The sequence below is a fragment of the Girardinichthys multiradiatus genome, chromosome 1 (genome assembly GCF_021462225.1).
Source record: "Girardinichthys multiradiatus isolate DD_20200921_A chromosome 1, DD_fGirMul_XY1, whole genome shotgun sequence".
In the NCBI taxonomy this organism is placed as follows: domain Eukaryota; kingdom Metazoa; phylum Chordata; class Actinopteri; order Cyprinodontiformes; family Goodeidae; genus Girardinichthys; species Girardinichthys multiradiatus.
Genome location: NC_061794.1, coordinates 30,841,619 through 31,085,411, shown reverse-complemented (window position 1 = coordinate 31,085,411; position 243,793 = coordinate 30,841,619). Strand labels below are relative to the sequence as shown.

General features: G+C 39.3%; 3 protein-coding genes across 7 annotated transcripts in view; 1 reads left to right on the top strand and 2 right to left on the bottom strand.

Annotated features, from left to right (window-relative positions):
- Positions 1-877: 877 nt before the first annotated feature.
- LOC124872272 (metabotropic glutamate receptor 7-like) lies at positions 878-144,596 on the bottom strand. Of its 3 annotated transcripts, none has more exons than XM_047372067.1 (10): positions 143,281-144,590; positions 72,427-72,643; positions 58,739-58,874; positions 57,971-58,125; positions 55,144-55,281; positions 46,749-46,949; positions 37,356-37,495; positions 29,575-30,510; positions 12,673-12,925; positions 878-2,009 (listed from the first exon to the last, which is right to left on the bottom strand). In XM_047372067.1, exons 1-10 carry the CDS (start codon positions 143,767-143,769, stop codon positions 1,960-1,962), a joined length of 2,715 nt encoding a protein of 904 aa, XP_047228023.1. In that variant the 5' UTR covers positions 143,770-144,590; the 3' UTR covers positions 878-1,959. The 3 variants fall into 3 exon arrangements, with proteins under 3 accessions (XP_047228023.1, XP_047228014.1, XP_047228033.1); XM_047372058.1 differs by lacking the exon at positions 878-2,009 and adding an exon at positions 9,830-10,005 and having other exon boundaries at positions 143,281-144,596; XM_047372077.1 differs by lacking the exon at positions 878-2,009 and adding an exon at positions 9,830-10,005 and having other exon boundaries at positions 144,361-144,591.
- Positions 144,597-223,664: 79,068 nt separating this feature from the next.
- Positions 223,665-228,815, top strand: LOC124874036 (amphoterin-induced protein 3-like). Its single transcript, XM_047375186.1, has 2 exons — positions 223,665-224,041; positions 225,645-228,815. The coding sequence occupies exon 2, from the start codon at positions 225,694-225,696 to the stop codon at positions 226,969-226,971; it is 1,278 nt and encodes a 425-aa protein (XP_047231142.1). The 5' UTR covers positions 223,665-224,041; positions 225,645-225,693; the 3' UTR covers positions 226,972-228,815.
- Positions 228,816-239,397: 10,582 nt separating this feature from the next.
- Positions 239,398-243,793, bottom strand: part of tasorb (transcription activation suppressor b) — a 24,919-nt gene continuing 20,523 nt past the window's right edge. For 2 of the 3 annotated variants that reach the window (XM_047369173.1, XM_047369190.1), the window contains exons 21-23: positions 243,189-243,367; positions 241,268-241,402; positions 239,398-241,149 (exon numbers count right to left, since the gene is read on the bottom strand). In XM_047369173.1, the coding sequence (XP_047225129.1) occupies positions 239,924-241,149; positions 241,268-241,402; positions 243,189-243,367 (1,540 nt within the window). In that variant the 3' untranslated portion in view covers positions 239,398-239,923. The remainder of the gene's footprint in view (positions 241,150-241,267; positions 241,403-243,188; positions 243,368-243,793) is intronic. The other variant, XM_047369182.1, reaches the window with a different exon arrangement.

Here is a 243,793-nt window from a genome sequence, read left to right as displayed (position 1 = left end):
AAGCCCCAGAACAGGTTAGAGATAAAGTTGTGGTGAGGTTTAACTAGAATTGGTTAAAATATACTATATCCCAGTAATTTGGACATCTCAAAGAGGCCAGTTCTATCAGTCTGTTGAAAAATGGAAGGCATATGGCACAAACTGAAAACCCATCTAGACATGGTTATACCCCCAAACTGACAGGTAAGCAGAGGCTTTATTGGAGAAGTAACCAAGAGGCCTATTGTAACTTTGAAGGAGCTGTAGGTTGGAGAATATATGTCGATACTAATATTGGTGATGTTGACAGAAAGCCTTAAGGAAACGTGTTTGCAGTTTGTCATAGAAGAAACAGAAAACACATAGAATATGATGCTCTGGTTCTATGAGATGTAAATTGAACTTTCTTGCCTACAGTAATTGCACCAAAGATGATCGCTAAACTTTTTTTTTTTTTTTTAAAACATTGTGAACACCAAGAATTTCTTTCCTTCTATTTCACAAATTTGTATTGGCTGGTCTATCACATAATGTTCCAAAAGAATACTTTGAAGTTTGTGGCGGTAACATGACAAAATGTAAAAAAGATTTTTAAAGGGTTTGCAAGTCACTGTGGGTGATTGGTGGTGAAACTTACCTGAAGCAACTTTGATAAAGACAAATAAGGCTCTAAGAAGAAAATATGGTTAAAAGATTCTGCTGGTGAACCTTTTCTCATCAGGTTTTGTCTCTGCTCTGTGAGCTCACTAATATGTCCCACTGTGAGCTGAAACTCAAAAAGTAGCACATAGCATATCCATCAGCTTTCAGAAATGAACAATACAGCTTTTGCTTGTACTTATAGTTACACAGAGTTGTGCACATTCAGAGGGACTCTTCAATGCACTTGCAAAAAAAAAAGATTATGATCTGCTGTTTAATTTAATTGTATAAACAATAACAAAATAATTTATTACATGTTAATCATTTGACAGACATCACAACACACTTGCTTGATTGCTCCGACGTGAATGTTTCCCACACTTTAATTAGGTAAATTAAACCCAGTACAAAACTATATAAAACAATGAAACAAACATGCTTCCAGTTACACTTTAAAGCCATATTCCATGATCTAATGAAATTCACATCTGGTAAAGATTAAAAAAACTGCAGAGGGATGCAAAAGCTCATCATCATTTTCTTAATTTATTTCTCTTTTCTTTTTTTTTGTTTTTGTTTAGTTTACATCAAATAGAACAGACATACATTGGCACATGCAAAGTGGACACTTTGTGGTGCTTTTAGTTACCATCCAAATCCAACTGAACAAAGACTGGATATCTATTTCTGTGTTCTTCAAACATGAAAATACTCTCAAATATTTACAAAAAATATATACTCACAATGCCCATCACTCGGAAAAAATCATCTGGGACTGAGTTGAGTTGAAGTTGTGGAAACAAAATGCTGTGTGTGGCAGAGCTCGCTATTCAAGGTAATTAAATCAACTCCAAGAGAAAAAGAGGCACAGAAGAAAATCACTTAAACAATACAAAACATAAATCAGATAATGGACACCCCAAGAGAATATGGCTTTAATGACGTTTCAAAAGAAAATTTCTTGAAGCAGATCGACGGTACGTATTTTTGTGTTTATCCTCATTCACAGTGACCCCCTTTTCCAACAGGCAGCTTGTTCCACGTCAAACAAAAAGAAGAGGGCCACGTCACAAGTTTACAACCTGTGGTTTGGTTCTGACGGGCTGATCCAGTCACACAGGCCCAGAGCTCTGTTCGTATCTGTTAGGACTCATGCATCATGTCTGAATGAAGGTTGGATGCTATCCACTGTCCTGGAGTGCATAGGTACTGCAGGTGGTGCTGGGATGCCTGCACTCTTTGTCTTTCTTTCTTTCTTTGTTTCTTTCTCAGATCCTACAGCTTCCTTTGCTTTTTTATCATCACAAACAAAGGAGAAAGTGTTTGTTTCTAAGCAGATCAGATCCTGAGGTTGTTGTAACTCACATATGTTTTCTTTGTTGCTTGACCTGTGAAAGGAAGAACATAAAAAACAGATTTACCTTGAGCTGTTCCCACACAAAAGAAAAAGCAGAAAAGACCGCAATGGCAATAGTAAATATACATCATTCACTTTGGCACACTCTTTCTGCTGTGCTGTGAATTCTTATCACCAGCTGTGTGCAATCAGAGGCAATATTTTCTGAACTAGCATATCATTTCAGCTTGCACATCCTGCATGGAAAGCTTCAGCTTTTATTTCAGCTTTTATTTTCAGATGTTAACTAGTGATAGAAATCACAAACACCGCTAAAGTGGGCTCCAAACAAATGCTAGGGCATGCAATGTGATCCCAGTCTCGATTACCATGGAAACGTATGAGAACATGGCTGAGCGCCCAGATGCCGTTTGTGCTTGTGTGTCCTACTGCACAGCTTTCATAATGAGAACCAATTTGAGTTTCAACCCTTGAAAGTGGAAGCATGTGTTGTTTTATCGTTTTAGGTCATTCAGACTCATAGTGACCTTTTTAAAAATATGTCCTCTGTAAAAGTTAAGTCTAAGGTTATGATTTGTTTCTACTATGGGTTAATATTTAGGTCCCCTTTGATGCTGTACAACAGCATTTTGCAAACTGCAGGTTGTTACACCAAACCAGTTCCACAGATAAACTGGTTGCTGCTTGCTCAGCAGCAGTTCTTTGTGGTTCTGGTGCAGCAAGCACTGACTTTAGCATTGAAAACCTGTGCTATCTTTTCTCAAACTCTGAGCTTGGCTGGAGTAAAGAACTCCTTTTATAAGAAGCCTGAGGCAGGCTTATGGAGAACAATAATTATTCAAAATTTTGTGAGCACCATATTTAAAACTGCTGGTTTGTTTTTTTTATCTTAATTAAAAGGCCTTATCTCACCACTATACACTTTTATTCAACATTTTAAACAATTTTGGTCTAGAAAGTGAATTTTGAACCTAATTAGACAGATTGTGCCCTGGTTTAAAAAGAACAAAAGTATGTCAAGATAAGGAAATAGTCAAACATAGGCAGCATAGTGAGGGAAAGAAACCCTAGTAAACATGTGTTGTGATTATGAATATGAATATATTGTTTAGTATTTAATATTAATATTTTAATATTTTATCAAATAATATTTCGGTCTGTTAAGGGTTGTCCTGTGAATACCAGCCCAATAAGGTGTTGGTATTAGGACAAAGTCAAAAGGGTTGAGCCAAGCTCATTATTGAACAGCAAAACTCTGCACATATATGGAATGAATTCACACAATTTCTTAAAATACAAGAATTTATTAACAAAAATAAGTCAACTCAAAGTCAAACATATTTCAATCAACAAACTCTTTACTATGCTAAAACAATCCAACTAAACTACCAAGCAGAATTAAAGAATAAGAAAGACTAATGGGCTATGTACAATATAAACAAGTTGATTAAAGATGATTGAAAACCATGACCAAAAGAGTGATGCAACATTACCAGGCAATGTTTATGTTTGAGAACCAAGCATTATCTTGAAGAATCTGGAAACGAAGTAAAGTTGACAACCATTCACAATGCAAAATCAGATAAAATATTATTTTTTTAAAGATATTTTTTCGGCACTAGTGGCCTTTATTTATTTATTTATTTTTTACAGTATGTAGACAGGAAAGAGGGGTAGAGAGAGGGGAGACATTCGGCAAATATCATCGGATCCGGGACTCGAACCTGGGACGGCTGCAACAAGGACTGTAACCTCTGTATATGGTCGCGTGCTTAACCCATACACCATCAGCGCCGCGCCTAAAATATTATTTTAATAAAATAATGTTTTAAGAATGATCTGCTGAATGACACCAACCTTCAACGGTGTTTAATTAGCTGCCTTTATTTATTAAAATAATATTTAAAGAAATATTATAAAGGAAATAGTAAAATGTTTAAAGAAATATTTTGAAAAATAACCAAATTTTCTGGAGAAATGGGGCTTAATGGTGTTTACTTAGTTATCAAGTTTAGTAAAATAATGTTTAGGGAAATATTATTTCACTGGAATGAAAACCAACAACCTTTTTGGGTAGATGATCTTTAGTAGGCAAGCACGTGTTCTTAGCTGTTAGCAGTTGAAGAAGAAAAGAAGCTGATAGCTTATCATCCGAATCAAACACATACCTTTAAAATACCATTAATAAAAGGGTTAAAATGCATAAGCGTGGACTCGCGTTATGATCGATCTTCTGTGTTTAAAATCACCCTTCAAGTAAAGTTTTTCTTAACTTTAAAAATACACAAACACAGAACACAAAAGTGAGCACATGCTGAGCAGATAGCTTGCTAGCACTACGATAGCTGAGTTTCACACAAACAATACCAAACTTCATAAAAATTTTAAATGTGTACATTATTTCATCCAAAATTACTTTTATCTCTCTCTACCCAAACCTAACCTCGTATGTGAACCATGCTGAGGAAAAGTTGTCTGGATGACGACATAGTTTGAAGAAAGCTCTTTGAACAAAAGATTAGCTTCAGCTAACCTCCGTAGCTGTTCGGTGGGCGACTCGCTCTGTCCGCTGACCAAACTGCACAGTTACTGCTGTAACCACGGTGATGCGTCCTGTTCCTGCTGGGAAGTCTCTGGAAACAGTTTGCTTCTGTAGATCTCAGAGAGAAAGTCAAGCAACGCTTGTACCTTAAATAACGCCTTTCATAAATGAGTACCGGATACACAAACAGCAATTAATTCGTTCTTAACTAAGTGGATATGACCGCGTGATCTTATGACACTCTTGGATCCAGTTTGAATAGTTATGTCTGTTTGCCTGCATAGAGACATTAGCGTGCTGTGTCCCTTCTGTCCCGGTCATCACCAGTGTGGAAGAGACAGAAGCTTTGCGAAAGCGCGGTTTTATTCAAAACAGTGACGTCACGGGGAGTCCACCATTACCCTTTTCCTGGCGGTGCAGGAAGTAGGTTAATGCGATTTATTTTGAAAGTTCCAGAAAAGGGGGGTGCTTTGGTATATGTAAATGGTAAATAGCGTGCACTTGTATAACGCTTTATCAAGTCTGAGGACTCCAAATTAGCTTTACACTACAAAAAATGCATCTATTCACACACTGACAATGGTAGGCTACATCGTAGCCACAGCTGCCCTAGGTAGACTGACAGAAGTGAGGTTGCCATACAATCAGCGCCACCGGGCTCACTGACCACCATCATCAGGAAAGGCGGATGAAGTGTCTTCTCCAAGAACACAATGACTGAAAGGGGGTTTGAACTGGCAACTGACTGATTACAGGATGAACCCCTACCTGAGCCACCGTCGCCACAACAATGGGGACATTGAGCTGATTGAACATCCTGGTTGACCCAGACTGGTATGATGTGTCATTTGTTGTAATTTTAGCTATTATGTGAGATGAGATTAGCAGTTTATAGGTGTATAGCAGAGAAATCAATTTTCTTTGGATTCTTTGTGTTTTGGTGCTTCATTATTATTTTATTGATAATATTGTACCAACGCATTATGTAACAAACAACATAGGTTCTTCAGCAGCAACTGTGGCATTAAAAGCATGCTCCTAAACTCTGTCCTTTATGATTACAAATCTAACAGGAATAGGCTAAGAATGATTAGTTTCCTTCATCATTTGTTAAAATATGACTAATTAAAGCCATTGTAAACAAATTTACTGGATAACATAGCTATTAGTCAGGGTAGTTAAGGGCACAGAACAACTACACAGCTTTTTTCTTGCTAATGCGACTCCGTGTTAAGTAACCCCCTTCCTATCTAATGTTCATCATGAGGATAACATGGTGGAATTTTATAACCTGCAGATATTGTGTGCTCACAGCGTGTTTGTCTGCGTAACATGGATTTGTGGAGCTTCTCTTAGCTAAAAGCAGAATCGGCACTGGAAGCAAAGGGTGCTGTTTCAGCACCAGGAGTTGTGACAGATACTCATTGGTCTGTATATATTCACAGTATTTTTATAGCCCCCACAAAACTCAGCAGGACTGTTTTTGCCAAATTTCCAAAAATTGAAACAAGCAAGCAAACCAAAAACATAAATTAAACTATTCTAGCAAAGCAGGGGTTTTTCTCCCACAAGTAATTTTTCCATATATGGTAAGGATGACTGTTTTCCCCATCCTGCTCAAAATGCGATAAAAAAATGTATTTGACATGTCTATCTTTGTCCAAACTCATCAAAATTTTTGAAATGTTTTTACTTTATTTGTTCCAGTTCATTTATATTTGTTTTGTCATGAAAAAAATAGCTTAGGGAAGATCTTCAAGACAAAAAAAAGCAGTTGACACACTGAGCTTCAACAGGAATAAAAAGTCAGATTGCCACTGGAATAACACAACTTTCTTATCTTCCCACCCTTGAGTTTAAGGATGTAGCGCAAACACAGCACGAATTTAACCTTTCACCTTTAAGAGCCCTCTTTTTCTTGATCACTTTGAATGGCTTTGCCAGAATGGCTTTGCCAGACTGCTAATGCAGTTTGGTTAAAACAAACTCTCCTTCCTGTAGTTTGTCAGCTAGTTTTTTAAAGCATATGTTTTTTCGCTTGTAGTTATTGCATCTTGTTTATACAGTATGAAAAGCTCCTTCTATGAGAGACAATTATTTTACTGAGACTTAACTGTCTGACATTGTTTAGTTTAGAAGTCCAGTAAGCTTTAAAACAATACACAATGAACCCTAGATTTTAATATATTAAAAACCGATGGTAATCAAGCACTTGCTTAGCACTGCACAATCAAGACTGTCTCCAGCATCAAAGTAGACAAGCCACGTTTCTGTTATAGTAACCTGTGTTTGTATGACTTTCAACCATTTGAATTATTTGTGTTTGGATGCTTATCATCTTAGACTGTAGTTCTTAAATACATACTGGAATTAACTAAAATTGGCATTGGAATGTCAAAACTTGAATCTGAAAATGACAGAGAAATTCTCATTGGTGTATCTCTACAATTAAAATATAATTTTAATTCAAAAATACTTTCTTAATCCCAAAGTGAAATTATAATATAATTATATAATACGGGTTTACCAAAAGTCTAGTGAAAACTTTAATATTTTGCAATGCTAAAGCAGATAGAGCTGTCTTTTACAAGTTATTCTGTTTTTGCATTTAAAAGTATTCCAAATAGAAAGTAGAGTAATTTTGTGCATTTTTGTCTAAAGCAGCTTTCTCTGAGGACATACATAGAGAACCAACAAGCAAATTTAGGTTTTTTTAAACATTATTTGAAATCTGTTGCACAAATAAATCAATTGGCAACAATCACATTTACATGTAGTATCATTCTTTTACATTTATTCAGAGAAGATAAGATACTTCAGGAGTGGTAAACTTGCCTGTCTTCAAGCTGATTTATTATCGAAGAAAAACTTCTAGAAGGTTGACAACAAAAGGTTTTTAACTGTCAGATGAGGAGAAGTTGTACTCAAAGTGATCAAACATAGAGCTTGAGCTTAGTCTTTTTTACAGCACATGTACATGTAGAAGTCTTCAGCTGCTTGACAGAATAAAAGCAAAAGCCTGTAACCAGTTGCTATAGAACATACTGACATCTAACTGCTGGAAATAGACATGAAAAATGAGGGTTGCTTTTAGATTTCATAAAAGGCAATGTCACCTCAAAAATATTTAAAATAAATAAATTATAAATCAGAGAATTATTCTTTAGTTGCTGCATCGTAAAGATGTTTGAGTATGTGCGTTGGGAACGGGATGTGGAGGCAGGTTCCCAGACTGAAGGTTGAGAAAGAAACTGGTGTAGAAGTTATAATTCAGGTGAGGAAACTGGATGTGACTGCAGTCGGCAGGCCAACAGTACAAAGACACAGTGCCCTACAGATATATGAAGAATCTTTAAAAGTTTTCAGGTTTGTGATGGAACATCAAACTTCAATACATTCATTGTGGAAGATCAACACAAATTAGCCTATAATTCTGAAGTAGTTGGAAAAGGACAACTGGTTTTAAAAACATTCTACAGATAGAAATCGGAAAGGTGTGGCGTGCAGTTGCATTCAACCCAGTACTTTGTTGGTGTATGTCTCTAACAGCTTTTTACATCTGGAGACTAAAAGTTTTAAACTCCATCAGACTAGATGGTGAGTGGTGGTGAGCATCCAAGATTTTGCCACAGAATATAATTTGGTTATAGGTCTGGACTTTGACTGGGCCATTCTAACACATAAATATGCTTTGATCTAAGCCATTCCATAGCTCAGGCTGTATGTTTTTGGTTGTTGTCCTGCTGGAAGGTGAACCTTCATCCTAGTGTCAACTGTTTTACAGCCTTAAACAGGTTTGCTTCCAGGACTGGCCTGTATTTCGCTCCAGCCATCTTTACATCAACTCTGACCAACCTTCTTGTCCCTGCTAAAGAAAAGTACTCCACAGCATGATGCAGTCACCACCATGTTTCATTGTGTGGATAATGTTTTTAGGGGGTTGTATGGTTTTAGTTTTAGTTCTCTACACAGCTTTTTGTGCATGTAGGCCAACAGGTTCAGTTTTGGTCTCATGTGAATGTAGCACTTTCTTTTACGCTTGCTGTGTCCCCTTCATAGGTTGTGTCAAACTGCAAATGGGACATACTATGGTTTTCTTTTAACCATGGTTTTCTTCTTGCCATTGTTCATAAAGCCAGATTTGTGAAGTTAAAATTTGAATTGTTGTTGTGTCAACAGATTTGCCCAACTGAGCTGGGGCTGTGTGTAGTTCCTCCATTGCTTCTCTGATTAATGCCCTTCTTGCCTGGCATGTTACTTCAGACAAGCCCATGTCTTGCCAGGTTTGTTTTTTGGTCTAACCCTACTTAAAACTTATCCACAACCTTCTGCCTGACCTGCCTGCTGAGTTCCTTGGTGTTCATGTGGTTTTTTGTTCATGTTCTCAAACAAATCTCAGCGGCCTTCACAGAACAGCTAGATTTATATTGAGATTAAGTTCTCTATTGTGCTCAATTGTTTTCCAGTGTATCATAATAATTGGGGCTTACATTCAAATGCACAACCCACTTCCAGATTTTCCTTTGTAAACATAAAATGGCATGTATCACTTTTTTCCGCAAAACAATTATGCTTTACTCTGTTGGTTCATCATATAAAATCTCAGTAAAATACATTTACATTTTTGTTAGTCATGTGACACAAGGTGGAAAAGCTACATACTTTTCTGTATGCTTGTGCTGGTTCAATAAAAAGTCTGTGGTGGGGACGATCAGTATGTAAACGTCTTTCACACACGTTACTCTTAATTTTTATTCTACTGTGTAAATGTCGCTATGGCAACCAGCTCCCATGGGCTGTACAATTAAAGTCGCACCATTTCTTTACAGCTGGATTTTGTGGTCTCTGCCCGCAAGTATGATGAATAAAACATTACTAAGTGCACAACAGGCTCTTGCTGGTTACCATTAAGACTCTTCAGCAAGATCGTTGGTCTGTGTTTACAGCTCCCGGACTGATTAATTTTTCTTTACTATCCTTTTAATTTTTCACATTGAGACTTTATTATGTTCTCTCTCCATACACCTTCTATTATGTATGGTTTGGCTTTTGTTACACAGTTTTATTACAGAATTCTTTATTGTTGAGAAAATAAATTCAATCTAAAAAGAATTAAGGCGTTCATACACACACACACACACACACACACACACACACACACGTGCCCATTGGGAAAAATTATCCTTGACACTGAATCAATTCAACAGAATTACATAGCAAATGCTCCTGTCTGAGAGCTGTAATCATAAAGATATTACACCTTATCAATACTAATGTAAATCTTCAGAATTGCTATTGCTCTAAAACCTGTAAATCACTCGGAGTCATCTCGTGCAGGGTTGATGGGGCCTGAAAGGGAGGCGGTTGGTGCTCTGACGGTTACAGAAATTGACGGACAGTCTCCCGGGATTGTCGAGGCACAGTTCAGGTTTCAGGGCGGTCATGCACATAAATTCGCCATTAATAAATGTCACTTCCACTGTTGCTAAAAAAGAAGGGCGAAAAGGAGGAGAGAACACTTGGGCTAGAGGGACGAGGTGAGGAAATATTCATGCAGCAGAGACAGAAAGTGAGAGACACACAAAACAGATGACATTGTGCACTTTTGGGACTTCCCTCCAGAGGTTACTTGTCCTGTTTGGGGACTTTGTATGTGCTACTGCTAGGGATGTTATGATTTTATCTTTGATTCAGAGTTTGTTTCTAGTAAATGAGCCACATGTGCGAAAGGCAGGGATATGTTTGTCCTCCCCTGATACACTCGCCCGTCTCCCTAAATTACATGTGTACACCTCACACATTCTGCTTCATGCACAGCCATGCACGCTTGCAGTTGCACACACACACAACCGAGCATGTTGTGCTCTTAACAGATGAGTGTGACAACTGTTTGGAGAAGTTCCCTGGAAAATCTGTTACCTTAGAGGCATAATTCAAAGAGGGGGTAAGGGAATGGTGCACCTGTGGATGCCATGATTGTTCGACGTGATTAAAGGCACCGAGGGAAAGGGTGGCCTTGAAAGTCATGATGTGAGTTTCGCATGGGCTGTCAATCTTCTGTGTCTCCGTCTCTGACGGTTAAAGATGAGCAAACAGCTTCCTCTGCAAAATGCATCTGAAATTCAGCTTTTTTAGTTTTCTTTGAAACTCTTTCTAGTTTTTCTGTTTCTCATCCAAAACATATGCTGTATCATCCAAATGTGGAAAAATGTAGGCTGCCTTGCTCACCTGCTAATACCCAGCATTATCTTTGTTAATAGGATCATGCTTAATGTTTCAGATGAAGGCTGGCATGAGTAACACACAGCAACAGAGACAGATTATCTGCCTCAGTTTTCAGCGACAGACTCCTATTTTTTTTTTAATCCTCCTCAGAGCAAGGCCCTCATCGTCTCCCACGCTCACTGCCATGAACTTGGGCAAAAGGTCTTGCCATTTATCAGGATACAAGATAACTTGGCCCTCTGCAGAGGATACGCCATGTAACTGAAATTAAATCAGGGGAATGGGTTTTCTAGAAAAGAAAATAAATGATGGGAAAGATCTGAGAGAATTTAAGGGACAAAACACTAAGGCACATCTGCAACTCAGATCTGAACTTTGTGGTTTGAATCATTTCCTGATATCTCAGCCTTCATTACCTCAGTCTTGACAAAAAAGAAGCTGCAACTGAAATAAGGGGAGGTGATGCCAAACTACATAGATTATATGACCTGGTTTGTAAAAATGTAATGTAAACGGATTTATATAAAAAAAGCACAATATCTATTTTAGGTAGTACTTACTGAGACTTAGTAAGTACTTAGTAAGACTTTATTACCATTAAAAAGGATCCATTGTTGGCATTATAATTTATTTATTTGAAATTAAAAGCTAGGCTTATGTGGGCATTTATTAATTCTTCTGACTACAATTAAGACTTCACCTGGTAAATGCAGACACTATATGGTTCACTTCTCTTGTTGATCTGCGATTTGTTTGTACTGTTTTAAAGGGGGGGCTGCCAAAAATGTATGAGCCACACATCCTGACTGCTGACTTAAACAGCTGATCCATAGTGAGGGACGTCTGCATATCTTAAGTTATTTGTTGAAATTTCAGTTTTATGCAGAGAAATCAACGAGGGGCCATCACGGTGGTGGTATTTAAATCATACACCTAACCTCTGTCCTTTATGACTACTAATCTAATATGAATAGGTTGAGAATGATTTTTGGTACTAGTCAGTTTTTTTAACAGTGAATAAGGGTATTTTAGCCAAATTTACAGGATAACACAACTTTTAGCCATGTACAACTTATTGTTAATTAATAGGGTCAGTTCACCCCCTTACCAATTCATAGTTCTATTTATTGCCTATAAGCATTATCATATTATCCCCTAATACTTAAATTAGTTCTTCAGGAAACAGGAGAGATTGTTTACACTAGCAGATATGCTCTCAGCATGTATGTTCACATTCCAAGAATTGGCTCGGAGTGTCCATCACAACATTCTTGAATGATCTCTAACTGAGTAGCTGACAGTCCTCAAGTATTACCCTAGGATTTACGCCAGTAGCACCACAAAAGCAATAAAATCTGTCAGATATGTGGTGGAACTCTCCAACCAGTTTTGCTAACATTGGTTTGGAACTATATTAAAGCAGAAAATGAATCCAGTTTAGTTGCTGCTTACAAACATAGGAGTTCAGGTGTTTTTCAAGTGGTAATTAAAGAGTTATGTAGCTAAATATAGTTCACCTAACTAACTGAAAATAAACTTTCTTTTGTTTTAATGTAATACTGCAGGAACTAAATGTATATTGTTATAATATCTCAAGATAAAATGCTTAGGGTACCTCATGCAAAATAGCACTGTAAGAACTTTATTTTTGCATGGCATGGATTTTACTCTGAATATGTTGCCTTGATGCACATAGGTGTTCATTCATTAATGTCTGTTATTGCTTTAGTGGTAATGGCATTTCCCTAATAATATCGGACTATTAATCACCAGTTATAATCTTTTTATTAAGCTGAAGTATAAAACAAATTAGAAAAAAAGAAATATTTTTGTAAAGGTAAGATAAATATAACCTAAAGATACCACAGTGGTGCAAACCTGTGTCTCTTTAAGGCTTTATAAGGTGACCTTTATGGTGTGTACTCACTCATTGGGTCAGCAGCAGGGTTCTCACACAGCTCAGTCTTAGCCTCGCCGTTGGGCCGCTCACTGGGTTTCTGGGACAGACGGGATGACATTGTGGCAGCGGTGACTACAGCCTTGAAGCTACGCTTCCTCTTCTGCACGTTCAGCTCAGGGTGGAAGATAATAATGTACACCTTGGGCATGTAGAGCATGCCCAGTGCGACTGAGGCACTGAGGTTCATGGAGACAGTCAGGGTGGTTGTCTGAATGTACAGCTGGAAGGAACAACAGACAAGAGCAACATACATAAAAAAATATCTGGTACTCTTTAGTGAAGTGTGTAACATTTGATTAGGTGTTTTTTGAGGTAGATAGATGTGTCACATTTAAACCTTTGTTAAAAAGAAGATCAAAACAAAACCTCAATGATTACTGCAAATCTGCACTGCTGAGTACCTTGATGAGACACATTTTAAAAAACAGTATTCAATCCTTCACAAAATGTGAGCATGGAAAAGGTACAGTGTTGCAAGAATCTGTACAGGAGCCCAGCAGTGGGTCGTGATTATGTTTCTTTCTGAACTATACAAGTTAGTCTCAACAAATGAGAATATATTCAAAAACTAATCTATTTCAGTCACTCAATTCAAATAATGTAACATATATATTATGTAAGGCTACACAGTGGCAGAGTTGGTAGCACTGTTGCCCTGCAGCAAGAAGGTTCTAGGTTTGGATCGTCACCTGGGGTCCTTCTGCATGGAGTTTGCACGGAGTTCTCTCCCTGTAATTTCCTGGGCTTTCTACGGGTTAATACAATATACTCCCACATTCCAAAAACATGACGTTTAGGTTAATTGGTCTCTCTAAATAGCATTTAGTTATTGAGTGTGTGTTTAGTTGTCTGTCCTGTGTGTCTTTGTGTTGCTCTGTGACGGCCTGGCGACCTGTTTAGGGTGTGCTCCGCCTCTTGCTCAATGACAGCTTGAGATATTCACCAGCTCCCCTGCGACCCTCCACGGACTAGCAAGTATAGACAATGAAAGGATTTACTATGTAGATTCCCTACACCTCTTTTGTCTACACCTTGTGTACCAAACTCTTCAACGGGGTTTAACCCTGCAAGATTTTATTTATCACTGTACACTTGTGCACCTTTATCCTTTTTCCCTTTTCTTTTATTTTACTCTCTTTCTTTCCATGCTTGGATACAACACTGTGTGAGTAGCCAGCTTCTTTAGCAATGACCATATGCTGGTTAACCTCCCTGTGAAAGGTTTCAATGACAGTCTGTGAGACAACTGTCAAATAAAGCAGTCTTCCCCATGATTGTAAAGGCCATAACATTTAAAATCCTTATTTTTATTGGTCATACATAATTTTATAATTTTCTGATAAACTGAATTTAAGGTTTTTTATTAGCTGAAAGCCATACTTATAAAACTAAATAGAGATCAACACTTAACATGTATTACTTTGAGTGTAATGAATCTATATAATGAGTTTAATCTTTAAATTAAATTACTTAAATAAATTACCTTTTGTATGATATTCTTAGTTATTGACCTGTACCTGTAAATAAGGAAATATTTTGATGACATAAAAAATGTAATACGTGTTATAAACTTCCGTTTTTTATACCCTGTCATGGTTATTATTTGTCTGTGGCATGGGAGCAGTGAGGCATTCAGTAGTGATGCAGAAGCCTTTATTAAAGCCTGACCTGCAGCTACTCACTCACGACTGAGAAGACTTTAAAAGACAATAGCAGGAGCATTGCCATGACTGTCAAAAATACCCTTACATGACCTCTGTTCTATCAGTCTGTTTCCTTTTCACTTGAGTGATGGACCACACTATCCATTCCTGACATGATGCACGTTCCTTTCCTTTTTCTATGTTGTATTTCACTCCTATCACTCCTTTCACACCTATGCCGCTTCTGCTGCTGGTTGCAATTTAATGAACATTCTTATGCAGAACAATAAAATGATTTTGATTCTGATTTATTCTTTTTTGGGAACTATTCCTCTTGTGGTGGATACAGTTGATTTTTTTTTGGATGACTGTCCACTCCAGTGTCGGATGCTGTGCAGCTTGGAGGATTTTTCTTAATACTTTCTATTTTTGGACATTTGTTATGACGCATTGCCACGGCAACGGGGTTGTTTCTTACAACCGGGAGCAGCTGATTAATATCTCAAAAGCTCAAATAATACTTCAGCTACAACCCCAAATCCCTGATGAGTTGAAAAGGAGACGCCGTGCATGCAGAGCAGGAGCTAAGAGAAGAGAGGAAGTTCAAACCATCTCTTCCGTCGATTTTGATGGGCAATGTGAGATCGTTGGGAAACAAGTTGGATGAACTCCAAGCCCTACAAAGGACCCAGCCAGAGTAAAGGGCATGCAGTATTATGTGTTTTACTGAGACATGGCTGCAGGATCATATCCCCGTCTCCAGCGTCTCTCTGCCGGGCTTTTTAACCATACGAGCAGACAGAGATTTAAAGAGGAGCGGCAAATGTAAAGGAGGTGGACTGGCAGTACTTGTGAACAACAGATGGTGTCATCCAGGACATGTAACTGTGAAGTGTCATCTCTGCAGTCCAGATATTGTACTGTTGTCAGTAAGTTTTCGTCCACATTATTTACCCAGAGAGTTCACCAGTGTTATTTTGGCAACAGTTTACGTTCCACCTTCTGCTGTTGCTGACACTGCATGTGATGCCATCAGCTCAGTTGTTGCTAAGCTACAGACACAAAACCCCAATGCTTTTGTGGCAATTTCTGGTGATTTTAACCATGCTTCACTCTCTGCTACACTTCCAACGTTTCAACAATTTGTCAGCTGCAGGAATGCTTTCTTTCTGAGATCTCAAACATTTTCTTGGCTTATTGTGTCCTTTTGTGTTTTTTTATTTGTTTAATACTTCTTATCTTTGTCATTCCTCTTTATTACACAATTTAATTTATGAGATAATTTCATACCAGAAATATCAGAAAAGTTATTTAGCTGCTCTACCAGAGAAAACAAAACATTGGATTTGTTTTATGCAAATGTCAAGGACTCATACATCTCTACAGCAAGACCTCCTCTAGGCAAATCAGATCACAATCTTGTTTTTCTCTGCTCGAAATATAAGCCCCTTGTTCAGAGACAACCTGTAATAAAGAGGACTGTGAGAAAATGGTTACAGGAAGCTGAAGAAGCTCTGCAAGGTTGCTTTGAGGCTACATACTGGGACGCACTGTGCCAGCCACATGGAGAGGACATCAATGCCATGACTGAGTGTGTAACCGACTATATAAACTTCTGTGTGGATAACATCATCCCCACCAGAACCGTGAGATGCTTCCCCAATAACAAACCTTGGATCACCAATGACCTGAAGGACCTGCTTAACAAGAAAAAAAGAGCCTTCAGAGAGGGAGACAGATAATTATTGAGGATTATACAGAAGCAACTTAAAGTCAAGATAAGAGACAGCAAGGAGGTGTACAAGAAGAAGCTGGAGAGCAAGCTCCAGCAAAACAATATCAGAGATGTGTGGACAGGGATGAAGAAGATCACAGGCTTCAAGCAGAAGGATGATCAGACCGATGGAGGTCTGGACAGAGCCAATGAACTGAACACATTGTTCAATAGGTTCAGTTCAGAAACAAGCTTCACATCCTCCTATCCTGCTCACAGCCAAACAGACATTCCACCTTCCTTTGACCCACAGGACCCACAGCTGTCCAGTAACACCTCACATTTTTTATCTTCCACCTCAGCCCTAGACCCTTCTGCTTCTACATGAAGAAGGTTCCGTTGTTGTGGAAGACGTCCTGTCTTGTTCCGGTACCAAATAAAACTCACCCATCAATCCTCAATGACTATGGACCTGTTGCCCTGACATCTCACATCATGAAGGTCCTAGAGAGACTCCTGTTGGCCCACCTGAGTAAGCAAACAGTAAACCATCAGGACCCCCTTCAGTTTGCTTATCGCTGTGGAGTTGGAGTTGAAGATGCCATCATACACCTGCTTCAACAAACCCACTGTCATCTGGACAAAGCCAGTAGCACTGTGAGGATCATGTTCTTTGATTTCTCCAGTGCATTTAATACAATCCAACCTGATTTGCTTTGTCAGAAACTCCAGAAGACTCAGGTGGAGGCCTCAACAATCTCCTGGATCAAAGACTACCTGACAAACAGACCACAGTTTGTGAGACTGAAGGGTTGTATGTCTAACCAGGTAGTCAGCAGCACAGGAGCACCACAGGGGACTGTACTCTCACCATTCCTTTTCACTCTGTACACCTCAGACTTCCAGTACAAGACAGACTTCTGTCATCTGCAGAAATACTCGGATGATTCTGCAGTCGTGGGGTGGATCAGAGATGGACAAGAAGCTGAGTACAGGAAGGTGGTGGACCGCTTTGTGGCATGGTGTGGAAACAATCATCTCATTTTGAACGTGACTAAAACAAAAGAGATGATTGTAGATTTTAAGAGAAACAGGAATAAGTCAAAAACTATTTCTATCATGGGAGAAGAAGTGGAGGTGGTGGAGGAGTACAAATACCTCGGTGTTCACCTGGACAACAGACTAGAGTGGAGATGCAACTGTGAAGCCATCTACAAGAAGGGACAGAGCAGACTGTACTTCTTGAGGAAGCTTAGGTCCTTTGGTGTTTGCAGCAAGATGCTGCATATCTTCTATAAGTCTGTTGTGGAGAGTGTGATCTCTTCTGCCATCATCTGCTGGGGAAGCAGCAACAGAGCCAGGGGCTTAAAAAAGCTCAACAAGCTGATAAAAAAAGGCTGGTTCTGTTCTGGGGACTCCTCTGGAACCCCTGGAGATCATTGTGGAAAGATGGATTCTTCATAAAATGAAGAACATTATGGAGAACCCTGAGCATCCTCTTCATGAGACTGTCCTACAACAACAGAGTGTCTTCAGTCAGAGGCTTCTTCAGATCTGCTGTAAGACGGAGCGCTACAGGAGATCCTTCCTGCTCACAGCCATCAGCATCTACAACGGCTCTTTGAGGAAACCTTCATAATATGAGCTACAACAACATTTAATTTCCTTTGGGATTAATAAAGTATTTTTGAATTGAATTGAATTGAATTGAATTTGAATTGAATTGAATTGAATTGAAAATGCTTAATCTGACCCAAGAAAGCTGAATCTGCAGCATATAGCAACATTTGTTTATTTTGCTATTTTCAACACAGTGGATGCGGCGGCCCAAAAAGGACCCCAATGTTAATCAAAAGCTGATTTTTTTATAAGGTTTCCAGTTATGTGACATGAGAAGCTCCCAACACAACCTTCTTTTACAGGGCTTGCATGATACCTTTTACAATGGTAAATTGTAGTTGTGGGATTATATAACAAAGATCAGGCCCATATCTTGTATATTAAACTTTAATTTCATTAAAATACGTTGTTTCTGCAGAGAGTCCGTTGAGTCATTGTATCGGCAGACATGCGAGAGCCCCTTCGTTATACTTAAGTGTCCTGGAGGAGGATGCATAGTATCAAGAAGAGGGCATTATTGTTTCAAGAGCTTCCTCACTAATCTACTGCACTTGAAAGCAGCAGATATCACTTATATGCTGCCTCTCCGTCAGTCACGGCATCGAAGATGGGGCGAGCGTAAAACTGTAAACACATTATCCACCACCGCAGAGAGACAACATGCTCATTGAATCAGCAAGAGAGGGGGGGAAATGTCACCATTTGCATACAATCTTTCTTGGTAAATATCATTAATGGTAATTTTCGATAACACCAGTCTCATTTACATGTGAGGCACGCTTTTGTCTTTTAATCTAAAAAAAAAATACAATCATCGCATGCCTGATATCAAAATGCCGGTCCAATGAATTCCTCCCGTCTCCTTTCACAGCCTCCCTGCTTGGCTGTGTAGCAACATCAGAGGCAGTGATCTGCCTGGTACACCTTGCATTTATAACTGTATAAATATCACAGTGCACTTATAAACTGTATAAATATCACAGTGCACTTTGTTCTGTCGCTCTCATGCTGGAGGGATGTTATGTCTTAGCATTAAATTGGTTTTACTACTGGTCAAATTCTAGGATATCCACATACTATCAAACATACAAAAATCTTCTTGTGTTCTGGTTTTATGGTTGGAAGCTGCTAACCTGTTTTAGAGCAAGCAGCTAAACATGACTATAATAAGCTTTTATTGAGATTATGATACCTTAGAACCTGGGCTACTGCTTACCCCAGATCTGAGTTTGTGATCAAAATAAATCCAAAGAATGTGAACAGTAAGTGGTGGCTTACTCTCATCACACAAGCTCACACGTTTAAACACCAGCAAAATCAAAAAAATTAAAAGAAACGTGAGAATGTAGGCTTTCAACCTTGTTAATACTGCTACACATGCACAAACACACACAAGTAAACACACAAGATCAAGTCCTTTTTTCTCACCGTCACTAATCACAGAGACAGGATTTTTTTAGTGCTCCTCTGTGAGCTTGACCCAAATTCATAGCCCCCTCTCAGCTACCACTCGAATATTTAGCTTGTCACAGAACATTCATAATTTATTCCTTTTGCTTTAACATAAATAATTACATGAAGTCATTTTGATGACTGCTCAACAACACTCTATTTATAGACCCCGTCATGATTTATTAAAGTCCTCATCGGGAATCAAACGCCTTTTTTAAATTTTACATCTCATTGACAAACCAAATGCCAACATTGAGCCACAACAAACTGTGCGGCTTCCATCTCGACAAAAAGCTGATGAGGGTGTTTCTCATAATTAGACCCAACCGGGACAGAAACACTGCAAAGGCAATTTAGTTGAGTACGGTTTAGTAACATAAATGCACACAGTGATAACGACTTGATTCAGTAAGTGACAATTAGGATGCTCTCTGGCCCGACAGTGCATGCTTAAATAATGAATCTAGGGGATTTGCAGTCTCCTCTTAGCTACCTGGATGTCTCTCGTTGTTTTGGGTGGCCTACTTTTCTAAAACCAGCTCTTGTCATGAATAACTCTTGGTGGCTTTATGTTGCAAAGCCCCGTCACATATCAGAGACAATACTTTCTGTGTGACTGGCATCCTGGTTCAGGTACGTGTTTCCAGTAGAGTTATCTGACATGGACAAAAGTTGCCATGGGCAGCATTATAAAAGGAACATAAAAAAGATAAAAAGTGCATTTTTATCAGTCAGTTACTCGCTGAATGAAATTTGTGTTGCATTTTTTGCTTGTGCTGTCTGAGGAGATTTGGGACATCCTGTGTGGAGAAGGCAAACGCTTTTTGCTGCTGACATTTGTGGAAGCAGGTTACCTGGCTGGACTACATGGTCGGGCATTTTTCCTTGCCAAACATCTGAGAGGATTTCCCAGATTTTGATGGTGTCAATCAAATTGATCCAATGTGGGTTGGAGCGTAACTTAACCTGTGATGTCCTCTCTGCCTGTAGCAAGAGTGCCTCAGTGCTACGTTAAGATATACGCAGCTTGGAAATTTGAAAAAATTACATCTTCTCAAACTGGAAGGTGTTTCTGTGAATGTTTGTATCCTGGAAGCAGCCAATGAGCGGAGAGAATGTAGCTCTGAAAGAGAGACAAAGTATGGCCCAACAAACCTGATTGAGGATATATGAGAGTCAGTGAAGGAGTTGTTTGCCCATAAAAGATTTGTTATAAGATGGTGCATGTCACCATCTTATAACAATTTTAATCTTCGGTCTCAGACCAAACGAACAAATTTGGATTATATTAAATGAGGAATCCAAGGGATTTAGCTACTGAAGGTAAGATAAAAATGCTTCTAATCTTCAAACAGAACCTCACTTCAAAAATCCTTAATTATTCTGGTAAAATTTATTCATAGAAAAAAGGGTAAACATTTATCTTTATTCTAGTCAAATTAGGAAAACCAATTACTTTTAACTGTTTTACAGCAGAAGAGAAGAAAATCAAACAAATTCTGCTTTGGTCTCACATTTTGCAGTAAAGCTGCATTATTATTGAAATTATTGAAACATTATTTTAAATCTTACTCATATTTTGGAAATGCAGTGAGTCACCAGAAGATAATACTACTGATGCATCACCTAGGAATGTCCTGATATCCAATATTTGTTGTTGGTCTCCTGCCTGTGACTTTATTTCAGTGTGTTCCTAGTGAGCCCAGAGGACAGGTTTTGCATAGCCAACTTTTTTTAATTGTGGCATATTTTGGGTGCACTGTTTCCAATATTGAAACAGTGTGCACATTATTCTGTTGATTTAACAAATCTGGGTTTGTCCTAAAACAGTATTTTTAACCATTTACAATGATGTTTATTATGAAAGGGAGACTGTATTGGATGCTGAAGCGTCCTTTCTGTGGCATGTCACCTGCCTCTGAATACTTCTTCTCAGACAGCTGTTGGGATGAGCTGTGGAGTGAGCTGATGAAACACTACTTATTAGATTTGACAAGGTTCAAGGGAAGGGTTAAGTTTATGAAGCAGAAGCACAATATTTTCTACACGACAGGTCTGCATGAAGCGGAACAAGAAGCGGTAGAAAATGACTGACTGAGGTCTCCATGATTAACTTGAACCACACTGCAAATTGTGTCAAATTATCAAAACGTCAAAAACCGGTATTAAAAATGGTAGCATTAGCCTAGCATTTCAGCAAACTGCTCTGGATGGAAACATCCTCAGCAGGACCATGACAATTTTATTGAAGACTGTAGCTGTATGTGCTGAGTTAGATGTGTGCTTAGGATGCACAGTAATGCATGTTTTAAACAATGTTTTGTCAAAATATTACAGTATCTTTCCTAATCCTTCTTTAAGTAACCTGTGATTGAGCAGCAAATTTATGTCTGTTGCTGTCAAGAAAATGGATAGAAAAGAGTGCAGCGTCATGAATGCCACTGGTGAATGAATTTCTTGGCATTCTCAATTGTAATGTTGAAAATCTAATGCTGGTGAAATGCAGGGTAATATTTTACTGTACTTTAAAGCTACTCAGATTTTAAGCGTATAGGGCACTGATTGGGTATTTGTTTTAGCAAATGTTTATGATTAAATGATTCAGCCACAAAATATCTTGATCAGGAAATTCCCAGCATCAACCAATCAGCCATTGATCAAATTCAGTAATCGGCAACTCTTTTCTGTCCATTAAATGCCTGACAAATAAAACATTCCACTTCTTCTGCATTGTAATGCATCTAAAGGAAGACAGCGTAGTCTTTTAAGCGCTTTGTTTTAAGTTTAGTAAAAATCAGATAAAGGTTAGGGACATATGCTAATTGTTTAAATATTAGTACTCTTGTCATCTCTTCAATTTCTGTTGGATCTACCACAATTAATGAATTTAATTAATTTACATGATTTCTGTCCTTTAATGTTGCCCTTTAACATGTAATTGTTGTCTTGAAACTGATTAAACAAAGTAATTTGTGTATTTTACATTACAGTAATTGAAAAGAAAATTTAAATCACATAAAACTGAAGATGGCAGGAAGCAGGTAATCAGTATAAGCCAATAAAAGCTTAGTCGATGTATCTCTACATGAAATTCAAGGAAGTTTAAGAAGAGAATTCTGATTAAAATACAATGTTTTGAAGGAAACTTTTTTCAAACTGACTTTGTACTCCTGCTGGAGACAAGAGTGCTTTCTGTTACTGCAGAACAAATGTCCTCTAAAAGCTGAAATTCTATTGAAATGAGATTGCAAAGCTCAGGATTACATCCGAACCAACAACCCTGATAATCAATCAGTTTGATCAAGTACTATCAGTTTCTCGCAGCATGGGAAGGCAGCACAGCCTCTCTGATAACAGCGAAATTCTTTTTTATGTTAAAATTTACCTCATAGCATTTATTTATACAGCCGTTTGGATCTTAAAATTCAGTTACTGTATGAGGAACTTTTAATGATGCAGCATGTGAATTACCATGTGTTTTGCAAGACAGCAATATTGCATGGCTGTATATAGGTTGCAGATATTAATGCATCTGATTCAACTGTTTCCATTCATCTTTGTTCAAGTTCAAATCTATTCTTACAATACGTTTTAAAACAACTGTAACACTCAACAAAGTGCTGTACTGAGGTACAAAAATCACTGTACCCACCGTTTTTTTCACGAAGCATTTATTTTTTTGTATTCTTAAAGCCTATCAAGGAAAGTGTTGTTTATCTCTTTATTCCTGTGTTCAGCATTTCAATGAACAAAACTGCAAAAAAAAACTGTAGTGGTAATCACAATTTCAGTTAGCAGTTCTAAGTGCTGTAAAACTCCATGTCACACTCTTTTGTCTTAAAGAAATGAATAAGTGCCCAGGTTAAAATCAAGACTACATTTCTCTCTCTCTATTACATTTAACCAGTTTTGGCTTTTTTCCTTGCAGTTAGCCCAAGGTTTCATGCCTCAATCAAGTGATAGGCAGGGGAGTTTGACACAGGAAGACTGCACAGCTCTGAAAAAAGTGACAAGTTCAGCTCCTCTTAAGTGCAATTGTTTGCAGAGAGAATGTAGGAGATGCACTTCTTGACTCACTGCATGAAAGCTTGAGTAAAAAATATATTTTTCAGAATAGTTAGTTCTTGCTAACAATCTTTGACACAGTGGCATTAAATCCTTAAATGCACATGTTTACCCTGATTTTCAAAGCTTTGTTTTTAAGTCTGTCAGAAAAGGAAATAGTTTTTCCAGACAAAAAATAATTAAGTGGCTCTCAGCTGAGAGTACAGAATAAGTGAATGAGAATACTCAAGAGCAAACAGGCCGAAGGCAAGCTATCAGAGGTGTGACAGTTTATGTATTCTAGAGGAGGGGGATAAACACTCGTTTTTGGATGATTCTGAATCAAAAAACAAACGGCATAGCTGGTTTTCTCATAATGTTAATTTAGAACGTAATAATGAGAAAAGCCAAAGGTGGACGTGCATAAAATTAGCCCACAGTTGAGCAACCAGCTGATCATTGAGAACCATGTCACCTCAATATTTAATCTGCAGTCACATTGTAGCCTTCTGAATTGTAATTGAATCTTAAAGTTCCTAAAATTTTTCACACGTAGTTTATTGGTATTGAAGATTTTCGGTATGTGCCTTTTGGTTCGACAAGCATCCTAACTATATACAATGTTATTTTTAACATTGTGTATAACAAAGCAGAATGTTTGAACTTTTAAATGGTAGCATATGAGGCAACACCAAAACCAATCTGCATGGTAGACCTATATTCTAGGCAAAAATGTGAAAAAACAAGGACATAAAACATCCTGAGGAAAAATTATGAATGTATTTGTACAAATGCGTTAAATGTGTTTAAACCTGTGTTTTGTGGGTGCTTTTAATTTTGAACCTAGATGCAAAGGCAGATCTGCTTCTAAGATTTCTTCTCTGACCATATACAGGTCCTTCTCAAAATATTAGCATATTCTGATGAAGTTCATTATTTTTCATAATGTCATGATGAAAATTTAACATTCATATATTTTAGATTTGTTGCACACTAACTGAAATATTTCAGGTCTGTTATTGTCTTAATACGGATGATTGTGGCATACAGCTCATGAAAACCCAAAAGTCCTCTCTCACAAAATTAGCATATTTCATCCAACCAATAAAAGAAAAGTGTTTTTAATACAAAAAACGTCAACCTTCAAATAATCATGTACAGTTATGCACTCAATACTTGGTCGGGAATCCTTTGGCAGAAATGACTGCTTCAATGCGGCGTGGCATGGAGGCAATCAGCCTGTGGCACTGCTGAGGTCTTATGGAGGCCCAGGATGCTTCGATAGCGGCCTTTAGCTCATCCAGAGTGTTGGGTCTTGAGTCTCTCAATGTTCTCTTCACAATATCCCACAGATTCTCTATGGGGTTCAGGTCAGGAGAGTTGGCAGGCCAATTGAGCACAGTGATACCATGGTCAGTAAACCATTTACCAGTGGTTTTGGCACTGTGACCAGGTGCCAAGTCGTGCTGAAAAATGAAATCTTCATCTCCATAAAGCTTTTCAGCAGATGGAAGCATGAAGTGCTCCAAAATCTCCTGATAGCTAGCTACATTGACCCTGCCCTTGATAAAACACAGTGGACCAACACCAGCAGCTGACACGGCACCCCAGACCATCACTGACTGTGGGTACTTGACACTGGACTTCTGGCATTTTGGCATTTCCTTCTCCCCAGTCTTCCTCCAGACTCTGGCACCTTGATTTCCGAATGACATGCAGAATTTGCTTTCATCCGAAAAAAGTACTTTGGACCACTGAGCAACAGTCCAGTGCTGCTTCTCTGTAGCCCAGGTCAGGCGCTTCTGCCGCTGTTTCTGGTACAAAAGTGGCTTGACCTGGGGAATGCGGCACCTGTAGCCCATTTCCTGCACACGCCTGTGCACGGTGGCTCTGGATGTTTCTACTCCAGACTCAGTCCACTGCTTCCGCAGGTCCCCCAAGGTCTGGAATCGGCCCTTCTCCACAATCTTCCTCAGGGTCCGGTCACCTCTTCTCGTTGTGCAGCGTTTTCTGCCACACTTTTTCCTTCCCACAGACTTCCCACTGAGGTGCCTTGATACAGCACTCTGGGAACAGCCTATTCGTTCAGAAATGTCTTTCTGTGTCTTACCCTCTTGCTTGAGGGTGTCAATAGTGGCCTTCTGGACAGCAGTCAGGTCGGCAGTCTTACCAATGATTGGGGTTTTGAGTGATGAACCAGGCTGGGAGTTTTAAAGGCCTCAGGAATCTTTTGCAGGTGTTTAGAGTTAACTCGTTGATTCAGATGATTAGGTTCATAGCTCGTTTAGAGACCCTTTTAATGATATGCTAATTTTGTGAGATAGGAATTTTGGGTTTTCATGAGCTGTATGCCAAAATCATTCGTATGAAGACAATAAAAGACCTGAAATATTTCAGTTAGTGTGCAATTAATCTAAAATATATGAATGTTAAATTTTCATCATGACATTATGGAAAATAATTAACTTTATCACAATATGCTAATATTTTGAGAAGGACCTGTAGCATTTCTCTGCACGGAGACAGTTTGTCCACATTTAAATGATGCACTCTGCATGTATTTAACAGAAAGCCTATTTAATTGACGTTATGTATTTTAGAGTCAGAACAAATACCATTGATTTTTCAAAGACAACAGCTGTTTGTATTACACAGATTGCATGGGGAAATATCTGCTGAAGGCTGTTTTAGCACAGGAGAAGAAATAAAGAAAAGAGTTTCAGTTTTTATCTTTGAATGAATTTTTAAAGAAATACATGATTCCGCTGACTTACATTCTGAAGTGTTTGTTGCTAAAAAACAAATAATTGCAAACATATATCAAAATAGGTGCACATTTCTTTCATCTGCTAGAATCGACAGTTGTGTTTGTTCACGCATGTATTTAATGCAATCTGTTTTATAAACCCTGTGCAGAAAAAAAGCCAATGGTATATGCAAAACAGTGCAAAAACTCCTCTTCAGGGTGTGTGGATCTTTGGCTAGAAGACATTATTTGGACGTACAAGAGCAGCTAAAATTTTGGGGCCATTGGTGGCAGCTGGCATTATGTGTTTTTCGGTTCTATAAATCATTTGACATTAGGCAGCCTGGTGTCAGAGAGATTACTAATGTCTGAATGGGTGTTGATTCACATCTGCACATAAAAACACAATGCTGGCAAGATATGTAAAAGCAAGGCCACAGTTAAAAGCACAACAATAATTTGTGCAGATTTACACAATAACAAATACACACAACATCAATCAAATCCATCCTCTAATTACACTATTTCTTATTCACACAATTAAAGAGGAGGGAAAATTTAGGAACTTATGAAGCAGAGAATAGATTCTAAACAGTGGAAGGTTGAAGAATGCATGTTGAAAACTTGATTGAAATGACAAGATATATGATCCCATAACACCTCAGTGTGTTTGGCTGTTAAGATGTGCTAAGGCACTTCTCGCTATCAGTGGCCGAGAATGGCATCCGCATAAGACACTGCACTCAGATACTGTGGTGTGAACCAGATCTGTGTGTGAAGAAAGAGTTAACTGCATAAAGGGGAAAGATAAATACATTACTGCTTCACTAGTTGCCGTGAGTAACATAATGAACTCCTAATCGCTGCTGAGGGTGTAATTCATCTATGAAATCAGCTGCAAATTGAGATGAGGAAAATCAGTTTCTGATCTATCTCATGCAGGAGCTTAGCAGGAAGGATATTGAGCGGTGTGTCTCTCAAAAGGTTAGGAGTAACACTTTCCTGTCTGCACTGATATTCTGTCAGTGGAAAACTTCCCTTTGGCTCCATCGTGTAACCATGGGTCCGCCAAGCGGCACGCGAGTCAAAGCAGATAAATGCATCTGTATTCTGCTCAGCCACGGCACTGATAAGCAGTGACTAATGCAGAAGGTCAGAATGTCATATTTTCAATCAACTCTAGCAGCACGCTATGTCAAATGCGTCGTTGAGTGCAGTTGTCAAAAGATGGAATGTGTTCACCTCCTCAACTCCACGCCATTTCTGCACATTTTCCTTCTCCTCCAGGTCCTCATCATTCTCCTCCTCCACCTCCATTTGACTGTCTGCCTCCCCAGATGAAAGGAATAATAGTATATGCTGAGCCCTGGGCCTAAGCACTAGGCTAATGGCACCTCAGGCACTTCAAGATTTTGAAGTTTCCACTCTTCCTCCACCTTTACATACTTCCTTCTCGCAGTCGAGAAGCAAGTGTGGGCTGTTGCACAGGTCAGAGCAGTTTACATGCATACCCATGTAGACTGTACAGTGTCTCATAAAAGTATTCATACCACTTCAACCTTTTCATACTTTGTCACATAACTGTGTAAAAACAACACAAAGTAATGCTTGTAATAATAGAAGGAAAATTAAGCAGGATTTTCATTTTTTTATAAAAACAAATCTGATAAGTATGGAGTGCAGGTATATTCAGGCACTATGAGGTTATTCTTTGTAAGACCATGCTTTGAGGCGAGTACCGCATTTTTGGGTTAAGTCAATTTGAACATCTAGAGACTGAACGTTTTGCCCAGTCTTCTTTTCAAAATTGTTCAAGCTCAGTCGGATTAGATGGAGAGCGTCTGTGAAGATCAATTTACAAATCTGACAATTAGATTTAGGCCTAGGTCCTTCTAACACAGGAATTTGTTTTGATCTAAACCCTTCCACTATTGCTCTGGCTGTAAGTTTAGGGTCATTGTCCTGTACAGTGAACCTCCTCCCCAGTCTCCAGTTTTTTTGCAGTTTTCTTCCACTGCTGTGGTGATGTGTCTGTTGATGTTCTTTAGGTTCCATGCATTTTCCATCAACTTTGACCGTTTTCCCTGTGCTGCTGAGGAAAAGCATACCTACAGCATGATGGTGCCACCAAGTATAAAAACATTCAACATCAATATTTGTTTGGTTCATTTAACTTTTCTTTAAATTCTTGCATAAAAATTGCCTCTTCCTCTTAGTCTGCAGCAGTCCTTGTGTGTGTGGTTGTACCTTTAATTCAATCAGTTCATCCCATCTCAGTCTTAAAATAGTTGGTATTCTAAGTGTTCATATTTAATAATAAGAGCCTAACTTTAATTGTTTTTGTCTTGCTGGAGGTGGCAATACATACTTTAAAGGGGACATATCATGCAAATTCCACTTTTTAAGCCTTTAAATACATTTTGTTGTGTACTTGGAGTCTGTTGGAATGCAGAAAAGTTGAATTTAGTCTCTCCAGGTGCTGCATAGATATCTTTATATTCTGTTTGGGTCATATTTTTCAGTCCGTACAGTTTTCTCTGTCATCTGTTACCTTTTTCCAACTGTTACGTCACAGTATTTGCCAAGGAAAAGCTAAACAAGGTCATGGACTTCCAGCTAATCAATTTCATGTATCAGCCATTTTCATTTCTCACTGTGATTTTTTTTTTGTCCAAGCTCAAGTATGCAGACACTCCAAGAGGATATGTTTGGTTCAGTTGTTGGGTGTATTAACCCATACAACCTATTACACTGTCCCCCACCATCAGAACCTGTTCAAAGTGCCTAGTTAAATTTAATTTTTTATGGAAATGTTCCCACATCAGTGGGAAATTCCCATTTTTACACTTCAAGGATGAGTTCTCCAGCAACCTCCGCCAGTACCGGCCCGGGGTTTTTCTTTATGAAGTTTGCATGTTCTTCCTGTATATGCGTTGGTTCTCTCCGGGTAATGCAGCTTCCTCTCACATTCCAAAGACATGACTGTTAAATGGTGTTTCTAATTTGCCCCTAAATACGAGTATGTGTGTGTGCATAGTTGTTTGTAGTGTGCGTCTGTGTTGCCCTGTGATGGCGACCTCTCCAGGGTGTGCCCCGCCTCTCTCTTAATTACCACTGGAGACAGGCACCTCTTTGCGATTCTGCAACAATAAGCAGGTATAGACATTGGATTGATTGAATAGTGCTTCATAAGATGTTTAAACTTTGGAATATTTTTTTATAACTTAAACCTCTCTGCAAATTGGTCTTCAGGATGCTGTTTGTTTACTAATGTTCTCTGTCATATCTCTGAGGCCTTTATTCAACAACTGTATTAACACTGAAACTAACAATTAATCATTTCCTTCCACTTCACAGTTATGGACTAGTTTCTGTTGGTCTATCACATAAAAATCCTAGGAAAATTACATTAAAGTCTTTGGCTGTTATGTGACAAAATGTGAAAAGGTTGAAAGGGTATTTTCATTTTTGCAAGGCACTGTGAATGTGTCTTTTTATCTTGTTCTTGTGAATGCTCATATGTTAGGACACAACAAAATGAATGCTGCTAGAAATCAGACAAAAATTTGTGAAAGAAAGGAGGAAGCGATACAAAGAGACAGGTGGTGACAGAGTGAGAAAGCACAACAGAAAGAACTAAATGGACTCACCTTCTCTGCTGACTGGGCTGTGCCAAAGAAAATTGGGATGAAGGCCAGCCATACTATGCAAGTAGTGTACATAGTGAAGCCAATAGGTTTGGCTTCGTTGAAGTCTTCTGGTACATCTCTCGTCTTAATAGCGTAGATGGTGCAGGTCACCATCAACAGGATGCTGTAGCCTAAAGAGCAAATTATTTGTAGGTCTGTGATGTCACACTTCAGGACTCCTCGGGCCAGCATGGGGTTTATCGTTTTTTGCTCATCGTAGTCAACAATTGTGTTCGGCGGGTCGACAGCAAACCACACAAGCACCCCTAGAAGCTGCACAGAGATGAGGCTGGAGGTGATGGCGATCTGTGAGGTAGGGCTGATGAAGCGCGGGGCCGTGACCGTCTGCTTGCCCTGCTCAAAGATCCGATATATCCTGTTGGTCTTGGTGAGGAGGGCTGCATAGCTGATGCACATGCCAAGGCCTAGGAAGATCCTCCTGAAGGCACACACAGCTACATCAGGCTTAGCGATCATGAGGAAGGTGATGATGTAACAGAGGAAGATGCCAGTTAGCAGCACGTAGCTCAGTTCTCTGCCAGATGCCCGCACTATAGGGGTGTCATTGTAGCGCACGAATGTCGCCATCACAAAGATGGTGGCAATAATACCAATCATTGCCAGAAAAACAGGGATTATTGCCCAAGGAGAGTGCCACTCCAGCTTTATGATGGGGATGTGCTGGCACGCCGTTCTGTTGGAATTGGGCCTCATATTGTATGCACATAATCTGCAGGAAGTCTCGTCATACTGGTATTGGTAGCCGTCACAGAGCTCACAGATCCAGCAACATGGCATGCCCTTCACTTTCTTCTTTCTCTCCCCAGTTTTACAAGGCAGACTGCACACCGAGATGGGCACCTCCTGCTCCCCATCTGGCCACTGAAGCTCCTCCAGCTGGGAGAGATGTGACACAGGATGAGGAGTTAGTAATTGTGAGATATGCAAGCGACTGCAAAGGGAATCTAAAACTTGTAGGATACATGGCAGCGGTATGCTGCTAAACACAACACATTAACCTCCCACAGCTGACAGAAAGGATTAATACAGTACAAGATCATTCCTGCCAATTTATTCAGGGGATTGTCTTTTTAATACTTGAAAGTAATTGAAATCACCATAGCAACAGAGAATACCTTTGTTCAGCGAAGTAAAAATAAATGTGAAACGCAAAAGACATTAGGTTTTAATAGACCTGGTGAGGTATGAAATACGTGATGAGGAGGAAGGAGAATGGGATTTGGTTTTGTAAAATGCAGTTGTTCAACTATGCTGACCCATTTATATTTATAATCTTGTCATGAAAAGAAAAAGTGCAGTATACACTAGCACCTACACTGCAAGAAAGTCATAAACACAAAGGCCTTGAGGTGTTTATGATTTAAGCTCACACTATAGTTTGAACATACAAGTCAAACTAAAAAAATCCACTGAGGAGTGGATTTACATATTTTGTTAGAACATTAAAAAATTCATACCACTCTGAGCAGATGTTTTGATTTATTTTGAAAGTGCTCTGAACTTTGGCTTTAGAAGCACTAGAAAATGAAAGCTTCTCTAACTCAGTTTCTCAGCAAATCAGAACATCAACAGAAGAAAAATAAATCAAACCTCAGTTGTAAAAGATATGATACTAAAATAAATCGCTTGATCTCCGACATACTGAAAGGCTGTTTACATCTGACATTAACTTGCATTTTGTTTCACCCAAATTGATGTCCTGATGATTGGAAATACTATGATTTTCAATACTGTGGTACAAATACCACCGGTGGTACCTATGCTGCCTTTAGTGGTACACAGAAGAAATTCTGGTAGCAGTTATTAGTTCGATAAATAAGAGCAAATGAACTGTGTTTTAGAGCTGAAAAGCAGCAACAGCTAAAGCAATGAGTTGTTCAAGAACCCTGATCTTGATCTTTGAAATTTCTCAGAGAGAAGTGCTGCTGACTACATATGCTCACTCACTATCCTAACCATTATTAGGAACACTAGCCACTAACAACGTTTTTCTATGCCTTTTGTATATTCAAACACTGTAACAGCAGGTTTACAAAAGGAAGTTTGAGAAAGCTTTAATGAGATTAAATTATTCATCCATCCATTCATTTTCCCTTTCAATGGGAGCGAGGAACGGTCAGTGATAAACCTCACATTTTCCCTCTAGAAATTTCAAATTCAGACAGTTTTTTAGCCATATTTTTACAATTCCATTTTGCATTTATAACATAACAAAACACGCAGCAAAAGTCCTACTTTGATTGCACCTCGGTTTCAAGAGTACTGGGACTATTGTATATTCTGAGGTGGTACTCATGCTGCTTTTGTCAAGCAAAATAAATATATCCATGACTTTTTCTTTTAAAACTTTAATTTCAGTGAGCTGAACAGAAAACCTATTGCATCCAGCTTGTCTTTCTAACCTTTAGCAAAACAAAAAAGTTAAAATGTTTTCATTCATCTCCTGGGTTAACTGGTAATTCCTTCCACTGAACTTGGAGAGTTGAATAGATCAAATCTTTTGTCCCCAAAGACATGTTTCACCAAGTACAATCAAAACTCAGTGAGGAATCCTTAAGAGTTTGAAGACAAGTATGGTCCAACATGTAGACTTCCAAACAGACTGTACAATTTTGTCCAGGTTTTCAATCAAATCATCAAAAAAGATATCTATATATCTATATATATATAGATATATAGATATATATATCTATATATATATAGGGCATATATGAATTTATATAGATATATATAGATATATATCCTATATATACATGTTAACACTGTAAGGGTACACACAAAGCATTTTTGTGAGAAAGACGAAATACATAAAATAATAATAAAATTCCAAATTCTATCAATATACACCAGAAAGTATATAAATAAATAATTGTCAAACAATAAAAATAAAAAAAAACAATTTTCAAACTATTTAGGGAATACATAATAAAAAACATTAATTTAGGGAAAAGCTTGACTGACTGTAAGAGTTTCAAATCTGTCTTAAAATAATTGACTCAGCTTCTCTGCACTTAGAGTGTCAGGATTTAAGAAGACTCCAAAATCCTTGCTGCCCATCATCATTTTATAAATGAATTAAAAAGCAGCAGGGTGGTGTTTAAAAACAGTGTTGCATTGATTAAAGCGCACCGCCCTTGCTTTTGGTGGTAAATACAGTATGTTTAAGCAACATTTAAGCTGCCTATAGATTTGTAGTTTAAAAGTAAAAGCTTATCATAAGTTTAAATGCCTGATACATTTGAACACATTTTGTTGAGTTGCACAGGTGACAGGGACACTTCATGCAATCTACTGGGTTTCCTTAAACAGCAAACTTAAAAATAAAATGATGTAATTAACTGAACATGACGGCATTATGTTATAACTAGGACTGAGTTTGAATCTGTCTACCTAATTTCATTTAAATTCTCTCTCTCTCTCTCTCTCTCTCTCTCTATATATATATATATATATATATATATATATATATATATGTATATATATATATGGATAAAAACTGGATTGCTTTGTTTTATAAGATGCCTTTAGACGTTTGTCTACATAAATAGACTGAACTGAATTTAAATTAAATGGCTGTAGTGTTGAATAAAGTTTAATTAGACCTGAGAATCCCCAACTAATTTTAAACCAGGCTTTCACTACATTCACCCAAAGTAATGAATAATTGTTAATATTATATTATTATTAATGTAAAATAACCCGAGAACACAAGTGTTTTACACTGACTGAAGCAGTTGGTCCACATTCTGAGGGTCAGAGGACTTTTTCTCCCATGTTTCAGTTGCTCATTGGGTTTTAACTTGAACGTCAGCATAGAAAACACCAGTAGTTTGTTTAGTCCAGAGTTATAAATTTAACTTGTGGTGGTTAATAAGAATATACATTTATTAATTTGTATTTTACTTGCAGATTTAAAAATGTCTCCTCCATATGTGGCCAATGATTACGATTAGCGACCTGCACTTATGGAGCACATCCACACACAATCACATCTGCAGAGTTTCTGTGATGTGTGTCTGTGTGATGAACGTGTTATTTCTGAGCTGTCCGGATAGATTATCAACTGTCATTTATCAGGGGCTATGAAGGTGCCATTTGTTATTTGGACGATGATGAATGGTGGTTTGTAGGAAAACCTCCTGAACGCACGCAATGTGGAGACAGTAATGAGACCAGCAGCTCTGTTGCCATGGAGGCGACAAACAAGGTTTTTTTGACACCTTGAACTGGTAGTTTTCTTTTGGGTTTTGCTTTAGTTATTAATTCTGCAGAAAATTGGAGCTTCTGTGAGCAAAAACAGGATTACCCTCACCTCTGAACTCTGAACAAAATGGTTGGTCCTATTCCAGAGACCCCTTTCAGTTATATCAGTATATAGGTGTTAAGAACATACTAAAACATTGCACAAGGAAATGTTTTTTATTGCAACACAATTTGAAATAAATATATGTACAGACTTTTTTTTTGCTAAAACTAAAATGTTACAGTTCACCGAACAAATTTTAATATCATACAATGATAACAATGATGACATGACTAAATACAAAAAAGGCAACTTTTAAATGATTTTTTCAATTCACTATTGAGAGAAAGAAAATCCATCCAAACCAACCTGGCCATATGTGAAATGTTATTTTCCCATGTTGTTAAACCATGAATTACCGGGGATTAATTTCTCAAATGTGCGGCCATCAGTTTGACTTTACGCTCAAGCGCACTTGTGCAGCAGGACAATGTTCAGGCAGTGATCTAAAACCATATGCCTTCGCCGAAGAAAACAAACAAAACAGGTTTCGAAGTGGCCTAGTCAAAGTCTGGATGTAAATCCAATTGAGATGCTTAAAAAAGTAATCAAAAACCCTCCCATATCTGCCCTACTTCAGCTGTGTCTTGTCTTTCTTTTTGGAGCCTCTTTTTGCATATCTTCCAGCTGACCAAATCCAGAGTTATGGATTTGGTCAGCTGGTCTCTCAATGCAATTGATAAAATGTTCTCGACGAGAAGACAGGGTGAAGGGGAACCCTCTTCTCCAGACGGGACATTTTTCTCCAGATACGCGATGGACTCCTGGCAGAAGTGGAGGATTGTGTGTCTGTCGATATTGTCAGTCGAGGATGTCAAAGATGTGTACACAATTGAATGTTTGATAATAGGATTTCTGCTCTTTGGAGTTGGTGGTTACCTGGTTTTGTTGTCCGATGAGCTAACCCCTCCATCCTACTTCCCTATTTCTAAGGGGATTGCTCAATCCAGCTCTCCATCCAATGGGTCCGGACTTCCCTAGACCTGGAAGGTCTTGCTAAGCAGGTTTACTGGAAAATCTGTTCAAGCTGGTGTCGGGAAATGACACGCCTAACCTCTAACAGCCTGCATCCAAAAGTCTCGCCCTTCTTCAACTGGTGGTCTGGACGACCGAGTAGCCCACAGCAGTCACCCACTCCTCGACAGTCTATTCTGTTAATGGCTGCTCATTCCCTATTTTACAACTTGCAATTGGTATATGGGTTAGGCTGATTTTAGTGGCTCGGCACGAGCCCCAAGGACATTGTTTTAACAAGTCTGGCTTAAGGCAACCTATAAAAACCTCTTAAAATCATTTGGAACCAGGCAACAAGACCTTTTACCACAAACGAAAACCCAAAAATAAGGTGACTCAAATAATTGACTGTTCACAATAAATTTAGAATTTTATATGCTTTCTTTAATTAGTAATGCTTTTGCAGGGGTCAGTAAGCTTAAAAATCAGCAAAACCTAATAATTTGAATAATAAAAATAAACCAATCAACCTAACCTATCTTTCCCCAATGCTGAAACTGGTAAGGCTGAAGAGGCTTTGGAGACGGAGGCTCACCATGGATCCGAATGGAATGATTTCTTTAGTAGGCAAGAGTGATTTTCTTCTTGGGTGAAAGGCAAATCTTTAGTTTTCTTCCTCTACGTGGACAGGCGCTGATGGTTGGGGTTTCGATGGTCAAGTTGGAAAAAAAAAAAATTGTAAAACATTTTTGAATTTTAAAAGAACAGAAACTTTGTTGGCATATGTTTCAAATGTCGGTAGCTTCCAGAGGCTGAATAGTAGAAGGAAACCTTTGAGGTGTAATTGAGGTTGGTTCAGGACTTCCAGAAGCCTGAAACTTAGAGCAATCAGTTGTTCACTGACCAAGTTCACTTCAGTTGTCTTAGTAAAAATTCAACAGATGAAATTGAGATTCTCAATTTTGAGTTGCAGCTCTTCTCAGGGCACACGGGCTGATCCTCTCTATAATGCAGAATTGTCAGCGGGTCTGCGTCTCAGGTCTTCTGATTCATCTGAGGCTTCTTGTTCGCTTGGTCTTCCGCTATATAAATAAACTTGACTTGACTTGACCTGACATTCATTTAGAAAAAAAATCCCTCCATCTGCAAAGAAGAGTCGGTCACAATGCTCTTTGCCAGTTGTTGATAACACTTGATGACATTTGTGGTGCCAAGGGTGGTGCAGCAAATTATTACGTTTTGGGGGCGGTTTCTTTTCTCATACAGCCATGTTGGTTTGGATTGCTTTTTTCCTTGATTCGAAAACTGTCTTTTGTTTTTATCTTTCTCTTTATCTGATATTAAAATGCTTAATGATCGGAAACATTTAAGTGCTACAAAAAATTCAAAAAGAGAAAAAAGTTGTTCTTTCTTTCTTGTCGGCTATCAGGATAGAATGTAATATTTAAACATTATATAATCAAGTCTTTCCAATTTAAAAATCAGCTTGTCCCCAGCTCTAAATCTAAACGAGTAGAATTACATTTTTATTGGTTAGATAGATTTATTCTGCATACAATATTATTTCATGGGATTAAAAGGCTTTTTGATTCAGGTGAGGAATCTTCTGCATGCACCTAAAGTAATATTACATTTGCAGTCGTTTTTTGGGGGTTAAAATGGTTTCCTGAGCTTCCAAACACTTTTAGCCATGTAGTTTAATTTAATCTGACAGAATGCTATCAGAGAACCCTGAAGGTTATGCCTGAAGGAAAGTTAATGAGCTTCAGAAGGAACATAAAAGGTGTGTGCAGTATTTAAGATTTCAACTTCCAACATCAACATCTTCAGTAACTCTCCTGTCACAAAACTGAACGTATAGTGTATGGACTGACACCTGAGTTTAAAATAAGAGCTGTATTTTTCCTCTACTTTTTGCTGTCAGTTTTTTGACAGATGCAGTGTAAGCATAATGAAAACCTTCTCTCACTGCTACTTCCCTGCGTTTTAGAGTCAATCCTTCCTATCGAGGTTTTTCTGATAAACTCTTGGCCAAGGATTCCTTCTCCTGGTCAAAACGCATCAGAACATTTATATAACATGCTGAATGTAACTAGTTGAAATCCTTTTATCCCTTTTTGCACATTCACTTTGAAATAGTCAAGTTTCTTTTCCCTTTTCCCTTTTAAAACCTGCAGATAACATAAAACATTAAATTACGAGTAGAAACATTTCTTTAAAGTCTGGCTTATGTAGGACTTGGCCTTTGGCACATTTCAAGTCAACACATAAACTAAAAGATTTTTGTTAATGTTTCTGGATTCATACGTCAAGGGAAAAAAAATAACACTTGAAATTATATCCTGAAACATCTGCTTAGTAAATTTCACATTTATTTGCTCAAATGGATTGAAAAATATTAATCTCTCTTGTTGGATTGCACATTTTCTGCAACTAACACATGAATTAGAAATGGTGTATATACCCTGAGCTGGAGAGTGTCGGCCCACTGTCCCACCAACTTGTACTCTGGGCCAGAGGAGTTGGTCAACTGGAACTGGAACAGGTCATAGCGTCCTGGAGCGTCACCATTCTTGTTAAACACAACAGATGTGCCAGCGCTACCTGTACAGAACAAAAGGGAGAATGCAACAAAAATAAACCAAATGAAAAAGAAAATTAGATGCAGAAGTGAAAGCAAGCAATACTTCTTCCTACAAGACATAAACAAGATACTTTGACCTTTTGTTTCAGACTGCATGGTGACCTCAGAGGAGTCTGTTCTTTACAGCCTCAGGACCTACTTCTGCAACATTCATAAAAACATATGGGAGGGGTGGCAGGCTAGTTTACGCTCTATTAATCAATAAAACAAGTGATTGTCTTCCCTTCTTCCTGCTGCACAATGACGGCTGAAAAATAAGTATTCACATTTATACAGTGTTTAAATAATGTGTACTTTAAGCTCTACACACACAGCCCCTTCAACATGTTTGGCACCCCATTTTAAGATTCTTAAAAAAAGACTTAAAATAAAAAAAATGTATACTTTGGTGGCATAAAAAACATTTGAATCATGAATTTTTAAAATCTAAATAACCTGTGATAAAATTGTTGGCATTCCCAACAATTTGCATAAAATAGATGTCACTGACTGAACCCTTTATGATTTCTACTTTATGTTTTTATTTTGATCGGAGTGTTGAAGAATTTTAATTAGCAATTGACAGCTTCCTTTTTCCCTGCTGTTATAATAAGATGTGAACTAGAGGCTTATTTGTCTTAGACCCTCTTCAAAATGAGAAACACAGGAGAACATGCTGTTCAAGTAAAGCAATTGTGTTGCTCTAATAAGATCATTGAGCAGGACTCTATGTACGATTGGCTGCTATTATTATAAAGAAGAGTAATGATTTTTGAAACTTTGTAATGCACAAAGCCGATCCAGTGGTAAATGTCTTTTGTTTTGGTAATGAGGTCTAGTGGTTGGATTTTGGTTAGGTGTTTTCAAAAGAGAAAGCAAACCACAAAAACTGGATGGATCAATTAAACATGTATCAATAATAATTTGTGTGTTGTGAGTGTTGCGTTTACAACAAATATATTTCTGTATTTATAAAGGTAAAAGCTTAGCTTTTAAATTTATGTTTAGTAGGTTTACAATTTAACTTAGATATTAAACATTTGACTGTGTTTTAGCATGTATTTCAACATGTACCACATTTTGTTGGGTATGGATCTGCTCACCCTAGTGCTGTTTAAAATAAAAACAAAGCTCCACGGTTTGAAAGCATTGCATTTCAGTCTGCATTTTAGTCTATGGTCAACAACGGGGGATGTTGGGAGGGTAAACAGGTCAGCCAAAGCATCATATGGTCCCCATCTGCTCTCGGTGTGCACTGCCTTTTCCTTCAGCTGAGTCCAGAATATTTCTCTAATTAGTTCAGTGAGGACTCTGGACACCTGAAGGGTTATACATGTTAAAAAAGGGCTTTTCATTCCATTCTTCGGCTAAACCAAACTACCCAGTTAAGTCTGCCCTTGTATATGTCTTTGCATGTGCATTATTCCATCACACAGACTTCATAAGAGTGCATGAGGTTACATGCCATGTTAGTCATGTCATTCAGTATGACATCTTCCTCACAGCAGCTGATACAGAATGGCGTTAATGGAAAAATGGCTGTACTTTCTTTTATACATGAGTTCTGCATCATTGATTAGGTCATTCTATCCACTACATAAGGCTGCGTGAAAATGAAAAATACTGCTGCTATTCACCTTGGCAGTATATACACTAGTCTGCAGATACCAATACCATTATTTAAGAGGGAGGGGGTAGTCTAATGACTCTTGGCATGGGAATTAGGCACTTTTAATAGCTCTAGCTATAAAAAAATGTGTAGAGAATGGACCACAAGCATATGTTCAAAACACTTTGGGAACACACTGTCTTACTTCTAGTGCAGGTTATTTGGCTTTTGGACAGAAAGGTTAATGAACCTTGCCCTTTATTTTCAGGCTGTTTTGTTGCTCAAGGACATTTTACCACTGAACATTCAGGACAAATTTCAGGCCTGAAGCCTCTTGTAAACCACAAGAGGCAGAGACGCCGAGAGGTAAAGACAATTTCAGACGGCTAAATAAGATGCCAAACAAAATGTCGCAACAAATTAACACCACTCATAATTTGGGTATCACACCTTCACCTAAATTTGAATGTGTGACATATTTTAAGTGATTATATTCATGTTGACAGAGAGCCACCATTCACCTAATATCTTCTGCTATGTAAGCAACAGCGGATTCATTGTAATCCACATCAGCATTACAGTTACCGCACTATTTGAGCCATTCACTTAAGGTGGAACATTAATTTGCAAGATCAATGTGTCGACACAGAAAATGAATCTGGTCTGAACTTCTGATACCTGAAAGCTGTTAATATGAAGGGCAAGCTAAAGCTCTGTGGGTGGCAGTCACCATCCTGTCACTTCAGCTTCCAGCACACACACAGAAAACTTGTTGACACGGTGTATAAAGATGTTGACAAAGTATTGACTTGTGAGACGAAAAGCGGTGCCAGGGTTGCCATTCTTAGTCCTTGCCTCAGCACAATTCTACATTGAGCACAGAACTGCTCTGTCACTCAGCTGAGTGCAACGGATGATTGGACGCCAGGCGCTCCTAAGGTTTAGAGCAAATAATTAAGTAGTGTTTCTGTGGGTGCACATAAGAAACCCACCAGAAATGAATTTATTTATTCTTTTTAGCTGATATTTTCAGGGGAACAAAATGGTCTTTGTAGATTTCTTAGTGAAAGCGCCTTCTAAGATGAAAGATTTATGCATTTGAATGTGGCTGTGAACTAAGACATGACAAAAGTGCACTGCTGCTGAGCTGTGCTAAGCAGCGTGGGTGGACCAGGGATCCACTGCTGTGTTTTTCTCGCATCATTATTCTTTCCTCTTTTTTTTTTTGTTTCTCTGCCTCTCACTCCTCAGCTCTGTGACTCCAGCACAGTGGGGAGATTAGCTAAGGAGGTTTACACTCCTTCACTCTCAAACATACATTAGAAGCGGCACATACACAAGATAATGCACATGGTTCCTATCTAAATGCGATAAGGGGCACTGAGAGATGCCTGATGGAGCACCAGCTGAGTAAAAAGGTTTGAGGATAGAGCATTGAGACAGGAAGAGAGCTGCATGAAGCTTATTTATGGCTGAGGTGAAACGAGTTTGTCGCTGCGACCCTTATGTAAATGTTTTTAGGAAAAACCTGAGGAGGCAGCCAAGTTCAGATGGTTACCGGACAGTTGACTCTGAAATGAACGCATGAATCTGCACTTAGTTAAGATATCCAACAAATATTGGCCTTGCACAAGCAAGTGCATACATTCAGTTTGTTTGGTTCCACCTTAAAATAAGTCTTCTCGCCTGCTGGAACTCTGCACTGCTGCCATAGCGACCATGTTAGAGAAAGGCAAGCAGCTCTTTGGGCTTTAGTTCAAGTTTTTGTATGTGTGTGTGTGTGTTTGTATGAATTACTTCACACATTTACTTCATTACTTTACTTTTCATTATATGATTAATAAATTATTAATTTAGGTTAAGATGTTTCTTAAAAAAATATGTAGCAATTTATAAGACATGCAAAATCACACACCAAAAGGTATTGTTTGGAGGTGTTATATCATCAGAGTAATATATTTAAAGTTTTCCCATGCTTACTATGCTTCATTGTGAATATTCATGTGCTCATATACACCCGCCTGCCACCGTAACTACGTAACCTGCCGGGCCAGATGGTCTGCTACACAGAACCATCTGGGAAGTCATCATTGTTGAGCGGGTAGCCATTTTGGAAAAAAAAAAAAAAAATAGCATGTGATTGCGATTGTAGCATCTATCACAGGTTGCACCAGTTAAACTGAGCCGGTTAGTCAAGTCGGACTCTTGTGGAAGCTGCTGGGCAAAGATTTACAATGCAGAGAAAAACATTGTTGTTCTTTTCTCTGCTTTCAGGGAAGAATTACTCTGCATTTCTATAAACTGGTGGGATAAACCAGCTGCCAGGAAATGTTTGTAAATTTGCATTAAAGTAACATGGGATTAATAATCTACAATTTATAATCATCTTAATGGAGAACAATAAATAAGTGCAACAGACTCGAATTAAGTGTAGCTATATTAAATTTAACACTGACAAATTAACAAACATATGTTTGTAACGCCTTACAATGAGGCAATAAATATTATAAAATGAGGAACAAATCCGGGACTAATCACTAGTGACGTTTTGTTAAGTAGGAGTAAGTTAATGGCTGGTTTCTAATGACAATCCCATCCTGATCACACTTTGTTAATTAGCCAGGCTGACTATTGGATGGTTGTTTGTTAAATAAGAAAGCACTCAATTAGAGACTAATTGCAAGATAAACATTAACTAGTTAATAATTACTAACCAAAGTGAAGAACTGAAATGCTCTGTATTTTTTTATAGTTAATGAAGAGATCCAAACATCTCTTAGGATTTTCATTTGTATTTTCAGTGCTCTCTTTAGATTTAATTCAGTTCAATTCATTTCAATAAAAATGTTTTTGTTCCCAAGGGGCAAACCGACAGGAACAAGGAGAACATGAAAACCAGAAAGAAGAAGACCTCCATCACCAGAATTCAAACCAATACCTTTCTCATTGTGAGGGACATTAAATGAATATTGAACCCTTACTTGGCTTGAAATAGGCTGTTAAATATTATCTGTGCATTTTCAGCTTTAACTCAAATGGAAAACTCAGATATGTTTTCCAATCAGTGAACACGCCATATATTAAGTGCCACAAAGTTTATGTGACTACAACCCCATTAGATTTGGAAGTTCTATTTGAAGCAAGAAGACTTATTATTGAATACTTGCAGTTTCATTGAGGTGTTTAGAGATTAAGTTGGAGGAAGCACAGAGATGTAAGAAGAGACCTGAAAAGAAACGTTACTTCTTACAAAATGCTGAGACAAATATGTGGTACATTCTGACTGTGAGAGCAGGAGAGACCAAGACTTTCACCAGATAACATGAAGGCTGAATGGAGAAATTCAATGCAGCACTGTTTCATCGTTTTAAGTTAAGATATTTGTTGTGAAACATGCTGGATTGGAGATGTTCGCAGCCTTTTGAAATCTTTGTGTTAAGCCAAAAATCTATGTTCTCAAGGAGATACACAAAGAGACTGTGCTAACCATGCCAATTGCTAATCTAAGATGCTAAACTCTCAACCTTGTAATAATTTTGTAATCATAATACATTTATAGCAAATCCCCTATCACACATACTTTATGACCAAATGTAAATAATTCCTGTAAGGAAGACTAGGAATAAAAAAAATATATTTTGAATACTGTCCTTATATTTTCTTAAAGCTGCTAAAGAGAAATCCAATTAATTGGAATGTATGTACCTGACTTGAAATCTGTATTATTCGATTGAATTGACTTTTTAAAATGCCTTGAGACGACATGTGTTGTGAATAGGCGCTATATAATTAAAACTGAATTGAATTGAGTTGAATTAAAAATCAAATTGAAAAATCTGATCAGTTGTATGGCCTAATGTGTGGATGGCGTAATTTACCCTTTTGGCTGTTTTTTGTTTGTGCATTTGGTTCTTTCCATGCTGTCAAATTGTGTTCTTTTCAGCTCACAAAAGGAATTAGAAACGGTTGTTACCGTTGCTCATCGATAAAATAGACGACCCACCTTGGTGAAGTCAAAAGAGACAGCACCGAGACTTTTTGCACCCACCACACTGTGCGCTTACCAAAAAAAATTGATTATATTGCAATCCCTTTTCTTTTGGTAAGGTTAAGATTCAGTGGTTGCATTCCTGATTTTTTATTTCTTTCTTTCACACTTTATGATAGTCAGGTAAATATTTATAAGACAAATGAACAAACACATCTTAATATTTGTTAGGAAGACTGAAGATGTCCACCTAAAAATATGGTTTCAAGTCAATAAGCAGATTGCTATGTTATATTACAGTTTGAAGACAGTGTGTGCAATCATTCCATTGTTATGAAAACAGTTTGACTCATCTCTAAGATTGCTCCCGCAGTTTTAGTTCAGACTGAAAGAGACAACTGTGGGATGTATATTGGTATTAAATAAAACCTCCTCAGACAGTTTATCTCTGACTAAAAAATTACATCAAACAGAAATTTAGTCTGATTATCATGCCTCTCAAATTCCTCAAGTTACGCTATGTGAATTATTAATGTCAATAAAGAAAAACTGGGGGATCAGGATCAATCTGCGTGTCTCGTTCTCTGATGCCAACAGGCCTGTTTTAAGAAATAGATGCAACTATGACAAAAACATATTTAAAAGAGGATTTATACATTTGTAACCAAAATATGGTTATAATTACTTCTCAAACCAGGCAAGCAGTCAAATTTTTTAAGTCCCCTTCTTTAGTCATAGGATGTGTTTAGACGTTTATTTATTATTATTATTAAGACCTTTCACATATAACCATTCAAATCCTACATTTTAAACTGCAGATCGTTAATTTTAATAAAAACAACACAATGAGCTGGGCCCACCTCTGTAAGTGGAGATGTTCTGAAAGATAACAGTGATGTATAATTTATTAGACAGCTGAATCGTCTTTAGAAAACTCTCTGAAAACCCGAAGTACTTCAAAGGAACCTTTAAAGATCAATGTCAGACATACATAGCAAAAAATTTGTAGTGACAAAGGTTCCCCTTGTTTTAAACGTATCTCCCTGCTGGTTCTTCTTCTCTATTCTCTTCTGCATTTAAAAGCAGCTGTCATTGTGAGATATGCTGTTCGTACAGGGCTAAATGTAGTAGTTCAGCTAGACAAGCAGCCAGCATACATTTTGCTCACGGTGTCTAAAAATGTTACTTTGACGTTTAAATTAACCTGAATGTAAACTTTAATTGTGTCTGGTCCTCATGAGACTGTGTATGATGTTATGTTTTTGAGGTTTTCTACTATTAGTGTTGATATTGATCACTTGGGTTTCTTGGTTTCCTTTATGCCAACATTTCTTTATGTTTTGTTTTGCATTGAGTCCTCCAAGCTTCACCTGTCCACAATTCATAACAGAAGGCTGTGACCAACCAGTACTCTCCCGGATTTGTATCAAAGACTCACCTCAGCCATCTCAAACAGTTTGGACGTTAAAAGCTGTGAGTGCTTCTTTTGCACTTTTCCAGAGAAAACTATCAAAGCCCTTCTGCAGATAGCCATACACCTATAGGCAGTTTGTGCATTTAATAAGTTATCAAACTCAGTCTGACCCAGGTGTCCGAGCCGAATACTTCATCATGTTCGGCTCAACTTCCTGCCCTGGACCTCACCAACACCACAATGTTAGGTCACCAGGTCTGTCTCTCTCTGCTCATGTTCATATTGTTAAGGGGATCTCAACAACTTGAATTCTCTGACTGTCTAAACTCTGGCTGTGGTTTGGGTTGCATCAGGACATCACCATAAACTTTCTCATATGCCAGGGCAATCTCAAGGCAGACCCTCTCACTGGCTGAGAGACAAAGCTCTTGAACTGTTTGGCTTATCTATAGAACCCCAAGGCTGCTCCCTGAACTGCTTATTTTCTCTTCACCATTGGTTTCAGTCGGGCTCTTTATTCAGGGACCCTCAATTCATTTGGTTTTGGATGGACTTAATAGTCTGTTTTGGGACATCTGGGAGCCGTCCCTTAGAGGGAGGTGGTGGCACGGTTCTTTGGTTTTCTAGGACTTTTTGTTCTGCCGATTATAAATAATGCTCTCTTTGGTTATTTATTTGTTTTTGTAACAGATTAGGTTTTTTTTTACTTTGTAGCATCCGTATGTTTTTCTGTTTTGCTTTCGGTTTTCTAAGTCGCAGCTGTGCTGAATTTTTTATCAGTATACTTGTTCTTTATGTTCACCATTACTCTGCCTTTGCTGGTTTTAATGGCATATTAAACAGAAAACATTACAGGCGTGGAATTTATTTTCCTGTTTTTTATCATTTCACATTACTCTGGTCCTTATGTACTTTATTTAGTTTTTGGTTTTTCCTAAAATAATAATGTAGCAGTGATGAGTGAAGTGCACAGGGATATGATGGTAGCTAAAGCAGTAAATAACATACAATGCCTTGCAAAGGTATTCATAACCCTTGAACATTTTTACATTTTGTCACATTGCAACCACAAACTTTGTTGTATATTTTACTTGGATTTCATGCGAACAACCAACAAAGTTGCCAAGTAAAAGGAAAACAATACATGGTTTTCAACTTTTCTTTTGATAAGAATCTGAAAAGTGTGGAATGCATTTGCATTTAGTTTCCCTGACTCAAAACTTTGTACAACCACATTTAGCTGAAATCGCAGCTGCAAGTCACTTGGGGTATGTCTCTACCAGGTTTCCATATCCACAGACAGAATATTTTACCCATTATTCTTTGCAAAATCTTCTTTGAAGTCAGACTGGATGGCAAGCATTTGTGAACATCAATTTTCAGGTCTTCCGAGAGTTTCTAAATTGGATTTAGGTCTAGATTTTGACTACATATTTTAACATATGAATATGCTTGGATCTAAACCATTCCATTCAACTCTGCCTGTATGTTTAAGAGTCATCATTCTGCCGGACGTTGAACATCTCTGAACCCAGTCTCAAGTCGTTTGCAGCTTTTAAAATGTTTTCTTCTGTCTAGCTTCCTTGTCCCTGCCAAGAAAAGCATCCCCACAGCATAATAGTGCCACCACAATATTTCTCCTTGAAAATGGTGTGCAAAAGGTGATGTGCACACATAGTATATGTAGCCCAAAAAGTTCCATTTTGGTTTTATCTGATCAAACAACGTCTTCCATATGTTTGTTGTGTCCCCTACAGTGTTTTTTATGTCAAACTTTCAGCAGTGTCTTTTTTCTTGCCACTCTTCCACGAAGGCCAGATTTGTAGAGTCTATCACTCATAGTTGTCCAATCAACTGATTTTAAACCCTGAGCTGTGGATCTTTGCAGCTCCTCTATGGTTACCATGGGCCACTTGACTGCCACACTGACTAATGCTCTTTGTTCCTGGACTGTCAGCTTAGGTAAACGGACATGTCTTCGTAGCTTTGCAGTTGTGCCATATATGTTTTTTTATTTTCAGATGAAGGATGGAACAGCGCTCTTTGAGATGTTCAAAACTCTGAGCTATTGTTTTATACCTAACCTTTTTAATATTAGCTTGGTTACTATGGTGAGAATACAGTCTAAATGTAATGAAAACTCCAGTCACTTAAGTAATAAGTAATTTTTTGTTCTTCCACACAGTCTGCGGACATCTGATGAGTAAACAATTTGTCACTTACCGTTAAAGCTGGCGTTGCGTATGTACTTGAGCAGAGTCTTCCCATCTGTGGACTCCATTTGTGGACAAACGCCAGGATGATTGGGACATAAGTCCCTGTGCATGTTGTGCAGAGCGTGGGCCATGGCGTACACAGCGTCAATCACAAACTGCACTTTCCCTTCCTGCTCGTACTTGGAGTCAATCCCAATCCGCTCCTTGCCTGTGGGAATAAACGACGGCTTTTAGCGGAATACATCAAGAAGCTGTTAAACTTTACATTCTATCAGCTCTGACAGTTTCTGTTTTTATCCAGCTCCTCATTAACTATTTGCTGCTGTTTGTTCTGTTTAGATTCTGAGGGAATTACAGCTAAAGGGGACAATGTGTTAGAGGAAATAAGAAGACATGTTTAATTCCCCAGTGGGATATATCAGCTCTAAAGCAGAGCTGTGAGGCAAAAAAAGTGTTTGTGAAAACATTCAGCAGAGTCAGAATGAATTACTGGGGTGTGCTTCAAAGTAATAGGCAGGCAACAATGAAGCTCATTTGTCCCATCTGAAAGGAGATGAAGATCACCATGAACTTTAGTTACAGACTCTGCTACACTGGTTTCCTGCTCCTTTATATCCTCCTGCCTGTGCACTGCCCTTTTACTATGGGCTGCTGTAAAGGTTTTGCCTCATTCTGCTGGTACACTTTTTGAATGCCTAATGCTCAACCTCGTCTCTTGTTTTTGCTGCAAGCTGAACTTTATTCTAGGAGATAAAAGCTGCTTTTCAAAGGCCGCCTAAAATTATAGTAACAAAAATATCCCCATTACTTTTATGGTGCTCATTATTATCATCATTGTAATTATGATTTTCAATCTCCCACTTACCAAAAGAATGCATCATCAAGAAAAAAAGATTATTTTCTCAGTGGTAACTGTTGACAGGAGCTCAGTAATCATGTTAATAAGAAAAACAGAAGAATGTGGGAGACTTTTTCGATAGAAAATGTGCTCGAAAGCAATCTGCTCTGACATTTCAGTCCATTTCTCAGATCTTAACATATATCTCAGCCCACACATAACCTTTTAGATTTTTCTAAGCTTCACATAAGGAAGGAGTTCAGTGAACAGTCCTAGAATAAAAAAAATATTTCCTTGATTCAGTTCAAAAACAGAATAACCCGGATTACAGAGATTCGTTTACACTCAGACCTTATTCAAAATTCAGTTTCTTGCTAAATGAAAATATTACATAAGAACAATAAACATTGATTTTTAAAACAGACGTTATGTCATGATGAAGACTTCTAACTTTACAGGAGTCTACCAGATAGTCATCCACACCTTACAGAAGGAGGAAGGATGAGCCACAAAAGGGTCATTGCTAAAAAAACCTGTCTGTTCACAAGCATTTTAATGGAAAGCTGAATGGAAGGAAAAAGTATGGCTGAAGAAGATGCAGAAGCAACAAGGATAACTGTAACATTGAGAGGCTTGTAAAGCAAAGCTCCTTCAAGACATTGTTTGGAGATTCACAAGGCATGGACTGAAGGGAAAGTCAGTGCTTTAAGAGCAACCACACAGACATATCAAATATGTAGGCTACAACCCTTGCTTTCTTTGTGTTAGGCCACTCCTGAACCAGAGGCAACATCAGAAGCATCCTACCTGGGCTACGAAGGACTGGAATCTTGTGCAGTGCACCAAAGTCCTCTTTTCAGATGAAAATAAATTTAGCGTTTTATTTAGAAATCAAGGTTCCACAGTCTTCAGTAGGAGTAGAGAGGTACAGAATTCAAGCTGATTGAGGTCCAGTGTGAAGTTTCCACAGTCAGTGAGGATCTGGGGCACAATGTCATCTGCTGCTGTTGATCCACTGTACTTTTTCGAATCTAAAGTCAACGTCTACCAGAATATTTTAAAACAATTCATGCTTCCCTCTGCTGACAAACGTTATGAAAATGCTGTTTTCTGCGAGGTGTTTTAAAGATGAAAATGAAACACCAGGCGCAACAATGCAGATGAGATGAAGGCCGCTGTTAAAGCAAACTTGGGCTCAACAGAGCCACAGGCTGGGCCCCTCGATGCCATGCTGCTCTAATGCATTCAACCAGATATTGAGGGCATATACTGTACAGTTCATACAGTGCCTTTCGAAAGTACTCGGCCCCCTTGAACTGGTCAACCTCTTGCCACATTTCAAACATAAAGATATAAAATAAAAACATTTTGTGAAGAATCAACAACAAGTGGGACACAATTGTGAAGTGGATTTCTTGGATGTGTCAAACTTTTCTAACAAATGAAAAACTGAAAAGTGGGGCGTGCAATATTATACGGCCCCTTCACTTTCAGTGCAGCAAACTCACTCCAGAGGTTCAGTGAGGATCTCTGAATGATCCAATGTTGTCCCAAATGACTGATCAGAATCAGAATCAGAATCAGAAAAGCTTTATTGCCAAGTATGTTTTTGGACATACAAGGAATTTGTTTTGGCGTAGTTGGTGCAATACAGTACAAATTAAACAGTATAAACATATCTACAATATAATATAAATATATGTGCACAGTTTTAAGTGAGTGAGAGTAAATATAGAGCAGTATAAGATGCAAGAGCAATACAACAGTGCAGGTGATCATTGTGCAAGTATGGCAGTGCAAGTAAAGCAGGAGTCCAAGCTGAGCGTTAATGTAACGCATAGAGTTACAAGTTACGGGTGTCCTGTCAGCAAAAACAGGAGGTGTGGGGGAAAGGGAGAGTGTCAGGGTGGTTTCCGGGCTTTGTTAACAAGGCTGGTGGCAGATGGGAAAAAACTGTTCTTGTGGCGTGAGGTTTTGGTCCGGATGGACCGCAGCCTCCTGCCAGAGGGGAGAGTCTCAAAGAGTCTGTGACCGGGGTGGGAGGGATCAGCCAGAATCTTCCCTGCCCACTTCAGGGTCCTGGAGGTGTACAGTTCCTGGAGCGACAGTAGACTGCAGCCAATCACCTTCTCAGCAGACCGAATGACACGCTGCAGCCTGCCCTTATCCTTGGCTGTAGCAGCGGCGTACCAGATGGTGATGGAGGAGGTGAGGATGGACTCAATGATGGCTGTGTAGAAGTGCACCACCATAGTCTTTGGCAGGTTGAATTTCTTCAGCTGCCACAGGAAGAACATCCTCTGCTGGGCTTTCTTGATGAGGGAGCTGATGTTTGGCTCCCACTTGAGATCCTGGGAGATGATGGTTCCCAGGAAGCGGAAAGATTCCACAGTGTCAATTGTGGAGTCACAGAGGGTGATGGGGGCAGGTGGGGCTGGGTTCTGCCTGAAGTTCACAACCATCTCCACTGTCTTTAGAGCGTTGAGCTCAAGGTTGTTCTGGCTGCACCAGTCCAACAGATGGTCCACCTCCCATCTGTACGCGGACTCGTCACCATCAGAGATGAGTCCGATCAGGGTGGTGTCGTCCGCAAACTTCAGAAGCTTGACAGACTGGTGACTGGAGGTGCAGCTGTTGGTGTACAGGGAGAAGAGCAGAGGAGAGAGAACACAGCCTTGGGGGGAACCGGTGCTGATGGTCAGGGAGTCAGAGACATGCTTCCCCAGCCTCACGCGCTGCTTCCTGTCAGACAGGAAGTCAGTGATCCACCTGCAGGTGGAGTCGGGCACACTCAGCTGGGAGAGCTTCTCCTGTAGCAGAACTGGGACGATGGTGTTGAAGGCAGAGCTGAAATCCACAAACAGGATCCTGGCATAGGTTCCTGTGGAGTCCAGGTGCCAGAGGATGAAGTGAAGGGCTAGGTTGACTGCATCATCTACAGACCTGTTGGCTCTGTAGGCAAACTGCAGGGGGTCCAGGATGGGGGTCGGTGATGTCTTTTAGGTGTGAGAGCACAAGGCGCTCAAAGGACTTCATCACCACAGAGGTCAGGGCGACGGGTCTGAAGTCATTAAGCCCTGTGGTCCTTGGCTTCTTGGGAACAGGACGATGGTGGAGGACTTGAAGCAGGCTGGCACATGACATGTCTCCAGTGAGGTGTTAAAAATGTCTGTGAAGACTGGAGACAGCTGATCAGCGCAATGCTTCAGGCTGGCTGGTGAGACAGAATCCGGACCAGCAGCTTTTCGGGGGTTCTGTCTCCTGAAGAGTTTGTTGACGTCCCTCTCCTGGATGGAAAGAGCCGTCCTTGGCGTGGGTAGGGGGCTGGTGGGGGGGAACTTCAGGGTGGGGGTTGGAGGTGTCAAGGCCCCTTTTGAGGTTGGTGAGGTGGGGGTGGTGGATTGTGGCTGCAGCTGTTGGGGGGCGTCGTGGGGGATGGTTGCAGGACTGTCCCTTTGTCTTTCAAAGCGGCAGTAGAACTCGTTCAGGTCGTTGGTGAGGCGTCGGTCGTTGATGGAGTGGGGGGCTTTCGGCTTGTAGTTGGTGATTTGCTTGAGCCCTTTCCAGACAGACGCAGAGTCGTTGGCTGAGATCTGGTTTTGGAGCTTCTCAGAGTACAGTCGTTTGGCCTCTTTCCCTGCCTTGCCAAACTTGTACTTTGCCTCTCTGTATATCTCTTTGTCCCCACTCCTGAAGGCCTCTTCCTTATCCAGTCTTAACCTTCTGAGTTTAGCTGTGAACCAGGGTTTGTCGTTGTTGTAACTCACCCTGGTGCATGATGGTACACAGCTGTCCTCACAGAAGCTGATGTAGGAAGTCACAGCCTCTGTGTACTCGTCCAGACTGTTGGTAGTAGTCTGTACAGCCTAAACACGCCTGGAGATTCTCCACAGCCTCACTGCTCCACTTCCTTGTCGTCCTCACAACAGGTTTGCAGAGCTTTAGTTTCTGCCTGTATGCAGGAATCAGGTGGACCATGATGTGGTCGGATTGGCCCAGTGCAGCACGTGGGACGGCGTGATAAGCGTCTCTGATGGTGGTGTAACAGTGATCCAGAATGTTGTCCTCTCTGGTCGGACATTTTATAAACTGTCTATATTTGGGGAGTTCGTGGGTGAGATTACCTTTGTTAAAGTCACCAACGACGATTACTACGGAGTCCGGGTTGGTCCGCTCCACACTCAGTATCTGGTCGGCGAGCATGCGCTTTGCGACCTGCACTTTAGCTTGCGGCGGGATGTAAACACCAACCAGGATAAACGAAGCAAACTCACGGGGGGAATAGAAAGGCTTACAGTTTATGATGAAGGCTTCCAGGTCTGGAGAACAGTGCTGCTGAATCACTGTCACGTCGTTGCACCAACCACTTTTGAGGTAGAAACAGATTCCTCCACCTTTCGCTTTGCCGGAGAGTTCCGTGTCTCTGTCCGCTCTGTAGAGCTGGAATCCTGCCAGCTGCAGCGCAGAGTCCGGTATTAATCCACACAGCCACGTCTCCGTTAAGCACAAAACTGCCGATGAATAAAAGTCCCTGTTTTTCCCCAACAGCAGTTGTAGTTCCTCAATTTTGTTGGGAAGTGAGCGCACGTTAGAGAGAAATATTCCAGGTAACGGTGTTCGTAGTCCACTCTGGCGAAGACGTACCAGCACCCCGGCCCGTTTCCCTCTCTTCCGGCGTTTCACCGCGTGAACAAAGGTGAGCGCACCTTTGACCAGAATGTCCAAAAAGTCCAGAGCAGTAGGCAGAAAAGTGGAAATAACTCCTATGGTGTAGTAGCCCTGATGTTCATGAGTTCTTCTCTGGTGAGAGAGCTCCGGGTACCATCACAGAAGACCGTTTTAAAGCAAAAAACAAAACAAAACAATGCGCACCAACACGCCGAGGCGACCATCTGCGGCGCCATCTTGGATTTTATTGTGCTGATGATGATGAATAGAATCCACCTGTGTGTAATCAAGTCTCCGTATAAATGCACCTGCTCTGTGATAGTCTCAGGGTTCTGTTCAAAGCGCAGAGAGCATCATGAAGACCAAGGAACACACCAGGCAGGTCCGAGATACTGTTGTGGAGAAGTTTAAAGCCGGATTTGAATAGAAAAAGATTTCCCAAGCTTTAAACATCCCAAGGAGCACTTTACAAGCAATCATATTTAAATGGAAGAAGTATCAGACCACTGCAAATCTACCAAGACTTGGCCGTCCCTCTAAACTTTCATCTCGAAAAAGGAAAAGACTGATCAGAGATGCAGCCAAGAGGCCCATGATCACTCTGGATGAACTGCAGAGATCTACATCTGAGGTGGGAGAGTCTGTCAATAGGACAACAATCAGTCGTACACTGCACAAATCTGGCCTTTATGGAAGAGTGGCAAGAAGAAAGCCATTTCTCAAAGATATCCATAAAAAGTCTCGTTTAAAGTTTGCCACAAACCACCTGGGAGACACACCAAACATGTGGAAGAAGGTGCTCTGGTCAGATGAAACTAAAATCCAATTGTTTGGCCACAATGCAAAAACGATATGTTTGGCGTAAAAGCAACACAACTCATCACCCTGAACACACCATCCCCACTGTCAAACATGGTGGTGGTAGCATCATGATTTGGGCCTGCTTTTCGTCAGCAGGGACAGGGAAGATGGTCAAAATTGATGGGAAGATGGATGGGGCCAAATACAGGACCATTCTGGAAGAAAACCTGTTGGAGTCTGCAAGAGACCTGAGACTGGGACGGAGATTTATCTTCCAACAAGACAATGATCCAAAACATAAAGCCAAATCTACAATGAATGGTTCACAAATAAACGTATCCAGGTGTTGAAATGGCCAAGTCAAAGTCCAGACCTGAATCCAATCAAGAATCTGTGGAAAGAGCTGAAGACTGCTGTTCGTGAACGCTCTCCATCCAACCTCACTGAGCTCGAGCTGTTTTGCAAGAAGAATGGGCAAGAATTTCAGTCTCTGGATGTGCAAAACTGATAGAGACATACCCCAAGCGACTTGCAGCTGTAATTGCAGCAAAGGGTGGCGCTACAAAGTATTAACTCAAGGGGGCCGAATAATATTGCACGCCCCACTTTTCAGTTTTTGATTTGTTAAACAAGTTTGACACATCCAATAAATGTCATTCCACTTCACGATTGTGTCCCACTTGTTGTTGATTCTTCACAAAAAATTAGAACTTTATATCTTTATGTTTGAAGCCTGAAATGTGGCAAGAGGTTGAAAAGTTCAAGGGGGCCAAGTACTTTCGCAAGGCACTGTATATATATACCTTTTAGTAGGCTGACATTTCTGTATTCCAATCCTTTCTTATTGGTCTTATGTACTATTGAAACTTTCTGAAAAACTTTGGCTTTTCATTGGTGGCTGACTGAGGCTCATTGGGATGAGTAATTGTCATACAATCCAAAAGTAGTGGGTTTAATTCTAGCTTCCAGCTGCCACATCTACGTGCCCCTGGGCAAGGTACTTAACTCTAAATTACCTACAGATCTGTGTATCAGTGTATGATTGTGTGAGTGTGAATGGGTGAGTGTGGCTATGATCTAAAGTTTTTTGAATGGTCAGTATGACTAGGCGCTATTTTAATTCAATACATTAGCTGCAAGCCGTAATCTTCAACATGAACATAAATAAACAAATAAAATATATCATTCTGTGTGTAATGAACCTACTGTATATAATATCTGAGTTAGACTGTTTGAATTGAAATAAAGTAAATTAAATTAACTTTTTGATGATGTTCTAATTTCTTAAGAAGTTCAGGTTTCAGCTTGGCTCGGGGTTATAAAAAAATGAAATATTGCTGCATTTGTGCATCCCTATTCAGCGCAATCGAAGATAAAAATGAAAGTGTTTCACTGTCATTTTGCAAGAAGGCCTCTCGGAGCTCAGCAAGTGGAAGAACATCTTTTGTCTATCACACATGATGAAGGACACCAAACGAGAGATTTTAAAGGAAACAAAATCCCTCAGCAAACTGTTATTTGTGTCAAGGCGCTATTGCTGTCATCAGGTATGGAAGTAAGATTAATACACCATCCCACATTCCCGGCCGTCATCCGCATGGATAATTCATGCAGTGAAATGCCTGTCACCCTGTTGGCAGGCGCAGTTTAGGTAACATGAGAATGCATCACCACTGGAAACAACACTATCATTAATAAAATACAAAGACACTGCAGAAGCAGAATGGGCTCGTGAAGGGATTTTATTCAGCTTTGGAAAGATTTTCCTGTAATTTTCACCTTAACTAAAATATACTCTGTTTTTTTTGTGTGGCGAGATGTCAAGGTTAAGGGGGAACAGAGAGATATAAACCCAGGAGCAGATGGTCTGCTAGAGCAGTATGACGAATACATGTAGAGCATTAATTATTCTAATAATACAATTTATCTGTCCAGCACCCGCCGGGTACCAACACCTGGTGTTAGACAAGACATTAAAAATCAGACCACAACAGCTTTTCAGTGCCTGCGGCTTCTAATGCGGAATTTGCACATAATCTTCAGGCCCAACACAGACCCATTTCCCTAATTGCTCCATGCCATGAAACACATGTACCTGTGCACTTGCGGCTGCTGTCCTCTCTCTTTGAAGCGCTAAGCAGTCGGCAGTCAAAGTTTTCCTCCCAAAACTCTGCAAACCACACGTTCCTGCGATTGTTCTCCAGGGTGAGACCTGTAAAGTATTCATCAAATCCTGGGATAGAGGAAAGAGGAGAAAGGCTCAGTTCCGGACCAATTATCAGCCCAATTCTGACCTGCAGGAAATTAAGTAAATGTTGTGGTAGTAGCAGCGGAGTGCAGCCCGCCGCTAGGTGATAGAAAAACACTTGCAAGCAAATTTCGACCACAGTGGATCCTTTTTCTCTGAAGCTCCATAGAACTTAATCACAACTTTCATCTAGGAAATTAATTAAAAAACAGGATGCATTATGAATAAAGCAGACTTTCTAAGTGGTGCTGCAGCCTGTTGCCTGAAGCTGGCAGGAGCTGTAGGTACTGAACAGGTTTTCCTACTTTCTAAAATTCTATTAGACAGTTTTTTGTGAAATTAGATCTTACATGGCTCAGCAAACTATTCTGGGACAAAACCTCACGGCTAAATGTGTTATAATGTGTTTTTGTTCATCTTTTATGGCACAACTAACAATTTTCAGAGTAAAAAGTAATCTGAATTTCACTTTTATCCAGTCAAAGCAGCTGGGTAAAGGTGATAATGGCACATTGGAGATAAATGATTTCACTGATGTTAATTCCAACAGGCCATCCAAGGTGGATAACGAACATCCCCTATGCCTACACTGTGCACATTTTCTCATTTTACATTTAGACATCTCCTTATGAACAAATGCTTCATAAAAATTAGGCTTCCCTTTATAATTATCAGCGTCTGTATGGACAGTGACACAGATAGAAGCCTAAAATAGATGGAACAGGCTGGGAATGTCCCATTTAGGCTTTGAATTCTCCATAATCCCTAATATGCAGACCTATAATATCCTCATTTGCTTCCTTTTGCTTGTGGGTAGAAATTTAATCTACAATTCTGAAGAAAAAACTATTGGTAATATGATGAACAAAATGTAAAACATAAAAACCTGATTGAAAACTTCTGCAGACTTTCATCATGCACCTGTTTGGACATACTACTGCAAACACCAATATCGCTTTTAAGAAAGTAAAATCAGTTCTTCACACTGAGCCATTTAAATTATCTATTTTTACCGTTTAATATAAGAAAGGACAGCTTATTTCATCCCAAGTGGTTTTTAGTCTTATCATTAAAACCCATCAAGGACACAATGTTTTTCAGAGGACTGTTGAAAGTCATTGGCATATATATGTATTTATATATACGGTATATATATATATATATATATATTTTTTTTTTTTTTTTTTTTTTTCAAATTGCCTACTTATCATATGCAGCAGAAGGTGTGGAGGTCAGTAACAAAACACTGAGATTTGTTCATCTGCAAAGTTTTTCAGTCCACATTGTCAAAAACTGTTGGTTTTAAAGCTGCACAGATCAATGTTTTATAACTGAGAAAAAATTGGCAGTTTACTGTGGCACAGCAGCGATGCAGCCAAATAAAGCAGACACACTTTTTCTGAGTTATATTCTTATCAGTTTCTTTCCTCTGAGTCATCTTTACAACAATCTTTAAAGTAGTATTAGGGCTTTTAACATTACTGCTTACAGGTAGAAATTATATTAAGATAATTTTATCAAATGGTCAGAAGCAGAGCTCTATATAGTTTCCTTTCAAACAAGCAAAAGCTAATTAAGTCTCTGTAATGTTTAATGTTTTGACTGCACATAGATTGGTAGAAAGAGCGAAAGCAAAAACATTGCTTGGAGTGTATTTATCAAATCAAAGCTTTTTATGCCAGGTATTGATATATAGTAGCTTCAAACACTTGGATAGATCGAGTGAATGCAGTTACTGGTTTTACAGCACTAAAGGAACTGGATAAAAAAAAACAATGAAGCATCAAAGGAAATGTTACCAAACTTCCTTTTTTAAACTGAAATTAGAAATGTTGTTACAGTCTAATAAAAACTAACATGAGAAACAGAAAACTAAAAAGGACTAGTAAAATACAGCATCTGTTGCTTCTCTTTAACTAAACCCACAAGGATTTCAGCCAAGAGTCTGAGATGGTCATGGATGAAGATTGATTTTGTTTGTGTTGAATCATATCTGTGTTGATCTGACAATATCTTTTCCTTGTTATAAACAATTGTTCAGTGATTTTCATTCTTTTCAGACAGAATCCACTAGATTATTTAAATCCTCTAGTTTTTTAAGGGATGGCAAGATAAATAGGGGCCCTTCTTAGCATACTGGCCAGCAGCTAAAGGAAGTTGGTTTATGTGTCACAATTATATTCCAGAAAAACAGAAAACCTAATTCAAATTTCCTTGTAAAACTCTACCAACTTAAAAATGTAAATTGAGTGCCTCCCCCATGACAGAGCACAGAGTTCAGTGTAAACATTATGATGGTGCTCACTCTGATTTCCTTAAACATTTAAATGTCACAAGTGTTTGGGGTGTTACATTTACAGGTGTGCCTAGAGTTAACAAAAATTTTGTTCTGACACCATCATCTGGGCTTATTGTTTAAAACTAAAATAATCTTAGTGTATGTGAAGTTCTCAAGTTTAAGAAAGTAATAAAAAAGTCTCTTTCTCATCTTCTCGCAGTTAGCACATATAATCAATTTGGGTAATCCAGCTACCCTAGAACAGCAACATTTTAGTCAGATTTAATGTGAGAAAAAAATGGTTATATTTCTGTTGATACGGTGTAGTGGAATAATTTGAAAGCCACAGATTCAAAGAAATTACAATGAAGCATATGGTGTTCATGATGCAGATACCTTCAATGGAGGAGCGTTTGGGCAGTATTGTGACTGCTCCTACTGCTACGTCCTCCAGCTGATGGATCGGGCTGCTCTTGGACCCCCAGCTGTCAGATCCAATCCACAGGAAATGGCCCACCTCGTTGGCCCTCTTGGTGGCATTGAGAACTCCTCTGCAAGGACAACCATTTGGTTATTAGTGGAGAAACAGAGGGAGAGCGAGAAAGGTGTGCAACCCTGTATTTATCAAACTGAGGCACAGCTAGCCTTAAGCAGCTCTTTGGACATTAAAGGCCTCTCCAGAGGTTTTTCTCATTAGAGCATAAGCCATGTTCTTATTGTGCAGTATGTATTCTGGGGAAGGAAGAGATGGTAATATTTAAATAACACAATATATGTCTGCCGGCAGACATACACTTATTTTCTTATCATTTGCACTTCACATCTAGATTCTTTATTCTGAATTTACATGTGTTAAAGGTTTGATTATGTGCTTCACTATATAAACATTACTCAAGGGCTATTGTAAATAAAATAATATTTCCTCTGCTTTGTTCCAACCTGAATTCCCTGCTTCTCCTCTGAGCCATGTTTGTCTTGTTGCAGGTATGTTTGTGCAGCCAGACACAGTCTGTGTTCATGTTAACACTATGCTTCTAGCTTTTATTTTTTTTTGTTTTTTTTTCAGAACCTGCTGCTTGGAGATTAAAACTCTCCAACGTGGCGAGTCAGCGGCATGCCGAAATCAACACATATGACTCCAGATCGTGCCGCTGTGCTCCTCACCTTATGTCTTCTTCGCTGGCGAAGATGATGATTGCCCGTGCATTGCGTGTTTCCAGCAGCTGTTGGATGATTTTGTCATAATCCTCTGTCTTGGGGTTGTGGGGAATTTTCAAAGACTGGGCGATGCAGATTCCACCTTTATAATGGGAAAGAAGGAACAATAAGTAGGCCTCTGGGATTCCCTTCATGCACAGTCTTTCGAAACCTCAGGTCACAATAGCTGCAGTTTTTTAATGGAAATTTCTCCAATATGAAATGAAAAACAAGTCTAAACACAATAGGAGGACTTTGATAAAGCTGCTATGCCTTCTATGGAGTCTAACGATATCCTCAGAGTGTATACATTTACATTTTGGCAATGATCTGCAAATGACAGCAGCCTGCAGTCACTTACTGTATGGTGAACCTTCCTGCTAAGCGTCAGCATCATTTCACAGACAGAGACAGTAACAAACACATCTGCTATCACAAATCCAATAATCCACACCCACCGGGACGCAAAGCTACAGATTTAATATTATGGATTTGAGAAGAAAACACCAGCTCGGCATTGAATTTTCATCTTGTGTCATTATCAAACATCTCTTACTGAAACCTGAACCGATCAGATAGTGCAGCTGGCAATAGCAAACAAAGAGGATATTAATACAGACAATAAATCTCTCTCAGACAGGTCACCGCTGATGAGTTTGTACAGGATGGAGAGAGCTGATTGCCACACGCTGCTCTCAACACGGTACATATTTCCCCGTTTTGCTTTAAGCAGATTATTCGATGTTATGATACTCAACAGCTCATTATTGGGTGGAGGAGCGAAATCCTCTCTTTCACAAAAATAACCTGAAACAGGCTTCTGCTCCCGCGTGATGTGGTAATTATAGGTACGGAGGACGTGCTAACCTTTGGAGCGCTGGAGATAAACAGATAATATGATAACCTGTGCAGGAGGGCATTCTAACTACTGAAGGCCTACAGTGAAGCAGCAGCTCATGTCCCGAGTCAACAGCAAAGCTTTACCCAAACCAATTAAATTTCTCCCACTCAAGCATTTTAATAGTCTACCCAATAACCTCTCAGTTTGAGTTTCTCTGAATAGACAGAGATATGGAAGGGATCTCCTAATTGCCACTCTCCTCAGGCTCATTACTTTGATAAAAACAGCCTTTAGCTGGCAGATCATACATCTACAGTCACGATTTTTCAGTGGCGTTTCTTAAGGCAGAAGAAAGCAAAATGATAACTGTTGAACCTCTTTAAAGATTTGTGTTGTTTCCAGCATCAGCAAGCAAAGCTGGGTTTTTTTTTCTTTTGATGTAAGAAAAGACACAGCAAGTGTCAAAAGGCTTCTCAGATGGCTGCTGTTATCCAGCCAGAATGGACTAAACATAAAAATGGATATCCTGCCAGTGGCTATGTGGTTGCTTAAGGGTTTGTGGTAAGTTCTTATGAGGAAAATGTGCTCTGTGTCATTTGTGCAAAGAAGACCAGGCTGCGGGCCTCCAAGGATGAAAACTAAAGCTCTTTTTCAGCTCAGGGAGTTCAGATAATTCAAGCCAGAGTGCACGCTGCATGAGACTGCACTTCCAGGTTTCTGTCTTCGAAGCCATGTGATGAATAAGGCTTTAGCAACACCCTTCACTTCTAGGCTTCTTTATTTCTATATGTAAGATTCATGCGCAATAACTACAAAAGCACCAAAAATAAAATATGTTTACACAGTGGCTTGCAAATGTATTCAAACCAGTTATATTTTGTAATATTTTATCTCAATACGGCACAAACTACAATGTGTTTTATTGGAATTTTATGTGACAGACAAACATCAAAGAGCATAATTGTAGAGTTGAAGGTTTTTTTATTTTTTTATTAAAACTGAAAAATGTGTATCACTTTTGTAATTGGACCCTATAAGTCAATGCTTTTGCTGCAGTTACAGGTACAAATCAGCTTTATATAAACCTAAAGCTTTGTTCATGTGTCTTTGCAAAACAGTTCAACCTCAGAAATTATAGAGCATCTTTAAGCATAATGACACACTAAAGTCTTGCCACAGATTATACATTTGATTTCAACACTGGATTTTGACTGGGTCATTGTAACACATAAACATGCTTTAATATAAACCATTCTATCTTGGCTCTGAATGTTTCAGGTCAGCTCCAGTTGTTTTCTGGTGAAGTTTTTTGCAGCCTCTATTGGGTTTTATGCCCTGTACATAGCTTCAGTGATCTTACCTTCAGCTCTGACCAGCTTCCCTGTATTGCTGAAGTTGAACATTAGCACAACATGACGCTGACACCACCATGTTTAATTGGTATGGTGTGGGATGGTGCTCTGAGTTTTCTGTCACACATGGCATTTTGCATATGAATCAAAAAGATAAAGTTTTATCTTACCAATCCAGAGCAACTTCATCTATATGTTTTTTTGTCTCCAACATGGCTCGTTGTACACTCTGAACTGGACTTCTGCTGATTTTGTTTTAGCAAAGGCTGTTTTTCTTGGTACTCTTTCATAAAAACTTGATTTTTAGGCGCAGCGCTGGTGGTGCAGGGGGTTAGGCACGCCCATGTATGGTGGCTTTATTCCTCGACACGGCCTGGTGCGAGTCCCGGGTGCGAGTCCCGGCCCTGGCGACATTTGCCGCATGTCTTCTCCTCTCTCTCCGCCACCATTTCCTGTCGAACTTGGCAGATTCACCAACCTGAGCTGTGAATCTCGGCAGCCCCTCCAGAGTAAACTTAGTTGGTTCTCCGATGCTCTCCTTAAAAGTTATTTTAGTAGGTTTGAAGTTGTACTATTTTTACTGTTTTATCCATTTTCAGATGATACATTGACAGTGTTCTATGAGATGTTCTAGGCTTGAACAACTCAAAGAACACTGAAGCTTTAAAATTCCGGATAGTGTTGTAAAACCTTACCCTCACTTTAGACTTCTCCACAACTTTATTCCTGACCTTGCTGTGGTCCTTGATCTTCTTGATTTAGTTTCATTAGTAATATTCTCTAATAGACTTCTGATGTTTTCCCAGAACAGCAGTTGGTTGGTGCACTGGATTTCATTTAGTGTTATTATAATAAAGGGAATAAATGCAAAAGCAAGGCACACTTTTGGGATTTTTATTAGCAAAGAATTTTGTTAAAAATAAGTATTTTCTTTTAACTTCATAATTATGTGCTGCTGTCATGGTCTATTATACAATCCCAGTAAATATTTTTGAAGTTTGTGGTATTAAAGTGACATAATATGAGAAAGTTCAACAGGGTATGAATGCTTTTGCTAGGTGTTGGGACCCCAGCCATGGGTTACAACATTACAGGCCAGTTAGAACTATTCTGGAACTTTCAAAAGAAATGGCATTAACCTACTTCCAGCAAAGCCAGGAATAGGAACAAGAAGGGAGTGACAGCGAATTTCCCGTGTCTTCACTGTCTGAATAAATACCCCGTTTCCCAACAAGCGGACCTATTCCACGCAAGTCCCCAGCAAAACTGGAAGGAGAGACACACAGCGTGCGCTACTGTCTTCTTGCTGGCAAGCAGACATAACTCTTCAAACTGGATCCAAGAGTGGCATATGATCACGCGATCATATGCACTATGTTAAGTAGGAATGAATTGCTGTTTCTGTATCTGGTATTCGTTCATGAACAGGGTAACTAAGGTGCAGGCATGGCTTGACTTTTCTTTTTGAGGTCTACAGAAGCAAATTGTGTTCCAGAGAGTTCCCAGCGAAGACCCTGTTTCTACACCTAGTAGAGCGGTTTTCCCGGCCTGAAGGAAGGACCATGGACAACACAACACGTCACTCTGCGTGCAATTCTGCCTGGCCCGGCAGAATGAGCCACCCCACCCCACAGCTATGGAGGTTAGCTGCAAGTTAACCCTTTGTTTACCCACACGTGGATGTTTCCTCAATTTCGTCGCCCTGGACAATGTCTCCTTAGGAAGGTTCACATAAGAGATAGTGTTTGGACAGAGAAGATTAGTTTAGAATCCAATAATCTGAACAATGTTCGTTTTACGACCTTTGGTTTTGTTTGTGTTGAGAATTCAGCTATCTTAGTGCTAGCTGATCGGCTGCTCAGCACATGTGCTCAGTTTAAGTGTTCTGTGTTTGTGTTTTTTTTTTAAGTTAAGACAAACTTTATTTAAAGGGTGATTTTAAACACAGATGTTCAGCCATAACCCTCCATCCACGCCTATGCATTTAACCCTTTTATTAGTGGTAGTTTAAAGGTATGTGTTTGATTCTGATGAGAAGCTATAAGCTTCTTTTGTTAGCCCCAACCGATAAGGGCTAAGAACACGTGCTACCACTTTATGAGTCAGCTGAAGATCATTTGCCCAGAAAGGCTGTTAGTTTCCAATCTAGAAAATAAAATGTCCTTAAATATTATTTTACAAAACTTGATAACTAATTAAACACTATTAAGACCCATTTATCCAAAAAGGATTGGTTCTTATTCAAAATAATATTTCCTTAAATGTTATTTGAATATTTCCTTAATGTTTCTATAAATATTATTTTAATAAATAAAGGGAGCTAATTAAACACCATTGAGAATTGGTCATCCAGAAGGTTGGTTTTATTCAGCAAATCATTAAAATGTTTTATTAAAATAATATTTGATCTGATCTTGCATTGTGAATGGTTGTTTAAAGGTATACCAATTATTGCCCAAGTTGGTTACAAGACTAATGTAACTTCATTTCCAGATTATTCAAGATAATCCTTGGTTCTCAAACATAAACATTGCATGGTGTTGGGACCCGCAGCCATGGATTTCAACATTAAACTCCGGTACGGACCTTTCTGGAACTTTCAAAATAAAGTGCATTAACCTTCTTCCGGCACAGCCAGGAAACGGAATAACTGCGGACTTCCTGTGACACCACTACCCAAATAAAAGCACAGCTGTTGCTACATCCGCTCTCTTCCACACGACCTTCGAGAGGTGCCGGTCAGGGGAGGCCAAGCGCGCTGATGTTTTTTGCTGGCAAACAGACATAAACTCTTCAAACTGGATCCAAGAATGTCATACGATCATCGATCATATGCACAAGATAAGTATGAGTGGAGCACTGTTTGTGTACCCGGTGATTTAATTCATGAACGGGGAAATTAAGGTGTAAGAGTTGCTTACCTTTTCTCTCCGAAGCCCCCGCAGAAGCAAAGCTGTGTCGCAGAGAAACCCCCGGTAGAGAAGCTGTTTCTACAAGCCGAGTCTGAAGGAAGGACAACGGCCCGCACCGCCATGTTTACGGTTTGCACAGCTGGTTGACGGAAAGAACGAGCCGCCCAGCTACAGCTCCGGAGATAACCCTTTTGTTCACAGAGCGAACGCACCTTCAACCCCCAAGGTTAGCCGCTTGTTGACTGTGGACGTTTCTTCAAGCTTCGCCCCTTGGACAACGTTTCCTCACCATGGTTCATGAGGTTAGGTGTTTTGGGCAGAGACAGATTTAGGATGAAATGATCTAAACGTTTTTCATTTTATGAAGTTTTTGTAAAACTCGGCTACCTTAGTGCTAGCAGGCTATCTGTAGCACAGTGCCGATTTGTGTTCTTTGTATGTTTTAAGGTTAAGATAAACTTTATTTAAAGGGTGATTTTAAACAAAACATTGCTCATAACGCGCCGTCCGCGCTTATGCATTTTAACCCTTTTATTAACCCTGGTATTTTAAAGGTATGTGTTGATTCTGGTGCTAAGCTATCCACTTCTTTGCTAACCAGTAAGAACACGTGCTTGCTACTAAAGGGTATTCAACAGAAAGGTTGTTGGTTTTCAAGCTAGTGAATAATGGTTCCTAAACATCATTTACTAAATTTGATGACTAAGTAAACACCATTAAGCCCAATTTCTCCAGAAAGATCTGGCTCTTTTCAAAATGTTTGCTTAATAATATTTCTTCGAATATTATTTCAATAAATAAATAAAAGCAGGTAATTAGACACCGTTGAGCATTAGTCATCCAGAAGGTTGGTTTTATTCAGCAGATCATCATTTAAAACATTATTTTATTAAAATTATATTTTATCTAATCTTGCATTGTGAATGGTTGTCTAAACGTTTGCTGATTATTGCCCAAGTTGGTTCCAAAACTAACTTAACTTCATTTCCAGATTCTTCAAGATAATACTTGGTTCTCAAACATAAACATTGCATGCTAATGTTGCATCACTTTTTTGGTCATGATTTCCAATCATCTTTTTAATCAACTTGTTTATATTGTACATAGCCCATTAGTCTTCCTTATTCTTTAATTCTGCTTGGTAGTTTAGTTGGATTGTTTTAGCATAGTAAAGGGTTTGTTGATTGAAATATATTTGACTTTGAGTTGACTTATTTTTATTAATAAATTCTTGTATTTTAAGAAATTGTGTGAATTCATTCCATATATGTGCAGAGGTTATGCTGTTCAATAATGTCAGAGCTCGTCTCACACCTTTCTATTTTGTCCTAATACCATCGCCTTACTGGGCTGGTATTCACAGGACAACCCTTAACAGACTGAAATATTATTTGATAAAATATTAAAATATTGATATTAAATAATATATTCATAATAACAACATAGGTGCTGTTAATATTTACTATTTAGGATTGTAGTGTTATGAAATTACATCCAGACCAAACCCAGCTAAAGTTTGTAAAGGGTTGCAAGATCTTGAGCAAAGACTGATTAGAGGTCACAACAGTTAATAAAACAGAGACCACATGGCCCACTGATGAAGATAAAAGCATTTGGAGCAGAGCCCATCTGTACTAAGAAATGTGCTGTGGGCTTAAAACTGCCCCAGTGCCTGTGTGCTGGTGGTTGTGCAACAGTGGCTAAATTATTGAATACCTGCGGAATACCTCATCTGTCAGTCAGTCAGATGGTCGGACAGAGAGAGGAGGGGATGTTGGCATGATAAAAATGCTAGTGTTGTGTCAGTAGTTTCAGAGTGCTGCGCAGTGGGTTGGCCCACCTTCTGCTGTCGCTGGAATGGAAATGGACTTGAAAGAGTCCTCATCTCAGACAATAGATTTAAAGGAGAGCTGCATGTCTGTTCTGGTTGTTGATGTCCAGTGTGAGGCAGAGAAATGTCAGGCTCTGGGAGATTAAAGTGGGTCAGAAAAGCCAAGTATAAAAGCACCCATGGTCCCAAAAGTCTTTCATTATGTAAAGATATTTTAAAGGCCTGTATTTAAAATAATATTTCTTTTTCAAAGGTTTGCTTTTTTTATACATTAACATTACATGCATAATGGAGAATTTGCATTACCATTTTCTGTCTCACAGTATCTGAAAAGAAAACTTAAAACCTAAAAAAATAAAAACTTGGCATGTTGTTTTTGGGACAGTGATCCGTTAAGAGTTATGGAGGGTATTTGTATGTCACACTCAGAGCTTATAGAAGAAATCCTACCTAAATATTTTTGCTTCTTCCCAGCTTTAACTATAGATCATGCTGCAGTTCGCTTTGCTTTTTCTGGCAGGCTTGTCCAAAACCTTTTTTCTTTTTGCTTTCTTGTTTGTTGCTTTCCTTTTATTACAGGTGTTCAAGTGTAACTGTGTATGTACAAATGATTTATGATTTGATTTATTTGTGGGTGTGCTTTATGTATGGTGTACTTATGGTGTATTTACATGTATATATTATTTATTTTCTTTCTTTCTTGTTATTTTTCCTCGTGCCGTGTTTTAAAGGCTCCACCAAAGATACATATTTCATGATACAATGAAAGTAAATGAGGAATGGAGTTTAGATCAAAAAATTGCACATGTTGGAATGGCCCAGTCAAAGTCCAGGGCCTAAATCCAAAAACTCTGTGGCTAGACTTGAAAATCAATCTTCTTTCTTCATGCAATCTGACAGAGATTAATCTGTTTTCCGAAGAAGAATCTGCAGAAACTTCAGTCTCTAATGTTCAACGTTAGTACAAACACACCACAAAAGTTTTGTAGTTGCAACTACAGTGAAAAATGTTTCAGCAAATTATTGAAATAGTGGGACTGAATACAAATGCATGCTCCAATTTTCAGGAGTTTTTTTTTAAAACAAAAAGAAAATCATGTATCCTTTTAGTTCCACTTTGCAATTATGCACTACTGTGTGTGTCTATCACCTAGAATCCTAATAACGTGCATTAATGTTTATAGATGCAATGTGACAACATGCTAAAAGGTTCAAAAGCCATGATAAAATTCTTTTGCAAAACACTGTTTGCCCTTAAATGGAAGCTGAAAAGTTAGAATTTGAGTTTGAGTCAATTTTTCTGTTTGCTGAATGTTGTTTTTTTTTTCATAACCCAGGCCATATTTTCCTTTGTGCCAATCTGAGCTTGTGTGCAAAATAAAGGTTCTGAAGTATAAAACATGTATTTTGCAACCTAATTACAAAAAGAAAGGACTAAACAAAAAAAAAAAACATTTATTCGTATCATTAATGGCATTTTATTGTGAAAATTCATTTCAAATATAACATGGAAAATAGAAAGAGATATGCCACAATTGATCTTTTTTATTAACTTTGTATTTAAAAACGCTCCTCAGTTCTTTATCACGGTTGTGAGGGCATGTCATGGAAGCTGAAGCTTGGAGACCCCAGACTGGACTCAACAATTTAAAATGCAACACATGGGCATTGCGATAGATAAAACTGCCATCAAGGGAAACAAAATCAATGTGTAAATATGTTTTTGTTTTACTTTATTCAACAGCAGACAAAGACTGTTAATATTTTCAGGTTGACATAGTCAAGTAAAGCATCAAGCAATAAAATAATTAAATACTGCTGCTGAAAAATGGTGACATAAAGCTTTGGATGGTCCATCTCTCCTCCTTCTTCAATGTAGGAGACTAGTAATAGCTGGGAGTCCATATACTCTGTTTAGTTTTGGTGGCACTTTTTTCACTTGCGTGGCATAAGGTATAATTCTGCACTCTGGTTCCACAAATTAATGTTGTGCATGTGCTTTAATAACGCTGTATTTGTTCAGTACAAGTGCATGCCAAACTAAAAGGGGTGTACACAATATGTTAAGTGGGAAAGCAAGTAGCAATTGTAACACAGAAATGCCTTACCTGCGTTATGCTTAGCTGTGTGTACATTGTGTAATAGTGTGTTTATGTTGTGACTGTATATTTCTGTAGGAATATTTCCACACAAAGGGCTTCAGAAGTTTTCTAAAGTTCAAATATGGAGGTGGTTACAAGGGAGAGAGTTATGCTCACCAAGCATGAAAACAGCCCCCCTGAGTCCAGTGATGTGAAGAGAAATCACAGAGCATTCATGGGCCCAGGGTACAGTATGAAATGTGGGTGGATAGGGACCAAGACCCAGTAAGCGGCATGGGCCAGCCCACTAGCTCCCTATTATAGTCTGCTGAAGCTTCACTGGTGCTTGTGAAGTCCAATAACCCCAAGGTGGTTCTGAGGACTGAAAAAAACTCCTTTCCCAAATGTCCACTGAGAGCCAAATAAACTGCTGAGAATATATTTTCCAGATAGTGGTATTTCTCCCTTTAACTATGAATGTAGATTATCAATTAGTGTTAGTGCTATTGTTTAATTTTAATATAATTTCCAGGTATAGTCACTCTGAGCATAGATTTTTTTTCCCTGCACCAGGTTGGCTTGTGACTGTAAAATGGTCCTACAACGGACTAACAAAAAAACACAGTATGATCCTGTGACCTTTGCTCGATATTGGATTAATGTGTCAAAGAGAGTTTCAATGATCATCATTGCTAATTTTATTGGGCTCCTGGAAGTTCTCGGCTTATCTGATTGCCACAGGTCACGCACCGCATTAACTTCTTCAATTATTTATCCTCAGTGCCCTCGGATCTAAAAATGCACTGCAGGATGAGAGACCCTGCACTGCCATTTCGCTTGGCAATATACAAATTCCTTTAAAGTAGAACCATTTGAATGTTTCAGCCATCTAGCTTGCCCGCCTACTCACCAGTACCCTCCAAACCAGAACCTCCAGGGTGTCCATAATGCTGCAATTATATTTATCACCTCGACAGTCAAACAGCAGACTTAATCCCTCTGGTCTGCCTGCCTGAACACTTGGGAGCACATTAAATTGGGCTGACATGCAGCCTATTTTCATGTTCTACATCTCGGTGCTTTTCATATTCTGCTTGCCTTTTCCACTGATGGCCTGGGACGTGTCAATGTCAGAAGGGCCTTGGAGAAGGATCACAGTCTATTTTCCAGATACGTCACACCTCTCTCCTCCTCCCCTTTCAGCTGCTGTGTATGAGCCTAATATGTTTACAGGCAGATCCCAGCCTCGCATCACTGCAAAGGCGAGATCTGAAAAAGCTTTGTGTTGGCAGGGTTCTGCAATCAATTCTACAGTAATACTTTGTGGGAGGTTTTCCTCAAATGCAGGCAATTTTTTTTACCTGGTGGGAAAAACTGAACTCTATTGCTCTGGCCCGAATCCAGACAGACACAGAAAAGTACAAAGATTTATCTCTGCCAGATTCACCTGGAGCTAGATGGAAGGTGCACAACACGAGGAGAGACAGTAGAGCAAAAATAAAATAAAAAAGGAGAAAAAAAAATGGAAAAGATCAATACAGACTGACCATCACTCTAGTCTCAGCTTGGGGTAATGGGAACCCATATTGCATTAGTACGCGAGATGGTTCTCCTTGAAGTGGTGAAACGAGAATCCTACTAATGCATCTGACATTTGGACGCAAGTGAACGGGGCAGCCGCACAGAAATGTTTCAAGGCCTTATGGATCAGCTTGAAGGGATGCTGCAATGTCGAGCAAACAAAGCAGCTCTTCTTTTTGCATTTGTTTACAACAGAATTTTCATAACTGCACTGTCTTTCCATATAAACTAAGATATTTTTTCTTATTCACTTCAGTCCATTTCAGTTACTTGTAATGCACATCCCCACCCACTGAATGAATCCTATGTCTGTCTATGCAATTATATAATTAATGTGTTTATTAAAGATAAATCCTTGGGTACAGGAAATGTTCCTTTAGAGGATATAATTCTCATTTGTGTATGAATACAAAATAATGTGGCGACTAGAGCTCGGCGGGAGCAGAATGAGTACGAAACAACAATAGCTATAATTCCATACCTCTTGTGTTGCTGTTTGGGACTCATAATTATATCACTCTGTTTATGGCTCTTTGCATAAGAAAGAATGAAACATTAGCAGCAATGTGTCTGAGAAGCCCAGTGGTGGAAGCTGTGTTTATTTCAAAACTGAGACTTCCAAAACCAGCCTTCAATTAGGACTTTTCCTAATTCTCTGCTACACAGGCTACTTCATCTCTTTCTTTCTCATCCGTGCTCTCTTTCTCCCTCAGTTGATGCAAATTACACAGCCGCAAACAACATCTTAAAGTTTTAGTGAGTGTACACACTGGACATGAATGCACACAGTAATAATATTACTGCGGGCTGAACTTCTGATCAGTGCCTGCCGGGTATCATTAGCTTTCCATGTTTTTGAGGGTTGTGCACATTAGTCTATTAAAAGAAGAGACAGAGCTCACTCCTAACAAATGTGCAGGAATTAGACTAGGTTCCTCAGAGGTGCAGGTGAAAGAAAGCATCACCAGACATGTTTGGTTAATCACCCAATGCTTTTTAATGAGGCACCTTTGGCCTCATGTTGCACACAAACTGCATCAGCCAGCGTGGAGAGTCTCTGCAGACTGCATTCTGAAGCACTATGAACCACATGATTTGATAAAGCTAGCTGATCCACCGAACTGTACATAAACAGAGTTTATTCTGCCGATAGCAGTAGTCACTGACTGACACAGCTACATGCCGTCGGCAGCGCTGGCCTGGAAAGTACAGGTGAGGTTAGCAGGTTCACAGTTGTCAGATCGCTTTCTGGCAAAAAACACATCTGAATGTTTGAATACAAATCACTTATCATCTTTAAAACCTCTTCAAACATAACAATGTGTTTCTTCAGCCTCAAATAGGATCATTTCCACTTAGGAAATCCATATAATTGTTCTACAGCAGATTCAGACAAGTAAAACAAATTTTAAAAGGTTTCTCCACTAAATACGTGGTTTGTTTAACGCTTCCTTCTAAGAAAGAGTTGTTTTCTTTTGTTTTTTGTTGAACCAGATAAGAGTTAGCTTAAGCTGACTGGCCACCAGCATTATTCTCTTGTCATGTACATGTAATCAGCAAGTGACAATGTAAAGCACCTTTCACACTTATTGGCCCTTCTGGTAAAAATATGTAAAGAGGCTAAATACATTTTTTGCACAGGCAAATTCTTACATTGAAAATGTAGTAGCATAATTCAAAATATTGTTTTAGAATCAAACATCACCAAAGCAACAACTAGCACCACTTAACAGTAGATTCAACATCCGAGCCATCAGAAAATTTCTCAATTCCTAATCAGAAATGCTGTGATTTTCTCCTGAACTGCATATCTATGTGCATAACAACTTGTCAATATTGCAGTGTGGTTCCTTCGTGAACCAGATGGAGACAGATAGTGAAGATGGCACTTGTGACATAACACAGCGGAAAACAGTTGAAGTCAAAAGCATTTTTCCAATACAGCAGCATTTACACATCTTTCTAACATTCACAATGTTTGCACATACAGAGAGAGGGATGTTCCAAAACTTCCTTTTGTATAATCTGCCTCTGTGATCCAGAGTCGTGGGTCCTCACCCCACAGGTTTTCTCTACAGTTAAAGTTCAGGACTGAGATGGCCATGAAAGACAACTGATTTTGTGTCTGGTGATCTATTTCTGGATTGATGAGGCCATTTGTTTGGGGTCAATGTTCTGCCGAAACCCAATTTTCAGTTTTCTGGTATTATCCACCAGATCTTTTCTTTAAAACTCCTCGAATCAGGCCCACAGTGTTAAAGATCCTCCACTATGCTTAACAGCTGCATGAGGTGCTTTATACACATAGTCCTCTCTTCTATCACAACACACACGTCTTAAGTGTTTTGTTAAAGAAAAGCTAAATTTACATCTTATCTGATCAAAGGACACAATTTCAGTTAGAGTCCAGTAGAGTTTAGAAAACTCCAAATATTATATTTTTTTTGGACATAAAAGGTGTCTTTCTAAAAAAATACCTGAGTTACATTTATTTTAAAGGGGTTGTTAGGGCTCTTATCACTTTCCCCGACTAACTAAAAGTTGGATTTTTTTTATGCTTCAGAATGAGATGATGTTACTGCATTGAAAGATGAATATATTTGAAGGGTTTCTAGACATTCTTACCAGTGGCACCAATAAATGTGGCAGTATACATTGTCAATTGAAGCATGAAGGAAGAATTTAAAGCAAAACACTCCCCAATCAGCCAACATAAACTTTTCTGCCTTCTCTCTTGCCTTTCTAATCCACTCATCATTTTTCTCATCATTTTGGGAAACAAATGCTAAAAAAAAAAATGTAAAATGAGTACAGGCACTTCTCATTACAGAGATTTTCTGTGCCAGCTGTTTCTCCATCTACATTTCCAGGAAAACTCCACAACTCACTCATGAGCTAAACAGTTCAATAATTCATGGACCCAAAAACAGATTTTTTGACAAACACGAACCTCAGACTGAGTTAGTAAAGTGTAATTTCATTTCTTAATTAAAAAAATATATTTCGGAATAAGAATTTCATTTACTGCAGTGTCTATTGCAAGTCTCCATGACTTACCTGCTTCCTTGGAGAGTTGGGTGAAAGCTTCCACTCCCTTCTCCCCATAGCTGCCTTCTGAGGCGACAGTAGAGACATAGGTCCAGTTTAAGGCTTGGATGATGTCAACCATGGCCTGGGCCTGGAACGAGTCTGGAGGAACCACCCGCGAAAAGAAGTCATAGCGCCTGTCATCGCTCAGCTCCGGGGCTGTTGACGCATAGCTGATCTGAGGGATCTTGAGGGGAAGATAAGCAGGTAGAGAAGGGGAGCAGGTGGAGAAGGGAAGATAAAGTTTATAGATGTATTTTGTTGCTCTGATGCAGCATCGCAGCAGTTGCTATGGTGCCTGCTCTGACAAATCGCATTCTTTGAAGGTTGTGTTTAAAATTGCATCCTGTTTGTTGTGCAGTGTACTGCACTCTCACTATTTCCCATTTTATTAAAGTGTTCTCAGATTAGTATTTTTAGTGTGATATTTATACACTGAATAACCTCAGCTTAGCCCACAGAGAAATCCCCACAGTGGAACGAAAACGTATTTTCTATTTCCAGTCCCACAATGCACACTGCCTCATTTTACAGACATAGCCGGGGTCAGCTATATACTTAAAGGCTAAAGGATAAGAACGATAAGAATAAGATAAGGATAAGAACGCTGATTCACTTTGAATGCCAAATACAAAGCTGCTTTTAGGGACATAAACTGGAAAAATTAGTAACAAACTCTTGCTTGTTTGTATGCAAAGGTAAGAAAATTTTTAAGATGTATATTCACTAAACTAGACTATTATTGAAAAGTTTTTTTTTTTTCTGTAACTTAATTCACTAAGTGAATCACATAATATAGATCAATTACACACAGGCCAATGTTTTCAAGCCTTTATTTCTGTTAATTATGTTGATTTTATGTTTGGAGCTAATGATATGACAACATGACATTTAAGGTTAGAATATTACATCAGACAAATAAAAGACCAGAAGGTAAAAGGTAAAGATATTACAAGATTTTATCCAAATTCTAAATGAAAACTTAAAGACTAAGGTAGCTCAGGTGGTTTGCCGGTATAAACCCCCACTCTGTCCGTCTCAGTCATTGTGTCCTTGGGCAAGACACTTAACCTGCCTTGCTTGATGATGGGGATCAGAGGGCTCGGTGGCTCCGATTGTATGGCAACCTCACTTCTGTCAGTCTTCCCTGGGGCAGCTGTGTCTACAATGTAGCTTACCACTGTCTATGTGTGAATGTGAGTATGAATGGGTGGATGACGGATTGTAGTGTAAAGTGCTTTGGAGTCCTTGGACTTGATAAAGTGCTATACAAGTGCGGGCCATGTACCATTTTACTACAGTCTGCACATTTTTAAACCTGTGCATCACTACTGATCTAAATGAACATGAAAGGTCAGCTCCAAGTTGCTCACACCTATAGAAATTATCTAAAGAGATTTGGGATTTCTGTATTATGGAGAGATTAAGCCAAACTGGAGCGTTTCAGGCATTTAAAGGACGAGTGAAGTATATGCTGAAAAGGACATCTGTGCCAACAGTAAAGCATGGCTCAGTGTTGCTCTACAGCTGCTTTGCTTTATCTGGCACTGAAAACCTGCAGCATGTGGACGGCATAATGGATTCAGTCAACTATCAGAAAATGCTGGGAAAGATGTTATGCAACCTGTGAGGACGCTGAAACTTGGAGATCAGAGAATCTTCGAACAGGACAATGATCTCCATCATATCTAAAAGTTCCCCAGAACCGGGCTTCAGAAAAAGTCCTGGAAGATACTGGCATGGCCATCATAGTTGCCTGGCTTGAACTGAATTGAAAATCTCTGGTGGGATTTAAAAATGCCAGTTATAGTAAGTACACCCAATACTATTCATGAACTGGAACCCTTTGCCCATGAGAAGTGGGTTAGGATTTATCAGAAACACTGCCAGAGGCTGGTGCCTGGGTATGAATCCCATTTGTAGTAGGCCATGAAAGCAAAATGGTGCTTTACTAAGTACTAAAGATGTTTGTTCTGAATCTGTTGACTGCAGTAGTCACTGAAATGGGCTTTTTGTGTTGAACATGGAAAAATCACTTGTAATATTAGTTGTGTTGCTCTACTTAAATAGGTCTTCTATAATTTCTTTATTGCAAACAGCAGCCAGTCTTTAAATCTCACTAATAAACCCAATTTGCAGTGGGGGTTGAATAATTTCACTGCACATCACTTTTTATAAACTAGCAGCACAAAACAACTAAGTTCTCCATCATAGTTACTACCTGATGAGACCTTAATCGGCCTTAAGAGTGGAAAATTCAGTTTTACACCTCTGCTACTTACCTCACTAATAGACATTTGGAGGCACATAAAATATTAAGTAATACGTTTATACTAAAACAAATAACATAAAATATATTCCCAATTGTTTGTCTAAGAATTTTTTTTTATTAAGAATTCATATGTGTCGAAGAAGAATAAAACGGGTCATTTTTCCTGCTGTACAGCTTCAAATATCATTTGCATTATATTTGTACTGCACAGATATTTTCATGTGTTACAGAGTACATGTGAACTATTTGTTCCTCAAATTGAGCAGGATAATCAGATTACTTTTGCCAACCAAACTTTTACAGTTTAGTTTAGTGGGCATCCACATTAACAAGTTAGTCTCAAATGGATCTCTTCTTTTAGTAAAGCTGTGAAAAAATAGTGCATGGTCGTCAATTTTCCTAATGTCCTGTCCTCTTAATAGTCTGCAGGTGCTCTTCCAAGACCTCAGCCCCTTATTGGATTGACAGCCGTAAAATTTGGTGCTATTATGGAGAGCATGACTTGCCTCCGCCTTTAGCTGGTCACACCATCAATTGTAAAATTGTAACTGCTCAGCTTCATTAATCAAAAACTTTCACACTGATGATTAAAACTCCTAAAAGTAGCATGGCTGTGAATGACTGCTGAAATGACCAACTTGCACATTTCCTGTAGAGACAAACATCCACCTGGGGAAGTATTTACAGAGGAAAAAACATGTCAAGGGCCATTAAAGTTCACGCATATCCCTACGTTATTAAATGATGAAGGACAACAGAAAACAAAATGTCATGCTGACACAAAAGAGGAAGATCACAATCACAACAATTAACGGCTCATCCATCAAAACAACTAGAGATGAAAGTGTGCCTCACCTGCAGTTACAAAAAATGCATTTATTCTTGTCAGTTTGGGGCGCCTGACCAAAGGTCAGTTTGTGACAAGATGGTAGTGAGAATCTAGATTTAGCTTTTATTCTACCTGATCCAAACCTGTTTTTAATCACCACTGCAATAACATTTCGGGCTTCAGGTAATGTCTTGATATCAGTGGAGACAGAGGTTAATCTACTGTACGGTGAGCCCAAAGGACCATATTTACTAGCACTTTGTAACGCTTGATAGAATTTTATTAGCAGAGCTAAACATGCTACCAGGGATTTAATAATCTCATGAGACACTAAATAAATGTCACCACCAGGTGGTGGCCATCCAGAAGAGGTAAACATTTTGTTTATCTGAGGGGATGTAATGTCATTCAGTTTTTCATTATATTTTGGATGAAATAAAACTAAATGTCATTTTTCATTATGCAATATTTTCATTATAAGGCAGATAATTTTTTAGTTAATCAAACTCATTGTTTTAATCAAGGAGCATGTGGATGTTAACAAAAATACTGTGCTGTAAGTGTCTATCAGACCATTCCCTAATCTAACAAACAATTATTGCTAAGACTGTTTCTTAACCAAATACTAAAAATAGTGTCTTCACTTACCCAAAAACAACACAAATGGACTATACTGTTGAAACTATAGCTCCCACATTTCACAGATCTGTCAACACTGTTGCCCGACTAAAATAAAAGTATACAATGAAAAAAAAAAAACAGGTTCCTTAGTATAACCATCAGTTATGTGGCCTCAAACAACAGCTTAGAAAAGGAGAAAGAAGATGGCTTATCCCCAAATTTAGAAGGCTGTTACCATGCTTGGAAAGATTGCTATATTACTTTGAAAATGCTCTGCATCAGACAAGATCCACTTGCTTTTCTCCTCTAATAGATAAAAATATTAACGGCCCCTGGCTTCCATTTAGAGTTGTAGCTAGATTGAGCATCATATTCCTTCTGTGTTTGGTTGGGATGTTTTAAAATTTGATCAGTTTGAGATGTTTTTCCTTCCTTCCCCATAGCTACTACAAATCATATGAAGATAACTTGAGAATAGAAGGGCACATTAGAAAAGAAACAATGTTCTAACTTCAGTCCCATCAAATTGTTTTCCATCTACTGACAAGGCTGAGTAAAAAATAAGTTGGTTGGTATGATACTACCTCAACTTTTGATCACATATTTAGAAACATTTGTTCTGGATTATATAAACTTCCCATTGTACCTATTATTTAGTCTAGTTACAGGTTAAATCTCCAAACTTCTCTTCATGTCCAAAATCCCTAAAAAGGGGGTTCTAAAACATCTATTAACTCACTTGCAGAACGATGATTTATTTGAAGAATTTCAGTCAAGCCTCAGAACACCACAGTACTGAAACTGATTTGATTAATGACATTGTAAATCCTTCCCAAAAAGGCCTCGTTCGGTTAGATCTCAGAGTCAGCTTTTGACACAGTTGACTACAAAATCTTATTATATAGATGTGAAAATATCTGGATGAAGTTACTGCTTTTGGTCCCAAACAGCTCAGAGAATTTTCCAAACATGCAGTCACTTCTGATGAAATTCTTCTTGATACATTGAATCTCAGTAAAAAATTCTTAGAGCTTTCTTGGGCCAGGGTCTATTCTTCAAATCCAATATTAAACAAGTCAGCAAAACAGCTTTTCTCCGCACCTTTGTAAAATAAGGAACATACTCTCTAAAGGGGACCTGCAATGGACTGGCGACCTGTCCAGGGTGTACCCGGCCTCTCGCCCATAGACTGCTGAAGATAGGCACCAGCTCCCCCCGCGACCCACTACGGAATAAGCAGTAGAAACTGACTGACTGACACTCTAAAGGGGATGTGGAAAAACTAATCCATGCTTTTATCACTTGCAGACTTGAACACAGTACCACAATATTAGACTGACGTTCTAACAGTTGCTGTTTTAACAGCAACCGCAAAGAGGGACCATTTTCCTCCTGTTCCTCTTTCCTTGCTCTCTGTACATTTTTGGATTCGTAACAAGATACTACTTAGAACCAACGAAGCCCAAAATGGACTAGCTCCATCCTACTTAGTTCAGTATCCTTCAGCAACCCATCAAGAATCCTGAGCCCAACAGATTGAGAGGTTTTAGGTGTTTCCTGGATTTTCAGGACTAGAATTGAAAGCATAGTTTGAATTTTTTTTAGCCTACTCATATAGAAGTAAGTCACCATCTCAAAGCAAGAGGCTAATACCATCCTTGCTTTTGAAAGCAAGGTAACAATATTTCTTTTGAAAAGACCTACATTTATTCAACTTTTATTATTTCCATGAAATTAGAAACCACATTTTTGACTTGTTTTATTGTCTACTCTTGCGTTTCCTTTTAATCTTGCTATGTTTTTTTTTATAATCTGTATTTTAATCATGCTTAGTTTTAAACTTTATTTATAAATGTTTTTTTTTGGTACTCATCTATTTAAGGGAAGAAACTTGTGCCATCAGAAACAAAATTTGATTTGCTCAGACTGAATCTGTATTTGTGTAATTTGAAATTAAATGCACTGGTTTGAAGATGAATTTCATTAAACTGAAACTGAATATAATTGTTTAAAGCTTTGCTTTGTATTGAAAATTCAGTTTGATTACCTTCATTTCAGGTCTGAAATTCAATTTCAGCTCCAAAATTCAGTTTTTTGTGTCACACATCGGGGTCCTTGAAGCCACAGATTAATCAAACACAGATTTAATGATTCACGGATGTCATTCACTATTGCTGTGTCCAAATTAAGGTCTGAATTCTTTTGAAGGATGCATTTGTAGGCCGATAACATCCTGGATGAGGCAACGAATGCTGTCCAATCTCCAAGGTTCCAACAAATGCGTCCTTTTCCCCGGATTTGAAGGATGGGTCCGGTGTATCCTCCGTGGCCCACCCTATCCCATGATTCATTGCGGGTCGAAGTAGATTGTTCAACCAGAAATGGCAAAGGCCGGAGGAGAGAGAAAAGTTGTGAATAAAATTATAATGCGCTTTCTGTGAAACAACTAAACTTTAACAATGTTTTTAGACACGAATGTAGTTGTGTAAACCTAAAATATCTGATCAGTTTATCAAGACATTGCTTAATTGCACAAGTGTGCCGATGTGTTCGTCCGCTGCCCCAGCAGCCGCTCGCCTCGCCAGCTCTCAGCTGACCGGGTGGTTGAGGTGCGCTAAACCCCAAGAGAACAGCTGACTCCCGGCACATTGTTTTCAAACTCCCGCTGGGTTTCCCCAATGGGTGGAAGATAGACAGATATAATTCAGTCAGATGAAATCTAATATTAATGTTTGGTTTATTTATAATAATAATAATTATTATTATAATGCTGTGCAAATAAACTGATTTAAACTTTGTTCCTAAAGTTAATATATTAGTGTTTAAGTTGTTGAAAGCTTTACAAATAAATTAAACAAATGGTATTTGTCATCAACGTATTTTATCTAGTGTTAGATTTTTATATCTATGAACACAAAAAATATTTTCAACATTTTAAATGGCTGAATAATGAACAAGATCATAAAACAATAACATTTTTAAACAAAACAGCATTATAAGCCATCGGCAATATGTAAAGGGGTAAATAAAAACCGTGTAGTTATTTACAGTAGAGACAGCTTTATTAACCTTCAGGCTCCATTTGTTCGGCTTCACAGCTCTGCGCTTCATGCAAACACGGTTGCTAGGCAACAGATGTTACGCTGAGGTAAGGGCAAGAGAAACGCAGACCCGGCGGCAAACTAGGCTAATGTGGCATGTTTAGCTAACAGCTACAGGTAGCATAAGTGTTGCTGTTTGACCATCATTTGTTTACATGACGCTTTTTATAGATGCTCATTTGACTTGGTGATGGACATCCGCCAAACTCATAAATGCTGCACTGCTCCAGCTCAACATGCCGTAAAGGAAGTTTAACCTGATGTGAAACGTAAATCGATTAATCTGTGTTTGATTAATCTGTCTATCCTCAAGGACCCGGATGTGTGACACAAAAAAACTGAATGTTGGAACTGAAATTGAATTTCAGACTTGAAAGTGAAAGTAATCAAACTGAATTTTTAATACAACGAAATACATTTTAAAAGCAAATGAATTCAGTTTCAAACCATAAAATTCAGTTTCCTTTTCAAACCAATGCATTTAATTTCAAATTACACAAATACAAATTCAGTCAGAGCAATTCAAATTCAGTTTCTGATGGCACAGGTTTCTTCCCATATCTATTCTTTGTGTACCTTGAATTATAACTTTGGGTTTCAATTGTGTTTGAGAAGTGATATCAAAAGAGAGTTGAGTTTCACAAATGGCCTGTAGGGTACTGTTTAGTATGGGGGAATTATTATTTTATCTCAACATTTGTGGCATTTATTGATGTATGGAGATAAAACTGAGAATAAAAATATAAAAAAATATCACTATATTTTTGGCTGTAAATCTATCTCTGCTTATAGTTAGAACCTTCCAGACAAAATACTCCTCATCCATTATGGAATAGGCAAATTAACTTCACCAGTTAGATTAAGCTCAGCTGTAAGTGCTACATTTCATTGCACTTTCCTCCGTAGATTTCTTGGGCTATGTTTCCACCACATTTGTACATCTAAAATAAAGCTCAATCTCATTTGATGTAGAGCTCTTGAACACCAAGTGTTGCCAAAGATTGTCAATTAAGGTCTGGACATGGACATTTTAAAACATATGCAAACAATATGCATCGACCTAGACCATTCCGTTGTACCTCTGACTGTATGTTGAGGGTAGAAGGTTAACACTCGCTCCAGTCTCGAGTTATTTTTCAGCCCCCAACTGTTTGTTTTTTCAAGGATTGTCCTGTAATTGGCTCTATTCTTCTTCCAATCACCCTTGACCCTGCTAACAAAATCCCCACAGCATGATACTGCCACCCCCTCGTTGTGGGGCTGATGTGTTCAGAATAACGTGCAGAATTTGTTTTCTGTCAAACATGCATGTTCAGAAAGGTCAAATTTGGTCTTATCTGACTCGAGATCCTTCTTCCATATGTTTGCTGCATTACCTACATAGCTTGTGGCCAACCTTTAAAAGGGACTTCTTACGTCTTTTTCTTGCCACTTTTTCATAAAGGCAAGATTTGTTCAATAATGTTCTCTCAAAAAAATCCCAAGCTTTCACAGAAGAGCTTTAATTTAATTGAGATTAAACTACAAACAGGTGCACCTTATCGAATAGTCTTCTTAAGTTAAATGATTGCACTGGATATACTTAAGGAGTATCAAAGTAAAGGGCATTGAACACAAATACATACACTTCACTTATTTTTATTTGTAACATTTCAAATACATGCATCATTTCTCCTTCACTTCACAATAGCGCAATACTTTATGTTGCTTTACCACATAAAACTCAAATAAAATACACTGAGGTTAGTGGTCATAAAGTGGCAAAATGTGAAAAAGTTTAAGAGGTATTATTATTTTTCAAAGGCACCGTTGTTGCCCCTACAGCAGTTTTACCTGATGGTATAACAGGGTTAAAAATGGCCACCATTGGAGAGGAGGACATACTAGCAAAGACATAGATCATTTTCTCTTGAACCTGGCACAGCACCCCATCTCAGAGTCTAATCTGAGCACTGTTTGAAAGCCATCCATTTCTGTTAGAGAGATCAAAAGCAGCTGGAAACTGGAGAAACACTGGAATGAGGACAGTGACATGCTGATGGGATTGCTTCAACTCACAGAGTGGGAGTTATAGCTTTGACCCACAACCAAAAAGGGGTCAATTGCACAAAGCATACAAACTGAGGAGCGGATGATGAGGTCAAGATCACTCGATGTGTTTCATGTCACAGAAGATTAAAAAAAATCTGACAAAATATATGAAAAAATCAGCAAACACCAATTAGTGATGCAAACAAGCAAATATACATGTGGAAATGCAAAGCAAGTCAAATCCCATCAGCCCTGCTTTGATTGAATAGAGACAGAGGATGGCAGAGACCTGAAAAAGCAACAGCAAAAGTAATTTGAATTTAAAAAGACTGTTTTATTCAGAAATGTGGAGCACCTATTTGGAACTTGTGCTCAGGGTCAACCTATCCGCACTGCTGTTGTAATACAGTGGAGTCAAAAGGTGTTATAGTTTTGTGGTATCACGTCCCATCTCAGCCACAGCTGCGACACAAAGCTGCAGTAACATTTGTCAGGAGCTTTTTGCTGCAGGGAAACAATTAAGAAAGCAATGTCCTTTTACTTTGTCCTAGGCCTGTGCCCTGTTAATGTGATTCCTTCATGCCTTATTCCCCAGGAATCCACACTTTTTTGGCAGTGCAAACATGAATTTTATTTTTTCTGTCCTGTTCTTTTTTTAATTATCAGTTAGACCTACAGGTATAACAGCGTTAATAAAGAAAATGGTGAAGATTAAACCTGCTAAATTAATCATACATGGAGACGCTGACTAACAGATGATTAGATTGTAACTTATCCACATCGCTCTCTCTCTCTCTCTGGCAGTTAAGTGAATTATATAACGATCTGATCCTGATTATCACATGTAGCAAAGTTTAGCATTTTAACATTTCTTTACACATCTGCACAACAATTGTTAAAACCATCAGCAAAATAAGCCTGTTAACAGCAAATTTAAATGTTTTAGGAGGCTGATAATAAAGGAACCATAAACCGTGGAGAATAGTTTGTATCAACGTTTCAGAATAATTTTTTGCAAATGATAAGCTTGAAATTAAGCGTTTCCATATTTTCTTTGGTTGCTACTGGCTGCAAAAGCTGCAAGTTGCAAAAAAACAACAGGACACTAGGTTTGGCTATTAATATTTTAAAAAGCAATTGTTTGAATGCCATCCTTTTAAAAGTGCCTCAAAGATGAGAGAGGCTTTATGCAGATAAACGTTTTGGCGGTCCTAATGACCTTAATTTAACAGTTTCTAGACAGATCAGGGTGTCACAGAGAGGAAGTAAAGACATGCCATAAATAGCCTGGGTTGAGACTCAAACCCCAAACTGTAGATGAAGAACTGACAGCTGGTGTACCTGCTCCACCCACTAAACCACATGATAACTTCACATTCAGAAATTGTGGAATATAATTTCTGTAAAGTTCCATTTCTGCTACGTAGCAGTACGATTTTCTCACCAGCGACAGCTTCTGTTTAGAGGAGTGACTGCTTGGAGAATTATTCCCAGGTATTAAACAGTTACTCAGTTATGATCCATTTGCCAATGCATAATTATGTTCTAGATTAATCTGGTTATTTTTTTGTCAGATAAAATTATTTTGAAGTATCTTTATTGACAAAAACTTTTTTAAATTATGTAAACAGAATGTAATGAAACGAGAATAAGTTACTACATTAAGCAGAAAAAGTAAAAAACCTCCCAAAAAAGTTTAAATCTCTTAATAAAAAAACAAAAGTGCAGCAGAAGCAGAAGGTCACACTAGAAAAAGAAGCAGAAGTAATAGGATGTTGGTGAGAGCCTGTGGCTCATGGGGATAAAATGTAAAAATCCTAGCTGTTTCAGTGTGTTTAAGGTAGAAATGCTGAAGCCTGATTATGAGAAGAACAATGCCAGTTCTGCTAAACCGCTGCCAGAAAAAAGTTAGTTTGGCAGTTTTCTACAAGAAAAAAACAAACGTGCGTGGTGGTATGATGGGTGACTTATTAAAAGAAACGCAGAGCTAGCTGGCCATTATTCTGTTATTCTGTGTCTTTTGATAAGATTTTCAGCTCGAAAGTTTGGAGGCTGCTGCAACCCCTGCTCTGTCCTGATAAAGTATATGATAAACTTTTAAACCCTTATCTATCCTTTGCTCAGATGACTTCCATGGTTGATGTCAATTAAAAAGTAATGTGTTTTTTTTTTCATTATGCATTTGTATGTATGGAAAGATGGCTAAACATGTATTAAAACGTTCTAACATTTCCTGAATTACATGCAGTTGAGCCAGCTTGATTAGCCAGGCACAGCTGGTTAGAAAAGGTGAAAAATGATCTTCTTCCAGTCAAAAAAAAAATGCACCATACTACCAGGTACTGACAACAACACTCTTTGGTGTGGATGCTGTCATTGAGTCAAGAAGACTGAAACTTAGCTATTTACAGTATTAGTGAGGTGTTTAAGATGAAACCAGAAGAAACAAAAAGATGCAAAAAGCTATTTAAAAGAAACCTATATTTTGTTAAACAAACCAAGACAAGTTTGGTGATCATTCAGTCTGGGAGAGAGCAAGAAGCAGATAACAGGAAGGCTAAGCTTAGTGCAAATATATTCTTTTTTTATCAGTTATCTTATAGAACATGCTGGATATGGAGATGTTGGCAGCCTTTTAAATGTCCCAGTTTTAGGTAAAGATCTATATTCTGCGCTTTCAGTGTCTCGTTGCTGAAAAGCGCTATATAAATAAACTTACCTTACCTTACCATACCTTATATTCACCCTGTGTGAATACACACAGAGCTTTAGTCCTGTTTGTCACATTGGGGCAACGGTGGCAGAAGTGGTAGGGGTTCGTCCTGTAAACAGTTGGCTGCTGGTATGAATCCCTTCCCTCTCTGTCTCATTCATTGTGTCCTTGGGCAACACACTTCACCTGCCTTGCCTGCTAATGGTGGTCAGAGGGCTCGGTGGCGCCTGTGTATAGCAACCTCACTTCTGTCAGTCTGCCCCAGGGTAGCTGTGGCTACAATGTAGCTTACCACTGGTAGTGTGTGAATGCGTGTATGAATGGGTGAATGACTGATTGTAGTGTAAAGCGCTTTGGGGTCTCTGGAGACTTGATAAAGCGCTATACAAGTGCAGGCTATTTACCATTAACTGAGTTAATCATTGTTATAAGATGTTTTAAACTTTTTAAAACAGATTCTGCTTTAAAATTTTAGTTAATATTTTTTACAGCATTTGCTGTCTCATTCACACTGTGTGGTGTCACCTCTGCTCCTAGTAAAAAAATGTCATGACTGTTCACGGTAGGAAGTAGACGTTACTATCTGTGAGTCTGCAGCTGGTGTTTGGGCTCCAGTTGCTTGATTGGTTATTGTGCTACTGGTTGCAACCTTCCCTCCCCCTCACTTTTTGTTTGTTATTGCAGGTTGTAGGTTCCAGTTTGCAAATTTCCAATGAAACTTTTTTTTTCATTCGACAACAGTAAGCCAGGACTTATTGTTGACACTGTGTTTCCTTTACCTGAATACATGTAAAATTTTTTTAATCAACCAAATATTCTATAAAATAATATTTTTAAGTATATATATAATACAAAAATCTAATTTATTGAACTGAACTGAATTGAATTGAATTAAATAAGCACATACTCAAGTACCACCTGCAGTTTACGCATTTAATTATTTATTTATTTTTTTTTAAATGCAAGCTCAATGCCTTTTAACCTCGAAGCAGCATGTTCTCTGACACTGTTTTCTGCCGTCATGAACGAGACCTTTCTGTTACAAGTCAGTTAACTGGTATCTATTCTGAACACAAAAAATACATGTATCAAATATTTTCTTTCTCATTATTTTGTTATTTGGAGTTTGCAGTTTTTCCCATGTTTCAATAGAAACTGGGAGACAAATTACTCAAATTTTCCAATTGCTACTCTAAACGTCGCCTTTTGAGTTGTAACTGTCTTAAAATGAAACCTTTAATGTTTGTCTTAATGCTTGTTCAGAGGAAAGTGTTTATTTTGGCATAAGAATACAACATCACAACTCCATGTAGGCAGACAGTACTATCATATACATTTGTCTTTTTAAAACTGTTTGATGGTATTTAAAAATGTATACAGGCTAGCCCTTTGCTAGACCTCTGAAGCAAAAAAGTAGAAAGATGATGTGAATCCCTGAATGTAGCCTGCATTGATGGTAGCAAAAGCAACCATGCACAAATCACGAGTTAGGCCAAGAGACGATAATTAACGTTTCCCCATTTCAGCATTACTTTTACCCAAAGCTGATGTCTGGCAGCTGCCATCTGTAGTGTGGATCAAAGTTAGGATTGCTGAGGGTAATCGCCTTGCTTGCTCTTAAATGTATCTGAGCTGACAGGATCGATGGAGGAAAAACACAGGGGTCTGTTATAAGGGACACTGCTTTATTGATTTACCAGCACAAAGTGCTGTGGCCACTCTGAATGAAAATCTGCTGCCGAACTCGAAGAAGGCCAAAAAATAAAAGGAAAAGACATGCGAGGAAAAGAGCAAGTAGTAATCTGCTTGCTGACATTAAATAAGGATTTCAACTTGGGTGTTTAAGAGGAGAGATGACTAAGCGAGGTTGTGTAAAGGTTAAGATGCGTTCGCAGTTAGTTGGAATGCCAGGTGAAGTTAATTAGAGAGTCATGGCCTTTCAGATGGATTCTCATATTTTGCAGCCCACAAGAGCCATGGGCAGCCCTAAATAAAGGCTAGAGACAGTAATGCTTGTGCTTTAACTGTGCTGCTCTGCTAATGTGAAGGTGATGATCTGGATGAGCTCAGAGCAAGTCTTGCACATGCAGCAGGATCTGCTCCCTCTCATATTTCTCACGTAAAAATAAACATCACTACAGGAACAATGTGCAGCATATGGCATGTCACAGCTCTCAGTCAGAGTAATGGCAACGATCTATCCTTCTACCCATTAGAAAAGAGAGAAAAGTTGTGGCTGTATGTTCAGTTTTGTGAAATAGCATTTGCCCCCTTACATTTTTGTTTTGTTTTTGCTTTTTTCTCACACCTAAGTGTTTCAGAATAATTTGTACATAACCTAAGTAGGTAAAGGAGCTGCTTTAAAATAAAGATTTTAAATATTAAGGGAAAAAGGTGATTCAAACCAACTTGGTTCTATTTAAAAAAAAGTAATTGCCCCCTAAAGTTAATAACTGGTTGTTATGTTAAGTATGTAACAGGTTGCCGTCAACTGCCACAGTTGATGGAAACAACTGCCATTACACGTTTACATTAACGTCATGAACTGTTGGCTGGGTGTTCTTCTCCTATCCTTCATGGTTTTCGGCTAGAGCAAAATTCGTGGTTCCATCCATTAAGGCAAGTCATCCAGTTCCTGAAGCAAATAGCTGCCCCAGACCATCAGACTAATGCCAACAAATTTGACTGCTAGTAAGTTTTTCTTTTGCTAAAATGCAACAATCCAGTTCCACTTGTGTCTCATCAGTCCACAGAATATTTCCCAAAGGTTTTGGGGATTATCAAGATGTTTTTGGCAAATGTGAGACGGGTCTTTGTGTCCCTTTTGGTCAGCTGAGTTTTTTACCAAGAAAATCTGCTTTAGATGATGTTGTGGGTTCTTTGGTAACCTCCTGGATGAGTCCATGATGTGTTCTACAAGTAATTTTGGTAGGCCTACCAATCCTGGGAATGTTTACCATTGTTCTCGGTTTTCTCCATTTGTGAATAATGACACTTGTTGTTTGAAGCAGACCCAAAATGATAGAAATGACAGAATAATTCATGTTAATGATTTTGTAACTCATCTGTTCTTGATTTTGTTTTTAACTGGGGCATGATGTGTTATTTTGAAGTCGTTTAGCCTACTTCATATTGTCAGAGAGGTTCTGTTTAAGTGATTTCTTGATTTTTCAGGTCTGGCAGTGATCAGGACTGGGTGTGGCTAGTGAAATTGAACCACTAAAATTACAGTCAATTCATGATCAACAAGGGGGGCAATTACTCTTTCCCACAGTTTATTTTGGATAGATTTTTCTGCCACTTGAGTTACATTTTAAATTAAAATTAGTTTAATAATGTGGAACCTGACAAAAAAGAAAACAAGCACAAATCTGTAAGAGGGCCATGTACATTACATCTTTTAAATTCAATGTTTTATAAAAAACAAAAGACTAAACCTAGTGAACACCGTTATTGTCAAAGTTTACGCACTGGAAACCGGATGATGTCTGGGTTTTCAGTCCAAAAATCCAAAGGGGGACCCTCGGAAAAATGACTTCAAATGAGCTGTGACTGGCAGGGTGGAAATGTTTCCCATGAAAGATTTCAACTAGAGCAAGGGCAGCCAGGCAGTTTCTTCTTGCAGCAATCCTTGCACCTCTATTTGCTGCATGATTAGCTTCTAAGTATATCTTGACATCAGTCAGCTCCACTTGGCCGTTCGCAACAATTTGCAGCCGTGATGGGCGGAAATGACAGCGGGTTCTGACAGATTCAACTATAACCCCGTGCTGTCTGTGGCTGAAACCCAGCACAAAGACACATAGCACTACCACAATGGCACACAAACTGCAGGCATGACCCTATGAACTGACCATGGAGTTATTTTGAAAGCAATTCTGGACACTCGACCCATAAAGGAACAAACATTTGCCTCGAAAAAAATGCCCCTTTTCAGGAGATATATTTATAACTCTGTTGGCTGGACTTGTAAAACACCAACAGTCGATATTCTATAAAAAAAAATAAAAAAAAGAGAAATACTGTACTAAAAACTGGCCTATAAAGATTTGAGCAGCTATCAAATTTTACAACGTTTCTGCTAAATCAAGGCTGTGTTGCACAGTTTGCACCAGACAGACATAGCTTTGTATCCAAACAGCAGTACCATTTGTTAGCAGGGCAGAGGTAATGACTGTATCCCTACATGCCACCTTGGGCTGAGCTTTGGTAATCTCTCTTTACCAGAGCGTGGCACTGCCAGCACAGTCGAGGAGGCAGAGTGGGGGGCAAGTGACAGCTTCCCCTCCCATTCGCTCTGTCACTTTCTCCCCCTCTCTTCCTGCCCATCTGCATCTCTCATTCTCATTCACATTTTCCTTTTGTGAAGGCTGTGTTTCATCAGTGTGCCGTCACACAACCTGTGACTTTGGGCATCACTCATCTGTGACTTTGGGCATCACTCATCTGTGACTTTGGGCATCACTCATCTGGGTGAGACCCACCCAACTGTAGGTCTCTCGGACAGAAAGAGCTGATGCTCATCTTCCTGTGTTTCTCTGCTTTCTTGTCATCTGTCAACGTTTGACACGCCCACACAGATGATCACCAGACAATTACTGCCCAGAGAATTCCTGAGGCTGCCAATATTTCCACATCCCCCACACCTAGACAATCTGTCCTTAGTCGAATGGGCTACTGTAAGCTGTGTATCCACAGCATTTTTCTCAATATTTTCTCCCCATTTTTAATTAGTACTGCACAATATATTGAATTGCAATTTTCATTGCACTATCCTTGAGAGCAATCTTGCAATCACTGCTTACACACCATATTTGTTTGGGTATTATAGTGCAATACATTTGTGCTTACATGCAAACAATACAGGTGTATATAAAAAAAGAATATCATTGAAAAAATAATTGTTTTAGTAATACAAGTAAAAAATTGAAGTCACCCTGCAGATTACCAAGTACTTGGTTTAAAACATTTGAAAGCAAATAATCATTGCTTTGGGCATCTCTTGATCTGCTGGTTTGGGTTTAAGTGTAAGGTGGGCTCTGTTCAGCTCAGGTGTGGAAGGTAAAATATATATTTCCCTGTAAATCAACCAGGAGATTAGACAAGAATGAGTTTGTCTTTGGATGCACAACTGTATCTGTTTCTCTCCCCTTCTATACACTTTAGACATTTCAGTTAGTTTTACTGATAATGGCCTACGGCTTATGAAATACAGAATCTTTCTGTTGAGGCCTTTACAATCATGGGCATGACTGCTTACTTGACAGTTAACAGCCATCTGCACCCTCCATCTGGTGGATAAACCACAAAAGGTCATTGCTAAAGAAGCTAACTGCTCACAGAGTGCTTAATGCAATCATATTAATGGAGAGTTATGTGGAAGGTAAAAGTGTGGTACCAGAAGGTGCACAAGGTGCACAAGCAAAGCAACAGGGATAACCACAACAATGTAGGGAAGAGTAGAGAAGGACATCATTCAAGTTCCTTCATGTGCAGTGTAAGGTTTTCAAAGTGAGTGATGATCTGAGGAGCCATGTCATCTGCTGGTGTTGGTCCACTGTGTTTTATCAAGTTCAAAGTCAGTGCAGCCATCTACAGTACCAGGACATCGTAGAGCACTTCATGCTCCCTGTTGATCATTTTTAATTATCCAGCAGCACCTGCCCACACTGCCAAAGGAATCAATATGTGCTTTACTGACCATAGTATCTCTGTGCTTGATTGGCCTGTAAACTCACCTGATCTCAACCCATTGTAGATTCTATAAAGTAATGTCAAGAGGAAGATGAGAGACAACATAGCCAACAATTCAGATGAGCTGATGGATGTTATCAAAGCAACCTGGGCTTCCTTAACCTCTTAGCACAGCCAAAAGATCACCCCCATGCCACATTGCACTGATGCAGTTATTCATGCAAAAGGTTCCCCTACCAGGTACTGTCTGGATATACTGCACAGTGTATTAAAATACTTTTCGGGAGGACAACATTTTCGATCACTTTTTTGCATTAAATTACTTAAATAAGTTCACTTTTGATGAAATTCTAGTTTATTGAGATACCCCTGTATATTTGGTGAAAAGTTTTACAGAGTGTAGGAGATATTGTGAGGATGGAAAGGAAACAGACAAGTGAACACAATATGGGTTAATCACAGCTGATATTGTCCTGCAATACCCAACAATATCACTATTGCATTGTCTTTTGCCCTGCATGTAGGCGTAACACACTGTAACACTGCAAAAATTATTGACAGAGAATATGTTGCATAATTTCAATTTAGCCTTTAGAGTTTTTAATAAATTTTCCTGCCCTTAATGACGCAAACAAAAGTGTAGTTGTGACAATAATTAGGGCATTTCTTCTTGGATAAATGATACTTGGAAATGTAAACATTTTGGAAACACAACACAGCAGGAAGGAGAAGTTGACTCACTGAAACATAAAAAACGGTTTGATTGTGGCAAATCAGATGTTAACCCACCATAATACATTATCTGACAGGTTTACACAGAAACTGTGGGAATATCTATGGACAACACCACATTTGCTTTTTTTAAAGCCAACTACCTCAAAGAATTTCCACATGTTATTTTTGCTGGCAGCAACCAGTTTCTACAATAACAGCAGGCAAATGAATATTAAACTGTGAAGAAAATGAGTCATGCCATAAAATGGAGAAGAAAGCCAAGATAGATGTATTCTAATTGTGCCTTTAGATCAAAATAACATGCAAGTATTTTGAGATCAGGTTGGTAACATCATCATAACATATTTTTGAAAAATGTGGTGGGAGTCATAATGTAGACAGAAAGATGAAATTTGGCTCAGCTCATTCTTCACCATGACAGACCTGTGCAGCCCCCGTATTACTAAGGACAAACTCCCAATCTATCTCCCGCTTCATCCTACTATCACTCATGAACAAGACAACAAGATTGCTAAATTCCTCTCCTTGACAAAGACTGAAGGGGGTGGTCCACCTTGACTAGGCCTTCAGACTCAGAGTAGCTGACTCAGAACCTGGCAACTTGACTGTGAACTTCTCCTAGGTGTAGTGAAGGTCTTCCCTTAATGATGCCGACTGAATCATATCACCTAAAACGAGCAGACATAAGACCTCAAGATTCACACCCCAGACACCTTCTTCTCCTTGGCTCCTTTGCACTTTTTCCACCAACGCAGTTAGAAGCCTGTTCCGGTTCCCGAACATGATTTCGAAACAGTAACATGTGTTTCCAGCAACAAACAGAAGTTCCAGAGCATGAACACCGCAGAACATCACCAGACCTTCACAAAGTCGCACATGGCTAGGTGGAAACTGCATAGAATAGAAGCAACAAGTACGGAGGCAAAGATGAAGAACGTACCTTATAAACATTGTTTTTTTGTTTGCAAAAACACACTAAACATACGTTGTTTAACTTGTTTCCATGTGACTCACGGATGCTGAACAAATGCAAATGAAAACATTGTACATACTACTGTTCTTGCACAGAGTGATTCAGGTAGCTGCTGAGAACAACTCTAAGCAGGGAGATGACAGAAATTCCTATCTTAGTGAGGAGGTGTGGTTGACCCTGTTGCTAGGTCTGACCCCGTTTTCTAAGAGCTGTAATTGGTTGTTGCAAAAAACAAACAAAAAAAATTTTTAAAGCGCTCCTTGTAATCAATGGAGAGAAAATAACCAATGATAGAATTTTGACTGGATTCAGAAATGTTTAATGATGATAAAACTTTAAAAGCAAAATTATCTTAATTGTCACATTTGGTAAAACGACCAAAATAAAGGTGGTGAAAACCAAACTAGACAGAGGAGCAGAGCCTGCTGGGATCATGGTGTGAAAACTAAGGCATTCCCACCAGATCAATGCTTCATTCCTTCTGCTTTCACGCAACAGCGTGGAATATGAGCAGCGCTGGTACCTGCTGCGTTCAGAAGCTAGAGAGGAGATTGCAGCAAACCAGAGAACTTCTCCACAGACAGGGTGGCGTTGTTGATGACCGTTTAGGCTTAGGCTACTTACATCATCATGTACAATACAGCTAATACTTATTCACCTCATTTACATGTTCCTTCTATGTATAGTGTTCAGATTATTGTACTTTATCTTGAGTCAATTTATGTATATATATGTTTTTGAATTTTTCCAATTACTGCCTAATTTTTATTTTTGAAAGCATTTTACAGTCAGTAAATATTTATAGAATTCTGCACTATATTGTTTGTAATTTAGTTCACTTTTTTTTATGGTTATTTATTGTTGTTTCTATCATTTATTTATCCTTCCTAATATAACCTTACTAGAGGTGCATCTTTACCCTGTCCTGCCGCTGAAACTATTTAACTTGCCCCTAAGTGGTTTATCTTATCTCTATATTAATAATAGTATGATTGTTACAGGTTTACGTGTTAATTAATTTGACCGTTAAGGGGGTGGATCCCTGCACGATTGCGTCAGTAATGTCTAATTAATTCACTATTGTTTATTGTACGGAGAATATTTCTCCTTTTCCTAGGTCTTTCTGCCATCTTCTCTGGTTAAGACACTCTTAAGGTCCTCTTAAGGTCCTCCTCACTACTCTAACATTTGTTCACCTTAGGAGTATCTTAAGGCCTAAGGTGCTTCTTACCAAGGGAAAATTCTAAGATTTTTTTAGAATGGCATCACTAGGAGCTACTTTTAGTCTTAGGATTCTTTCTGAATACAGGCCCTGATCAACTTTTCCAAGGTGCGCCAGCTGTACCTGCTGCCACACATCACACAGAGGCCTGATAGTTACTAGTTACGTTAAAGAAATGAGTTCCAGCTGCATCCACTCTATGGTATGACCCTCCACTGAAATGGGTCATATCACTGTGTATGATTGTAATAAGATGGGTTAGTTTTTGTAGTCCACTTTATTTGTCTTCTGTCTTATTTAGTTAGTTGTCCTGACATCCTACTGCTTGTTTCCACAGTTTACAATTCAGTATTATTCAGACTAAGCTTTGCTTTGTCAGTGAAGATTTTGGCTTCGTTTCTGAGTTTGTATTTTCCCTGTAACAGTGGTCCAATCAGCTACTAATTAGATTTATACCATGTCTCATTCGTTAGGTTAGTCAACGCTTTAGTTCCCTGTTTTACTGCCTGAGTTAAAGCCTGTTATGTTATCTCTGTATTAGTTTGCCACTTGTGTTGAATCTTTTATGGACCCTGACTTATAATTTTTAATCTTTCTTTGACATTTTTTGTGAAAAAAATTCAGAACATTTTTTATTTTTTTATTTACTTTGGGTGTCTTTCAGGCTCTGAGATCCCTGAGATACCCCGTTAGGACAAAGGCTACACTGCTCCTTGTGAATCCTGATCTGCCAATCGGTCAGTAAAAGCAGCCATTGGAAGGTTAATATGAAGACAATGAGCAAGACTCACACTAACCTTTACTGTAGCACCCTGATATATGTACATTTGATCTTCACTTACTGTGTAACTCTGTCTAACTTCTGTCATCTTCTGAAGATGTAGTGTTTCACTATGCTTTTTGGCTAGTTGGTTATTGTGTTCCTGGCTGTCTGAAGTAAAGCACAGAGGGTTTTTAGGTATAACAGCCATAACCAACAGAGATTAGGGTAAGCGGAGCATCAGATGTTTTTCTATGAGTTAACCTCTACTTTGAAAACAATAGATTCCTCTTTTTAGACAAACATATCTAATGTTGCATGAAAATTTTTTTTTATGATTTAAACAGTGGTTTATTTAGACAAATGATACACTTTGCTTTATAACCAAACTAAAAACCATAATTTATTTTGTAGCCCACAACCATGTTTAACTATAATTCTAACTTAGCCATGATTAATAAATTATTTAAGTAATTTATAAAGTCAATATTGGTTTAGGACTTTATGTGACACATCAACACAAAGTATAGTAGCATAACTGTAAAGTTGAAGGAAAACTTCCATGGTTTTCAAACTTTATACAAATAAATAAATAAGGCATGCATTTGCATTTAGAGCCTTTTGATGTTATACCCCTAAATGAAATCAACTGCAACCAGGTACCTTCAGAAGTTACCTGTTTGGTAAATAGATTCTACCTGGGTGCAGTCTAAACTCATTGTAAACATAGGTTTTCCATGAAGGCTTCAGAGGTTTGTTAGAAAACATTATTGAAGAAACAGCATCATGAAGAACAAGGAACACAGCATACAGGTCAAGAATAAATTCAGTGAGAGGTTTACTCAGCAAGGACAGCAAAGTTAGTGAAATTCTTAGGAAGATGTATGGAACCAAGTAAAGGGCAATTGTGGAAGAAAACCTGAGAGTAATTACAAGTTGATACTGGGGAACAAGTTCACATTCCAACAGGAAAAATACCCTAAAACCTTTAGCCAGAGCTGCAATATAATATTTCTGATCAAAGCATATTCATGTGTTAAAATCTGACTGAACCTTGGAGATTTTACAAAGAATGGCCAAACATATAAATATGTAGATGAGCAAAGCTGAAGAGACGCACCACAAAACGCTTGCAGCTGTAACAAAGGGGGGGGGGGGGGGGTTGTTTTCTTTGTTTTTCAGTCTTCCTTCAAATGAAATTATGAGTTTTGTGTTTTCTCGATCACATACAATTCCAATAAAACACATCAAAATTTGTAGTTGTAACATCACAAAACGGAAAAATTCAAGAATACTTTTGCAAGGCTAATAATTATTTAAACAATGTAAAGTCATTTATCTTTGCATTTTCCCTCAGTAAAGAACAACCAATAAAATCCATTAATATGTTTATTTTGTTTGTTTTTTGGGGACATTACCACTTTCCTTTTTATCTCTCTTCAGCCAAGCTCAGTTTTTCCTTCTCCCATCAACAAGGCTACCTTCATTACACCCTCCACCTTTTTTCTGACATTTTGTTTGCTTAGCCGCTCTGGATGTTTATTGTTGCAGCATCTTTTTGGTGTAAACACCACAAAGACTAAGCCACACATGAGTTGCCTACACTACTGAGCTAGCTTCAGTGTTACGTGTCACAAAAGTTAGGCTTTTATAATCTTTCATCTAACCTTCTACTGTCTCCCTCTCTCCACCCACTCCTCATTTTTCCCAGCCGAATCCCCCACCCTCCGTCTCTGCCGCTCACTCGATGCCAGTCCCCTGGGCGGCTCCAGTGCTCCACGTCAGTCCTGGAAGCTCTTGCATGGCTGCCCTGTCAGAGTGTATTTTAAGACAACCTGCATGCTTCTCTATGGGTACAGAGGCTAGGTATGACTCACAAATCAGATATTTGACCAGGACACACAGTGGAGTAAAGCTGAGCGTAGGAGGAAAGTGTGGATAGCTCACAAAAGGGAACCTGACCGACCTCCATCTTTCCATCTGGTAAACAGACTGCTATTTCAGCCCTATTGGTATTTCAAATTATTTATACACCAAATAGCTCTCAAAGCTTCATCAGAGAAGATCGTGCACTGAGGACAGGCTCGGCATTTATGTAGTGTCGTGTAAAAAGGTGTTTCAGTGACAAACACACATCATAAATGGAGCCCACTGACTTAAGGATCATGCTTTTAAAGCTGAAATAACAGTCAAGCTTTTATGTTGTCAATCATAAGAGCTATTGTGTACAGCCACAGTACTTCTTTAAATGATTTCATAAAGCTTCTTTTGAATTAGCTCTCACACAAAGCATATCTTGTTCGTTGAACGTTGTGGTTCAGCAGAGCAGCAGATAATCGTGACGAGGCTCTGCACGCTCTTCAGGTGTGACAGATACTCAGCTCTGCGAGGATACAACACAACATAGCCTGCAGGTTTATGACTAAGTGTTATCAAATGCATTCCTTGAAATTCGCACGATCTCACATTACAACCTGCTGTATTGATTTTTCCTGCCCGCAAAGTGCACTGGACTGCTCAACTCTGTGGTCTTTATAGCCTGCATAATAACATTATTTTGGCTCCGGAGGAAAAACATATGAAATAATAAAACTGCAGTGAAATCTATATCTTTTTGTGTGCTTGGAAAGAGATGAAAAACATATTCTTTCATTAAAGACAAAGCAGGTACACGTTTGAAAATATGTGCAACATCTTTACATAACCACTCTGCATCTCTCCTCTGTCCAGCCCTAATATGCTGGTGACATATTATTTATCAAAGTGCAAGCAAGGCTTGTGTTTTTTTTCTTTACCTACACCTGGATTGCACTGGGTTTGACACATTCATTGTCAACTATGCACCTGCAAAACCCTGACCTGCATCCCAATGACTCCGACTGTACTATCTTTGCTCTCCCTGTGCTACTCTCTCTTCAGACTCGACAGAATCTCATCCACAGGCCCATTTCTCTCCTAATAGTGCAGACAATGCAGGCGAGCCTCCTCAATTCTATCTTTTATGTCTGCTCCTCACAAGGAATTATTTAGCAGTGTCCATGTAATTATGGACTCATCTCACCAGTGGAAAAATTTCACAGATATCCCATTCCTTCTGTTAGTGTGTCTCATGCTGTGCACTTGAGACGTACAGTATGTACTGGTTAGGAATGAGAGCAGAGCATTAGGAGCATTAGGCAACTCTCTGCTTGCTCGGCATGGCGTGTAGTGCAGCCTTGAATCTCTATGAGATACTATTCTATGTTACCGACAGCACCTGAATTCATAGCATGCTTCCAACCGGCCATCAGACTCTGATCTGTGATTCAGAAAAACTGAAAAGGTGTAGATGAATCACATTTTCGGCAAAATTCCCCACACATAATTTTTTTAGGGTAGTAAAACTGATGAAATCCCTACGGTTAATTTTTTTCCTTCACCATTTATATTGTGCATTGTGGTTGCTGCAGTTCTTTTCAGTTGGAAATGTGCCATGATAAATGAACACAGTTATAATGAATTGCACAATTTATGCAGAGCTAGTATTTTGTGCCGACAAAGATACAAGAAGAATGAGCTTCTAAAGCTGCCAACTTGCAGGAGAGCATGCAGTGCTGGTGAAAGGTTTACACTAATGAATGACATAATTTAGATGTTAATGATCTACTTGAAGACCTCATTTTTTGAGGTGGACTACTAAAATAAATCAACCTTAATGACTGCAGAAGCTTGAACTGATTATGGATCTCTCTAACTGACACATTGTACATACAAACACAAATATATACATACAACAGCACTAATATTTGGACAAACATCCCAAGTCGCAGAGATGCCTCACACTTTGTTGCCATCAACAAGCTTTTGCCACAACTCTATCTGGATTTTTGCCCATCCTTCTTATCAGAAAATCTGGAGTTGATTTAAATTAGATAAGCTCATCAGAAAGGCCAACTCTGTCCTAGGTGCCCGTGGTGGGAGACAGAAGGCCTTGAGCAAAAATGACTGTTGGACAATGTCTCCCAACCTATGCGTGAAGCTGTTGCAGAGCTCTAGAGCTCCTTTAGTGAATGTTACTGTAGATCCTTCTTCCCAGCAGCAGTTAGACTTTATAACCTTTCCTGTTCCCAACTAGCTCAAAAACTGTTTACATCCCTGCCATTATTTGCACAGATTTTCCATTTTTGTAGTGTGTTGTTTTTCTCATCCACATTTACAAATGCACCTTTTGTAAATTTTCAAATCACTCTACTCAGTTACAGACTTTATTTAATCTGAGTATCGTATTTTTAATAACTGTACATTATTTATTCTTCTTATGTTCTAAATTTCCCTCTGTGATGTTTAGTCTACTCTTAATTTTAGATTTTTATAATTTTTACATTTGTGAGTACCTGAATGTTTTAATTTGGCTTTTACTTTGCTGCTGACGAACCTGAATTTCGCCACTGTGGGATAATAAAGGATATTTATATTCAATTCTAAATTTGTTGGTTTCCTGACGGCTTGGTCCAACTATTTTGTAAAAATGTGAGATCAATAACATTTCAGAAGCTTAATTTTAGAATACCTTCCTGTCAAATACAGGTTTGGATGTGTGTTTTGGATCATTGTCCTGGCGAATCACCCAACCGTGTCCATTGCATTTTGTGCAATGAACAAGTACCACAGGCAGTGAAGCAAGCCCTAAAAATGATGTTACCTCTGCCATGCATGTGTTCTTGAGGTTAGAAAGCCTCAACCATGTATATTTTGAAACATTTCCCTTGAAATTGTTGCAAAATAGCTCAATCGTTTTCTTATCAGACCATAAAACTTCTCCAAAAGGCATTTGACATTTCAATGTGCTGCAATTTTGTGTAATGCCTGGAGGTGATCATTTTAAAATAGGAGTTTCTTTCTTGGCTGGCAACCTGTCAGTCCATGGTGACATGACATGAAAACCACTTCTCTGTAGACAGTGATACTGCTATTCCAGCAGTTTCCAGGTCACGGGAGGGTGGCTTAATCCTTGGTGGTTCCTGGTTCCCAAGAACATTCCAACAAATGTCAATTTCTGACGACAATTTACAGTAGATGGGTGACATCTGGACACAATTGGGAGTTTAATCTAGAGAAGAAACTCTTGTTTTTTATATTGGATAAAGAGCCTCACATAAAGCCCTGTACATGACCTAAAAATTTGTGGACTATGCTTTAAACCCTGGTCATTAGCAGTAAACACACCAACTTAAATAAATCTTACAAAATCCTGCCAAGAACAGAGATAAAATATCCACTTAAAAGCTTGTTGATGTCTACAACATGCATTCAGTTGAGGTACTACTTGCTAAGAGACGTTTAAGCAAATATAAGTAGTAGTGTATGTATATATTGAGACTTCTATGTCTAGAAACCATTCCTGGAAAAATAATGGCTCAAATAAATCAATCAAATAAATAAATACATTATTTTAGTCCTTGACCATGATGGTTGTGTGTAAATTTCTGGCCAGAACTGTATTAATCATGGCCATCAGTAAACCAAGTAATAATCTAAAATTATTAAAAAGGACAAAAAGTAAGGCTTGGAAAAAATAGACTGAGACTGAATCACAAAACCGATGAAAAATTCACAATATTGGAGAAGAAAGACAATGTAATAAAACAGTAAGTTCAGACTAAAGCATTTTAATACCAACTGAGGAACTTTATTACCCTTTGTTTAGCGACACATGCACAATGACCTTCCACCCTGCCTTTATGAACAAATATCACCTGCTTTATAGCCACTGTCAGAGCCTACTTCACCTGAAACTCATCTATCGGTCACATGAGGAATTCTTGACAGTGAAAGTACACACCCTGCAAAGAACAATTCAGGTCACAGAAGTAATGTTTCTGTCCTCTAGCAGTCCATGGTTCCCAGTGGCAAAAGCCCAGTCACCTTCCCTTTTCTGTCGTAAGGGGGACAGCCAGAACCGCCTCAGGATGTCAGGTTGCATCTGACTTACAAAGAACTAAATATTCTGATGGGAGTCAGGCCATGGCCCCATGCTTTCAATTTTGACTGGGATGACAGAAACCCAATATTGCTTCATCTTACGAGCCAGTGAGTTGATGGTATGAGTTTGCAATGTAAAATACTGATGCATTCTAATACATTTGAAGGTCAAAGTGAGAAGGGTAAAAAGGTCTCTTGAAACCTTTATTTATTTTGTCTCAGTTGCCACGTTGTACTGTGGATTGCAGTCAGTCTAACAATCTAAAGTAAATCACTTTGTAAAAAACTGAAATAGGGTGCTTTGTAAAAATATTCATACCCCTTGAACTAACTAGATTTTTTATTTTCATTACCGCCCAAAACTTCAGTGCATGGTATTTTCAGTGTGTTGATTTCAATAAAGTCACAAATAAATACCAATAAAACTACAATGAAATGCACTGAAGTTTGTGGTTGTAACATATGGAACGCCAAAGTGTTCAGTCAGTCAGTCAGTCAGTCATTTTCTACCGCTTATTCCATAGTGGGTCGCGGGGAATCTGGTGCCTATCTCCAGCAATCTATGGGCGAGAGGCGGGGTACACCCTGGACAGGTCGCCAGTCCATCGCAGGGCGCCAAAGTGTTCAAAATTAAATAAATAAATGAAAGATTATGAAATAAGTATCTACATCAATAAATAATAGATAAACATATAATATGACAATGAAATTGTGAAATAATTAAATGCATATTAAATTCTCAGCTCATTATTAAGATATATATGTAATTTTCCATTGAAAAACAGCATTATAATATAAAAGAATTTTCATATAAAATTTTTATCTAATAATTGAAATGATTGCTGAGGCTATTTTTATGTAAATCCAGCAGTTTTTTTATTTTTTATTTCAAAATGTCATTTTTTAAAAGTCAGCCTTTATTTCAAAAAGCCAACTTTTATTTTATACGGGTGATTTTTCCCCATGGCCTATTTATTTCATAATGCCACTTTACAACTGAATGACTGTGGGCCCAATCAGCATCAACGGGCTGGATCTGCATTCTCATTGGCTGAGCCTTACATAGAGATTAGTTTTCCTGGGCAGCTACTGCACCAGCTCAAGGTTTAGGAAGGATGGTGGAGTTTCTTTAACTTCGTTCAGCTCTGGTTACCTTAGCAGATCAAATAATTTATCATATGATGCCATTTTAAATTGTTTGGATGGCATGTTTCAAATGATCAGGATGATAATTGCTCTCCAGAATAGCATCGACGACGCCATTGTGGATACCCTAAGAGCCATTGAGCAATGTGTCTGCATGAAAAATGCAGAGCACAGCACTCAAGACCTTAGTGCCTGGCATAAGCATTGGGGTTATTACTGTTATGTTTTCTGTGTCACCCAGCACAGTTGTCAAAAGTGGTCAAATGAGCCAATAGTCACGCCAGCCGACATTAGCTATCTGTTAAAGATTAGCTTCGAGCATACAAGGTGTAGACCAGATGCCTATACAAGCAACGGTTGAGAAATTAAGGGGAAAGCAGAACATTCTTATTAATGACATATTTACACCTTTCATATTCATGTTTATTTAAAAAAAATTATATTTAATAAATTTGCTGTAGATTTTTGGAGAACTAACGGGTCATAGTACCTACTAATGCTTATCTGTTATATGCTTTTGTGTCACTTTGAGCTATTTTTTTTTTCAGAATCATGAGAGTTGATGACACACTCTTCAGATTATGTTAAAGGGTCATCTATACTATAACCAGAATAAATATTTCATAATTTTATTGTAGAGTGCTCAATCACTCTTGGGGTATTCACAACGGCATCGTTGATGCTAACATTCTGGAGAGCAATTATCCATCCATCCATCCATCCATCCATCCATCCATTGTCTTCCCCTTATCTGGGTTCGGGTCACGGGGGCAGCAGCCTAAGCAGAGAGACCCAGACTTCCCTCCCCCCAGCCACTTGGGCCAGCTCGTCTGGGGAAATCCCAAGGCATTCCCAGGCCAGCCGAGAAACATAGTCCCTCCAGGGTGTGCCCGGAACACCTCACCAGGGAGGCGTCCTTACCAGATGCCCGAGCCACCTCAACTGGCTTCTCTCAATATGGAGAAGCAGCGGCTCTACTCTGAGTCCCTCCCGGATGACCGAGCTTCTCACCCTATCTCTAAGGGAGAGCCAAGAGCAATTATCATCCCGATCATTTGAAAGATGTCATCCAAACAATTTAAAATGGCTTCATATGATAAATTATTCCCCTCAATTAATCAGCTAAGGTAACCAGAGCTGGACGACGTTGGACATGAAACTCCACCATCCTTCCTAAATAAACCTTGAGCTGGTGCAGTAGCTGCTCAGAGAGCAAATACCCAGGAAACGAATCTCTATGTAAGGCTCAGCCAATGAGAATGCACCCTTTGATGCTGATTGGCCCCACAGTCATTCAGTTGTAAAGTGGCATTATGAAATAAATAGGCCATGGGGAAAAATCATCTTTATAAAATAAAAGCTGGCTTTTTGAAAAAAAGGCTGACTTTAAAAAAAATGACATTTTGAAATAAAAAAAACTGTTGAAATTACATAAAAATAGCCTCAGCTATCATTTCAATTATTAGGTAAAAATTTTTATATGAAAATTCTTTTATATTATAATTGCTTTTTAATGGAAAATGAAAAATATTTCAGAATAATAAGCTGAGAATTTAATATGCATTCAATTATTTCACAATTTCATTGTCACATTATATGTACATCTATTATTTATTGATGTAGATACTTATTTCATAATGTTTCATTTATTTATTTAATTTTGAACACTTTGGCATTCCATAGTAACATGGCACTATAAGTGCAAAATGTACAAAATGTATAAAACCTTGAATGATAAATGAATTATTATGGATTCCAGATGTCCGTTCTTCGGTGTAAGTTGGATAACATACTGAACTGAATTAAGCTAATATTTTCTGTTTTCTAATTATTCTATCATAGCTTCACATATTTGGTCAGTAAGCATGAAGGCATTCAGAGCTGATGAAAGTGAACCTTTAATCAGCTGTATTCTAGTGAGCAACCTTTTGGCTGACACCAGGTCTTGGATAAAGGACCTTCAAACATGCCGAAAAATGTTGTGTAAATTGTGTAACGCAAACCTTCATATTTCAGCCTCTGTTTTCTATAAGCTACAGGGATCAGCATTTCTATTCAAACTTTAAAGGGTCCACGTTTGGGGGACCATCCAGAATACTTGTGCTAGACTAATGTGGCTGATATTTGAAAATATGCAATTAGTCATTTTATTCACCCTTTGAGATATTTTGTTTCAATTTGTCATTAGGTCCAGGTATCAAATTCATTATTTCGTTCAAATTAATTCAGGTATATTTTCCTCATGAAAACTTCTCCATTTTCTAGGTGGTTTTAGAATGTTCCATGGCCGTAATGTTCCCTGCAGATAACATTTAATTAGCATCTTAAGTGCTTATTGCGGGCAACTACTGGATTTGTATGCAGTTGTGATTCCTTGTGTCATTTATAAAATGGTGAGTTACTTTGAGTTGTATTTTACTAACTACTCTTTTAAAAAATTTAATGAAGTCACATGAGGAAATTGCACTGATTATTGTTTTTTGCAACACCAACAATTGACTTAAGAAATAAAGGTGTTTTTGCACACATCATTTTTGCAACATTTAACAAGAATAACTGTTAACTGCTGTTAGGAAAGTGCTGTATAAATTATGTTTAGATGTTTAAAAAAGAAGATTAATTGTTTGATTGAATACTTTTGTTTGATTTTTCAAACCTTCTTTCTGACTGATGCCTTTGTACCTTAAGATCCTTTTGATTATTAATTGCAAAATATAGCTTTAGCTAAATGATGCAAAGAAGCAAAGGTCAGGAAAATAATTCTATGGCTGAACTTTACTTTACCCCTCTCTTTTCCAATGGTTATGGTCAATCTGACAGAGAGAGGTATCAAATCATTGTGGTTTTTAGTATAACAATGGCCATCACTGGGCTCTAGATGGACAAACTGTCTACTTTTAAGGCTAGGCTTAAAACTTTCCTTTTTGATAAAGCTTATAGTTAGAGTGGCTTAGGTTATCCTGAGCTATCTGTGTAGTTATGCTGCTATAGGCTTAGGCTGCTGGAGGATATAATGACCACTTTCACCCTCTTTGCTACATTCTCACACTACTCTCCAATTTTGCATTATTTGCTGTTATTTCAGCTTTTAACTTTGTTCTCTGTCTTTTCTCTTCCCAGAAGCTACACCTGGCCTGACTCTGTGTCTACCTGTGACACCTTTCTGGAGAGGGGCATCATCCAAGCTTCTGCTGGCAACAACTTAATGCTCACCCACTACCAATGATCCACATGGCCCTGTCCTTCAGTGTTTAACCCTTTCTTTCTCCTAGACATGACGATTGACTGAGCTTTTACTGTGACTAATTCTATGTGCTCTCTTTCAGACTCTAACCGTGAAAACTGGCTCAGAGTTTATCTCTTCTTTCTTTCTAGGTGAAACGACCTGAGGAGCTACATCCATTAACATTTACTTTTCCTTTCCATAGAAAGGAGTCCTGGATCAGTGCTTCTTCGTTCTTTTTGTGTCTCTACTCTGTTCTCTTAAACCCCCAGTCAGCCGTGGCAGATGGCCGCACACACTGAGCCTGGTTCTGATTGGAGGTTTCTTCCTGTTAAAAGGGAGTTTTTCCTCTCCACTGTCGCTACATGCATGCTCAGTATGAGGGATTGCTGCAAAGTCAACGCCAGTGACTGTCCACTGTCTCTACATGCTCATCCGGGAGGAGGGAATGCTGCAAGTCACTGACTGGATGCAATCTGCTGGTTTTCCTTAGACAGAAAAACATTTTATCCAATTTGAATAAATAACTGAATCTGACTGCACTGTTCAATGATTAGGATTAATTGGAATGTATGTACCTGACTTTTGTGAAGTACCTTGAGACGACGTGTTGTGAATTGGCGCTATATAAATAAACTGAATTGAATTGAATTGAATTAATGAGACACCGTTGAGAATTAGTCATCCAGAAGGTTGGTTTTATTCAGCAGATCATTCTTTAAAACGTCATTTTATCCAAATAATATTTTATCTGATCTTGCATTGTGAATGGTTGTCTAAAGGTTTGCTGATTATTGCTTAAGTTAGTTCCAAGACTAACTTAACTTCACTTCCAGATTCTTCAAGATAATCCTTGGTTCTCAAACATAAACATTGCATGGTAATGTTGCATCACTTTTTTGGTCATGGTTTCAACCATCTTTAATCAACTTGTTTATATTGTACATAGCCCATTAGTCTTCGTTATTCTTTAATTCTGCTTCGTAGTTAGTTGGATTGTTTAAGCATAGTCAAGAGTTTGTTGATTGAAATATGCTTGACTTTGAGTTGACTTATTTTTGTTAATACATTTTTGTATTTTCAGATATTGTGTGAATTCATTCCATGTGTGTGCAGAGTTTTGCTGTTCAATAATGTCAGAGCTTGGCTCACCCTTTTGATTTTGGCCTATTACCACTGCCTTACTGGGCTGGTTTTCACAGGATAACCCTTAACAGACCGAAATATTATTTGATAAAATATTAAATTATTACCGTACTTTCCGCACTATAAGGCGCACCGGATTATAAGGCGCACCTTCAATGAATGGCCTATTTTAGAACTTTTTTCATATATAGGGCGCACCGGATTATAAGGCGCATAGAATAGAAGCTACTGCAGTCAAACGTTTGACTGGGGTTGCGTTATGCATCCACTAGATGGAACTGTGCTAAAGAGAATGTCAACAAAACAGTCAGATAAGTCAGTCAGTCAAACTTTATTAATACACTACAAACCAGCGTTCTGATAACTCCATTCACTCTCATGGTAAGGTCTCCTCTACATTGAATTCTATTGAATAGAGCCAACCGCACGTTAGGAATGCATTGGAGTCTATGAAGTTGAAGTTGAACTCAAACTTTAGTTAAAACGTGAAAGGGAACTTTTCCCTGATTCAGTAAACACGTAAAAGAAACAGTTTGATGCACTAAATCAAACGTTAGTACATTCACAATATAGTAGCGTTAACTGTTGAATTCTCTCACTGCTGCTCTATTCCCATGTTCGACTGCGTAGCTGACAGCCTTGAGTTTGAACTCAGCATCGTAAGCGTGTCTCTTGAAAGGTGCAATTTTGGGGTCGTTATACACACACAAGTGGTGTTGGACTAGGAGTAAGCACAGTACAGGTGTTTACCACTATTACTTCGGCGACGCCCCTGACTTCGGTAGCCGTAATGCTGCAAGCGGTGCGGCTTTGTAGTTTACCAGTTGTACTGAAACATTTTGACAGAGTGCCGTGTACAACCAGTATGGATCAACCAATTAACCAATTGATCCATATATAAGGCGCTCCGGATTACAAGGCGCATTGTCATTTTTTGAGAAAATTAATGGTTTTTAAGTGTGCCTTATAGTGCGGAAAATACGGTAATATTAAATAATATTTTCAGATTCATAGTCACAACAACTAAATAAATTAGTAAAGATAAAAGATAGCAAAACACTTTAAATTATGAAATACTTTAACTTTTTTAATATTTTAAAACACTGTTTCAGTGGGTTTTTCCATTGACAGGGTTTTAGTAGTGCGTGTCTTATTAACTAATTACATTTTATATAAAACAAGTGGATGGATGCAATTGATAATTGACAACAAAGTGAAGCAGGGATTTACACTCTCTTCACAATTAATATTAATTCCCAGTTACAAACAACATGAAACTTTGGTTGTGTTGAAGTAAAATAATGCTATCACAGATATTCTTGCGGCCTCAACCTCTCCCAGTCCGTTTGTCGTGAGAAAGAACAGATGAAGAGCAGGAAATTAAGATTAACGCAAGTTTAATTTGGAAGATAATAAGTCCAATGATTTCTAATGCAAAATGAATACAAAATACCACAAGAAAGAAAATGACATAAAGGAAAGAAAATTACATAAGGACCCTTACGGAGAGAGATCGCAGATTTCAGCAAAGCATGGCTGTCTTTACCCAGATGTCTCTGTCATTACAAGTTCCAGTACATCTTTATACTGTTGACTTCAAAGCTTACTGACTGTGCCTTCCCTTTTTCCATCAGGTGTTGTAAATCAGCCAAGCTCCCTTGTGGCATCTATACCATTGCCAAAAGTTGACATTTATTGCTTTATTGTCCCTACAGCCAGCTTTTACTGCTTGCAGCTGTTGAGAACTTCCCAACCTATGCTTCACCCTTGTGCCATCCTGACCCCTGCTGTGATCTGTGCTCTCTCCTCAAGGCTCACTCATGTTAAATCTCACATGCAAACTAAACTAATAGCATTAAATTACATGATTTTAATTCTCAACAGTTGCTAGGGGCCTAGAAACAATAAAATGCATAAAATATTGGGTCTGATTTTGTGTAGACCTTTATTGCAACTTGCATTTTGAAAATATTAATACATCATTTTCTGACTAGCAAATGTCTTCCTTGAAGAAGTACTGTTTAACAACCATTCACCGTGTAAACACCTAAAAGGCTTCTTCTGGTGGAAAACACAAGAATGATGTTAGCATCAGATTTAAAGGCTAGAATTCAACATCTCCGTAAAAAAAAAAGTAAATTGTCCACTAACCTGCTGACCCAGAACATACTAATCTAATGTCAACTGAATCACTGTCAGGAAAACAAGCAGTTTTGACTTTTAACATTAGTTAGGGAAACTGTAACTTAAGGCACTCATGCACTTTGAACACTAAAATTAGGAAACTCTAAAAAGAAAACCTAAACGGGAATTACTTTAAATATTTATATGCTTACTTTGGATCAACTTGAATTATTGTGGACCATTAGAAATGTTTATTTTATGTAAAATATGATTTGATTCAGTGGCAGGTTAAGTAACAATAGGTTAAAACTGGTATGTTCCACTTCAGAGGGGTCTAAATTCTCAAAATAAGATTCTTCCACACTTATTTCTAATGTATACATTGTAAATGTGTTAATACAGGTAACTCAGAAAATATAAATGTGTCAGACCCAGAACTTGTTATGTATTCCCCTTTATAGTTTGCACCATTCTATCAACCTATTGCCATCTTAAAAACATTGCAAGAAATAAGAGATTACTGGTAAACAGGACACACAAACAACTGTGCATGCCTTTATTAGTAGATCAGATTAGTGTAATGGTAACTTTTACAAGTATTAGTACAAAAATGCAGTCAGGCATCTGCAACTTGTCCAGAATCCTGCTGTCAGAATTTTGAACAACATGAAACTGGATCAAATTCCATCAGTTCTTAAATCACTGCACATAAGAGACCAGGTTCTAAAATGTCCTCATTGGTCAATTTGGCAGTAAAAAGTCCTAGTCCAGAATTCATTTCAGAGTTGCATATCTTGTGTTAACCATGTGGACTCCTTAGGTCACTTAGACTTGTAAACTACAAGGACCAAAAATAAGCAAGGGGAAGCAGCATCTAGTTTCTAAGCTCTTCAACTTTGGAACCAAGTCCCAGAAAACTAAACACGTGCAAAACTGTTTAAATTAGGACCGAGAGCCTACTGGTGCCTGCCATAGTAATGCATTGTGTCCAACACATTGTTCACATGAGCTATCCTATAAAACTAAAACCAGTTTATTTCATTAAATCAGCATTTTTCTTTTTTATTATGTAGTGTCTACATTTTAATGTAATCCTTTTAAATAATTTTATTTCTTTTATTTGCATATTTTGTTCTGTAAACCACTGAATTACCTGTGTAGGAATGGTGCTATAAAAATAAACGTGCCTTTCTGTGCCACCTCACTGCTGAGGGACAACTTCTGTTCACTTTTGCCCTTGTAGCCTACAAGTACCTTTTCTTCTCAGTTCTGCAGGTGTAGTGCATCACGGAGGGCCTCTGACCTTGGAATCCTATCAGCAACACCTTGGCACAACAGCCAAGCCAGAACAATGAACAATTGCCCACTCAGTGAGCACAGAAATAATTTTCCAGCACTGTACTGAACAACCTGCTAACTCTGGAAGAAGTGGACACAGTCTTTCAGACACAGCTATTCTGTATACACAGACTCCCATTTAAACTCACATCACGAATCATAAAACCCGGCATCTTGACTAATGGAGCAAGAAAGATTTATGTAGAATGCTTTTTTGTGACACGTATTTCAAATAACTTCCACTCGCAGAGAGACAAAGTGTAAAAAAGCGCATTGCACGCTACCATGCAGCTCAGGGCCTGAATCAAAGATGTGGAACAGACACCGGATCAGACAATTACCCTCAGACAAGTCAACCAGCTGAAACGGGAAGAAGCCCAGTCATGTACAATGGAACTGTCACACATCACCACTGAAGGCTTATCTTTGTTTTCGACAAGAGCACAAACAGGCACCTTTTGCAAAGCATCTCATGTGAATCCAAACTTTGCTAATTGTACAATCTGTCAAATGAGCGAAACAGCACAAAGCCAATGCTGTGAACATTTAGATGATATGGAAACAAATGATCATTGATCCTTAAAAACAGAACATGTATGAGAGATTCAGTATTTGCAAGAACTTTCAAACATCAACCCGTATCCCTATGTGTAATTGAGAATTGGGATCATGAATAGGAAATTCCCCAGTTGCAGTCTCACAAACATTTACACTACGTGTGAGTGAGGGTCTCAAAGCCTCGGCGGTAAACCTGCCATCCAAGATTTATTGTATCATATTGAATCAAATAACATTTTATCTTCTTTAGTTTAATCAAAACACACTGTATCAAAATAAATTGTGATTAATTGGTACATTTAACTACTGAATCTGTGTTTTCTGCTCATGTATCTTTAATGTATACCTGTTATGAACCAGCTGGCAATGCTAGCAGTGCTGTTAGCTAAAATACTTTTCAGAATCAACTTTATAGAAGTTTGTGTGCATAAATAAGGAATTTGACTTCGGCTTCCATCACTCACATCGTATATCAACATCAGTCCAAACAGCAACCACAATATTTAAAAGCAAATAAATAAGGACAACGAACAGTATTTACAAATGGGGTTTTCTATGTATATAAAAGATGGAAGGTAGGTTGGAATATATGGAAGCAAATCGTTACCATATTTCAAATGAAAAAGCATTTCTGAAAATGCTTTTTCATTTTAAGAATGTGGCTGCATTGTTTGACTCATAAATGAAATTAGTTATCAATAATCCTATTTGCATTTTAATTTTCTTCTTCAAGACTGCTCATTCTTTCACTTTATTAAAATGAAAAAGAAAAAGACATTTGAGATTTATTTTTCAAAATGTACCCCAGCAAATAGATTCCAAAATTCAATTTGAAATGTAAAATTTGAAAATGAAAAAGCATTTCCAGAAATGCTTTTTCATTTTAAGAATGTGGCTGCATTATTTGACCCATAAATAAAATTTGTAATCAATCATCCTATTGGCATTTTGTTCTTCACGACTGCACATTTTATGCCATAATCAAAAACAAAACAAAGCAAACATTGCTTTGTCGTTTTTGTGGTCTGCCCACAAAGTACTGCACAGAACTCAAAAACGAAAAAGCATTCCGAGCGGCGGGCGCAGAAGAGTGACGTCAGCAGCCGCTCTTCCTCAGCTCCCTGTTGACCGAGCTGCCCAGCTTGTTCGGTAGGGGGCGCTGTGCACGTCTGCATTGCATTACATTGCAAACGTGCCGAGAAATTGATTGAATTGCAGCAGGGCCGAGCTCAATTTGTGGCAGTGGCAGGCAGAACTGGCAGTTCCGGTGGCAGGCTGTGGCAGTTCCGCCACAGCCTGCCACCAAAGCTGCCACCGGAACTGCCACAGCCTGCCGCAGGGTGGCAGGGGATTCCGCGAGGATGCCAGAAGGTGCCAGACCGGCCGTAAAAACTTGCCAATGCGGTTGCAGCTGTTTTTGTGGAAGCTAATGCTGATCATCGGCAAAAGGGTTGTCATTATTGTTAATAGTGTCTATGGAGCTGCCACTGGAAGTGATGCCAATGCTGATTATCGGCAAACGGGATGTCATTGTTGTTATAGCCTGTTACCTTTAAATAATGATTTCATTATTGATTATTATTTAATAAACAGCTTTAGACCCATAACATAAGGTGATTGTATTTACTTGACATGGAAAATAAATAGCACTATGTGTATGTGTGACGTGTTGAAAGGATGACGAAGATTTATTGCACAAACAGCCGGTTTATTATAGAGCATGAGCGGCTATTCTGAATTGTCACTCACAGAAAATTATATATAAATGCTTAAAAACACGCTGGATGTCCCAGGCCATAAGGCTGCCACCGGAACTACCAGTTCTGCCTGCCACTGCCACAAATTGAGCTCGGCCCTGCTGCAATTCAATCAATTTTCGGAACATTTGCAATGTGATGCAATGCAGACGTGCACAGCGCCCCCTACCGAACAAGCTGGGCAGCTCGGTCAACAGGGAGCTGAGGAAGAGCGGCTGCTGACGTCACTCTGCTGCGCCCGCCGCTCGGAATGCTTTTTCGTTTTCGAGTTCTGGGCAGTACTTTGCGTGCAGACCATGAAACAAAAAAGCAATGTCTGCTTTGTTCTGTTTTTGATTATGGCATAAAATGTGCAGTCGTGAAGAAGAAAATGCAAATGCAAATAGGATGATTGATTACTAATTTTATTTATGGGTCAAATAATGCAGCCACATTCTTAAAATGAAAAAGCATTTCTGGAAATGCTTTTTCATTTTCAAATTTTACATTTCAAATTGAATTTTGATATCTATTTGCTGGGGTACATTTTGAAAAATAAATCTCAAATGTCTTTTTCTTCTTCATTTTAATAAAGTGAAAGAATGAGCAGTCTTGAAGAAGAAAATGCAAATGCAAATAGGATTATTGATTACTAATTTTATTTATGAGTCGAACAATGCAGCCACATTCTTAAAATGAAAAAGCATTTCTGAAAATGCTTTTTCATTTGAAATATGGTAACGATTTGCTTCCAGAGGAATAATGCAAATGTACTGATTTGTTTCTAGCAGAGTATCTGACTACTGTGGCTTTGAGGTGTTCATTACGTTCACCAGAGAGACAGCCTGGGGGAAGAAAATGTCTCTGTGGCTGCTGGTTTTTGCCATTAGTGCTCTGTAGCGCTGACCCGAAGGTAAAGGTCTAAACAGTTTGTGTCCAGGATGTGTGGGGTCTGCAGATATGTTAGCTGGCTTTTTCCTGACCCTAGACCTGTGCAAGTCTTGAATGGAGGGAAGTTCAGCCCTGATTATTGACTGATCTAATTGTTCATTGCAGTTTGGACCTGCCCTGCTTTGTAGATGAGCCGAACTACACAGTGATGGATGAGAACAAAACAGACTGAATAACAGCAGTGTAGAAGATGACCCACGGCTCCTGTGGAAGGTTGTACTTCCTGAGTTATTGTAGGAAAGACAGTCTCTGCTGGGCCTTCTTCCGAACAGTGTCTATGTGTGAGGACCACCTCAGGTCTCGAGAAAGGATGCTTTCTAGGAACCAGAAGTGATCCATAGTAGACACAGTGCTGCTGAGAATACGGAGGGGAGGAAATGTAGGTGTTGTTGTCCAGAGGTCCATGCAGGTGGTTCTGAGTGGAGCAGCTGATCCACCTCTTGTCTGTATGCAGACTCGTCACTGTCCTGGATCCGACCAATAACAGTGGTGTCATCTGGAGACGTCAGGAGTTTCACATACAGGTCTGCTGAGGTCCAGTCATTTGTCTACATAGAGAAGAGGAGTGAGGAGAGAACATGCTCCTGGGGGACACTGGTGCTAATGATTCTTGAGTGGGAGAAGATGCTTCCCAGCCTCAGCTGCTGCTGTTCCTTCAGGAAGCTGGTGACAGGTGGAAGCCGGCACTGTGAGCTCGGTGAGCTTCTGGTGGAGGATGTAGGGGTAGTGCTCCTATCAATCATCTGCAAACTCCTCCACACTGAGGTACTGTCATTAGCTGAGAACGTGGTTTTTTTCTCACTGTGGGATCTTTTAGCTAGATTGATCTCTTTTGTCAGTTTCTTGCCTGCATATACTGGGCCTGGTCTCCACTATAGTAAGCCTCATCTTTGGTCTGACATAAGCCACCTCAGATGTGAAGAAAACTATAGATTATTGTTGCTGAAAGTGCAAAAGGTCTTGGTCTGCACACACATGTCCTCACAGATGCTGATGTATGAAGTCACTACATCAGTTAGTTGGTTTAAATCAGAGACAGAATCTTCAAAAATACTCCAATCTATGCAATCAAGACAGTTCTGTATCTGTTTGACAGTCCACTTTCTAACAGTCCGAACCACAGGCTTAGAGGTTTTCAGTTTCTACCCGTAAGTTGATATGAGATGAAGCAGGCAGTGCTCAGAAAGTCCTAACCCTACACCAGGGACAGCACTGTATGCATCTTTCAAAAGTGTGTAACAGTGGTCTAGTATGTTTTTATCTCTGGTCGCTCAATTAATCAAGGTAGTTCCTTAGAGATTTTCACTGTTAAAATCCTCAAGAACAATGATGACAGAGTCTGGGTGTGTTTTCTCCATGTCAGTTATCAGCTCTGTGAGCTCGCTTTCGGCTTCTGAAGTGAAGGATGGAGCGATGTAAACACTGACCAGTATGAACAAAGAGAACTCTCTTGGCGAATAAAAGGGTTAGCAGTTCCCACCTTCTTTGTTTTTCACCCGGTTTTTCACCAGGGGCTCTGTGCTGCAGTCAGCACAAAGCATCTTGAAGCCCTGCAACGGAAGTGCGCTGTCCGGGATGTGTTCACCAAGCCAGGTTTCGATGAAGCATAGTGCGGCAGATTGGCGGTTCACCAGGTGGATGGATGGAGGCATAGCGCACAGTCCTCACTGGGGATTTCACAAGCTTTCCTGCCTGTTTAGCTCACCTGTGTCTTAGGTAAATAGCGCAGAGAGGAGCCACACTTCCAACCAGGATCTCAGAAAAAACATTCAGGTTCGATAAAGATTGGGGAGAAACTGCCCAGAGAGACTCCCTTATGCTTAGGAATGCTCTCTTGTAAAAGTAGCTGCAGAACAGCAGCAGGATACAACACAAAAATAAACAAAATACTAGCAAACGATGTTCCCGAGGCAACCATCCGAGATGCCATCTTGGATGTATTTTGTGCAGAAGATGAAATAATGGCTCTACTTCATGACTGTTTTGGTGGAAGGTCAGAAAAAAATCCAAAAATCTTACCACCAAACCGCATACATCTGGCAGTTGTAATTACTGGGTTCCAGGCACTATATCCATTTCAATGTATAGAAGGAGGAGGATGTTTTTTAGATTTCAACCATGTCATGCAAACAATGCGTTGAAAAAATATTGTTTCAAAATATTGTTTTAGTTTTGCTTCAGAATAACCAAAAAAATAAATTAATTACAGAACACTGATGAGCTCTGTATACACACATACCATATAATAATTTAGTCAGGAGCAGCAGTTGATCCATATGATCAGGGTGAAATAAACTGAGCCAGACTGATAAGGTCCTTAAACACCTAACAGTTTTTTCTGGCTCATTCACCACAGTTCCCTTTCCAAACAGTAGGAGTGACCACTGAGAAAGTATTACTGCTCCACAGCAGGAATGACAGTAGAAGAAAACTCGTACAGGACTTCCTTCACAAATGTAACTTTGATCTGTCCACAGAACTGATTTTACTGATGCAAACATTTGAAGGACAATTTGGAGTTCATTCAAAAAACTGAATCTAATCATTCCTGCTCTGCAAATGAATCAGAATCAGAAAAGCTTTATTGCCAAGTACGTTTTTGGACATACAAGGAATTTGTTTTGGCGTAGTCGGTGCAATACAGTACAAATTAAACAGTATAAACATATCTACAATATAATATAAATATATGTGCACAGTTTTAAGTGAGTGAGAGTAAGTATAGAGCAGTATAAGATGCAAGAGCAATACAACAGTGCAGGTGATCATTGTGCAAGTATGGCAGTGCAAGTAAAGCAGGAGTCCAAGCTGAGCGTTAATGTAACGCATAGAGTTACAAGTTACGGGTGTCCTGTCAGCAAAAACAGGGGGGGTGTGGGGGAAAGGGAGAGTGTCAGGGTGGTTTCCGGGCTTTGTTAACCAGGCTGGTGGCAGATGGGAAAAAACTGTTCTTGTGGCGTGAGGTTTTGGTCCAGATGGACCGCAGCCTCCTGCCAGAGGGGAGAGTCTCAAAGAGTCTGTGACCGGGGTGGGAGGGATCAGCCAGAATCTTCCCTGCCCGCTTCAGGGTCCTGGAGGTGTACAGTTCCTGGAGCGACAGTAGACTGCAGCCAATCACCTTCTCAGCAGACCGAATGACACGCTGCAGCCTGCCCTTATCCTTGGCTGTAGCAGCGGCGTACCAGATGGTGATGGAGGAGGTGAGGATGGACTCAATGATGGCTGTGTAGAAGTGCACCACCATAGTCTTTGGCAGGTTGAATTTCTTCAGCTGCCACAGGAAGAACATCCTCTGCTGGGCTTTCTTGATGAGGGAGCTGATGTTTGGCTCCCACTTGAGATCCTGGGAGATGATGGTTCCCAGGAAGCGGAAAGATTCCACAGTGTCAATTGTGGAGTCACAGAGGGTGATGGGGGCAGGTGGTGCTGGGTTCTGCCTGAAGTCCACAACCATCTCCACTGTCTTTAGAGCGTTGAGCTCAAGGTTGTTCTGGCTGCACCAGTCCAACAGATGGTCCACCTCCCATCTATACGCGGACTCGTCACCATCAGAGATGAGTCCGATCAGGGTGGTGTCATCCGCAAACTTCAGAAGCTTGACAGACTGGTGACTGGAGGTGCAGCTGTTGGTGTACAGGGAGAAGAGCAGAGGAGAGAGAACACAGCCTTGGGGGGAACCGGTGCTGATGGTCAGGGAGTCAGAGACATGCTTCCCCAGCCTCACGCGCTGCTTCCTGTCAGACAGGAAGTCAGTGATCCACCTGCAGGTGGAGTCGGGCACACTCAGCTGGGAGAGCTTCTCCTGTAGCAGAACTGGGACGATGGTGTTGAAGGCAGAGCTGAAATCCACAAACAGGATCCTGGCATAGGTTCCTGTGGAGTCCAGGTGCCAGAGGATGAAGTGAAGGTCTAGGTTGACTGCATCATCTACAGACCTGTTGGCTCTGTAGGCAAACTGCAGGGGGTCCAGGAGGGGGTCGGTGATGTCTTTTAGGTGTGAGAGCACAAGGCGCTCAAAGGACTTCATCACCACAGAGGTCAGGGCGACGGGTCTGAAGTCATTAAGCCCTGTGGTCCTTGGCTTCTTGGGAACAGGGACGATGGTGGAGGACTTGAAGCAGGCTGGCACATGACATGTCTCCAGTGAGGTGTTAAAAATGTCTGTGAAGACTGGAGACAGCTGATCAGCGTAGTGCTTCAGGCTGGCTGGTGAGACAGAATCCGGACCAGCAGCTTTCCGGGGGTTCTGTCTCCTGAAGAGTTTGTTGACGTCCCTCTCCTGGATGGAAAGAGCCGTCCTCGGCGTGGGTAGGGGGCTGGTGGGGGGGAACTTCAGGGTGGGGGTTGGAGGTGCCAAGGCCCCTCTTGAGGTTGGGGAGGTGGGGGTGGTGGATTGTGGCTGCAGCTGTTGGGGGGCGTCGTGGGGGATGGTTGCAGGACTGTCCCTTTGTCTTTCAAAGCGGCAGTAGAACTCGTTCAGGTCGTTGGCGAGGCGTCGGTCGTTGATGGAGTGGGGGGCTTTCGGCTTGTAGTTGGTGATTTGCTTGAGCCCTTTCCAGACAGACGCAGAGTCGTTGGCTGAGAACTGGTTTTGGAGCTTCTTAGAGTACAGTCGTATGGCCTCTTTCACTGCCTTGCCAAACTTGTACTTTGCCTCTCTGTATATGTCTTTGTCCCCACTCCTGAAGGCCTCTTCCTTATCCAGTCTTAACCTTCTGAGTTTAGCTGTGAACCAGGGTTTGTCGTTGTTGTAACTCACCCTGGTGCATGATGGTACACAGCTGTCCTCACAGAAGCTGATGTAGGAAGTCACAGCCTCTGTGTACTCGTCCAGACTGTTGGTAGTAGTCCTGAACACATCCCAGTCTGTACAGCCTAAACACGCCTGGAGATTCTCCACAGCCTCACTGCTCCACTTCCTTGTCGTCCTCACAACAGGTTTGCAGAGCTTTAGTTTCTGCCTGTATGCAGGAATCAGGTGGACCATGATGTGGTCGGATTGGCCCAGTGCAGCACGTGGGACGGCGTGATAAGCGTCTCTGATGGTGGTGTAACAGTGATCCAGAATGTTGTCCTCTCTGGTCGGACATTTAATAAACTGTCTATATTTGGGGAGTTCGTGGGTCAGATTACCTTTGTTAAAGTCGCCAACGACGATTACTAAGGAGTCCGGGTTGGTCCGCTCCACACTCAGTATCTGGTCGGCGAGCATGCGCTGTGTGACCTGCATGTTAGCTTGCGGCGGGATGTAAACACCGACCAGGATGAACAAAGCGAACTCACGGGGGGAATAGAAAGGCTTACAGTTTATGATGAAGGCTTCCAGGTCTGGAGAACAGTCCTGCTGAATCACTGTCACGTCGTTGCACCAAACACTGTTGAGGTAAAAACAGATTCCTCCACCTTTCGCTTTGCCGGAGAGTTCCGTGTCTCTGTCCGCTCTGTAGAGCTGGAATCCTGCCAGCTGCAGCGCAGAGTCCGGTATTAATCCACACAGCCACGTCTCCGTAAAGCACAAAACTGCCGATGAATAAAAGTCCCTGTTTTTCCCCAACAACAGTTGCAGTTCCTCAATTTTGTTGGGAAGTGAGGGCACGTTAGAGAGAAATATTCCAGGTAACGGTGTTCGTAGTCCACGCTGGCGAAGACGTACCAGCACCCCAGCCCGTTTCCCTCTCTTCCGGCGTTTCACCGCGTGAACAAAGGTGAGCGCACCTTTGACCAGAATGTCCAAAAATTCCAGAGCAGTAGGCAGAAAAGTGGGAAATAACTCCTCTGGTGTAGTAGCCCTGATGTTCATGAGTTCTTTTCTGGTGAGAGAGCTCCGGGTACCATCACAGAAGACCAAATGCACTCGTATTGTACATGCACATGTCCTTGAATCGCCACAAATAAATATCTATACATCCCTAGTTAACAAGTCGGAGAGGTAGCTGTGAAAGCAGTCAGAAACTAAAGCACTCTTGTCTTGTGTCCAGCTGAAAATAATACTTCTTATTATCCAAAGGAAGTACATAAGCAGGAAAAAAGCATCAGTTAGGTAGGTATTTGATGATCTAAGCATGGCTAGCAGCTCTGTTGTCTATTCTTCATCATCAAACCCACTAGGCTATGTAAGCCCCAGCCCAATTAACAGGCAGTCTCTTCAACAGTTTGTTTCTTAATGATGGTTTCTCGCCATTAACAATAAATATATCACAGGTGGGTAATGTCAGGCTTCAGAGGCCAGTGTCCTGTGTATTTTAAATATCTTTCTAGTCACATCCACAAATCAAATACTTGAATCATCCCCTGACACTGCCACCAAGTTCCCACTAAACATCTACGCATGACTTATTCATTGAAATCAAGTGTGTTCAAGCAGGCTAAGATCTAAAACATTTTTTTACTAGAACAATTTCCCAGCCACTGGTCTATAATATTCCATTCACAATTGGAGATTTGTTCTAGAATAGATTAAAAACACAAAAAGCTGTGTCGTAGCAAAAAATAATAACAAAAAGAAAGAAAATAAAGAACATTTCAAGACCAAGAATGGCAGCTGTAAACTTGCAAACTTGATGATGACAAATTGTCAAACACTTACACAAAAAGCTTCAGCGCATAGCTAAGAGTAGATCTTTTTACAGGATATCTTTCAAATTTCCCACAAAATCAGAAAAAAGAAACCCACTACATAATATAAATTTCCATCTTTTTTACCTTCTCTATTGTGCTTGGGAACTTGCGCAGTCGTGCCTCCCTGTTTCATCATTGTCCTTCAGCAACCTTTTGTATCATTTTCAATTCTTGTTAACAAAACAGTCTACAAACTGTTTCGCACATGTCAAAATCTTGTAATCGACATACAGTAATATTATATGGGGATGCATAGTGAGATTTAGACTTTTCAAGAATTGTTTAGGGATTTAATGCAATGACAATCAATCAGATTCAGACTTGAATTTGTTTGGGAAAGTGGGAAAAAAATGAGCCAGTTTAGTTAAATTTGTATTTCTAGAGTATTTTCTTTACCTTCTATGGGACCACAAATGGAAAAAAAAAATATGCAGAGGGAAAATCTGGTCCAACACAGCTGTTCTCTTATGAGATTAATGTTCCTTTGTAAGGTTCCTGACAAATACATGAACAAAAATACTGGATGCAAATCCTGTTTCAGTATAGCTGGGACACAAAAACAATTTTAGTTAACACTGCACAGATTTAAAGAGTGCATATTTACAGCCCACCGGGTGCATTTTATAATCTAAATCTCACTTTTTATGAAGGACATTAAGAACTAAACTATATACATGATGTCATTCAATGATTAGCCTCACCATTACATCAGATGTCTATTCTGCTTTGTACATCTGTTTGCTTCCTCTTTCTTCTCTGCGCTCTCATACACAGTCAGTTATACAGTATAACTACCAATAAATAAGCTGTTCTTATTCACATATTTCTTTCTATTGAGTCTGATAGTTTAATTAAAAAACAGCCCATCAAAGGTATTGTGTTCATCGGAAGCCACCTTTAAAGCACTGAAAGGCTAATCAAAAAAAAAGAAATCAGAGTCAGTGTCATCTGGCAACACACTATTCACAGAAGAATAATGCAAAAGCTGTGCTGTGATTTCAAATAGCAGGTACAACAATCAGTCAAGGAGAATGTTAGGTTAGGTTTCTGGTTCTTGTAAGTATCAGTTTTTACCACCAAGATCTGAACACATTAAAGGAGCAAATAACATGCTAACTTAGTATGGGCTTTCAATTTTTGTGGTTATTTTAATAGCACGGTGGACAGGAACGCTTCATCAATAACAGCTGTCTAGAAGCCAGATGTGTAACACCCGAGGAACTGCACGAATCAGCCTGCTACTTCTCACTTCCTTTGTGCACACAAACCAGAGAATTACATCCTGTCTTTCAAATAAAGTCTCTAAGGCTTGTCTTGAAAGCCCTTTATTTTACACCACCTGTTCACTCAAGAGAGAAAATTTATCCTTGTCAATTAAAGTTCAAAAATTCACAAAAATTAGGAAATCTGTTAATTTATATATATATATATATACACTGATTTACAATAATTAATTCAGCCCATACATGTACTCTGTACATTTTAATATTTTAGTGACTGATATAATTCAGATATCTTAATGTAAGAGTCCGTTTTAATATTTAAATGATCAATCTGCTAATGTTATATAAGACAGTAAATTCTAAACAAAACATTGTTTGCATTATTAAATCAGGTGGCCTATAAATGTATTAGAACAGATAGGCAAAACTTAGAAACTAATTCATCTTTTATTGCAGTGGAATTATATTAAAGAAAAATTGCTGCAGCAAGGTTGGAGGATATTTTTAAACCCTCTTCCATCCTCCTCTCTGTGCGTGGTGGCGGGATAAACCTGGGTCCTCATTCAGCCTTTTTGTCACAGTTCCAGTTGTTTTAAACTTTTTTTAAATTATCGCTCTATCTCTAAATATGGAAGAGCTTAGGTAAGTAGATATTAGTCATTCACTGACCATTTATGCTGTGGAAGGAAAAAAATACCCTACCCCTGAAAATGATTGTTTTTAACAAAACCAAAACAAAACCCCTCATTGTTCCTGTAAAATAAATCTAACCGAATAATTTTTTTTTAAGGTTGATCAGAATGTTGAGGAATTTTTCATTGACTTCCTTTTTTTTCTAAGACGTAATTAACATGAGACACAGAGGTCCATTTCTATTGGTCACTCTTAAAAAGGGGTAAGACAAGCGAACATGCCATTCCAATACAGCAGATGCGGGTTGATTTCCATTAGTAAGGATTTTGGCGAGAAGTAAATAGCCACTAGTCTAAAGCTTCCCAAATCTACAGATTAGTTGGAGTTTAAAACAATCAACACAACCAAACAACGGTGGCACACATGGCTGGATGTAGACCAAAGTTTATCTTCCTACCACATCAAAGTTGGGATCTCAAATCTGAAACTGAAACTCAAGTCGAAATTAACTTCAGACCCATGCTTTTAAAAATTGGAGACTCAATGTGTTTCCATGGTAACTGTACACAGTACTAAGGGTTCTCTGAAATAGTACATGAAGAGGAGTTGACAGTATTTTCCAAGTTTGTTTTTATTTAATGCTACCATGGAGCAGGTAATTACAGTAGGTAGGCCACAGACAGCAGCTGGGGGAGGACAGTGAGGGAGGTAAAAGAAAACCTCTAATGCTCACTGTTGTGTGAAATTATGCACCAACAGTGATATAGGACTTTATTTTACACATCTTTTCTAGTGGTGCATATACAGGTCCTTCTCAAAATATTAGCATATTGTGATAAAGTTCATTATTTTCCATAATGTCATGATGAAAATTTAACATTCATATATTTTAGATTCATTGCACACTAACTGAAATATTTCAGGTCTTTTATTGTCTTAATACGGATAATTTTGGCATACAGCTCATGAAAACCCAAAATTCCTATCTCACAAAAATAGCATATCATTAAAAGGGTCTCTAAACGAGCTATGAACCTAATCATCTGAATCAACGAGTTAACTCTAAACACCTGCAAAAGATTCCTGAGGCCTTTAAAACTCCCAGCCTGGTTCATCACTCAAAACCCCAATCATGGGTAAGACTGCCGACCTGACTGCTGTCCAGAAGGCCACTATTGACACCCTCAAGCAAGAGGGTAAGACACAGAAAGAAATTTCTGAACGAATAGGCTGTTCCCAGAGTGCTGTATCAAGGCACCTCAGTGGAAAGTCTGTGGGAAGGAAAAAGTGTGGCAGAAAACGCTGCACAACGAGAAGAGGTGACCGGACCCTGAGGAAGATTGTGGAGAAGGGCTGATTCCAGACCTTGGGGGACCTGCGGAAGCAGTGGACTGAGTCTGGAGTAGAAACATCCAGAGCCACCGTGCACAGGCGTGTGCAGGAAATGGGCTACAGGTGCCGCATTCCCCAGGTCAAGCCACTTTTGAACTAGAAACAGCGGCAGAAGCTCCTGACCTGGGCTACAGAGAAGCAGCACTGGACTGTTGCTCAGTGGTCCAAAGTACTTTTTTCGGATGAAAGCAAATTCTGCATGTCATTCGGAAATCAAGGTGCCAGAGTCTGGAGGAAGACTGGGGAGAAGGAAATGCCAAAATGCCAGAAGTCCAGTGTCAAGTACCCACAGTCAGTGATGGTCTGGGGTGCCGTGTCAGCTGCTGGTGTTGGTCCACTGTGTTTTATCAAGGGCAGGGTCAATGTAGCTAGCTATCAGGAGATTTTGGAGCACTTCATGCTTTCATCTGCTGAAAAGCTTTATGGAGATGAAGATTTCATTTTTCAGCACGACCTGGCACCTGCTCACAGTGCCAAAACCACTGGTAAATGGTTTACTGACCATGGTATCACTGTGCTCAATTGGCCTGCCAACTCTCCTGACCTGAACCCCATAGAGAATCTGTGGGATATTGTGAAGAGAACGTTGAGAGACTCAAGACCCAACACTCTGGATGAGCTAAAGGCCGCTATCGAAGCATCCTGGGCCTCCATAAGACCTCAGCAGTGCCACAGGCTGATTGCCTCCATGCCACGCCGCATTGAAGCAGTCATTTCTGCCAAAGGATTCCCGACCAAGTATTGAGTGCATAACTGTACATGATTATTTGAAGGTTGACGTTTTTTGTATTAAAAACACTTTTCTTTTATTGGTCGGATGAAATATGCTAATTTTGTGAGATAGGAATTTTGGGTTTTCATGAGCTGTATGCCAAAATCATCCGTATTAAGACAATAAAAGACCTGAAATATTTCAGTTAGTGTGCAATGAATCTAAAATATATGAATGTTAAATTTTCATCATGACATTATGGAAAATAATTAACTTTATCACAATATGCTAATATTTTGAGAAGGACCTGTAGGTGTGGAGGGTGCCGTATCTTTTTTTTTTTTTTAAATACCGTATTTTCCGCACTATAAGGCGCACCGGATTATAAGGCGCACCTTCAATGAATGGCCTATTTTAGAACTTTTTTCATATATAGGGTGCACCGGATTATAAGGCGCATAGAATAGAAGCTACTGCAGTCAAACGTTTGACTGGGGTTGCGTTATGCATCCACTAGATGGAGCTGTGCTAAAGAGAATGTCAACAAAACAGTCAGATAAGTCAGTCAGTCAAACTTTATTAATACACTACAAACCAGCGTTCTGATAACTCCATTCACTCTCATGGTAAGGTCTCCTCTACATAGAATTCTATTGAATAGAGCCAACCGCACGTTAGGAATGCATTGGAGTCTATGAAGTTGAAGTTGAACTCAAACGTTAGTTAAAACGTGAAAGGGAACTTTTCCCTGATTCAGTAAACACGTAAAAGAAACAGTTTGATGCACTAAATCAAACGTTAGTACATTCACAATATAGTAGCGTATAATATATATAATATATATATAATATCGTAAGCGTGTCTCTTGAAAGGTGCAATTTTGGGGTTGTTATACACACACAAGTGGTGTTGGACTAGGAGTAAGCACAGTACAGGTGTTTACCGCTATTACTTCGGCGACACCCCTGACTACGGTAGCCGTAATGCTGCAAGCGGTGCGGCTTTGTAGTTTACCAGTCGTACTGAAACATTTTGACAGAGCGCCGTGTACAACCAGTATGGATCAACCAATTAACCAATTGATCCGTATATAAGGCGCTCCGTATTACAAGGCGCATTGTCATTTTTTGAGAAAATTAAAGGTTTTTAAGTGCGCCTTATAGTGCGGAAAATACGGTAATTGTTTTCAGGGGCAGGATTCCAGTGAGAACTATATTTGATTTGATGATGCATGATTGCTGACTTTGCCTTACAGATGACTGCAGAAATTTGCAGACAGGTATCAAATCTGATTGGTCTTTTACCTCCGTGTGGAAGGTGAATGACAACTCTGTGCATAATCTATTGATGAACAACCTGCTATTGATCTTCCTGGCCTCATTAAGGCCAACACCAGTGCTTCGGTACTGATAAGGCAGTTAAAAAACATTATATTGTGCCATCAATAGCTTTTGGTCGTCAGTCAGTGGTAGTATAAGCAGCCTTATTTGAAAGGACAGAGCTGGTCTAATTTGCAAAATGTCAATGTGATTGAGATTTTCCTGAGAATCAGTGCAACAGTCCTCAGAGAGCATTTGAAATCCCACAGGATTTGCATCTGAACACAGTAATCACACAGTAATCCTGTCAACTGAATTTTTATGTATGCTCTGGCAGCCGAGGCATACAATACTTTTCCAAGATTAAGAGAAAAGACACACAAATTCAAACTGAACTCACACACTGCCCTCACAGAGAAAGAAGGAGGGAAAATAGATAACATTCTGCAAGCATTTTCTCAGGGGAAATTCACAGAAAATGAAATTGAAGCTAATAAAACTCTGACGTTCTGCTCTTTCATTTCCAAATGCAAAATCAACAGGTAGTTTAGCTTAACTACCCGAGGCCCATGCTGCACTTGAATAATTTAGCCTCCATGTACAGGACCCGCACTGTGCTGGTTGATATATTGGTTGTATATTACTGCTTGTTGTTCAAAAATGTTCTGATGCACCCTGAAGCCCTGCTGCAATAACACAACACAGGGACCAACAATGAGTCCCGGAGGCAGTTTATTATGTATTCTGAGAAATGAAACACACTAGACACCAACTTGTTAAAACTATACTCACGTGCAAGTTTTTCAGAACATGGACCTATTTGATCTAATTTGTTTTCTGTTAATTTATCCATTATTTGTTTCAAAGAATAACTAATCATATAAACTACTTTTACCAGAGCTGCACTCCAGCACCATTTTGAACAATTACTCATTTATTTTTACTACATTTTAGAGTGAAACTATATCTTTTTCCCCATATATTTATATGACAGCGTTAGTGGGTAATTGTAGATGTTTTGAACAGATTTTATAAACATTATAAAGTTCCTATGAAATGATATACCAATTAAAATACCTAAAAAAAAATTCACTTTAGGTAATTTTAAAACAAAATGCAACTAATTAAGCTTTAATTTTTCCAAGTCTGCAAAGAGGTGAAATATCCACCTGAAGGCTTTTTATTTCATTGCCTGGAAACCACCAGAGAAAATTGATAAACTATAAAACCACTTTAGAAAAAGAACCACTGTATGTTCTTTTCAGTCTCTTGCAGCTCTCGCAGCCATGTGGCGTGTCTCTGTCTCCTTTTTTGCTGCTCTTCGTGCCTACATTAGTGGTCTACTATCAGCATGCAGTTGGAGCAGAGCTTCGTGTCGTAAAGCTCAAGGGACAACAAGACATCTATGTGACAGCTGCCCCTTCTTTTCATTTTATGTTTGAGATGTGCCACACAGAGACTTTAGTTTCTTAAGTGTATTGTTGCATTAGCCTTCCTACATGAGTGTGGCTGTAATGGAGACAATGAGGGACTGTTATGAGTTAGACAACCATGAAATTCTGTGCAGACATTCTTAGTCTGGGGTGGCTGAATCCTAATGACTTTGGCGATCCCACAACAGTTCTTTCTATGAACTGATTTTTTTGAGAAATGTTGCAAAATCTTCTTAGGGTGGACAGTCATGAAAATGGGCACAGTCAATCATCCCCTACAGTTCATATACTGTAACTTTAGTCCCTCCTGTGCTCGGATAGATTACACAGTTTGTCTTCGACCAATGTTATGTAAATAGATGAAAGTCATCTAGAGCAGGTTGCATTCCTTGAAGCCCCAAATGTTTGTGCTAAGTAGAAAATATTTACATGATGTTAGCGAACCTTGTGAATGTCTTACAACCTGTCAACACCTACAGCTTTGCATTTTAAAATGCAGCATTTACAGTTGATCCTGAGCTTTAATCTTCCTCTGGTAAAGCCTTTCTTTTATTGATTTGGGTGTCTCATTTTGGTCATTGTCCTTCTGAAAGATCAAGTCTTGTGTCAGCATTGACTATTATTGGAACTGTTGATAATTCCCTCCAAATTGACTGTGGCCCCAGTTCCAACTGAAGAAATGACAGCCCCAAAGCAATATGTGTCCACTGCCGTGCCTCACTGTGTCAAATTACATTACATTACTACCAAGAGGTTCAACGTTGGTTTCATTTAACCATTTATCTATTTTCTATACCCGCTTCTTCCGTACAGGGTCGTGGAGGAGCTGGTGCCTATCTCCAGCAGTATAAGGGCGAGAAGCGGGTTACACCCCCGACAGGTCGCCAGTCCATGGCAGGGCAACACACAGGACAAACAACCATGCACATACCCATTCCCACCTAAGGGCAATTTAGAGACACCAATTAACCAAACAGTCATGTTTTTGGACTGTGGGAGGAAGCTGGAGTACCTGGAGAAAACCCACGCATGCATGGGAATAACATGCAAACTCCATGCAAAAAGACTCCCGCCCGGGAGTTGAATCGCAGTTGCCTTCTTCCTGCAAGGCAACAGTGCTACCAACTGTGCCACCGTGCAGCCCTTTCATTAAAATATTACACATATTATCAAATGGTTGTGAGACCTCAAATGTGTTCTTGCTCAATTTAGCTGGACATGGATCTTTTTTTTCTTTTTAAGAAAAGGCTTCCATCTTGTCACCATATCCCATACCCCAGTCACATTAAGAATAAGGTATGTAATTTTCATTTATACTACACAGCCATTGCTTGCCATGAATTCCCATAGCTCCTTTAATGCTGCTTTAGACCTCTTACCAGCCTATCTGACCAATTTTCTTCTTCTTTTCATTAGCTTTGGAGAAAAGTCAAATTCTTAGAAATCCTGATGCTGTTCTGTATTTTCTTCACTTGATAACTTCTTGTTTGGAAATTATTTTGAGCAATTCTTCTGATATCTTTTGACAATAAGATCCCTTTGATGCTTTGGAAGGTCTGTGCAGACAATGTTGTTGGTGAAAATATAACTAACCTGAAACTCTTTAAATGATGGCATAAATACCAACTTCTATTTAAAATTTATTTAAATCTGGTGGTTACATCTTAAAACAGACACATCCCCAGTTCACGCATATGCAAGCACATTATTTTAGCTTTTTTATCATCCCAAATAAAAACTTGTTTTTCAGTTGACTAGTACAGACTAAATGTGGCAGTGAAGGTGGAAAACATTTTTATGTATGCCATCAGAAACATTTAATGTAATTTATATGTTTCCATATAAATCATTAATGAAACTATCAGAGAAAAGTGATAACATAATAGTTTTAGTGCTGCTTCAAACAAAGTTGTTGGTAGGGTTTTTATGATTTTTGTATTGTTTATCACTCATCTATGTGCTTTTCCCTCCTTACATGTTATAGGAAGGGAGATGGTCACAAGAATAAGTTATGCTTTTATTCTTTTATTCTTTTATTATTTTATTAGGAGCATCTGGGGGCTATTCACCAGGTCCCCACTTCCCACTTCCTCTGTTTGTTTACAAATGAACCCTAACCTTTCTGACCCCACACACACACACACACACACACACCCACCCTGAATGATGTTTGAACTGTGTGTGACCAAGCATGTATAAATAAAGAGAGAGGGGGCTAATACTTCGTAGTCTGTAGTGCACAGCTACCCTTGCCGCCAGTAAAACTGACTCTGTGTCGTTCCTTACCTCTGAGTTGATTAAATAATACCTATCATTAAGTTGGTCCTTCGGAGCTGGATATTATAAGAACTAAACGGATTTTATTTTTCTTGCAGTGACTGGCGAATCTCCGGAGACAGCCTGACATCGAGTTAAGCGCTGCCGCACAGCCGCACCTAGGCCTGGTGGCTGAAAGTCCCAGTGTGTGACGTTTGCATCTGGCCGGTGGCTTATTGTCTTGCTCGATGCCAGGTGACTCTGGAGGTCCAACAGAGTCACCTCAGAGGTGAGACGGTTTTAAAATACAGTACATGAGATAAGAGTAAGCGCTATAGAAATAAAAGAAGAAAAGTACTTCAAAGTCGTTTGGTAGTGTGTTGCCGCAAGAACACTGCATTGGATAGGTTTTATTTCGCCGCAAAGAAATAGCAATAAATTTAGGTAGGATCTCGCCGCAAGGAGATCAGAGACGACTAGGTGGTTCCGCCGTAAAGTGAACTGGATAATTTGGTTGGTAACATTCCGCCGGAAGGGAATGAAATCAAGTGTTGAATAATGAAGAGATCTCATAAACTAAGCTAGGTTGACCATACATATTGCTGAAGGGACATAAATATGTTAAAATACTAACCGTGTGAGTGCTATATTATTGTTCTTCCTATTTTTATTACACATTAACCATCATCTCCTAAACATCAAGGTGGGGATGATTGTGTTAATTGTGCTTTAATTTGGGAAGATAAGTTTGGTTTTTCACAAAGTGGAAGTTTGAGTGTAAATAAGTTAAATAGTTTCAATAGTTTCAAGTAAAACAGTTGATGGATGGAGATGAGAAAAATAAAAAACATAAGAAAAAGATTAAAAAGCACAGAAGTGCATCAATTAAGGTGTTAAAGAGTTAAAACTTTCCTGCAGGAAGTTTCGTTTGTCTTAAATATTGCGATCAGTCGGAAAAGAAAGGAGTATAGTGCATGTTATGGTGGACAACTGAATGACTGACTCATAATATTTCTGTGTGCAAAATCTGAACCTATACTAAACTTTTTCATCTGCCTCTCACACACACATACACACATATATGGGATTTGAGTGCAACATCTGCGTTTTTGAGTCTGGATTTTAGAAACCTGCCCTTCATGGCTACTCTACCAGAGACGCTTCTTCAGCAGGGCCTGAAAGAGAGAGATCTGTCTGCCTGTCTGTCTGCCTGTATGTCTGCCTGCCTGTGTCGTTCCTTACCTCTGAGTTGATTAAATAATACCTATCAGTTGTAAGGCTCTTTGATTATTTAACTATTTATAAAAACAGTTTTTTTCTTTAAAAACTGTATTTGCTAAGCCTGCGGAACAGATGGTAGCAAAACCACACAATATGTTTGTTGTCAAATACCTGAAAACATGAGACTTCTGATTTTTTACAAAGCTCTGCCTGGTAAAACTGGGCTGTATAGATTATCTTTAATACTTTGTTCAATTCAAACTTTAAACACATGTTTATGCAGTATTAACTTTTAAGTTGAATGTGTAGTTGTGTTAAATAATTAAAATAATTTCTCATGTTCTTCTCATGAACTAAACAAATGACATATGAACATAAAACATTGAACATAATAACGATGAATAATAAAGCAATAACCGCAGCAGTTAATTACATGGGGTGTCATGAGATGTAGCATCATGAAATCTTGCAGTGGTGAAATCTTCAATATCTCTAATCAAACAGAAGTCTGTCCTGTAAAGCTCTATCTTGTTGTTTTGTTTGTATGTTTGAGACTCTTATTTTGAACAACGATAAGAAGTAGCTTCTGCACTGACAGAGTTGGCCAATTTGCCAGGCTGACAACACTCAGCTACAAAAGCGCTAATAATCAGCAGCAACACACAGTAGCACAATGACATTACATGTCTTGGTGTTACATAAAATCTGCTTCATTTCCCCATTTTCAAAGGAGCAAAACATGCTTTTTTCAATATGCTGACATGCATGACAAGAGAGGAAACAGTATGACGGGTGTTTTGGACCTTAATTGGATAATTCTATACTCAACATAGATTATTTAAAATTAAAATTGAAAGCATTTTTAATGTTGTCTGGAGACCGGGACCAATATGGAGTTAGATAGGCATAAAACCACAACATATAGACTAGTCAGACCTGGACTAGATCATTTTACACAGATTACAGAAAAACAAAACCATAAAAGTCTTAGTTTTGGATAGAATATTACAAAAATCTCATTATATCACTACAAATAATATTTAACCATGGTTGCAAGTTCTTCTTGTTGTAAGGTCAGTTTATTTTGAATGTGTCACACATCAGAGCCATAGCTGTAAAGTTTCTATATATGTTTTGGAGTAGCACATGAACCCAAGTAGGAGACTCCAGTTTCTTTTTAGCAGCCTCTTACAGCTCTTTTGCTTCTCCTGGTTCTAATATTAAACACCTTTCTGACAAACACCTAACATTATGTCAGCCTCCCCCAGTGAACTCACAGGATTAAAGAACTGTAATATGGCTTAGCTCTGGTGCATTCAGGTTTACCCAAAAATTAGAGTTTAAAGTGGCAGATCAAAGGGCCGATTGCCAAATCAGTCCAGCTGAAAATCTAATTGTCATGACACCCTTGTACATCTTGACATTGATAAAAATAAAAAAAAACTGTAGAGACAGCAACACCTAAACCCAGATGAACATTTGGACTATCAGTTGTGCAGAACTGAGAGCTGATGTGGAAAAAATGAAAATCAGCAGTTACATTTCAGTCACAGTTTTCCTGTTAAGCGCAGAAAAACAGCTGCATTTTGTTGGATTTGTTGACTAGAAAATGTGGAAATAACAGTGCTCTTCAAGCATATGAAGGTGAAGCTAATTAACACATTCAATGAACCTGCAATTTTAGCTAGAAGCTTTGCTAGTATTTTTTAGTTTGAAGTTATGTGGTTGACAGGATAAAAGCATTTTTATTCTCCGCTTGAACAGTTCTGATAAACAACATTCCCCAAATCAACCACAAGGTTAAGAACAAGAATGAATGAATAAATACTGTAACTGACTGTGCTTTTACAGTTGTTCTTTTAACAGTAACGCTTAGGTTTCTTTACCGTTCTGCTGTACAGAGGCATACAGAGATCCTGACACATGCATAAACATACCTACAGTACATGCAAAAGTATATCACATTACAACCACAAACCTCATTGCATTATATTGAGTCTTTTTGTCTATCAAACTTACAGAAGCCTTAACACATCATAACTGTGATGTGGAAGGAAATTATGCATGGTTTTCTTAGTGTTTATGAATAAAAATATAAAAAGTTTGACATTTGTATTTAGCCCCCCTGAGTCGATACGTTGTATAATGGCTCCCCAAGTTGGAGAGCAACTTTTTTTAAATGTTGGCTCCGTTCCCTACATGGCTTGTGGCAAGCTGCAAACATGAATTTCCTTCAAAAATTGTTTCTTTTTGCCACTCTTCCTTAAAGGCAACAAATAAACAATGGTGACAGGTGATGAACTGTATTAACTGTCTGCCAAATGTAGGCTAAAAAGTTCAGATTTGGATTCATCTGACCAGAGGACCTTCTTTTACCTGTTTGTTGTGTCCCCCACATGGCTTGTGACATAATTTAATTTGACTTTATATGGTTTTCTTTCAAAAATGGCTTTCTTATTACCACTTTAATTTGTAGAGCACACTACTAGCAGTGTTTTCGACAGATTTTCCAAACTGTGCTCCTCCAGAGTTACCAAGAAGCTCTTGGGTGCTTTTCTGATGAATGCTTTCCATGCACCATACTTTTTACATTTTTGAATGATGGATTAAACAGGCTGTATGAGATATTTAAAGCTTTTGCTATTGCTTGAGAACCCAAGCCTGCTTTAAACTTCTGCACAACTTTATGCCTGACTTTACTGCTATGGTTTTTGTGTCTCTTTTACATTTACTGATGAAATGTTCAAAATAAAATGTACCTCTAAGAGTAACTTCACCACCATACTTTTTACTTCTACTGGACTAATATTATTTTGGAGTAACAATACTTTTACTTGAGTACTTTTTTTGCTACTCTATCCTCCTCTGGTTACTTCACTGAGGAAAAAACAAACACGTGCCCTTCTTTGTTATTTTGTTAAGATGTTATATTTGTTATGTTATGACCACTTAAAACTGTGCACATATATTTATATTATATTGTAGATATGTTTATACTGTTTAATTTGTACTGTATTGCACCGACTACGCCAAAACAAATTCCTTGTATGTCCAAAAACGTACTTGGCAATAAAGCTTTTCTGATTCTGATTCTGATTCTGATTCAGAATTTGGACATAATTTAATTTTTTTTGTCATTTTGATTCCATGACAAGACATCAATTACTTAGTACTTGAGAAGTTTTTTCATTAAATACATTTTAATCTTATTTGAATAATTTTAAGTAATGCTTCTCTTCGTTTTGGCTAATGTCCCACCTTTGGAAATTAGACATAAATGAAATCTATTTACTAACTCGGTGACTTCTCAAGGAAATCTTTTTCACTGGATTTTATTCAGAGGTAATAGAGTAAGGTGGGAGGGCTGAACATATATCTACAGCACATTTTTCAGGGTTTTTATTTGTCCAAAAATGTAAAAGCTTTTTCATTATACTTCACAAATATGCACTACTTTGTGTTAATCTATCACATAGGATCCCAACAAAATCTGCTGATGTTTTTAGTCGCAATTTGTAAAACAGTTCAAGAGATATGGCATAAAGGTTACAAACACTCAGAGAAATAGTTGCCTTACCCCTAAAATCTAAAAATGTTTGGATGCCACAGAACTACTCATGTAAACACTTTGTATTTAGTGTTCATCAGTTATGGTTTGCCTAATAATCCTTTACGCAGATATGGCTGATGAAAAATGCCAGGCTTGTCTTTATGCTGTAGAATATTGTTGTAAAATTAGCAAATATTAACATTATTTCTATTTCAAATGAATTTATTCTCTTATTTACCCCACCACTCCATTTAACGTTTCTAGTGTGGCTGAATATTTAGCTCATGACTTTGGTGTGTCTAAAACTATTTATTAAAGGCTTTTATATTGCATAGAAATCTGGTAAACACTTTCATGTGTTTATGTTGTTTTCATACCTTTTGTACCCTTTTTCCTTTGATGTCCCAAGAGGGAACTCTACGTGACAAGTAAATCCACCGTATTAGTCTTAAGTGCAGTATAATTTGTGGGGTACTTCATGATTTCAGAGCTGGATGAGGAAAGTGTTCAGAGATTGATAAAATAGAGAACAAAGCACAGAAAAGGAAACACAATGCCTCCTTTTGAAGCTCCAGACACATGCAACGGCAGCACTAAAAGCAGCCTTTTAACAAATTTACTTGACTCATTTACCAGGATTTCTGGAACTGTGAGATAAGTGCTTGTGAAAAAACAGTAGAAGATCATACTTAAAAGGCAAACTTCTTACTCATCTCTACAGACCTTTTGTACTTACATAAGAGCTGAGAAACAGGGTTGGATGTTATTTAGTCATGCAGAATATAAACCCACAACAGCTGAGAGGCTTTGAAACTGATGCCCTGCACTTTTGTGCACATCACAGATGATGTTCGAATGAACTACAATGAGCTCCGCGATGGTGCATTTCACTCCACACTGGATAGCTTTCTGCAGAACCAAGTTTTCAAATCAACTTTTACTTTTCAGAGGAATGAGTGAGAGGTGAAGCAGCAGCAGGCAAAGACCTCGTTGTGCCTTTCCACTCATCCCCGTAAGAGGATCCGACGTAATGGGGTTTCCTCTCCACTTGCTCCTTCTGCTCAGCAGGAAAAAAAGCTGCACCAAACTTCCAACAAAGTCTAATACTTCTATATTCTTGTCACATTTTACAGCAACTGAGATGATAAGTTCCAAGTGGTTCAGCTGTGACCTCAATGTAAATGTATGGCGGTACTTGTGATCTAAAATGCAGTTAAATAAGAGTAAAAGCCCATAGAGTGTCAAGTGGTTGTGATTATCCAAACCACACATTGAACTGATGTAAAAATCAGGCATGCTACTTATTAAAGTCCAAAAGACAACATTTATTAGTTGTGCATTAAACAACAGAGCAAAAAACATGCTCTGGAAATGTCTGAAAATATAAAGACTAGAATACAAATGAGTTTGTTAAGAAATTTTTTTTTTCATATAGGAAGCTCTTACTTTCCTGCATAATAAAGCTGCCCCCCATGCCATTGGGCATAACATTAATATTAATTGTTCACAAATTCATCTTAGCAGGCGACTGACCCAACAACTTCATGTCAACAGCAAAGACAACTTGTCTAACATAAGCGGAATGTATTAATTTTATTAAGTCTGCATAAGCAGCTCAGGCTATGTCTGCCTATATGTACATATATGTTTCTATATACATAGTTGTAACCTTTAGCTATTTGAGTCTCCTTATGCAAACACTACAATATAAACTCTAAAATAAAATTTCAACATAAAATTAGCAGTTGTCATTGGTTGAACTATTGGTTGAACTATTTCACAGTTTGTCATGTTACCACCACAAACCTGCATTTTATTGGGATGTTGTGTGTAAGCTATAATTGTACAATGAACTGTACAGTCTCACAGAGGTTTTCTAGCTTTATCCCAGACGTGTCTGCAGTGTTTGTTGGTCTTAATGCTGCTGTTTGTTGGTTTGTTCGCTAATAAACCTCTGAGGGCCACATAGAACAACCAGATTTATAATGACATTAAAATTATGCAGACGCTATTTGCTACAAAAGTGACATCTGAAGGCATTTGGTTGAACTAGACTTTATTTAGGGGTATCAGAGTATGTGGACTGAGTATAAATGCATAAAGCCCTTTTCAGATTTCGATAAGTTAACACTCTTGATAACAATGTGCTACTTTGTTTAGGTCTATAAAATCACAAAGACAAAACATAGAAGGTTTTTTTTTTTTTTTTGTATTGTGACAAAATGCAAGAAAGGTCAAAAGGCATTATACTTGTGCCCTAGTATCCAAATAGATAATCCTAAGGAACTTTTACCTGCATCCTCCAGTCATCATTGAGCATTTCACTAACAAGCTATAATGCTTTAGAGGACTTTGTCTAAAGTTCAGTGTGTTTGCACTCTGGGCTGGGAAAACTGCAATACTCACCGATGCACCAGCCAATTTGAAAGGGCAGGTGGGACTGACCTTTCCTTAAGTAAGTATTGATTGTTTGTTTCCCTGTTTGTATAACTGCATGCTTGAAGAACACAAGTAATTTAAGGGAGGGACAGGCGAGGGCGGGGGCGTATGTTGTGCAGGGCACTGTGACTCCAAGGACATAGAATTGATAAAGTAGGAGGGTGTAAATATTAAGTACTTAACAGACAGCGTGTTATTTTCATCTTGTAGAATGCTATTGTTAGGGTAGCTGCAGCTATACTACTCATAGCATGTCCAGATTACAGAATTTGCTGCAGAGTATGCATCAACTCCTCCTTGGCAATTAAAATTTATTTTGGTCAAATACCTAAAGGGTTGAAATTAAAATGAGTAGGAAAAGTTACAGTACTGAATGTAATAGTGTCCTAAAATGCCAAGTTTTGATGCCATGTAAAACATTATGAACATGAAGTCAGGCAAAGTCAAAGAGATGAACCATCTCTGTCTATCTATCTATCTATCTATCTATCTATCTATCTATCTATCTATCTATCTATCTATCTATCTATCTATCTATCTATCTATCTATCTATCTATCTATCTATCTATCTATCTATCTATCTATCTATCTATCTATCTATCTATCTATCTATCTATCTATCTATCTATCTATCTATCTATCTATCTATCTATCTATCTATCTATCTATCTATCTATCTATCTATCTATCTATCTATCTATCTATCTATCTATCTATCTATCTATCTATCTATCTATCTATCTATCTATCTATCTATCTATCTATCTATCTATCTATCTATCTATCTATCTATCTATCTACCAACCCGCCTACCTGTCCCATCCAACAACCTACCTACCTACCTGTACAATGTAAGATAAACGTCAATTTAATTTAGTCACTCTTCAAAATAGGAATGACAGAAGAACATGCCATGCAGATAAGACAGATGTGTGTTGAACTTTGTAAATCGGGAAATGGCAAAACATAACTCCTTGCCTAAACTTCCCATTTCTACAGTCAAACAAGGCTGGATGAAAACATTGGTTTATGTTGCCACCAACCACAGTGAGCAGGATGGTAAAAAAAAGTTTAAAAAAAAAGAGCTCCAAAGTTCACTGTTAGAGAACTCCAGCAAGCAGTAGGATCTCGGGATCATCAAGTCTACATAACAGCCACAAAACAGCCAGACAGTTATTTGTGAGGCATGGCAAGAAAAGCCCTTAACACCACTGCCATCATATGGATGTAAAATTTGATAAATGCTGTGGTAACTTAAATTGATTTAAAACTTAGCTCAATATTAATCAAATTTGACTACAGGTGGATCTGACATGCATGAATGAATATGTGGACAAGGACCTTGTATCCACTGTGAAGTATGATGGAGAGTCAGTCATGCTCTGGATCTATTTCTTTTACAAAAACCTAAGGAAATTTGCTAGAGTGAATGACATTATTAACTCTCTGAAATACTGTAGTATTTTGTTTTATAAAAGACCTATGCCGGATCATTGACAACGAGTCATTATTGGGTCTGTCAACAGGATAATGATCCAGAACAAGTGGGCTAAAGAGAAGACATTATAGGAAAGATTTACAGAGATTGTAAAAAGAGTAATGGTGAAAGTTCCCTTTATCCATTGGCTCCAGCCTTGTAGAATGGTGTAGAAGTAGACTAAGAGTTGACCTCTTGGGAAAATGACTGTACAAAATCATGACAGAATAGTTACCAAAATAAATGATGACACGAGTGACTTTGTAATAAATTTCTTACTTTGTTTTTTTTTTTCAGTGAATAAAATTATTTAAATTAACGGTTGGATTAAAAATCTGCGTAAATTAGAGCAGCTGAAATACATTTATTTTAATGTTTTCAATGTTTACCATGTCATTTCAACCCTTAAAGTGGAGGTTGCTGCGCATTAAAGGGGACATATGCAAAATCCACTTTTCTGTAGGAGTGTATATGCAAAATCCACTAGAGTCTGTAGGAGTGCAGAAAAGTTGAATTTAGTCTCTTCAGGTGTTGTGGAGATATCTTTATATTCTGTTTGGTTGATATGTTTCAGTCCGTTCAGTTTTCTCTATCATATGTTATGTTTTTCCAACTGTTATGTCACAGTATTTGCCGGCTGACCAATTTCGCGTATCCGCCATTTTTATTTCTCGCTGCAATTTTTTCGTCCAAGCTCCAGTATGCCTACGCTGCAAAAGGATAAATTCGGTTCGGTTGTTGAATGTATTAACCCACACAATTCATTACAACGTCCCCCAGCATCAGAACGTCTTAGAAGTGGCTGGTTAAATTTTATTTTTCATGAAAATGTTCCCACATGAGTGGAGAAATACCTCTTCGCCTGGGTGAAGTACGTCAAGGACGAGTTCTCTCGTAATGTCCACCAGTATCAAGAAGGTTTCACTGAAAGACTTCATCTGATTAAGGGGTCAATTCCCCCTGTCTATGGAAACGAAGGACACAGGAAAGCGGTAAACTGCAAATAACGTTAAAATGACAACAAACTTAGGTCTTAAATGTTAGACATGAATTTATTGTATGTTGATATGACGTCCTGACCATTGTTTTGATAGCAGTAGCATCATAGTATGGTGCCTTCTGCTTATGTCAGTGCTGTGTGCTGCTTTTAGCTCCTTGAGGTCATAACCGTACTTCAATTTTTGAATATTATTATTACATTAACAGTTTTTCATTGTTTTGCCGTTTTGTCATGTTTCTTTGGCGCTAGAATTATTGTATCTCTGCTATCAAACTACAAAAATTGCAGAATGGGTTAAAGTAAAACGTGAAAACTAAGAATTTAAAAGCATGGTATGTCCCACTTAAGGTTATAGCACCTTAGTCGTCTTGCATAAGATGGTGTCACAGGTGTGACAACTGTGTACATAAATGAAAGACTTTTATCAAAGTTTATACTTTTTATGTCTCACTTTAAAGGGTTTGAGCTCAATACTAAAACACAAATTCACATATTTGTTGGTTCTTGTCCTCACTAATCTAGTTTTGACTTAACCTGAGCATGAATAGGAATGGGGTTTTGCTGGAAATAAAATGAGTGTGCTGGATTTGTAAATCAATCTAAAGGAAACAATTATTTTAAAATTCCATGAAGAATAACTTGTTTATCACAATCTTCTAGATTTTATGACGTTAAAAAGCCAGAAATGTATCTCAGTATATTATTTATCTGACTGCCTTGCCTTACAGATGGACTGAACATTTTGATTCATATTTTAATTCTACTGAATAAGCCACCCTGTTAATGAGTGATTGGCAGTGATTGGACCATTTTGGTAGCTTATTGTACTCATCCATATCCCAACGCTGCTTTAATTTCAGTCCACAGGGTAGATCGTGCTAAATTTTCTCATGGGAGCTTTTAGAAATATTCTACCAATATTTCTTGCATGTTCCAGTTAATACTGTTAGAAACATTTGCAGTTCTACATTTTCAGATTCCACAGGGACACATGCACAATAGCAAAGCAACAGACTTTTATATTGAATGTCATAATGCAATCAAGTGTTGACAAAAATGCCCTTTGTTTTCAATATTTTACAGAGTTATGAAAGTTAAATTGTACTTGAGGAAATCTGTGATTAATGGCATGAAAAGCAGCTCATTAGCAAAAGATAGAGAGAAAACACAAAAGCTGTAATCAGTGGTTTGGTTTATTAAATGTCCACAGGACACTTTTGTCTTCTGTCCTTCAGTAATTTGGTGGTTAGTGAACATATAAAGGGGCTATGCAAAACTATTCACACCCCATGAACTTTTTCACACTCTGTCACACAACCTTTAATGTGTTTTATTTGGATTTTATGTGATAGACTTACACAAAGTAGTATATGACAGTGAATGCTACAAAAAGGACACATGGTTGTTATTTAATGTTCTCTTAAAACCTGTACAACTTTGTGTATATTTATATTACACTTATATTAATCCAGCACCCCTAACTAAAATCAAATAAAATTTACTGCAACCGATTATCTTCAGAAGTTAACCAAGTGATATCTTTGTGTAATTTAAACTCAGAACAAACACCAGCCTGAAGACTAAGGAATACACCAAACAGGTCCAAGATAAAGTTGCAAAGAAGCTTAAAACATTGTTAGGCAATGAAAAAAATTTGTCAAGCTTTGAGGATTTTATTGAGCATTGTTTAACGAATCATTTGAAAATGCAAAGAGTATTGCATAACTGGAAACTTGAGACGTAGCAATCAACCTTAAAAATCAAGCAGGGAAAGGAAAGTATTAACCAAAGATGCAGCTAAGGGACCTTTGGTAACTCTAGAGGAGCTACAGAGATCCACACCTCAGATAAAAGATTCTGCCAACAGGACAACTGTTATTCGGGCGCTTCACAAATCTAGACTTTATTACAAAAAGGTAGAAAGATAAGCCGTTAATCAATGAAAGCCAGAAGAAGTTCATTTTGAAGTGTGCCACAAGCCATATAGGGGACACAAAAAACATGTTCTTGCTCCAGTCAGAGAAGATCAAGAGTGGAGTTTTTGGCCAAACTGCAAATCCCTATGCACAGTGAAAAACTAACAGTCCACATCACTCTATTCCCACTCACAAAGGACAAAAATAATTGTCTCTAGATCTACTTCAAATTATTGCAGTAACTGTAGCAAAATTGTATTCTTTAAAGTAGTTCATCAGAAGACCTGAATAAATATGTTCAGCACAATTCAGATATAAGTTAGCAAAACATTTTAAAAACGATGTATCCTTTGCATTTCACTTCACAATTATGCACTACTATTTTTGGTCTATTATATAACAATTGCAGTAAAATGCATAGCTTAACATAGTAGCTTGTGATTTTAAGGTGACAAAATGTGAAAATGTACTTTTCGCAAGGCTCTGCACTGTAAGTATGTGCCTACTTATGCATGATTACCCACTCATGATCCTGCATATTTGACACACCATCTGCGTTTTTTATAATTTATCATCTGGCTGAATAGTATAGCAGAGATGTGACTAATTGCCTTAAGCAAAAGTCCACCAAAAACCAGATTTACTTAACCTCTGCTATTTAGTGTCACATTTAGAGCTTGCAGTGTCATTCACACACACATTGAGCCTTCTTATTCCTCTGGTGTCCATCTCCTCCACTGCCAGCTGAAAGGATCACACTGCAACTCTTCCATCTCCTTCAAATCAGTCACAGCAATGATTCTGTGAAAAAGGAGAGCCGACTGGAGCCTGTCAGTGCTATGAGAGCAGAGGACATCAATGCTTCACTTAGACAGCTATTCTAAGGGGGCCGCTTCCCCAGACAGGAAAGACAAGACGGAGTTCACCTGGATTCAATACAAGGTTTCTGCCTCAGCCTTCAGGAGAAAACATGCAATGCCGAACAGCAGACTGCACTCTCTGATGTTAAATGTCATCTGGATAAAAATCAATTTTATGATTCATTCAAGAGGCTAAAACTTACAAATGGACAAAAGTTGCCTGGTCCTTTTAACTCCACGGTCATCCTTCTCCTTCTTATGATCGAGAGCAGAAAGCAAGGGGTTGGGCAATTTTTCAAAAGGTGCACAGCATCATAGCTGCTGATAACAATTCCTAAGTTTTGCAGATTGATTTATTTTCCTCATGTGGCATTGTTGCTTCTCATTTCCAACGCAGCTTGAAAGGCACAGAAATAAAAACATCTTAGCAGCAAATCGGCCTCACCATAGCAACAGTATTGATCAACCCTCTTGGGTCCTCAGAAAAATCTATCCCTCATGTCAATTTCCCAGCATTAACAGTTCAGCAGCCACTCATGTCTTGAATAGACGGGGCATGATATTTGGAATCTGGCAATAAAATCTGCAATCATTATTTAGCTTCCTTGATGATTCATTTATCACAGGAGTGAGGCACCAAATGACCTATTGATATTCAGGAAGAACAATGAGGTAAGTAGGCTAGGAGGGCATCTCCAGAGGTTATTGCTCTTAGACTTCAGGAATGCATATTCACCTTTAAAATCTAGATTATGTTGCTGTGAAACACTTTACCTAAGAAGGTGTTCTCTCAAGCATTCTGTGATCTTTTGGGGGGTATCTGTTCATAGTTCATGAATTCCAGTTGACGATGACTTTTGTCTTTTGTCCAAAACACCAACAACAATCGATGATAAATGGGATGGGAGCTCTCAGTTCTGCAGTGACTATGAGCCTTGCAAAGATATACTCTTGATATGTTTTACATTTTTAATATCACAACCACAAACGTTAAGGAATTTTATTGTTCATTCCATCATTCAAAAATAGAAAGAGTATGGTGCAACTGCAAACAAAAAAGACATGGCCACCTAAACTGACAGGCCACACAATGAGGGCATTGGTCAGAAAAGTATCCACTCCACAAACCTGATCTTTATAGAAAATTGTGTAAGGAAAGCCATTGTTGAAAGAAAGCTTTAGGAAATGCAATTTGCAGTTTGTCACAAGCCATGTAGGGGATGCAGCAAACATGTGCATGTGAAAAGCATGTGCTGATCAGTCAAAACCGAGATTTAAATTTTTGGCCCACATGCAAAACACTATGTGTGGAAAAAGACTGCCCTGTGCATTACTCTCAACACACCATCTCCATCGTGAAACACAGTGGTTGCAGCATCAGGCTGTACCGATGCTCTTCTTCTACATGGAAATGGAAGCTGGTCAACGGTATGGAAAGATAAATGAAACTACGTACTGGGCAATCCTGAAACAAAACCTGTTAGAGGCAGCAAATGACTTGAGACTGGGATGGAGATTCACCTTCCAATAGGACAACAACCCTAAACATACACCCAGCACTACAATGGAATGGTGTAGATCACAGCATATTCATGTGTTAGAATGGCCCAGTCAAAGGCTAAACACCATTGAGAATCAGCAGCAAGATTAGAAAACTACCTTTTCACTGGCTTCATGAATTCATTGAAGATTTTGGTTTTAGCATGTAAGAATATTTAAGGTTAATGAATACTTTTGTTGCCCTGTGATGGACTGGCAACCTGTCCAGGGTGTACCCTGCCTCTCGCCCATAGACTGCTGGAGATAGGCACCAGCTCCCCTGCAACCCACTATGGAATAAGTGGTAGAAAATGACTGACTGAATACTTTTGTAAAGCACTACATAGTATCATTGGTTTTAACTAAAAGTTGCATGTGTGTCAGTTACACCTAGTGCAATGTATTATTAAAAACAGGATCGTGCTGAGGTGTAGATATTTCTAAAGGAAACTTTTATATTCCCATCATTCAAGTGTGTCGATTTCATTATAGTGATTAAATCTTGCTTTTTGGCAACACTTTTATGAAAACAAGAGGAAATGCAGAGTGATGGATGAAGCAGCATGACAACCTATGTCACTCCAAAGATTTCTCAAGCTTGATTACGACAGCCGAGCTTCAGCGACACATCGCGCACAAACCACACTTACGCTTTGACAGCTTGATGCTTACAGACGTGCAGGTCCAACTGGTAGGAGGAGGAAAGACTGAAGGGAATTGGGGAGTGATATTACTTGCAGATCTTACATAGAGCTTCATAAATAGATTTTATGTGCACAGCGGGCTAATCAATTTTTTTTTTTAAAGTATTCCGAGCATGACTGGAGCTTTTTTACCAAACTGGAATCATGAAAATGTATTTTGCCAACTTATTCTACAACAAGTGAACCAAAAGCAAGGCTGAAAGCTGTGGTGGAGTCCATTTGTCTGGCCAATTGAGCCTCAAAACCCACAAAATAGCCAATAAATAAATAAATTATGGAATTGTGTGTGTGGAGCTTTCTGTATGCCTTTTTAAAAAGGAAAAAGATCGAGTAGCTAAAAGCTTAAGTATGTTGATGGTCTTACAGTTGCAGTTTAACTGATACTTACTGTCAAGCCAATGCTCTGTCTAATTGAATTGAAACAAAACACTGCACGGCTAGTCTGTGAGAAGCAATCTGCAACCACAAATCATTAGCACAAACACTCCAGCTTCAGCTCTACTGTCCCCATGCACACAGGATAGCTGAACACAATTCTGCACACTTGAAAGAGTAGCTATGTAGTATTTCTATTAATTAGATATTTTGCCATGGAGCTGTGCTGTAAATATTTAATTTGGTGTATTGGTGCCCTGCTGCTGCTGCTTCCTGTTTTAATGCAGCACCAGCAGCTGACTGTAAGCAGGATAAGGAGATAGGGCCACCAACACCTTTTTTCAGAAATAAGTAGTTCAAAATAAGCCTCATCGACTCGCAGCCATTTGGTTCAATAAGGCTGCAAACTGTTTGAAAAGAGAGACCTTGTGGAGATAAAAGCAAGTCAACTCAACCATAAAAGTTTTAGGTTTAAAAAACCTGTTCCCCCGTGTATATATATATATATATATATATAAACACAGTCTCTTTGTACAAGATGCTCGTATAATGTGCAATCTCCTAAAACAAGCCTGTTATTCTCAAGAGGGGGTAGTTCAGTTTGGGTATGATTGTGTCAGGCTGTCAATGCCCACTCATCCAGACTCTGGAGTGAGACTAGAACAGACGGGAGCTGTTCTTTCAGCACCACCGGGGACATGCAACAGCGCACTCAGCTGTCGGATACACGCAGTGTAGTGGTTTGGAAAGCTACCCAAACTCACAACACCTGCCCTTCTAGAAGCCCACGATTTATAAGGTGGACAAAATTCTGATTTAGAATATAAATGAAAACTAAAGCAGGAGAAGTAAAGAAGATCCACTTTTTAATTGTTCCTCTCAGAGAGAGAATGTAGGCGCATCACTTCCTCTGTCCCCCTGAAGCGCAAAAATACCAGGAGACTGTTCGCAGTGTTGGGAATTAAATAATAAAAAACATGAAACGCACAGATACAAAAAAAAAAACTTGCTCTGAGACTTGCCTGAAAGAGGCGTAGGATGTTGGCAACCATAATCGACACCGAGCTTGCCGAGGCTCCGATCACTCCCACCACTTTCTCAGGCTTTACGAACACCGGCGGTTCCCCGTTCGTGCACCTCACGTCTGAGGTGTCCTTCGTGATGAGGGCTTGCACAAAAGTTAAGGACTGCTCAAGAGCATACGTATCCCTCGAACAAGTGTCCAGTACCCTTGCGCCTAGGGTGATGTTGGGCAAGAGTTGCTCGTCCTGGTTGATCTGGTCCAAAGCGTACATCATGGCCTCCAAGCGCTGGATGCCGTTCTCCTTTTTCAGGTCCCCGCACGGCGTGCCGTCGGGGCCCCTCGAGTGCACCGGGAAGAGCCCACCGAGTGTCAGGTGCCCCTGTGTCCGTATGGAGTGTGGCGCGTAGGTCTCCTGAAGCAGAGCAAAATCCGCCACGGCGCTCAGAAGCCAAAACAGCCTCCACACACAAACACCCGGACGCGCCATGCTCAAGTTTTGTAGGAAGGATGGAATCGACTGATTGTGATTTTTTAAGTTTGTTAGAAAATCTCCATTTTAATCACCAAGGTGGAGATTCAACAAGCTGGGCCGAAGAAGCGAGAATGAGTGGACGGCTCAGGCAAAATGCGCCCATCGCTGTGCAGCGAGAAGGAGCGAGCTGCGAAGCTTGTTGAACAATGAAGCCCCCAACAGTAATTCAGCTCCCCCTATCCATTAGACGGAGAGTATCAGTGATCATACTCCGAAGACTGACTGTTTTAAACACAAGAATGCCACCCTCTGCTAAAATCTAAAACGGCTTAACAACCGTAATTCAAGCAAATTCCGCGGGAAAGAGGGTAGTGATTGTCTCTCAAAATCAGCGCTTAAAATAAAAATTGTGCACCGGCAGAAGTGGGTGACATTCTTCCTGCCCACAACTCCACGGAAGCGCAGGGATGCTTGGCTCGGCTGTGGTGTCTGTCTCCCATGGGTGCATAATCATCTCCAGAGCCTCCAAAGAGAGAAAGAGAGGGAGAGCGCAAGAGAGAGAGAGAGATAGAGACCAAGATGAAAAACAGAAAGATTAATACCCACGTAAATGAGGGATCAATGAGCAGAGGACTGAGAAACCCCGGCTAATTATATCAGCGCCTTTTTCCATCTTTGCCACCGGTCGCATTTAAGGGCGAAATGAATGAGAGATTTCAGTGTGCGCGCCGAGTTTTCAGCTCCCCCCTTTCTTCTCTCCATGCGAGACGTCACTCAGCTGGCAGTGGGGTGGCGAGGGAGGGGGATTGGCACCACTACATAGGAAGGTTTCCAGGAAGTTGTCCCCAGACTCTTAAGAAGGGAAAGGCGACGAAAAGAGACAACATATACACTTAAATAATGAGAAAAAATCTGTGTGACTCTCATGGTTTCTCTCTGTTGGCTACTTCCTCCTGAAACACACACACACACACACACCAGTACACAGAGAGAGAGAGAAGGAGAGAGAACTGCATTTCTTTTATTTTGATGTTGACACTGCCAAGCGTGAAATGGAGATTGGTGGGATTAGGAAAACACAGAGGACCCGCAGGTATTATGAGGGGCTTCACCACACAACAGCCTTTACTTATATAGTTTTGGATTAATTACTGATGCACCTTTAAAACAGGGGGGAGGAATGGAGAGGGGTTCCAGGCTGGTCTCCCAGGCAACCCTTCTTCTGAAGACTCTCCTGTGCAATCTACACCCACCAATACACACATACAGTGGATATAAAATGCCAGTAAGTCACTGCTAAAACAACAAGGTTTTTGTGAGTAAAAAATGTGACCATGATGTGTTATTTCAGAACGGTTTTGACCATAAATGTGGCAAAGGTTTTGTACATTTCAACTTGACAACAAAGAGAAAATACCAAGTGTGCACATCTTTTAAATAATACTTATTTGAACCACATTTTTATCCAGTTTACATCATCGATCACCATGTCAAGGTTTAATTTTGAGTCAGACCAAAATGCAGACCAGAGCTTGGGAAACGCATGTTGTAAGAAGTCTTCAGAATTTATTTTCAGAGGTATTTTACAAACACGTAGCAAATCACTGCAGCTACTACAAGAGTCAAGGCCAAAACTTACATAAGTGTTCAATAAAGGAAAACGTAGCAAAACACAATCAGGGGTAGTAATGGAGAGGAACCAGCAACACACAATGACACAAAACCAACTAATATACTGAGGGATACCAAATGGCAGGTAATCAAAGAAACAAGGAACAGGTGTGACAAGGAGGCAGGGAGGCAGAAGGGACAGGTGGAACTAATAAACAATAAAGAGAAACATAGACCTAAGCAAAACTATAAACTAAGATAACCAAAAGCATAAGAAATCCAGAATAACCAAGAACTAAAGTAAATAGAAACTGGAGGGAACAGAAGAACAACAACCTAAGGCCTAAACAAAATAGAAACCATAAGGGAACCCAGACTATAAAAGTAAACAAACCTAAGTAACACTAAGGGAACAAACTGAGAATGGAAAGGAGGAAACGAGGACTGGAATAAACGTAAACAATAACTAGAGCTTACCTAAAAAGGAACGCTGAAATTATAGAAACAAAGCTGAGGACTAAACAGAGAGAGAGAGAGAGAACAAATACCTAACAGAAATACTAAATGAGAACTAAACTAAAAGGTCCAAAAACTAAACCTGTCCATAAGGGGCAAAACCAGAATCCATAGACCAAAACAAAATGAAAACAAAGTCCGGGAGGCCGGCGACTAAAAAGCCAGTGGCAAAACAGCTGACGATCCGGAGGCCTGCGACGTAGGAGCAGGCGTCTCGGAAGTCTGCGACGTAGAAGCAGGTGTCTCGGAAGTCTGCGACGTGGATGCAGATGTCTCGGAGGTCTGCGACGAGGATGCAGGCGTCTTGGAGGTCTGCGGTGTGGCCAGGCAAACCCACGAAACGAGGTCCTTGGTGGCTTGGACCTGTCGTCCGGCTTCGACCTATGCAGGAGATCTGGAAGTCGGGCAAGCAGGATAGTTGACCCTCCAGGAGCTAGGTCAGGGAGATGACCTCGGAGGAACCCAGGAGGCCCTGAGTCAGGCAGTGGTGTGTCAGGCCCTGAGTCAGGCAGCGGTGAGTCTGGCTCGGTGTCAGAGTCAGGATGTGGTGAGTCTGGCTTGGTGTCAGAGTCAGGCTGTGGTGAGTCTGGCTCGGTGTCAGAGTCAGGCTTAGGTGTGTCCGGCGTGTAGTCAGGCTGAGGTGTGTCCGGCGTGGAGTCAGGCTGAGGTGTGTCCGCGTGGAGTAGGGCTGAGGTGTGTCTCGCTTGGAGTCAGGCTGAGGTGTGTCTTGTAGTGTGTCAAGCGTGGAGTCATCAGGCGTCGTGTCAGTCGTAGCGTCCGGTGGTCTGAAGTCGTGTTCAGAGTCAGGCTTGAGTTCCATGAGCACCTCCCAGAGAAAACTGAGAAGGTGCTCGGGACCTGGAAATGGAGGCAGCCCGCCCACGGGCCCCTCCAGAACATGGCGAGGAAGTGGAGGCGGCCCGCCCACGGGACCCTCCGGAATCAGGCGAGGAAGTGGAGGCAGCCCGCCCTCGGGCTCCACTGGGACATGACGAGGTTCAGTACACCCGGCGGCGGCCGGCTGAGGCTCTGTAGACACGGCGGCGGCCGGCTGTGGCTCTGAAGGCTTGGGGCTCTGTGCTGCTTTAATGGCAATGAGAAGAGGGTCGAAGGGTCCTCCAGCAGAGACAGGAACTGGAGCGTCTTGCCATCCCTCTGTAAGGAACTCAGCCTGCAGAACAGAGTGCACCAAGTCCAAATCCTCAGGATGATCCATTAAATGAAGCACAAACTTGCAGCAACGTGACTTCATTAACTACCTTTTAAAAGCCTCTAGACTAGCTTGAACCCATGCAGGAACTGGAGACTGCACAGACGACTGAAGACCTGCAGACGGCGCTGGGTGACCGCCCACGAACTCTGGGAAAGACAGCCGCGAGGGCGCCATGACGGATGGATCCTCCATAGAGAAATTGGAGGCGCCCACCCAACCTTCTCGATGGAAACTGCCCTCCGACGATGACGTTGTCCTGGGCAGGAGGAGAACCCAGCCAGGAACTCTGCAGCGGCTGGTGGCAATGGGGACGGCTCGGCATGAGCCACTGTAGGCGTGGGTGGCTCCACCGAAGCCGCTGTGGGCAGTTTGGGCCCTAGCCCAAGATGACCTGGCCTCCATAGTCACCGGACCTGAACCCAATCGAGATGGTTTGTGGTAAGCTGGACCGCAGAGTGAAAGCAAAAGGGCCAACAAGTGCTAAGCATCTCTGGGAACTCCTTCAAGACTGTTGGAAAACCATTTCAGGTGACTACCTCTTGAAGCTCATCAACAGAATGCCAAGAGTGTTCGGAGCAGTAATCAAAGCAAAAGGTGGCTACTTTGAAGAACCTAGAATATAAGACATATTTTCAGTTGTTTCACACTTTTTTGTTCAGTATATAATTCCACATGTGTTAATTCATAGTTTTGATGCCTTCAGTGTGAAGCTAAAACAACAAAGTCTGTTTAGGGGGTGCACACTAATGCAATGTTATAGCATGTTCTTTATATTTTGCATTTTTCCCCATAATAGATTTGTTATTTGCGATATACATGTTAAAGGTGGAAAATGTTCTAAAATAATCAATTATGGCTTAATTTTTTCCATCACATAAACCTGCCATTTGAACAGGGGGGTGTAGACTATCTTATCCTCTGTAGACACACACATCATGCTGGCACACTTGCCGAAGATAACAAACCACACCTCCAGGAGCAAGGAAGCCTTGCGTCCCACTGACAAAACACTGCCATCAATAAACTATTTAATTGCACATATGGTTGTTTTACCAAAAGCAGATTATGAAAATTTGCATTAGCTGGAGACTCACTTGGCAATTTGAAGCAATAATTTAAAAATGTACTGTCTTCTTGCTACTGTAACTAAATCCACTATGCAGAATGACAATAATAATCAATGTTAGGCTGTGCTAATGAGCTCATGCTCAGTGGGTTATGTGAGAAACTATTAATTATAGACTTGGTAAGTGCATGACTTGTGTGTAAGCTTTTATTTCCAAGTAACCTTAGTAACTGACCACTTTTGAACCAGCAACAGCACATCCACTAGTTATTTTTCCAAGGCTGCAGGTGATAAAACATGACTGCAGCCCTCTTGCAAAAAGTTTGATTAGAAGGTACATAACCCAGTTTCCCAACAAGTTGGACCCCTTTGGGAAACTTTGAAAACTAGAATTCAATTGCATAATATGATGATACAAAAGAAAAGTTTGAGTTATTTTTCAACATATGTGCATTTTGAACTGGCCAGCATCAGTTTTACCTCTATGCAGAAATTTTCATTTTAAGTAAAAACTAGAAAAATAAAGTTCAGTAAATTTTGCACCTATCTATTGTTCATCAATAATAGTTTTAAAAAGCTATTTCAATTTGATAATTTTCCATTTTTTCTCACCTCATGTAAATAACAAATCAGCAGGGTTTTTTAAAAGTATTCATACCTTGGGAAATTTTCTCATGTTACATCCACAAACTTCAATGTATTTTAGGATTTTATTTTGTAATGAAATCTTTGTATAACCCATTTTTGCCACAATTGTAGTTGCAAGCCTTTTGGGCTATGTCTCTATTAGCTTTGCACTTCTAGAGACTGAACGTTTTGCCTATTCTTCTTTGCAAAATTGCCCGAGATCAATGGGTTTCAATGGAGAGCATTTGTGAATATCAATTTTCAAGTCTTACCACAGATTCTCAGCTTGGATTGGATTTTGACTTGGCCGTTTTTTTATAGAAATAATGGTTTATCTAAACAATTTCCTTGTTGCTATGGCTGTATGTTTTGGGGTTGTTGAGCTGCTGAAAGGTCAACCTTAAGTCCTTTCTGGCAATGACTTTTGCGGTGCCAAAAAGATTGTCTTCCAGGATTGCCCTGTATCTTTCTTCAACCATCTGCCCATCAACCCTGACCAGCTTCCATGTCTCTTCTAAAGTAAGTATCCCCACCGCATGATGCTACCATCACCTTGCTTCAGTTCAATCCCTGTTTTATATGAACATATTACCTTATTCCATATGTTTGCTGTGTCCCCTAAAAGTTTTGTTACAAAGTGCAAATAGAACTTTTTATGGCTTACTTGTTGAAATTGCTTTTTCTTGCCACTCCTCCAGTAGGGCCAGATTTGTTCATTAACTAACAATTGTTCTGTCAAGATTCTCCCACCTTAGCTGTGAATTTTTGCTGCAGTGCAGAGTTAATATCAGCTTCTTCCCTGTTTGTCTGATTAATCTTCTCCATGCCCAGTGTTGTGGAATTTTCTTATCAAAGTGGGTAGAAGTTGACTCATAACAAGAGAAAATCCGGACTTTGTCTCAATAAGTTTTATTCAAAGGCATTCAGCGTTTGAAGACCCTGACACTGAGGTTAGTCAGTGAAACAGAGCCCCGATCAACATTTACACACAGTATTTATACCAGAACATGACAGTGTTATCTCAACACTTCAAAGAGTCTGTGTTTTATGACCCCAGACCCTTCTCGGGTTCAGAGGTGACTAGGTTACCTAGGAACAACCATCTACTCTCCCTGAGGCATCACCCTAACAAATGCCCTTAACCATTAAACTTCTGATAATGGCTTTTACAGCTTCCTCCTCTAACACAGAGGTTCAGGGGAGTGAGGTAAACCAAAGGTCATACACTGTGAAATGCTTACTGCAAGAATTTCCATCACACTCCCTTCTTCTGATTACAAGATAATCACAACTAAAGGAAAATTCTTCAAAATCATCACCCCTCTCAGCTAACAGATAATCCAAAGCCATTCTAGTTTGCAAACTCATCGTTCTAATAGCTTAGGCTGATTGAAGTATAAGTTGTGACCGTAGGTAATAAGTGAGCTAGATAACATACTCCAGACCAAGTAGCAGGCAGATACAGATATGATCTATTTCCACACATCCAACCCATGTTCGTAGGACACGAAAACCCATCTCTACTAGGAAAAGTAACAAGAACCCTGGTTAATTTACCTACCATGCCATACAATTAACCTCCATCTGGTAAGGCTGTAAGATTAAGAGTTAACACAAAGGGATCTGGAGCCAAACATTCTGAAATAGTAGAAGGATCAGTCCTGACAGGACAAGGTCTAGATGTATTAATGTGGGTCAAGGCACATGAAACTGGTATAAAAGTTTTACAACCCTCCGTCTTTCCAAGGAAATAAGGTGTACTTTCCTCCTGTGTAATACAAATATCTGGATCTTTAATCGGATTTCTAATACCCCGAATTCTATAAAGAGTTCCTCTAGAAGCACACGTTAAATTAGTCTCACTAGAAAATTTACTAACATTTCTGCTTTTTCTTACAGTATAATTCCTCACAGTTTTGATGCATCAGTTGCCACCAAACATTATCAGTATGATCATAGTAGTCAGAAAAGTGATGAATCTCTCTTCGAATCCGCTGATGAGTATTATTAGTCAGATTAACCACACATTGTCTTTGCTGTACCTTTTCCCAAAATGAACACAAGAGTTATAAAAATACTTGCAATACCAATCATTAGCATCAGAACAGACTATCTTCCATATAGCTGCCTCATGACCTTGAAGTGGAATGTCCTTTCTTCTGGTACTGAAAGCAAACAGTTTTTTTTTCAAAGAAAACAAATTATAAACACAACTTAAAAAACAAAAAAAACAAAAAATCCTGCTGACTCTCCTGAGTGGCTTCAAGCTGCCCTGTTACCAGTCTGGTACAGGTGGGCGGTTGTAGGAAGCTCCTCTAGAAATATATTTAGAAACAGGAACTCTAACCTGCTGGAAGTTAGGCTTCCATAGTCCAACTAAACAACGGTGGAAATGAACACATTCAAATTTGTAATGATACCATAATGATAAATATCAAGCAATAAACATAAAAGTTAGATAAAAGCATCCGAGATTTCCTCCTCAGAGTCAGTCTCGCTGTCAAAGTGGGAGGAAAGAATCTCTCACTGTGGTGTGTGTGCAGTGAGGCAAATGACCTTATGATTTCTAACTTTCAGGCAATGCAATGGCCTTAAGTAGATTCTGAAATAACGTTGCACTGCCCAAGGGATTATTGTGCCCTTGTAAGAACAGTGTTCTTCAACCACCTGTTCAATCACTCGCCAGTGATCAGCTTACAGTTCTTTATCTTATGGTGGTCCGCTGTCCTCACACCTTTCAGCCGTGGATGATCCAGTTAGAAGATGACTTGTGTCCTGGAAGCCAGATGAAGCTAGAGGAGCTGGAGCTTTCCTGCAGCTTTCCTGGGTGTCTAGTAGGATCTGATATGGGCCATTCCAGCGCCTGGACTTCCTGTGTTTTCTCCTAGATTCTCTGACCAGAATCCAGTCCCCAGGAATAAAGGACTGGAGGGTGGAAGTGGCTGTTTCTGGTAATGCAGCCTTCACCGTCTGTGAAACTTGAGAAAACACAGTGGACAGGTTTTGACAGTAAAACAACATCCTATCTTCACACAAAGATGTGGAAGAATATTATCTTGGCAATATCCCCATGTCCAAATTAGGAGACCTGCCACACAGCACTTCAAAAGGACTGAGATTTGCCTGTGTCCTTTGTCTCAATCTCATATAAGTGAGAACAGGGCCTTCACAACACTTGGCTAATTTTCAATTCAAAGTCCCATTCTCAAACCTAAGTGCTTAACTACATGAACTTCATCAAAACATCCAACAAAATCCAAAGAATTGATCTTCTGACTTCACCTGATATACTAGCAATGACCATCAGCTAAATATTCTGAATATCAAAAATGTGACATGATGTGTGAGGAAGGTCTGATTACAGGTCAACATTTCATAGTTTCAGAATACCCAAAAAGAATTTCAAAAATGGTCTAATCTGTGGAGATATTAAATTTCACAAAAAATCAACACCATAATTTCAAAGAGGTTTTCATAATGTGGTCTTAGGGAACTATGCACCATTTATATAAACAAAGTACAACGTCTCTCTCGCGTTGTCACTAAGTCCTCACTGGAGGTATGAGCTACCCTTTTTCCCATGAGTGCAAAAACTTTTGGAACCCCATGTTGCTTTATTCTGACATTCCCCTCTTCTGGCGCAGGGTCCAACCCATGCGACAATTCAGCAAAAAGTCTGAACAAAAATGTTTAGTAACCAAGATTACATTACCTAGAACCAAAGAAATGAATTCTGACATAACTATGTGTCACTATGAATTTAACGAAAGCAACATAAAGAAAATCCAGATGTTTTTAACTGCAATTCAGTTCCATCAACAACCAAACACAAACTTTAGTTATTCACGTCATCAATGTCTCACTTAGAAATTAGTCACATATCATCCTGATTTGTCTTGCACAAAGATGAGTATTAGATTAATGGACATCCAATGTAATTTGGATGAATAAACCCTACAAATTGAATCTAATAAATAATTCCCACCACGTATAAAGGCATGACTCAGATTCTTTATCAAAAATATATTCCTTACTTTTGGCATATCTTGAATTGTCAGCTAGCTTAATGGTACCAGGGAAACTTTCAATCTAATAAATCACCAATGATTCTGCATGCAAAACTAATTCTTCAAACTGGTTTAAACTATTTCATTAACCTTTTAATAATAAAACACATAAATCTAAAAGTCATGCTACATCCTTAATCATTATACAAAAAAAAACATGTTATTAAGGCAACAATCACTACAAGCATTTTGATTCTATTGTCTCTTAAACAGTGTTAAAACTCAGGAAGGGAGGTGCTGAGCGTTACCATGACAACAAAGGCATGAACCAACCTGGAAGGTGGGCGGAGTCAGGCAGAACTAACCTTTGATTGGCAGCCTATGGGCGGACCCACAGTTTTTTCATCCCATCCCACATTAGTGTAACTTAAACTGCAAAGCTATTAACATGCACCTACTTCAGAAACAAGCTGCTTCTTAACTCTCCTGAAAACTCAAAGTTTTAATCAATCTGGGATTTAGAAACATTATTCTAAACATGGATTATTGTTTCATGCAACATATAAACAAACATTCAGTCCAACAAAACAAAGACAAAACATCAGAGACAGACAAATGGCCAAATTTGAAGCTTCAAGAATTCAAAGAAATTTTTAACAATCTCTTTTCAGAATATGTTTTCTCAGCCATATCTTTTAATGCTATAATTGATCAATTTTGTTATGACAATCGTCAGGATCCTTTTTAAAAAAAAATTAGTGCACATATTCCAAAAAATCTCAAAGTATTTAGAAGCACAGCAACAGTTTTCTCTTATATGAATCCAAATTTACTGATGCTGAAACCTTTTGCTAATTCTTTGTACTGTAACTCTGTAATAATAATAACTACAATCCTGAGAGTTATTGTTATAATTCTCTTTTTGTTTGGCTCAATTTGATCGCAGCTGCATTGCAGAATTTCAACTTAAATGCAAATAAGTATTTTTAATTTAATTCAATTCAAATTCAAAGATACTTTATTGATCCCCGAGGGGAAATTAGAAAAGTCAGCGTTGACATTTTCATGTTATACCCAAACTAAACAAAACTGCAGTGTTTGACTTAATCAGAAATTAAGATAAGAAGCTTGTCTCCAAATTGGACTTTTCCCCACATAATGTTTCAAAAAAGAACAAACATCATTTTCTTTAATTTGGCTATTTAAATTTTGAGAGTTGGGGAGAACTTATTACTAGAACCCCTCTTTTACAATCCAAATGGTGATAAATGTTCCAATATTTTATCTCTTAGTAATCTGAAATCACCTTGTGTACCTTTGTATTCCTATGTATTCCTTTAATCTTTAAACCCTAAGAAATCAAACAAGGAGACTTGAGTTTGAGCCGACCATCCTCTTACTGTTAAGAGGGCCTTTATTTCTTTTCTTTTCCTAAAATAAAGGATTTTACTTGTCTTTATTCCGTTATACAAGTCCTAACCTTGGTTCCAAAACAAAACTCTTCAACCCCAATCTGTGTTCCCAGAGTAGAAATTTTGAGTATTATTGCATTTCAAAGTCATCAAAATGACTGGAACCCATCATTGGCTTAGATCTGTTTTAATAAGTAATCGGTCTACCTTTAATTAAGTATTATAATTTCATGGACTCAAAATCTATGGCTTACAGGCTTCAGGAGTCCAGGAACCACAAGTTGAGTACTACTGCATTGAACAATGGTGTTAACTTTCTGCAGAGATTGAAGGATTGGCTAAATATATTGTTTCTGCTTGGACAATAATCAGATTTAAAATTATTAGTTCACAGCTCCTAATTTACCTCAGATCATATTTGCTTCTAACCCAGTTCATAAGAAGCTTCAGACAATCATTATGCTAAAAAGCCAAAAACAAAACAAAAACCAGATCTGTTTTAAAATAAAGAAAAAGCATGCTTAAAAAAACGTGTTACTGTGGTGGAAAATAACTCCAGGTTCTGAAGGCCTTTTCATGCAGAGTCTTTTAGGAAGCATGAGATTAGTTTAATTTTTGTGTGGTACCACTGTCCAATCAGATTCTTTCTAAATAACCCCATTTTTTCATACTCATTTTAAAGGTTTGTTTAACCAAGGAAAATGTGTTTAACAAAACCAATTACTTCTCAAAAGTTTTAAAAGTTTTTAGCTGGTGATATCTTAGAAAACAACAAGTGTTTTAATATTTCTGTGCAGCACAGAACTGATCAGGTGTCCTTTCCTTCTCCAAAGGGAGAAAAAAGAACCTGCAGAACCAAACCTTTCATAGTTTTTTGTCAGGACCTGATATAAGGTACAGTGTAAATCAACACGCTGCATGAATCAGAAGAGGGAAGAAAAAACCTAATATAACCTCTTCCCAGCAGCTGCTGTGAAAAACAATGAATTTGTACCTTCCATACGCGTCAGTTAACACTTGCGGACAAAAACTGCACCAAACTGTAAATACTGTGTCAGAAACTGTATGAAGACCATCTGCAGTAAAACTAAGCCTGTTTTAATGAGGTCTCTACCCATTAGATTTATGGAATACAAACTCTGACAACAGAAAATGCCTGAAGGAGAAACCCATCAGGTTTTACGAATGCGCTGGGTTTTAAAAATGCTCCTTCATGAGATCTGTCCTGAGAATAACATAGAAACACTTGGTTACTGCTGAGTTTTGGAGATGTTGTAACTTCCTCTGCTTTTAATAACTTTTAATAACTAGAATAATTGACCCTGAATATTCCACGACGAAAGAGAACTTGTTTCTCTAAAAGAATTAACCGGAAAGTATCAAATGAGTTAAGTTATCACCCTTTTAAAGATACTTTTCTAACCCTAAAACAATATTTTAACCCGCTATATCTGTCAACGTCAAGCAAGCGTCACATGAGCAGCGGTTAATAAGCGTTCTTCATTGCAGAAAATAGGAAAAGATTTATGCAAATGTGTGTGTGTTTGTACGTTACCCCCATCAGTTTCTAAATCACTCCAGAGTCAGACTGTCATGGCACACAGTCCTCTATCAGTCCAAAAAACAACCAGGCCCTTCCCCGGTCTGTTGGTGAGACATTCAATCATTCTTTGTCCACTTTAACTTCTCCAGGAGGGAGAAAGAAGAAACTTTGCTCCGGTTTCTCTTCTGCCCGCATAAGATGCTTTCAATATAAATCCAGTGTATCGCTCTTCTGGCTCTTGCAAACAGCATGGATCGTTGTCCATCTCAGAGAATCCGGATTTTCTTCTGAGTTTAGTCCGGATTTTCTTCTGAGTTTCGTTTTTTTTTCTTGTAGAAAGTCACACTGCGATTTTCAACAAGCAGGAAGGCAGATCTCTCTCTTTCAGGCCGTGCTGGAGAAGCGTCTCTGGCGGAGTAGCCATGGAGAAGGGCAGGTTTCTAAAATCCAGACTCAAAAACGCAGATGTTGAACTCAAATCCCATATATGTGTGTATTTGTGTGTGAGAGAGGCAGAAGAAAAGTTTAGTATAGGTTCAGATTTTGTACAAATAAATATTATCAGTCAGTTGTCCCCCTGCCTGTCACTTCCTTCCACAACATGCACTATACTCCTTTCTAAATCAACTTTATTTTCGCATCTCTAATGTCCCTTTTCACTTTTACCTTCTTTACCGACTGATCGCAATATTTAAGACAAACAAAACTTCCTTCAGGAAAGTTTTAACTCTTTAACCCCTTAATTGATGCACTCTGTGCTTTTTAATCTTTTCTTATGTTTTTTTTTATTTATTTTTCCATCAACTGTTTTACTTAAAACTTTTTAAACTATTTAACTTATTTACACTCAAACTTCCACGCTGTGAAAAACCAAACTTATCTTCCAAATTAAAGCACATTTAACACAATCATCCCCACTTTTTCCTTTCATTATTTTATAAATCAGAGTCTGAAGAAGGAGACACCCCTGATGCCTCAAGGTTCCGGAACCATTTTTTTTTACCCGTTCAGCGGCACGTCTGCCCACTGGCTTTTCTCCTTTATGAGGTGTAGAAAATTGCTAAAAACCACCCTCAAAACCCTTTGTTCTGCTTTATCCCATTGTTACCAATGAGAACCTCCCTGCCATTCCTTTTGCAGGGTAACCGGGCCCTCAGCTGATGTCCTCCCTCTCGCAACTCTGGAACCTAATTAATTAGTTAGGAGATGATGGTTAATGTGTTATAAAAATAATAATATACATTATATCATACAGAGCAACTTCTCACCCAGATATATTTGAAGACAAATAGTTCGGATCTAATCAGCCAGAAGCCGCAGGCGGACACCCGGACTCCACTACCGTAATATGGAGGTGGACTGAGGACAACGTCTCCAGGCTGGCCAGGCGTCCGTGTCCCCCTCCTGCGGTCTCCTCTGGCACGTCAGATCCTGTTCGTGACGCCAAAATTGTTGTGGAATTTTCTTATCAAAGTGGGTAGAAGTTGACTCATAACAAGAGAAAATCCGGACTTTGTCTCAATAAGTTTTATTCAAAGGCATTCAGCGTTTGAAGACCCTGACACTGAGGTTAGTCAGTGAAACAGAGCCCCGATCAACATTTACACACAGTATTTATACCAGAACATGACAGTGTTATCTCAACACTTCAAAGAGTCTGTGTTTTATGACCCCAGACCCTTCTCGGGTTCAGAGGTGACTAGGTTACCTAGGAACAACCATCTACTCTCCCTGAGGCATCACCCTAACAAATGCCCTTAACCATTAAACTTCTGATAATGGCTTTTACAGCTTCCTCCTCTAACACAGAGGTTCAGGGGAGTGAGGTAAACCAAAGGTCATACACTGTGAAATGCTTACTGCAAGAATTTCCATCACACCAGCATGTCAGTTTAGGTGGATGACCATATCTTGGTAGGTTTGCAGTTTATTACTCTTTCCATTTTTAGATAGTAAATTGAACAGTGCTCCATGGGATTTATAGAATTTGTGATCCTGTTTTATATCCTAACTTTCCTTGAAACCTCTTTACAACCTTATCCCTGACCTGCCCGCTGTGTTTCTTGGTTTCCATGATGCTGTTTGTCACTAATGTTCTCTAAGAAGCCTCTGATGCCTTCCCACACCTGGATTTATACTGAAGAAAAATTACACACAGGTGATTTCTGAGGGCAATCGGACACATCAGTTTATTTAGGGGTGGCAAAGGGGCTGAATACATATACAAGCCACGCTTTTATTTGAGAAAAATGTTGAAAACCCTTTACCATGATCTTTACATTTCACAATTTTATGCTAATTTGTGTTGGTCTATAACTTAATATCTCAGCAAAGTGCATTGAAGTTTATGACTGTAACGTATCAACACTTGAAGAAGTTCAAAAGGTATGAATACTTTTGCAAGGCACTGTAAAGAATGTAATAAATATATAAGTTTTGTTAAGACATATTTGAACTGCAGATTATGGCCAATTAATACAGGGAATATATCTACAGTATATTCATGTTGTAAAGGGTTTAAATATGGCATAAGGTCCCAATAAAAATGGAAGACCTGAAGACTTTACTGATAAATGGTAGTCTTAACTCCTGACCTACTTATCAAGTTGTGAACCTTGTTATGAGTGTGATCTGCTGGAATAACAGTAAATCAAAGTGCCTATATTTACATTTGCCCCGGATCCCATCTTTTTATTCCCTACAGAGCTGGACTATAGGTCAGTGTGTTTATGAGTGGTCACTCTGAATTGCTTTATCACAAAAACTATTACAAGGCATAGAATAACTTTTTATGAAAATGTTTCTTCTGATAGTTTTTGTTTAATTAAAAGATTAGAAAAAGTGATGTTGCTTCACTTAGTAATTGAAACTTGTCCCAATGACATGACTAGCCCTGAATGGATGCCTTTTCTAATTAATCAAATTGAATAGAAACTAATTCCAAGCAGTGTGTTTATCTCCATTAGTCACACTTAGTACATGGATATCTTTCAGAAAGCTAGTTGTGCCTGTTTAGCCTCTCAGGCATGATAAGGTGCTTTTAGATATAGATATTGTGCTCATTCACGACTCTTAAACTACATTAAAGCTGTGGGAACTGCTGAGAAGAGAAAGCTGAAGGGAGGAATCAGAGATATAATCGAGAAGGGAGGCAGATGGCCACCTCTGCTGTGAGCATGCTGATAGAGACAGGCAGGCCAGCACGATGCAGCAACAGTTTCCGCAATTGACACCCTGAGAGAACGGCGTTGCAACACGCGACACTAATTTCACTGCTCAGACTGTGTGGTAAGAGGCCTACTTCCACTTACTCTGTCAACGGAAAGGTTACTTTTGAAAAATGGGGCCCTCGCCATGATTCAATTCACTGACTAACCCTGGCAAGAAGGGCTTTTTCCCCTGGGAGGCTGTGTGATTTAGACTGAGATTACACTTCGGTTTGGATCTTTTCACACTCTCCCACCTCACTTTTTTGCCGACAATACGTCATCTGTATGTTAGCAGACATTCAGATAAATTCAATTTCAATTTCATCTCATGCAGAAGGAGGCACGTCTCAGGGAGGTTTATTTTCATACAGCTGACCAAACAACAAAAACACAGCCAAGATTTCCAGATGATGGAGGTGAAGCACACTGAAACATAGCCCACCAGATGAATTATAGGCTCTTAGAAAGAAGACAAGGCTTTGTTTGAAGCTTTCACTAAAATGTGTACTTGATGCTGTCTTCTTTAAATCAATTACCAGGCTGCCTCAGCATGATCCATTAAACCCTAACAATAAAAAAGTCAACCATCAGGACAAGATGCAATAAGGTTTTCTTTTGAGCTGACACTGGGCACAATGGGCTCTGTCTGTCAAATTAATTAACCCGGAAACCTGTTTAATTTCCAGAGCCAGATGAAAGGGTGGCCATATCACTGGAAAAGAAATAACTCCAGAGCATGCGGTAATTGCATGTCGGGGTGATTTGTTCGAAAGCACGCGGGGGCCACCAGCTTGTTCAAAGTCATGCATATTCTGTTCGGGCATAGGGGTTAACACTGGATCAATGTAGGGGCAATGTTAGATTAGCAACATATAGGTCACCTCGCTGACAGGCCCCGTGTCTTATTTTGTACCATCTGCTTTGGAATAATAAAATAGAGCAAGGTTTTTTTCTTCTCAATGTGAGCAGCGCCAAGGCAGGCAGGGTGTAAAGAAAAGGGGGGGGGGGGTATTGTAATTCTACAGGCATGCTGCATGAGAAGACAAATTCCTACCTCTTCTGCTGTTTATGCGGAAGACAAAGCAGGTGCTCTGCAGCTAGGATGATAGACTCTGCACACTTTCAGTTACGACTGTAATCCATCTGTCATAGCTTCTCCCTTCTAATTATGTCTCTGTAAATCTGCCACACTGAGCCGAGTGTCCATTCACACCGTGAAATGTGAAAGATACACAGATAATAGACAAGTGACCACTGGAATAAATAACTGTAGCACGGTAATAATAGGAATATTTTTCCTCTTACCTTTGAAAGTAATGAGTTAAAGACCACCCGGTTTGCATAGATAATAGTTTATACAAATATTACACCTTTTTGACATGCAGGGACTTAAAATGGGTAATTCAAAGACAAATATTGGCACCTTCAAAGCCATAACTGCTTCTTTTCCTCAAATATCACAAGTGCCAACTTCAGACCTAGAGCCAGGGTGGCAATGATAATGATCAGAGGTACAACATGTGAGAGTAAAGGAACCAAAGGGGCTGAACTCCCACCCACACAGTCTTGGAATATTCCAGTTACCTTTTCTAGGTGGCTGGCTGTTTGGGCTGATGACTAACTTCATGCTTCACAGGACACACATAATAAGTATGTGCAGCCGTGTTACTTAGCCAGAAGGACTCCAACCACAAATTTTACTTTGAAAGCAAACATCTTTCCCCATGTAGCTGCTAATTAGGAGTGGTTTCTGGGATTTTTAAATTTTTTTTTTTGTTTGCATCTTTAGGATTTTCTCGATTTATTGTCATAGAGGAAACTTTAACCCAAGTCTTGGTGAATGACTCACTGCAGCCAGCCCCCCCTCAGGTTTCTGTGTAGGTGGGGATTATATGATGGTCCTGTGTGAAGGCAGAGGGGAAGAAGGTAATCTATAAAAAGTATATAGGTTTGCATAAATAAATATATTTCCATCAGCTATAGCAGTTCTGTAATAAATTGAATAATTGCCACTAACACACCTTTTGGCAGGTGGAGCAGCATGTGAGCATGTTTTGAAGTCATCTATGAACGTTTTGAATAGAATAGAATAGAATAGAATAGAATAGAATAGAATAGAATAGAATAGAATAGAATAGAATATTCTTTTTTGTCATTGTCACAAGTACAACGAAATTGAAAAAAGCCATCTGATTTGTGCATGATTAATAAATAATGTATGTTTATTAGTTAAAAACTAAAAGCACACTTACACACATTCATACTGATTGCACATTACTATTATTGCATCTACCTTTACATTCTGACTGTGTTGAGTTTAGTTGTTGGTGTTGGATAGAAACTGTTTTTGAATGAACTTGTCCTTGTTTTAATTGATCTGTAGGTTCTGCTTGATGGTAGCAGTTCAAACAGAGTTTGACCTGGGTAAGAAGTGTCCTTTATGATGTTGTGGGACTGTCCACTATTACGCGAATAGAGCTATACTCCATAAAAAGCAGCCACATGTGGCTCTCCCTCTGCTGTAGATGGGACAGCACAGCATGGGTGGCTGTGGCTACTGCTTCCTCAGAGGATCTATTAGCCATGTAGGCAAACTGATGGAGGTCGAAACCTTTGGGGAGGAGTGATGTTATGTGTGTATCCTAAAGAGAACTCCTGCTAGCTGGTCAGCGCAGTCCCTCAGCACCTATCTGGGGACACCGTCGGGCCTTCCTCAGTTTCACAGCCCCACAGTGTGTAGAGCCGCCGCCTGTGGTGGCACCACCTCAGTGCAACCATAGAAGAAGTTCAGCTCCTCTGCCAGCGAGGTGTCACCATCAGCAGCAGTGAGGTTGGTCTTGTAGTTGGTGAGCTGCTGGATCCCCTGCGACACCTGCCTGCTGTTGTCGCTGTCCAGGCGGTCCTTGATCATCCTCCTATAGTCAGACTTGGCCTTTCTGATGGCTCTCTCCGGGTTTACTCTGGCTGTGCTGTAGAGACCCTTATTGCCTGACCTGAAGGCGTTGTTTTTCTCCTTCAGCAGAAGCTGGACGTCCTTGGTCATCCAGAGCTTTTTGTTGTGGGAGATTTGGGTGTGTTTTTCCACAGTAACAGTGTCTAGGCATATCTTGATGTAACATAGAGGTCTGGGTCTTTAAAAATCTCTGAGTTTCTCCTGTCAAAGCAATCTTGCCCCTGTTGGGAGGCATCTTTTGGCAAAGTTTTAATATATTTTGCAACAAGTTTGAGTTCTTCTAGAACTAAATGGTATTCAATACATTAATCAAATAGCATCCACTCACTACAGATAAAAAGAGCTAAATCAAATAAGAGACATAAATAATTAATCTACAGACAAACTATTGAACCTCATGACGACTTCTGAACCATTTTAATAAAAGGAAAAAATAATCCTGGTCTAGTATATTGTAACATAGTCCAGTGAAGCTACAGATGGCCTTCATATGAACAGAATAGTGAAACACCCAGCACGGTAACAAATGCATGTTCTGTTTTGAAAAATAAGTATTTATTTTGACAAAGACACCTTACAATTAGCTGAACTTGCAGACCCAGCGAGTCCATCTGGGAGTGAGCTGAAAAAGAAAAGCTCTGTATGGGATAAAAATACAAAGGCAAAATCCAAAGGTTGGTTCATGCTATCCTGGTAATAGGCCTGCATGGTATTAGGCAAACATGGCATAGTTAAATTATTGTTGAATATTGTAATGATGATATGGATTAAGTACATCTTCCAGATTCATCTACTTTTTCCAATCATAATAACCCCGCCAATGTTCCGAGGGTTCCTTAGCTACTAAATTCTAAATATGTTGTGGGGCATAAAGGATTGTAAAACTCAACATAAATGGTCAGAAATTTTGTTGGAAAGAGTTTTATTCCATGGAACCTGAACTGTATATCTTTGAACAGTGCATCCAAGCTGAAATTCCAATAATGCATGCATTGATAAAACGTTGATAAGATGTGCAGTTTTAGATAATAAAATGTTGCAGTCCACTGTGGCGGAGAGGTTGAGCACCTCTATGATCCTGGGTGCTATGTTGTTCAGGGGCTTTCACCCCTAGGAGGGTCTCCTATTGCAAACAGGGCTCAGGGAATGGGTCAGACTAAGAGCATTTTGACCATTTTAATGGGAAATTACCTCAGAAATTGGTGAGCCTTTCCTTGATTAAAGAAGGCAAACTGGGGCACCCCGAAGGAGTCAGACCAGGGGAATTTCACCAGCCTGTGCTTTGTGGTTGAGCTCAACCGGAAAAGGCAGCAGCCCCTTATAGTGGGCCCAGCATCTGTTGGGAGGGAAGCCGAGGTAGCTATTGTATGAGCAGGGTGGCAAGCGAGGGTGGGGGCCTGAGTATGCCACTTCAAGACGTCGAAATCTGGCTGCAGTTGCAGTTATTATAATCTTCAATGCTTTGCTTTTTGTCTGAAAGCATGCTTTTCTTTTACAAATGTCAAAACTACACATCATTTGAAAGGTCTTTTATAGTCATTTCTGGATTTTTATCTCCTTTTTATGCAGTTCTACAAGTCCAACACGTTATTAGATTGGGAAGGGTGGTAAAAGGTTTTCTTGAATCCAAAAGTCAAGGTTTTTGATGGGGTTTGTCTCTGGAGGCAAATTTTGCTGCTTCTTGTGCAGCAATGGGTGTAGTAGAAAAGCCCGATATAGGATTTGCGGTTCCTTCCTTAATGAGCACAGTTAAAGACTGAAGAAAGTCTCTCTGTCAGGCTTTGAACCTTGTTTTTTTCCTTCTCGATGTTTTTGCAGTGAACCGCTGAACAAACGTCTCTTCAAACATAAGAATTTGTTCTTTCTGAATGGTCCGTCTCCAAGACGTTTGTTTCGACACTATAGCTTTCATGGCATTCATGCAAATACTCATGACCTTTAGATTTCTCTTGCAGATGTCTTTGTCATGTAGTTAGAGTGTGCCTATTGGAGTTTTTCCCTGAGGTAATTCTCTGTAATGGAGATACAGGTGGATTGTTTGTCCATCTTCACTTTGCATCCACAGCAGTGCACATGTAATGCTTTCAGCTTTGAGGCTTAGTTGGGAAGAGAAGTTGTTTAAAAATTGAAAGGTTTTGAGCTTGATGCCAGCTTCTCATGTCAATATTGGGGAATGCAAAAAACAAAATGTTGCACACCATTATAGCTTATGAATGAATAGGTGAATGTGAATATAGTGCAAAAGTGCTTCAAGTGGTTGACAAGAGTAGAAAAGTGTTATAAACTTCAACAAGTGCCGTACATTTTGCATTTAAACAATGTTGTGACTATGAATCTGAATATATTATTTAATATTTAATATTGATACTTTTATATTTTATCAAATAATATTTCGGTCTGTTAAGGGTTGTCCTGTGAATAATAGTCCAGTAAGGCTGTGGTATTAGGACAAAATCGAAAAGGGTGAGCCAAGCTCTGACATTATTGAACAGCAAAACTATGCACACAGATGGAATGAATTTACACAATTTCTTTAAATACAAGAATTTATTAACAAAAATAAGTAAACTCAAAGTCAAACATATTTCAATCAACAAACTCTTTACTATGCTAAAACAATCCAACTAAACTACCTGGCAGAATTAAAGAATAAGGAAGACTAATGGGTTATGTACAACATAAACAAGTTGATTAAAGATGATTGAAAACCATGACTGAAGGAGTGATGCAACATTACCATGTAATGTTTATGTTTGAGAACCGAGGATTATCTTGAAGAATCTGGAAATGAAGTTAAGTTAGTCTTGGAACTAACTTAGACAATAATCAGCATACCTTTAGACAACCCTTCACAATGCAAGATCAGATAAAATATTATTTTAATAAAATAATCTTTTAAAGAATGATCTGCTGAATAAAACCAACCTTCTGGGTGACTAATTATCAACGGTGTCTCATTAGCTGCCTTTACTTATTAAAATAATATTCAAAGAAATATTAAGAAAGTGGTCAAATATTCAAGGAAATATTTTGGAAAAGAGCCAAATCTTTCTGGAGAAATTGGGCTTAATTGTGTTACTTAATTATCAAGTCTAGCAAAATAATGTTTAGGGAAATATTATTTACTGGATTGAAAACTAACAACCTTTCTGGGTAAATATTCTTTAGCAGCCAAGCACGTATTCTTAGCTGTTAGCAGTTAAAGCTAACAAAAGAAGCTGATAGCTTAGCACCAGAATCAAACACACACCTTTAAAATACCGTTAATAAAATGGTTAAAATGCATAACCGCGGACAGCGCGTTATGATCAATCTTCTGTGTTTAAAATCACCCTTTAAGTAAAATTTGTCTTAACTTTCAAAACACACAAACACAGACCACAAAACTGAGCATGTTTGCTGCAGATAGCCTGCTAGCACTAAGATAGCAGAGTTTCACAAATAAAACCAAACTTCATAAAATGAAAAACGTTTAGATCATTTCATCCTAAATCACTTCTATCACTCTGCCCAAACCTAACCTCATGAACCATGCTGAGGAGAAGTGTCCGGGCGACGACGAAGTTTAAAGAAACGTCCACAGTCAACAAACGGTTAGCTACAGCTAACCTCCTTAGCTGCAGAGAGTGGCGGCTGTTCTGTCGGCCAGCCAAAACTGCACGTTACCACGTTGATGCGGTCCTCCTTCAGATCAGGAAACTGCTCCACTCGGCGTCATAGAGACAAGGTCCCTGCAAGGAATTCTCTGGAACACAGTTTGCTTTCTGTAGATCTCAGAGAGAAAGTCAAGCAACATTTGTGCCTTAATCACCCCGTTCATGAATGAATCTACCGGATACACAGACAGTAATTCATTCCTACTGAACTTAGTGCATATGATCGATGATCGTATGACACCCTTGGATCCAGTTTGAAGAGATGTCTTTTTGCCAGCAAAGAGACATTAGTGCGCTGTCTCTCCTGCCAGCTCCGCAGCGGTGCCCAGACGGAAGAGATCAGACCATTGGATAGGTGGGGGTTTTATACGGCCAATTGCATTATGGGAAGTCCCCCTTTTCAAATGTGCTGGAAGTAGGTTAAATGTAATTTAGTTTGAAAGTTCCGGAAAAGTCTGTACCGCATCTTGATGTTTTAATCTATGGCTGTGGGTCCCAACAACAAAAATACCTGTCCTTTCTCTAAACAGTACCTGGTACTGTTTAGAGAAAAGAGAAAACAAATATTCATAAATTAATACTAATTATCAACCAGTAAAACAGTACCTGGTACTGTTGAGAGTGGTCAGAAAAAAAATGATTCATTAATTCATACTAATTAGTAACCATCATTAAGAAAGTGCAAAGACAGTGGGAATTTATTTAAGTTAAGGGCTATGTCTAAGAAGCTTCCTAGAGACCTAAAATGCAAGGTAGCCAGGCAACCATAACATTATAAAAACATCTTTACATTAGCTTATTACCACCATGAGACAGCATGGTGTTTTTTGGGTAGGGGGGGCTCATTACATAAGGATCCAATTTAATAGGATATACAAAATGAATAAATAAGGAGGATTTTATTTTTGTCTATGAATGTTTTTGATTCAAAACAACAAAGTCAACAAAAATTTACGGTTTCTCTGAAAAGGACAGTGATACTTGAGGATTCTCATATTTCTAGCAATTATGCAAACCACCTCCACTATCACCACAGAGTTAATAAACATGCAGAGACGCTATTACAAGCTGAAGGATATGGAGGACCGATCCTGACAAAATTAAAAATAAAAGCAGAAATATATATATTTTGTTTTTCCTTTTCCTTAGACATGCATTTTCATCAAGAAATGTATATATTTTCTTTTTCCTCTTCCTTAAACATGCATTTTCATCAAGAAATGTATATATTTTCTTGTTCCTTTTCCTTACACATGCCTTTGTTCTTTTTACATTTCCTCGTCTCTCTTTTTCCTTTACCGTATGCATTTCTCCTTTATTATGCAAATGAGGAGGGCTGCCTTCTTCTCTCCAGCTCCTCTACTATTGGTCGATAAACAGGAAGGAGGAAGATCCATGTGCAGGCCGAGGGTGTGTCCCAATTCAGGGGCTGGATCCTTCCAAGTCCATACTTGTGGGCCGATTATGTCACAGCGCGGGGCGGAAGGTCTGTCAAATGCGGTCGACAAATGTGTCCTTTTGCCCGATTTGAAGGATGGGTTGTGAGTATCCTTCGCGGTTCATCTTTTCCCATGATTCATTGCGGGTTGAAGCGGTTTGGTCAAGCAGGGGCAGCCATGGTAGACCACAGTGGCAAAAGCTGTGAGTAAACTGTGAGAAATTATACTTTCTGTGACACAAATGAACTTTTACAATGTTTTCAGTGCGGGAATATAACTGTGTAGACGTGAAAAATCTGCTTGATTTATCAAGACATCGCTTAATTTCAAACGTGCTCCGACATGTTCAGAGTTTTTCGATCCCGCTGTAGTAACTGCTGGCTTGCCTCGCCAGCAAGCTAGACCCGGAGAGATCTGACCGGACTGTCAGCACTGAGCTCCCGCTGCCAGTCATCACAGTGAACGTTAAACACAAGTGATTTCTAACAGTTTATGTTAATAATATTTTATTGTATTGTGTCATCTGTTCATGTAAGTCGATTTGACATTACAGGTGATATTAAAGTTAACCTGAATAAATTGACAATTTTATGTAATCTTACCGTATCGCTGGAGAGTGTGATTGAGAATAAATAAGCTTTTCATGATTTCTAAGTTTGAGAACTTGCAAAGTCGCAGGGTGTTCAAATACTTATTTCTCTCTCTCTCTCTCTCTCTCTCTCTATATATATATACATATATATATATATGTATATATATATACATATATATATATATATATATATATATATATATATGTATATATATATATGTATATATATATTTTTTTTTTACCATCCTGCTCACTGTGGTTGGTGGCAACATAAACCAATGTTTTCATCCAGCCTTGTTTGACTGTAGAAATGGGAAGTTTAGGCAAGGAGTTATGTTTTGCCATTTCCCGATTTACAAAGTTCAACACACATCTGTCTTATCTGCATGGCATGTTCTTCTGTCAATCCTATTTTGAAGAGTGACTAAATTAAATTGACGTTTATCTTACATTGTACAGGTAGGTAGGTTGTTGGATGGGACAGGTAGGCGGGTTGGTAGATAGATAGATAGATAGATAGATAGATAGATAGATAGATAGATAGATAGATAGATAGATAGATAGATAGATAGATAGATAGATAGATAGATAGATAGATAGATAGATAGATAGATAGATAGATAGATAGATAGATAGATAGACAGACAGACAGACAGACAGACAGACAGACAGACAGACAGACAGACAGACAGACAGACAGACAGACAGACAGACAGACAGACAGACAGACAGACAGACAGACAGACAGACAGACAGACAGACAGACAGACAGACAGACAGACAGACAGACAGACAGACAGACAGACAGACAGATAGATAGATAGATAGATAGATAGATAGATAGATAGATAGATAGATAGATAGATAGATAGATAGATAGATAGATAGATAGATAGATAGATAGATAGATAGATAGATAGATAGATAGATAGATAGATAGATAGATAGATAGATAGATAGATAGATAGATAGATAGATAGATATACTGCTCAATAGAATAAAGGGAACCACAAAAATCATCAATGGAAATCAAGTTTATTAACCAATGGAGACCTGGATTTGGAGTCACAAACAAAATTAAGGTGGAAAAATACACTGGAGGCTGATCCAACTTTGATGTAATGTCCTTAAAACAAGTCAAAATTAGGCTCAGTATTGTTTGTGGCCTCAACGTGCCTTTATGACCTCCCTACAACCCCTGGGCATGCCTGATGAGATGGTCTCCTGAGGGATCTCCTCCCAGACCTGGACTAAAGCATCCGCCAACTCCAGAACAGTCTGTGGTGCAACGTGACGTTGGTGGATGGAGCGAGACATGATGTCCCAGATGTGCTCAATCAGATTCAGGTCTTGGGAATGGCGGGCCAGTCCATCGCTTCATTGTCTTCATCTTGCAGGAACCGCTGCCACACTCCAGCCACATGATGTTCAGCATTGCCCTAAAACTTTCATCTTAGGTGCACATCCACTGTGAGAGACATAATCTAAAAAAAAACAATCATTTTTTTAATAATGTATTTGTGTGTTACTGCTGCAAATACGTATTTGAACTCCTGCCAATCAGCAAAAAGTTTGGCCCTCAAAGACCTGTTAGTCCGCCTCTAAAAGGTCCACCTCCACTCCACTTATTATTCTAAATTAGAAGCACCTGTTTGAGGTCGTTAGCTGCATAAAGACACCTGTTGGCCCATCTTCTCCAGAATCTTCCTAAACAACCAAAAGGAAAGAGGGAAAACCAAAAGATGCATGTTAATCACTGGATGGATATTTATGAAAGTTAGAAAGATAGGAGTTATTGAAACTGGACAGAAACTGACTGCAAAGAATGTTATTGTACCTCCAAGCCACGGTGGCTGAGTTTTTAGCTCCGGTAAAAAGGTGGTCATTATCACCCCTGAACTTAATAAACTGGCCCGTCAGCTCTTTTGTCCCTAAAAAACAAAAACAACAAAAAAAAAACATCTTGCTTAATATCAGTGTAAAAAAAGCCTTTTTTTTATTTTACATTTGTCTTAATTTGCTGAACATATTAAAATAGTTCTATGCAAATGCCTAAAACAAGCTCTTTCAAACTTTTCACTTCTTTACTGAGATTTGCTTGCATTTGAAAGTGTATTTCTCTTCAGCTGTACCTGGAATCACAAATTATAATGCTAGCTGAAGTATAAATATACTTTTAAAAACACATATAGCACATTTCTTCATCAAAAATGAATATTTAAAAGCTTATTTATTCTCAATCACACTCTCCAGCGATACAGTAAGATTACATAAAATTGTCCACAGGTTAACTTTAATATCATCTGTAATGTCAAATCGACTTACATGAACAAATGACACAATACATTAAAATAATACTAACATAAACTGTTAGAAATCACTTGTGTTTAACGTTCACTGTGATGACTGGCAGCAGGAGCTCAGTGCTGACAGTCCGGTCAGATCTCTCCGGGTCTAGCTTGCTGGCGAGGCAAGCCAGCAGTTACTATGGCGGGATCGGAAAACTCTGAACACGTCGGAGCACGTTTGAAATTAAGCGATGTCTTGATAAATCAAGCAGATTTTTCACGTCTACACAGTTATATTCCAGCACTAAAAACATTGTAAAAGTTCATTTGTGTCACAGAAAGTGTAATTTTTCACAATTTACTCACAGCTTTTGCCACTGTGGTCCGCCATGGCTGCCCCTGTTTGACCAAACCGCTTTGACCCGCAATGAATCATGGGAAAAGATGGACCGCGAAGGATACTCACAACCCATCCTTCAAATCGGGCAAAAGAAGGACACATTTGTCGTCAGCATCTGACAGACCTCACATCATGTGATGTAATCAGCCCACAAGTACGCACTTGGAAGGATCCAGACCCTGCACATGGATCCTCCTTCTTCCTGTATATTGACCAATAGGAGAGGAGCTGGAGAGAAGAAGGCAGCCCTCTTCATTTGCATAATGAAGCAGAAATGCATACGGTAAAGGAAAAAGAGAGACGAGGAAATGTAAAAAGAACAAAGGCATGTCTAAGGAAAAGGAAAAGCAAAATATATATATTTCTGCTTTTATTTTTAATTTTGTCAGGATCGGTCCTCCATACTAGCACACATTCAAAAGACTTTCCTGAAGGATAACTGCTTTAAGTTGGGGACATTTCTTTTGAAATACATGAACAAAACACAATTCTGTGTGTTAGTTAAACAGGCTGACATTTTTAACATTTTGCAGCTGGATAATTTGGAGTGTTTGATAAACAGTCATAGCATGACAGGGTTAAAGTTCAACCATCTAAGCCTGACATTGATTGGTGTATATATTCTCAGCTAAAGCTTTGCTGGAGGGGATAAAAAAAATGACTGGTAGCCTTTAGTGTTTGACATTGATGTTCTCATCAAAATTTTAGCTAGGAAGCCAATAACTGTGAAATGATGACCTATCAGTTACTAAAACTATGTAACAATTTCTGAGTGACAGAAAACTAATAACTAGTGATAAATCTTTGTTGTGCGGTAACATTTTTCCTCAAATTGAAACAATCTTGTTTTTTGCTTCTGCTTCTGAATTATAGGAGGGATCCTTCCATCCTTTTTTTCATGGAAGTCACAGTTGTTCCTTCCAAACAAATAAGAAACATAACAACAGATAAAACCTTCACTTTCATAACAAATCAAGTTGTTTTCTCAGGAAAAATGTGTCCAGCTCAAATGTTTTGATCTCTGATTTCCATTTCTATTCAACAATGGGCTTGTTTGAAGCTGTTCCCATAGTAAACATTGTCCAGTAATAAAAGGCTTTTTTGAGAACACACTGTGACTTCTGATAAAATTTAACTATTTGTTTGTGCAGGGCTACATTTAAAATGTTAACTTCCTACAAGACGTTCCATCTTCCCCATTGTCAGCTCTGGCTTGTTTAATTATAAAACAAGACAACTGTTAAATGTCAGCATGTTTGAACAAGTTAATTTCACTAGATTAAAACATTCTTTGAGTTAATGAACACATGTTCCCTGCTGATAGACATAACCTTATAAATCCTTTGTCTTTAGTTGGCAAGCCAGCAAATTTGTTATTCATTTTGATTTTGCTTTTGTTGCTTGGTCATCCCACAACAAGATAATGTTTAATGCATTTGCTCTGCACAAACCTCACATGAAATTATTCTTTTTTTCTTAAAAGCCACTTGTGTTATTGGACAATCAAGACCATTATTTCATATTTCATATGGGCTCTGAGCATTTGAAGAAATGCTGCTGTTGTCGTCATTAAAACTGTATGAGTGGATTACGCCTGTGCTTATCAAATCAGCTCCAGAACTGTTTGTGATGGAGGGGAAACATATTTTTTTCATCTTGCGCAGCTCATTACCATATGGAGCTGCGGTGGAGGACGGGCCTGCTTATTTCAGAAGAGTGCCCCTGCAGGTTGTCTCCGGAGTTAAAAAATTGAGCACAAAGGTACACACGCTTGCATTTTAAATAAGAATGTGTTTAGTGCGAGCACTTGTCACCTTGCAATTCATCAGGAACATGAATTAATTTCCCTAACTCATTAGGTGGCAATTAACGGCACTGCAATTACTGCACATGGATATCACATAAGGTGGAATGATAAATCACTGCCTTTCTGGGAAAGCTATAAGCTTGATTAGAGACTGCCACCTAAGCTTTGTGTCACCTTCTTTAGCTGGAGGCAGGACACAATCAAAAGAGGTTCAAGTTAAACTGTTCCCCCTTTCTGACCGGATTGCAAGGGAGCAGAGCGTGCAGTATGATGGTAATCTCTTGGGTTTAAGTGTTCAGGAAGGTACGTGCCATCAAGAATCCCTCCTGTCACTTAGACCTGGCCTTTCTCCCTTAAAGTCCCAACGGCCCTGAGGTCCCACAGGATCATTGTGGATGGAACTGTAAGTCTCAAAAGCAGCTGTTTCCCCAGGGTCAATCCCCTGTCAGTTCACTGGGAACGTTCTGCAATCATCCCAGCTGCTCTCTCAGATTCAGATGGAGGACATTCCACATTTATTGGCACATCTGGTAAAGATGGTTACAAAAGTTTTAAAATAATGTTTTCTAATAAATACATGGTGACCAGATACCACTCTTTGCTGCAGTTCCCTAACAAGGAGCTTTTTAAAGAGTGGGCCACCGTGTTTCTTCTTATTTACAGTGCCTTTATAAAGTAGTTAACTTTTTATCATTTTGCTGTTTTCCAACAAACATCTATGTTTTATTGGAGTTTTACATAGTATTCCTACACAAAGTAGAACATGATTCTCTCAAACCCCCAGTCGATCATGGCAGATGGGCGCTCACACTGAGCCTGGTTCTGCTGGAGGTTTCTTCCTGTTAAAAGGGAGTTTTTCCTCTCCACTGTCGCTACATGCATGCTCAGTATGAGGGATTGTTGCAAAGTCAACACCAGGAACTGTCCACTGTCACTACATGCTCATCCAGAAGGAGTGAATGCTACAAGTCTCTGACTCGATGCAATCTGCTGGGTTTCCTTAGATAGAAAAACGTTTTATCCAATTTGAATAAATAACTGAATCTGACTGCACTGTTCAATGGTTACGATTACTTGGAATGTATGTACCTGACTTTTGTGAAGTGCCTTGAGACGACATGTGTTGTGAATTGACGCTATATAAATAAAACTGAATTGAAATTGAATTGAATGATTGTGAAATGAAAGGAAAAACAGGGTTTTCAAAAATCTGAAAGCTGAGCTGTGCATTGCATTCAGCTCTAATGAGCCAATACCCCCTTGCGTAATAGCTCAAGATTGGTCAGATTGGATAGAAAGCATCTGTTTAACTTATATCACACATTCTCAGTTGGATTTAGGTCTGTACTTTGACTGGACCACTCTAAAACATGAATATGCTTTAATCTAAACCATTCCATGGTAGCTCCTGCTGACAAGTGAACCCTACCCAGTCTAAAGCGTTTTGAAGCCTCTCAGGTTTTCTTCCAGGATTGCCCTATCTTTATCTCCATCATGCTAAAGAAAAGCATCCCCATATCATGATGCTACCACCTTTGTGTTTCAGCATGGGGATGATGTGTTCATGATTGTGTGCAGTGTTAATTTGGATCTACTCTTAGCATTTTTCATGCAGGCCAATAAGTACAGTTTCAGCCCATCAGGTAAGAGGACCCTCTTCCACATGTTTGTTGTGCCCCATACATGGCTTCAAGCGAACTGTAAGCTGGATTTATGGCTCTCTTTCAGCAATAGCTCCCTTGTACCACTCATAAAGACAAGATTTATGGAGTTCAAATCTAACTTTTGTCTTGTCAAGAGATTGTTCCTCCTCAGTTGTGGAACTTTGTAGCTCCTTAAGAGTTACTATGTGTTTCTTGCCTGCTTCTCTGAGTAATGGTTTTCTTGCCTAACCTGCCAGTTTTAGTCAATGTCCATGCCTTTGGAGTTTGCCATATCCTTTTCTAATTTCCGATGACGGATATAACTATGAGAAGTTAACATTTGTCATATTGTTATTCAATCCAGTCCTGCTTTAAAGTTCTCCATAACCCTAAGCTGCCTAATGTGTTTCTTGGTCTTCATTATATGTTTTGTTCACTAATGTTCCTTTAACAAGCCTCTGAGACTTTTACAGAACAGCTGTGCAATGTTTATATTGAGATTGAATTAAACATGGGTGGAATCCATTAACTAATTTTGTCACTTCTGAGGGCAATTTGTTGCTCTCTTGTGGGTATCAGAGTAAAGAGGATTTAAAACAAATACAAATCACAATTTTGAGAGTTTTATTTACATACAAAAAGGAAACCAAAGATAATTTTTCTTTCACCTTAATGTTTGTGGTAGTAAAGTGACAAAATATGAAAATGATTAAGGGGTAGGGATCTTTTCGCAAGGCATTGCATACCCAACAGTAACAAAGTCATTGTCAGGGTTTGGACTTTGTGTTTAGTCACTTATGTTTACATTTAGTATTTTGGTGGTCGTGCTGTTTTGGTTACTCCCTCTCACTCCTGATTGTTTGTTTCCCCCCTAGTGTTGTCACCCTCCTCATTCATTGCTCCTTTGGTTACGGTTGCTTTCTTAGTTTTGACTTAGTATGGTTTTCTCTTTGTCAATTTTGCTATTATTATTATTATTATTATGCTTATTATTATTTGTACTCTGTTTATCTTATTTCACCAGCCCCTCTGGTTAGGTTGTGTTTACTTATTGTTTACTTTTTGTTTGTTTACATCCTAGTCCTCATGTTCTCTGCTTCCCTTCCTGTCAGTTCAGTCTGTGTGGTGTTAGGTTTGCTGTATGGGTTCCATGTTTGTTCTTAGGTTATGGTGTTTCTTATGTTCCCTCTAGTTTCTCGGTTCATGTTTATTCTTTATTCTCATGCTTCATTTGGTTATAGCTTCGTTTCGGTATTGTTTATTAGTCCCTTCGTCATGTTTTAATCTATGTATTGTTTTCACCTGTTCCCTCTGCCTTCCTGCCTCCTCGTTACACCTGTTCTTAGTTCCTTGATCACCTGCCTTTGTTCTCGTTCTGTATATTAGTTGGTTTTGTTTCATTGTCCTTTGCTGGTTCCTCTCATTCACACTCTCTACCCTCGTCATGCCATGTTCCTGCAGTGTCACAGATTTGTAAATTTTTTTTTGGATTCAGACTCTGCTCAGTACCTGCAGTGTGTTTTTGTTGCGTTTTTTGACCCTTTTGAATAAAGCTGAAGACTGCTTTGAAATGCTGCATCCAAGCCCTTGTCTGCACTTTGGTCTACACCAAAACCGCACCGTGACAGTCAATGATTACTAAATAAAGATTCCCAGTCTTTGTGACTTAACAAAGGAATGCATACCTTAAAAAATATTTTGGTTAAATTTATTTTAAAGGAACTGTTCGAGGTCCCTTTTTGTGGTACTGTTGATTTTGGTAATTTAAGGTTTTTCTCTCGACTAAATAAATGTCAGTCAGTCATTTTCTATACCGCTTCTTCCATAGTGGGTCGCGGGGAAGCTGGTGCCTATCTCCAGCAGTCTATGGGTGAGAGGCGGGGTACACCCTGGATAGGTTGCCAGTCCATCGCAGACTAAATAAATGTACTCAACTTAAATGTTGGACTTTCATTTTTTTCAGTGAGAGAGTATACTGCATTTATAGCATATATACAATATATCCATACAAAGCTACCCACTGGTGTACATTAGTTATGGCTTGTTTTAGATGCAGCATAGAGATGAGAAAGTCACCGCTAAGTCAGCTTGCTGACAAAGCAGTGTCATCTACAGCTGAGGAATCACATTTCCAGAAAGAAAGTAACAGGAAGCACACTGTGTTTACAGAGTTTGCAGGGAGGGGTGATTGTGTTTTGTAGCATTTAATGGGCACCCAACAGTGTCAAGTGAAAGTGAGTGCTGTCAGTGCAGGGCAAACCACAATACAGACAAAGCAGAATGGGACTTCTTATTGCTGCTCTGGGATAGAACAGAGCCCAGTCCATTTGCCACATATCACGTTTTGCTTCATGCTTTCCAACATTTCCTCATATTTCTTTTAGGGGGCTAGCAATGGGTTGTTTTATATCATTCCTGTTTCCCTGCCTCTCAGCTCACTTTAAGCTCCTCCATGTCATGATGGTGTTTTTTCTTCTTCTTTTGGAATGTCTCTCCTCCTGCTTTGAAGCTGAAAATCAAATCTATAAATCAAAGGCAATGGGAAAAAGACATTGAGACTGAAGGGCATTTAAATCCTTTCAGGGTTCCCAAAGCTTCAGAGGGCGAAATAAACAGAAAATTAAAATGGAGCAGGCAATGGCAGCAATCCTTCTTTTGGAAGGACTGAAAGCAGGTGCATTTCTCATTGCTTTCTGCTTTAGATTCTAATCTAATGGAAATGAATCACTCTTTCCCTTATTAATTTGTCTGAGAAAGAAATAACCTATGTTAGAAAAGCTGAAAAATATGTCACGCTGTTGTATTTGAGTCATGGCTGCTGTGAAAAAAATGCTATTCATTTCTCACTTTCAAGGATTTTGTTATTATTTCTTCTTTTAGTTATTTCAAATCTAGGCTACAGCCACAGCTGCTCTCCTTGCTGTGAATTCAACAATGTTTCAGGGACACTTTCAGAACAAGTCTTCGTTTGTATACAACTACATAATTAAATGAGCATTCAGAAAACATACTGAGAAACATACATACATACATACTGAGAAACTAAAATAGTAATATTTGTTATTTAACATGCAAGGTTTAACAGTGTTAAACAATGTATCACATATTGCAGCAGGCAAATGATCAAAAACCATAGGGATGAAGGTTAGATAAGGTAAAGTTTTATAATAAACAGTAGTTACATATAATCGCATGCTACAATTACACAGTTTGTATATTTGCCTAAATAAACAAATGCATTTGAGCCAGTTTGGTTTGATTGGAACATTTCAATTAAATAATAAACTGAAATGTGAAAAATACTCTGCACCTATTAATTGAGTAGAAAAAGAAGCAAAAAATTAAAATCGAGGCAGGTAGATTTCATCAAAAAGAGATGTGCTGGTCTGTGCACAGTACACCGCTTTACAAGGCCATACCTGGAGGCAGAAATGAACTAACTAGCCGTGCTTGCTGCAGCAGGGATAACAAACCTAAAGCTAGAAAGGAATTTTAGGTTTATTTTTGTATTCTGAACAGCTTGTGTTAGGTTGTGTTGTTCATCCTGCTGAGTTTGTTTTTTTCTATTGGCAGCTCCAGACATTCCCCACCAAACAGCTGGCCTTTTTCTATTAGTTTGTCCAGCTTCTTTGGGCCACAGGTCAGATACAGCTGTCTGGTTGCAAAACCTTTGTCAGTGGTCACAGCCTGCAAATGTTACATCTACAGACTTTGTTTGAGCAGCTAGATCTGGGCACTTGTCTGTTTGTATCCAGGGGATCTTAAGAGGGGACACGCCCCTGTCATATTGCTAGAAAATGTTAACTATGATAAATAATTTTAAATCTTTTTTCACTTGTATAGTGACAGAGTTCCTGTACAATTCAACTGAAAAGACATTCATTCTGAGAAAAAATATAAAAATAAATAAAACTTTACAATGTCATGGTTGCATGTGTCTTCATCTCAGGGGAAACAACCTTAGATGAAGACTTTGCTATGCACCTTTTGATTTAATTTCAAATACCGAACATCAAGTAGAGTGAATCTGATTAATCTGAAATAGAGTTCAGCTGTCTTACTGGTATTTTGCAGAGATTTGAAAGGATCTGATTGTACAAGGTATATCAGTCAGGAGAAGGGTATATAAGGCCTTCAAACTTTTAAAATGCTCATCCCTAAAGAAAAATCATCATAACACCAGTGAAAATATGCAAAAAGCTGGCAATGGAATGAACAGTTTGATTACTGTAATGTGTATAAAGGCCTTTCCATCAATTAATGAGAAGAGTTGAAATATATTTCAGCATGCCATGTTCTAATAAAATGTAAAGAAAATTTGATTATTTTTCTTCAAAAATGAATATAATTAAATAAAACATTGTTTTATTGTCTTCAAATAAATATCTGTCTCATTTCTATTAGAAACAAGCTTCATGGTTGAATGAAAATATTAAAAAATTTAAATCTACCAGTGCTATGAATCACTTTGGGAGTTACAATGGCACAGTGTCTAATGGCAGATTTCCATTTGCTCTAAAGACTTTCAATAGAAATGAGCTCAGAACTAATTGGAACTAAAATATTTCTTAGACCCGTCCCGCACCTTGAAATGTGTACAGAGGGCAGGATTAAGCACCAGCCACATTACATTATGGTGCCCCTCAGGGTTCTGCCGTAGGTCATCTTCTGTTTTATTTGACCATTCTGGCATTTATATTTAATACAAATAATAATGCTTTACTTGAAAACCTGTTTTAAAGACATTTACTTTGTGATTGCCTGGGAGACTTGGTGTAATTGGGCAGTGCATGCCCCAAAGTTTCACACCTTCAATTGTTTTTGTTCACTTTCTCGCAGAACCTGGACAATTTCATGAACAACACCTGTTAATTTGGGGATCTGTCAAAAAAGCTGCCCAGTATGAGCACGAGACAAGGCAACAGGCTACCAAGGAATTTGGGTCCATTTAAACTGACCCAAAAATATCTGGAGTGGAACCTCTCTAATTCATGGATCAAACAGATAAGCTCAGCTATTCAAGCTAACTTCTTTTGTCTAAGGATTTAAGCAAAGATCAATCCTTATGTTCCTCCAAATTAATCTGTCTATATATTTGTAAAAGTTCATTTAGATTATTGCCATGCTCAAACAACTTATTGTTTAACAAATTGATGCCATGTGATGAGTTGTGGTGGTAGAAGACCCAAATGCTAGCAGGATGTAGGCAGAATTATGAGTGGTAGTTTTTAATAGAAACAAAATTGTCAAACATACAGGAAGTGAGGAAAGATCAGGAACCATAGGGTACAGAACTTGGCTGGATGAAAAAAGAAGAAACAGGGTGCAGAGGCTAAGAAAGCACAAAACTGAAACCCCCAGTGAAAAATGTTCATGTCCATGTACTTATAACATGCATAGTAATTCATAAAGCCTCAATGTTGTTTTCTATTCTCTGTAAAACTTTGCCTCAGAAGCACAGTGTCTTATAGGTTGTTAAAATGTTTTGCAAAACTTTGTTGCCTTTTTTCTGCAAAGGTGTCCTCCTTTGTTTAGGTCCTGGCTTTACATCTATATTCCGTTGTGTTTCTTCCACAGTCCACACAAACTGCACTGTCTTCAGTTGATCAATGGCACATTCTGGAGTAATTTCCCTTTAAATATGGCTCAGAACATTTTTCATAAGGTTACAAACTGCTGAAACAAGATCATTATTGACTGTCCTACAGTTTCTGCATTGCCATATGTTTTGTTATTACTGTTTCTGACGCTCTAGGACACCTCTCTTTTCTTTGGTGTTGTGTGTAAAAATTTAAAAGTTTATTTTTTTCTGCAGTAAAAATCTTTCTTTTTGGATTTGGGTTGGGTTTAGAGGAAGAAAGTCTCATTTGCTTTTTGGTTTTGTAGGAACAAACAAGTTAAATATATCAAGAATTTTATGTGCATTTTGACAAATGAATAAGAAAAGAAATACCAAAGAAAGAGTAAAAAATAATTTTGTCTTGTTTTTCAGTAAATTTCAACATTTCAACACAATAATTTGAATATTCATTGCACTGATAGCTCTGTTCATGTACAGGTCCTTCTCAAAATATTAGCATATTGTGATAAAGTTCATTATTTTCCATAATGTCATGATTAAAATTTAACATTCATATATTTTATATTCATTGCACACTAACTGAAATATTTCAGGTCTTTTATTGTCTTAATACGGATGATTTTGGCATACAGCTCATGAAAACCCAAAATTCCTATCTCACAAAATTAGCATATCATTAAAAGGGTCTCTAAACGAGCTATGAACCTAATCATCTGAATCAACGAGTTAACTCTAAACACCTGCGAAAGATTCCTGAGGCCTTTAAAACTCCCAGCCTGGTTCATCACTCAAAACCCCAATCATAGGTAAGACTGCCGACCTGACTGCTGTCCAGAAGGCCACTATTGACACCCTCAAGCAAGAGGGTAAGACACAGAAAGAAATTTCTGAACTAATAGGCTGTTCCCAGAGTGCTGTATCAAGGCACTTCAGTGGGAAGTCTGTGGGAAGGAAAAAGTGTGGCAGAAAACGCTGCACAACGAGAAGAGGTGACCGGACCCTGAGGAAGATTGTGGAGAAGGGCCGATTCCAGACCTTGGGTGACCTGCGGAAGCAGTGGACTGAGTCTGGAGTAGAAACATCCAGAGCCACCGTGCACAGGCGTGTGCAGGAAATGGGCTACAGGTGCCGCATTCCCCAGGTCAAGCCACTTTTGAACCAGAAACAGCGGCAGAAGCGCCTGACCTGGGCTACAGAGAAGCAGCACTGGACTGTTGCTCAGTGGTCCAAAGTACTTTTTTCGGATGAAAGCAAATTCAGCACGTCATTCAGAAATCAAGGTGCCAGAGTCTGGAGGAAGACTGGGGAGAAGGAAATGCCAAAATGCCAGAAGTCCAGTGTCAAGTACCCACAGTCAGTGATGGTCTGGGGTGCCGTGTCAGCTGCTGGTGTTGGTCCACTGTGTTTTATCAAGGGCAGGGTCAATGCAGCTAGCTATCAGGAGATTTTGGAGCACTTCATGCTTCCATCTGCTGAAAAGCTTTATGGAGATGAAGATTTCATTTTTCAGCACGACCTGGCATCTGCTCACAGTGCCAAAACCACTGGTAAATGGTTTACTGACCATGGTATCACTGTGCTCAATTGGCCTGCCAACTCTCCTGACCTGAACCCCATAGAGAATCTGTGGGATATTGTGAAGAGAACGTTGAGAGACTCAAGACCCAACACTCTGGATGAGCTAAAGGCCGCTATCGAAGCATCCTGGGCCTCCATAAGACCTCAGCAGTGCCACAGGCTGATTGCCTCCATGCCACGCCGCATTGAAGCAGTCATTTCTGCCAAAGGATTCCCGACCAAGTATTGAGTGCATAACTGTACATGATTATTTGAAGGTTTTGTATTAAAAACACTTTTCTTTTATTGGTCGGATGAAATATGTTAATTTTATGAGATAGGAATTTTGGGTTTTCATGAGCTGTATGCCACAATCATCCGAATTAAGACAATAAAAGACCTGAAATATTTCAGTTAGTGTGCAATGAATCTAAAATATATGAATGTTAAATTTTTATCATGACTTTATGGAAAATAATGAACTTTATCACAATATGCTAATATTTTGAGAAGGACTTGTATTGCTATATCCATCCAGCAGACTAACGCTGATGTTCTGACAAAGACAAACTCCCACTGTTGCTAAAATAGTCAAGCTGCCTTTAAATTTGATCTAAGTAGGCCTTAACAGACAAATTAGCGAGAACTAATCATGCATGTTCTTTCAGAAAGACATTAAAGGGAACACTGAGGCGTTGAGTTGACTCATTCACAGGAAATACATAACTCTCAATTCTTTGCGGTGCAGACGAAGGGCTATCACAGGCAAACATTATGAGTCATATAATTCCTGACAGCCTCTTTGCTAAATTTTAATTAAAGTTAAGCTTAATGCCTGTGCATATATAATATCCTGTGATCATGCAGAGCAATATCATTGATTAACATCATATAGATCTTTGCATACATCTAACATCCTGTTGATGTTGTTCATTAAATTAAAGAGATGTTTCCTTATCAAAAGAAGGCTGCTTATTTTGTACAAACACAAATATATTAGCTGCTCATCATGCATACAGCAGTGCTCATTATTCATTTTCTTGAGCTGAAGTGTGAAAGGGAAATCTAAAACTGAATCCTAATCCAAATTATTGTTGCGTGAAAAATTACACCATTGGCTTGTTTTCTTCAAAACACTCCTGTGCGATAGATTGCATACCATCAGTCTGAAGTTATAAATCTTGGCACACCAAGGCCAAGGCAGGAGAGAGAGGCATGCTTTGCTTTTAAGTGGAAGCTTACAATTGAACCTCAGGCACTAGAGTCCATAAATTGCAGCATCAATTATTAAGCCAAATCTGTTTTAATGTGCCAAAAGAAACCCCTGTGGGCACGCTAATGCAACTAGCAGGAAACAAGGAGAACAGATAAAATGACAAGTCTTGGCCCTTTTTACCTCTGGGTTGATCGAGAGTGCAGGGAAGTGCACAAAAACCACCCAGTCAGACGTCAGCGGCCATCCGGAGCCATTGTAGCAGCTAAATAATAAAGAGTTCCGTTATTTGGAAAATGGAAATGAGCTGCTGAGATTGAGTTGCATGGATGTAATTGATGATTATCTTAGAAACATGTCCATGTCGGAGGAAAGAAGCAGTACATAAACGTTTTGACATCGAGGATACTTTCATGAAACATATTTTGAAGTTTACAAGAGAGTTGGAAAGAGCAATGAAAGCAAACAATTTACCATTAAGAGAGAACCTCAGTAATCAGCAAAGAAATGTGCTGTTGGCTGAGATGTAAAGCACTTTCACCATCTTCCAAGTATCAGTCTGACTAATGTTTTGTTTGTTTCATAAATTTTGTTCAACAACCTCAAATGCAGTGCCTAAAATACAAAATAATTCATGGCTCTTTGTCTTTTTCATATTTGGTCACATTACAACCACAAACCTTAGAGCAATTTATTGGGATTTTATTTAATAGACCCACAAAACATAGCACATAACTGTGGGCTGAATATTCTTTACTCTGATTCCCTGAAATAAATATAAATTCCATTATCTTCAAATTGTGTATATTTTGTTGCTTGGAGTGTAAAAGAATAAAATTCAGAAGAAAAAAAAAACACAGTATGAGGATGAAAGTCAATCTCTAAAAATAAAAATAAACAATAACAAAACACTGCAGGAGATGTTAGTCTTTTTTCACATCAGAAGATTTGTTAAAATCGAATCAAGACACAATGACATTTTCTCTCATTCTGCTTTTCAATATTTAATAATTCACCCTGTTTTTGGAAGGGAAAAAGCCATCCTGATGAGAGCAAGCCCCAATTTTGAAAATGAGCGTTGCCAGCATAAAGCAGCAACCCAATTCCCTCTTCTCGGTGTACATGATGCAAAACCTGTAAATGTTTTTGATTCTAGCACATTAAAACATTGCTCAGGGCACACTACAGCACTGCTGCACATCCAGCCATTCAGCTGGTGATGGTTGTTTTTACTTATTTAAGCGATTGGCTTTATTTCCACCCAGCTATCATTGCGGAGGCTCTTCAGGACAACCTCACATCTCTGCCTTCATCTGACAGAGGAGTAGCTCGGAGTGTGCAAGCCGAATACAGAGTCTGTCTTATTAGTACTGAACTCTCCCACTTAGGCTTCCAGATTGACAGAAAAAGTAAGAAAAAGTGCTCTTGCACGCTGCGCCATAAACAGTGGCAGTGATAAATATCTGCTGTCACTTCCAACATGACTCACTTGTCTGAGTTTCAGCTTTACTGCACACAAAGGAAGCTAGGCCAGAGTAGCCCTATACGTGGCTGTGAAATCTTTATCAGATTACACATAATAGATGCACTCCATGAAAAGCTTTTATTACCAGAAAGCGTGTTGAAGTGGAACATAGCTCAGCTCCAAATAGTGAATAATGATCGCAGTTTTAGAAAGGCACACACCAACACTGATCCAGGTAAGGAAGAAAACAAGTCCTCATTAATCTCACAAAAGAGGGCCCATTCATGGACTTTTATGTGAAGTTCACTTCCATTTTTGTTGCACTAGACTTCACCCTGGAAAGCAACTATTAACCACACATTTTATGTTGCTTTACAGTCAGCTTTTATGTTGTCAGTTTCTGCAGAGGGTGGGTTACAAACAAAAGTCTCTAGAATATTAGGTCTGAAATGATGCCACTCAAACTAACAGTGCTGCTAATGGAAATATAAAAACATAAGGTCCCGAGGTTCGCCGAAGTGAAGCTTATGATAATGCAGAGAAATATTCACTAAAAGTGTTGATCTACAATATGTGGGTCAACCTTTGAAACATTTTCATCTAGTTATGATGCAATGCTCTGCTGTAAAACCTTGGTCTTTTCATTTTAATTAAAGCAACTTTCCACAGAAACATTGTTGCAGATTAAGCCCATCCGCTAATGACAATGGCATCCTACAACAGCAATCCAAAATCAAACAGAAAACCAGACAAAAAAGTGCGGCATACATTTGATATGTTATTTGCAGCGTTAATTTCCACTAATTATAGCATTTTGCATGTTGCCCAAAAGGTTTAGTAATGTTTAGATCTGACGAGAGCACCAACTTTCAGAAGTTTGCTGTGTCTCCTACATGGTTTGTGGCAAGCAGGAAATGAAACTTCTGATGGCTTTCTTCTTGCCAGACCAGATTTCAGGTTGTACAATTAGTAGTTGTCCTATCAACAGAAACATCCATTTAGGCTCTGAATCTCTGCAGCTCCTTCAGAGCCATGGTTGATTGTAGTCTCTACTACTTCCATTACTGCTTTGGGTTTTAGTTTAGATATTTATCACAGCATATAGATTTTGCTGTGGAATAATTGCTTTTTTACTTGCACCGACTGATTCTAGCAGCCCCCAGGTACATCTAGGTGGATTCACAGATGTTGCTATAGAGCTGGTCAAAAAACAAAAACACAGCAAGCATTTATGTGCCAATGTACATGCTTCATGTGTACTTGCAAATAATTTATCCTGTTATTTAGGGGATAATGATAGCATGAAATAGAAGTGTTGTATATTATCCTTGCAGGTCAGCTGTAACTTATGCCTGGCTATCAGCTCTGGTGTACAAACTATGTCTCCAAGTGCACCATATTACAGGTCCTTCTCAAAATATTAGCATATTGTGATAAAGTTCATTATTTTCCATAATGTCATGATGAAAATTTAACATTCATATATTTTAGATTCATTTCACACTAACTGAAATATTTCAGGTCTTTTATTGTCTTAATACGGATGATTTTGGCGTACAGCTCAGGAAAACCCAAAATTCCTATCTCACAAAATTAGCATATCATTAAAAAGGTCTCTAAACGAGCTATGAACCTAATCATCTGGATCAACGAGTTAACTCTAAACACCTGCAAAAGATTCCTGAGGCCTTTAAAACTCCCAGCCTGGTTCATCACTCAAAACCCCAATCATGGGTAAGACTGCCGACCTGACTGCTGTCCAGAAGGCCACTATTGACACCCTCAAGCAAGAGGGTAAGACACAGAAATAAATTTCTGAACGAATAGGCTGTTCCCAGAGTGCTGTATCAAGGCACCTCAGTGGGAAGTCTGTGGGAAGGAAAAAGTGTGGCAGAAAACGCTGCACAACGAGAAGAGGTGACCGGACCCTGAGGAAGATTGTGGAGAAGGGCCGATTCCAGACCTTGGGGGACCTGCGGAAGCAGTGGACTGAGTCTGGAGTAGAAACATCCAGAGCCACCGTGCACAGGCGTGTGCAGGAAATGGGCTACAGGTGCCGCATTCCCCAGACCTGGGCTACAGAGAAGCAGCACTGGACTGTTGCTCAGTGGTCCAAAGTACTTTTTTCAGATGAAAGCAAATTCTGCATGTCATTCGGAAATCAAGGTGCCAGAGTCTGGAGGAAGACTGGGGAGAAGGAAATGCCAAAATGCCAGAAGTCCAGTGTCAAGTACCCACAGTCAGTGATGGTCTGGGGTGCCGTGTCAGCTGCTGGTGTTGGTCCACTGTGTTTTATCAAGGGCAGGGTCAATGCAGCTAGCTATCGGGAGATTTTGGAGCACTTCATGCTTCCATCTGCTGAAAAGCTTTATGGAGATGAAGATTTCATTTTTCAGCACGACCTGGCCCCTGCTCACAGTGCCAAAACCACTGGTAAATGGTTTACTGACCATGGTATCACTGTGCTCAATTGGCCTGCCAACTCTCCTGACCTGAACCTCATAGAAAATATGTGGGATATTGTGAAGAGAACGTTGAGAGACTCAAGACCCAACACTCTGGATGAGCTAAAGGCCGCTATCGAAGCATCCTGGGCCTCCATAAGACCTCAGCAGTGCCACAGGTTGATTGCCTCCATGCCACGCCGCATTGAAGCAGTCATTTCTGCAAAAGGATTCCCGACCAAGTGTTGAGTGCATAACTGTACATGATTATTTGAAGGTTGACGTTGTTTGTATTAAAAACACTTTTCTTTTATTGGTCGGATGAAATATGCTAATTTTGTGAGATAGGAATTTTGGGTTTTCATGAGCTGTATGCCAAAATCATCTGTATTAAGACAATAAAAGACCTGAAATATTTCAGTTAGTGTGCAATGAATCTAAAATATATGAATGTTAAATTTTCATCATTACATTATGGAAAATAATGAACTTTATCACAATATGCTAATTTTTTGAGAAGGACCTGTATGTGGATCCTTACTAAGTCAGCTAAGTCAGCTGGCGGCCTCATCAACAGGTTCTCCGGCATTACAAGTTGTCTGTAATCCTCCATACATCACTGCAGGTTATCCTAATCTCAGAGAGAAAAAAAGTATTTATAAGAGCATGTTTTTACATAAATGTTTGGGGGGTTTGTTTATTTGAATTGTTTGAATCAGGTTCAAAACTACTACGTAACATTATATGCATACTATTATATAAAATTGTCCCAACCTGATGTGAAAGCGTAACTTGCTGGTACCATGTCTGTGCTGAGCATGTTTATGAAATTGTCCTCACACAGTCTAGACACATGAAAATCACATGGTTTAATGACTCCGACACAGGTGTTACAGTGCATTATTATTTGAATCATTGATTGCTCAGTGGCAAGTCTGTACAGGTTGTGTTTATTCCTTAAGGTCCTGAATAATATTGGGAAATTGGAAAGAATTCATGAATTTCATGCCCCTTTTTTTCACTCTGATGCAGCAGCAACATGCAGACTGAAAACTGGCATAAGGTGTGCTGCTGAAAACCAATGTCAAGTTAAAATGAGTCCCAAAAAGGGTGAGGTTGTGAGTGTTTTTAGTAAAATGTATTAGAATATATTGATTTGGTAGAGTGAAGCTGCATGGTGGAGCAGTTGGTAGCACTGTTTCCTTGCAGCAAGAAAATCCTGGACTGGGGTCTTTTTGCATGGAGCCCTCCCGCAGTTCAAAAACATGACTGATATGTTAACTGATCTCTCTGAATTGCCCTTAGGTGTGAATGGGTGTGTCCAAGGTTGTTTTTTCCATGTGTCTCTTTGTTGCCCTTCGATGGACTGACGACCTGTCCAGGGTGTACCCCACCTTTCGCCCTTAGACTTCTGGAGATAGGCAGCAGCTCCCCCGCAACTCGGTATGGAAGAAGCGGATATGGATGCATGGATGGATGATTCAATAGATAGATATGCTATTTATAGCATAATAATAAATAAAAACTAACCTAATTCTGCAATTCCAATGCATTGTGTACTTACACTTTATATGCTTAAGGCATTCATAGGCTTAATGCTTTGCAAAAATATTCATATCTTTTGAAGCTTTTCAAATTTTGTCAAAGCCACTAAGTTTAGTTTATTTTATTCGGACCTTTGGTGACAGATCAACACAAATTAGTGCATAATCATATTTGTTTTTAAATAAAAATCTAAAAAGTGAGAAGTGCATTTGTTTTCAGCCCCTTTCATGTCTGTGCTGAAAAATAATGCTGCCACTGCCATGTTTCCTAGTTGGGGTGATGTGGTAATGTGCAGTCCAGAAATCTCAATTTTGGTTTATTTAGTTTATTTTATTTACTAAATGATGCTAGTTATAAAATCACTCCACACTTTTTAGAGTTTTGTTTATAAAATATTTTAAAAACCATGCGATGGACTGGCGATCTGTCCAGGGTGTACCCCGCCTCTCGCCCATAGACTGCTGGAGATAGGCACCAGCTCCCCCGCGACCCACTATGGAATAAGCAGTAGAAAATGACTGACTGACTGACTGACTGACTGACTGTATTATTTTGGTTCCATTAACAATTATAGACTAATTTATGTTGGTCTATCACATGAAATCCCAATCAAATACATTGAAGTATGTGGTTGCAATGTGACAAAAAGTGAAATGGTCTATTGGGTATAAATACTTTTATAAGACAGTTAATGGTAATTTACCATATTGAGCGAAGAGAAAAAGCCACTTTATAACCAGTAAATCAGCCTCAATAAAGGTGGTTTACCACTTGCCTCTCAGATAGGAATTATCTAAAATGCCTTATCATTTGTCCCCTGCCTATCACTCGATGAATTATGAAGTGAAACTCATGATAATGTGAACTAGTAATGGTTTTTCTCCCAAAATCCATCAAAGCCATCCTGCTGAGGTTCTATTTGATGAAAATACATGTGGAGATTTACACACAGCTGCTGGGAATGCAGTCATGTATATCTTTTTCCTGGAATATCGCCCATATAGAGAATTAGCCAAATTAGGTTATAGAAATATAATCGATGTGACTTAATTAAATCTTGTTTCCTCAAAGCATAAACATAATTAATCAATATTTTCTTTTTGAGGAAGGGAGGCGTTTTTTGCTCCAGCTAAAGTTTACCTCTGAGTCATTTAGACTACCTCCCCACCAAATGCCAGACACAGTGGGATTGAAGCAGGATTGGCAGCCCTTTACAACTCCTCCAGTTTCATTTCGCAACCCACCGACAACATGCAGGGCACATATGCTACAAAGCAGCCTTTACAGTAACAAGACTCCAAAGACATGGATTGAAACATTTTCACTGTTTGAATGCACACAGCAACGAAGAAAGAACCATTACACTTCTGAGATGGTACAGGTCTTGAAAAACTCATGTGTGCATGCTCTGCCATGTGCAATGAGCTACTTTGTTTGTTGAAAACCTTCCAAGTGGCAAAAAAGCAGCTGCTATCTCAGCGGTCTCAGGGGGCTGGTTAAATTTAGAAAGATAATCTCCTGCAATATGCTGAGGGATTAGGACGTTAAAAAGCCCCGGCATGGGAAGATGATAATGTTAAATAGTTGTGGACAACAAGAGGCCTCCAGTGCATTGTGGGGAACAGAGAGGTATGTTTAATATAAGGCTAATCAGTATGCAGATCAGGAAAAACAAACAGCAGTTGTGCAATGACACGTCTTTGTCATTTGCAACTGCGCCCTCAGTCTAAGAGCTACAAATGACAATGATGACAACGACAGTTCATCTTTGGGCTATTAGCATTGTCTCCCAAGGCTTCACTGCGGTACTTTCACAGAACATGACCTGCAGGAATTGTACACTAAAGCAACACTATCTGTGGCTTAATCAATGCCATTTGCATATGCAGGATAAAAGTAATCCTCGTCAAGGGGAGGTTTCACACTTGAGGCCATTTCTTGTCCTCCCCAAACCATTCCAGTCCTAATAAACAATCTCTTGGTGTTATTCACCTTACCAGGAAGAGAACAAAGCACACTGTGTGCAGAGGGAGGGGACACTACAGGGATGTTTGGACTCGGAAGGAAAGTGTGATGTAAAGCCGAGAATAAAGACTTCTGTCAGGCCTGGCTGAATGTTATGAGGGGTGATGAGCAGACTGAGCATAATACTGTTTGGGTCTGGAAGTCAACCCAACAGCAAGCTCCAGGTGAATAACAAAATGTGGATCTGCAGGAATTCAGTTCAAAGTGAAAGGACCACAGTGAACTTGGCCACCACCTTGCTGACTGGGATGTGGCCCGGGTTTTCAAAATCCTACCCGGGGGTAACAGCTCTCCTGCTGATTCTTGGTTGTACTTCGGCCCTACACATAACTTAAAGGGCCAAAAATGCAGGTACCTTAACTGAAAGCAACCTGAAGAAGTAGGTGCTATTCCTCGGTCAGGGTGATTTGTGTCACATTAAAGGAATGCTGAGCAGAAAAGGACAGGGTTTCTAAACATCCATTAAAGCCCCGCATTGTGGAGGCAACCGTTTCCCTTTTGGGCACTCCATTTTTTATACAATAAGCAAATTTACCATGGCAAACAAACGTGACATTTTCCTGCAGCAGGAAAAGCTTAACAGCCAGCTTCATAGGTGGGCAAAGTTGATAAGATGACAGTTGAGGACTCAAGAGAGTGGAACAGCCCCGTAAAAAGAAGATGACAGAAATCAGTGGGAGAAGGATTTTTTCCTTCCTTTTCATTTCCAGACATCTCTTTTGTAAAGGGTGAGGTGAGAGCAGACGTGACCTGTCTGTACTAAAAGAGGTGCTCCTCTTTATGCCTGCCTCTTTATGGTAATCCTTACCTGGGGGTTCATTTTGGCTGGCTTTTATGGCTGAGACTCATGTAGATCTAAGCATGTTTATTGCCCACTTCATGTAGTATATACTCTATTGGTTATCACGTGTAAGCCAGAGCACCAAACTCTATGACATGCATGTAGAATGTTTTGCAAATATGTTATTGCAGCTTAAATTATTTCACATTTTATCACACAACAACCAGAAAAATCACTATTTTATGTATTTTATGATAGACCAGCTTCAAGGGACACAAAGATGTGCTCCTTTTATTATGCACGTTTTAAAGAAAATATGAAAAGAGTGGTGCAAATTTGTATTCCACCCCACTCTGCTATCCCTAAATAAATTAAAAGAGGAGCAGCCAACAGGCACACAGTAACTCTGGAGGAGTTGCAAAGAGCAGTTTTGAATGAGGAGACGAAAGAAAGTCCTTTCTTAGGGAGGAGGTGTGGTTGACATCATTGCTAGGTGTGACGCTTTCTTCTAACATCTTAGATTTGTTGTTACAAAAAATAACACAAAAAATAAAGCGCTCCTATTAAGCAATAGGGAAAAATTAACCAATCATAGACTTTAGACTGGATTAAGAAATGTGTAAATCATGATGATTAAACCTAGCAAACCTAAATCAATTGTCCCACAGCATCAAAATGTTTGATTGTACCTTATTTACATGCTCATCATTATTTATATTTGCTTATTGTTATGTTTACTCACCATGTTGGTCAGTTTACTACTTCATCTTTTTGATATTAATGCCACTCACCTGTCAGCATTTTACTCTGATCGCCTTCTTGTACATAAAGGTTTGATTTGGCAAAAGGTTTAGAACAAAATGGAGAAAAAAAGGAGAAATGGAGAAAACCGTACTGAACATAGGAGCAGAGTCTGCTGTTGGCACAGCTTGTAAAAATGAATAGGAGTGTTGAAAGGTAAATTTGGTCCTGGGATCGCTGTACGAACAAAGAAGATGAATGCGTTGTTCCCTCTCCTTTTATGCACCAGCCTGGAATGTGAGAAACGCTGGTATGTGCTGCAATCAGAAGCTAGAGATTGACGCACACCAGCAAACGTCTTCACAGACAGGTGGCTATTGATGACTATTTAGGCTTCGGCTACTGACATCATCATGTACAATACAACAAATACTTCAATTCAATTCAATTCAAAGATACTTTATTGATCCTCGAGGGGAAATTAGAATTCCAGTAGAAACCCATCCAAACATACATCATGACACAAGACAAGGGGGGACGGGTCACCGAGGCTTTGCTGCCCACTCACAGGCGCTGCCCTTGCTAGATGAGAAAAGAGGCCACATTAGGTAAGTAGAGGGAAAACAATCATATTTCACACTTTATCCTTAGCAGGATACAGTTTGAGATTGCAAAAAACCTCAGCACAAAGAAGCAACAAGTTGACAAAACAACATCATGCCGGGAACGGTGAAGGTGGTGTGAGGGGTGCATATGTTTATCTTGAGCATGTGTGTGTGTGCAAGTGAGTGTGTGCAAGTAAGTCCATGAAGCACTGTCCCAGAGGCCATTGTCCTTGATGATACGTTGGAATGTACATCAACCGGCCACAAAGTTCTGAGCAGGTCCACAGATGTCCTCAGGGAAGGGAGGGGGCAGAGGGAGCAGAGCGTCATGTTTACATAACTTCCAGGAGAAGTTGAAGATAGCCAGCCATCAAGGCTGTGCAGGGGAGCCAGATTCAGAAAAACAATAATTATTTGGGTTAGGCTGACTCTTAATTTTCCAACAGCCTTGAGAGTCTCGGTGGTGCTTCTCAAAGGCGAATCCAAACAGCCAAATTCCTGGTCTTTCTGCCAGATCCGAGCGAACAACTTTCTCCAAGATTTATCCCATTTCACCCCTGAGTCCAGGAACCGCAACCTGCCTGCGGTCCTGTGTAAGGATCACATCCAGTCTGCGATTCAGCTCACGTAACATCTCAGTCTGAGTGTTGATCGCTCTGAAGATCGCATCACACATGCCAGGCAGCCTCACAATTGCCAGAATAGCTGCTGACATTCTCCGAATTTCTCGATATGCCAGGTAACCGCTGACTCCAAAAAGCAGAAATCCTGATATCAAACATCCAATTATATACACATCTTCCACATCCTCGACTGACATTATCGACAGACACACAATCCTCCACTTCTGCCAGGAGTCCATCGTGTATCCGGAGAAAAATGTCCCGTCCGGGCAAGTGGGCTCTCCCGACCCCTGTCTTCTCGTCGAGAAAATTTGATCAATTGCATTGAGAGACCAGCTGACCAAATCCATATTTTGGAAGAATTTGGAAGATATGCAAAAAGAGGCTCCAAAAAAGACAAGACACAGAGCTGAAGCAGGGCAGATATGGGAGGGGTGCGGGAGACAGAGAAAAAGCGTCCACCGCCACCGAGAGCAGGAAAAGATGCCCTTATTCACCTAATTCCTTTCTATGTATAAAGTATTTATATTATTGAACTTCTTATCTATATCTTATCTAGAGTGTGTACTTATGAACATATATTTTCCAACTTGTTCCTATTTTTTTCAAACGTTTATTTTTGAAAGCTCTTTACAGTCTGTATATAATATTTAACTTCTTCGGTACTATATTGTTTATATCTGGTTATTCATTATATTTTCTCATACTTGTACTCGTCGTCTTCTGCTTTATCCAGGATTGAGTCGTGGGGGCAGCAGACTCAGCAGAGACGCCCAGACGTCCCTCTCCCCAGACACCTCCTCCAGCTCCTCCGGGGGGAGCCCAAGGCGCTCCCAGGCCAGCTGAGAGACATAGTCCCTCCAGCGTGTCTTGGGCCGTCCCCTGGGCCTCCTCCCAGTGGGAGGCAACCGGTATAGATGCCCGAGCCACCTCAACTGGCTCCTCTCGATGTGGAAGACCAGCAGCTCTACTCCAAGCCCCTACCGGATGGCCAAGCTCCTCATCCTATCTCTAAGGGAGTGCCAGGGAGTGCCCCGCCACCCTACGGAGGAAGCTCATTTCAGTCGCTTGTATCCGGGATCTCGTTCTTTCGGTCATGACCCAAAGTTCATGGCCATAGGTGAGGGTAGGAACGTAGACCGACCGGTAAATCGAGAGCTTCGCTTTTCGGCTCAGCTCTCTACACCACAACGGACCAGCACAGCGCCCCCATTACTGCGGCAGCTGCACCGATCCATCTGTTGATCTCCCGCTCCATTCTTCCCTCACTCATGAACAAGACCCCGAGATACTTAAACTCCTCCACTTGAGGCAGGAACTTCCCTCCAACCTGAAGAGGACAAGCCACCCTTTTCCGGTCGAGAACTATGGCCTCGGACTTGGAGGAGCTGATCCTCATCCCAGCCGCTTCACACTCGGCTGCGAACCGCCCCAGCGCATGCTGTAGGTCTTGGCTAGAGGGGGCCAGCAGGACCACGTCATCTGCAAAAAGAAAAGACGAAATCCTCTGGTCCCTAAACCAGACCCCCTCCGGCCCTTGGCTGCGCCTAGAAATCCTGTCCATAAAAGTTATGAACAGGACCGGTGACAAAGGGCAGCCCTGCCGGAGTCCAACACGCATTGGGAACAGGTCCGACTTAGTGCCGCCAATGCGAACCAAACTCCTGCTCCGCTTGTACAGAGACCAGATGGCCCCTAGTAAAGGGCCCCCGATTCCATACTCCTGGAGCACCCCCCACAGGGCATCACGAGGGACATAGTCGAATGCTTTCTCCAGGTCCACAAAACACATGTGGACCGGATGGGCAAACTCCCATGAACCCTCGAGTACCCTGTAGAGGGTATAGAGCTGGTCCAGTGTTCCACGGCCGGGATCGAAAACCACACAGCTCCTCCTGAAGCCGAGGTTCGACTATCGGCCAGACTCTCCTCTCCAATATCCTGGCGTAGGCCTTACCAGGGAGGCTGAGGAGTGTGATCCCCCTGTAGTTGGAACACATCCTCCAGTCACCCTTCTTATGAAGGGGGACCACGACCCCAGTCTACCAGTCCAGAGGCACTGTCCCTGACTGCCACGCAATGTTGAAGAGGCGTGTCAACCATGACAGCCCCACAGTATCCAGAGATTTGAGGTACTCAGGGCGGATCTCATCCACCCCCGAAGCCCTGCCACTGCGGAGCTTTTTAACCACCTCGGTGACTTCAGCCTGGGTGATGAAAGAGTCTAACCCCGAGTCTCCAGCCTCTGTTTCCACCAGGGAATGCGTGATGGCAGGATTGAGGAGATCCTCGAAGTACTCCTTCCACTGCCCAATAATGTCCCCAGTTGAGGTCAGCAGCTCCCCACCCCCACTGTAAATAGTGTTGGCGAAGCACTGCTACCCCCTCCTGACTGTTTGCCAGAATCGCTTCGAGGCCAACCGGTAGTCCTTCTCCATGGCCTCACCGAACTCCTCCCAGGCCCAAGTTTTTGCCTCTGCCACCGCCCGGGCCACGGCACGCTTGGCCTCACGGTACCCGTAAGCCGCCTCAGGAGTACCCCTAGCCAACCACAGCCGATATGACTCCTTCTTCAGCTTGACAGTGTCCTTTACTGCCGGTGTCCACCACCGGGTTCAGGGATTGCCGCTGCGACAGGCACCGCAGACCTTACGGCCGCACATGGTCCACTCGGACTCTATGTCTCCAACATCCCTCGGAATCTGGTCAAAGCTCTCCCGGAGGTGAGAGTTGAATACATCCCTGGCCAAGGGCTCCGCCAGACGTTCCCACCAGACCCTCCGGTGCACATACAGCTTAAGTTCTGGACCGGATCAGAACAACAGATCTGGTCTGTGTCTTTTAGCACAATGGGCCAATACCGGTACGGTTGTGTTTTACTCATGCGGGCCAGACCCATACCAGATGTGTTGTCTGTATTTCCTGATCTGGCCCGAATTTGGGCCAAATGTGCACCTTAGCTGCTGATTCCACCCCAGATCCGTACCACATGTGGAGTCTGTATTTCCTTATCTGGCCCAAATTTAGGCCAGATGTGCACCCCATCTTCTTATTCTGCTCCAGATCCATACCAGAAGAGGCTATTCATCGGACCTAATCCGGCCCCAATTTGGGCCAAATTTGCACCTTAGCTACTGATTCTGCACCAGATCCATTCAATTCAATTCAATTCAGTTTTATTTATATAGCGCCAATTCACAACACATGTTGTCTCAAGGCACTTCACAACAGTCAGGTACATACATTCCAATTAATCCCAACCACCGAACAGTGCAGTCAGATTCAGTTATTTATTCAAATTGGATAAAACGTTTTTCTATCTAAGGAAACCCAGCAGATTGCATCCAGTCAGTGACTTGCAGCATTCACTCCTCCTGGATGAGCATGTAGAGACAGTGGACAGTGACTGGCGTTGACTTTGCAGCAATCCCTCATACTGAGCATGCATGTAGCGACAGCATAGAGGAAAAACTCCCTTTTAACAGGAAGAAACCTCCAGCAGAACCAGACTCAGTGTGAGCGGCCATCTGCCAGGACCGACTGGGGGTTAGAGAGAACAGAGCAGAGACACAAAGAGAACAAAGAAGTACTGATCCAGGAGTATGTTCTATGGGAAGGAAAAGTAAATGTTAATGGATGTAGCTCCTTTAGTCGTTTCACCTAGAAAGAAAAACAGATAAACTCAGAGCCAGTTTTCAAGGTTAGAGTCTGAAAGAGAGCACATATAATTAGTTACAGTAAAGCTCAGTCAATCGCCATGTCTAGGAGAGAGAAAGGGTTAAACACTTTGCGACCACCTCCACGGTCAGACGCAAGGTTAAACCAGCGGATAGCAAAAGAATTTACTTCAGTATCTGCTGCACTTGCAAACGAGGGGTTCTTCCTCACAGCTCCTTTGAAGACAAAACAGCATTTAATAAGCATACTCAACTCTCCAAAGTTAAGTCCAATAATTGATAGCTCTGCTGAAATGTAGAACATTGAATGATTAAGCACAAGGTTAAAATACAAAATTGAACTAGCTAAAATCAGACAATTGTACAGGTCGCAACCACCTCATTACACAGCAGCATTTGTTGGAGGATGGAACCACAGACACATGACTTATTTTGCTATGCTACCTTCCAGGAGTAACCTTTATAATGACCTGGTGCATTCACATTTTCTGTTGTGTATTACAGCAACAGATGATTTAAATACCTCATCTTGCACAGTGATCAATTACTGTTTTGTGTTCGCCTTTAAACCAACTGTTGTAATTAACACTTTATATCTCGCTCAAATGTAAACCGGTCAAGTCAGTCCGTTGTAAAGGAAGATGACATCTCAGGTGAGAGGAGTCATGAACACCTGAGTCCAGAACTAACTGAAAAAAGGCATAGATCCAGATAGTATGTGTCAGGATCTTACATTTTGGTTTTTGTTTACTTTGCTGCCAGGTGTTTTTATGTTTCTTTTGGTTTAGTAGGTTTATTTATTCTTGCTGTCTGCTTCTTAGTTTTGTTAGTTAAGTTCAGTCTGCACTTCTGCATTAGTCGTTTTTTCCCTTCTGGTTATTATTTACTCATCTGTTTGTTTCCTAAGAATTAGTGGTTTTCCCCGATGTCTGTTATTTTAGTACAGTTCTCTTTTGTTCAGTTCCCCATGTTTATTTCCGGTTATTAGTTGCAGGCGATCTAGTAGTGTTTGAGTTTATTTACTTTTATGATTGGGAGTTTCCTTGTCCTTAGATTTACTTTGTTACTGTAATGGAAATTCTTTTATTAAGTGTTCCAAAGTGTGTGACCTTTGGTTTACCTCACTCCAGTGAACATCTGTGTTAGAGGAGGAAGCTGTAAAAGCCATTATCAGAAGTTTAATGGTTAAGGGCATTTGTTAGGGTGATGCCTCAGGGAGAGTAGATGGTTGTTCCTAGGTAACCTAGTCACCTTTGAACCCGAGAAGGGTCTGGGGTCATAAAACACAGACTCTTTGAAGTTGAGATAACACTGTCATGTTCTGGTATAAATACTGTGTGTAAATGTTGATCGGGGCTCTGTTTCACTGACTAACCTCAGTGACAGGGTCTTCAAATGCTGAATGCCTTTGAATAAAACTTATAAAGACAAAGTCCGGATTTTCTCGTTATGAGTCAACTTCTACCCACTTTGATAAGAAAATTCCACAACATTACCTTCCTGGTTTATTTACTACATGTTGTTGTTTATTTAGTCTTGCTTAGTTCCTCATGTCCTTCTCTTCCCAGTTAGTTTATGAATTAGATTCTAGTACTTATTGTTTTCCTAGATATGTTTCCCTGAGTTTGTCTCTAGTCTAGTTTCTCCTCATGTCTATGTGTTCCCTGCACCAGTAGCCCCCTAATTCCCTCAGTTCCCTACACCTGGTCATCACACCTGTCATTACTCTTCTGATTATTCTGCCTTCCTTCCCATTGGTCCACATTACACTCCCCTCTGTTTAAAGCTTACCGGTTCTCTTTGTTCCCCCGTTCCTGCATATTTCCCGATGTCTCCTGGCTACTTGTCATTGTCTTTATGATCTTGTAAGTCTGCATTATTATTATTATTATTATTATTATTAAAGAAGATTAATCGCACCATGTGGCTCCCAAGCATCTGTCTGCGTTCCGGTCCAAACCAACCACAACCCATGACAGCATGAAATGTTTTTAATCACAAGCATGGCAGTTACACACATCTGAAGACCAAAGCACACATCCATGTGTGACAAAACAAGTGAAGAAACAAAAATAAATGTCCTCTAAAAGCCTTTGAAGAAAGGTAATACTCAAATTCTGTTTATGACACTATACTTACTGATCAACAAGTTTCTTGTAAGCATCTCTTTGAAGCACTTCTTTCCATTCACTCCTTTCCAGTTTATTTGTTTGGCTACTCCATCAGAAAAAAGCCTTGACAGAATGTTCCATGTAGTTTTTTTGCATTCTGTCCTCCCACCGAACCAAGAACAGAAACCTGAATAGGCAAAAATAAAAATACAAAAAGTGGAAACGGATCAGATTTAGGACACAGATTATAAGGGGTTCTTAACGTTGGAATGAATCACATTAAATATTAGCCTCTTATTATTTCCTTTTCTTATTTTACTTTGAGATTGCAAATACAGATTCAATCCAATACCATGTTTTGCTTTGCAAGGGAGTTAGTCTGGTCTTGTAGCCATTCCTCAAACTCCTCAACTTCAGAAAGTGTGTCCAATGGGAGGTTGATGTCGGGCATTTCAGCCACTGGCATTTCTGTCCGTATTCGAGCAGCAAGGCTGTTTACAGCAACAGCAAGCTGCATTTGCTGTTGCTTTATGTGCTCCAATAGGGTCAGGATGTGCAGTTCAGCAGCTACAACGATTTGAAAACTCTTTCAATTAAAAGTGTTACCAAAACCATAGTTGTTCTTAGTGAAGCAGCAACAAAGTTCATATCAACACCAAATTTAAAATCACAAATTTTTGATCTATTATTTTGAACAACTTATAGCCAAAAAATGTTTACATTTCAAGTTTCCAACAAATTTGTGTCTCAAAAATGTACTTTTCCAGACTCAAATTAGCCAAATATTTAGTCTGAAGTATAAGTACTAAAATAATCATGAATATCTGTGAATATTAGTTTGGGGGTCAAATTAAATATATACAGTTATGGAAAAAATTATTAGACCACCCTCTTTTTCTTGAATTTCTTGTTACCTGAGCTTTTACTGTGTCTAACTGCTGTCTTTCATCCTATAGACTTGAAAACTGGCTCAGATCTGTTTAGCTGTGTTTCTCTCATAAATGACGCCATTAAAGGAGCTACTACAGCCATAAACCTTTTACATTTCTTTAACACAGAAGGTACTCCTAGATCAGTGGTTTTGTGGGGTTTTTTGTGTTCCGTCTATGCTGTGTCTTCTCAAACCCCCTAATTGGTCTTGGCAGATCACAATTATTACTTATTATGAATTAAGTTACCTTTTTGACTGCATCATTTCATAACTTACAAGCATTTTGAAAAGCATAACATTGACTTAATTTTGATGCTATTTACTGTAGATACGACTATATAATTGAAAGATATAGCCACATTTTCTTTCAAATTAACACAATAATGTGTGGATTTAGTTTAGGTATAAAGCACCTCAGGCAAATGTATTTGGCAGGTTGTGACATACACTCTTAGAAGTGGCCTTTAGCATTTAGGTAAACGGCATACAAATCCAGCTCCATTCAGCCTGTGTGACCTCTCACACAGTGGGTTTGCAGCCTTTCACAAACAGCACTAAAAATATTTGCTTGTACACAAAACAATTTTTGATTTGACTTTAGAAAACCCGACTGAGCCAACATTTTGACAACAAACTTATACTTTATGGTCTTCTCTTATTTTCACACTCATTCAGACCCAAAAATGACTAAAATCACATTTGACACATTTTGTATTTCTAATTAACCCCAAAAAGAATATAAGGTACCTTCAAAAAAGGATTCAGTGTGCCCCATGTATAGCTGAGGTCTTGCTGAGGTCTGGCCAGCTTTAGAAGATCCTGTGTCTGGAGTAGGCGATCAGAGGAGCTGGAGTAGATGAGAAATTGCTGGGTCTCTTCCTTTTATCCCCCTCTGTTTCACTATCAGAGTCAGTATCTCCAAAGATGAGTCTACCAAAAAAAACAAAAACAAATCACAAGTGTCATTGCTCTTGCGCATGAATAACTGAAATGCTGCTTCATTTATGACAACTGATCAATCCGTGTTAGAACTGCAATAAAAAGGTACAGCTATTAAAAATAGCTGATAATTCAAATAGTCATCTGTCCAATCTAAAAAACCCTGGGTCCTTTGGCCTCACAACCATGGCAGGACAAATTAAACATAACAAAAACAGTCCTGTACCCTATGATAACAAACAAAAGTAAATAATGGTTAAGGTACTTTAAATATATAAACTTTTTTCTTTTCCTCTGTTTGATACTTGTCACAAATCTCTAAAAATCAAACCTTGATTTTTCTCTTCCTAACCACCTCTTCCTCCTCTTCTGTCTGTAGCTCTGATGTATTACAGGTCAGTGATGCCTTCAGTTTCTGTCTTGCCTTTAGGTGATCATCTACTTCACAAAAGATTAACAATTACTCCATTGATGCAAAGTCACATTAATGTTCAGATGCAGAGTTCTACAGCAGTTTCCTTCAAGAAGTAGGGAGTGTGACAAAAGTGAAGCTTTGCAGAAAAAGTAGGACATAGGAACAAATTTCCTCTTTAAATGGATATTTACCTGTCCTCGAGAGGACCCAAAGATCATAGAGTTTCCAGTCTTCTCCTGGCTCTTCATTTTTTCGAACCGCCCTGCTTATTCGCTCATCACTACTATAGTTTGGCCACTTTGTAGTTCCATTGTCAAACCAGGACCGTGGTATGATGTTTACAGTCTTGCTGTTGATAAATTCAACAATTAAAAACATCCGATAAACAAAATTTTACATACTTTAAAAATTACAAAATATTCATAATTTGAAACAAATTCTAACATCTCTGTATCTGTGGAGTTCAACATTATTATTTCTTTTTGACAGTGACATCACTATTTCCATTTGATGTTTTCTGCAAAACAATGAAATTGAACATGCACATGAAAAAAAAAAAAAAATCATAAGACAGTTTCAGTGTTGCTTTCAAGTTCCACTTGCTTATAACCACAAAAGGGCTAGATTAACCATAAAACAACATACTCTGCAAAGTGCAGCAATCCTCTTACACTCTTACACCCCTTACACAGGTTTTTTTTCAATGTAGATTTTGTTGATTGTGTAACTACCACAGAAGAAGAGACTGTCAGTCTCTGTGAGAACAGAATGACAACGTAAAAAATAGTTTCTCAGATTTAAGAGTTTTCAAATTGCTTGAACAACTCTTACTGGTTACCTGATGTATGTCAAGTTGCAATATTATGTGTGAAATGAATGTGACCACACATCATTCAGAGTTGTACCAGATTTACTTGTAAGAACTTCTTAATGCAATGCAAACTATAAACAGTATATTGCAACATACAGCATCAGCAGTGCACCATAATCTTATTGTGGGCTATACTTGAAATTGCTTCAATGTGATGCTTAGCAAGTGTTTAACAGTTTTTGAATCATTGCAACTAAAAATATTTAATAGCAGTACATCTTCTCCTCTTGCATGTCATTTAATTTTTATTTTTTTATTTATGACATTAGAAAACTAACCATGGTGGGTTTTTTGTATTACTCACATGATCAAAATCCATGTGTCCAGAAAGGGTTAAAGCTGATGTATAATTGTTTGACGTCTGAAGTCAGTCTTTAGTTGTCTTAATTATTTGTCTTTTATGTTAGTGCCCAGTCTCTCTGCCCTCAATCTACACAACCTGCTCCACACCCTAAACTTTCAATGTCTGGTTACCACAACCGACAGTGTGCAAAAGAGGCATTACAACAAACCTTTGTTTATAAGGCAAAAGAATACACTTATGAGCAACTTGTGACACTTTTGCCACCTTCAAGGGCCCTGAGACACAACAAACATCCTGAGAAAATCAGAGATCACTGGATAGTTGTAGAAATTTTCAATTTCTGTGAATCCCTTACATAATACATAAATTCCTTCTACAGCCTGAACAATATTATGTATAATACACACTTTTCCATCTATAATAAAAGCATTATCACCAGTGGAAACTTTCATTAACCACTTCCCAGTCTGCAATCCTCTGTACTGTGCTATTGCTTGAAGACCAGGAGGAACAGGTCCAACATAATGTTGCATTCCTAACTCCTTAGAGGGCAATTTACTAAGGACTGTGTATTTAATAAAGCAAACTAACTCAAAATAAAATACACTGGGCTTTGCATTTGTTGTGACACATGTTTTTCTTTTTTTTTTTTTAAGTTCAAGATACAAATATTTTTAGATGGCAAGCACTTGGTTACATTTCTAAATAAACCGACATGTTTTTATGCTGTTAAACAGCAGCCAAATTTAAAAAAAATTTCATATAGTAAAAATAATACTCACCTTTGTTCTTAGTTTCTGACAGAATCTGAAAAAGAAACATACTGTTTAATAGTGCATAACATCTATAGGAGTTTGCTCAACTAATATGTGTACAACTTATTGAAACAAAAACTCATTGTGTATGTTACTACTACTACTACTCCTTCCCCCCCAGTGAGGTGACATTCCACGTCCCTAGAGCCAGCCTAAGCATCCGGGGATCGGGCCGCCGAGTTCTCCACCTTCGTCCACCGCCCAATCCTCTTTGCACCAGTCCCTAATGGTTTCCCGCTGCAGGTGGTGGGCCCACTGGGGGATGGCCTCGCGTCTCTCATTCGGGCTTGGCCCGGCCGGGTCCCGCATGGAGCAACCCAGCCACCAGCCGCTCTCCGACGAGTCCCGACCACAGGCTTGGCTCCAGGGTGGGACCCCGGCTCCGCCGTACCGGGCGACGTCACGTGCCTCAATTTAGTAGTCGTCATGAGGGGTTGTTGAACCACTCTTTGTCTGGCCCGTCACCTAGAGCCTGTTTGCCATGGGAGACCCTACCAGGGGCATTTAAGCCCCAGACAACATAGCCTCTAGGATCATTCGAGCACTCAAACCCCTCCACCACGTTAAGGTGGCGGTCCAAGGAGGGGTCATTATATTTTCTATTATTTAATTATCCTTCCTAAAATTACCATACTAGAGGTGCACCTTTAACCTGTCCTGCTGCTGAAACTATTTAACTCCCTCCTAAGGGGACCTCTGATTGTTATAGAAGTTTATGTGTTCATTTATTCGACCAGTGGTGGGTTGATCCCTGTGCGATCGTGCCGGTAGCGTTTTATTAATTCACTGCTGTTTATTGTACGGAGAATATCTCTCCTTTCTCTCAGTCTTTCCACCATATTTCCTGCTTAAAACACTCTTAGGCTCACAAAAAATCCTGCTCACTGCTCTTAACATCTCCTCACGTTGGGAGCTGTCTTAGGACCTAGGGTGCTTTGTGAATAACTTTTATCTTACTGAGGTAAAATTCTAAGAAAAATCTTAAAATTTGAGCAATTCTAAGATTTTTCTTAAAAAGACGTAAATAGGAGCTACTTTTTGTCTTAGGATTTTTTGTGAATACAGGCCATGGTCTTAATGCAAGAGAGGCAAGAAGAAAGCCTCTGTTGACAGAAAGTAATGATAAGTCCTATTTTAATGTTTCCACACCCCATGCAGGGGACAAAGCAAACATGTGGAGCAAGGTGCTCTGGAAAGATGAAACTAAAATTTAACTTCTAATCCTAAATAAAAAAACAAACTGTGTAGATGTTAATTCTAAGGAATGTTAAAGACATGTACAATTTATTTCTACTTTATACATGTCTCACATTATTGCATATCTAGACTAGGCATTTAACACTGTAGCATACATGATGTGATCTCTATGTAAGCCAGGCTGCCACAGAGGATTTGGACATGTCAAAAAATGTCAGAGCCCTCTTAAATTATGTGAAATGCACTACTACATAAATTACACAACTGCTGATGCTCTGTGTGTACCACTTCAGATTCACTCGCCTCAGCATGCCAGATTCTTGAAACTAAAACACATAGTATCATCTACTTTCTTACTAACTTAGATAATAAAGATCTGGTCACTTGGGGGCACTCATAGAACATTACAATTTAATTCCCAGATGGTCAGTTGACTGTTAAATATGGAAACAAAAAATAAATAAAGCAAATAGTGGCTTCACAATAGTGCCATTCAAACAAAGAACACATTATAAGCAGTACACACACTCTAAAGACATGACATGACAGAATGTTCCCCAAAATCCTCACAATCAGAGCTGTTACACACGTTTTTTCAATATGCTAACACACATGGCAAGATAGGAAACAGTGTGACGGCAGCTTTTCTCTGTCTATCACATAAAATCCCAATAAAATGTTTTAAGTTTGTGGTTGTAACCTGAAAAAATGTTTTAAAAAAAAGTTCAAGGGTTACTGACATTTATGCAAGGCCCTGTATGAAAGTAGTATTTTTTTATGTTTTTGCTGGCCCTAAAATCTGATAGTTGCAGCAGGAAATTATCTCCCAATTTATTGTCACGATATGTTCCCCAATATATTAAAAGAAAGGGTGTTTTTATTTTCTCTTGTTTTTCTTTTCACAGCTCTGCCTGTGGAGTTGCACAAAACCTAGACACTCATGTCTCCTGCTGCGTGCTGCTGTGAGGCATGCTGGTGTGATGTAATGCAACATGAAGTTCTCCGGGGCTCAGCGACGCCATACGTGAGATGCTTTAAGATTACCAGCCATCATGAAGAAGGTAGAAGAAACCAGTGTAGTTTGGCTTAGAAATGACAGCACTGGCCGAAGTCTAGCTAAATCAGATTGATGATCCATTTTCCCTGCCCCTGGGCTAGAGAAATGTAAGGGCCCAGGATCTACCAAGGCTGCAAAGAGACAGATGGGTCCTTGTCTGCCGTGACCTTGCTGAGCTGATATTTCTCTCTTGTCTGTTGCTTTGTCATTAAATCTTCCACAGCCATTAACATTGGGAGAATACTTCGAAGACACAGTTTACTCTGACAGAGCATAATCAGGGTGAAGAAATCCTTCAGAAGCTGGGCAACAACAAAAAGAGAAACTGCTTGCCAAATGGTCAATGTCGTGTGAGTGCTCAACATGTTTCAGAGATACCTTTGGACATGAGACATTTCTGTGCATTTGCAGTAAGGACTCTGCCTATTGCTAACCTGGCCTTGGGCTATTTATTTACAGTTTACCACAACATCAAGACTGTAACCTTTGATAATAGTGTAAGCATGTGGTTTACTATTGTCAAAGAGATGGTAAAACCACTGTTTGGGAAATGTTGTTGGCCTGATATTTAATAGATTATAAAAAATAAACAAATAATAAGCCAAAACAAACAATAATGGGATCATCTCTTGCCTTCAAACCAGCTAAAGGTGATTTTTGTAAACTAACTTATGCTTCTTTTTTCCATTTGTGCAGATGCTTTAGAGAGACAGGTTGCTGAGAATCTTGTGAGACTTCCCTCAGCTCTTCAATGGATTTAATCTCTGGGTTTCTTCTGTCTCTTCTGTGTTTTGTTGGCGGGCACACAATCTGTTGCAGAACTCCTTGCTCTTCTTGTCACTCAAGACACTTTCTTCACGACTGCAGATGTTGGTTTAGAGTTAAAGCTGAGTGAACTTGGGTCAGATCAGATGGCTCCTTTGCGGTACAGTTTAGACTGTTGCTACGTCCAAAATGCTTAAAAGTTTTGCAATGTAAAGTATGATTTAAGGAATACTTACAAATTGTTGAAACTTTTAGTTTTAGCCTTACATAACATTTTTCCACTAAAAATGTATTTTAAAACTTTAAATACAGTTACTTACACAACTGATTTTTTTATGTAAGAAGAAGTACTCAAAAAATTAACTTTTCTTTGAACAAAATAAAAAATACTTTAGGGCAAATATTCAGACCTATTCGGATCCCTAATTCCAGCTGCCTCTATTTGATTTGATTAAAATATTTCTGTAAATATCTGTATGTAAATATCTGGTGTAACTGATTTTGAAAGAAGAAGCCAGATATTTACATATATGGTATACAAAGACACAGAGTCTTTCTGACAGACCTAGTGAATCAGGTTTGTAGACTGCCTTGACTGCACACATTCTTTAAGTTTTGCCCAAACATTTTCCTTGGGCTTAAGGTCAGGGCTTTGTGATACCCTGTTCAAAACATTGACTATGTTGTCTTTAATGTCAGTATATAACTAATCTGGCAGTATGTTCGGGGTCAGTCTCCATGAAAAGACCCATTTGTGCCCAAGCTTTAACTCTGTCTCAAACATTTTTAAAAGTTTCTTTTTAATATTTCCACATAGTGTTTTTTATCATGTTGCCATCTATTTTGTGAAATACACCAGTCCCTCCTTTAGCAAAACACCCACACAGCATGCCATACTTCATATTTGGGAAGATGTTCACAGGCTGGCAAGCTTCCCTATTTTTTCCCCAGATGAAACAATGGTCATTATGGCAAACACATCAATATTAGTTTGATCAAGACAGGACTTGTCTCCAAAAGAATTATTTTCTGTCCGTGTGTGCAGTTGCAAGCTGTAATGTGGCATTTTATTTTGCCTTTTTGTTATGGCTTCTTCTTATCTGAGTATCTTTTCAGCCCATGTCAGTACACAACTTGCTTCACTGTGGAGTATGACAATCTTAAACTACTTTCAACTGGCATCTTCACAAGGTCTTTTGTTTTTTTCTTGGGTTGATTCACACATTTCAGATTCAGATTTATTCATATTTTATTATCAAAAACAGGGAAATTTACCTTCAGTGGCTGTTCTAACATTTAGAGAAACATACAGTACACAAAAAATACAGAACACAAAGACATAGAGCACAGTCAAAGAGCAGGGCAGTATTTTAACACACTGATAGATTGATGTTAACGTCTGCTGAGGGTATTGAGAGCTGTGATGGCGAAGGGGATGACACCTTTTCCAAGGCAAATGTTTCAAAACATATCTGCCTGTATCTACGACCAGAGGGGAGGAGTGTGAAATGTAAATATAGAGAATCATGATGACTGATCAACTGGGCTTTGAGGGTGATGGCAGTGTTAACAAGGACTGGCAGACTGGGTGTAGAAAGACCATTTATTTTGGAACATGTATGAGTGATTTTCAATATTTTGTTTTTATTGTAGAGAGGAAGCAATGTGAAACAGCAAGTAGCACAATAGGGCTGGGCAGACTATGGTGCTACGGTACAGAAGAAGCAGGTGGCAGGAGATTATTTGGGGTGGTGTTTTTGCAGTAATCAAATATGAGTTCTTTGGTTTTTATGACATTCAGGTGAAAATGGATGTCTTTTCACCACCAGACAATGCAGTCTCTTGCCACCAAAGCCAACTGAGATTGTGTTGTAAGGGAATACAGAATGTACATGAAGGAGTATGAGCCAAATCCTCAAACAGTACCACAACAGTTTGTGAGATGTGTTGTGGAAATTAAAATCTTACAGTATAAAATCGGACAAAAATCCATTTTCCCTTATCTATTTTGTTTTGGCACAGCACAAACTATAATGTGTGATAAGTCAGTCGTTTTCTGCTCTTTGTAAGACTTTAAGCCTCAGAATAAATCCTTAAATTAAGAAATGTGGGCTTAGAAGCAATCCAGCAGGTCACTGTTACCATCAGCCAGGAACACAGAGATAAAAAAAAATAATCAAAAGGAATAGGCGGAGGCTAACTTCAGCTAAACTGCACTAGCAGATGAGTACCCACTTTAATTCTTATGGTACCTCATCTCCCATATTTTATTTACACCAACCAACTGTCTGTTGGTGTGTTTTGCTTTTTGGAGACCTTTTAATCATTTATAACCTTTCTGCTTCTGCAGTGCTAAACATGCAATAAAGCAAAAGAAGAGCATAAAAGCCATAACTCTTTTTTCTGCAGTTTCTTATCTCTCATTAGCCATGGTCTGTGATGAGAGCCAGGGATTTGCAAGGCGGATTATCTATTGAAATATGGCTTCATTTTGGAAAGACTTTATCAGCAAAGCTATTTAAATTTTGTTAATGAAGAACACTGTAAATCCCCTAAGTGCATTTATACCGCAGCATACACACGGCACAACATAGAGCAGTGGGTTGCAATCATTGTGTAATCATTCAAACAACAGCACACATACAAGTCCCTGAGCCTCCAGCGGCCCACCGCCCCAAGGCAGCCCAGCCCCCAATATTTGCTGGGCTTATGATTTGTTCTGGGATCCAAGCAATAAGTAAAGGCTTCCTCTTGGCCTTGTAGCCAGATTGAATTGCAAAAAAACACGTTACACCTGGTGCAGCAAGAATAGCAAGCAGAAGGCAGCAACACTGTCTGTACACACTACCTGATGGCTGCAACCTTATTGAAAATCTGATAATGATATTTGGGAAACCTAATGGTTTTCCTCTGCAGGTGACAATCAGTCACACTCAATTCCATTTTCATCACACTGTCCCCCATTTCCCCTTCTCTTTTTCATCTTCTGCCTCTGACTTCACAGAAATGTATAATATACAGCTGCATGGCACAGTTTCAGATCCGCCGGCACCACATCGCGTTGCCTTTGCATTTTGTTTTCAAGCAGAATTAGTGTCAGCATTATTGAATAATCAATGAGCGTCACTGCAGGTGATCAACATGAGTCTGCTGGCTTGTTATGTTTATTCTATTACGTTAAAATTCATCAAATGGAAAACATTTTATTAGGGATTAAAGTATAGATTTGTTGTCATGCTTGTTGTCAGGATATTTTATAAAACATATTCTACCTCATTAAAGCAATTATAGTAAATTCCAACATGAGGTATATGATCAGAGCCTCTGTTAAACACAAAGGTGTAATGACCCATTTTTCCCACGGAGAACATTACATTTCCATCTAATGAGCTCTAATCATGCCTCACAGACTTAACTGAAAGATGGGATTCCATATATAAAGCCCAGTCTATACGCTGCTTCAACTGCAGACACAAACAACACATCACCTCATTGACTGAGCTCAAGGCTTTCAACTCAAATTTTATTGTAACACATTCGCAATAATTAACACAGCTAAGTTTTTTATTGCGATTAATAATGGAGTAGATGATAGTGTTATTGAGCCACACATTAAATTGCACTTATTAAATTAACTTTCCTCAACACACTAACACCAGTTTTATAAAGAACTGCTGATAGGTCACTGTGATCGTTATATAATTTAGCTGAAAAACAATTATAAAATGGTGTAATAGGAGGGTTTCCTAATAGGCGGCATGAGAGTGACATCTCCCTCTCTGTGGAGCTAATCTATCTAATTGTTAAGAGATAAATATCCACTTCAGAGATCTAGCACAACCCAGATATGTAACTTAACCCACTTCTCAAAATTACAGCGGATACATATAGTACTGCACATTTCTTGTATTTTTTGCTGTTCTAGATTTGCATAGCTCTCAAACTTTCACTTATTACAATTATGTTTTTGTGTGTTTAAAAAGGTGCAAATAAAGGTGAATAAATCTGAAGCTCAGTATGCATCGTTATTGCATTATTTTAATTAAATTTAAATGCATGATTGCACAAATACACATAGGGGTAAATTCAAAAGTCTGTTTGCAGGAACTACATGTGTTCAAACCAAAGTTTGTGCTTCATTTTAACTTCTAAACCACAAACAAAATAAGATTTGGTGCTAAAATTCCACAACTGAACAAACAGCATCTGTCTGTGTAATTTGCCCACATTTAAAGAAGAAATTATGCGTGCATTTAGAGTAACACTGCTCACTTATGTAACTTACTGCCACCAAAAATAGCACTGCATTCTTAAAGACTGGAGCATTTTGAGTCAAGCACTTAACATGAAAAAATACTGTCTGCTGAAAGCTTAAAGGAAATGCCTAAAAGATATTATGTGTAATTATGTTTTTTATTTTTACTTAGAAGTTGAAATCTCCAAGTTCAATTTTGGAAAAATAAATAGAGGGATCCCTAGGTGTCAGAATTCCAAGGGAAGTTGTAGGTTCCTCAAAATCAAATGCGGCTACCAGGAAAAAAATGATATCCACAAAAAAACTATTTGCAATTCTAATGATTTGTATCTCAATAAATCTTTGATACAGAGTTATACAACCCTATTTACAGAACGTGTTGCTATGGGGTTGAGAAGAATAAAGTGCAGAGAACTATATTAATATTAGCTTGTATTGATAATAATGGTTAGTCAATTAGCAAGTCCCTCTGGTGTTCCAACTTAAAATTGAAACACAGTCCAGTTGGCCTGATGTCCTTCCCAGATCCAAGTTCCAATTAAATGTAAATTTAACCCAGCATGTTGCCATCATCACTTGTTCCTGGTTCAGTGTCATTTATCTCATCACACTTTATTTGTTCATCATCACTTTGCAAATCCACTAAAGTCACCCTTAGGTACACCAGTGTTACACTTTTTTATTGATAAAGTGATAATCCTAGGATTAAATGACTACAGGCCTGTAGTCCTGATGTCTGTAGTCATGAAATCCTTTGAGCGGCTGGTGTTGAAGCACCTGAAAGACATCACAGGGCCCCTGATGGACCCCCTGTAGTTTGCTTACCGAGCAAACAGGTCAGCAGATGATGCTATCAACTTAGGTCTACACTTCATCCTGCAACACCTCGACTGTCCAGGGACGTATGCCAGGATCCTGTTTGTTCAGCTCAATGTCCCAGCCTCCACCTGTCAGTGGATCAACAGCTTCCTGACGGACCGACAGCAGCAGGTGAGACTGCGGAGCATCTTCTCCCGATCCAGATCAATAAGTACTGGTGCCCCCCAGGGGTGTGTTCAATCCCCACTCCTCTTCTCCCTGTACACAAATGACTGCACCTCATCGGACTCGTCCGTGAAACTCCTGAAGTTTGCAGACGACACCACCGTCATTGGTCTGATGCAGGATGGTGATGAGTCTGCATACAGACAGGAGGTGGATCGGCTGGTACACTGGTGCGGTCAGAACTACCTTGAACTCAACCCACTCAAGACTGTGGAAATAGTGGTGGACTTTCGGAGAACACCACCCCCATACACCCCCCTCACCATCCTCAACAACACCCCGTCAGTTGTGGACCACTTCAGGTTTCTAGGAACCACCATCTCTGTGGACCTGAGATGGTCTTCACACATAGACACTGTTCGAAAGAAGGCCGAGCTGAAACTGTACTTCCTGAGGCAACTCAAGAAGTTCAACCTTCTACCTGCTGGTTGGTGCACTGAGGAAGAGAGGTCAGTGAGTACAGGCGGCTTGAGGTAATGTGCAACTAGAAACGTTTGAGGATACGTCTTACTGTTAAGAAGAAGCGAAGCTTCCAAGGAGACATGGAGACTGAGTATGACAGGTGAGGTTGAGGTGCGGTGGTGATTGTTCCTTTAGGTATCCTTCCAGGTGGTTTATATGAAGTTGGAGGGTGGACAAGAAGGAGTCTTGCAGGCAGGTAATCCAGAGGAAAGGCTGGTGCCTTCTTTGGGTTCGCAGGTTCCAGGAAGCTGAAGGAAACTCTTGATTGGGGAAGCAGAGTGAAGTACCTTCAGCCAAATGTGAACTCGGGCTTGGAACATGGATGGAAAGAAACCAGATCTGGGACTTCGGAGTCCCTTTCCACTCTACAGAGGAGAGAGCAAACGTGAGTAAGAAACATGGTCACAGAGAACGAGACAGAGGTTTGCTGGTCTGATTACCACTCAGGTGAGTTAACAATCTGACGCCTCCTTAAGGGTTCCTGCTACTTAAGAAGCTCCTCTTGATTAGCTCTGATGATTTTTAGCTGTGTGGCATCCAGAGATGGGATGGGATGGAAGCTTCAAGAGAGCTTCAACAAAGAGCTGGTTTGATTTGCATCATAATGTGAAAATATCTGATCCTTTACTTCAGTCAAAATAGAAGCATTTAATCCTAACGTAGCTGAACACATTAAAAGGTCCTTCGGATCAACACATTACATCTCATTGCAGCAGCCAGTCTTATAGTCTAGTTCTACATGTAGACAGGAAAAAGTGTTGCTCAGTGAACCAGGAAAATATCTCCTGGTTCCAGTAAGACATAGTAGACAGAGCAAAAGTAAGCCTCCCTCCTCTCTTTCATATCTTCTGTGCTGATTCTAAACATGCAGCTCTGGGTTTAAAGATGCATCATAATTAAGAAATAAATCATAGCAATTAATCACAGGTGGACCATTAATTAGTTAACTATTTTTATTTTTCTGAATTACACATGTAATATTATATAAACTAAACTAATTAAACAAGGATACAGTTTTGCTGAAGGTGAGACATACACACATTATGTATACAGTTATTAATAACTGTAATATTAGTACTGATAAGGTCCAGGATGAGGCTCTATGAAATATTTTAAACACCACAACTTAACACCCTTTCCTCTCAAAGTGTTTAATAGTTAGAACTGCACTAATGTCTCACATGCTCAGAGGAGAACAAAAGACTGTGTTGAAAAATGTTTCTTTTATTATTTTTGGCCGGCCAAATTTCTTCAGAAGTGGAATGAAGGACTGAAAAGATGGTGCTAAAAGAGAACAGGTTCATAAAAGAAGGAACAATTTTAATTAAATGTTTCAAAAGCTCTTGGCATAATAAAATAAATAAATGTGTTTTAGGATTTTACCATTTGACTAAGATTTGGGAAAATCAACTTTATATCACTTTTCTGTTTTGAAATATAAGAATAAAGACAATGGAGCCTCAGGAGTGGAACACTTTGATGACAATGTAACGTTTAAAAAGGTAATTTATGTAGATGACAAAAGAAGCAAATTTATCTGGCCCAAAGTAAACATGTCTGAGTTTAAGAAAAACTTTTGTCAGCAAAAATTCAGATTAGGTTTTTTTCTAAATACCTCAAAATGTGTCTTTATTTGCTTCAGCAAAATGTTCTTTCATTAGGCCTAAACTCTGTTTCTCCTTGTCCTTCATTCAGCTTCTAACAAAAATAAAAAGTAAAATTATTGCAAACCTTTTTGTTTGATTCACAATAATTTACATTCAGTCTAGAACCAGCCGAGACAGAGAAATGGTACAATATGACCTATATCATCAGTCAGTCAGTCATTTTCTACCGCTTATTCCATAGTGGGTCACGGGAGAGCTGGTGCCTATCTCTAGCAATCTATGGGCGAGAGGCAGGATACACCCTGGACAGGTCGCCAGTCCATCGCAGGGCTATATCATTTTAACCTTAAATTGCCTATAAATTGTCTTATTGAAATCTAAATATTTTGGATTTGGGCTAAAGCCCCCAATGATTTGAAACCCTAAAAACGCCCCTGTACTCTACCACATCCTTGTTTAGAGATGGCCACCATAAATAACGGCAGATGAAAGCAATGGTGCGACTGGGACCGGTGTGACCAGAGAACTTGGATGAGAGAGCCCAAATGATTACCTGTGCTCTGATGGTTGATGGAACATAGATATGTCCTGGAGGCCCTCCTCCTGGATCTGGTTCCTGTGGCTGGGCCTGGCGAATGTGGTCCTCCAGGTCAAAGGAGAGGGCTCCAATAATGCAGGACTGAGGGATGATGGTTTCTAGTTCTGGGGACTCTTCTTCTGGGGAGATGACATGATCTGCCAGGTTTTTGAGTTTGTGTTTTATTTGTTTCCTTCTTCTCAGCCATTGTCAGTGTTGTTGTGTTTTTAATTTCTTAGCCAGATGTTTTCTGTTCATTCAGGTCTAGTGGATCTCTAGTTTAGTTTTTGTTACTTTCTGATTCTGGTGTCTAGTTACATTTCCCTTTAGACCGGTTTTTCCCTTGGTTTTGTTATTTAGTCTAGTCCTTTGTTTACCTTCTGTTCAGTTCCTCATCTCCTTGTTTTCCCCCTGCTCGTCATACAAATTGGTCACACTCCCTAGGTCTCCCTCAGTATAATAGCTTCCTGGTTTTCATTGTTCCTCTCTGGTTCCTCCTGTTTGTTACCTTGAATACTACCCTGCTACCTACCTGGGAACCACACTATATGCTACCTGGCTCCATGTCCGTTTTTCCCTGTAAGTCATTTTGTTTCTGTTTTCGTTACTAAAATAAGCTCTTCAACTTGTCTGCACTTTAGTCCTACAAAAACTCTGCACATCATGACAGGAAAACTGATTGGAGAGAGCATCTGGCTTGGTACCTTTTGGAACCTGGGCAATAAGTGATAGATGAGTTAAAACGAGAGAAAAACAATGACCAGTGGGATTGACAGGAATTAAGGCGGTCAGCTGACTGGAAATAGGAGAGGTTTTTATGACCGGTTCAGATAATGGGTATGGTGGTGCCCTCCAGCCAGTGACGGCATTCTTCCAGAGCAAGTTTTATGGCAAGGAGCTCTCAATGTCCAACGTTGTAGTTTTTTTCTAGGGAAGAAAAACGTTTGGAAAGAATGCACAAGGATGGAGCTTATCATCAGTGGAATCCGGATGAATCAATATGGGAGCAGAGGAGAAGTTCACTATGGAAGGCCTTCTCGGCTTCTGAACCTGCAGTAGAAGTTTGCGAAACCGAGAAAACGTTGGAGTTGTTTTCTGGTAGTAGGTGTTGGCCATTCCACGTTCGCCTGGATCTTGCTGGGATCTGCCTTCATCTGTCCACCCTCAAAAACAAAACCACAAAACATTATGAAGGTTACATAAAATTCACATTTTTCAGCCTTGACATACAGTCGGTACTGCCTCCCACATCTTAATGTAATAGCCCAGTTGAGTCACTGGAAGCTACGTAGTTGATGATAAGGAAACCGTCATTTTTGCAATCAAAAATCTCATCTGTCTCAGGAAGACTGATAGAGAAAATGAATCCTTCAAGCATTACTTTCTTAAGTATTGAAGGACAGTGTATTAATTCAAAAGTATTACACAGTAAGTCATATTGACAGCTAGTTCGAAATGTTTTAAACTGTCCAGCTTTCGATGCTTGGACACGCACTCTTTGTGCCTTAGCTGTATGCCTCACTATGAAAACAACAAACTCTCTGCAAGTTAGGATTAGAAAAAAACATTGTGATTAAACTTAAAGAGAAATCAAAAGCTGAAGGTAGCCCAATGCAACACTGGCTCAGATTGATTATATACATTTTGGTCTCAGTTAACATTCAAAACCTAAGAGAAAACTGCATGCCTGGCTGAAAATGAAGCTGACCCTACCCAACCCCCTCTCCCCTTGTTTGATGGAACATTTGAAATTCAGTGGATATTCTTATTTATTGGAGGGGATTTATGCAGAAGTAAGTTTTCAAGAAACAATTTCAGTCTGAGTGGGGTGAATATTAACAAATAAAATTGTCTTTGCACAGCAGGTCTCTGTCAGAAATCATTGGACAGTCCATTTCTGAAAGTGAATGAAAAGCTCCTCTGTTAACAAGAATTCTTCTTTTACCGGCAGCAGCCTTTGCAGTCACACCGCTCTTTGCAGATGAAATGGGTACAGTTTAGAACAGCACAATCCTGAATTACTGTTTTTAAAAGGCTACATGTAGTTCTGTGCTTCAACTTTATGCACTCACCAGCAGACTGTTGACAGCTTATCTTTCTTAAGTCTTTTTTCTTCAGAAACATCTTGAGTAATGGTGTCTGAGACCTATAAAGTCTGCACTGTTTTACTCGAACATGCAAACGTATGCATATGTGTCGCATAGGAATGGACCATGTTGTTTCTAGCTATTTCATTTGTTCCTGGTAATGGCCTCCGTGCTTAAAATAGGTCAAATTGCAAACATTAATCTACCTACAGTAAAAGAGCATTACGACAAAAACTAGGACTACAACTAGAGCATTCAGACCTGGACGTTTTTTTTTTATATTTTCCCTGAGAACCTCTCATAGGAAAAAAGGACAATTTCTAAAAGTGGGACGCAAAGAGAAACAGAAAAATGCTGAAAGTTCAAATTCTATAAGCAGTTGAATGCCTTTGAAGTGTTACACAAGGTTGGGAATAGTTCCAGATGACCAACTATATTTTGCACTCAATAGTTTCGTGATTAAAGCCAGTTGAGTCTATTGATTGAAAAGGCAGTGAAAAACGTCCTGAACCTTTCTCCTCTCTAGTCTTCGCTCTTCCATCTATGAAAGTGACGGAAAACCCTGACCATGTCCAGGTAATTTGGGTGAAGTGGGGCTGTCGTGTTGCACTCAGTGACTCTGGCCATGCTCTGCTGCCTCATCTCATCAGCTGTAAAAGTATTTGTGCTTGTAGCTCCAGAGAGAGTGGGCACGAGTTAAATTGAGTTACCTGCTCGGAGAAGGTTTCATTTTCCACGGATGGCCCCGAAGATCCTTGATGGAACTGCAAACTGCTCATCACCCAACATGTCCCCGAGTGTCTTTCTGAGGAGAGAGTGGTGACATCGTGGCAGCGGCGGCGTGGCTCAGGTGTCATGGACAGGTTTCCTGACAGATTCATCACAATTTCTCAAACTTCGTGAGCAGACATATAAGAAACACACTCAGGTTCCCATCTTTCATCTGTGTGAAACACCTTTTTTTCTTCATCCCGTCTGTTTTCAAATAAACACAAGCTATAACTTAATATATTCCTTTCAGCGTCAAAAAATGCCATCTTTAATGGCATGTTAGATGATTCCAATTAAAAGATTCCCTAAATAATGAAATAAGAAATACTTTTCTAGCATTTATTTACAGATAACACCTATATTATGTGTAGGATTCTTAGGGTTTAGAAATTTACATACACGAAAATGCTCAAATATCTACATATACCCCCTTTAATATATGCATGAAAATCATTTAGCAGGTTTAAGTGCAATCACATGCTTCTTATGGGCATAAACAATCTTGTAGCATAATTTTAGCTAGATGTTTGACCAGTCTTATCAGAAGTGGTAGACCTCATGGAAAACTGTCAGGTGTTCAGGTGACCCTGAGGTTTGGCCTTAAAAGGAAGTGCTTCTCACCTGTTCTCCGCTCAGACATCGTTTCCTCGTGGCACGAGCTCTGATTACTTCTCCGTGTCAGCCCAGCATCCTCTCCGATACTATAAGTACCATCCTTCCTTTCTCTCTGCCTTCCCCCGTTGGCTCCCTGGACCATTTGTAACACTGACTCTTATCCAAGTGAAAAGCACCTCCTTTTAAGGCCAATCCCCATCATCACCTGACCACTACCTGACAAAAGCTGTTTTGTTCCACAGCACAGGGTCAGCTTTTAGGCACAGCTGTACATTTTAAACAGCTTTCAGCCAAGACTTGTTCAGGAAGCTAATTTTTAACCATTTTTTTTTCTTATCAAAACAACATTTTGATGTATATTCAAGATATGTGTCTTATTACTCAATGTTAGCCAGGTTTAAACATCTAGCTGTTGATCCGGATCCAGGATGAAGTAAAGGACGTACTCCCTAATTATTCCATTCACTTTGTGTAGAACTCCAGTACAACTGGTGGTAAAAAAAAGCCCCTCAGCATGATGCTAAACAACAGCATGCTTGACAGTTTGTGTTCTTGGGTGTAAAAGCCTTACCTTCATCCTCCAAACATCCTTTGTGTCATTGTGACCCAAGTAGCTGCTGTATTCTGCTTCTTGTCTGACTGTAAAAGAAGACATTTGGCTGGTTTGTGCTGGGAGCTCCAAATTTCAGTCGAGCTTCAAGCTCTTGCTTTAGGAACAGGTGCTTCTTGGTCTACAGGTGACAGTTTGCTTCAAAAAAATGAACATTTGAAGGATCTGGGTGCTTCAACAGGGCAATAATCTCACACAGACATACATTTTGAAAGGTTAGATAAAGATAAAGGGTCTGGAGGAGCCCTGACCTCAGCCCTTTTGAAATGTTAGAGAAACACTTAAAAGTTGGGTCCAGGGCAAACAGCTAAGAAAGTTAGTTTGGGGTGTATGTATATATGTGAGCCTATATAATTGTTATTCTATGTACATTTGTGAATATCCACAATAAACCTAAATTTCTGCAACCAGTTGTGTTTTTTATTTATTTATAAAAGTTGATCATGGTAAAACCAAGTGATCCTAACAAGAGAAGAATTGAAATGGCTCATTAAAAGTACTAAATTAATATGGCATTCATAACTATGATAAATTTATGTGAAATTCAGACTGGAACTGCGCATTTCTTAAAATGTTAACCTACCAAGTTTTATGGAAATGAAAACAGAGACTTGGCAAATGTTTTAGCTGTCTGCATTGATAACCACAGGGCAGAAGATTATAAACGGAGAAGAAAGGTGTAAAGAACCAATATGAGGAGATAAAGAGCCCAGAGGATAAACCAAATGAGGGAACCAAATGATTAGAGAAGGAGACAGGCACAAAAAATGGAAGCAGAGAAAGAATTTCCTAGATGAGGAAGGAGACGAGACTAGACTAGGTATGTGAGCGGGTAGAAGAGCAGGACACTGCCAAAACCAGATGAAAAGTATGAAGGAGATGAGAGGATAACAGATAAAAGAGGAGGAAAGGAGTTGACAGCCTGCCACCCCACAGTCACGTCAAACAATTTACTATGTTCTGGTCCATAATGTTTTATAGCACGAGCACTGATAGCACAGTAGTCAGTAGCAATCTCATTTCACAAGCCATATCCTTCAGTAATGTGAACACAAAGGGAGAGGCAGAGCCATTAGCAGCGTCCAGTGCTCATCTACTGCTACTAATGCATAATTGGCTTCCATGGAAGGAAGCAAGAAAGGATAAACAGCAAGCAATCATATTAACTCCTGTGAATCCTAATTGAAATCCGTTAACAATCAACAGAGATAACAGAGGCTAAAGAGATGTGGGGCAGTTCCTACCCCAAGCCCTCAGCTCTCCACGCTGCCCTAGATGAACTGATAAATGTGAAAACATGAGCTTGGATTCTAATCAAGAGCTATGCATGTGGCTCGTGGGTCATGTAAAAGCCAGAAAACAAATATCTGAACATCTACTAGGGATTTTACTTCTATCTTTGATTTCATTCAATATTATTTATTATACATAAGTATTATTTCTTATTATTTCTGGCCTGTAGAGCAGAGACATCTTGGCTCTACATGCAAGTTCATCTATATTGTTTCTTATGTTTTTTTTTACCCTAATGCTGTTTTATTCCTTGTGTTTTATGTGTTTGATTTTATTTTACTCATTGTATAGCACAATGGTTAGCCCAATGGTCAATATAAAGGGCTACAAACACATGTATTTTACTGCCAGGTAAATACATTATAATAAATTGGTTGTTACATAATATTAACAAATTATTACTGCCATCATTCAAAGACACAGGTCGACACTAGGTTAACTGGCTCCTGTGAAACTGACCTTATGTGTGAATAACATCTTGGATGTTCTTTAGACCTATGTATCTCTTTGTTACCCTGTGATGGATTGGCAACCTGTCCAGGATGTACCCAGCCTCTTAATCATTGAGTGCTGCAGAAAGTCATCCCTCATCCTGCAAACCCCCCAAAGATTTACCAAGTATGAAAAATGGTTGGAGGGAAGAATGTCTGTCTCCTTTGGAAGCAAAGTACAAAGAACTAAGAGATGATTCAAGACTTTTGCACAGTATTGCACAAACTGCAGTATCTTGACACCTTCACCAGTTCGGACACCCATTTTGTACCCTCACATTGCCATCTCATCTAAACTTTGACTAATCTTGTAAGTTTGTTAACTCTTTCTCTTTAATATTTACTGGATTAACATTTAATCTTGGTAGTTATAGCAGTATTTGGAATAAAAGAGCTAATTGAGTCATCATGATTCAAATGGAGACGTAAACCACTAGATGGTGTGGTTGTCTCTTTACACTAACTATACTGCACAGCACATTCATGAGCTGGGTTTGAGTGGAGAACCTGGAGATGAAATAATATTGTGTTTAAGTGTCTGCTGCACATGTTTTGCAACATAAACAAACCACAACCCCTCCAGGATTTGGTTTGAAGGTTGGATTTTCTCAGACAATGCAAAGCAATCAACATGAATGCAGAGCATGTGGTGCTACTGAGCAGTGATTTGTGGCAAGCAAACAATTGCATTCTGCTTGAAACTCCTTTATTTTTTTTAGAACAAAAAGCTCATTCAGACTGAAAATTGACTGAGGGAATGGAGAGAAAAACAACTAAACCTTGTGAGTCTTTATCCAGACACTGACTCATTCATATTTTAAACTCTGGCTGCAAGCCCTGCTGAAAAAACGCTGTAGAAAGAAAGAATAAGATCTGAACAAATGTGCACATGATCAGGTTAAAGAGTTCACAATGGGCACAGAGAGGCCGCGGTGATGTTACACCTGCAGGGGTTGCAAATCTGCTGTACAATTACAAATATTTTATCAGAAATTTCCAAAGATGTTAATTTTCTGAACATTTCTCAGCTAATTTCCCCTAATTTGGTTAAAAAAGAATATTATTCATTTAATACATGTATACCACTGTATTTCTCCTCCTAAAGAAATGATATTTTCTGAGTAGTTTGTGTTGCTTCTCATGGTATTTGCCAAAAAAACATTTTCTGACTCTTCTCCATCATGCAGAGTTTTGCAGGTAAAAATGAAAGCTGACAGGAAAAACTTGACTTTTTATGGGTTAATAGTATGTTCAATCAAAGAAGGCACATAATAATAGAATAAGTCTATCTACATTTTTATGTTTTACAAAAGTACTCTTTGTGCATCTAAGAACATAAAAGTTTATAAAATCGACTCTGTGGACTTTGCTGCTTCTCAAGGGCAAGATAAGAGCAGACATTTCTATGTGCTTCAGTCTATATTTTTTCACTCTCTCTCCCTCTCCTGCAGCAGATGGTTAAAAGAAAATCGTTTTCTGCTGGAGGCGGGATGCAGCGAGGTCAGGATTAAAGCTTGGAGGTCCACTCTGAACCTTACTGACTAGGACTGTTCTGCATACACTGAGTCTAATCAAATATATGAGGAGGAAGAAGGCAGGATTTGCGAAGCTGCTTGATACAAAGATTCTGATTAGATTAAGGATTTTTCACAACAGCAGGCTGGAGTTACACCATGCAGTCCAACAAAATACACATAGAGTGGAAGATGAAGAAACAAACAGGGGCTTGCAAAAATATTTGGAGTCCAATCCTTGCATGAAAGAAGAGGGAAGAGATGAGGGATTTGATGATGCTGACATCCAAGCACACCGTAATCAGACAGAATACAATGTCTGGCAAAAACTTTTAAAACCTGTGAACCTTTAAACGTTATTTTCTATATAAAATCTTTGTTTAGAAGATTGTGATTGGCTTGGAAATCTAATATATGGGAAAATATTATTTTATTAATCACTGCAAAGTGCACTTGTTAACAGTGGTTATGTACTTGTGTATGCTTAATTTTGGCAGGCTAATGATGTAATATCTTTCTACATTATTGGCAAAATTTTTATTTTTTGTTATTGGCTTTTTTACATGTAACATGGCCAACATTATTATGCTTTTTGCAGGTATTAGTAATAAGTTCTTGAGCGATATTAATTACTAGTTGCTAAAAGCCCTGCAAACCTCTTTCTTTGTGCCATTGAACTTTTCAATTTGTCGCTCAGGGAGAGGAGGAAATTGAAGCAATAGAAGGATAGAGGATGTGGGAGGCAGCATTAAAGCATTAGGCTCTTACTCCGTTGCAAATGGAAAATGTCGGGGCCATAACTGATTATTGTGCAATAACCTGCTACTATGTTCTGTTTGTTTATATATATGTATGTGTACTATCTATTTATCTATCTATCTATCTATCTATCTATCTATCTATCTATCTATCTATCTATCTATCTATCTATCTATCTATCTATCTATCTATCTATCTATCTATCTATCTATCTATCTATCTATCTATCTATCTATCTATCTATCTATCTATCTATCTATCTATCTATCTATCTATCTATCTATCTATCTATCTATCTATCTATCTATCTATCTATCTATCTATCTATCTATCTATCTATCTATCTATCTATCTATCTATCTATCTATCTATCTATCTATCTATCTATCTATGTTGTTTTCACTCTATCTTATTTTGGGTTATCAGAGTGAAAAGGGCTGAATATAAATTTCTACTTTTTACAAAGTTGAAATTTGTGAATTATTTTCTTTCCAATTCAAAATTATAAACCTTCAGTTGGACTATCACATGAAATCCCAATAAAACACATTTTGCAAGGCCCTGTAGATGATCGATGACAAAAAAATTAATATCCTTTGAGCACAATGAGACACAATTAAATGTAAAAATAGCACATCTTTTTTACAAAGATTCAGCCAGTACTGAAAACAATAAGGTGGAGAAACATTGTTTCAACAATAGCAAGCTGTGTGAGAACAGATGATGTTTTCTTTGAAAGCTGAAAACAAATGAAATTATTGACATTTCTCTGGCATGATTATAGACCCATTCTAAAAGTATCATATGCCGAAGCATGAATCATTACAAGCTTCTACAGATAAACATTCAGCTTTGAAGGGTTTATGTGACCCAGTTGCATGAAGGCAAACACACTCACAGCTTACTGGAGCATCCTATTCAACAAACATCACAGTTACATAATGCTTGCAAACAATAAATGAAACATAAATATTTAAAAAGCTGTCCAGATAAAGGCTTTTGCGGGAAAAACAACCAAACTAATTTGAAAAAAGTTAAACCCACCTTATACGCTCATGTAACTGCAAAACCTACCAGTAAGGCATGTTAAAAAAAAACCTTTTCAACATGTCTCAGATGCACTTGTGTGGGTGAATATCTTACATGTTGTTGCAAAGCTGATGACTAGCCTAGGGACAAGATTGTGCGTAATGCCACAATGCCAAACATGCGCAATGCTTTCAACACAAATACATCCAAATGTTGCTTCTTTTTTTTTTAGAGCCGTTAATCCTTTCTCTAACACTGAAGAGGGATTTTTTTCTCCAAACAGAAATCTGATTGAAGGCTTAAACTCTAGCATTCCCATGGTCTCCGCATCTGCCTCCAGAATCCGATCCCACCTCCGCAGAAGTGAAACCCATCCAGCAGATTCCCATTCTCCTCCTGAATGAGTGAATGGAAGTCAGTGGGAGCCGCAGGCGCTCACGGAGAAGGGAGGTTGAAGGTTAGGGTTGGCGGTGAGGAGGTGGCTGCTGGGAGGCAAAGCTAATTTGCTGTGACAGAAATCATAACTGTCAAGACCACCATGACCAAACAGCATGGACAGCTTAGATCCAGTGAAAATCCACAGCTTTGGAAAAAGAGGAATGTTGGTTGAACCAAAAAGAGAAATGAAAAACAGGGATGTGCTGCATAAGACACTGGGAAGCATGTCTTTGTGTGCATGGAAAGAGGTAATGAAGGATTTACCCATTCAGAACTACTAAAGCAGGAAAGAAAAACTCCGGAGAGTGATAAAGCTATCCATTAATTCATAAACATTTAGGAGAAAACCAACAGAGTGAGAGTCACACACTAATTTGTGTCCCCCCTGAGAGTGTTGGTTAAAGGTTACCTGGATAACACATCTAAAATTCATGAGAAAAAGCTCCTGGGTTCTACTAATCAGCAGTCAGCAAAACACTGAAAAATTAAATAGAAAAGAATACAATAGAAAGTAGAAAAAGAGCCTCAGAGAAGGGCGTCCACTGGCATCATTACTTAATGATGAGAGAGGAAGACTAAATGACAGAGAGGAAAGGAGGAGGGATTGTGGGAGATTAAGTCAGCTCGGTGCTGTTTGTAATACACTGCAAAGCACCACAGGATGTTTGTCGAGTGGCATTCCTTTTCGGGATGAAGAGAAAGTCAGGAGGGAGACCCTAAACTTGGCTGAAAGGGAGAGAGAAGAGTAATATCCTCTGAGTGGTGAAGAGCCTGAGCGAAGGATCCAAGAAGAAGATAAGGATTAAACTGCAGTGTTGTGCGTCTTCATTTATGGGTTACAAGTTTGTAAAAGGAGACGGAGAAGAAAAAAAACTGGAAAGTTGGAGGTTGGTGTGGTTAGGCAGTTTATTTTGGGATTTGGGATTCCTGTTTCCTTCTTTCATGTGTTGGAGGGAAAAATTGGATTAAACGAGTGAGCCAAAATGCTCACTCTTCTGGAACTATTTTGAACTTTTTACCCTTTGGCCTCTTTGTCCACACAGACTGTATTAGTCTGCAGCTTGTCAACTGAGAAGAAACGTCAGCTGAAGGTGAAGCCTGTCAATTTCTATTTTTACATTTGGAAACGCTAAACCTTTCTTTATTTTTACAAATATGGAAACAATTATAGAGAAACCCTGGTAAAGATATGTGAAAAGCTTTAGAATAAATTCATCTTTTAGCAGTACCGTTTCTGTTGATTTTACTCTGAAATCACTGGACAAATCCAACCAGTGGGGTAAAAATTTACACAACAACCTTTTGTCAGTAGGAAAGCACCAAGTATTCTCCCATAATATTGCACAAGGTTTGAGCATACAGAAAGAGGGATCTTTTACTGTTCCTCTTCAATCAGGAGTGTCCAGTCCTTGATGGCCAGTGTCCTGCAACATTTACATCTGTCCCTGGTCTAGCAAACCCAAATCGAATGGCTGAATTACCTCCTCAGAATGCAATCAGGTTGCACAGAGTCCTTCTAATGACCTAATTATTTGATTTAGATGTGCTGATGCAGAGACACATCTAAAGGTTGCAGGACACCGTTCATCAAGGACTGGAGTTTAACAGCCCTGGTCTAGATAGTCCAAAGTCCTGGGTCTGCTCTATTTTACTCATCTCACTCCACAGCACTTTATAAGAGAAGGTTGATTTAGTGTCTGGTGAGCAGTTTCTATAATAATCTATTATTATGCTAAAAGACCCAATTACCACCCATTTCCAGTTTTCTGGTTAAGTTCATTATGCCATGTACTATGACAAAATACCCAGGGCCTTTAGAAAGATACAGGCCCACCGCATCACAGATCCTCCACCTTACTTAACAGTGGGCATGAGATGTTTTGCCACATGTTGTTAATTGTTTGTTGCAGAAATTTCTCATCTTAGAGTCATCTGGCCAACACACATACAGCTAAAGTCCCAGTACAGTTTATATAATGTGAATGTTTACATTTGCGATGATGTGAAGACACAAAGTAAGTGGAGACCTGTTGACCCCAAATTTTACTCTTTGATTGAGTTCTCCAATAATGAATAATGAACTCTTAATAATGAACAATGAACCTCCTTTTCCATTCTATTCATTATGCTTGTCCAACATGGAAGTGAAAAGATATATTTATATGTGTGTGTGTGTGTGTGTGTGTGTGTGTGTGTGTGTATTCTAAGGCTTTTTACATTCCTTAACAAGGGGTTCCAACAAACACGCTTGTGTCGACAGTTTAATTTTAATCAAACAAAACTATAATGGCATTTCTTCAATGAAAAGAAATAAAGAAGGAGCTGTTTTGACAATAAATCATTTATGTCTCTTGTCAAAGTAGAAACGGGAAATTTCTCATTAATGCTGGCCATGCATATTTTAAACTATTTAAACTATTTTATTTTAAAATAATCCTGCTGAAATTACCTTAGATTTTGGATAAGATATGAGCATCGTTTCATGACTAAAAAATAGTCTGAGGTGATTCTTTTTTGATCAAAAGTGTTTTTTGGGGGGAGAAATTGTCTCTTTTCTTCATTTGTCAGAGTAAGAAGATCTTGTGAGGTAGTAATCTTGTATCTCTGCTGAAAAGCTCAAGCTTCTTACACTTTGCACAAAATGAGCACCAGTCTAATTTTCTTGCCTTTTCTCATTGATTATTATCTATCCAGAACAAGCCAAAGGGAATTCGACATTTTTAAGGATCTCATTCCCTGAATCATGACCTCTGGACCTTTTCAAGCCCTCCTGCTGTTCAGCATCCTCCACTGCTCTAAGCAGATCTGCCCTTCTTTCTGCCTCTGTATATCTGACACAGTGAGCTGTAGCTCGGTTGGTCTGGCTAATCTACCCCAGTCCCTGCCCTCTTTTCCCACCAACCTTGACCTCAGCCACAACCACCTGTCCAGCCTGGGTCCGAGCACCTTTACCATGATGCCTAGGCTGGAAAAGCTCTGGATGGCCCACAATGAAATCCGTACTCTGAGCCATAATGTGTTTAGCAATGTCTCTGGCCTTAGACTGCTGGACCTGTCCTCTAACAAGCTTCACATGGTGGAGCAGCACTACTTCCATGGGCTGTGGAGGCTTGAAGAGCTCCGTCTTTTCAACAACAAGATCGCACAAGTGGAGGTTGGATCACTGAGCGGTCTAAGCAGCTTGAAAAAGATCTACTTGAGTTTCAACCAGATTACACACTTCCCATTCTTCTCCATCCAGGAACACTTTCAGCCTTTCTTGGCTATGCTGGACCTGTCCTCCAACTGGATGTCAAGTCTGCCCTGGGAGGATGTGAAAGCTTTGCCCAGGCTGGTGCAGCGGGGGCTGTACATTCACAACAACTCTCTCATCTGCGACTGCTCCATGTATGCCGTGTTTTGGCACTGGAATCTGAGAGACTACAACTCGGTCAAAGACTTTACGGATGAGCACACCTGCAATGTTTATGGGGACCCTCGAAGATCCATCCGGTTCTTCCGTAACAATCAGTTCTTCCAGAACTGCACTGTGGAAAAACCTGTCATGCAGCCTGTGACGGTTCTCCTCTCCGACGTGGTGGCCTTTGAGGGTGACAGAGTACGTCTGGACTGCCAAACGTCCCTCAGCACCACAGATCTCTCATTCTCATGGCTCTCGTCAAGCAGGGGCCTTATCACTCAGACAAGCATGAATGACACACTTAGCATGTTTTCCAACGGCACCTTGGAGATCCAAGGAACCATGGTCAATGACTCGGGTGTGTATCTTTGTACTGCTGTGGATGTCAAACAGGGGCTGAATGCAACACGCAAGGTGAATGTGACTGTGCTGTTGCCTGCAGCAGAGCCATTCAACACTGGTTACACAACACTGCTAGGCTGCATGGTGACTTTGGTCATCATCCTCACGTACCTCTTCCTGACTCCATGCCGCTGCAGCTACTGCAAACAGCCTCCAGCACCCTACAACCAAGGCACCTTGTTGTGCGTTTTCTGGCCCTTTACAAGACAACATACCTAACCTGATGCTCTGAAGCATGTTGCCTTCATGGAATATCCAGTGGGTGAAGAAAGGACAGAATGAATGCCTCAAAGCTTATGATAGACAATGCTTTTGGTTCTTTTGTCAGTAGAAAACAGATTTGATTGAACTTCTTACCAAGAAGAGTTGAGATGTCATTTAAGTGTAAATGCTGCAAGTAAAAAAAAGTTCCATCTCTTTTACAACTACCAGAAGAAAAAAAAAATCAATGTTCTGTTCCAATTCTTTTTTGTCTCATGACCAGGTAGTCGATATAAATGTTTCAACAGTGGTTTATTATCCTCACTGTGGAGCTTTTATCAGTCTTACAAATCAGCTAATAACTTCTTTTTTGCACCCAGCCGCAGCTGTAGGAAGAGTATTTCTTGTTAGATCGGACTGAATCTGAATCACTTCTCACATAAAGTGTTTAGAGTGACTTAAAACTCCTTCAATATGTTGCAGCTGAGTGATTGTGTGGACTGCAGGGGGTAAGTTTGCTAAGAATAACTCAGCTGGACTTTAACTATGCAGCTCTGACTGGTTGTTGTAAAATGTCTGGCAAAAGTATATATACCCTTAATTTTTGATTATATTATGTCACATTAAAGCCACAAACTTCATTGTATTTCACTGAGATTTTACATGATAGACCAACCCAAAGTGGTGCATAGTGAAGTGGAAGGAAAACAGTACCTGGTTTTTAATTTGCCAATAAAAATCCGGAGTGGAGTGCATTTGTATTCAGCCCCCTTTAACCTGACACCCAAAATTTTATTCCAGGGACTTCAGGACTTTGAGAACTTTGATGAACAAACAGCATCATGAAGACCAAAAAACACATCTCAATGATAAGATCTTGAAGACATTTAAAGCACAGATTTGCAGTTTCCAACATGGTATGTCTAGGACACTGCACTTAAATTTAAACTTTCTGGTCTACATGCAAAATGTCAGGTGAGGCAGAAAATTACCCCACAGTGAAACATGGCATTGGCAACATCATGCTGCGGGGATGCTTTTCTTCAGCAAGGTCTGAATAATACATGGTCTTCATGTTTTTTTACAAATTAAAAAAATGTGACTTGCTTTCATATTCAGTCCCTTTATCTGAAAGCCCTAAATAAAATCTAGTTTGTTACTTTCAGAGGTCATCCCATGCATCAGAGATAATGGGGAGATAGATAGAACTAAATTAGAAACCCTGAAAGAAAACCTGTTAGTGACTAGAAAAGACTTGAGACTGAGACGGAGGTTCACCTTCTAGCTGGACTAAGACCCTAAACACAAAGATAAAGTAACAATTGAATGTTTTAAATAGAAACATATTCATAAATTGTAATGGCCTAAACAAAGTCCAGGCCCAAAGGCAACTTCTGTGAGAAAACGTGAGCATTAATGCTTACAGATGCTCACCAACCAATCTGTTGCAGCTAGAGCTATTTTGCAAAGAGAAATTGGCAAATATTTCAGTCTTAAGTTACACAAATCTTATAGAGACACTTGCAGCACTCAGCCTTCACAGAACAGCTGTAATCACACACAGGCCGACTGTAGTTAGGAGACTTTTGAAAGCAGTGGTGTGCAATGAATTTTATTTAGAGGTCTCAGTGTAAAGAGGGCTAAATAAAGACACAAACCACACTTTATAGATTCCTTCCACTTCATAATTATGCACTAGATAGTGTTGGTCTATCACATAAAATTCCAATAAAGTAAATTAAAATTAGCTGTAATGTCAAAAAAGAAGAAAAAAATCTAAATATGTATAACTGTATGCAGGTCTATGGATCACTCTGTCCTGAAAACTTTTCCATTTCCCAAATAAAGGACTCAGCCCTTGATTAAGACATAAATATCTTCTTCGAAAGGTTTCATGGTATTCAGCAAACAATCAGAAAAAAGCATATCTATCAGAAAACAGAGGTGCCCCCCTTCAGTAATCCATCATGCATATACATATCACATTCAAACCTGTTGCATTAATCTGCCAGAAAACAATCCTGAAAATTTCCATCTAGACACAGCTTATCTGGCAAATAGTAAAATAGAGAAATCAGGAGTGTCAACAACAACAAAAAAACAAGCTCCAACTGGGCTGCTCTTCAAAGACGGCAACTCTTTGATCCTGCACAGCAGAGCACTTTGAGCACAGAGGAACAAACATGAGCTCTAAATTTGAACAGAAGTGACAAATTCTTCAAGCAGCTCTGACGCACAGCCAGCGGGGTGAAGGGGTGTGGGGGCTTACGATTGCATAGCGTTTTTTTGGTTTTTTATTTGTATATTTGGGGATTCTTTTGTACTGTAATTGATCCTAACATGCTTGAAATGGCAGAATTCCACAACAGAGATGAAGGAAGCAAAAGAAACACTTTTATGAAGGCACACGAGTATGCAGGAAGAGGAAAAATATTATGTTGATCTTGTAAAAGACTGGAGAGAGTAAGGATGATTGAGCATAAAGGCATATGGAAAAAAGCATCCCTAAAATGAAAGTAATCAATTTGTGCACATCCAGGCAGCCATAGTTCATTGAGTTTGTATTTCAGTCTTGCTGAAAACACTAAGTGGGACTAAGAGTGGCAGAAGATTGAAGGGAATTAAATTGAACTTTTCATGCAAAGTCTAAGAGGGGTTGTCTGTGTCTGTGCATCTCACAAAGAAAACCATGTTGTTTGAGTGGGCACCTTTGGCAGAAACTCAAACACAAAAATGGTAATCTATATTGAAACATTGCATGAAACTGGAACTGAGTGGCTCTTACTGAGTCTCTTTGGGATTAAATAAAAATCTGTCAGATGAGGGAGCGCTGGATTGTACTTTCTTGTGTTATTTTTCTTCGTGTTGGGAAGAAATTCCTGTATTTTTAAAATCCTTCTAATGTGGTTCTGTTCTCTGAAATGCACAGCTGGAAGTTGGATTTATGGTTTCTGATGTGATTTGCTGAAAAGTAAAAACAAAGATGACACATTGTGAGCATTTCAAAGGTCAAAAGATCATCGGGGGACCACGATTATGTAGAATTTCGGGAAGCAGATACAGAAGGGAGTGCCATGCAAATGTAACCATGCACCTTGAACTTTTTCGCATTTGATGACATTTGAACCACAAACCTCAATGTATTTTGCTTGGATTTCATGTGACAGGCCAACAGAAAGTGATGCATATTTGTAAAGTCGAACGCAAACGATGCATTGTTTTCAAGACCGTTAACAAAAACGTTGAAAAGCGCGGCATGATTTTGTATTGAGCCTCCCTGGGTCAATACTTTGTAGAACTAACTTTCACTGCGATTTCATCTGCGGTTCTTTTGGATATGTCTCTATCTGATTTGCACATTTAGACACAGAGCCTATCGCACATTTTTCTTTGCAAAAAAGCTTAAGGTCAATCATATCGGATGGAAAGCAATGATTAAAATCAACTTTCAAGTATTGCATAGCTTCCCAATTTAGATCTGAACTTTGGGTCATTGTTACACATGAATACGCTTTGATTTAAACTATTTCCTGCAGCTCTAACTGTATGTTTAAGATTGTTCTACTGCTGGAAGGTGATCATTCAGACAAATTTCCATTCTTTTGGAGCCTCTGACAGTTTTTCTCCCAGCATTGCCCTGTCTTTACAGATAAGTCTGAAATAATTCACACCTCTGGCAGATTTAGATTTAAAATTGTTTTCATTTAACCAAGACGGTTGTTTCTGACAAGAAATAAGATAAGGCCTCCCTCTAAAGACAATTAAACAATGTTTAGTAAACATTAAATAAAAAAAGATGACTAGTTTTATTTACATTTTCTTTTAAAAATGGCATGTCAAGAGTTATTTTTACCCCTTTCAACAATCTTTGAAACAATCTTTATTGGCATTCCTGCAATCTAACCCTTTTCAGAAATGATAACCAGATTTTTTCATTTTCATTGATATTCTGTGAGCTTCAAGTCTTTGAGATTGGAGGACCTCCTTGCTATCACTCTTATCTTTAGCTCCCTCATCAGATTCAAGTCGGGATTCTGCCTGAGCTAGTCCAAATGCTGGTTTTACTTCCAGTCAGAATAAAGGTGTTGATACAATTTTAAGATTTCTTTCCCCTAAATATACCAAGTCAAGAAAAGCATTTCCACATTATGATGCATCGTGGGAGATGTGTTTTCAGGTTGATTCGCAGTCTTAGTCTTCTACCACACATAAGATTTTATATGTAGGCTAAAATGTTACATTTTGGTCTCATCTGACCAGAGCACCTTCTTCCACGTGGTTGTTGCCCCCTTACAAGTCTTGGAACATACTTCAAACAGGACTTTTCATTGCTTTCCCTTTGCCACTCTTGGACTTGGAGGTTACACGACTAAAAGTTGCCCCCTCGATATATTCTCTCACCTGAGCTATGGATCACTGCAGCTCCTCCAGTTACCATTGGCCTCTTGGCTGCTTGGTTGCAGTTCCATTTTTGAATGATGAATGAATGGTTTGTTTTATAGCCTAACCCTAGTTTAAAGTTCTCCTCAACTTTCTCCCCTGACCTGCCTCATATGCTCCTTGGTCTCTAAGAGCTTTACAGAATCGCTGGAGTTATAATAAGATTAAATTACATGCAGATTAGGTTCATTTGCTACTAACTTGTAAATGCAATTGGTTGCAATGGGTATTCTTTAGGTGTATCAGAGAAAACAGGGCAGAATGCAAATGCATGCCACACTTCTCAGATTTTGTTTTGCAAACCATAAATCATTTCACATCTACTACTCATTTATATGTTCCATTATGCTTGTTTATAACATATGTAACATGTCAAAATGCAAAGAAAATTAAAGGGTAAGAATACCCTATTAAGAGTTATCATAGAAAATTGTATTTGGTATTAAGTGTTTTATTTTTATGCATATTAACACAAGGTGTTTGGAAAACAAAATCATGATAGCTATTTTTAAGAGCTGTACATGCTCCAAGGTTATTTTTAATTTGGACCATTTTTTTAGTCCTGTTTCATGCTAACAGTTGCACATTATACCTTCCCAATAATCACAGCATAAAACGAAGAACTAATTTCCAGCCTACACAGAAAGCTACAAGCCTATATGGCTCAGTCTGCAAATTATCCCGAATCACTCTTACAAATTACCCAGATGTAAATGAAGCAGCCCTTGATGTTTGAAAAGATACCCTTCTCCTAAGCAAAACACTTAATCAGGCATCAATTAAGCCATGCACTTCCCTTCCCAGATTAATTGTTTTTTCCTAGTTCTTTTGGGCTCCCAGGGATTCAAAATCATCTTAGTCAAGAATCTAATTACAGTGAAAGGGGAGTTTTCTTCTGAATAGCATAAGTTGAATTGCCTTCACTTGTGGAGGGGTGCTTTGACTGTCAGTGTAGGCTATTACTGAGCTGTCAAAACAGTCAACAGGCAAGAGTGGAGGCCCCCAGCTGTGTTAGATACATACGCATCTCTCAGACTAAGTGACATCCTCATACACAAGCCAACGGGAGGCCCAGTGTCACAAAAAGCCCTTATTCCATTCTAACTGGAAACCCAGATGGGAATATAAGCCTGAAAAACATGGCAGGCGTTCATTTCAGAACAGCCCGGACCCTGGATACGCGCTCCGTGGATCTTTTTTAAGAGCTAGGTCAGTTGCTTCCAAAAAAAAGACCAAAACAAATGCAGACAGTTAGAGCACACAGACAACAGGCTGTTTATCATACCTCTGAATCCGCAGGCCATGTTCTGTGTTTTCAAAGTGGCATTAAAGCTGTAAGACGTAACATGAGTAGAACAGGAATCTGGTCTCAGCGGGGAACGGAGCACGCATGAACACCACAGGCCAATAAGTAAATCATATTTCATTTCAGACAAACAAATGAGTTACACACACCGAAAACACGCAGATCTAAGCCTGTTGTCGCCGCTGTCTTGGCTTATTCTTTCTGGGGCTGTTACGTGCTTACAGTGCTGGAGTAAGTGGAATTTAGTTAGGTATTATAGGATTTGACAAACACAATAGCTCAGAGTATTTTAAATTTTATATACTGGCTCCAGTGGCATTTTTTACAGCATCCTTTTGTCTTTTATTCCTCCTCGGTGTTCAGTTCCTGACATAAATCTGTACTGATGCATCTGGTTAGATAGATAGCCATATACAAATTCAGATAGAGGTACTACATCCATTTCTTTTGTCTATCTGAGTTAGAGAGCATTGTGTAAAACTTGTTTTGAATAAAAGACAATATGAGTTCTTAAAAACGAACAATCTTGAAACATAAAGGAAACAACACTGCTGTCACTGATTCATGGTTTCATGCAGTAAACCTTTATCTAATTCTCTAACACAGACAACAGAAAGATGCAAAGAATTCACAGTGTGCATAACAAGGGGCAACTAATCCTCATGGGACTTTAAAAATACTGACTCTTCAACAAGATGAATAATAAGGTCCTTTCAGACACTGAGCAAAAAAACAAAAAGGTTACCGGTGTTCTTATGGTCTGTTTTTACCTCACGAACTCAAGTGATGAGTCATGCAGATGACCTTTCATCTGACCTTACAACACAGCCAGGGAGAACGGACGGTCACGCAGGAGGTGATCTGGGAACAAGAGCAGGCCGGGATTATGGTAAAGGCTGTTATTGGGACCCCAGGCTGCTGCCGATGGAAGGTGGAACTTCTCACCTTTAACCATAAGAGTTTTTGCTTTTTCTGGTCATACTGAATGTCTTAAAATGCTGATTTCATTCATTAAGGAATAAAAGCTATCCAAACCACCTAGAAAAAGTAATTGCCCTCTATTGTAAATCATAAATTAAATGATTACCTACATTTTCTTGGTTAAGTTTCACTATTCATATCCAGGCATGATTACTCTCTGGCCTGTGGAATAAACAAATCAAATAGTACCTGTAGGACACCATGAAGAACGTTGAAATATTTCAAAAAGCAACACATCATGCTCCGATTTAAAGACACAGAAAAGAAACAAAATAATTGACATCTATCAGTCTGGAAAGGGTTTACAGAGCTAGTTCTAAGGATTTAGGGCTTCAGTGAACCACAGTAGGAGTCAATATTCACAAATTAGGAAAACAGTGGTGAACCTATTCAGGAGTGGCCAGCCTACAAAAACAGCCTAAAGAGTGCATCTACAACTTATCCAGGAAGTCACAAAAGAACCTACAACCAAATCTAAAGCACTGTTGGCCTGACTTGCCTAGATTAAGGGTCATGGTCATGGCTTAACAATAAAAAGAAGACTGGATAAAAACAGCATCAATGGGAGAAGAAAAAGCTGCTGAGCCAAAAGATCATAACAGCCTGTCTCACATTTGTCAAGCAACATCTTAATAGTCTCCAGGACATTTGGGAAAATAGTTTTGGACTAACTTGAAAAGTGGAAAAGCGTGAATAATGTTATATTTAGAGTAAAAGCAACACAGTATTTCAGAAAAAGAAAAACATACCAGGAGTCCAGTTCGGTGGTGGGATGGTCTGGGGCTGCTTTGCTGCTTCAAAACCAGGATGGACTTACTTTAATTTATGGAACCATGAATTCTGCTTTCAACCAGAAAATGTCCAGCCATCAGTTTGGGACCTTAAGCATAAGCACCCTAATGGACAATGATCCACCCTACACCAGTGTCTCCACCTCTGAATGTCTCCAAAAAATGAAACTATAAAAAATAAAATCATGACAACTCCAACTTTTTCTGGCTGGCCTATTCAACCATCTATTGCGGCTGAATTAGAGCAATACTGCAAAGAAGACTGGCCCTATCGATGTAAATCATACATTTATCAAAGATTTGGTTTCCAGCCATTATAATTTATGTTGGGTCGTGGTGGTTTGGTTTTTATTGTAATTATTAATTATCATTTCAAAACAGCTATTTGTATTTACTTGTTATTTTTTTCTGAGAGATGGGAGAGATATGGGTTGCCCTAGAAAATTGGATTCAGTCTTTGTGTCTTGTGGTTTTGAAGGTTTCACACATAAGATTTTGCAGCTCCAACATACTTAATGTAAAAGAATGAAAGAGTTTTAGTAAAGTACCTTAGTTATTTTCTTAAGTACCTAACAAAACATGCGTAGACTCTTGCTTCAGTACTTTTGTTAAAGAAGAACTCTTTGAGAACCATAATGAAGTGTTATCTCAACAAGACATATTAGCATCTTTCAGTTTCCTCTTATTCTCACTGACTCATCTCCATCAATATTAAGAGCTTTTCCAAAACTGAAGTATTCTTGATTTGATAGCTAGTTTGGCATCTTAACAGAGCTCTTTCAAATGTGATGCTTTCTCCAGGAAATCGAGAGGACAGAACAAGAACAAAATAATGTGGTTAATAGACCTAAAAATATACAAATGTTACAAACTAAATCAGCATGAAGACACAAATCTGTGTCATATTTAAGAAGATTAATTAACTTTGAATTATGTATTCATCATAAATGTACAAGATAAATCCCTGCATTCATTATAGGATAAATTCTTGAATTAACCTGAAAAACCACTGAGACAAACATGCAACAGACAATTTCAGTGTTCTGTATAATTCCTGAATTAGTCTTTTTAACAATTTTAACCCATAAAAACCTAAAACGACGTCGGTTCACTCACCTACTGCTGTTTTTAAATCATTTTCAAAATGGAAGTAGGCCTGCTCAACAACAAACAACATTACACTTATCCAATTTAACACACTTTTGTTTTTACAAATATACTTTGAGCATTCTAGAAATAAATTGTGGCATCTTGCCACATTGCACTTTAAACAGTAACAAGAAAAAACAGCAAAATACTGAAACACTTGTCAGAATAAAAAAAAAAAACACGGTTTGAGTAATTAGTGTGAATGTTTTTTTATTTTTTATTATACCTATTGCCTAAGAGGGCCAAATGTTAAAAGATATCAGGCTAATGTAATCTGTGTAAAATGTTCCATTACTTTGTACTGAGTAGAAACTAATGGTGCATTAGAACAATGATTTCTGAGAGAATCTGTTAAGTATTGGAGGTGCGTTTGGGGTCAATATCATGTTGGTTTACTGTCCTGCAGCCCGGTTTCTGAAGGGTGGGGATCACACTCTGCTTCAGTACGTCAAACTACATGTTGGCACTCATGGTTCCCTCAGTGAACTGTAGCTCCCAACAGCCGGCAGCACTCATGTAGCCCTAAACCATGACACTGCCACCACCATGCAAGACACACTTGTCTTTGTACTTCTCACCTGCTTGCCGCCACACACGCTTGGCACCATGTGAAGGACATGGTTCCAATAGTCTGCTTGTCTTCAGCGTTTGCGAGCTTTCTTGTGCATCATCTTTAGAAGAGGCTTATTTCTGGGACAATGGCCATGCAGACCAACTTGATAGACTCTGCGGCGTATGGTCTGAAACCCCCCACCCCCATGTGTCTATTTATATTTGACGCTTCTATATTTGACGCTGAGCACTGAACTTCTTTGGTCGACTATGGCGAGGCCTGTTCTGAGTGGAAACTGTCCTGTTAAACCGCTGTATGGTCTTGGCCACCTTGCTGCAGCTCGGTTTCAGGGTGCTGGCAATCTTCTTATAGCCTCGGCCACCTATATGTAGAGCAGCAATTGAAACTGTTTTTCAGATCGTCAGAGAGTTCTTTGCCTTGAGGCGGCATGTTGAACTTTCAATGACCAGCATGAGAGAATGTGAAAGTGATAACACCACATTTAACACACCTGCTCCCCCATTCACACCAGAGACCATCTAACATTAACAAGTCACTAGGATGGCTAATGGGGCACAATTTGGACATTTTCACTTAGGGGTGTACTCATTTTTGTTGCCAGTTGTTTAGACATTAATGTCTGTGTGTTACTTTGAAGGAATAGCAACATTACACTGTAATACAAGCTGTACACTGACTACTTTACATTGTATTAAAGTGTCATATCTTCAGTGTTGTCTCTTGATAAGATAAAATATCTACCAAAATGTGAGGGGTGTACTCTCTTTAGTGAGACACTGTAATATACCAATTTAATAATTAGTTGTTTTTTTTTCTTAAATATGCCTAATGCAATAAATATACAAGTCCTTCTCAAAATATTAGCATATTGTGATAAAGTTCATTATTTTCCATAATGTCATGATGAAAATTTAACATTCATATATTTTAGATTCATTGCACACTAACTGAAATATTTCAGGTCTTTTATTGTCTTAATACGGATGATTTTGGCATACAGCTCATGAAAACCCAAAATTCCTATCTCACAAAATTAGCATATTTCATCCGACCAATAAAAGAAAAGTGTTTTTAATACAAAAAACGTCAACCTTCAAATAATCATGTACAGTTATGCACTCAATACTTGGTCGGGAATCCTTTTGCAGAAATGACTGCTTCAATGCGGCGTGGCATGGAGGCAATCAGCCTGTGGCACTGCTGAGGTCTTATGGAGGCCCAGGATGCTTCGATAGCGGCCTTTAGCTCATCCAGAGTGTTGGGTCTTGAGTCTCTCAACGTTCTCTTCACAATATCCCACAGATTCTCTATGGGGTTCAGGTCAGGAGAGTTGGCAGGCCAATTGAGCACAGTGATACCATGGTCAGTAAACCATTTACCAGTGGTTTTGGCACTGTGAGCAGGTGCCAGGTCGTGCTGAAAAATGAAATCTTCATCTCCATAAAGCTTTTCAGCAGATGGAAGCATGAAGTGCTCCAAAATCTCCTGATAGCTAGCTGCATTGACCCTGCCCTTGATAAAACACAGTGGACCAACACCAGCAGCTGACACGGCACCCCAGACCATCACTGACTGTGGGTACTTGACACTGGACTTCTGGCATTTTGGCATTTCCTTCTCCCCAGTCTTCCTCCAGACTCTGGCACCTTGATTTCCGAATGACATGCAGAATTTGCTTTCATCTGAAAAAAGTACTTTGGACCCTGAGCAACAGTCCAGTGCTGCTTCTCTGTAGCCCAGGTCAGGTGCTTCTGCCGCTGTTTCTGGTTCAAAAGTGGCTTGACCTGGGGAATGCGGCACCTGTAGCCCATTTCCTGCACACGCCTGTGCACGGTGGCTCTGGATGTTTCTACTCCAGACTCAGTCCACTGCTTCCGCAGGTCCCCCAAGGTCTGAAATCGGCCCTTCTCCACAATCTTCCTCAGGGTCCGGTCACCTCTTCTCGTTGTGCAGCGTTTTCTGCCACACTTTTTCCTTCCCACAGACTTCCCACTGAGGTGCCTTGATACAGCACTCTGGGAACAGCCTATTCGTTCAGAAATTTCTTTCTGTGTCTTACCCTCTTGCTTGAGGGTGTCAATAGTGGCCTTCTGGACAGCAGTCAGGTCGGCAGTCTTACCCATGATTGGGGTTTTGAGTGATGAACCAGGCTGGGAGTTTTAAAGGCCTCAGGAATCTTTTGCAGGTGTTTAGAGTTAACTCGTTGATTCAGATGATTAGGTTCATAGCTCGTTTAGAGACCCTTTTAATGATATGCTAATTTTGTGAGATAGGAATTTTGGGTTTTCATGAGCTGTATGCCAAAATCATCCGTATTAAGACAATAAAAGACCTGAAATATTTCAGTTAGTGTGCAATGAATCTAAAATATATGAATGTTAAATTTTCATCATGACATTATGGAAAATAATGAACTTTATCACAATATGCTAATATTTTGAGAAGGACCTGTACAGGATTGTCAAGTGATGGAACTGAGTTAATTTAAAACATGAGTCATGAGGTCCATTTATTTTATGCTATGTTTCCAAGAAAAAAACTGGTGTGGGCTCTTACTGTCTGTCGGTAAATCAAAAAATACAATAAATCCATTTTTAATACAAAGATTATTTTAAAAGGTTTTTTGATTTTCCAAGGCCTGAAAAAACATTTCCAAAGTCCAGAGTGGGATGCAGTAAAACAGCATGTTTGTGTGTGTGATGGGTCTAACCAGCAGTGCCTTAATGATTTAAACTTTTATTTTCTGGTTATAATAATCCTGGAATTGGCAAAGCACCGTCAGAAAAGGGCGGGGGATGTTTCTTCCAGTTAGGGGAAAACGGCGCCCTCTGGTGTTTCTTTCCATGAGTCACTCCAATGAGTGAGGTGATCGAATAAAGCCCTGACTGGACAGACGTCAACCATCCTAATTACTCTTTCAATAGAGATAGAGCTGAAGAGCCAGAGGCGCTCAGCATGGAGTCTCAGAGCGTTAAGTGCTACACTTTCAACAAACTGCTTTCCACACTGCAGGAGTACATAGATCTGCTGCAGTGAACTTTAATGTTAAACTTTTTCCCTTAGTATCCAAAGGTTGCTTTAATCTGCAAGATCATTTTCTAAATCCTATTCATGGCATTTAACACTTTCTTTTACACTTTACATTGATTTTATTCATGCCAACTTATTTTCCAATCTTGAGTGAAATGACAATGAGACAGGTGTTATTTTTCCTTTTTTTAATGGTTTGATTGACACTGGCAAACCAATCACACAAACAGGATTTGAAATGTATTATTTTTAATAGAATTCTGGACAAACAAATATGTAAAATAAAAAAAAATAAAAAAAACCCAACAGCAAAAACGAAATTTCATTCACTTGGTTTTGTTTTTCCTTAAAAAAATATCAGCCGTTTCCCCCTTTGTTCACGAACCGTTTCAAAACCAGAACAAACAGAAATAGTGTGGTAAATTCTGAGAAGCTGGAAGGCCATAAACATTTGTTGGCAAATATAAATATAGTGGTTTGAACAGGGTCTCAAATAGATCACACGGAAAGAGTGTACAGACAGTTTTCACGACAGTAGGACACCCGGCACTGCCTGTATCTACTTTTATTAATGTAGAAAACCAGAATCCATATTTACCGATTTAAATCAATGCTTTTATGACAAGGAAATATATACATTCAGCCAGTTCTGTCTCTGGTTTATGCTGTTTGCATTGCCCCTTTCATCATGATGATTGTCTATTCAGGGGCATAATTATGCGAGTATGTGTAGTCTGTGTAGTAATTCTGTGGCCCACCCCTACCTGATGGGTAAACCCAAGAGCAGGGCCCACCTCCAGTCCCATCTCCCAGTTCCTGTCCTCGACCTGCCCGAGGCCAGACTCCTACTGGAGAGACTCCTCTGCCTCTGAAGTTCCCTAAAGAACCAGGAACCAAAGCCCCCCGCATTGGCCTATGGTCCATATGTCCAGGAATGCCACCTATACTGCCATAACCCATACCCCCCACTGGATGTGGAAGCAGTATAGGTCTGGGTATAGAGCCCCCTCTGGTGGACACTGGGGGAATGACCACAGGAGTTCCAAGGCTTTCAACACCATTTCCCTGAGTCCTGCACCCCTGGGTGCTGCTCTCAGGGATTTCACCTTTTTTAGGAACAGTGCTGGGATCCACTGACCTAGACGTTACTGAACCCTGGCTGCAAGCAGTCTCACAAGTGCTCGTCCCTGTCACACCCCAAACACTTTCCCTAGATCCGCTGAGTGTCCTGTCGTGCTGTGTGGGGGTCCCACCAGCACTTTTAGGAATGCCCCCTATGTCACTGTGGTCTTTGTAAGGTAGGGCGCTGACGAGCGGAGAGCCTCCAGCTGACACTGCTCCTCCGGTGTCTGACCCATACGTCTGTCCCTGCATCATAAAGGGAGGTGGAGGGGGAGGTTTGACCTCTAAGGGTAGGGAAGCCAGGTTTGCTAAAGGTCCCACCACAGCCATGACGGGCGGAGTTGGAAGTGCAGGAGCGGTGGTGGTCGAGGGGCGGTATTCGTGTTCCTGGGTGCTGCTGCAGGGCGAGGCGGGATACGCAGGAGACGCCACATAGCTGGAGGAGCCGCTGTAGGACGACCAGGAGGCAGAAGGGCACAGAAAACTCTGGTGGGTATTTACGGGAAAACCTCCTGGTGACAAGCTGCCGATGTCTGAGCAGGCCAAACCAATCTGGTTGGTGGCTTTGAACTGGGAGATGGCCGTTTTGAGAGCACTGCATTCAGCCAGCGTTGACGTTCTATCAGGGGTAGCCTGCAGGTCTGGGAGCGGTGGGCGAAAGTCTTCTTTCTCCGAGGATGGTAGCAGCTCAGGCTGATTCAACTGAGCCTCCACCTGTTCTAGGGGATCTGACATGGTTGGTGGCTCACCATCATCGGAGTCTAATGACATGTCCTCAACCTCCACACACTCATCATTCACTACTGGGAAAACAGGGGAGGGCAGAGAGAGAGGGAGAAACATATAGGTGTGAAGGAATAAAAACAGATGAGGTAAAGTGTGATTTTTTTTGTGCTTAATGTTCCTGTTGATGATACTCACCAGTGGAAGGTGGTGTAGGAAGCTCATTTTGATTAATGGATCCAATCAGACTGTGAAAACCGCTCATAACATCGTCAATGCTCGCGATCACTATTCCGTTTCTAGAGTACTGCAGGAACATTTCAAATGGCCTCTCTGTTAAAAAAGAAAAAAAATACACGTTTGCTTTGAGTGAATGTCTTCTTAGTTCAGTATCTTCTACAAAATAAGGTTAAAACTAGAGATGAACCAAACATGCCTTTTTTGACTAGTAACAATGTCCTGTTTTCCTGAAGGTCTGACCTGCTGATTTCAATTACGTTTTCTAAGAACTATAACATGTAAATAAGAAAATGTGCTGCTGGTTCTTTGATAGAGGTAAAAACAGAAAAAATACTTATAATATCTCCATTCATACAGAAAAGTGTGAGATAATCTGAATTTGATTAAACTAACAATAAACGAACACATGGTTGGTTGATGCATTAAAGAAGTCAAAACGTTCGTATAATTGCATTTTGCGTCATTCCACTGGTATTTGGACAGTCTTTGGGGTCGGAAGGCCTCCATGCCATCACCCTAAACTTTAGCTACCTGCACAGATTCTCCATCGCCTTCGAGTCAGGCCTTTGGCTTGGCCGCTCCAAAACGTTAGTGTTACTTCCAGTAAGAAGAAACGTGAGGAGAACTAAAAGATCACATTAAACCTAAATCTGCCAGGGGTGTAGACAATTTAGGGCCTAACTCTGTTACCTCTTTAAGAAACTATACTCGAAGATCAGTATTCTTAATAAACTCTGCTGTAGTACAGTAGTATACATTTCTATTAGTATACTGGTAATACATTGTAGAAACTAGTTTAAAAATAATGTGCCAGTAGGAAACATTTAGCATTACAGTTTTGTTCTTCATTAACACGAATAAGCAGAGTCTTGCAGGATGGAAAACTGCTTAAATTGGTGAGAACAGTTCATGCTGCTTGGAGAAATGTCCTATATAATTAATCATATACCAACTTTCCTGTTTAAATGCCAATGGACAGGGGGGAGAGGAGATAACTAGTGGTAACCCTAGTGTTACCTGCGCTTTACTTAATCTTAGGCTAGAAACAGAAGATTCCCAAAGGTTGACTCTAGGACCAATTGATTTTTCTTCAGTTGGTACCATATATTATGCAGAAAAAACAAACATAACAGAAACACACAAAATATCAAGACAAATGGCCATTCAAATCTTATATTACAGTTCATCAGTTCAGATTCTAGTAAGAATTATGCATATTCTTCCAAGTCCAAGTAGCAATATATGCCACATGCAACATCCAGTTCAACGGCCCAGCAGGCAAAAGTCCAAGAGGTTCAACAACAGAGGGATAGATCTTCAGAGTGTAGAAAGGCTGTGAGCAATGAGTTGCAAAGGGACAATGACTTAAAATGGTGGCTGTGAAGCCTCCTACCGGCCCAATCAGAGCAGGTGATGTTCAAAATTTAAATTCTGGGCTGAGTAGAGCTTCAGGCTTTCTTGCCTTAGCAGTAGGTTCCTAGCGCAACATCAATACCTGGCCAACTCCGTGGTTTCTACAAAAATCCCCCCGACTACTTTCTGCACAACCTGGTCCCGTTAGGTGGCTCCTCGAGCAAACTTTACCCAGCACCTCCCGGCAGTCCCTACTTCCTGTCTATATAGCCTATTCATTGGCCTTCCACTGTCACATGACAATGTGATGTCAGAGCAGGGCAGTATTATTTGCAAGGGTGTTCTTTCCTTAATAGAAGGAAAGGTAAAGTTTTTCCTTTAAACTTTACACCTGGATTACACCAGGAAATGGGATTCAGCCTTGGTTTTAATAAAAGAACAAGCCGGTCACCAATCAGAGCCAACTAAAGGATGAGTGGCAGATTTCCAAACTCTGGTCGAGAAGATGAAACTTGTAATACGGTACCTGTAAGGAAGATAAGGTGCCGCTGCTGTGTGTGCTGAGCTTGAAGCTTGATCAGGCATTCCAGATCCGGAGCTTGACGCGACTGGTTGTCACACTCGTGATACGGGAGAAACTCCACCAGGTGTTTCTTCTGGTAAGTTGCTAAAAGGTTCAAGAGCCCCATAGCGTTGGCATTTAACCTTGATGAGAGAGAAGAGCAAATGAGAATTCACACAGTGCAGACATAAACAGCCCTTTTAAAAGGTTAGGGGGCGATAAGAATCGGTAACAAAGCAGATTATTGTGCTTTTACTACCTACTCTTTAGTTAATACACGTGCCCTGAAACTCTCAGGATTAGTAGATGTTTATGGTTTCTCAAATAATGTTCAAGGATAAAAACAATATGCTTCCAAACTGTGTCGAAAAGTTGTTCCAAAACAGAGAAAGTACGTATGAAATTGAATGTTTTTAAGAGCAAAGGTTAGCTTTGCAGAGATTTAAATTGCTATTGACAAAAAATCTCATTTTCTGAAAGAGGGAAGTGTCAATTCCAGGGGATATAGTTTCGTTGTTGACAATATGACAATTATTTTGTTAAATGGAGGTTATGCAAATTACAAAAAT

Coding starts and splice junctions, on each gene's coding strand:
- LOC124872272 (XM_047372058.1), bottom strand. CDS start 143,769: ATGGCGCGTCCGGGTGTTTGTGTGTGGAGGCTGTTTTGGCTTCTGAGC. Junction 58,875..72,426: donor CCAACTCTCCAAGGAAGCAG/GTAAGTCATGGA, acceptor CCCATTATAAAG/GTGGAATCTGCATCGCCCAG. Junction 12,926..29,574: donor CAGCCCAGTCAGCAGAGAAG/GTGAGTCCATTT, acceptor TGTTCCTTCCAG/CTGTACATTCAGACAACCAC.
- LOC124874036 (XM_047375186.1), top strand. CDS start 225,694: ATGACCTCTGGACCTTTTCAAGCCCTCCTGCTGTTCAGCATCCTCCAC.